This window comes from Desmodus rotundus, chromosome 10 (genome assembly GCF_022682495.2).
Source record: "Desmodus rotundus isolate HL8 chromosome 10, HLdesRot8A.1, whole genome shotgun sequence".
Taxonomy (NCBI): domain Eukaryota; kingdom Metazoa; phylum Chordata; class Mammalia; order Chiroptera; family Phyllostomidae; genus Desmodus; species Desmodus rotundus.
In genome coordinates, this window is record NC_071396.1 from 90,817,789 (window position 1) to 91,106,146 (window position 288,358).

A 288,358-nucleotide genomic window follows, 5' to 3' on the forward strand; every position below is an offset into this window, starting at 1 on the left:
TGACACTTCATTTTTTACCTTTATCTGTGTTGTGTTTGTTATGTGACTGCGTAGGTGCCCATTAGTATTACCTTAACTGTTAATGAGCTAATGAGAAAAGAGCAGTGAAAGACTTAGGACAAAAACAATGCTTTGGGGGGCAAATAAAGGACAAATGGATCATAGTACTTACACTAATGAAGATTTCATATTAATATGAATAGAAATTGAGGCAAGAAAACTGAATTGCCCATGGTATGTAGTAATATAGACCAGAAAAATTTCAAAGAGCTGGTTTTATAAGACTAGTAGATGCCATATGCATGTTATATGCAGTAGGATTTCAGCAAAAAGAGTGTGTTACATTAGGGCTGTTAACGTTTTTATAATTTGTAAATTTGGTTTTTAAATAACTTATAAGAAATATATGTATGTTTATATATGAAGATTTATTTAGGTTTAGACATTAAGTAACACTACAATAAAAGTAATTTAAGTCAGCACTGGGATTAGAAAATTTAGTTCTTTACAAATTGTCAGTATTTTATTTAAGTTTGAGAAACTTGTTTGACATCAAAGATCACACCTGCTGCTGGAATTATCTATAGACAGGGCACTTGTAACTATTTGTTTTACTGTGGGGCAGCTCTGATGATTCGAAAGGTCAATTTTCATTGTTTGCTGCCTTTACATTTTTTTATTAGTTCCAGCCATTGGTGGTAGTTATACTTAGTTACAAATTAAGTCTGCTCTCTTTCTGTTGGGATTTTTAGTTATAGTAGGATAGCTATCGTGTTTTTCCTTAATCTTGCTTCTACAAATATTTTTGAGAACTTACTTTGGACAAAACATTGTACATTAGTCATTTTTCTTTTTTATTTTTGCCCTGAAGGGAACTACATTTCCTTTAACCATTCCCTGAAAGATATTTTTCCCTGATTACTGTAAATTATACATACTCCAGCAATTTCCCTCTTACAATGCATCACTTAAAAACAAACACATAGAAAACGGAGGCTTTAATTCATATCAGCAATAATAATAATAAATAATTATTAAACTCAGCCATGTGTTAGGCACTAAGGGGGACAGAAACATAAGTATATTGGCACACCGTTTTTGCCTTCAAAGAGTTTGACTCTAGTTGGAAGTGAAAATTACAACTTCAAGTAATACTAAATATTATGAAGACAAGCGTTGGAGGAGGGTTTAGAAAACTGAGTTCTAGAGTCACTACTGGAGGTTTCTGGAATTACAGTCTGGAAAGCTACAGTGGGTCTGAACACACGCAGTGCGAACGAGCACCCAAGGACTTGGCTAAATATTGCATAAATACCGATAATGGCAGGAACTGACTTTTTTTTTTGCTTTATCTAGTACTTTCTCCATTCTTTCTAGCAAAAAGAGGAGATCGTTGCTTGAGACTGACAATTTTTTTAAAAAATCTACAATTTTTAGAAAGGCCGCTGAAATTTAAACTTGGCGAATCTCCACTTATTGTGACTTCCTTGTTTCGCCTGTAGGCAGTGAAAATTGTTACAATTGAAACGAATTTTCTTTTGTATTGCTTTCAGTAACAGCTCAAATTCAAAAGTCACCCTGTTTTCTTAACAACAACAAAAAGATCCTATCAAAACAAGGAATACGGAAAGCCTGGGAAGTAACCCGAACGGCTGTGTTTCCGGACTCTTTATTTACTCCTAAGCAAGATGGAGGGCTCCTTTGCGCTTGCGCAGAAGGAAAACTGGGCGGGGAGTTCCGGCGCGTCGGGTTTCACTACAGGCAAGGATTGGCGCCGCCAGGGGTGAGGGGCGGAACCGGAAGCGCCCGTGTTTTGGGACTCAGCTGGTTCAATCCCGGCGTTTTTCGGGCGCTTTACTTCCAGCGTTAGGAGCTCGTTTTGCACTGGTGCAATGGGGGAAGCGGAGAAGTTTCACTATATCTACAGTTGTGATCTGGATATCAACGTGCAGCTTAAGATGTAAGAGAATCTGGAAACAGGGACTGGCATTGCTGAAATTTAGAGACGAGGAGGCAGGGACCTATGGGTTAGAGGAAGGGGATGGTTACTAGTCTGAGGGCCGGCTTGGGAGCGGCGGGGAGGGTGGTGGCTAGGGCTGCGAAGGAAAAAGGGAGCGTAGAGAGGGGTCCTGTGGAGGAAGGATTCAGGACATGATTTCTGGGAGAAGGACAGCTGTTAAGAATAAACCCTTAAGTCCCACGGTGTTTTACTTTGTTCAAAGAATTTTAATGTGCACAGCAACTTGGATTATTCAGCTTTGCAGATGAAGAAATCAAGTCTCCATAAAGTCGTCCCGCACTTAATAGTGGGATGGTCTTTACTTTAGAGCAGGGCTCGAAGGTGGAGCTCAGACTGCAGTTATGGAGAGGTAGGCACAGGCAGATACAGTTGCTGAAAATGAGATGACCACGTGGATGTACAGTAGTACTAGAAGTATTGAAAGTGGTAGAGGGTTGGGATGAAACTTTGGACAGTCTGCCATTGTTTCGCCAGGGAAATTGGGAGTGAGTCGAAGAGGGTGCCAGTTACAAAGAAGATAGACAAGAGCCTTGCAGGAAAATCTTGGGGCATCACTAAAGTAAAGGCCAAGGGCGTGACATCTTGAGATGAGAATAATGGAACTGAGGTGGAGCACAGGTTCCATTATTAGCACGACGGAGTTGGAAATTATGTTCATTTTAAGGCAGTTTTAGGGGAGTATTTTCATATGCAAAGTTACCACAAATTATTAATCATATCATTCATAATAAGTCAATATTCAACAAATGCTTCTCAGGCACAAGGCTGCATACCTGCAATAAATACATTTTCTCAGTTGTCAGGTGCACCTTTTGCATGTTTGTTTCTTTTTATTTTCAGAAGTTGTCTAAGATTCTGAAAATTAACTGTTTTGGGTGGTGGTAAAAATAATATGTCAACAACCATGCTGTCCATTTTTTAAAATACTTTATGTACCCATTTAAGATAATTTCTGCATCATACTCCTCTAGATGCTGGTCCAGGACCTATATGCCATCATCTGGTACAGGGCTCTCCATCAGTCTCATTCCTCCCAGTATTTCTTGGACATATGAGTGTGTTTTTGAAACCTTTGAACGGTAAATGGAAAGAAGAAAAATTGGTCCATTATTAACAGATATGTACTTTGAATATTTTGAGGCAAAGATAAAGCATTAATCAGAAACTTAGTAAAATTTAGTACTATTTTTTAGCTTCTCAGATTGTTGGTTTGGGGGGGGTGGAAATATCAATGTAGAATCATAAAATCAGAGAATAGTAAATTCTTTGATTCTGTTTATTCTCTCCAGGCATTTTCATCTATTTCGATGGTTTTAATAATGACTTGCACTTTGCTGTCTCTTTTCTTAGCACCATAATTGAATATCGAACTGCCCACAAGACACGTGCACTTTGGATGTTCCAGAGCACTTTAAAAGTAACTTGTCCGAAATTGAACACCTCATTAGCCTGCCCCTCTGCACTTCCTGTATTGCCTCACCCTACTTTGGGGATGGTTAGCAACATTCACTGTGTTTGTTGAGACAGAAAACTTTGCATTGTACAGACACTGTCTCTTAACTTCTCTGTTTGATCATTCACAAGTTGTCTTGAATCTACTTGCTAAACATCTTTTCTACCCCATTTCCTTAGCCTGATCCTCCTACCTTTTCCTGTCTAATTTTGACTGAAAACCTAACTAATCTTGCTTTTTGGTCCCACCTCTCCATTAGTTCTTATACTCCTGCCAAAGGTATCATAAATACAAATTTGACTATATTTACTCTCACTTCAGATAATTCGATTAACAGTTTTGAATATTCATTGTATAAGGCACTGTAGTGAATTTGGTGGCTACTTAGCTTCATCATCTCCCTACTTTTCATTCTCTAGCTTCTTCCTGACATGAGCCTTATGCTTTAGCTATACCAAACAACTTAGTTTCCCAGACCTACCATCTGTGCCTTTGTACAGAAAGTATCCAGCCGCGTAGTATGAAAAATGGAGACACTGAAGAAGATACAAGATACAAGAAACATTATGCATAGGACAGTGATGCCTCAGTCCCTTTCAAAGTAGCACCTTGGGGCCACACCCAGTTCTCCCAGTCACCGTCAGTTGCCCCATAGTATTTTCCTGAATCTCATCGATGGTCTGAAACCTCCTCCCTTTCAAAGGTGATTTTAGTTTTGGGAAAAGCCAGAAGTCACAGGGTGCCAAATCTGGGCTGTGAGGGAGCTGAATCACCTGGGTGATTTTATGTTTTGCCAAAAACTCTGCACGAGATGTGATGCACAAGCGGGTGCGTTGTCGTGATGAAGTTGCCAGTAACCGGTTGCCTATAGCTATGGCCTTTTGAATCATCCAAATAGTTTCGATGGAGGAATGTTCAAGCTTAACACAAAATTTGATGCAGGTTCATTGCTGTACTTGCTCAGTCATTTTGAATGTGACAGCCACACAGTACACATGCTCACTCGATGGCATCTACCACTCCCACTGACTAGTACGGTGAAGTCGTCATTGTTCATGTATGTGCATTCCAGTCCACTCTCCTTGGCTGCCAGGTTACATCGATGTTGCGCAGACTGTTTTTGATATATTAACAATGGCTGGACTTTTTCTGGAAAACGTTGTATATGCCGCTGTTTGTTGGAGGGAAAGGGGGTTTGTGGTAGGACTCCCTACCTCTTTGCCTTTCATTTTTCAGATATTGTTAAGGCTCACTTCAGACATCTTTCTGGGACTCAGAGTCCCCAGCCCCAAGTCTTTGATATACAGTATCTTTCTGTGGTGGGAAGAACTTTGGCTTTGGCCTTTTCTGCCTGGGTTTTTATTTTCAGCTCTGTTACTTTGTGATCCCTGATCTCTGAGTCTCTGCTTCATCATTTATAAAATGAGCATATGGTGAAAAATAAATTAAAAAGAATATATAAAATGCTTGCTACAATACCTGATACAATCTTGATTTCCAATTGATGTTTCTACCTCTTTTATAGTTTTCTGTGTTTATCTTTAATGACTTACAACATTGTACTTTTTAATTTAAAGAAATAATCAGATAATACATTTATATAGTAAAAGAAAATGAAACAGTATAAAAAGAATACGAAGTTAAAAGTAAGTCTTCTCCACAGAAGCAAGGACTTAACATTTTCTTGTAATGCTGTGGTGTTTATCTTGTCTCTCATTTCTGGGCATCTATGCCTAGTACAGAAATGGTTTGAAAGCATAGATAAATAAGTGCTCAGCTTGGACTTGATAAAAATGAAATCAAGGCCTGGAAAGCTGGTGATCTCTAGAAGGTAGACCAAGAGTTAATGATAGGGTTTAAAGTTAAGAAGATAGAGGAGTATGTTGATGAAGATAGAAATGATTTTAAGTATGTTAGGGAACCTTTATTAGATGTAAAAGTAACTTTAATGTCATATACAGGAAAATGTTTAGGTCAGGGGTCCCCAACCTCTGGGCTCTAGACTGATACCGGGCCAGGCCTGTTGGGAATCGGGCCACACAGCAGGAGGTGAGCTTGAATGTAATGCGCTTGAATCATCCCGAAACCATCCACCCAACCCCAGTCTGTGGAAGAATTGTGTTCCACGAAACCGGTCCCTGGTGCCGAAAAGGTTGGGGACTGCTGGTTTGACTAATAGAAATTTATTGTAACAGCCATAAACTCTTTAGTATTTGTTATCTATATGCTTAACAAAATGTTTGTCTGAACATTATTGTTCTTATGCTTCCAGAGGAAGTTTGGAAGGCAAGAGAGAACAAAAGAGTTACAAAGCTGTTCTAGAAGACCCGATGTTGAAGTTTTCAGGACTGTACCAAGAGACATGCTCTGACCTTTACGTTACTTGTCAAGTTTTTGCAGAAGGGAAGCCTCTGGCCTTGCCCGTGAGAACATCGTACAAGGCATTTAGTACAAGATGGAAGTGAGTAGTCGTCTTGCATATGGTGGGTTCCAGACTGTTCTCCCGTTTCTTTCTTGAGGTTGTCAACTATGATTTGGTAGTGATTACAGAGGAACTTGTAAAAAATTTCTTTAATATTTATAAGCATTTGGTTGAATAGTTTAAAGCAGTACCCTACACAGATGGGATAAAGTATTAAACATAATTAAGTTGGAAGTGAATTTGTTTGTATTTAGTATATTGACATGTTTTTATAAGAACTTGACTGAGTCACAAAATGACCCAATCAAAAATACAGGTAGCATCTTTAAATTCTCTATTCTCTGTCTTTGAACACATAAACACTGCTTGATAGTCTTAAATGTTGTTCAGTCAGATGTTTGGAGCTCAGATTTGTAAAGAGAGATCTGTTGTCATCTGCTCAAATCATATTTTTATGATATGAAACTTTTTTTTAGTTCATGGTTTATTGAGCATGGTATATTAGCAAACCATTATCAGGATGCGAGGTAAATACAAGGAACACGAAGTTCATGATTTTCTAGAACAATACTGTGGGTCCTTAATTTAACCTCTTGGTACTTCTTTTTGACAGGTAATGCGGTGCAGCTTTAATGCTCCATCCGTACGTGCTATTCAGTACCGTGGTAGGCTGGCTGCAGGGTACAGCAGCTGTCTGCCTCTGGGAAGGAGCTTGTGCTCACAGTGTTCATGGGGGACAAGGTGTGGCCACATGGACTGCCAGGCTCTGCTGTTGAGGGTACAGCCCCGTGTTTACCAAGTGGGGCCCAGCAGGCTGGGAGGGGTTTTTCAGAGAGAGCAGAAGCCTGAGCTCTGGTGATTGACTGCATTGAAACCAGCTACTTAAACGGTATAATTTCTTTAGTAGTCTTTTTGTGAATAGACATTCACACACAGAAGTATATATTTGTACATATATTTGTTACTCTGGAAATTTTCAAACCTGTTAAAGTAGAGAGAATACTATAATGAATTTCCAAGGCCCCGTCACCTAGCTTTGATAATTACTAACTCAAGGTCAGTTTTGTTTTATCTATACCCACTGTTGTTTTGAAGCAAATTCCAAATGTATTATCCTAATTGTGAATATTTTTATGTATCTCTTTTTAAAACATAGCTACAGTATCATCATTATACCTAATACAACAGACCAAAATTTCTTAATTGTACCAGAGATGAGTTTGTGAGAGTTTGAATAATGAATTCATTCAAAATTTATCCAAGTCTATTCTATCATATTTTATCCTATCCTGTCCTATAATAAGAGAGCCCATTGTGAAGGGTATCTGTACTTACTTTAGTTACATTTAAGGTAAAACCCTCATTGTATATGTGGAATTCTGCAAATTTTCAGGTTTTATACATGAAAATTATTCTGTAGGCAAGTGATTAAATTTTTTTTTTAAATTTATGTTCTTGTCCCATAATGGATTTTAAATGGCTTTAGAGAGAGGCATGTGCTAGCAGTCTAATATAGTTTAAAAATTAGAACGTTAGGATTTAGGAGTGTACTAATCAGGCAAGAGAGTTAGTACGATGGTATTTGAAGGTGGAGGTGTATGGCGGGGATCAGACCATCCAGAATCCGGCTATATGATTGTGCAATGTTGTGAAAGCTGTCGGGTGAATTTAGTGTTGCACTTAATGAAGGTTGGGAAGGAGGGGTGGTAGAGAACAAAATGGTGTTTGAAATACACGACTTTTTGATGTCTGGCCAGATCTTTCCAGAATTTCTAAATTATCTAGAGCAGTTTTCAAACTATTTTGTAGCTGCAGATTCATTTTCTTCTAAAGAACTCCCCTGAAGCAGCCGTGCGTGTAAAACAGGTTAACCAACAGTTGCTTTGATTAAAGGTGCAGGAGGCCTTGTTGGAACGCAGAAGATTTAAGGCAGATCATTGCATGGTCATACGTATTGTCTCTGTCAGAGGCCAGAAAATAGAAGGGAGAGTTTTCACAGTTCACTTTGGATGTGGCTGCTGGCTGACTTTTTAACTTCAGCAGTGGTCGACTCTGTGGTTCGTTCATGGGCAGAAGATGACACTGCTTAGTATTTACCTTTGTAGCCTGGCCCACCAAATGGATACTAATTAAATAAGTGCGTTTGGTTCCTCAAGCTTGTCTGTTGGGGAGAATGGCATTTTTGGGCATGTGATGTATTTTCCCGAGACCTATGTGGAAGAAAAGGATTCATGACTTTGATTCTCCTTTAAATCGACGTCCATCTCTAATTTTCCTGTAGGTCTTCGAATTTATATGGTGGATTAAGTGATTTGTCCTTTAAGCTTTTGCAAGTTCTGTTCAATTTCTCACCAATACAGTTGTATTTGACCTAGACTGGTATATGCCCCTTTGCAAATTGTTCTGAGTAAACAGAATACTTTTGAGAAAAGAGAGAAACAGTTCTGTGTATCTGCTGGGTTATTACCTTGTGTATTGTTTGCATACTTTTCTTTTTCTTTTTTTTTTTGCATAGTTTTCTTTTGGGATTTTAAAAGCCAGCTGTTGTTTAAGGGAGTTGAAATTATCAAATGCATGCAGTGTGAAGTTTGAATACAGAAGGAAATTTGCGAGATAAACAGAGAGTAAAGAAAGAGTTGTGCTGTCATTGCTGTACATTAAGAACTAACGTTCCTTAGAGAAAACATACATACAAACATGCATTAAAAGCATAAAAACACCAATCTCTAGGCATTATCAGTATTAATGAAATAACTTGAGGAAGAGAACAGTCTCAGGTGAAAAAAAATGTTAACATCTTTCCAGAGCCGTCCCATAAGTTCATGTAACAAAGGGAGTAGATCATCTACTTCAGTCTTTTTAAGGTTTTGGTGGTTTTCTGCTTTGTTGAGGTACATTATACCTCAACAAATGTTATCCTCAGCAATGTTTTGAATGTAATATGAGTAATTCTGATTTTTTTTCTTTTCATACTATAAAACCTGTGTTCTGGGGAATGCTTATAGGAAATCACAGTTTGGTTCAAACAAGGTTGATTATAAACAGGTTCAAGTGTTTTCCCAGATTATTATTGGCCGTTATCATATCTCATGTATCTTAGCAATAATTGTTTGTTTTGATTAAAGGATTTACCAGTGTTAATTTTTATGAACTTTATTTTTTCAAAAATTTTTCCCCATGTGTTGTGTATTTAAAATTGAAGTTGCCTAGAGTAAAATTGAGGCAACTATTGTAATATTTTTTGTAGTACTAACTTAATCTTTTGGGACGTTTTTGCTAGCCAAACCTTCTCATATGGTTTGCTAATTTAAAATAAAATTATGCTTATGTTGACTTTATTTCCATAGTTGGAATGAGTGGCTAAAACTGCCTGTGAAATACCCTGACCTGCCCAGGAATGCCCAAGTGGCCCTGACTATATGGGATGTTTATGGACCAGGAAAGGCAGTGCCTGTCGGTGGAACAACAGTTTCACTCTTTGGAAAATACGGGTAAGCATTCTGTTCTCGTAATCTATAGAGATGTTGTAGTTTTCTGGTCCTTTTCTTTCTGGGAAGCTTAAATAGTTTATGCCCAGTCAGGTTCTTCTTCTTGCTGGCACAGTAAAGAATTACATATTAGCAAGTCTATGAGCATGCAAACAAAGTTTATTAGTGATACCTGCTCATGGAAGAGAGTGGGCCTTGCTGAGGTGGGGGTGAAAGGCGTAAGCTTCGGTGGCAAAAAGCAAGGTCAGCAAGAGCAAGGGTGAAAAGCATCAGGTCATTTGTCCTGAGGACGTATATAGCTGGAGGGTGAAGAAGTTATATATTGATTGGTGGGTAAAGGTGGTGCCAGTTTCCCCTGGGGGGACGTGACTTCCCAAACGTAGGTATGTGTTGGGGTCTGTTACCCCAAATTCTTACCTTGCTCCGGGCTCCATTTGTTCATCTTGTTGTAAAACAGATATGGGACAGGAGGCAGCTAAAATTGGGGCAGTACTCACAGTTATTTGTGGGCTCTTTCTGTAAGCATTAGGGACTCCCACGTAAAAGAGATAGTGACCAGAGGTTGGCAGTTAGCCAAAGCTGTTTACTGGGCTTCTTTAGGCTCCAAGGACCTCCTCCTCTTCCCCCTTCTAGACCTTGGGATGAAAGCACAGTTTCAAAGGCTTTCTCTCACACAGTGGAAACCATACATAGAATTTCAAGGACTCCCCTCCTCCTGTGCTCGCATGTTGTTTCTTGTGCTGTTGGAACACCTGGCAATATTATTGGGTCAAGCCTGGGACTGCTGAGTGAGTGGGTGAGACATGTCTCCCTCCTCCTCCCTGCCTTGATTTACTATCCATCCTACCTAACGGTACATCGTTCTGTCATTCTTGAGACTGAATTTGACACATTCCCTATGAGATATGCACATAGATTACTTAATAAACACAATCTATATTACTTTACTTTTAGTGATTGGTAATGTGATTCCTATTAGAAAATAGTCATTGGAAATTAGAGTCTTGCTTCCAGGAAAAGCGGCCATATGGTATACACTGTAACGGCGTTGTTTTTCCTGCTTTGTTACAATAGTGATAAAAAGAGCAATGTGCAGGGTTAAAAAGCACTGATTTGTTAATAATGGTAATGATTATAATGGAAAAGTTGTTAGTACAGTTTCTAAAAATTTACAGATAATAGAAGTTTATTGTGGGGAAAAAAACAAAACCGTATTTCCATCATTTGTCTTCTGGAGTAGAGGAATCACTCTTTATCTTTAGAGAATTATTGATATTCTGTTATTCTTTCCCTGCATATTAAGTGGAATTTTTCTTTAAAGAACTTGATAAAGGTTGTTTATCAAGTATTGAATTACCTCAGTATATACTACCTGTAGGAAAGACAGAAGTACGTTTTATTTTTTATTTTTTTAACTTTCATTTGTTTTAAGAATGTGGTAGTGCCCTGGTAACCTGATGGTTTGGGGGTTTTGTCTTTAAGTTTTGTCACGGATTTTTAGTCTTAAACATGTTTCAGATATTTCCACTGCTGTCTTTATTCTCTGTAATGCTCAACAGGAGCCCCTTCAAGTGGACCCCCTGTCCTTTTGACAGCAGCCCAGTAGTCATCAGTAGCTCCTGTGCTTTCTGGTAGGCAAGCTGTTTACTCCAGGCTCATTGGCAATTTTCTGCCCCACACCTGGTGTCTCTAAAAGATGTCCTAGTTTCTTTCATGGCCAAACAGTAGAAACCTTAATCTAAATATTATCAAACTTACTAATTCTTGTCCATTTTGTCCAGTGTGCCAGAGACAGGGAAAGGGAGTGTGAGAGAGGGGAGAAACATCAATGTGGGGGTTGCTTCTCGCTGGCCCCTGGGAATCGAACCGACGACCCTTTGGTTTGCAGGCCAGCACTGAATCCACTGAGTCACACCAGCCAAGGCTCTAAATGTTTTAATCTTAGATAGGGATAATCTTCTTCATTGGTCCTCCTTTTAGAATTTCTCTGGATGTTCTGTTTTGTCAGACAAATTTTAATATTATTTCTTCAATTTAAAAAGAGCTCATTGTTATTTTGTTGAAAAATTATATTGAATTGTATAGGTTAATTAAAGAGATAATCAACATCCTTAATAATACTGAACTTTTCTATCCAGGAATAGGGTGTGTCAGAAAGGCTTAAAGTCATGGGTAAAATCTAGCTGTAATTCCATTTACAATAGCTTGATTGCTTAGTAATATGTGGGTATTTTAGTTTAATGTAGCTATTCAAGAGATACTTATTGTTGAAATCTATACAGGGATAATAATTCAGACATAGTCTGAGACTTTGATAAAATAGCATGTTTCAATAGAACAGAAATGTTACTAAATAAGTATTATTCCTTTTCCAGAGTGTTTGTTCCTTTTTACTTTTCTAGGGTGGGGTTTGCTTGCCTCAGAGAAAAAGTACACAGCAGTTTATTTCTCGTACTATAGTCTCAGTGGTTAAATGTTCTTGAGAAGCTGTCAGGTAGACCTCGTGGGTTTTCCTCCTGGCCTCGTCACGAGTGGTTTACCTTCTGGAGTATTAGCTGGAGGGTCCCTCATAAAAATGCCTCTTTAGCGCTCACGTGCGTTCTAGATGACCTTCGCCTACGCGTGTAGTTTCTGGGGCACTCTGATGAGAGCACGGGTGTGAGACAGTTGAAATTCCCACAGAAGTGTGCTGAAATGACCTGACTAAATAAAGCACATAAACTCTCAGATTGACGTTTGTGATACTGTTTCACTCAGATTGTGACAAGTTCTTCTTTTTTTTTTTTTTATTGTTATTCAATTACAGATGTATGCCTTTTTTCCCCATCCCTCCACCCCACCCCAGGTGAACCCACCTCCCTCCCCCACCTCCACCCTCCCCCTTGGTTTTGTCCATGTGTCCTCTATAGTAGTTCCTGTAATCCCCTCTTCCCACTGTCCCCGCCCCCCCCCCCCTCCCCCCCGCACTGGCTATTCTTAGATTGTTCTTAACTTCAATGTCTCTGGTTATATTTTGTTTGGTTTTTTCTTCTATTGATTATGTTCCAGTTAAAGGTGAGATCATATGGTATTTGTCCCTCACCGCCTGGCTTATTTCACTTATCATAATGCTCTCCAGTTTCATCCATGCTGTTGCAAAGGGTATAAGCTCCTTCTTTCTCTCTGCTGCGTAGAATTCCATTGTGTAAATATACGATAGTTTTTGGATCCACTCGTTTGCTGATGGGCACTTCGGTTGCTTCCAGTACTTAGCTATTGTAAATTGTGCTGCTATGAACATTGGGGTGCACAGATTCTTTTGGATTGGTGTTTCAGTGTTCTTAGGGTATAATCCCAGCAGTGGAATTGCTGGGTCAAAGGGCAGTTCCATTTTTAGTTTTCTGAGGAAATTCCATATTGTTTTCCACAGTGGCCTCACCAGTCTGCATTCCCACCAATAGTGGACTAGGGTTCCCTTTTCTCCGCATCCTCTCCAACATTTGTTTGTGGATTTGTTTATGTTGGCCACTCTGACTGGTGTGAGATGATACCTCATTGTGGTTTTAATTTGCATCTCTCTGATGGCTAGTGATGCTGAGCATCTTTTCATATGTCTCTGGGCCCTCTGTATGTCTTCCTTGGAGAAGTGTCTGTTCAAGTCCTGTGCCCATTTTTTAATTGGGTTGTTTGTCTTCCTGGAGTAGAGTCGTGTGAGTTCTTTATATATTTTGGAGATCAGGCCCTTGTCTGAGGTATCATTGGCAAATATGTTTTCCCATACTGTTGGTTCTCTTTGTAATTTGGTGCTGTTTTCTTTAGCCATGCAGAAGCTCTTTATTTTCATGAGGTCCCATTTGTTTATTCTTTCCTTTATGTCCCTTGCTTTAGGGGATGTGTCTGTGAGGATGTTGCTGTGTGGAATGTCTGAGATTTTCCTGCCAATGTTTTCCTCAAGGACTTTTATGGTGTTACGACTTATATTTAAGTCTTTTATCCATCTTGAGTTTATTTTCGTGTATGGTGTAAGTTGGTGATCGAGTTTCATTTTTTTGCACGTAGCTGTCCAGATCTCCCAGCACCATCTGTTGAAGAGGCTGTTTTTGCTCCATTTTATGCTCCTGCCTCCTTTGTCAAATATTAATTGACCATATAGACTTGAGTTTAATTCTGGGCTCTCTGTTCTGTTCCATTGGTCTATGTGCCTGTTTTTATGCCAGTACTAGGCTGTTTTGATTACAGTGGCTTTGTAATACAGTTTGATATCAGGTATTGTGATCCCTCCTGCTTTGTTCTTCTTTCTCAAAATTGCTGCAGCTATTCGGGGTCGTTTATGGTTCCATATGAATTTCTGAAATGTTTGTTCTATATCTGTGAAATATGTCATGGGTACTCTAATAGGGATTGCATTGAATCTATAAATTGCTTTGGGTAGTATGGCCATTTTGATGATGTTAATTCTTCCAATCCATGAACATGGTACATGCTACCATTTGTTTGTGTCTTCCTTAATTTCTTTCTTCAGTGTTGTGTAGTGTTCTGAGTACAGGTCTTTTACCTCCTTGGTTAGGTTTATTCCTAGGTACTTTATTTTTCTTGTTGCTATATCAAATGGAATTTTTTTCCTGATTTCTGTTTCTGCAGTTTCGTTGCTGGTGTACAGGAATGCCTTTGATTTCTGGGTATTGACTCTGTATCCAGCTGTTTTGCCAAATTCATTTATTAGGTCAAGTAGTTTTTTGGAGGAGTCTATAGGGTTTTCCATGTACACTATCATGTCATCTGCAAACAGTGACAGTTTCATTTCCTCCTTGACAAGTTCTTAAAAAGTACATGAAGTCAGTAGTAAGCCATCTATGTGTGAGAATCGTCTGGTAAGCTCACTAAAAAAGCGCCTTTCCGCATTCTCACTACTCATTAAGTCTCTGGTGGGGGTGTAAGAATCAGCATTTTTAAGAAGCATCCCAAGTGATTCTGTGAGAGGTGGCCTGTGGACCATATTTTGAGAAACACTGCATTAACCTTTTCACAGTAGTCTATTTATATGACTTTTGCATACCGTTCTTTCCAGAGTTTCTTCCTTTACTCCGTCCTCTGGCACCCACTTTATTTACATTTATGTGTATTTCCCAGTAAAAGAATAATTTCTTTACCTTCCATCCAGACATGCTGGAAATGTGCCTGAAACGTAGATCGGAGTATTTGCTCTACTTGACAAAGTAATTAAAGCCCCGAGATTTCCATAAAGGTAGTGAGAGTTAAATTTCAGTTAGGTTTTTTTTGGTATCAAATAAATTAAGACTTAGAATCTTGGAGAGATTCTGTTTTCTCTTAACTGGGAAGATAGCTGATGCTGTCCCTCCGTCTCCCGAACACATCAGATGTTACATAGAAATGAAACACAGCGCAGAGCCGCACTGACTCTGAAATCACCTCCTGGAGAGCAAGGTTCCTCAATACGAGTCACTGATTTACCACTTCCAGAATTCCTGCATCTCTCTCTACTAAATACGCACACTCTTACTCACTTGGTATTTTTATTTAAATCAGCCCACCTTTTTTTCCTTCCACTTAGTCAAAAGCAAAAATTTATATTCAGCTGTACATGGAAAACAAGTATTATTTAACATTGGCAGGTAATGCTAAATACAATGAAAATAACTGTTACTAATGTTACTAAATATTAGAAATTAAAGCAAAAAATTCTAATGAAATACAAATGATAGTAAACCTGTTTGCTTTGCAAATATGTACAAATACCTACAAAAACGCCCTTTACTTAGAATGGTTCTGTTTGTGCCTAGTTAAATATAAGGGGAGATTCAGCTTACTGTCACTTAAGGTTTTACATCAGCGTTTTCTTTTACCTGTTGAACTCCTACGTGGTAGTAGGGCATTCGGCCAGGTGGACGTTAGACTTTTCAGAGAGCTGGATGGGTGGGGAAGGGGTGCAAAACACCTAGGGCCCTTTCTCCTGTTCCCTCAAGGCTGACACTTACACTGACCTGCACCTCAGAAAAAGGAATTCGAAGAAAACTTATAAAATTAAAATAACTCCTTTTTCTTTCTATGTTCTGGGTTTCTATGTTCTCTCTGAGTTTCAAAGGAGACAAGCCCAGGAATTCCCTAGAGTGATACTGGACTTCCTGTGCAGCTTTGAATTGGCCAGGAGTTCCAGGTGCTACAGCAGAGTGCAAACATCGCCTTGTACTGCCGCACAGCTGCCTCTCTGCGTAGTGCCGCTGACATCCAGGGAGAGAAACCAGCATGGGCCTTCTGAGTGGCCTCAGCCGGAAGCCTGTGCGGTTTTCTTCCACCTTCCATTAAAAATCATGCCATGTACTTCCATATCCTCATGACTTAGGGAAACAGTAGTTTCCTCAAATGTTTCTTAAGCAATGAAATAACACCAGGTGCTACCCAGTTGTTCCCTAAATAGTTCTGGTATAGACTTAGAAGGTTTTAAATAGTGGTCCTCAAAGCATCTAATAGTTGAATTATAGTATTGGGAATCTTGTGACTATCAGCTCTTGCTATTTGCAAGTATCTGTTTTTTATACTTGAGTCAGTGTGAAGCAGTACTTCTTGAAGAATAGTGTAATTAATAATTGAAAGACCGTATCTGTTAGGATATGGCTAGAATTAACTAATGGTTCTCATTTTGAAAGTCTAGCTTGTGAGATTTCTAAGTAGGTAAGGAATGGATTGATCATTAGATTGAATTGGCAAAGAACCATAGGCAAGCTGCAGATTTCTCCTGCAGATGTCTTTTCCAAATGTGAATTCTGAAGTCAGGGCAGTTGCTGCTGTAGTGGCTTGGCACTGGGAGCTGGAGCAGCAGCAGCAGCTGTTGCTGGGGCCTCTGCAGGCATCTGAAGGAGGGCCTGCTGTGCAGTTTCTTTTGTCTTGCCTGCTTGGCTTAATTTCCCAAGTGGACATGATGCTCTTGAGCATCTTCTGGCTTGCCACCTGGAGGCTATGTAACTCTACAAAGTTTCCATTAGTGTCAAAAAAGTAATATGTTTACTTGATCATTTGAGTCACTTGCTATCACCCCTGCCCTCCATGTCCCCTATCCTTAAATCTTCTCTCCAGATCCATCCCAAGGTGCCTAAATCGTTTAGTAAACTGACTTCCTGCCAAATGTACTTATTTTTGATTTAGTTAAGTTGAGCCAGCCAAAGTAGTCACTGGAGTGTAGGGAGGTGGAGAAAAGAAAGGGAGACCTTCTAAGGTTTCTGAAGGTAAATTTAAGGATATTCATTTAAAGTGATGTTACCTCACTGTACCCAGTTTCTTAGAGACTAAGCAGGTCTGCCTGATGTTGAAATGTATCTCATTTGAAAGGGAAAGAAAATGAACTTTATGAAAGGCTTGTGTATGTGCTTTTTTGTGATGCAGCTTTTATTTTTGATCTTGAACATGGCAAGTACTAAGAATTTTGGTTCTTCACAGTCAGTCAGTGCATTTGTATTGGGCTTACAAGTAAAGCTTTTGCAGATGTGGTTGCTGCGTATTACCTGTTTATTGCCCACCTTAGAGACTTTGCAACAGATAACGGTCTTTAATCTTATTGTGCTCGTGAGCTTCTAACCATCCTTTATAGTTCCCAAACTAAATGTTTATGGCTTCATTACTTTGCATAATGTTCAGTGAAAATCCTCTTTGTTACTCCAGGAAAATCTATGAAGAAATTTTCCATTAGTCAGAACATGATAATAATAATTTTAAAGATTCATGTAAAACTTTTACAGTTAAGTGCAATGTTTTTAAAGATTGGAAAAATGTGTCTGTATACACACACATATATATATATGCAACATATACCTTATTTTTAAAAACATTGAATGTCGGTGTGCAGAGTGCTTTGGACTTGCCTATTCTTTGGCCCCTTGCTCTTTCAGCTTTGGGGGATACTATTTGAGTAGACTTTCTGTTGTCTGAATGGTTTTGTTGAAAAAAAACAACACTGAAACAGGGAGGACACACTAACAGAAGACTTTATCTTCAACCCCCTCTGTAAAACAAGACAAAGAGACTTGGCAGTAGTGTATCTAAAAAAGGAGAACGGTCAGAAGTTCCTTTATGAGTTTGTTAAGCTTATATTCTAGGTCTTCTTGTGGTGTTTCGAAGGAAACGTGACAATCAAAGGCCATTAAGTGTTCCACTTTAACTAGGATCGCCAAGCTCAGCTAGAATTTCTCACTGTATGTTTTGTAGACGTGGGGATTTTTCCTTGTATGGATCCGCTATTTTGTCTCCCATTAGACACTGCTCTTACAGAAAAGAAAACAGGAAAAGAGTCAACCTGTCCCTAGTGAAAGCGGTAATAGTCAGCATTTATTGAATACCTATTTTGTGGCAGTTAATACTGTAAGTACTTCCTGTGCTGATTTATTTATTTTCCTAACAGTCCTGTGAGATACAGGTACTCTTTACAATCACACTTTATAGAGGAGGAAGCTGAGGCACAGAGAAGTGAAGCGACTTACCCGAGATGACGTAGGTAGTGGATGGCACAACTGGGATTCGGACCCCAACAGTTTGACGGTACAGCTTATTATGCTGACTCATCACCTAAAGCAGACAGTTACATGATTATTTAAATTTTGTTTCAGTCATTGTAAATAAGGCATTTTTTCATTGGTCAGGAATCTGGTCTCTACTACTTCTCAGATCTCCACTGAAGTGTCGAAGGGTGTGTGGTCCATTATTGATCCTTCTGTTTGTCCAGTCTGCCCTTAGAATCTCTGTGACAGTGCTGACTGCTTGGAGGAGGAGAGAATGGCATGTGAAAAACAGTGTTTTACATGGATTTAAGGTGCTTAGTTAATTGCTTTACAACCCACCGGAGGTTTAAAGCTTGGCAAAAGAGACACTATTTCCTAGTGTGGGATTCTCTCTGTTTAGAAATCTAAAATTTCCTATAATGAACTGCATTAATTTACTTCTACCCTGAACTTTCTCTTTTTGCCCAGCATGTTTCGCCAAGGGATGCATGATTTGAAAGTCTGGCCTAATGTAGAAGCAGATGGATCCGAACCCACAAAAACTCCTGGCAGAACGAGCAGCACTGTCTCAGAAGATCAGATGAGCCGCCTTGCCAAGGTAAGAAGAAACCGTTGGAACAGGCGGAAAGCTCTGGATGGTGTCTGTTGTAGTACAAATTAACATTACGAGTTCTGTCATGTTACTTTTTAACTTAGATTTAATTTTTAATAGTTTTACTGAAATATTTACATATCATGAAACTCACTCTTGGAAAGTGTACAGTACGTTGAGTTTTAGTAGATTCACAGAGTTGTACCATCATCACCACTATTTAATTTTAGAACATTTTCATAAAAAATGTAACCGTGTACCCGTTAGCAGTCATTCCCTATTCCCTCCTCCCTCCAGCCATGGGCAATTACTAATCTATTTTCTATCTTCGTGAACTTTCCCATTCTGGATATTTCCTGGAAATGGAATCATATATTACGTGGCCTTTTGTGTCTGTAATCCCATCAGATTTGAAAATGTGGAGCTTTTGGTGATATTTTCAAGATGACCACCAACCGTTTTTGTGACATAGTCTTAAAAGATGCCAAGCATTACATGCTAGAGATTCTTAACGTTTGGAAGCGAAGATTCCGTATACTGTTAGTTTAATCCAGTTTTGTGAGTAAACTCAGTTACTACCTTTTTCCTTCAAAATTGTTTTAACGAAGTGTTTTCATTTAGAAATACAAAAGCTAAGCTCAAATCTGTGTTTAAATCAGAATATAGCTTATTTTATCAAAATCTTTTCACAAAGTGTTATGCTAAATAGATGCTTTTATAATTCTTAAAAGACTTTCTTTTCATTCTTAACTGTAATTTTTCTTTGCAATCTTATTAGTATAGATGACCCTTTCATGTCTGGAGAAAGTTTTGATGCCAAGAATTTTGCAGCTTGTTGCCTCAACCCTGTATATGGAGTAAATATTAATTATAGAGAATAAGTACTTGCATTGGCTAAGCTTTGTGCCTCAACGTAAAGTTTTTGCTGTCAAGTCCATTCTGGTCTTTTTGTATAGTTCTGGTATGGAAAATGATGTCATGGCTTTCTAACCAAATTACTATTACCACCATCCTCCTCCATAATTAAATAAATGAAATGTGATTCTCAATTCAGCTGCTTATTCTAAGATTTTATTTACATTCTTACATGGGATGCAGGAAGGTTCTCAAACGTTCATATGTCTGCCTACTTTTTAAGGGTTTATCTGAGTGATGAACTTTCCTTTAATCTACTCTGTGGCTTTTGTAAATCTTGAATAGTTAATAGTAATTTTGTAGCATGTGTTGAAGAAGCAAACACTCACACTGCTTTGTTGAGAACAGCATTATGATTCATATTATGGTTAAAATACTAAGTTTGAGAAGGAATGGACAGAGTGAAGAAATACAGAGCTGTATAGCTGTATGGTGTATCCACTTTGCTTCTCATTAAACGAATTATTTAGGGTTCTGTTCATATGTTTTTAATTTTTTCCCAATTATTTTTGATGGAAGATTCAAAAATAATTTTTATAACAACTGACTTTGACCTTTTTCAAATAGCAATATATACAGCATTGGAATTGTTTGAACTGGACTTCTAGCATCCTAATGTAGCAAAGTGTCATAGCTTAAATTTCTCATTTTCACCTTTTGAATTTTATAGTTGGAAAAAAGATGTGACTTGATAATGATCAGCTTTCAGTGACTGAAGAATAACCCTTCCAAAGTCGTGCGGTCCATTAGTTATTTGTTTGGTTATCAGTGCACATTTGCAACTCTGGAAACCATGACTGAACAAGCTACGAGAGCTGTTAGGGAGAGGCCTTCTCAACATTCTTGTTACTTAGTAACTATCATCAGCAGCAATCTACATTTTTTATACTTGAGAGTATGGCAAGTTGGGCCCTCCTTTCTCAAGGGATGGTTATTAAAATTTATGTGCTGTCTGTATTGCCCAGAGTGGTTAGCGGTTTTCAAGTCAGTCTTTATGCATTGGTTTCTAAATTTTTTAGATAGGAATAAAAATTAATGAGAATATGCATCTTACAGTCTTTATGATGCTAACTGGAGGTGAGCTTTTTTCAAGGGTCTTTGTCCCTAAAAGAATTATGCTTTTTACTTGAGTGGAGACTTCAGAGCTTGCTATACTGTGACAGCTTGCATTTCTGTTAACTCAGGTTCCCCAGAAATTAAATGGAAACTGTTAAAACCAGTATTTACATTTCTTAAGGGGGAAAATGCATCATGTTTGCAGCATTGTTGAAGTAAGCGCTCCTTCTTTGGAGGAAGCTTTTTATTTCTTGGCACTTTGGGCTAATTTGTCTCATTCTTCTCTAAGCAACAGTTGGTCATGTTCTTCGAGTTTCCAAAGCATGATATCCCCACTGCTGTTGAAGAAGGGTGGGTTTTAAAGTGATGCCTTAGGTTTGATGAAATTGGGGGCTCGGACACTTGGGAGCCCCGTACAGTGGGAAGAGCACTGTAGTATGAGTCAGAGGTTTGCTATCCTGCTGACTCAGGAGAAATCGTTTCTGAGCCTGTAAAGCCAGAAATTCAGAATGAATGATTTCTGAGGCTCTGTGTAGCTGTTCATATCCTGTGATTCTAAAAGCATTGAAATAGCAGATAATTGGGATTATTTATCTACCTGGATTTTATAGTCATCAGTAGTAGAAAATGAACATGTGGTCGTGAGTTTGCATTTGTGAATGTGTTGTGTTCATGTCACTTTTTTCCTTCAGTGAACATGCCTGCAGCAAAGTGTTACTCAGGGCCTGTGTAATGTGAGTGCCCCGGCTGCACTCCCAGATTTTGTTGTTGTTGTTGTTGTTGTTGCTGGATCAGTGCCTGCTTCTTCACTTAAGTTTTTCCGGCTGGATTCCTGAGCCAGATTCCTGAGCCTGTTTCCCGTGCCTTGTGCCAGAGAAGGTGCACTTTGGTATTTGTCATGGTCGTAATTTCTACACTTACCAGAAAGAGGGTGTATTTTCCTGTTTGCTATGTTCTGAACTTAAAATTACTCATTTTGCTTAAAACTGTGCCAGAATAGCTCTCTTTTTCCCTCCATCCCTGTCACTCACCTTTCGTCCCCTTACCTCCCATGTTTCTGGTTCCACATTAAAAGGTTTGTTCAGTTAGATTACCATATTTTTTGGACTATAAGACACACGTCTCCCCCCAAATTTGGGGGGGAAATGGGGGTGCGTCTTATAGTCCCAATGTAGCTTACATTTATATTGGTGAAATATTATGTTATTTATGTTATTAAATATTTGACCACGTTTTTTGCTTCAAAAATTTTTTTCCTATTTTCCTCCTCTAAAGCCTAGGAGCGTCTTACAGTCTGAAAAATACAGTGCCATTTTTTTCTGCAAAATATTTGAAAATTGTTTTTGCTATAACATACTTTTAAAAATGGGAAAGAATGTGTATGTTCATGGTTGCATTTTCACATAACAGAAACAGAAATTTTCAACATAAAACTCATATTTTTCACACTCCCTTTTTAAGAAAAGAAAAGCATATTCAAAAAGATAAGGTTTATGTGGTTAGAAGGGAATAGTTTATTTTTTGTTTCACTTCGATTTTCCAGCCAGTGAACTTACTATGATTGTTTCTAATTGTTGAGAAGGCAGTTGGCTTAAGCATAAAAAAGTATACATAAATCTTAATAATAGGACAGCATAGTTACCATGTATTGTACCCATGAGCCAAAATAAATAGCAGAGTGACAATTTTCAGACTGCAGTGTTAGAAAGTTTATTCAGTTATAGAACTACTGAAGTCTTGGCCGCCTGGGGATACTGGGACAAGAGGACTGTAAAATGAAGATGAACTGTTTAAATGGCCTTTAAAAAGATGGTGCTAGGTAATTATTAAACAAACAACCTTAAACCCAAGCTGGATTAAATATTCTTATTCTGATTTATTGCTCAGCTAAGAAAGTATAATTATAACTGCAATATGACTAACTGAAGTTTAAAAACCTTATTTCTAGGTTTAACATTTAAAAAAAATCAAGTCCTTTTAGAATAATTTTGGTGGAATTAACCTCTAGTGATTTGACATCATTTTGCAAACGTGTAGTTTTCCTTTGAGGAAAAATGAGTGTGAAAAAAGGAAACAAAATTGAATAGTCTTCAGTTTAGTTATTTTATGTAATTGGATTTCTTAGACTTAGTAGGGAACAGGAAGAAGTGTATGTATGAAAATACACTCTTTCCCCCCAATCTTCCTCATTCTCTTGTCCATCTCTAAATTTCTAAATTAATTTTTAGAATTTTTAGTGATACAGTATTTTCTCTGTTTGAATTGATCTGTGAAAATAATCAAAGGACAGGCTTCTGGGGCATTTATTACACTTTCATTGTCCGTGACCCAGCCTTTTAATGAGTGTAGCCTTGAGCACACTTGCCCATTGTTCCCATCTGCTCTGTTTTTCAGCTTGTCATATTTTAAGAGTTTTATGACTAGGATGCATATCCACCTGGGGTTTTGGATGTGACTACCAAGCTTTAGTGTTTGATTTATATTTGATTCCATGCCTTTAGACATGAAAGGTTAGTACAAAAGCATGCTTCTGTACTGTCTCCTTTTCATTTTAGCATCTCTGCTTGATGCCTTTGGAACGTGCCTTAGTTTCTGTCAATTTGATTAAGTGGTGGCAAAGAGAGTATAACGACTAGATGAAAAATGTTCTGTGGTCTGAGTGACACAGATAGGTCAGGGAATGTTGCGCAGTGTGTGGGTGCTGGTACAGTGAAGCGGTGGTACCATGCGATGTTCTAGACTGAGCCTCAAATTGCCTGCATGGGGTCACTGTGGTTCAGGGAGCAGGCCTCAGACTGAGAGCAGTAGGAACTAGATTCTTCTACTTCGTCCAAGAATAACTGTTATCTTGAGAATAGGTTCATGTCAGTCAATTCAAAGGGTTATTTATAATACAGAGCTGTACTGTTTAAGATAATAGTCACAAATCACATGTGGCAATTTAAGTTTCAGTTAATTAAAATTAAATAAAATTCAGAATTTTATGTTAACATAATTATTTTGCCATAATCACATTTCAGGTGCTCAATACCCGTATGTGCCTTGCAGCTACTTGTTGAGCAGTGCAGATACGGAATATTTCCATTGCTCCTGAGAGCTCAGTTAGGTAACACTGGTCTAGAGTGCTCGCTGACTAGTTTGTAACAGATGAGTTACCATTGTATTGCCTTCTGGTAATCACAACACTTGTGTCCGCTATGCAGAGCACCGTTTTCCAAGGTACCTTGGAAATTCAGGAGATTGTTGATTTCTTAGTGAGCCATCAAGGCCCTAGAAAGTTATGTGAGATATGTCTCTCATTTTGAGGGAAATCTTAAAAGAAAAGGACTCTCTCTTTTTTTTTTTTTTTTTTTTTATTGTTATTCAATTACAGTTGTATGCCTTTTCTCCCCGTCCCTCCACCCCACCCCAACTGAACCCATCTCCCTCCCCCCTCTCCACCCTCCCCCTTGGTTTTGTCCATGTGTCCTTTATAGTAGTTCCTGTAATCCCCTCTACCCACTGTCCCCGCCCCCACCCCCCACCCCCGCCCTGGTTATTGTTAGATTGTTCTTAACTTCAATGACTCTTGTTATATTTTGTTTGCTTTTTCCTTCTATTGCTTATGTTCCAGTTAAAGGTGAGATCATATGGTATTTGTCCCTCACTTCCTGGCTTATTTCACTTAGCATAATGCTCTCCAGTTTCATCCATGCTGTTGCAAAGGGTATAAGCTCCTTCTTTCTCTCTGCTGCGTAGAATTCCATTGTGTAAATATACCATAGTTTTTGGATCCACTCGTTTGCTGATGGGCACTTCGGTTGCTTCCAGTATTTGGCTATTGTAAATTGTGCTGCTATGAACATTGGGGTGCACAGATTCTTTTGGATTGGTGTTTCAGTGTTCTTAGGGTATAATCCCAGCAGCGGAATTACTGGGTCAAAGGGCAGTTCCATTTTTAGTTTTCTGAGGAAATTCCATACTGTTTTCCACAGTGGCCTCACCAGTCTGCATTCCCACCAACAGTGCACGAGGGTTCCCTTTTCTCCACATCCTCTCCAACATTTGTTTGTGGATTTGTTTATGTTGGCCATTCTGACTGGTGTGAGATGATACCTCATTGTGGTTTTAATTTGCATCTCTCTGATGGCTAGTGATGCTGAGCATCTTTTCATATGTCTCTGGGCCCTCTGTATGTCTTCCTTGGAGAAGTGTCTGTTCAAGTCTTTTGCCCATTTTTTAATTGGGTTGTTTGTCTTCCTGGCGTGGAGTCGTGTGAGTTCTTTATATATTTTGGAGATCAGGCCCTTGTCTGAGGTATCATTGGCAAATATGTTTTCCCATACTGTTGGTTCTCTTTGTAATTTGGTGCTGTTTTCTTTAGCCCTGCAGAAGCTTTTTATTTTGATGAGGTCCCATTTGTTTATTCTTTCCTTTATGTCCCTTGCTTTAGGGGATGTGTCTGTGAGGATGTTGCTGCGTGGAATGTCTGAGATTTTCCTGCCAATGTTTTCCTCAAGGACTTTTATGGTGTTACGGCTTATATTTAAGTCTTTTATCCATCTTGAGTTTATTTTCGTGTATGGTGTAAGTTGGTGATCGAGTTTCATTTTTTTGCACGTAGCTGTCCAGATCTCCCAACACCATCTGTTGAAGAGGCTGTTTTTGCTCCATTTTATGCTCCTGCCTCCTTTGTCAAATATTAATTGATCGTATAGACTTGAGTTTATTTCTGGGCTCTCTATTCTGTTCCATTGGTCTATGTGCCTGTTTTTATGCCAGTACCAGGCTGTTTTGATTACAGTGGCCTTGTAATACAGTTTGATATCAGGTATTGTGATCCCTCCTGCTTTGTTCTTCTTTCTCAAAATTGCTGCTGCTATTCGAGGTCGTTTATGGTTCCATATGAATTTCTGCAATGTTTGTTCTATGTCTGTGAAATATGTCATGGGTACTCTAATAGGGATTGCATTGAATCTATAAATTGCTTTGGGTAGTATGGCCATTTTGATGATGTTTATTCTTCCAATCCATGAGCATGATACATGCTTCCATTTGTTTGTATCTTCCTTAATTTCTTTCTTCAGTGTTGTGTAGTTTTCTGAGTACAGGTCTTTTACCTCCTTGGTTAGGTTTATTCCTAGGTACTTTATTTTTCTTGTTGCTATATCGAATGGGATTTTTTTCCTGATTTCTGTTTCTGCAGTTTCGTTGTTGGTGTACAGGAATGCCTTTGATTTCTGGGTATTGACTCTGTATCCAGCTATTTTGCCAAATTCATTTATTAGGTCGAGTAGTTTTTGAGTGGAGTCTATAGGGTTTTCCATGTACACTATCATGTCGTCTGCAAACAGTGACAGTTTCATTTCCTCCTTTCCAATTTGGATGCCTTTTATTGCTTTTTCTTGTCTGATTGCTGTGGCTAGGACTTCCAATACTATGTTGAATAGGAGTGGTGAGAGAGGGCATCCTTGTCTAGTTCCTGATCTTAGTGGGAAAGCTCTAAGTTTTTGTCCATTGAGTGTGATGTTGGCTGTAGGTCTCTCATATATGGCCTTAATTATGTTGAGGACTGCTCCCTTTATTCCCACTTTGCTGAGTGTTTTTATCAGAAATGGATGCTGTATCTTATCGAACGCTTTTTCCGCATCTATTGATATGATCATGTGATTTTTGTCTTTGCTGTTGTTGATGTGATGTATTATGTTTATTGATTTGCGAATATTGTACCATCCTTGCATCCCTGGGATGAATCCCACTTGGTCATGGTGGATGATCTTTTTAATATATTGCTGGATGCGGTTTGCTAATATTTTGTTGAGAATTTTAGCGTCTATGTTCATCAGCGATATTGGCCTGAAGTTTTCTTTCTTCATTGTGTCTTTATCTGGTTTTGGGATTAGGATGATGTTGGCTTCATAGAAAGAGTTTGGGAGTCTTCCATCAGTTTGGATTTTTTCGAATAGTCTGTGAAGGATAGGGGTTAGTTCTTCTTTAAATGCTTTGTAGAAATCTCCTGTGAAACCATCTGGTCCAGGGCTTTTGTGTGATGGGAGTTTCTTGATGACTGCTTCAATTTCTTTTGCTGATATTGGTCTGTTCAGGTTTTCTGCTTCTTCTTCAGTCAGTTTTGGAAGATTATATTTTTCTAGAAATGTGTCCATTTCATCTAGGTTTTCAAATTTCTTAGCATACAGGTCTTCATAGTAATTTCTTACGATCCTTTGTATTTCTGTGGTATCAGTTGTAATCTCTCCACTTTCATTTCTAATTCTGTTTATTTGGATCCTCTCTCTTTTCTTCTTGATAAGCCTACTTAAAGGCTTGTCGATTTTGTTTATCTTTTCAAAGAACCAGCTTCTGGATTCATTGATCCTTACAATTGTGCTTTTAGTCTCTATGTCATTTAGTTCTGCTCTGATCTTGGTTATTTCCTTCCTTCTGCTTGCTCTGGGCTGTCTTTGTTGTTGTTCCTCCAGTTCTTGTAGGCATAGGGTTAGGTTGTTTGTTTGAACTGTTTCTAACTTCTTAAGGTAGGCCTGTATTGCTATGAACTTCCCTCTCAGGACTGCCTTTGCTGTGTCCCATAGGTTTTGGGTTGTTGTGAGTTCGTTTTCATTTGTTTCCAGGAAGTTTTTGATTTCTTCCCTAATCTCGTTCTTGACCCATTCATTGTTTAATAGCATGCTATTCAGTCTCCATGTTTTTGAGTGTTTTGGGTTTTTACCCTTGGGGTTGGTTTCTAGTTTCAGACCCTTGTGGTCAGAGAAGATGCTTGATATGATTTCAATTTTCTTGAATTTGTTGAGGCTTGCTTTGTGTCCTATCATGTGGTCTATCTTTGAAAAAGTTCCATGGACACTTGAAAAGAATGTGTATTTTGCTTCTTTGGGATGAAAAGCTCTGTATATATCAGTTAAGTCCATTTCCTCTAGGGTATTGTTAAGTGACACAATATCTTTGTTGATCTTTTGTTTGGAAGACCTGTCCATTTTTGATAGTGGGGTGTTAAAATCCCCTACTATAATTGTGTTGCTGTCAATATCTTTCTTGAAATCCTCCAAGATTTTCTTTATGTATTTGGGTGCTCCTATGTTGGGTGCATATATATTTATAATGTTTATGTCTTCTTGGTGGATTCTTGCTTTGAGTATTATGAAGTGACCTTCTGGGTCTCTCTTTATGGCCCTTCTTTGGAAGTCTATTTTGTCTGATATGAGTATTGCTACCCCTGCTTTTTTTTCCTGTCCGTTTGCTTGGAAAATTTGTTTCCAGCCCTTCACTTTCAGTCTGTGTAAGTCTTTTGTCCTGAGATGGGTTTCTTGTAGGCAGCATATGTGTGGGTCATGTTTTCTTATCCATTCAGCTGTTCTATGTCTTTTGATTGGAGCATTTAATCCATTTACGTTTAAGGTTATTATCGATAGGTAGTTATTCATTGCCAATATTTCCTACCTGTGTTCCTCTGTCTTTCTCTTTTCCTTCCTTTCCTTAAAGCAGTCCCTTTAGCATCTCTTGCAGAGCTGGTTTGGTGGAGCTGCATTCTTTTAGACTTCTTTTGTCTGGGAAACTCTTTATTTGGTCTTCTATCTTGATTGAGAGCCTTGCTGGGTAAAGTAGTCTTGGTTGCAGGCCTCTGGTTCTCAGTACTTGGAATATTTTTTGCCATTCTCTTCTGGCTTGGAGTGTTTCCATTGAGAAGTCAGTTGCTAACCTTATTGGGGCTCCCTTGTATGTTACTTCCTTTTTCTCCCTTGCTGCCTTTAAGATCCTCTCTTTGTCTTGGAAATTTGCCATTTTAATTATGATGTGTCTTGCAGTGGGTCTCTTTGGGTTCCTCTTGTTTGGGACTCTCTGTGATTCCTGGATTTGGGTGACTTTTTCTCTTCTCAGGTTAGGGAAATTTTCCATCATTACTTTTTCAAACAGGTTTTCTATCCCTTGCTCTTCTTCTTCTCCTTCTGGTATTCCTATTATACAGATATTGTTACGTTTCATGTTGTCCTGCATTTCCCTTATTGCCTCTTCATTCTTTCTGAGCCTCTTTTCCTTTTCTTGCTCCTTCTGGGTGTTTTTTTCTACTTTATCCTCCAGCTCGCTGATCCGATCCTCTGCTTCGTCAAGTCTGCTTTTAATTCCTTCTACTGTGTTCTTCAATTCAGAAATTGTATTCTTCATTTCCTCTTGGCTCTTGTTGATATTTTCTATTTCCTTTTTCATGTTGATATAGTTTGCAGTGAGTTCATTGTAGTTTCCTTGTAGTTTCTGGTAGTTCTCTTTGAGCTCAGAGAGCTCAGTGAGCTTCCTGATGACCATTGCTTTGAACTCAGTATCTGATAGTTGACTTGCCTCTTTTTCGGTTAGTATTCTTTCTGAGACTTCCTCCTTTCCTTTCATTTGGGAATTGTTTCTTTGTCTTCCCATTGTTTGTGAGGCTCTTCTTGTTGGCCTCTGCTTCTTAAATTGCTTTGTTCTGACTCCCTGGATTTATGATATGAACTTCTATGGTAGAATGCCAATGGGATTCGGTGGTGCTGTCTCCTTACTCTCCTGTGCTCACTGGTCTTGAGCTGACGTTTATGTGTTTAACACGGTCTAACTCTAGTCTTTTCAGCACTCCAGGTTTTGTTGTCTCACCTGTGGGAAGAAGAGAAAAGGGGGGGAGAAAGAAAAGAAAAGGAAAAAAAAACCCACAAAAAAAACCCAAAACAAAGATGGGAAGGAGGGAAAAAGGAAATAGGAAAGGAGGAAAGGAAGGAAGGAGGGAAGAAGGAATAAAGAAAGATCGGAGGCAAGATAAGAAGGAATTTTAACAAAAATTAAAACATAGAAATAGATAAAAGAAGGCAGGAAGAAGACATAATAATGGTAAAGGATGGGAGGAAGAAGGAATGAAAAAAAAGAAAAAAAGAGAGAGGAAGAAGGAATTCAGGGGGAAAGGAAAAAAAAAGAAAAAGAAAAAAAAAAAAAGGATAAAAAAAAAAAATCTTCTGTTGGCTTTAAACCGGTCAGGTTATTTCTGCTGGTGTCCTGTCTGTGCAACGGGAGGGGATGGTTGGAAGGATTGGTTTCACTTTTCTCCCTTCCTGGGTCACACTCTTCGCTGTTTTGTAGGTGTGGTCCCTGGCAGTCAATCAGGCCGTTGATCAGCCAATCCAGCAGCTTTGTTCTTGGGACACGCAAGCAGCGGCTCCAGCCGCTTTGGCTTGTGACGCGTGCGCGCGCAGCAGGGGAATCCAGCCGCTTTGGGTTGTGACGCTATTTTGTGCGCTGAGCGCGCAGCCGGCCGACCAATCGAGTCGCCCGGGCTTGGGACACTGGCGCGCAGGCGGCAGGTTCAGCCGCCTTGGCGTTAGGACCCTCGCCAGCAGCTTTGTGTTTGGAAAACGCGCACCCAGCCGGCCCTGCGCTTGGTGAGCGCGCAACCCGCCGAGCCTGAGGTTCTATGCTTGGGGGCCGTTCCAGCCTCACTGGGCTTGAGTCTCTCGGGCGGACGGGGCCACCCTGGGACTGAATCACGCGGCACTCGGTTCCGAGGTTTTGGGCCTGTGGGTGGAGCAGCTAGCCTCAGCTCCAAATGATCTCGGAGGTTTCAGGTGTGGGCGCCCCTCCCGGGTTTCACGTATGGGCCCCGTTCGCTAATCTGCGCGCGCGCGCACGTGCGACCAGACCTCAGGTGAGCGCAGTCACTCAGTTGCTGCCCATCCCCCGCTCGCAGTCCAGGGGCGGAGGGGGGAGGGGCGCCAGGGGCCTCGGTTACTACCGAGAGTTCTCTAACTAGCCCCTGAGTGTCTCTATTTTCTTTTTCTTTTTGAGAAATTCCTCCTTTTCAAGCTCCCCTGGTCCAATCAAGCACCTTTGCTGCTCACAGCGCACCCTGGCCCTCTCCCAAGACTCCTGCAGGAGCCCCTGCACCAGGGCTGGCGCTTCTGCCGCCCTTGTACCGCGCGTTCCCGGGTCCCGGGGACCTTATTGTCCTTGAGCACTCTTCTTACCGTCAGATCTTTCAGTGTCCTCTATCTTTGGTCTCTGATCTTCGTATATGCTGGAATACTGTTGGCTGTTCGCTCTGCTCCTCAGATCAGCTAGGTATTTCCCTGGCGCTGAGGGGAAGTGGATTCCGCTCCCACCTATGTTGCCGCCATCTTCCCCGAAGGACTCTCTCTTGACATTATCTTTCTAGTTGCGGGATCACTTGAATATGCTAGCCACACCACATCTTTTGAGTAAACATTGACAAATTATCTTGATCACTAACAATTTTTTAAAACTGAGAGTAAGGTAACAAGAAACTTTTTTTGCCACATAATTTAGTGAGGTGGGATTGAGACTCTTAGAGTTAAATTATTGTATAGTACTATTTGACCTGCTGAAACATTTGCCCTTAAAGAAAATACTTTGCACTGAATGCATTGCATTGAATGAGTACTTGTCTTGAGGCATTAATTAGAGAAGTTCGAGATTTTTATTTTTAGTATGTGGACAAGTCCTCTCACTCTCCACCATCATCACCTGCTATATGTAGAAGGCACGCTTCTAAATGTTGGAAACAAAGTATATTACCAGGTTGATACTGTCATTATTATTAGTTACGTTATGAGAAATAATAACTGTAATGATAATCACCTTGCATGTATAAATTGCTTTAATACCTATAAAACCCTTTAGCGTAGATTGAGAACTAAAATGGAGAAATGGTTAAAATCATGGCTTTGGAGACCATTTTTCATTCCAGTTGTGTCTCTTGTTTAAATGTGAAAAATGTGAAGAATCATTTAATTTATATGGTTCTTCAGTTGGATCTATCTGAAGGGCCTTGGAAGAAATAATTTGAGAGCAGTTAGGTTAGTAACTGGTTTTCATTTCAGATGGTGAAGTTATATTAATCAAATGAGTTTTTATTTTTTGAGTTTTTATTATGAGATAACTTTAGTTAGTGTATCTTAATAAATGCTGACTTTGATGGTTTTCTCAATAGAGATTTTTGCACAATGAATTGTTTTTCAAAGAGCTTTAGTGTTTAAATAAGATTATTTTTTCTCATTACAAAGATAGTGTACATCTTCTACCATGGTAGGAGCTTGTTAAAGCACAAAAACTATAAAAATCACCTCTGACCCTTTACTCAGAAATAACCATCATTAATGTTTTAATTGACATGCTTTCAGCAAATTAATATGTGTGTTATAGTGAATGTATTTGTAGATATTTTTAAATTGGGGCCATGTTGTGTGTGTTTAATTGAATCCTGCTTTCACACTTAATGGGGTCGCAAAATTGTTTCAGGTCATGTAGGATACAGCAGATCCTCAAATGATGTCATTTCCTTGTAATGTTGATTAGATGCCATGGAAACTTAACTCTTGTTTATATCAATTCGCCTATAGTAAAGTTGGTTTTGTTACAGATCACGTCACTTAAAGTCACCAAACCTATCAAGAATGGTAAGTGAGGAGTTACTGTACTAATACAACATGTTTGTAAAAGACTTCAGGATTTTGCATAGCATAGATATGCCATAATTCATTTCATCACTCTTTGGTGGTTGGATATTCAAAATATTTGCATCCTGTGCTTGGTAGAGCTGTTAATCACTTTACATTTTCAATTGGATTGAAAATTAAAAAAATGAGACTTGGTTCTTTTGAGTTGTTTTTAGATAACTTATTTGACTTGCTCATATACTATATAAAGAAATTATCAGACATAGTTTTATAAGTTGTATGTGGGTGCTTTAAATGAGAATCTAACTTTTGTATATATCTCTGAGTTTTTGTATTCATAAGTTATATTTTTATCTTTTCACAGCTAGATAACTAAACTTCTTAAGCAATTATACCATCAGTTAATAAGCAAACAAAACGAACCCACCTTTCACAGCATCTGTGAACTTGGGCCACATTATCTGACATTGTTTGGTAAATACATGGTCATTGATGTCTTTTGTAAAGACAAAGTAGCATATGAATATGGAAGAAACTGGCTAAGGAGAATTTGTAAAGCAAAAGTCATTTCTTTTCAGTTTCACTTACCTCTCTACAGATTTCTGGGCAGACTTGAAGTGGTCAACATTGATTTTTTCAGTGTTCCTCACCCTCTCCTTTACCCCTTCAGGCTTTTTAAGTGCAATGTCTACTATAAAGAAAAATTTAGATCCTGAGGACCTCAAAAAAGTTGATTACCAGTAAGCATCTCATGTATGTATAGAACTTCCAACTTGCCACCTTTGGAGAGAACTTGATTTATTTAGTTAAATGTTTACTGAGGTCTGTTATGCTGATCTCTCTTTAATGCCTGGGCACGTCATGCTGACAGACAAGGTCTTTCCTCTGCCTGGAAGATTTCATCCTGTATGTTTGGCTGATTCCTTATCCTTTAAGTCTCCGCTCAAATGTTGCCTGCTGAGAGACCTTCCCAAGACCCCTGTTAATTTCTGTCCCAGCGCTCTGTGGACTACTTTCATACTGTTTCACTTTTAGTGACTCGTTTAGGTATTCAGCATGAAAATGGCTTAGCCCCTCCTAATTTTAAGTTTTGTGAGGGCAGGCCACCTCCTTTTAACGTTCTTGATTATCCAGAGCACAGGACCTGACGGACGTTTGAAACTTACAAGAACTATTACATATTTGTGTTGAGAGTACAGGCATACCTTGGAGATATTGCAGGTTCGATTCTAGACCACTGCCATAAAGACAGTTTGTTTTTTATTTTTTGCTGGAGAAGAGTTTTGCCTTCAGTTTGTGAAAACCCACAACATCTGAATTACATAAAGTGAAGTGCAATGAATTGAGACGTGTCTCCTTGTAAATACTAGGGAAAAGTGACCAATGGCATAGTGGTTCTTTTTCCAGCTTCCTGTTTTCAGTATCACTCCCTCTCCTTCCCTCTCCCATCAGTTCCTCCAGGCTCTTGAGCAGAAATTCCAAATGCACAAACACTCGTTTTCCATTCTATTACCCTTCCATATTAAAAGGATTTTCAGTAAATACAAGTATTCATTGAATAAATAAATGCTAGATTCTGTCAACCATTCCTAGCTCTAGCACTCAAGAACCTTATATCCAGTAGGACAGATATGAATAAGGAGCAATGAATTGTGAGGCCTGGTGATCATGGAAATCTCTGTTCCCAGGGGTCACTGGTTTGACATCTGTTTGCCCTGCTGTTCTTAGTCTATATACAGTGTAGCAAGTTGGTCTACTTGTAATTCTGACCATGGTACTTGTTTTGAACACCTACTAATATGAAACATTTTCCTCAAGCACATATTTCCGTCCTCCCATTAAATCTGACAATACATGATTGTGTCTCAGCCATTTGCCTGGGCATGTTGTTATTTGGTTCTTACAGATTATTCTAGTTAAGTAGCTTTCAAAACCCCTTGCTGTTTAGTTCTTAGAGAAGTTAGAGCTCAGTAACTATGTTACTATTTCTGTTACAGTGGGCTTCTCTTCCAAGCTCCACATGGCTCCTTAAAAAGAGAGAATGACACTGTCACTGATTGACCCAATTTCTTCCTGGGGTGGGCACCTTAGTGAGGATTATTTCTTCACATGCAAGTTGAAACAGATTGTACTAGTTTTACCCTGCTATTTAACAAAATGCAGATTTTCTCTTTTGAAAGATCTAGGTCACTGACATTTCAGACCCGAAAGGAAATATGTAAAAGTTCATTTTTGGTCTTTATTATCCATAGACATTCCCAGCCTGGAGAGAACTAGAAGCTGCTCTGGACTGGTGAACACACCCCAGTCTGTCTGCAGTGTCGTCAGCACCATAGGAGGTGAAGTGACATAGACTATGGGCTGATTATACTGGCTGCTAATAACTTACACAGTGCTTCAGTGAAATGTTAATATATTTTAGTAAAATATTTTCATCCAATATGTAATTATTTAATCGGCATTAATTCATAAAAGTGAAAGCCTTTATGGTTTGAAGAACTGAAAAGGGTGGTGGGAGTGGAGTGTGTCAGATGGAGAATTGTAGGAGATTATTTTGGAGAGGAAGGCAAAGACCAATCATTTAGGAATTATGATAGCTAATTCTAGACTTTCCCTGCTGACCAAAGGCCAGCTAAGAGATGACTTTGCCAGCTCCAGAGTCCATTCTCTTTGCCCTTTTGCAATTGAGCAATCAGCAGTATTGTATGCTTGGACTTCCCAGTAAGTACATGCTCTGCTTAGTCTCCAAAGATGGTCCTCAATGAAACATGCCTCCTGATACGTCATTCTGTATTTGATCTTCACTAGCCTTGCAACTCATTTTAACCACTATGGTGCAGCTGAAGTGATGCTGTGCCTGTTTTAGGCCTAACCCTTAAGAGAGCTTGACAGGTTCTGGTTTTGCACTTTTGGGAACTATAGGCCACCATGACAGAAGTCCCACTACTATGCTGGAAAGACCCCTTGGACAGGGAGCAACACAGAGAGTACGAGCAGAAAGAGAAAGGCCCACTATCCTGGTTTCCCAGCTGAGCCCACACTTTTCCACAAAGGTGTCAGTAACGTGAGTAAAGCTTCAGTCACCAAGTGACAGCAGTTTTGTGAGAGACTGTTATATCAGTAGGAAAAAATGCCCCTCCGCAAATAACCTCATGACTTCTCCAAGAACCGGGAGAAATAATGAAATGAATGTTGTTTTGAGGCACTGAGGTTTGGAGTGCTTTATTACACAGTAGTAGGTAAATAGCACAGGTGGCTAGGGGACATTTTGAGTGGTAACTCTCCAGTTCTGCAGAAATTATAAAATTAATTCAAGCAGAGAAATACCTAGAAATTCTGCTCTTAGTCTCCAGAGTCTGGTGCAGGAGGCAGATTCGTAAACAGTCATAGCATAAGGCCTACCTCTCATTTTGCAGCTGATTTTGCATTCAGCTGTGCTGTACTGGTCTTTCCCCACCAGGGTTTGTTGATTTTCCTTTCTTTTTGGTTGCAGTATTTTATAGTGTGTGTTTACTACAGTTTACTTAACAGTGCCCACTGTTGATGGACATTTACGTTCTCTTATGTATAAATTTTCAGAAGTACAAGTAATAACGCATAAACGTGAATGTACCTAGGATCATTTAAACTCCTCCAAAGTGGCTTCACCAGTTTATGGTACTACTGTCCTGACCATACGTTCCTTGGTTGCTATTAATAAGGTTGAGGACGGCCCTCTTTAGCTTTCATATAGGAGAGCTGGAAATACGGTATATAGGAAGTAATATATATTAGGAACAAACATGAATTCTGGAGCAAGCGAAGTGACTTTTTTTAAGCATGTTTAGGTGGCAAATTGTGGACATTTAACGTTTTTTAAAAATTGTTTCTGTTTAAGAAGACATAATGATGAGTTACTGACCCAGTTTGTCTAATTCTGATATGTGTAGGGTTCTGTTTGTGTATGGGAGTGCATCACATGCGAAGGTGACGTAACCATTGTGGGGCAGTTTCAGGTTCACAGCAGTGTAAGAGGAAGGTGCAGAGATTTCCCATATACCTTCTGCCCCCGGGTGTGCATAGCTTCCCCTACTTTCCACATTCCCCACCAGAGGGTACACTGGTTCCAGTCGATGAGCCCACACTGACACAGCATTGTCACCCCATGGCCCCTGTTTACTCCAGGGCTCTCTGCTTGTGTTGTACATTCTGTGGGCTTAGACACATGTGTGATGACACGTGTCCATCATCATGGTGTTGTTCAGAGTAATTTTATGGTCCTGAAAATGTTCTGTGCTTCCCCTGTTCAGCCTTCCTTCCCCGATTAACCCTGAGCTACCAGTTATCTTTTTATTGCTTCTATGGTTTTATCTTTTTCAGAATGTCATAGAGTTGGAATCATACAGTATATAGCTTTTCCAGATAAGTGGGATTCTTTCACTTAGTAATATGCATTTAAAGTTCCTCCATGGCTTTTCTTTTTTTCTTCTTTTTTTGTTTTCCTCCATGTCTTTTCGTGGCTTGATAGCTTATTTCATTTACTGCTGAATAATATTCCATTGTCTGGATGGACCACGGTTTATCCATTCATCGACTGAAGGACATCTTAGTTGTTTCCAAGTTTTTGCAATTATGGACAGAGTTGCTATAAACATTTATATGTAGGCTTTTGTGTGGACAGAATTTTTCAGCTCATTTGTATAAATATCAAGGAGCACAATGCCTGGATTGTATAGTAAGATTGTGTTTAGTTTTGTAGGAAACCGTCACAAAATAGTTGTACCATTTTACATTCCTATCAGCAACTAAGGAGAGTTTCTATTGTCCTACACCTCACCTGCATTTGGTGTTGCCAGTAGTTCAGCTTTTGGCCATTCTGATAGGTGTTTCGGGACATCTTGTTTTAATCTGCATTTGTCTGAATCATAGGATGTGGAATTTCCCTATGCGTGTTTGTCATCTGTATATCTTTTTTCGTGAGTTGTCTATTAAGGGCCCATTATTTAATCTAGTTATGATTATTGAGTTTTAATGGTTCTTTGTATGTTTTAGATAGCAGTCCTTTATTAAATATGTCTTTTGCAAATATTTTCTTTCATCAGCGGCTTGTCTTAATCTCTTGGCAGTGTCTTTTACAGAGCAAAAGTTTTTAATTTTAATGAAGTCCAACTTAATCAATGATTTCTTTCACAGATCATGTCTGTGGTATTGCATCTAAAAAGTCATCACCATATCCAAAGTCATCTAGGTTTTCTTCTCTGTTATCTTATTGGAGTTTTATAGTTTTGCATTATGCATTTAGGTCTATGGTGCATTTTTAGTTAGTTTTTGAAGGGTGTAAGTTCTGTTTTTTGATTCTTTTTTCTTCTGTGTGGGTGTCTAGTTAGTCCATTTGTTGAAGACTGTCTTTGCTCCCACTGTATTATCTCCGCTTTGTCAAAGATCAGTTGGCTGTATTTGTGTCGGTCTATTTCCAGAATATTTATTCTGTTCCATTAATATATTTTTCTGTTCTTTTGCCAGTGCCAGATTGTCTAGATTATCATAGCTTTATAATAACTCTCGATTTTGGGTAGTGTAACCCCTCCAGTTTTGTTCTTTTCCTTCAATGTTTTGTTGACTGTTCCGGATATTTTGCCTCTCCATATACATTTTAAAATCATGTTGTTATCTACAAAATAACTTGCTGGGATTTTCATTGAGATTACGTTAAATCTATAGATCACGTTGGGACAAAATGAAATCTCAGCAATCTTGGGTCTTCCTATCCATGAACTGGAATGTCTCTCCATTTGTTGAGGTTTTTCATTTTATTTTTCAGAGTCTTGTAGTTTTCCTCATATAGATCTTTCACATATTTTGTTAGATATATACCAATTTTATTTTTCTGGGTGTTAATATAAATAATGCTTTAAAAATAATGGTTTTATTGAGATGCCATTTACATCATTTATATACCTCTATGTTTTTAATTTCTAACTCCATTTGTTTATTGCTGGTACACGGGAAGGTAGTATACTTTTGTATATTAACCTTGTATTCTGCAACCTTGCTATAATTGCTGTTAGTTCTAGAAGGGTGTTTTTTAATATTCTTTCATATTTTCTACATAGACGATCATGTCATCTGTGAGCAAAGACAATTTTATTTCTTTCCTCCTAGTCTCTCTCATTATATTAGCTAGTTCTTTCTGTATGATGCTGAAAGGGAATGATGGGCATCACTATTGCCCCCTCCTTTCTGTGAGATCTGTGTTAAAATTTTCTTCGTTATATTTGTTCTGCAGCTCACCAAAGCTCATCGACAAGGACACATGGTGAAAGTGGATTGGCTGGACAGACTGACATTCAGAGAAATTGAAATGATAAATGAGGTGGGTTGTATCCCCTTTTTTAAAAAGATTTTATTTATTTATTTATTTATTTTTAGAGAGAGGGAGGGGAGGGAGAAAGAGAGGGAAGGAAACATAGATGTGTGAGAGAAACATGGATCAGGTGCCTCTTGGATGCCCCTAACCAGGGACCTGGCCTGCTACGCAGACATGTGCCCAGACCAGGGATCAAACCGGCGACCTTTCGTTTTGCAGGTCACCCAGTCCACTGAGCCACACTGGTTAGGACTCCCTTTTTCCCCTTAATTTCAGAATATTTTTTCTCAAGTATCTAAATCAAGAATTGTTTATTGCCAGGTATCTCACAAATGTGATGTTTTTGGGATGGCGTGTAGTTTAGGGAGTTCTGTGCTAATAAGTGGAAAACTTGGGATATCTACCTTTCTTTTATCTTAATGTTATGTCCACCTAAAGAAGTAGGTGAGGAATATTATAAGTGTACTAAATATATAAGTGAAACCCCTGGGAGTTTGATGCCTCACCTGTGTGTTCTCTCTCCCTGCATATGGCAGCTCATGTTCAAGTTCAAATCAATATTAGATAAATCTATCAACAGTGCTACCTCTTCACTTCAGTTACCTTAAATCACCTTTAGTAACTCCTCTCCCTGATGAAGATACTTCTTATGTCCGGCATATAGGACTCTGCACCTTTAATAAAGTTTCATGGTTCAAGTATTTGATTTATTTCTTGATCCTATGTATTAGTCTAGAATATAGTTAATTAAAGGATGACTTTAGTGAACCTTTCTAAAAGTTAGAACATAGTTTTTTCCCCCTGTTTTATGTATTTACACTGAAATACTAGTTGTTTGACCTAATATTTGGCATCTAAAGAACATAAATAACAATTATATTAATCACATTAGGAAAGAGGATTATCAATTTTGTGATATGCCTAACTTATAGAGACCACCACAGATCACTGTTTTTTAAAAAGTTTTGAGGAGATGTAGAGAGAAATTATTTTATTTTTAATGAACACTTGTAAATGTTACGTTCTGATGTTCTTTTTTTAAAAAACAAGTTAGTGGTGTTCAATACCATTGATACTCGATACGAATACTGGGCTTCTTTCCTAAGTTTGTTTATAGCACATTCTCATTTTCAAACTGGAAGAAAAATTTCCTGTTCTGAATTTGTATAATAGTCACATTCTAAAAACAGTTTAATCAGAATGCTTTATTATTTTTTTTTCTTTAACTTAGGTTCCCATGGGATAGAAAAAGTAATGTTAGGGCTTACTTTGCCCAGTCTTTCCCATCCTCCCCCTGCCAGCTCCTTAAAAGACAGGACACCGTTATTTACTGTGATAGACTATAATATGCTTTATAAAGCTGAACAACTTACGTGACCTCTTTGGACTTTTCTGTGGTTTTATACATGTAGATTTTAAAAAGTTTGGGTCAAGACTAACCATCCTTTTAGATTTCTTTTGATTTTCACTTTATTAACATAGTATTTGTTGTGTTTTTTTTTTTTTAAGGGATAATTATATACACAGAATCAGAATCAACATTTTTTTTTTTTTTTTTTAATGTTGAAGAGGAAGTAACTGTTTCCCAGGATATTTAAAAACCCGGCCTGGGTGGTGTTGCTCAGTGGATTGAGCACCAGCCTGCAAACCAAAAGGTCTATAATTTGATTCCCAGTCAAGGGCACATGCCTGGGTTATGGGCCAGGTTCCTAGTTGGGTCGTAGGAGAGGCAACCGATTCAATGTATCTCTCACACATTGATGTTTCTCTCCCTCCCTTCCCTTCTCTCTAAGAGTAAATAAATAAAATCTTTAAAAAAACTAATTAAAATTTTACTAATGACTGCACGTAATCTCAACACCATTTATAAACTGTGAAAAACTTAAAAAGGTTTTATCTGTTAAGCTTAAAAGGCCTTAGTACTTAGTTTCAAACTTTGTTTTAGTTTTTATCACACTTAAATTAATTGTTATACTTATATTAATCATATGGCTTAAGGGTGAGCTGTTCTTAAAATTGTTAAAGTACAAAACATTTTTATTTTTGAAATTAAATAGTTCTCATGCAATGTATATAAAAATACTATCAAGATTTTATGTAATAAAATGCAAACTTCTGAATAAACCAACAATGTCATTACGTTTTAGGAGGAATTATTAGTGACTAGTAGACACTACTGGATGAAAGAATAGGGCTGTATATAATAAGATAGTAGAGCTGTATAAAACAGTGCATTTATAATCATGAAATGAAAATGTGTTACATTTTAACTTGTACCTGATAGGTCCATGTGTAACTGAATTGGGAATAATGATACATACTTATCCTTTAAGAGAATATTAAAGATGATTGTTTTTCATAAAAATCCTCTTCTTTTTCAGAGTGAAAAACGAAGTTCAAATTTCATGTACTTGATGGTTGAGTTTCGATGTGTCAAGTGTGATGATAAGGAGTATGGTATTGTTTATTATGAAAAGGTATTTGCCTTGGAACTGGTATGGTCTCTAAAGTAGAGGAGAGGGGAAACGTTCGAAAAAATTGCTGCTGTTCCTGTTTCGATGAATTATTTGGCTGTAGGAGAGAGTCAGACAGCTGTCATCAGCAGCTGTTTATGAATGCACAAATCCAGTCACATAGCTACAACAATATTACAAAAGCCAGTCATTCGTAGAATGTAGTTCTGGGTTACAGAATGTGCAAGATTCTAAAATTTTTTTTAATTTTTCTGAAAATTGGCAGGAAGGATATTAAAGCAATAACTTTAGTAACAGTTAAATTTCGTTTGAAAAATAAAAAGAGGGAATCTTATTTTTTAAGTGGTAAGCCATTGAAAGTTAAGGATTGTTTATTTGAGTATATATGAGGAGGTCTGTCTAGAAAGTATCCAGCCATGTACTTTGAAAAACAGACATTTATTGAAGAAGATACAAGAAATATTGTTCATAAGACAATGATGCCTCAGTCCCCTTCAAAGTAGGCACCTTGGGACCTCACACAGTTCTCCCAATTGCCATTTGCTGCCCCATAGTATTTTCTTGAATCTCATCGATGGTCTGAAATCTCTTCCCTTTCAAAGGTGATTTCAGCTTTTGGAAAAGCCGGAAGTCGCAGGGTGGCATATCTGGGCTGTAGGGGTGTGAATCACCTGGGTGATTTGATGTTTTGCCAAAAAACTCTGCATGAGATGTGATGCACAAGCAGGCACATTGTCATGATGAAGCTGCCAATCACCAGTTGCCCATAGCTGCAGCCTTCCGAATCATCTGAATAGTTTTCATGGAGGAATGTTCAAGGTTAACAGAAAATTTGATGCAGATTCATTGCTCTACTTGCTCATTTTTAATGCCACAACCACACAGTACACATGCTCACTCACTGGCATCTACCACTCCCACTGACTAGTATGGTGAAGTCGTCATTGTTCATGCATGTGCATTCCAGTCCACTCTCCTTGACTGCCAGGTTACATTGATGTCATGCAGATGTTCTCACTATATTAACAATGGTTGGACTTTTTCTGGACAGGCTAATAAAATATACATGTATACATGTACAGAATTGAAATTTTATGTGTGACCCGAATATATGTATGCTTATGAAAGACTTCACAAATCTGCATTTATTTATATAGTATGTACAGAATTAAGAAAATTATGTCATCAGGTTAAGTAATAACATATGTAGTTCTGGATTTCCACTGGTTTGCTCATTATGCTAAAGAAGAGTGGTGAATGCTTGACGTGTCTGTCACTACTAGAAAAATATCCGTGCCTTAAATACTTGCTGAAGTATTTAAGTACGACAAATAATTATATGCATAGTTCAAAACGGTAAACCAGGTACCTGCTATTTTTGTAGAAATACTTAGACAAGTGCTGAAATCAGCGCGAATGAGGACAGACTTTGAGTCGTGGCGTAATAGAATAGTATATTCTCTAGCGTATTGCTAAGCTTAAATGTAGTCTATTTGTTCATTAGAAGCAGCACTTTTAAATCACATTTTAACTTTAGTGTTATTTGTTAGAGTTGTCACAAGTGATTTTAAAATATATTTATATCTATAAATTATTACTTGAAGGATGTTTTCATAATGGAAGTATAGGGTTTGTACAGTTAATTTATGATCACTTTTCTGGTATTTTTCAAGTTAATTTTCATATTTTTCCCTTGAGCTTATATCACTTCCTTTTTTAGTAAAAGATAAGGAAACATTAATTTCTTTCAGCTTTTTTATTTTATAACTGATATTTCCTGGTGAAAAAAGGAGCTAGAAAGATAGACTAACATTGTTTATTGATTTATTCGAATTTGTGACATGGGTGATTCAAAAGATGAAAAGCCAGGTGTGAGAAAGTGAGGCTAAGGTAGTCTTCCCAGAGCCCAGGGTCTGGGTAACCCTCTTCCTGGTGGGGAATTGGACCCATGCGGGGTATGGTAGGAGCTGGAGCATGAAGCTGAGGCAGCACCTGTCAAACCACTGCCCAAAGCAGAGAGAAAGGAAGACTGGTTATTAGGAAAATAACACTATAAAGAAAGGGAAATGTAGGTGAGTGAAATTTTGTCACCAATACATTTTAATAAAATTGCTTTACATTTTATACCATATGTAATTTCATGAAAAGCAATAGTCCCTGCACATATGGAGGTTATATTGCAAAAACATGCTAATGGTGGTGATAATTTATAACATTGAAGATGTGAAGGATCTTTCAAAAGACACTTCTGGTAATAAATGAAATAATAACAGAATAGAAATTAGAAGGATTTCAAGTGTTTTTGAAAAGGTTCTTGCCCCCTTTCTAGTGCTTCTTGAGCAATTGCCCATAAATTAATGCCTGTGTACCTCCCCTGTCATATTCCCACTTAGTGTAAAGGTTGCTAGACCAGTGTATTGAATCTAATGGAAACAGACTTTCTTGTCACCTGTCTTTTGTGACAGATAGCCTTAGTGAAGATTACTTGTCACAGTGGGGCTGATGAATGTGTTTCCTGTTGTTGTGACTGAGAATCAGCCTGTTAAACAGCAGCTGTGGGAATTTGTGGTTTTCTCTAAGACGCAATTACTGCACTAAAGTCGAGTCACAGTGCTTCCCCTCTTTCAGTCTCTCTTGGTGTTGTTGCACGTATCTAAACTTGAAAATATAGTAGCGTTTGGAAATTGACAGAAGAGCTTGATTCTAGGTGTACAGTTATGAGGAAATGAATTTCGACCATAATTAGTTTAGCCTTTTCTGGTGTGTATGCAGTGACATTTTATTATGCAGAATTACCTTTCTTGCCTGAATTGGATAAAAATAAAAGTCACCATTCTTCAAAAATGATAACACCAACAAAATAAGACAGCTTTATTTCTTAAGAAATGATAGACTGATTCTCAGTATTCAAATTTGCATGGTGTTGAATAGATACCTCCCTGAGGAGCAATGTTTCTGAGTCTCTAAGCTGGGTATAAACTTAAGTAACATTAACCCCATACTTAAAATTCTGCTTCTGTGAGTGGAGCTCAGTTGTAACAGTTACCAGCATCAGTTTGAAGTTACCAACATCCACTTAATAGTTTTTGCAAGTGATGTAACTTACTCATTGTAACATAATTTAATTGGTTCTGTGGTTTCTTATTCTAAGTTTAACAATTAGGACATACTATTTTTGACCTACTGTCATTATAAACACAGTTTAATAAAAGACAAAAACCATCTGCTGATTTCCAGACCTCATATCTCTAAAATTATATTATAAATCTTTATTGTCAGATTTTATTTTTCTTAAAATATTTCATCAGCAATAAAAGGTAAAAAGTAATGTATTCTAAAATATAGTTGAAAGATTAATTTGTGAAAGGAAGATGTTGGTTAAACAGAACTAAAAAACATTGGGGTATACATTGTCATGTGTTGTTTCTTACCAGTGGGTTCAATTTTAACTCATTCGTCTATTTATTTATTTATTTTAACTTATTGCACTGTACCCCAGGATGGCGATGAATCCTCTCCAATTTTAACGAGCTTTGAGATAGTGAAGGTCCCTGACCCTCAGATGTCTATGGTGAGTTACTGTCAGATCACTCCGGGGTGATTATTACTTAGATCGGTATCTCGCACTTTCCTGTTAAAAACTGGATCTGTGAAGTACCTCGGCTATCTAAAGGTGATTTATAAATCCACTTCAGCTATCCGAATGCAGCTCAGATGGGATTTTTACAAGAAGTATTCACAGGTAGGAACAAGGTCAGGGCAGTGCTGTGAGGGGAAGCCACTTTATTCGGGTTACTGAGAGAGTGGGGGAGGGTGGTCACGAGGTGAGCACTGGGGGGCAGGTCTAGGCACGCCCCAGCGTCACCGCGTGTTTGCTTCCATACTGCTGCAGTGAGGCGAACGCCGCAATGAAGCAAGTCGTGCGGACTTTTTGGTTCCCCACCTCTGCTGGCTTCAGACTTTTCTTCTACAGCTTCCTCACCTCTTTTGGCCTTCATAGGATCGAAGAGAGTTAGGGCCTTGCTCTGGATTAGACTTTGGTGTAAGGAAATGTTGTGGCTGGTGTGATCTTCTGTCCAGTCCACAAAACCTCTATACCAGCAATAAGGCTGTTACCGCTTTCTTATCATTTGTGTGTTCACTCTAGTAGCCCTTTTAATAATATTTTTCAAGAACTTTCCCTTCACATTCACAGCTTAGCTAACTGGTGTAAGATGCCTAGCTTTTGGCCTCTCTCAGCTTTCAACATGCCTTCCTCACTAAGCTTAATCTTTTCTAGCTTTTGATTTAAAGTGAGATGTGTGACTCTTCTTTTCATTTAAACACTTAGAGGCCTTTGTATGGTTATTAATTGGCCTAATTTCAATATTGTTGTGCTGCGGGGAAGAGGGAGGCCCGAGGAGAGGGTGAGACGGGGAGCAGCTGCTCAGAGGGGCAGTCAGAACACACACATTTATCACTGAAGTTCACTGTCTTACATGTGTGGGTTTGTGGTCTCCCAAAGCAATTGCAACAGTAGCATCAGACATCACTGACCACAGACCATCATAACAAATATAATAGTAGTGAAAAGTATGAAATATTGCAAGAATTACCAAAATGGAACACAGAGGCACAAAATAGGTAGATGCTATTGGAAGATGGTGCCTACGGACTCACTCGACTCAGGGTTGCTACAAACCTTTAATTAGTTAAAAAATGCAATATCTGGGAAATTCAATGAAGTGAAAATGCCTGCATTTGAAAGATTGTCATCATACATAAGGGGAATTAGTTTATACCAGGATGTGATAGGATCAGTGGATGAAAATTCTGGGGAGACTGGGTTACCTGCAAAATACGGAGGGTCATTGTAGTTATTAGAAGGGTTCAGTTTGCATTGTGATGTCTCAGATGACTTCAAGACACCTCCCTGTCGAATTTGTGAGATGGCGGCTCTTTCATGGATGCGAAGAGTAAGAATTCCGGGGGGGGAATCCTGTAACAGCCTAGTAGATACGATGCTGTTCATACTTAGAACTTACTCGCATCGCTCTGAACCATTTCGTTCTTACTTTCATGCATTTCTAATCAGATTAGTTACCTTTCTAATTAGGCCAAAGTAGGTTAAAGGAGCACTTTGGAAGATTGAAAACACGATGACAGGTAAATATAGATCGTTGAGGCCGAGAGGTAATGGCTGATGACCTGACATCAGAAGAGAAGATAGATAGGGAAAGAGAGTATAAAAGGTTAGGGGGGAAAAAAGCTCACTTTTGGGAATCCTTTATGGACAAGCACCCTAAATACCTTCAAGGAGCCTATTGACAACACAATAAAATGGAGTCAATATATCTAATTTTGAAACTGAATTTTCATTATAAAATCACATTATATTTTGCATCCTGGATAGTTGAAACACATGAGTGGAGGTACCCTGTGGTTACCTTCAAAATGGCCGAGAGCAAACAAGTTTTGCCAGACTGGCATCATAGGTACCGCATTTGTATCGCTCCTGCCTAGATGTCAGGTGGGTGAGATGTCTATATATCGAGTGTGTTCTTTCCCAAAGAAAATGCTCAACAGTTTACAGCTTAAACATTGTAGATGATGTAATTTTAAAACAAAGAACTAGGGCTTCTGTTAATTTTTTTTTTTATTTTTAAATGAAGCAAGCAGACACAAAAGAGAAGTTTTTTTTTTTTTAAAAAAAGCAAACTACTCTCCTCACCCTCTGTGCTCAGAAAAGTCAGATCAGTTTGAAGCCACGATTACTTCCTAAATAGAGGAGTGTATTTTGACATAGTAACTTGGAGTGCCGCTGAGCCGGTGTGCCAGGTGTCAAACAGAGCAGACGGTGAAACTTCTGTAATTTCGGGTGTGGTGCTTGCACACGCACGGACAGGTTGGTGGAGCCGATTGAAAAGCCCAGAAGTAGATCTCAGTAGACAGGAGTGTATGAAGGTTAGTATACGATGAAAGTGGCATTCCCTTCCTGAAGCATAGTGCTGGGGAACTGATTGGTCATTTGGAAAAGATAAAATTAAATCAGATCCATACTTCATACATCCCATTCATGAGGAAAAATTCCAAATAAATCAGGGGTTTAAATGTTAGACATGAAACTGTACTGGTACTTTACCCTTGGTGTAGGGAAGAAAACTTTCTAATGATGGCTCAAAGTCCAGAGGCAGGAAAAGATAGGATTAATAAATTTGCATGAAAAAAATAAACTGCATAGCAAAAACACCAAAAACACAGTCAAAAGACAACTGATAAACTGGGAGAAACTCTGTGACTTACATCACAGAAAAAGGGGTGCATATTTAATATGTGAAGAACTATTAAATACTAAAGAACAAAGGTCCCAAAAAGCCCATTGAAAATTAGGTAAAAGATACGAACAGACAATTCGCAAATGCAAAAATAAGATAAAAAGTCTCTTAAGCAAAGACGGTATGTTAAAACAAATTATTTTGGTCATAGGCAAAGTAGTCCACACCAAGTAAGCATTTTTAATTAACTACGGGTACTGTCCCTGCCTTCGAGTTACCACTGGGAGCGAAACCGCTGAGATGGTGGCACTAGGACGCGTCACAAGGCGTCAGCAGCGATTGGAAGAGGGAATGCTTTAGCCTGGGCTGTCAGGGAAGTTCTTGGAGAGAAGGCGGTGTTTGGAGAGAGGGTATGAAAACCCTCGACTGCCTGGAGAATGGGGCAGGTGTTTTAAAGAGCCGGAACGGCACGTGCACAGTGCGGCACTAGTGACGTGGGAAGCGAGCTTTGTTTCCTCCTCCCAGATAGGTGATGTACTTTCAAAACACAGGAGACTAGAGTTGTAACCAAAATAAAATACTTAGTATGATAAAATGATCGTAGGTAACTCTTCACTTTTCTATTTCTAGCTGGCTATTGTAACGAACTTTTGGTGACGTTTACATTGTTGATTAATATTTTTAAATAATTAATAGGAGAACTTGGTTGAGAGCAAACATCACAAGCTTGCCCGGAGTTTAAGAAGTGGACCTTCTGACCATGATCTCAAACCTAATGCTGCCACAAGAGATCAACTAAATGTAAGAATTTATAAAATAGTAATGTAAAAATAATTAAATGGGTATTTGGGTTACAGTTGTGATACTACTTCACTTAAATGTGATTCACATTTTTTCCCCCAATTTAATGAACCCAAAGTGATTTCAAACGTTTCAGATTTCTGTAGTGTTGTTATTTGGGGGCTTTCAGTAAGTGTGTTTGTCCTGCAGACAGATGGGGCGCCCCTAGAACTGGCCCCGGGCACATTGCCCGAGGGAGGCCTTGGTGTGCACAGCCGGCCGCTGTGCAGGCTGACTCCACAGGAGAGACGTCTGTCGTTCGGACTTTCCCTGTTTGTGGGGGAGGCTGCGGTTATTTTGGCTTAATTAAATTAGCTCTGTTGCTATATACTTTCATACAGAGTTTGACTTTTTCATCTTCTCTTTTTCTCCCCTTTACAACCTAGTAATAATCCTTTTTGGGCCGATAGGAACAGTCATTTAAGTCATACTCGGCTGCATGCACATTCTTCTTGGCTCTATAGTAGTCCTGTAATAGAAGTGTTTAAATAAATGAAAAACGTTAGGTGAAGTGGAAGTATACAGGAAGAATGTTTGACCAAAGTAGTTCTGTTTTTTTCTTTGTTGCAGATCATTGTGAGTTATCCACCAACCAAGCAACTTACATATGAAGAACAAGATCTTGTTTGGAAGTTTAGATATTACCTTACTAACCAAGAAAAAGTAAGTTTCTTGAATGTTCACATAATCAAATTATTGACCAGCTTTGCTGCTGATGAATAAGATGAGGCAACACTGCGATGGAAATAAAGAATTCTTGTCACAGAACAATATATATGATGCTCCATTTAAAAAAATTACAGAGATAGCCACACAAAGGCACATGTACCTCTTGTTGATGTGTAGGCGGCACCTGAAAGGTTAGGTCAGAGAGACGTGGGTTTAGTTTCTGGCAGTACACCTTATTACTAGGCAAGGTGAGGCAAAGGGCTTTGGAAACTTGGTTTCCTCAATTTTCCGATGGCAAAATCTTCCTTCACAGGTGAGATAATACAGGTGAATAACCTGGCCGAAGAGTAGGTACAGAGTAAATGTTGATTTGCTTTTTTCTGCTCATCTCTTTGAGCCTGGGTTCGCTAGCAAAATATGTACATCATTACAGGAAATACGGAATTCTGGAGGAGTGTGACTAGAGAGAATATGAAGAATGTAATTTGAAATTTGTAAATTGAGTTGGTAGAGTGACGGCCCGCTTGAAGTGCAGGATGAGGCTAGGTCAGAACTAGACATTAGCTTTCCATAATGAAACCGTGGACTTAGGTAAAGTCTCTGGAGAGGCTGAATGATGATGAGGGAGTCAGCACTAGGCTTGAGTCTGCAAACTTGGTTTTGATTCTTAGTACTGCCACCAAGAAGCTTTTTACTGCAGGCAGATCATTTCACCTGTCTAAGCTTTAATTTCCTCATGTATAATGAGTTGATTAAGTGATAGTGAATATTAAGTTTCTTCCACTTCTTAAAATAGTTTGTAAATTCTTAGAACATTTCAAGGTTCAAGGACTAACTCTAAACTTTAGTACTAATAGTCAGTGTCTATTAAATAGCCGTTTATGCCAGGGATCTTCATCCCCCACAACCACCCCCCTGTTTAGGTGTTACTGCTGCTGGTCTGCAGATGAGAACAGTTGCGTCTGAGATTAAGGAACCTGTGCAGAATCACAAAGCTTATCAGTGCTGCTCCTTGATGTGCTCACATTTATGAGTTAGAATGAAGGTAGTCAGCGAACACAGAAAAGAGGATTGGAGAGAAAATATTTGCATATTTGCAGCATTGTGCACATGCCTTAGCAGGAATTATGAAATGCATTGGGGGCAAAACAGAGAAGCACAAGGAAAATTAATATCTGTCAAAAAGCTATTCTGTATTTATGGGAGAATGAATATGTTTTACAATGTCATAAGATGGTCTTTAGCTGCTTTAACTTGTTTTTCTGAAACAATAGTATTTTCGTAATTTCAAAAGTAAAGATAAAAATCCAGTGGCAGCTCATCTTCGCTCTTCAGCTTTTCCTCTTTGTGTTTTATTGAGGCCTTTGAAAATCCACTGTAGTTGAATCATCTTCATTCTCTTTATATCCATAATAGGAATGAGAGAAGAATCTTAAATTTACGACAGCTTTGAGTGTTGTTCTCTCCATCCCAAAAAAGGAAATAGTCATTAGTAGAATCACAGGGTTGTGATTTTGTGTTAAAAATTTTTGATTTAGTATACGATACTCTGTTAAATGAAGAATAACGTTGGTCACAGAAATTGTATCTTAAATGCAGCACAGTCTTGTCTAAAATACACAGCAAGAAATTGAATTGAACTGTGAGGATGTATAGGCTCAAGAAGCATAGAATAGATTTACAGAGCAGAACTGCCTTAGATAGAAAGGCTTACAAGAAAAATTGTTTGTTTAAAAAGTAGTCACTTCCCACTGAAATTCAATTACTCCTAGGTATGTGCAAAAGAAAGAAAATGCTCAAGTGATATTAAGTGTGTGGCAAGTTTCATTTAACTAGTTGATTTCAACTTTTCAGAAAGTGGGTGATGAAACTTCAATTCTCAGGACATATTACAGGGCTCTTGTGATCGCCTGGGTCTAGTGAACAGTATTTGTTAATATTTGGGAAGTACGTTTCAATATATTGGCCTTGATGCGACCAGAGAAGTTATTCACACAGCCACATTTGTATCTTTGTAATAATTTTAAATGGGTCTTGTAGAAAACAAATGCACTTGGACCCCGGTCCCTTAATTTATTTGTCCAAGTGTCAGTTTCCCAGGAACAGTGCTTTAGGTTATAGTTGGCACTTGGGCCCTGAGGCTTAAAAAGATTTTCTGGAGAGAAAGCTGTGCTCATAAAACAGATTGGTGGAAATTGCTTTTTCCAAAGTTTTACTTATTTATTTTTTAATTAAATTTGGCCTTTCCACCTATTTTTTTCTAAATGACTGTGTGTCAGGGCTTGCTGGCAAACACAGCCTTCACACTGTGGATGAAAACTCTCCACATGGAGTTTAAACTAGGTGTTGCACCTAGAAAGTTCACAGTAATACCTTTGTCCAACAAAACCAGTACAATTTATGGAGTATTTTAAAATTTATGGTCCATAGCATTTAAGAAGTGACTCATTTTTATGGAACCCAAAATGTGAATATTATAACTTTTCAAACCAGCTTTTACCATGGTAAATGGCCTTTCTTGTTATAAAAATATTAACTAAAAAATTACTGGTGTGTTTACCTAATGCCTTTTCCTTACGTTTGGGGAAAGTGCGGTAGGAAGAGTCATGTATGGTGGAGGTGAGAGTGATACGCTGCGTGTTCTGAAGAGGCTGCTGCTGGAGGTGCTGCTGGGACAGTGACGTCAGGACTGGCAGGACACGGTCTTGTTTTTGCCTCCTGACAGGAAGTTGTCAGCGAACCATAGTGGGGAGGAATTCAGTTCAGCAAGCATTAGTTTTCAACACTTGGCCTGGTATTATTCAGAAGTCTGGGCTTAAGATATCATTTCTGTCTTCATATAAACTTGAACTGTTTCAGGGAAATAACATTTATAAAGACCATCAGAACAGAGAAGTGGAGGATAGTAGATTGAGGGTTACTCTCTTGGTAACTACTGTAGTAGAAATGTGGAGTAGAACAAGGTCAGTGGGCTGTGTTGTGGAGGAGGTTTCACAAAGCAGAGACTGGTCTTACAATTTGAGTAAGCTTTTGTGGTATTTTTTAATTTGGTGATTCTGTCTCATGGGAAAGGAAAGCATGAGTAAGGCCACGTATTAGGTTTCGAGACAGTCTCGGAACCATTCATGAATGGATAGAAAATGGAAAAAGTAGAGTCCGTTTGTGATAAGCCTTGAACTCTGTGCTCAGGAGTTGAATTTCACTGGCAATAGAAAACCACTGAAGCAACACAACGTGTCTTTACAAGTGATATTTTAAGGAAGACAAACCAGGGTAGATTGGAGCAGAGCCGAGAGTGGAAAAAAAGAGAGACATAATTACAAGATTCAATGTACTGATTTTGAAATGGGAAGTATTCTTGTGAGACTAGCCCCTTAGCCCTTGGAATCGGCACTGATTCCAGGTAGTCAGTGCAGAATTGAGTTCAGTTGTAGGACGCCTTAGTTGGTGTCCTCAGAGAATTAGGGGGCTTGAATGGTGTGGAAAACCCACACGTTTGTATCAGATGTGTCTTGCGTAGAGAAATAGGTTTCCCTTTAACAATAAAGTGGAAATTTCCAAGAATTGAGTTGGTAGAAGTTAAAATTAGAAATGTATATGATAAATACAGTATATTCAGCTCTAAAGTGATTGTGCTTGTGATTAGAATAGGAGGTATCAGTGAGGTGATTCTAAGATCAAAGGGAGGTTAACAAAAATGTTTATTGCTATTAATATAAAACATGGCAATAAATGCAGTACTGTTAACATTTGACATTGGATTCAATGTCAGATATAGAATAACAGTAATATTGGATAATAAAATTAACATTTATCAAGTATTTATTATGTACAATTTACTGTCGTAAACATTTGTATTCAGTAACTAATTTAATTTTCACCACAACCATAGGAGATAGGTTACTTAAAAGTTAAATAATAAGCTCCAGATTATATAATATTAATACGCTCCAGATTAATAATATGCTCCAGCTAATAATTGATGGAGCCAGGTGTTAGGATTTGAACCCAGACACACTGGCTCTAAATTGTGTATGTACACTCCAGTTATCTGTGGAAGCTCTAGGGATAGCATTGCATTTGAATGCTGTACCTTTACATAGGTCAATACAGCATCTTTAAGGATTTAAGATGAAGTATCATTAGTATTGCTGTTTTCAGATTCTTATACTTTTGTCTTCCTCATTTCTCTTTACCTTGTTTCTTTCTTCATTCTGCTATCTCCTTGTTTCCATTTGTAGCGTTTAGCATTGTAAAGCTGTGGAATTCGTTCTGTAGTGCCCTGAGTTTCTTGGCAGTGGTGTGTGCTGTAAATCGTACTAATAAGTCTAGAAATCTGAGAATCTGGGAGCTACATTGTTTCAGTTATTGACTTGAGGACATTGGCATGCTGCAAGATTTGCTTATGATAAGCACATAGCCACATGTTTCTATTACTGCTGCTGATGTGCTAAGAAATGGAAAACCTTTCGCTGTAGTTATTTAAGAAGTATTGCTTTGTTTCCACATTCAACCGAGAAATACATTTTGAAGTGAGAATAACTGCATGGGTTGTTACTATGGCAGTTTGTGTTCTTAGTTGGACACGGAGCACAGTACGAACAGTGTGTAGCACGTGCGGGAGAAATGGATCACTGTCCTTGGGAGTGCAGACGCCAGGTGTAGAGATGAGAATGCCCTCAAAGGCGTTCGGCAGGTAGAAGAGCATCATTTAAATGAAGGTGGTAAGATCAAGGTAACTACTAAAGGAAGAGCTGCAAGTGCAGAACACTTCTGGAATCGTTGAGTTGTTGACAAGTATGCACCTCTCTTTAAAGAGCATTTATTAGGTATGCAGCCGTGAGTGACATGCTCCCAGGCAATTACTTCCCCGACAGTCTGGCGAAAACTTCAGTATGCTACTTATTTAAAGAAGTGAGGTTCCAGAAAGATGCTACAGACAGGTAGCTAAAATCATAGAATATTTGCTACTGCTTCTCTGTTTTATTTGTTTTTATTCCTGTTTCTGTGGAGTTTTTGTGGGATTGTCTTTTTAAATAGTTACTTTGTGAAGAGCGACAGAATAATTTATTTTGCGTCTTCACGTGTGTAAGCATCTAGGAAACCCAGAGACTCTGGAGAAGTATTCAGGAGTGGGGTTAGTGGTACCTCATTGGCTTTGGACTTTTTCATTCATTGGCTCCTTTTTGTCGCATGTAGATGTTGTAACGTGGAGGTTGTCTCGAAGGCATCTCAGAGTTCGTAAGACATGCGTGCTTCCGCTGTTTCCATGTCTTGAGGCCACAGTATTTTAAAATAACAAAAGCATATTGGAGAAAAGCCAAAGGAAATTTTAAAATTTATAGTGCTCTGAAAGTAGTTTGGTCTGTAAAGTTATAGGCAACATGCTTTTTTCTTTTCTGCCCTGCATTGTTTTTCTGGGATCAAATGTAAACATTTTTAGTGTTTACATAAGGAGCCCGTTGTTTACTCTTTGACTCTTCCATCTGGACCATCTGGAGCTCTGCCTAGTCATCCTTGACCTCCCCTGCCCCGGGTGATAGGCTGTTGTTTCTAATTTTAAAATCTTTCCTGATTTTAGGCTTTGACAAAATTCTTGAAATGTGTTAATTGGGATCTACCTCAGGAGGCCAAACAGGCTTTGGAACTTCTGGGGAAATGGAAGCCAATGGATGTCGAGGATTCCTTGGAGCTGTTATCTTCCCATTACACCAATCCAACAGTGAGGTGCTACGCTGTGGCCCGATTGCGACAGGCAGATGACGAGGTACGTTACTACTCATTAGTCCTCTTTGGGTGCGTTTTAAACTGGAGCCTGATTATAGGCTCTGAGTGTGTGTGTGTGTAAGAGAAAGGAGGGGTGGGGAGATTTTTTTAGAGGGAGGAGGATATACTGGGTGTGTTTTCGGAAGTAAAATTAAAATACTCCTCCAGGGACTCCTCTGTGAAATGGAAATTTCCTTCCTGATCTGTGTCATGATAGGACAGTCTCTCCCAGGACGTTTCCCTGGCGGCAGAGCTTGTATCCCTGTCCGGAAAAAGGCATTCTAATGAAAAATGGCTTCGAGCAGCACCAGCTGGGGAGTGATTCAGATCCCTCTGTTAGTCAGTATGCAACGAGCCCCATTTAACTGGCGCCTTGAAAAGCCCTTGTGGCCTTTAAAGCATAGAGATGCGTGCGCATCTTACTCTCCTTCAAACTCCTCTAATCTTCCGGTTGCTGACAATTTTGTGTATATGTAGATTTTCTGAAGATGGTTTTGAATCCTCTGGAGAGCAAAGATCACCGACTTTATATTGTCTATTTTTATACCCCAAAGGCCACTAGGGAAGGAGGAACACACTGTGTTGTCACAAAGTATTGCTGGATTTTGAATTTTAGTAATTCAGTAATTGTTTTACTTATTTAGTAATAAGTAATAAAAACCTCCTTTTTTACTTATTAATTTGTATAGGGGGAATGTGCTCTCAAACATGACCTAACCTGCTAACCTGCAGGGCTTATGGGGTATGGGATAACTCTTCTCCAGCCTCAATGTGTGCATAGGAATGCTGAGCCCATGGAGCAGTTATTATCAGAGACCTTTACTGAAAAGTAATTAAATCATTTTGAATTTGTAATGGTATTTGAATTAGAAGAAGCAAAACACAGTATTTATTAAGATTGATACTTGTATGTATGTATTTCATTATAGTAAAATGTAAACACTAACGTAGGTAGTGTGCTGGGTGCTCACATATAAGTTACCCATCTTTAACAGTTGTGAACTCATAGCCCGTCTTGTTTCATCTGTAACATTTCTCACTCTCTTCCCCCTGCCCTCCATTAGATTACTTTGAGGAAAATTTCAGATGTTAAATGATTTCATCAGAACAGGATATTATTTACTCTCCTCTCAAAGAGCAGTTCTAAGCAGTGTGTTTCATCATATTACCTTCTTCTTCCTAATTGTGTTTACTGTAGCACAAGTAAAACATTTATTTCAATATTTATTTGAAATATCAAAATATTTATTTTGAAATTCATTAGAAGTTTCACTCAAGTCACTAATTCTGTCTCTATGTTTGACACGAGTCATAGAGTTCCGACAAAGGCCTCTGGGGTGTAGTCAACTCAGTCCCTCAGTGTGGGTTCCGAATTTAAACAGAAGAACTGTAAACCATTCATGACTGTCTGGCTTAGTTCCTTCAAGCTTAGAGGCTAAGCAGTATTTGTGTCTGGTGTTGTCAGTGCTTGTGTAGGTCCCGAGCTATTTCTAGGCCATTTTATAACTTTACTTGTGAGGTAGAGGATAGAAACATTGTGTGCATTCTAAACTGCAAAATGTGGTTCAATTATTGAGTGTTAGTTTTTGAGGTTTTAGAGATACAGCATAACTAGTATGGTGGTTAAGTTAGCTCATGATTTCTCCTCTGAATTTAGTTAAGGAACCAATTACATATACTCAGCTAAAGAAAAGCTGAGTATACTACTGGTTTGTTAGATGTACTGCATTTTAAGATCTGAATTTTGCCTTTTCTCTGACTCAGCATAGCTGTATATGTCTTTGGGAACACTGTACAGGAGTGGGCAAAAGTAGGTTTACATTTGTATGGAAAATAATACAATAAATAATAATGCAGAAATAAACTGTGTTTTGCTTACTTACAACTGCCAACCTGTTTTTGCCCACCCCTGTATATTTCTCACCTCAGTTTCCTACCCAATTAAAAGAGAGAGAGAACAGTTGCTTATGTCACTTGATAATTATGAAGAAAAAATTATGTGGGGCAAAGTTTTGGAAACTGTATCCATGCACATGTCTATAAAGATTGCACATTTATATTATGTAAATTTTGTGCTAAAATCGTGCAAGTTTTGCCTTTCATTCCTAATTGGTTTAAAATTTCCCCTTGACTTTTACTGTATCTGGAGTACAATATTTATAGTTTATAAACTTCAAAATTTTTCTGGTATTGCAAATGATAATAGAATCACATAAATCGTAGCATCAAAAGGTACATCAAAGGTCATTGTGTCGAAATATCTACATCTTGAACAACTGGATGTTTTATGTTTGGACAGTTAGCCTAATGTCTCGAGTGGCACGGCCTCTCAGGGAGCGGTGCCTTTGCCTGTGTTTCTCCATCGCCCAGATGCCGTTCTTCCGTCCCTCCTTCCAGCTGGGGCACAGGGCTCTCCGCCTCTGAGAAGCTTCTCCTAGCCACCTCAGGGGCAAGCAGCATTCGGGCGTGTTTCTTTTTAGCTCCCACAGCATCTGGTTTATTCCTTTGCTGTAATATTAACCTTTTTTCTCTGATTTACTTTGCTTTTTAATTGTGAAAGAAATAATACAGGGAGCCACTCCTCCAACAATTTCTTACCCCCAGAAGGATCGCCACCCGTATATCACTCTTTTCATATATTCTCTGTGCAAACTGCAAGCATATGTATGTGCGTACAGTGTATGTACTTTTTATAAATTAATTAAGTATGAATATCCTGTAAATACATTGTTAAAAACTCTCCTTACTGACTTAAGAGTAAAATATTAGACCCTTTCTCACTGTCAGCACATGCATTTGATGTCTGTAAAGTCTGGAAATAGGCTAATGAATATAGAAGTCAAATGAGGTCAAAGTTGTGTTTAATTTGTAAAACAAAACAAAACTGTGTTTCTAGACTTCATGAATACCTGGAAATCTACTTTTATAATTTTTGTACTCTTATTCTCAAGATTTTAAAAATAATTTTGTCATTTTCTTAAAACTCCACCAAAATCTTAAATGGAATTACATTAAAATTTTATATTAATAAAGAAAAATTGGTATCTTTATGATGCTAAATCTTTCCTCCTGGAGATAGGGGTTTTTTTAAATTCAAGCTGTGATCTTGTAAAAATTGTATGTGTTTTTTTTTTAAATTAGATTTATTTAGTGACAATTATTGTTACTAATTACTTTACCCATTTTATGTCTGATTTTTGTTAGTTAGATGGAAGGCTGTGTTTTTGTTAAATATTTGTATTTTACCTTGTCGGTTTAGTGATTTATCTTACTAGTTCTAATAGGTGTTAGGTGGGTTCCTGTTTTTTGTCTGTAGCATCATGCTATCTGAAAAACATCTGATTTGACTTGCTAATACTCTACTCAGGAAAATTTTTAAAAAGATTTTATTTATGTAATTTTAGAGAGGGAAGGGAGGGAGAGAGGGAGAGAAACGTCAATGTGTGCTTGCCTCTCGTGCATCCCCTACGGGGGACCTGGCCTGCAACCGTCACATGTCCTGACTGGGAATCGAACCTGCAGCCCTTTGGTTCTCAAGCTGGTACTCAGTCCACTGAGCCACACCAGCCAGGGCTACTTAGAAAAATTTTCGAAACATATTTTTTATTGCTGTGTGGCTCAGACGGAGAGATTCCCTATTAGAATGTGAGGAGGACGTGCCATTTGAGAGGCATTGAAGGAGAGTAGAATTTTCACAGTTGGCCAGGAGTTTACATCCAAGTGAGGAGAGCAATGTGAGCAAAGTCAAGGTGATTGAAAAGTGCAGGAAAAATACAAAGTATTCCACTTTAATAGGTATGTGGGTTGTATGTAGCTAAGAGTCAGGATCAGAACCCATGTCTCTAACTGTAAATGAAGAGTTACTCTCAGTTCAGTACGAAATGAGAAGTCAGTGAGTGATTTTGACCGAAGATTTTGCATTTGTGCCCTGAAGCATTACAATTAACTTTCTTGAGAAATACGGTGATCACTATCTAGATAATATTTCATAGCTCTTGGGAAATTCTTACTGAAATGTCTGAGATGGAAACCTGATTTCTTTTTTTCTTTGTTTTACTTGTATGCTGTGTCCTTCATGCTTGGAGGAACTTTATGTTTTTCAAGATGTGACTCTATAATGAGCAAACAGTCTTTGTATTTTCTGTTGAAGTTAATTCATTTCCATACAAATGAAGGAAAGTGTAGTTTGAATATAGAATACCAGGTGACCAACAAATCAAATGGTGATGAGTTACTTAAAAAGAGACAGTTTTCTCCGAATTTCTCCTTCCTGGGGAATTTAATAACAGTGCTGCGTTTTTGATTTCATATGATAAGTCTTTTTTGTAATTAGGGAAATACAATACAACCGGTGATACAATCAGCAACATTTCCAAAGCATGCCTTGGTAATGAAGACTAGCAGTGAAAATGAATTACTTCTACCTCCCAAGAAGGTTACTTGTCATTGAATATATAAATCAATGTTCTGTGATGTAATTCACTGTTCTTTTTTTTTCTTAGAAAAGGCATGGGACCATACCTATTACTATTAGATGCCATAAATTTCAAATAAAACAATAGTAAATCAGATGTTTACTGCTCCAATTAAAATAGTTTTTAGAAACCACAGTACAGTATAAAGGTGCTTTGTACAGTCACTTGATTTCCCTGGCCATTGACATTGATTAATATATTTGAACAGGAAATTAATAAGCCAGTTAAGCCCTCATTTAATTTCCTTGTGGAAAAAATCATTTAGTGGTGAAATCGTGGATATTACTCTGTTAGTATTTGGCTGATGATAAAAATCTTGGGTATGTCAATGTAAGAAAAAAATAATGAAAAAACATATTATGATATTAAGGAAGGGGAAATATAAACTCCCCATGGAGTTTATAATAGAAAAGTAGAAAAGGCAAAGAGCAAAGCAAGTATCTACAAATGCTGTAGGTATGTTACAGATAGGAAAGGAAAGGGGGTCTCATGACGTTTTTACAGGGGGGTTAACCTGGCTTGTGGGCTGAAGAGACAAATTGAATTGGTAGTTGTAAGTTTAGAGGAGCTAACTAGGTGAGTGACAGTTGGAACTGGAAGATAATAGATACTTTAAAAAGTCATTGGGAGGGGCTAAGAACTACATTTATAGAGTAAGACAGGAAGTATTTCTAGGAGTTTTACATCAGGGGAATACTCAGAAAAGTAAAAGCTACGTTGTTGATATTTTTAGACCTAATTATCCCATTGATTGTCAATAGACATATGGGAAATTTAGGCTTTGGGATTTGTTTTCTTTATTGGCAGTTGTTGGGAAAGTAAATATTTTGCTTAACCATAAGTGTTAAAATTAAAATACCTATTTTGTAGGACTTTAAGAAGCAACCCAAATTCTTTAAAACTTGAGCAGGAAAAATAAAAGGAATGCCAGATTTTTAAAAATCCTAACCAGAAAAGGTTATGCAGCAGAGCCCTAAAAACTTGAAAATTTGGGGTTTCTTATGTAATCTTAGGTGTAAAATACTGTTACTTTGATTTACTCCTGTAAAAGGGATCCTGTCTTAATTTCTTAGTTTAACATGAACTGTCTCAATCCTTTTCTTGTTTTGTTTTTGCTTTTTGCTTTGCTTTTTGAATACTGCTTTAAATCAGGCATTTACTGGCCACTTACTCTGTGCCAGGCTCTTCTTTTAATTGATTTAATCTTCATACCTCATCTCTGAGGCTTGCGGATTATGTCCATGTTATGGATGAGGACCAATAGGACGCCAGAAGGTTAGGTATCCCAGTGATCTGCCCAAGGTAGCACAGCTGATACATGGTAAAGTGAATTGTTACTGTATTTTTTGGACTATAAGACGCACCCCCCAAATTTGTGGGGGGATAGGGGTGTATCTTATAGTCCGAATGTAGCTTACCTGGCTTGCTGGGGGTGGCGATGGAGCAGGGTTTTTTTTCCTATTTTCTTCCTCTAAAATCTAGGTGCGTCTTATGGTTTGAAAAATACGGTAGCTTGGTATTTAGGAATAAATTATGTCTATGACATACTGCTTTTGTTTTTCTAACATTATCTTCTTTTTTGTTTTCCAGGATTTACTGATGTACCTATTACAGCTGGTCCAAGCTCTCAAATATGAAAATTTTGATGATATAAAGAATGGATTAGAACCTACCAAAAAGGATAGTCAGGGTTCAGTGTCAGAGAGCGGGTCAAATGCTGGAATAAACTCTGCAGAAATAGATAGGTATGGATGTCCAGGGAGGGCGTATGGTCAAATCTGACAGTCTCCCTCCTTTTCAAACTGTCTTCTTTCCATTTTCCCCAGGTGTGCCCAGTCCTAGTTGGTACTGAGTTTAAAGTTTTACCAGTGAATATGTCACGTGCACTCACAAAACACAGCACAGTGTTTGCGGGCTGTGAAGTCAAACTGCCTAAATTAAAATCTTAACTCTGCCACGTACTATCTGTGTACACTTGTATAAGTTACACATTCTCTCTGTGGCCCCAATTACTCATCTTAAAAATGGGGATATAAATAACAACTGATCCTTAAGGGTTGTTGAAAGATTAAATGAGTGAATACACATAAAGCATTTAGAAAAGTGTCTGACATACAGTGTTCAGTGAGTGTTAAATACTGTTTATTATTATCACAAAAATAAAAGGAAGGACAGGGCACATCAGTGAACTCAAATATTTTATTGTAAATTATATTTTTTACTAGTTATACTAAAGACACAGCATATTACTTGAATTAAATCAGCTAGTAACAATAAGAAGAACTCTCACCTCTGCAGCAGATACTGTGAGGTAGTCTACATACATTGACTTTTACAGTAATCCCCGAAAGGGTATTCATACCCCACGTTTAGGTAGCAAAGACTTAAGTAGGAGTTAAGTAAGTGGCCCAAACTCTGTATAACTTGCAAGTGGTGGAGTTGACTCCAGACTCCTTGTTACTTATACTTTGCCATTGTGCTTTCCATAAAAATCTTAAAGTTTTTGAGATCAATAGGAACGTTTGGGTGAGAACTTGGAGGCCCGGTGGTATGAAGTGTTCTGTGAAAGGTCACAAGAGTTGTTAATAACCAAATGAAATTTGGAAATCCGATTCTCTGAATCAGCCCAATTATTCCAATTGTCACCTGGGTTCAGGATTATATTTCTGAATTTTTTTTGATAATGCTATTTTTATCTTTTGTGTTTCATTTGGAGAAGAACTGAAAAACAGGAGAAAACAGTTTTTGTTTTCCTAGGCTGCTTTATGTATATTTTTTGTTGTTAAGAGAAGAGACCCCTCACGTTTTCTCCTACTGTCCAGTGGAGGCCTTCCGTCCGCAGTCGGCTCACTTGCCCTCCTCCTCACTTCATGCCACACACAATGGTTTTTAGGAGTCTGCTTACGATTTTATGAGACTGTATAAACTGTAACCCAATATTTCCCAAATCATGGTTTGCTGATCACTAATTTGTGTTTTTTTTTTAAAGATAATAAAGTAGGTAGGGGTGGTCTTTTGGACAGGTTTGTTTGAGAGATGCTGAAGTGCTCATTTACAGTAAAATGGGCTTTAAAAAAAAAATGCTATCCGTATGCAGACTTGCACATACCTCCCCAAGAGGCCTTTTACTCATATTCTTTGACTGTGGCGCTTCATTTCCAAAGAATAATACGACTCTAGTGTTGCACAGAACACACTTTAGGAACTTACACATTACCCAGACTCAGTTGAGGTGAACTATGCTTTAAAAAAAAAATGTGTGTCTTCTCTTCCAGACAGAATATTCTACATGTCAATGACATGTCCTGTTATTTTTACAGCTCCCAAATTATAACCAGCCCTCTCCCTCCCGTGTCTTCCCCGCCTCCTGCATCTAAAACAAAGGAAGGTTCAGACAGTGAAAATTTGGAGGTGAGCACAGAGCTTTTCAAGGTTCCTGTAGGCGAAATCCTACCAGATAGACATTTTATGGTGGTTTTTAAAACACTGATTTTGATGAATAAACCAAATATTGCAACTTTATTAAATAACTTGTTTTGTGATGCATGTTTATGACTTTTCCTCTTAGCAAAAAGTGCCCGACGATCATCAATTTGAGGCATTTTATTGGCGCTTTGGGTATATAAATGGATTCATATGCAATGTGAAAATAAACTGGCTTAAATATTTTATTAAAGAAACTCAGAATATTTATTGGTTACATATCCATGAACATTACTGTAATTGTTGGTGTTTGTGATTACATTGTGGAAATGTACGACTTTGATTCTAAGGCTAATACGTTACAAAACTGTTTTTAACTCATAGAAGGACTAAATCCTCTTAGATAAATAGGCTAACTTTTAAGGTAAAACAGGCCTATTTGGCTGGAGCTGTTCTGAAAAGTATATTTGGAACTGCATTTGCAGAAGCATTAGTATGTTTTGTTGAATTTCTAAGGCTTCTAATTTGAGGACAATATTTCATACTCCTGTTTAAAACACATGTTTGATATTAGAAAGGTCAGTTGATTTTTTTTAATGTATTCAGTATATGTATTACTTTTAGTCAAAACTTACGAGTTACTGTTGATGATTGAAAGACTCTTGATCTCAATAGTAACTGTTAACCAAAGTTTGTATGCTGTCATAACCTTTCGATGTCATAGAAAATATCAAAACAGGAATTTTAAACTGCAAGATCGCGGAATGCTTGGGGGAGCCCTTTAAACAACCATTCAACTCCAGTTTAGTTGTTTTGCCCTTGCAAAGCTGAGGTACTGATGAATCGATTCAGTAATTCACTTGTTCACACTTATTTTTTGAGCTGTTGTTATTTACCAGAAACTATTTCTAGGTCCTGGGGATGGTATAATCATAATCTTTGCCTTCATGTGACTTACATCTTGTCTTTGGGCAGATGATAGGCAATAATATTTATATGTAATGGAAGAGATAATATTTATTTTCTGTGGAGAAAAATTAATTGGAGAAGGAATAACAGGGACTGATGGGGTGGGGTTATTTGCAATTTCGAAAAGACTAGTCAGTAAAGGCCTGTCTGGGAAAGTACCATGTTTATAAAGATGAAGCAGGTGAGGAAACAGCCATGTGGTGATCTGGGAAGAGCTTTTCAGGCAGAGCCAGCAGCGAGGATGGAGGCCCTAAGACCAGAGCTTAAGTGTGTTTGAGAAGCAGAGCCAGTGTGCCTCGCTCTGTGGACTGAGCAAAGGCGAGCATGGCAAAAGAATGACTCAGAGAAAGAGCAGGAGACAGTCATGCTGGGCCCTGTAGGCCATGGCCTCAAATGACTTCTACTTGGAAGTTACTGAAACAATCCAGGTGAGATTTACTGGGGGCTTGAACCAGTGTGGTTTTACATTGAGATGGTGAAGAGGTGATTGGATTCTGAAATCCAATGTTCAGAATAGAGTTTTGCACACTACCTATCACTCAAAATTTCTAGGCTAAAAATAAAAATAGGCTTTATATATTTCTTCTTTTTTTGAGATGTTATTTATTTTTTAGAGAGGGGGAAGGGAGTGAGGAAGATAGGGAAAGAAATGTTGATGTGTGAGAGAAACATTGATTGGTTGCCTCCCACATATACCCCAACTGGGGACCGAGCCAGGAACTGAACCTGTGACCCTTAGGTTCACAGGCCGGTGCTCAATCCACTGAACCACACCAGCCAGGGAAGTTTTTTTGTATTTCTGATACTGTATTTCTTTTTGACTGATGATCATTTCTGTTTACATATCAGTGACTATGCTGTTTAAGCTGTTTTACCTTTTCTCAGCTCAGTAGTTCTTTAAAGGGTACAGATAATCCAAGCTATTCCAGAAATCAGGAATTATTATTATGTTAAAATTATTTTATTATTTATGCTTTTACAGTTGTCCGAATTTTCCCCCCTTTCCCCCCCTCCACCAATCGCCCCCCTCTTCCCTTTCCCCTACCTCACTGCATCAGCAGCCATCACCTTTAAGATATCTAAGCAATTTTTAGGGGTATCAGGGTGAAATCCAACAAAGCTGAATTCCCTCTTGTTACCTTTACAGATAACTTTCTTGTCTCCTCCCCAACACCTGAGGAGTGTCTTGTCTGCTTAACCTTTCCTTCCCTGTTTCTCTTGGAGTTTTAGGAAACCACTAAGCATGTCTGGACAAATGTTTAAAAATAGAAACTCAGTTAAGCTCATTGTCCAAATATGGTCATTTTTCATAAATTCCATGGAATCTTGAATAGAGGACATATTCCTCAATTTTGGAGTACATCATTGTTTATATGTCACTAGAGTAAGCTTCTATACCCTTCCTGATTTTTTTTTTAATGCCTTGATCTGTTAAAGAATTGGATAAAATTCCCCCTTGTATAATGGTGAAATTATCAAATTCTCTTTATATTTCTGTTGCTGTTGACTTTAAATATTTTGAGGCTGTTTTATTAGGAATGTTCAAGTAATGAATCTTTTATCACTGTTTAGTAGCCATCTTTATATCTAATTATGATTTTTGTCTTAAAGTCTGGTTTGTCTGATATTAGTAGAGCTTTGTATTGATTAGTATTCACCGGTATGCTTTTTAGTTCTTTCAATACGTTGTGCCTTTTTTTTTTTTTGGTTTATCTCTTAAAAACTTATAGGTTTTATTTTTTTAATCAAGTTTAACACTCTTGTCTTTTAACTAGAATTTTTTTACCCCATTTGTTTTTATTGTGATTAGACCTATGTTTGGATTATTTCATTATCTTATATGGTACTTTGAAGTTTTTTATATCTTTTTATTTTCTTTCTTTCTTTTCTGTGTTTGGCTGGATCTCCTCCTTCCATCTCTACCCCCAGTTTAGGGGTCTATATCAATTCTATTGCTGGCTATTATAGATATTTTTATATCTATTCTCTAAGTCTGGCATAATCAGTATTGCCCTTTTCTAAAATTGTACTTCTATGTAATTTTCATTCATTGATTTAGTTCTATCTTATTTAAACCCCAAAATGGATAATATTATTGTATACAATCAATAATTACTTAGAGGCACTTACTTGTATCCTTATTCACCATATTTTAATATCTCTGAACTTCATTATGAGATCATTTTTTGCATAAAGAACATTCTTGTGTTTTAAATTTTTAAAATATTGTTCATCCAAATTGAGTTAAAAATTTTACAGTCTGTATTTCCTGCTTCACAACTGTTTTTAAATGTAAGACTTCCCTATTTATGCTATTTAAATAATTTTTAATGAAAATATAGTGTCAAACACATTTTCTATTTAAATTGTATATCACTGTATAAAAGTATAGTGTCTTTCTCATATAGTCAAAGAAAAACTTTAGGCCTAGATTCATTCTACTTGTTAAATTTATGAATTCAACATTACATACTGGCTTTCTAATTGAGGAGTTTCCTTACTGGGCTCTTAAATGTAGCACTTTTATACCAAAGTGCCCAGGTTTTAGCTCTAAAATTGGATGTAAGATTCTTGCCACCTCTGAAAGTACTGGCATATCTGCTTTGTAGTAACAACCTCTTATTAGCTCTAGCTTAACTTTCATAAGTACCACTATTGCACTGAAACTTCTAATGCATCGACTTCTACCCTTTTCTTTGTTTATCATCCCCCTTTAATATTTGCTTTTCTATGAACATAGCTTTTATTCCATGCCACGTTATTTTAATCATTCTTTTATTAGTACCTTCAGTTCCCCTGGCAAATCTTAACTCTTGATAAAGGAAGTGAGTACCTCATTCCTCTGCGCCTGATCACTGCTGAAGAAAAGAACAGGCAGCACGTTGGTGCCATTATAAATTCCTGAGCACAGCACCGTCTGCTGTCACATTTCTCTGGTTGCGTTGCTGTCCCTGCTCTGCAGTGACTCGTTCCTTCCTTCCCTACTCTGTTCTTCATGCGCTGTCTCCCCGTCTCCAGATGACAGTTCTGCTTCAGCCTTAATAGAAACAAGTAGAAGCCACTAGGTAAAAATGGTCCCAATTTCTCATCACCGGATTTCCAGACATGACTCGCTTCCCGTCCTTTCCTTACGTTTTCTTACCCAGCAGAAATATCATTCTCTTTTAAGGTATGCTGTCTTCTTTTCCTTGTAGAAGTGTTCAAATACATGTCAATACCTTCCATCTTAGACATTCAGAAATGAAAAAACAAATTCTTCCTTGACACTACATCCCTTGAAATAGCACCTTATATTTTTACTTCTCTTCATGATCAAGCTTCTCCAAGGAGTTCTTTGTACCCCTGACTCTCTCGTTCCTTTCTCTCTGTCTTTACGTCTTTAGCACATCGTTCTGGCTTTGCTTCCCATCACTATATTAAAACTTACTTTGCTAAACTCATAAATGACTTTAATGTTTGTAGTTGTCGTAGTTTTTAGTTCGTCTCAGTAGTATTCAGCAAAGTAAAACACTCCCTCAAAAAACCCAGCTACTCTTATGGTTTACACGACTCCATACGTCCCTTGTTTTCCTCTTCACCTCTTTTTCTGTATACCCTTGCCCTAGGCTGTACTGATAAACGCAGATTTACATTTCTAGTGCATTTCTCTCACGTGAAGTTTGAGATTCATATATCCAAATGATCAACTCACTTGATGCCCCTTGTATATCTAACAGTCATTTCAAAATACAACTCCCTTTCCCCACCCTCTAGCCCATTCTTCACCTACAATTTTCATCTGTGATGTAACAAATCAAACCATTAATTTGGGAGTCACTGCCAATGCCATTCTTTTCTTCCTGCTTCCTCTTTCTTTATCAGCAATTCCTAGTACTATGCTTCCTGTGTATTTTTTAAAAATCTGTCTACTTTACCCACTTTCACCATTCAGCCTTCTGGGCTTCTGATGTCAGGTCTGTAACTGAAGTCATTTTCATAAAATGTAAATCAGATCATCTTACTCTCTCAAGATTTTTTGTTGAGTATCGATTGCTTTGGGGAAAAAATCATACTCAGTACTTTGACCTTAAAGGTCTTGCAGACCCTGTCCTTTGCCTATCTTTTCAGCCTCCTTTACGCTGGAGTCCACTCTGTTTTAGCCACATTGGGCCTTTGCAGACAGTGTCATTTTGGTCTTGCCTAAATATCAGATCCTCGTGGCCTTTGCTGACTTCCCAATCTAAATTATTTCTGTGACTGTTTCTGTAATGTCTGTCTTCTACAGTAAATGTTAAGTTCTCAGTAGACAAGGAACCCTGAACCATTACACCCCTGCCTCTTAGATAGTGTAGCCTGGGTGAGAATAAGTGTCTGATGGAGGGATAGAGGGATACATGGATGCCTGGAATCAGATCTGTGACATACGATGTATAGATGAAAACTGATGGGCAGATGTAGACTCTCTCTTATTTTCTCCTTGTTGATAGCAGATGATAATATAACATATAAATGTTTCTTTTAATTTTTTCAGCAAGATCTCTGCACCTTCTTGATATCAAGAGCCTGCAAAAACTCAACACTGGCTAATTATTTATACTGGTATGTGAAAATAATTTTTTCTTTATTTGCTTACCAACCTTGAGGACTTTTCCCCCCACACTATAAACATAAAGTCAGTTTAAATTAAGATATGAGCAATCATACCTTATATATCTAACCGTTTTCCTTTATATTTGTGTTCATGGAAATGCTTGTTAGCGCCACTGTTTCTCTTCCTTTCACTAACTTTCCAGTATCTGAGATGAAATTGGGTAAAGTAATGAGTTTTTTTCAATTTGATATCTGTTTGCTTTTTGTGGTATCTAAGCAGTTTGATACTTCAGAGTCCCTTAGCAGTGTGCATTTCACATTATTTACAAAAACATTGGAATCACAGAAATGAGGAGTGGGAATTTAACGTTATTTATTTTATAGATGAAACAGAGGCAGAGGCATGAAATAATTGAACTTGGTAGAACCTGCACTAGGATTAGATCATTTACCTAGTACTTTGCCATTTAAAGAGTACTTTCAGTGACCTTTTCTCACTTTTCCTTGTGCAGTTAAACAGGGCAAGCACAAATACCTGTATTGTACAGGTCTCTTTAGTTGAAGGAAAGAAACTAAGGCACAGGGAGGCTAATTGACTGTTTGAGACACAATTAATATGAAGTATGGTTCCCTTTATCTGTCACAGAATTCTAAATTGTAAAGGACAAGAAACTTAAGCCACAATGAAATATTGTAATTCAATTTAAAAAACTAGCAGTCGGGTTAAGCACTGTGACAAGGAAGCCTTACCCAGTTTTACCGAGCAAACAGGGAAGGGCCCGCTGGCTCAGCGCCCCCTGGAGCCCTCTGAGAGAACATTAAAAACTTCTTGGCATACTTGGTATTTGTTAACTATTGAACTGGTCTCTGATCTAGTCTCACTGCTCAGTTTACTGTGTTGACCCAAACAGTACAAACGAAGAGATGTTCATTCTGAAAGCTCATTATTTTTTAAGAAAAATGGGGCATTTTGAGCTCAATGACAAAATTTTTAAAACACTCTCTTGTTTTACACTGATTTTTAAAAAACTGTCCAATTGGTCAAATTAAGCCTTAACTTCGTTCTCCCACTTTCCAGACCCAATGCGATCGTGGATACTGCCCGGGTAGCCGATGAATAGGTAACTGAATTAAAGGGCCCTTTACAAACACAGGTGTCCGTGATTTACATGAACAATAAATAATTGCTTAGTTTCAGCCTTTATGGTTCTCTTTACAAACCATAAAACTGCTACCAGTTATCTGAACTAAATTTGTCATTTTTACCCACTTTGGGCCCTGTGATTTTTTTCTTCCTGTTGGCCTCAGTAGGAAGAAAAATAGTTCTTGCTTTTACTTTAGCAGTTTAATATAATATTCATAAAACTACATTTCCCTCACAGTAAATTTCAGTATGATCTTGAAAATACACCCACAAAATGTTTTGGCTAGTTGTTAATCACCATTACTTTGAAATATTTACTTAGAAATTCTCATATTACCAAATAGCAACTATTTCCTTTTAATGCAACCTCTTGCTTCCTAATGTTCCCCATATTCCAATCTGAATTCTTAACTGCATGTCTGTTCACTGGTGTTAGGAAAAATATTTTCTCATGCAAATCTAGGTAAATATTGAAAAGGAAATTAAAAAATGTGGGCATGTTGTCATGTTTTTGAGTAAGTTCTTATAAGCCTCTTAGGTATTTTAAAATTAATATTTTATATTTTTATATCATTTACTAAGAATTTCTTTATAGGCACTTTTATTTTCTTGCAGTTTTCATGGAAAAATATTTTCTGGCTCAGAATTTATAGAGTAGTTACTATTATAAGAGCTCTGTGGATATACATATCTGTGGTGTATTAAAATTATGTATTCTTTAGATTTGACTGTAGAGCAGATTTCACTGTAAGACACAAAATAAGCTGCGACAGAATATTTGATCTCTTATTTCAAGTAGGAAGAGTTTTCAAACCATTCCGAAAGCAACTGAACAGTAGGCAATCTCCTAGATGAGCGATTTCTAACAAGGCAACAGTTTCTCTTCAGAAAGGCCAATTTGTTTTCTTCGCAGATAATAAACAAAGTGCAACCCCAGCTCCCAGTCTTATAAACATTCCATCAAACTTAGATTTGATTTGTGGTTTTCCACTATATCTCTGATGTATTGAAGCAATAGTGTGTTACGTCTATTCTCTGAGGAGTAATTGTTTTTCCCATATTTACAGTCTGCATATTACATACTCAGAAATACTCAGGGGAAAAAGCTATTGATGTGGACTTCTGACTTTGGTGGACAGTGATTTTGTGACTGTAGGTGAGGATATGGGAAATAATTTCAAATAGTTGGTTTACAATGATTATTCTCTCCCTTCGAATATTGGTAGAATAGTATAAAGGTATTAATCAAATGTAACAAATTTAAATGTCACTCTAAGCTTACTCTATTACAGCAAATGCATTAAGATACAAATTTTAGTTGATCTGTTTTCTTTTGAACATTTTGAATTTCCTTTTTTATTTGTTCCTTTTCCAGTGATTCAGATGGGATTTTTGCTATGGCTGAATCCATCGGGGCCTATTGTTGTGCAGACAGTCCTCTTAAAATGAATAGTGTCAACCTTTTAAGCCACAGAGGGGAGTTAGTCTGGGATCTGTAAAGTGTTGGGCATCAGGATCTATAAATCGTTTCAGTGTTTTATTTTTACAGCTGTTCCAGCGTGTTGAAATTAAAAGTAAACTTTGGATGCTTTGACATGTTTTTCAATAACTTTTATGACCTTTCAAGGTAATAAAGTTTATTTACCCCACAAAACAAAGTCTCCAGGAAACAGGTAGCCCACTGGTACAGTCTTACAATGGGTGCCAGACAGTTTTGTGGGCCTTTCTACTTGAAGATGACAGATTTCAAGGGAATGCCTTGGAGTGCTTTGTGGAATCTAGCTTACAGTTCTGAACAGAGAATTGAGAAGTGATTCAAATCTACATTTTCTAGTCTTGATTTAAAATTTTCCTTCATATTCGGAAATGGCACTGTTATTTTTATTTTATAAAGACTTTCTCTTTGCCACAGAATGTTGGCTTGAATGACTTTGAGAGTGTTTGATACTTAAACCTGTATAACGAGCATCAGTCTGTACCCTCAGTCACTCAGACTCTGTAGCCATTGTGTTTACCTGGTGGTCAGGAAAACCTGAACAGAGGAAGGGAGCCTGTGTGATGTGTCACCTGTGTTGCTCATTTGGAAATAAGTTTGTTGCATAAACCCACAGGAAAATACGATAAAGGTAGTGAGGTCACAGACAGCCAGGGACTTTCAAGGGAGAAGGATATAGATTGGATTTGAGTAGGGCCATATTGACAGTTTTATAGTTTAGAATTACTGTCTGTTTGACATTCTTAGGTGGTGTCCTGGAATGATCAAACATTGTAGAATGCTGTAAATAGGAAATACAAGTTTATCTTAACTGTTCTTAGCTTATTCACCTAGAACTGAGCTGTCCAATAAAACTTTCTGCAATGTTGGAGATCATTTACAATGTTGCATATATGTTCCCTGAGTGGTTGAAATGTATATAGTATGACTGAGAAACTGAATTTTTAATTTAACTTAATCGTAATTACTTTTATTTTAACTAATCATGTGTATCCTGTGACTCTAGAAAGCTTTCTTGATTCAAGAATACGTTCTCGAGTTTTGGGTTTAGAACTCCCGTTGGGGACATGATGTAGTGGACATAGTGTCAAATAGTGTAGTTCTTCTTACCCCTTTACAGAAAATTCTAGGTTATAAAACTCTGGGAACTATTTCTGTCAAATAGTGATAAGTAAGATAAATGATCAGCACAAGCTGTGTGAAAGGCTGTGCCTATTCTAGGAGGAGAAGGAAGTTGCTAAGACTTGCGAAGACTTCCTGGAGGCGATAGATATGTTGGAAGGATGGGTAGAACGTGCAGCGGTGGAGACAGGAAGGTGTTTCTGGACAGTATGGCAGCGTGACCCAAAGCACAGATGGCTGTTAGGGGATTGACCTGAGTAGAGTGTGAAGGCATACAATTGGGCATAGAGCAAGCATGAACCAGGAGTTTGGGCTAGAGACTTTTAAAATAGTGGAAAAGAGGGAACCATTGATGTTTTTGTTAATATAAGTGGGACATGGTAAAGGTAGTTTAAAGGGAAAAACTTAGAGTGATTGTATTGGGCAATACGGAGGTTTCTTTTTGGAGCTGAAGAGGCCAGGTAAGAGATACCTGCTGGTGGAATGCAGATGGGGCTGGCTGTACAGAACCATTGTGAGAGGCATCTTGTAGGGAAAAGTCAGTGGGGTCCGATGACAAATGGAGCATAAGTGGGGGAATGTGAGCTAGGGTTGGCTCTTGATGTACAGACCACAGATTAACACAAAGCATCAGTGGCTGTTCTAGGTGGAACTTAGTTTTCTGGTTTGCTTACAACCTCATTTCTCTTTTCTTATATTCAGGTGATTCATACATTTATGTTTCCACCTGACCTTTGAGAAAACTTGCATTTACAAATCCTGCTACATGAGAATTTCCAGCCCAGATGCCTGGAATACTCATAGTATCTTCGATAGGGATAGAAAAATAACTCATTTAGTGTGATAACTTCAGTTTTATGCAGATTTGTTTAAAAATGACAAGCAATGCCTTTGAAAAAGGGCCTGCTCCTTGAAAATTAGGATAGGTGAATGTAGAAGCAGGCTGCCTAATGAGATGCACAGGTGTGTTAAAAGGAATGTATATACATATTTGAAAATCATCAACTTTGAGATAATGGTTAAATCCGTAAGATTGGAGTCATTTATTCAGTCGACAATAATATATTGAGTATTATGAGCCAGGTGTGGAAGTGTTGAGGGTATAGTGTGAACAAGACAGGTACGCTCTTGGCTCTCATGGAATTTACCTTCTACATGGCCAAATATACTTTTTCCCAGAAATAGTACAAAGGAAGTAGGTGGCTGTGACTTGAGATTTGTGAACCACTATGAGGGAACAAGGTTGAAAAATTTCATGTGGCCTTTAAAGTAAAACAATGTGATGAGAGTAAGCTTTATATAGCAGAGAGAATACTGACCTGGAGGCCCAGACCCCTGTGTTCTGATTTTAGCTCTAAAATTAACTGATTGCACCACTGTGGGCAAGACACAACCCCTCTAAGTTTCACTGTTGATAAAACAAGCAGGTTGTTCTAGATCTGTGACTTGCAAACTATGGGGTTGGCCAAAAAGTTTGTTTAATTTTTTCCAAACTATGGCTCTAGAAGCACTTCTTTTGAAACAGTTTTGTTAGATTGTATGGTGACAGCTATAATATCAGAGTGCAATAAAGAAGATAAATTGGTAAATTTTTGTGCAGCCATTTTAATAGTAAAGATGGAAGAAGATACAAACATTTTCAGTGTGTTATGCTTTAATATTTCAAGAAAGGTAAAAATGCAACTGAAACACAAAGATTTGTGCAGTGTATAAAGGTGCTATGACTGATACAACACGTCAAAAGTGGTTTGCAAAGTTTCGTGGTACTATTGACATTTTGACCAAATAGTTCTTTGCTGCCGGGCTGTCTTAGGCATTGGAAGATGTTAGCAGCACCCCTGGCCTCTACCCACTAGAAGCCAATAGTGGGAGATAGCTGACATACTCAAAATACCCAAATCAATAAAGTTATTGGTGAAAATAAAAACAGTTTGCATGACATCGATGTAATCTGGCAGCCAAGGAGAGTGGACTGGAATGCACATGTGTGAACAACGATGACTTCACTGTACTAGTCAGTGGGTGCAGTAGCTGCCTTTAAGGGAGCATGTGTACTGTGTGGCCATCACATTAAAAATGACTGAGCTAGTAAAGCAACAGATCTGCATCATATTTTGCGTTAAGCTTGAACATTCCTCTGTGGAAACTACTTGGATGATTCAGAAGGATTTTGGGGACAATGCAATGAGTGCAATGCAAATAAAAGTGTGGAATAAACACATCAGAGATGGTCGAGAACCTGTTGAAAGCAATCCACATTCTGGAAGGCCTGCAACAAGCAGAACACCTGAGAATGTTGAATGTGTACAGGCTGCAATCAACAAAGATCAGTGACTGATAGTGCAAGAATTAGAAGCAGATCTGGGGATTCCAAAAACTATTATGTCCAAGGTTTTGATACAGGATCTTGGCATGAAACATATCATGGCAAAATTTATATTGCAGCTTCTGCTACCAAAGCAGAAGGAACATCATACTTTAATTGCTAATGACAAGATTCAAACCGCTACCAACAAACCATATTTCCTCAAGAAGGTCATAACTTTGTAGGGGACTGAGGCATCATAGTCCTATATGCAATGTTTCTTGTGTCTCCTGTCTTCCTCAGTAAATGTCTCTGTTTTTCATAGTACATGGCTAGATACTTTCTGGAAAGACCTTGTACATTATGATCCACTGAAATCAACTTAAAGGTTCATAGTCCAGCATTTGTCATTTAAAGGAAAAAAAATGGAACTTATTTTGTGTTACGCACCTGTGTGCACCTATATGGCCATGTGTACCTATATGGCCATGTGTACAAAATTGCGATGGGAACCCCTGAGCACTATTAGTGGGATTGTAAATTGGTGCAGCCACTATGGGAAAGTGTGTGGAGGTTTGTCAGAAAATTAAAACTAGAACTACCGTGTGATCTAGCAATTTCACTTCTGGGTATTTGTCCAAAAATCAGAAACACTTGATTTGAAAACATATATGCACCCCTATGTGCATTACATTATTTACAATAGCTAAGATATGGAAGCAACCGAGATGTTCATCAACAGATAAATGGATTCAGAAGTTGTGGTATATCTGTAGAGACAGAGATAGAAATAGAGATAGGGACAGAATGGAATATTACTCAGCCACAAAAAAGAATGAATCTTTCTGTTTGCAACAACATGGATAAATCTGTAGCAGGGGTCTCCAATCCCCAGTTTGTGGACCAGTACCTTTCTGTGGCCTGTTAGGAACCTGGCCTCCGGGGAAGCTCGCCTGAGCTCCTCCCCCTGTCTCCACCCACTCCTCTCCGCCCCTGCCCCCTCCACAACAGGAGATGAGAGGTGGTGAGCAATTGAAACTTGCCTGAGGAGCTTCACCTCCTGAACCCCCACCCATGCCTCAGCTCCATCTCCTGCCCTCCCCCAACCCCATCCATGGAAAAACCGGTCCCTGGTGCCAACAAGGTTGGCATCCGATGACTTAGAGAGTATTATGCTAGGTGAAATAAGTCAAAGACAGATACTGTGTGACTTCACTTATATGTGAAATCTGAAGGTCAGAACAAGTGAGCAAGCAAAGCAAACTCGTAGATACAGAGAACACAGTGATGATTGGCAGAGGGGAAGAAGATGGAGGGATGGGTGAAAAAGGTGAGGGGGGTTACGAGGTACCAATGTCCAGTTGTAAATGTCATGGGGATGCACTGTTCAGCACAGGGAGTATAGGCATTAATATTGGAGTACTGTATGGTGGCAGGTTACTGTGATTGTTGTGGTCACTTTGTTGAATCGCTGTGCTGTTCACCTGAAACTAATACAGTACAGTATGTTGATTACTTAAAAAAAAGCAACAACAGGAACACTGGATTAGAGGAGCTCTAAAATGCAATCTAGATCATTGCTTATATGATTATACAATAGTATAAGCAGTTTAGGTCTAACATTTAAAATATCTTTATCTCTCTAGGACCACAATGTTATTATGATAGAAAAATTTAAGGTTTCTTATAGATTCTTGAGAAATAGGACGATTGGATGGGAAAAGAAAAATCAATTTCAAATTTTATTCATCTTTCAGAAAAATGTCAATGAAGGAAACAGCTTCAGATGGTTTTCAGAATGACAGCCTTAAGTAATACCAAAAGACTAACATGGATCGTGAAAATAATCTTGATCTTGAGTTACCTGATAGATGTGTGAGCTTAGGTGGTTTCTGAGGGTGTTGAGGCTCTGTGTCGGAGATTTGCAACCTCTTTCAATCTTGGGGCACACATAAACTAATTACGGTAATTCTGCAGCACACCAAAAAACATATTTTTTGTCAGTTGGACAAAAAACAGGTATAATTTTGATTTTCATTCATACCAGATGACTATTGTTGTGTTGGCTGTTGTCATATTTTTATTTGACAATCTAAGGGAAAGTAGGTCAGTGCCCCTGACCAAATAGTCAGGTATTGCATGTTTTAGAATTTCTTGTGGCACACCAGTTGAAAATTAATGCTGTAGGTACTTTAGAAAGAAATAGGAGAAAATGTTTTGATACCAAAATTTTTAGAAAGTCTAGGATATTGTGCAAATTAAAACATTACTGTTACTGATTTACCTTTTATAGATAGTTGTATGTGTTGTTTCTTACATTTCTACTTTTAAAAGAGCGATGATAACATATCTCATTTCTCCCACTTAATTATTTTTGCAAATGTGAATTAAACTTTTAATGGAAAGTCATAAATATTTACAAAATGAATCTGAGCTTCCTTTCACATCATCTGCGTGACTAAATGTATTTTTAAGGTATGTGATAGTGGAATGTGAAGATCAAGATACTCAGCAGAGAGACCCAAAGACCCACGAGATGTACTTGAATGTAATGAGACGATTCAGCCAAGCTTTGTTGAAGGTAATCATTTAATGTAGGGGTTGACAAACCGTGCATGGACCGGATACTGCCTGTTGCCTGTTTTGGTTTGTCCTCTGAGCTGAAAATGGTGTTTATATTTTCAAATGGTTGAAAAAAGTCAAAAGAAAAATAATATTTTGTTGTGATAGAGGAAAGTTATGTGAAGGTCAAATTTCAGTGTTGATAAGTAAAATGTTATGGGAACCTAGTTGTGCTTTTTGTTTTCATATTCTTTATGGCCAGTTTTGGCCATAAAGCACAGTTTTGGCCAAATAGCAGTTGAATAGTTGGACTGGAAAGGTCAACAGGACTAAAGAATTTATTCATTTGCCCTTTATGGAAAGTTTGTTGATCCCTGATTTAATGAAGCAAACTTATCCATGGAACAAAAATACCTCAAAGCTTTGCCTTTTTATTTCTATCTCTGTTTACTATTTTTATTTTCAAAACTAGGTACGTTCCTAGAATTTGGCAGTGGTTTTATTACAGATAATGGTCCTACTGCAGATACTTTGTATATAACATATATTTTTCTTTATTAAACAGTTTTTAGAGATATGTAAAGCCATTTTTCCCTCGGTGTTTATGTGACTCTTAAACAGTGTCACAGTTCAGCCAGCGGAGGGTGTGTGGACAGTGAAAAGAAAACTCACATTAATCTGTGTTTTATGGAAATATTTTACTTCATAGCATCTTTTATCTTTGTTCAATGCTTCATGTTATTAAATACTTAAATCACCTCTTATTGAACTCCTAGAGACTAAACTTTCATGTAGTTCTCAGAGCTCAGATTGTCTCTACATCCAACTGATTAGCAAATAAGCAGTTGGTACTCTTTCTAGTCCTCAGTTCTGTCATTTACATTTGTTACTCTGTGAAGAAATCTCAGTTCCTCTGAACTCAAACTTTCTCATCTTCAAAATAAGGATGCTAATATTTGCCCAGCTGCAAATACTGGAAGATTAAATATGGAAGGGTATTTTATAATATTTTATGAACTAGGAATCTCTAACCTAAATCTTTATAGCATTTTGTTCTTATGACTTTTATTAATCAAGTATGCAATACGTTGCTATTTGAGGAATTTACCCTTTTCGGTAGATTTTTAGTCCTCGAAGATAATATTGTTTCTTCCATATCCTTAGCACTTTTGTGAGTCTTCAGAAAAGTGTCTGGATATTTATTTGAATCAATGAGTGAATGCATTTTGGGTGAATGAATTCTATCTTGTCACATGGTTTTATATGTGAAAAAAAGTGCTGTTTTTGATAAACTCTGGTATTTGCTGAAGACTCAGGTAATATTTCAACTATAGAAGAGTTGGTTGTGTTTAACTAAGATAACAGGAAGAGTTGGTGGTATTTAACTAAGGTAACAGGTTTCTCATTATCTCTGAATCAAGATAATTAATCTTTTTCAATTACAGTTTGTATTGAAGTTTGAAGCTATTAGAATAAATAAAGATCGCCCATGCTATTAAAGAGACCCTGATCATTATGCTACGTGCAACTAATTTTCCTTTCCATTGAGTCCCTTCAGGGGGATAAGTCTGTGAGAGTGATGCGCTCTTTGCTGGCTGCTCAGCAGACATTTGTAGATCGGCTGGTGCATCTCATGAAGGCCGTGCAGCGTGAGAGTGGGAATCGCAAGAAGAAGGTAAACCTGTGGGCTGTGCTTTCTGTTCATAACTAATAATGTCTTGGTATCATAAAATTCTGAGTTTTGGTACTTTCCTTTTGGATTGATATCTTTTATCAAAATCTTATGTAATTTCAGAAATAGGAACACTTAAAAGTACTGATTATGTATGAGATTCTGTTTTATTATGCGTTTATGTATATTGACTTAATCATCACAGCAACTCTGTAAATTAGGTATTGTTATCCCAATTGAAAGGAGAAGTAGGAATAGAGAGGTTAAGGTAACTTGTCCAGTGTCCTCAGCAAGTGTTGGCCTTGGGATTGGTACCCGGACCTCTGAGTCCATATTTTTATCTACAGTGTTTTAATTGGCTCTTATTTTAGAGTCTTGGCATCCTAGAATAGAGTCCATTTGACATGGAAAGGACCTCTAGGGGTCATTTAGATTGAAACCCTTCAGTAAAAATGAAGGTCCAAAGTGACTAGCTGGAACAGCATTGACTTTGAATCTGTTTCCACGGCTAGTACATTGATCTTTCTCTCGACAGTGAGGTTTCTGCTTGATGAGAACAGATGAGTATCTCTTCTTCATATGTCGTTATTAAATGAAGGGCTTTCTTCATATGTCGTTATTAAATGAAGGGCTCACTTGATACCTTCTCTTTACCTAATCCCATAAGAGACCGGTCTTTCTAGGTGACCTTGGTTAAACAACAAATATATGTTACTGTTGTTCTTCAGGCTGTGAGAGGAGAGTGGAGGAGGGAAAGCAGAAACATTGAGTCAGAAGCTCAAAGGTAGGGATCGGGCCTGAGGAGAGCTGCTAGGTGAGATATGTCCATGGGATAATGTTGACAAGGGTAGGAGGGAGAAAACAGGATACAGAGAAACACGTTTTTATGTGTCAAGTGGGTAAAACAAATGATACTGTCATTGCTATCTTCTTTCCATCGGACCTCTAGTTTAGGAAAAACTCTTGTTAGAGGAGGCTTCTGAGTAGATGTATGTTCAACTGATGTTTATTAAAAGGCGAAGCTTTTATTTTGCTTATTAAGTAGTCTCTCTTGGTCGTGCTTTAGATAATGATAGGCATTCATTTGTTCTATAAAGACGTATTGCATGCCTACTCCATGCCAACCACTTTTCGAGGTTCTGGGGTTACAGCAGTAAACATAGAAGCCCCTACCCTGATGGAGCTTACATTCCTGTTGGAGGAAAAAGTAAACAAAATAAATGAGTAAAATATCTAGCATGCTCCATATAACGCTGTGTGCTATGGGGAAAAAGAAAGCAGGAAACGGGGACCAGAAGGGCTGGGTTCTTCTCAGCAGAATGGTCAGGGAAAGCCGCACTGAGAGAAGTTGACATTTGAACAGAGACCTGAAGCAGGTGAGGGAACAAGCCACGTGATATCCAGAGAAGACTGTTCCACCAGAGGAACAGCGGGGACAAGGGCTCTGGTGTGGGAACAAGTGTGACATGTCTGAGATACAGGAAGAAGCCCAATGTTTTTAGAGCAAAAAGGGTATAGGGAAGAGTAGTGGGCGATGAGGACAGAGGACAGAAAGAAATACTAGGGAGGCGGATGAAGTAGATCCATGTAAGCCATTATAAGGACTTTACTTGAACATTCAGTGAGAATGGAAGCTGTGGAAGGTTTGGACAGAAGAGTCATGTGATTTGACTCTTGGAGCAGCAGCACTCTGGCCTGTTTGATAAGAAACTGCACAAGGCTGAGGGTGAAGAACAGGAGCGGTCAGGAGGCTGTTGCAGGAGTAGAAATGCAAAAGGGTGTTGGCTTGGACCCCCGGGCTTATAGCGCTGGAGGTGGCCCAGCTGGATTTCCCACCCTTCTCGTATTATCTGATTTCTGGTTATTTTATTGTTTATTAGCATACCAACCAGAAATTGGTTATGAGAGGATCATTGAAAATTCAGAGTAGTTGATGTTATTTTAATGCTAGTTGTACATGTGTTGGTACATTTCATTAGGAAGATTTACTGATTGATTTTGGTAGGGGATATATAGAAATTTATACCAGTCTTCAGTTGATTTTAGCTTTCCATGATTCAACAGGAGCATTGGGGTATTACTAAAGAATAAAGAATTACTAAAAATTTAATTTTGCATCTTGATGGTCCTTGAAACATTTTTGTGAACTTCCATCTCACTGGTTCCGGAGTTCTCTCCTTTGAGGTGTACATCCTTTCAGAAGTATCCCAGCTGGAGTGCTCTATGCTGCTGGGAGTGACAGGTCAGGCTTTCCCCTCAAGAACAAGCTCACCTGTTCAGAGAACACTTGACTCTCACAGCATTCAAAGGAAATAAGATTGTTCTTTTGAAATTGAATGGCAGGGCTTGGTCTGAATATGATAGATGTTGCTAAATGACGAAGTTAGTTCACTGTGACTTGAAATCTTGGCTCAATGCACTATGTGTGTGAGCTGAAGAAATTCATAAGGTATCATAAGTGATAATACCTTAGGAGAAGTTTGATCAGAGTCAGTGAACAGTAAAAGGTAGGGTCCAAGTTTTTTGCTTAATATTCGGTCATGCAAAAATTAAACTTAAGATGAAATTAGTTTCTCTTTGTGGCTTCACAAATCCTTTGAAAACAGAAATCGAATCTTTAAGTCTGGCTTGAGTATATTCCGGATTCTTGGATGCAGCGAGAGAAGCGCATTTCCCAGCCTTGTGAGAGTCCAGCTCTTCCGAGTCAAAGGGCCCCTCCCTTTAGAGTGAGTGTGCTGCTGCTGTCCGCTGGGCTGTCAGTACTTGGGTCTCACGCACACACTGTCTGCTCTATGTTACTTTGCACTCGTTTTTGTGGTGCTTTACAGATATTTTAAAGTTAACGGAATCAGTCCTTATGTCTTTACTGTGTTTTATAAACTACTTTTTATTTTAACCTAATTAATTCTTTCTGACTTGTTCCCCTAGAATGAGAGACTACAGGCATTGCTTGGAGACAGTGAAAAGATGAACTTGTCAGATATGGAAGTTATTCCATTGCCTTTAGAACCCCAGGTGAAAATTAGAGGAATAATCCCAGAGACAGCTACACTCTTCAAGGTAATTGTGGTGGATCTTTAACGTCGGTGATTGAGACCTTGTTCTTCAGAGCTAGAACAGACACACTACTTTGAAAACCAGTACATTGCAGATAATATCTGCGATTTTATTTGATTTAGTAAATGCTAGGGGGGAAAAGGTACATTTTATTTTGATTTAAGATCTTGTATTACCAGTAGGCATTAAAGTATGAAATGTGTAAAATATTTTTATATACCTGGGTTGTTTTAATCTTTAATTCTTGAACTATTTATTAATCAGAGCCACTCCTACTTTTTTTCCATGTGACCTTTTTTTTTTAAGTTAAGTTGAAAAAGTGACATTACCCATTTAGTTTATAAGTTCACATCTTAGATGTGGGTTCCAGTTAAACTTTTCTAACATTTCTCAACCTATCTGTTCCTATGACTTAAAATTTTCCTAAATATTTTAAAGTAGTACAGTGATTCTCTGTAGTCCTTAAGAGCACGCTAGGCGTTTCTTTTGGTCAGCTACCACTTGGGCAGTTAAAAACAGCCAGCAGATGACAGCGTTCTTCTCCAGTTGGGCCAAAGCACGGAGCATCGTTACCTGTGAAGCACAGTTATCCGCCAGGTGTCATAGTGAAAGGTCCCTGTGGAACAAGGTGCTTTAGGTTTTGTTATTCTGGGGGTAGAAGGGCATAAGTTGCACTGAGATGTTACTTTGCAGTAGATAGGAAGGGGCTCCTAGAAGACAACCTAGATTTATAAAAGGGGGTGTCGTGACAGTAAGAAGTAATTCAGCCCTGCCTGGGCAGCTCAGTCGGTTAGAGCGTTGTCCTGATATGCCAAGGGTGCGGGTGCAATCCCCCCTCAGGGCACACATGAGAACGAATCGGTGAAATCCTAAATCAGTGCAACAACAGACTGGTGTTTCTCTGTCTCATCTCTCATCCCCTCGGTCTCTGTATCTCTTCCCCTCTCCCTCCCTCTCCCCCCCTCTCCCCTTACTCTCTCTTTAAAATCAATCAATCAATTTAAAAAAATTTAAAAAATGAAATAGTTCAGATTTCTTTAAGGCTGTGTTTAAAGACAAAATATTTCAACATTCTTGAAAATCCTGAGTTAAAGTTTAGGGTTAGTGGTTCTCGCTTAGTAATGCTTAATCATTTTGTGTCATGAAGACTTCGTGTGTGTTAGGGAGTTACCCATGCTCGTGTCCCCTGCACTTTCCGCACACAATTCAGGGGCATCCGTGGGTTCTTACTGTCCTTTTATGTGCTCCTTAGAGCTGAGAAGGTTAGGGACCCAGTGTTCGGTATTTTTTAAGAGTATTTTGTAGACCTTAATTTAAGAGCCAAAGCCCGATCTTCATGTGGAGAGAACCCCTTAAGGAGCTGGGAATAGTATCGGTTATCCTGTGGCTGTCACCCGCTTGCTTTGATTTCAAGTGAGATCCGAATTTCAGAATCAGATCTGAATCTGAAAAGGGAAATTACTACAGAGCTCCTCTTGCCTACTATTTATCTTGAGGAATATCACTTCCAGTTAATTCTTCTTGACCTTTTGTAAACTAGGGCCCAAGGTAATTTATAAAAAACATTTTTGCCTGGGGTGATAAGAGGATAATCCAGATTTAAGATAATTTGAAATTCATAGTTTCAATTCACTAGAGGTTATATGTTCAAAACATACATTTTTGAAGCATTTTTTATTCCTTTTCCCCCAGCATTATATAAGAAAGTTTTTAAACTTAGAATAAAATCAAAATAATTTCTGGTACTGTAAATAACTGTACACCTACCACTTTGATTCTGTTAATTAAACATTTTATTGTGAGTGCTTTGTCACACATTTCTTCATTCCTCTGAGTGGTACTTTGTGCTTTATTTCTCATGGCCTGTGTAAACTAAGGTTATTAACATTTGTTTTTCTTATTTGTCAGACTCATTTCTTTTATTTTGATGATTATAAATTTCTCCAAGTTTCTATCTTACATAATTTCTTCACAGTAATCAAAACCAATAGGGCATATTTCTCAAAACAGTTCTTTGAACTTCCACCTCCTAAGTGGTAGCTTCAGGGTGCTATTCTGCATGAGGTTTTGTTTCTAAAGCGAATTCAATTATATGCTGATTTTTAAACATGCCCCTAGACTAAACCAGATTTCATCTAATTAAGGGAAAGATTCTGGAGAAAACATGTAGAATAAAGGATAAAGGTATTTGAGATCTCCCTTCATTTTATAATAGAGTAATTTAAGTCTCAAAGCTGCAAAGCTGGTCATACACCTGCCATTAGAAGCCAGGGCTCTTGACTCTTTATCAGGTGCGTTTTCATGCTGTCCTGTTTTAGCTCATTTACTCCAGTATGTCTCTAATATTACAAGTCATCATGGAGAACACACACAGAATGCCTGCTCTTCGTCAAGCACGGTGCCAGGCTCTCCAAACTCTCCGGTTTAAAATTGCCTTAGCAACTCTAGGGCGGAGCCAGGTCAGCCACACATTAGGGTTCCTGGATTCCAGGTAGAGCCTGGATTCCTAACCACGACTGACTTCGAGCTCGTGCCCCGTAGGCCCTGTGCTCTGACTATTAGCTAGGCCATTGTTTTCTCCAGGGTGCCCTACTGCATCTTGCTGCCAACCCATCTTGTTTCTCAGGTCCCCTTTACCTGCTTGTCTGTCTTACGTGTCAGCATTGTATTCTGTGTATGGTAAGTTTTCATACATTAATTTATCTCCAGATTCAAAAACAATGTATTTATTTCCAGAGTGCCCTTATGCCTGCACAGTTATTCTTTAAGACAGAAGATGGCGGCAAATACCCGGTCATATTTAAGCATGGGGACGACTTACGCCAAGATCAACTTATTCTTCAAATCATTTCACTCATGGATAAGGTGAACATAACCTTATGTTGTGTGGAACAGTATTTAATTTTAGAAAACTGTGGTTTAGTACATGTGCTGTATTTGGACACAGGGCGTTTTTGTTACCTTCAGGTACAGTACAGAAAGCTCAGCAGTCTTCACTTGACCTTGAACAAATTTGGTTGTTTTTATACACTGCAGAGTGGCTTTTGTGATGAGTATAAAATGAAACAGCATGTGTTTCTTTCCATAAAATCTTTTTACCAATTAAGTTTTCTCAATGTTGTAGTTAGTAATTTCTTTCCTCTTAGTTAACTGGATTTTCTTTTTTAAATCCATCCCTATCCCTGGATTTTAAAGGAATATACTTGCTCATATTTCTTTTTCTCTGAGTCTAAACTACTTATAAAATACTTTATATGTAGGAAAAAAAACTGTGTAAATTAGTAAGAGGAACTCTACTGTTCATTGAGAGCTACTGACAGTGATTTAGAATAAGATAAAAATTTGGCATACCATCCAGTAAGTGCTTAATAAATTTATTTTGATGATGAAAATTAAATTAACTAAATAATTTAGTTAAACCTTAATTTAGGTTCACTTCCTTAATCTCTTAACCTGCTATAGTAGATGCCTGTAAAATTGTTCCCTAACAGTCTTTCCATTTAGTTAATATCTTTTGTCTTTTGATCCAAAGCTTCTACGGAAAGAAAATCTAGATTTGAAGTTAACCCCCTATAAAGTTTTAGCAACAAGTACAAAACATGGTAAGTTGATTTACACAGCGATTGTTTGTTTTGATGTCCAATGAATATACTTTTCATTTTTGATTGAAAGTTGTTAAAATGTTAAACATTGAACTCATTTGTAGCACCAAACACCAGCTGGGCTGGCCTGCCTTCCTTTCTTCTCTCCCTCACTTCGAAATCATTAAACATCATATCTGGAAGAAAAATTAAAACCTTAATAGTGTATTTCTTTGCATTTCGAATTGGTTATAATTCACAGCAGTTTCTTACATGGTAACCTGAGTCCCAAGTCATCATTTCAGAGTTACTACGACCAGAGAGGTTTTGTACTGTGCTCTGCTTATGATAGCCACTAATTAACTAACTTCTTAATGTAGAATCTATAGCATCTACATCCTTCTGAGATTGAGTAACATCTGGAAGTTTGGTGGAAGAGTCCGCGGGAATGCTAGCCTAATGACTGTTGTGCATTCTGTAGTCTTGTTACTCTTAGAGCTTCTTATCCTTAAATACCCTAGAGAAACAAAAATATGTCTCAGGTTTCCTGCCCTTCCCCTGGCCACAGCCGAATCTTTCTGATAGTTTAATTCCTCTTCTCATTTTTCTCTTAGAATGATCTTATTAAAAGTGTAAGTATGCTCTTTGACCATCCTGCTTTAATTCATTTACTATCTTTCTTTTGCTCTTGGGACAAAGGCAGAAGGCTTCAGCTTAGTTCTCGCAGGGTGTGGCATTCCTCCGGAACCTGTGTCTGAAGCCTCTTTTTTGCCACTCTTCTCCCAGCTTGCATCCTAGGCTTTTGCCCCACTGGCCACCTTCCAGTTTCTTGAATGCACTGTGGTCTTTTCAGCCATAAGGCCTTCACATATGCTGTGTTCATGGTCTTTAACATTCTTTCCTTCACAGCTTCACCTGTTCACTATCATTGTCCTTCCAAACGTGGCTCAGATCGTCAGATGCCCTCTGGTCCCTGCACTGTTCCCTTTCATAGTACCCTTTCATGTGTAGTGTTTATCCTGATAAAACTCGCAAGCTGGTATGATCTGTGAAGGCAGGGTCAAAGCGCTAGGTTTTACCTGGGAAAGTTCTAGCTACATAGTAGAAGAACGATAAAAATCTTAAGTGAACTAGTGCAGCCTATTTCATGCTTCTGGTAGAGTAGTGAATGAACCCTTTCATATTCTAAAGGAGCATCCAGCCTCCTGGTGTGCGGGCAGGTAGCTGTGATGGAAGGCTCCCGACACCAGATCAGGAGTATTTGCGATCCTGACATCGTTTCCTTCATTCGGCCTTGATTATTTCACATATTTGTCGTTACACTGTTGTTCCCAGGTTTTTCTCCTTCTTGTTCCCCTGTATACTATGTCCTCCCCTTTCTTTTTCATAGTTTCAAGCATTTATACTTCTGTTTTTTCCAGTAAAGGGCAGAGATGGAGTATTAAACAAAAAAAGCTAATGAGCATAATACAAGTTAATGGTCAGATGATTGATATTACATAATTTCAGATTTCTTAAAGTGATTTTAAATATAGGGTGGAATATTTTAATTGATAGGTTAAAAAAATACTACAGAATACAGAAAGAAGACACTTTTATGCCAGAGTTAAGAAGCTTGGCCTTCTTAAATCTTTGCATTCCTTATGTGCAGTCGTAGAAATTGGCCTAGAGAAACAGATTAAATTAAAGTTTTCCTACAGTTCCTTTGAGATAAAACTCCAGTATAAACATATAAACTGAAATAGTGTTTGCAGACCTTTGTTAAGTTATTCAGGTATGGAGTGTATACATTTGCAGATGAAGGTTATTCTTAGCAGAACCTCTATTTTTATTGCTTACCCAATAACTCTGCTGAAGGCAATGCATGTATTTCCCTGTAGGCTTCATGCAGTTTATCCAGTCAGTTCCTGTTGCTGAAGTTCTTGATACAGAAGGAAGCATTCAGGTATAGTAGCTATTTAAAGATTTATACAGTTCATGAATATATTCTTGTTACAAAATTTTCAGTCTTCATAAAAGTACGTTAAAAATGAAAATCTCCTTTCATCACCGTTCTCTTCAAGTGCTTTTTCGTTTCCTCGCAGGTAAACAATGCCGACAGTTGGGGATTCTTCCATGTTAAGACGTATAGGTGCTCAAATCCTTAAACTGCCCAGCACATAAGAGATCAGTAGTTAATTGGTGAATAAATTAAAAATGTCTTAAAGTTTATGGCTGTATTTCAAAGTATGAAAATACTGTAATTTAACCATTAGTGAATACTTTGATTCTTTCCTGTTTTTGTTCAAAATAGTGCAATAGTGATATTCTTGCTCCTGCATGTTTTGCACAATTATGTTTTTAAGGTCCCTCTCCTCCCCTTCTGACCTTTTTTGCTCTCATTTGATACAAGAAAAGGCAAGTAGATTCTAGGACTCAACCATGTTTATCTTTGGAATTTTTTCACATTTTATGTACATGGATTAGTTCTTATTACACCTTAATGGTTAATTTTTGTTATCTTTTATTTATAATGTTTCTTTTTTCTTATGCAAGAAAAATGTTTGTAATTCTCACAGAAGAACTGATACGCCTGAGATGGAAGATGATATAACAGGGTTTGACAGAGGGCATTTGCTACAGTGTTTTTGCGTTTTTCAGTTTGGAGTGTCCTAGTAATTCAACACAGAGTTTAGGTTTGCAGAAAAGCATTACTCTGATTTCTTGACAGAACAAGTGGCCGTTCCATTCTTATGTTAGGGGTGCAGTTATGTGCAGTGGTTAAAAAGCTCAGGCTCAGAACATCGAACTGCCTGGGCTCGAAGTTTGGCTTTGCAGTGGTCCAGCTATTAATATAGTGACTGCTTAACCCTTTGCGGGAATAGTTAACATAGCCGGCCAAGGCTACTGTCTTTAGGAAGGCCTGATTGATTGCGAGGTTAGGCTTTTGCTGGTATCAGAGAGCTTGGCTTTCAGTGTGTTCCTCTGTTCTATAGCTGAAAACAGGTTCGCTGTGCCTACTCTGTATAAATATAATGTACAGCAATCAGCCTGCTTTCCTTTCAAAATTTCGGTAGTTGCTAGACAGAGGGTACCTTTTGCTCTAATAAACTTTAATTTTACTACAATTATGTGTTGAGTCTGTGACTCCATCTAACAAATCAAACCTGTCAGGTCTGGGAACACCCTAATATACCCTTCAAGCCTCGGTTTAGCACCTGTAAATTTTGGCTAAAAATTAGTAGTACCTAGCTCTAGGATTATTCCAAAGATTACATGAAACGTATGCAGAGCTTTAACATAGGTTCTAACTGAAATAATTGTCAATAAAGTTATCGACTGCATTGCCGTGTGCAGCTACACATTTATAAAATGATGGTGTGCGTATTGATTCTTGGTTTCACGTTTGATCCATGTATATAGTTTAGCTGGGCCATAGGTTGTTTCATCTTCAACTCTAGTAGATTGTTAAAAATCGTTTTCCAAAGTAGTTGCGTCTCATATGTTTCTTTTTGCTACGTGTCTTTTCTTTATTGATTTATAGTAGTTCTTTGCATATCTAGAAAAAGATCGGCATCAAATGTACAGGGTATTCATAAAAGCTGGAACTACAAGATAAACTTATTTTTGAAGGGTATGTGAGTGTTATAAACTCCGTGTTTTTCTTTAACACTGACATGTAAGGGGACAGGCCCAGTTGGTAGTCTGAAAAACTAAACCAAATGCACTATTCCCCCCATTGTTTTCAGACTCTCCCGACACTAGTGCATTTGTTGTGCCCCTATGATTCTTCTGTTCTAGCAACATCTGGCTTGTATTTATCTGTCCATCAGTTACAGCTGAACTCTGAGAGGTCTGAGCAGTTGCATTGTAATTATTTAAAAGTTTGGTTGTAATTTCATTGAGCTTATTCATGGTACCTGTTTCAGTAGCTATGCTTAAAAGGTACAGTTGTCCTGTGGCATCCTTGAGGGATGAGTCCCAGGACCCCCAAGCATTCCCAAATCTGTGGATGCTCAAGCCCCTTATATAAAATGCCATAGCACTTTCATAGAGCTTGTGCACATCGTCCTATGTACTTTAAATCGTCTCTAGATTACTTACAGTATCTAACACGATGTGAATAGTTACTGTGTTGCTTAGGGAATAATGACAAGGAAGAAAGTCTGTGCATGTTCGGTCAGACGTACCCGTAGTATGCCCACTCATATTTCTGGGCTGCTGCTGGCTGAATCCGCGGATGTGTGACTCGCGGATGCCAAGGGCTGCCTATGATGAAAAAACAGCAACTCGTTCATTCTCAGGAGAATGTGTACATTAAAAAAAACAAAACCTCCTGTTCACCCTCAGGAGAAAGATGAAACAAAGTGGTGTATGGTAAGTATTGAGGTGCTGCAGTAAATTTATTTCGTTTTCTTTAATGTTTTCACTGGGTTGTGAAGTAGCAACATACATGTTTTGTTTGTTTTGTCCTAACAGTTTGTAAACATTATAATAGACTTATTCCTGAGGAATATACTTCCTAAAATTCACATTTCGTAATTACTGGCTAAATTTTAGATCAGACATCTATGGTCATTTACAGTTTTGAAATGGTGAATGTAGTAATTTGTTAATATGCAAATACTGTCTTTTCAGAACTTTTTTAGAAAATACGCACCAAGTGACAATGGGCCCTATGGGATCAGTGCTGAGGTTATGGACACTTACGTTAAAAGCTGTGGTAAGTTTACAAATGATTGTTTCCCATTGATACATTTGAATGGGGGAAGGTGGGCTATTCTGCAGTTGCCACAATCACACACATTTAGAATATGTTAAGACACTGTCTCAGTCCCTTCAGGTGGCTGTAATGAAATACCAGGGACCGGGTGTCTTATAAACAACAGAAATTTACTTCTCAGAGTTCTGGAGGCTGCAATTCTGAGCATGGGTACCAGCGTGGCAGCTGGGGGTCTTCTTTGGGTCGAAGGCTTCTTGTGTCCTGGTGTGGCGAAAGGGGCTAGGGAGTCTGTGACATCTTTTTTATGAGAGCGCTAATCCCATTTGTGAGGGCTCCACCCCCATTCCGTCAGTAGCTGCCAAAGGTCCCACCCTCTGACACCATACCTTTGGGCATTAGGATTCCAATGGGTAGATTTTGGGGAGATACAAAAATGCTCTATAGGAAGACTAACATATTTAAAATGCTGATAAAAGAAGTCATTAATATTTTTGATTAATAGTCATGATGAGGTATAAATCCTTCTTAGTCTTTAATGGATATATCTTATAGTCACTTAACAATTTTAAATTACAAGTTATTTCTTCCTGGAAGCTGTTAATTGTTCCCTAGCTTGTCCCTGTATTTGAGTAAATGAAATTAAGTACACTGCCAAAGAAGTTCCAGTTAGCAGTATGTGTGCTTTAGACAGAGCAAGAGCTGAGATACCAGTGCTGTGCTGGGAGGGCGCCTCTTACACTGTTTTAGGTTGGTACTCACGGTCCATCCCTGGAAACGAGTCGCAGCATGCCTTAGGATTAATTCCTCTCTTTTAACCATTTATGCCTGTCCTCATGGAGTTTACCTTCTAGAGAATTACTTTTTCATTTTTTTAGCAACTAGATTGTTTAAGGGACGGTTCACAAGGGAATTGACACTAGATTTGAGCCCTGAATGTTATATGGTGTATGTTATTGCTGTTTTATATAAATATTTATTTATGTTTATGTCCATATGTCTACCTATACTTGAGCAATCAAACCTGAGGGGAGCAAGTAGAGGGCAAGTAGACATATAGCAACTATATTTAAACTTTCATACCATTTTATGGTTTATAAATTGATTAGTTATACACGACATTTTTAACTTGTGGACAATGCTCCTATGCAGTAGTATTCCAGATTATTTTGAACCCCGTTATTTATTCCCAGATTTATGCTTGATGATACATTTTTAGCTGAGAGGTATAAATAAATATATTTCTAGGAAATTTGCAAACCCTGAAATAAAATATTTGTCTGTCTATTAGAATCCTTTAGTTTTTAATTCTTATTTTCAATGAAGGAACATGTGTTGTTGCATGTGACTCTTTCCCATAAAATGATTATATGCACTGTATTTAGATTTAAAGACTAAAAAACACTGATTGAAATACTCGGAAAAGTGTTTTTCTTCTCTTACTCTCCCTTGATCTCTCATTCTGCATTTTTCTCTCCTCTCCCTCCCTCCCTCCCTGCTTTCCTTTCTTCCTTTTGCCTTCTTTCTCCTTTTCTTTTTTCCTCAAACCTTCAGGTCTGTGTTTTCTGTGCCCTGAAACAGTTACGTATCATCTGTGGACTTGACTAGGCGATAGATCACTCACAAGACAAGTAGTTGACATTGTTTTTCAGTTAGGCTTGTCAGTTGCCTCACCGACGCATGGCCTTTCTGAGGCTTGGGCTTCTCAGAGCTGGGTTCCCAGACCCAGTATTCTAGGAGACGGGGTGGGAAGTGTTGGTTTCTGAAGGCCGGACTGGCAAGTTAGCACTTTGTCACTTCTGTCATGTTCTGTTGGTTAAAGCAGTCACGCAGCCTACCTGGATTCACAGGGGCAGGAACGTAGTTCCCACCTTGAACTCAAAGAATGTTAAAAAGTATGTGGCCGGCCATCTTTAACCCACCACACCTTGTTCTCAATACCATATTAAATGAGATAGTTTTCAGGCCTCCAAACAATTATCTTCTTTTTACTTGACTTTCAGACAGTTATTGTGAACTTTTTTCATCAAAATCTGTTTAATAAAGGAATGTTTACTTTTTCTGTTTGAAATATATACACATACATACAACCTATAAATATTGACTAAAATTTGAAAACCCTGCTCACTCAGTAAAATTACCAGAACAATATATTATGGATACGCACAAAGGAGTCTAGGAGATACAGTCTTTTGCCCAGGCACAGTCTTGCCCCATAAATCCTGTTTTGATTTTGTCTTAAAGAAGAAGCATAGATAGAAATTACGTAGGCAAACTAGTAGTCCTTGTCATACTACAAGCTGTATTTGAGAATCACTGATTTGTTACAATTAAGTAAAATTTGTTAATAGATTAGTGGTGTGATTAGAAGATTTTTTTTATTCATTCTCTAATATGGATACATTTTGAAATACATAATTTTATCTGTAATTAGAATATTGTTGTTTATTCTAAACAAGTATACTGTAGCTTTATCTTGTTGAGTATTTCACCTATCAAAATAGCCATTTTGGGGAGGAGGAATTATACAGTGAAAAACTGGCATGAGCTAGGACTTCAGAGTCTAACTTAAATTCAAATCCCAGCCCATTAAATTTGGATAGGATTAATTTGGTCATTAACAGGTAGTTTCATCATTTTTGTACATATCGGCTGAAATAAATGTCTTTTGTAAATGCTGTTATAGTCCTAATGTATTTTTGCAAGTCATATTTGTTGTCAGGTTACTGATAGGAGAAGTACATAATATATGTATTATATATTATATGTTATATATTTTGAAGCATAAAAATATATATGATACATATAAAAACATATAAAATTTGAAGTACATACATATGTATGTACACACACACGCATGCATATGCTTCAAATTTTGTTTGAGCATTTTCAACACATGCCAAGTTTCCAGACTCTGGGAGAGAAGGATAAAAGAGGAAAAAGCTAGAGCCAATGGCTCTGCCCCTAGCCCTGGTCATCTTATTTATCCTAATACTTTAGAAGATTGTGATGGGAATTTCATACATGTCTTTACCACTTAAGTGAATTAATTTTTTTCTTTCCACTGGCACTTCAAGATTGTTTCTCTAAAGTTTTTTGTTTTTTTCTTTACCCTGCATTTTCTTTTGTTACCTTATAGACAGCACAGGGTGGGATGATTGAGTTCATTATGTGCATTTCTATAGACAATTCTTTTCCACTGTCATCTTTAACATGTGTCCAGTTTTAAATGAGAAATGGTAGACCTGAAACCTGATTTCACTTTTGATACAACTGGCTCTTATAATTTGACAAAAATATTTTTCCTGTTGCAAATACTAATTTCTTTTGAGTTTCAAGTAAAAACTCTTAAAGAGTCAAAGTTTATAAATTTAATTTGAGAATTGAGGTGAAAAGTGAAAAACAGCAGTAAGCAAATGGAAATTAAAGTAGCACAAATTGTTTCTGTATTCAGTGTTCTGTATACTTGGTTTGCATGTGTTTCTCACAGGATTTTTTTTTTTGTTTTTTTGTTTGTTTTTCTTGAACTTTTGTTGCAGCTGGATATTGTGTGATTACATACATCCTTGGAGTTGGGGACAGGCACTTGGATAACCTCTTGCTGACAAAAACAGGTAACACATAATGTCTCTTAGTAGATAGATATACCCGCTTTTATATACATTGACATTTTTTTATCTTGGAATTTACTTAGTAACAAAATAATATGCATAAGTGAAGATAAATCATACAGTCTTAAAAGCCCCATTAAGTGGTACCTTGGAAGGACATTTAAGGGAAACTTTCGTCCCTTATAGGAACTGCTTTAGCAGCTTTCGTCCAGATGTGCGTCCAGCCCTCGGTGCTGGACTTCGGTGGACAGTTCACGATACTCGCGAGCAGTCCAGTCTCTGTACAGCTCTTACTCAAAACTCTCAAGAAACTTAATTAGCCTCAAACCGAAGTACACAAACACTTACTTGAACTCCTGATTACACAGCTAGTTGTAAAAGTTGTCCCCTCCCTCCACTATCTGCTGAAACCTGCTCTTCACCTCGTTTTCCCATCTCAGTAAGTAGTCTTCTGCACCCATGTGTGTAAACACCAAACTTAGGAGACATTTTTGCTGCCACTCTTGGCCTCATCTCACACATTTAACCTATCAGCAAATCATGCCTACTGCTCACCTCCAAAATAGAGCAAGAAGTTACATGTCCGATCCCATGACTCCATTTGCAACCAACATCTTTTGCCCACACTGTTTGAGTAAAATCTGACTCTCTGCCATGGCTGCCGTGGCTTGCCCACACTGACCAGTCTGCATGTTTAAATGTAAAACCACTCCTGCCTCTTCCTGGAAAGCTCTTCTTTCAGATCTCTGCAAGTCTGACTTTGGTGAGTAAGTCTAAGTTCCAATGGCATTTCCTTAAGAGAAGTCTCTTCTAATTCTCCCACCTGAAATAGCATGTACCTGCCATGCCACCCTTGCCCATTACTCTATTTATTATTGGTTTTTTTCTTTATGCTACTCATCACTGGCTGAAGTTCCTTTTTGGTATAATTCAGTAAACATTCATGGAGCACCTACTGTCGCCCAGGTGTTGTTGCAGGTGCTGGGGATACCAAAGTAAATAGAACACACAGAAATCCTGACCCTAATGGAGCTTGTTGATTTCGTATCATCTGTCCGCATTCAAGATGCAGGCTCCATGGGAGCAGGGACCTGGTCCCCGCAGCATGCCACTGCGCCCCCGGAGTCTTGCACAACACCTGGTTAGCAGGCTCAGCAAATCAGTGCTTAATTACCTGCTCTTCTGTGGAGCCTTCTCTTACCTAGGCTAAATAAGTGTTTTCAGACTTCCTCAGAAAATAGATTTTAAATTATATTTTACAGTGGTCTCTCAGATAAGGACATTTTCTGTTTTTTTAATATTTCTCCAAATTGTGATACTAAGAATTTACTTAATACATTATATGTAGTGTAATTATTAATAGATAACCCTGTTAATACACATAATCTGGGGTTTCATCTATTCAGTTTTAAATTACTAACATAAAAAAATCATCTGTGGTAGCATTTGCATGGGGGAACCATGCCTGTTTCAAGGCCAGGCAATCACTTTGATAACCAGGAGTGAAGGAATGTAATCAGATTGTGCTGGAAGTTCCGACCTAATTTGCTATTTTAGCAAAGACTGTTTATAAAATGTCTCAGTGTGTTTTTGAGAGAATCGTAATTTTGAAGAAGTTTTCCTGTTGTGTTCCCTTAGCTCTCTTTTTGGTTGAATCTTTTAACCATATATATCAAGCTAACAAAGTGATTCCATGAGTTTCTGTGATTTAATCATTTTATTACCACAGTGGATGTTTAATATATAGTGGACATCTATGATGTTATATTCACAGATCTTGGGGGGTTTTTTAATTGATAAATAATAGACTTTTCCTGTTGGACTTCAGGAACTGCTGTTACGTGCATGTATGTGTGTTTGGGAATATTTTAAAAGTACGATTTGGAAAGAGGAGTCTTACGTAATCTACTTTTTGTCCTAGGTCATAGTTACTTGTTTTATGGAAATTGAATGATAAAATTTCAGAAGCAGAAGCTTTAACTTTCTGTTACCAGTTTTCCACTAGAGGGTGCTTCAAATTTGCCATCGAAAATGAAACTTTCCTTAAATGTGCTCGATAAGAGGCATTCTCTTTTTAAAAAACAGCATTTTTTGAGTTATTTTTTTTCTTAACTTCTTTTTAATTGTTTCATCTAGGCGTATCACACAGTTAATTTTTTAAGTCTTCTTCACTAGGGAAAATATCTTCAATTTTCAGTTTTAACTTGAATGAAATTAGATTATATAAGGAAAGTCTGATTATATTAAGGCAAATATGTGTTATATGTTATGTTAAGGTATAATGTGTTCTTCAACTTTTAAAAACTTGTAATGATTTATTTTAAAATATTTGTGTCTTTAGTCATCTTTTACTAATAGTCCATATATTTCAAAGCTGTTTCAAATCATATTAATTACATATATGTTATAAATAGAGTGTGTGTAGTTTATACAACTGTTATATATTCAAAGTGCATTTTAAACATGGTTCATTGCAGGAAATACATTGCAGTGCTTGTAGTTTAAAATGCCTTGAGTACCGTGAAGCATCTTCTGTATATTTTGGGTCCATTACACCTTCAATACACACTGTAATATATTCAATATTTAGAACTTTAGATTTTATTATATAACTGTACAATCTATTAATGTTAATGAAAATTTTTTTTTAGATAAAAAGTAACATTTCTCCCATTCTTTAAAATATAACACCTTTTGTCTTCTGTTCTTCTCATATGCCAGTTTGGGCAGGTTTAAAGGCTATGACCCTTCTTTGCTCTGGAATTGTAATCAGAGTTCCTCTATCAGCTATGTCCAGTTCTCTGGTATGAGAGGTGTAGTAGAGAGAAGGGAGATACCCAGATTTTATGTCACTGGGGCCTTTTGGGGACTTGCTCCCAATACACTGTTCTACCCTGTAACTGTAGGCGAGGACAGAAAAGGGTCAGACAGAGAAGTTTAGGAGTGTGTGGAGAAAATGCTTCACTGAATATAGAGAATTTTAAATCTATACAATGGTAATTTGAGAAAACGTAAAATATGAGTCTCAATTACAGATTTCCAAGAAGCCCATGCTTTTTTTTGGTTTTGGATTCTCTCAGCTTGGCTGACGTTTCTGCAGCTTGTGCAGCAGGGGGCACTGTGTATCCACCACAAACAAAGCTCTAAATTCCCTTGTCAGTGTATCCTCATGTGGTCAGTTAGTGAGCGGATTTGGAGTGCTTCATGATTGCCTTCTAATACATTACTATAGCATTATGAGCAAGAAATTTTAAAATTTAAGCAGTGATACGGGGTTGAAAAAAAATAGGAACTTTTTTCAGAGTTTATGTCCTTTGAGGAAACTTTCAATGTATTCAGAATAATCATCTGTGAAAGGATCCAAATGAAACATGATTTGGGTTTTTCCCAACTCTGAAGAAAAGTTTATTTTTGCTTTCAGTTTTGAGAATTTGAGGGAGGGACATGACCAGTATAACTGAAAAACTTGTTCATTGTTTATGATATACAGACTCTGTAGTAGAATTAACATACAAAATTAATACGTAAATAACTGAAAAACATTCACAAATGATGACAAGGAGCTAAGTGTCTGGAGTGTCAGGAGAGTTGGCTGTGGGTCCGAAGGGACGCCCTTCTGATCTGGACTTACATGCTTGTACAGTGGGAGGAACCGTGGCTCTTTGTGTGGGCACTTCAGAGTGACGCCCTTGGAGCCTGTCAGAGTGCTCAGAGTAAGAAAAGTCATTCTTATATTCTAGTTTTAAAAAATTTAAATATATTCCCCATCCCGATCTTCTTCTTGGTGATTCTTTAATTTTATGTAAAATTGATTCACTTCCTTTTTTAATTCGTAGGAACAGTCTTGCACTGTATAAGTTAATATGTCAGGCTCAAAGTCAAAGTCAAAATCTTTGGGCTTAAATTTCCCCACCACCCTTGGGCGACTTTGGGTAAGTTATAGATCTGTGACTCGGTCTTTCCTTCTGAATGTGCCAGTAATAACAGAACCTCTCTTTAGTGGTTTTGTGAAAGTAGAATTAGATGCAGGATAGAATTTTCTAGGTTCCTGAGCACATAGTAAACAATTCTTAAGGGATCGTGGTTCTTATGGTCTTTTCTTTGCTTATTTGTTCTACCTTCAGAAAGTAAGAATGGTTTCCATTTTTGACTTACGTAGCTAATATTTGGAATCATAATTTTAGAGGTAAGAAAATAATTTATTTCAAAAGCCCCTTTTTCCAGTCTAAAATCCAAACTTTAAGTTACCACCTTCTCCATTTTCTTTCCAGTGGCGATTTTAGTAGTCTAGAAGTCAGGAAGGCTTATACAAGAGAAGTAGTCGATTTGATCATTGGTTTTGATGTCATTATCCTTTGTGTGTTTTAATGTGAAGCTTGATGTCTTACAATATATACTATATTTATTTGTTTCACTCTTTCCTCAAGACATCATATGGTTGTTTATGATGTTCAAAATGTTCTTATATGGAAGGAACTTAGTTACTATTCAAATGGTGGCACCTCCTCTGTGTATTTAAGTTACTGAGTTTGGTAGATTTATATGCTGCAGAATCTAACACTGCAGACTTAATTTCTTAATGTTCTTATTTTCTGGAAAATGAGAGAAATGGATATAAAAACTTTTATGTATTTAGTAAGAACCCAGTAAGTTCTTTTAGCATGAATAAATGAACTAGTTTTTTTTTTAATGCCATTTTTATCCACTCTTAGGTTTCCCAGGAAAATCTGTCTCTTGTGTAAACTTTTATTATCCAGTTTGGTTGGTTTTTCTTAGTTAATGTGTACAAAAAAGAGCCAGGCATGTAGGACCTTCTCTTTTTATCCATAAGTGATTTTTGAGTCTATTGATTATTACTCTACATGTTTAAATAATGAGAAGGACTTGTCTTCATGTGAATTGTTTTCTTTTTAGACATTATTTAAAATCTGGTCTTTAGAAAATTTCTTGAATATTCAGTATCAAGAAGTTTTATCATGGTTACTGAAAACAAAATATTAATGGTTTCTGTAGGTGTGATTTTTTTTAAAGTTTGTTTTAGAAGAAAAACTTTTTTTGTTCTCATAAGAAGTAACAAAAAATGATAAGGTGGTGTATACTCGGTGTGCCTAAGGAGCTAGAAATTACTTCGTGGAGAAAGTAACTTAGGCTGGGTAATGGAGAAGGTATTGGGTGTGTATGCAGTGCAAAGGGAGGAAAGCATATGTTCTAGTAAAAGCCCGAGAAGCTGAAAATAATGCCTTTGCCACTAATATATCCATAGGCTGGTGAGATTAATGCGAGGTCAGATTGAGGATGGGAATCCGTCTACCTCTGTTTGGATCACCTTTAATATGGCGAAGGCAAAGTCAATCACTGAAGTAGAACTGTAGAGTCAAACATTAAAATTTATTTAGTAAGGTTTTATATCGTGTGCATTTCTTAACGCTGGGTAGACATTATTTTCTTTGCAGTGAGTAATTTGAGAGAAGATTAAATTTTAATGTATTTTAAAGCATTCAGGTTCCACCATTAACTGGCAATGGTAAAGTGGATTATTAAAAAGTTAATACATTTTCAAAGTGACCCCTTGAATAAAAAAAAAATGTGTGAAATTTTAACAAATAGTGTTGAACAAAACAGGGAAACTGTAAACATTAGCCTTGAATGTGAGTTTTAGTTCCTTTAGGTGATTTGTCTTGCCACTGTCCCCTCCACAATCACCTAACGGAAGTTGAGGGTTTTACTAGTGTAAAGTAGAAGTCCTCAAGGGTCAGCCTCATGTGACTTCAGGTCATTGTTACCTGGAGGGTGAGTTTAACAGGAGTTAACACACAGATTGTTGGGCTTGAGGCTAGGGGTTTCTGACTCGGGTGTGGCAGGGCCTGAGAATTTGTTAAGCTGTCCGTAGTTATCTGAAAAGAGCATTAAAATTCTTCTCCCCTGTCTATTTAGAGGCTGGGTTCTCTTCTTTTACCGCAATCAAATATCATAACAGTTAGAAAGGAGAAGCAACTGGGAGAACCCAGCTGTCTCTTACTAACCCAGATGCATTGCAAAATGTAAGGCAATGCCACTCTTCTCACTAAATTATGTTTTTGTTTTAGAAGACAACTATCACTCATAAAAAAAACAAGTCATGTTAAAATTTTGGCTTATTTTTAAATTAATTATTATTTTTTTAAGGATTCTGAGACCAAAACATTTTAGAATTGCTCATTCAAGACCATCATTTTTCATCCTCAAGGGGTTACTGTTTTTGCTTTAAACGTTAAATATTCCTTTCAGGGAAAAACTTCATGACATTATTGACCATAGAAAAAATGAAAATATATAACATTTAAAATGTTGTTTTTCTTGAATGGTAATAGACTGTCTAATCAGATGCACTTAAATAGACCTGATTTGTCCCCTTGTCATTAGCATGCTTGTGTCGCTATGGAAGCCATCCTAACAGTTGAGTGCGAAATGATAATAAATTGTATGAAACATTTAGCAGAGCATTGAAATGATTATACTCATCTGTACTTATCTGTGTGTTATTGTTCTGTGTTACTCAGAATCGATTATTGAAATACACTTAATCATCACTATGCTTTTAACTGTAAGAACTAATTCTAACCAAGTATATCATCAGGGTTTAACTAATAAGTGGGAGTGCAGGTATAGGGGGCATTTTTAATTCCAGAAATATAGCTTTCATTATATCAACAAAAAGCTGTTCACTACCTTCTTTGTTCTAGGTTTTACGTTAGGGCAACAGGGAAGATACGATATTCACATAAGAAATAAAGTCATTTTGTGGAAAAAGAGTAACATCAGCTTGTCTACAAAAACACTAAAGAGAATGGGAAACTTACTCTGGAAGAGTAACGGAAGAATTTTTGAATTTGGGAATTTTGTGGGATTTTGAAAAAAAATAGAGTTGGATTATAGAAAATAGAAGAAGAGAGTCAAATAGAAGGGGATTAAGCAGAGGTGTGAAAAATGAAATTACAATTTTGAGATTGGTCACATTTAATTATTGGATAGACAAAATGGAAATTTTTAAAAATAACTATTAAATACTATTAATTTTAGTAATATCTGTTCTCTTTAATCCAAGAATTGCAAATGTCTTGAACTACAATTTTAGAAATAACTTCTTGTGGCTTATGCAAATAACAGGACGATCTAATTAACTCCTCTTATCCCCATTGTGTTACAAGTCAGGGACTTAAGAGATAATTATAGTCAACATTCAGGTTGTTTTATGGGTACGTTACCTCTTGACTATTTAAGGTAATAGATTTGAATAAGACCACACTTTCTGAATTGCTTAATTAAACTTTTAATTTTATGAAGTACATTTTAAAATCCTTACATTTGCAGTCCTTACAATCCTGCATTTCATCTACAGGTATTAACTTTAAAATAGCCATTCCCCCTGCTATGTAAGAGGATACATTTTCTTGAAACATTAATAGCCTCTTTTCAGAATACACGACTCTGTGAACTTGCAAAGCATAATGATGGTTTCACTGTTAGATACTGAATCTTTTATGCCTTATAATTCAGCAGTAATGCTGTTCTTTGAGAGTTTTCTTAGGAGAAGAAGAGCAGTACACTCTGCATTTGTAAGCAGCGATGCACAGCTGACATTGGGATTCCAGTAGTGCCTGTAATGCATTGAAGGAAAGTGGGGCCGGGTCTCCCATTAAAAACACAGAGCCCATTAAATAAACTACATGTGATGGCTGATACCATTTGATACTAGGGTGCCCTGTGATTCATTAAGGGTGACAGTTTTGAATCAAAGATTGGTCAGATAGGTTATCTGCTCAAATGCTGAGTATCATTAAGAATTATATTAATAACAAAACAAAAGTTTACTGTACCTATAATTATGAGGGTAGAATGATGTTTGTCTAACAAGGCAGAAAATAAGTGGGAACTCCTGAATGAGAATAAAGCGTAAAGCAAAGTGCTCAGCTTAGTTGGACAGAGGATACATGCAGGGTGGGGCAGAAGTAGGTTTACAGTTGTGAGCACACGAAACACAGTCTAATCTTGTGTTATTATGTGTCACTGTGTTATTTTCCATACGAACAACTGTAAACCGACTTCTGCCTCGCCTTGTATTTAGTTGAAGGCAGTGAAATCCTTAACAGACGACGATCATGGACTTTTCACCAAATCTTAAAAAATTCAATGATAGCTTATTTATTCCCTTGAACCTTAAGGGATTAGCAGATGATGTTTTCCCAGTGAGTACTACAGTGATCAAATCTTACTCTAGAACTGGTTTTTCATATTTTTGGAATCATGGACTTCACTTGAGAATTTGATGAACTCTCTGGATTTCCCCCCCAAATTGATTTTCATTGTGTTTAGAGACCTCTGGAGCCTATGGTGGAAAAGGTGTTTTTCCATCATGAATAATACACAGAACTGTTGTAAATAGAAGTGAAGCCCCATGTTGACTTATTGCATTTTACAATCTTCAATATGTGCTACATGAAATCTGCTCTTAACTTCTTGTACATCTACTCTTACCTAAGTGGGAAATAAAAAACAGGTTTAAGAATGAAGTCGTGTCACAAACTTGCAGTGCATCTTATGCTGCAGACAGTATAGTGTGAGTGTGAGTTCACAGTGCTGTATCATACCCTGTGTGAGTATTCTCAGTACTTTTCTCTACTTGAACTATTTCATAGTCTCCATTGTTCGGGATGCTGTCATGTAATTTCAAGGTAAAGTAATTCTGCTTCTGTTAGTGTTAGCTTGCAGCAGTTGAAGTTGCCTTGCTGTTTGATACTAACTCAGTCAAAAACACTGAAATGACATGATAGTATTAATAGTAAGGTGGCAGCATCCAGATGATCCAGGTTTGGCCTCTATTATTTTTATTCTAGATCTTCATGGAAATGAAGACAGTTGTTTTTTTTCAAGATATACAGATTTTTTTTTTAAATATATTTATTGATTATGCTATTACAGATGTCCCATTTCCCACCCCCTTCACTTCACTCCATCCCGCCCATCCCTCCCTCCCACATTCCCCACCTATAGTTCATGTCCATGGGTCATACTTATAAGTTCTTTGGCTTCTACATTTCCTACACTATTCTTACCCTCCCCCTGTCTATTTTCCACCTATCATCTATGCTACTTATTCTCTGTACCTTTCCCCCCTCTCCCCCTCCCACTCCCCTATAAGACAGTTGTTTTAAGAAAGAAATTATTATAAGAACTTTCAGGTTTCTAGAAGAGAATTTCTCACACACAAAAAAAGTTGCTTAAGCTGTAAAGGTGAATTTGAGATGTGATTGGTTAAATAAATGCAGAATAGCCACATTGAATGCCCCTGTATGCTAGGTATTATCCTAAGCTTCAGGACTATAAAACATAAATAAAACAAGATTTTTGATTATAAGACTCTTGAAATGGTTCTTTAACAGTTTTGTGTGGAGAAGAAAGATAAGTGAACGATTTTAATGTACACTTAGCTAAGGTGTTTTAAAGGAAGTAGGTGTATGCCTGTTTTATACCTTCTTGTAAATCACAAGATGCCTTATGCATTCTGTGGTGAATCATTCAGTACAGGGAACGATCACGTTCTTGCATCTCTGTCTGGTGTAGGGGTTAGGATGGCAGTTCCAGGGCTTGTCTTCATGGGCAGTACAGCTGTGTTCAGCTTTGTGCAGATGTGAGTGCTGTGCTTGGTTTCTTAGTCTGCAGCTAATGAGTAACAGAGATTCGTTGGAAATGGTTCAGGTGAAGCTGACAATAAAAGGTGAAATTTAAGGAATTGGTTTTGGTGGGAGCAGGGGTGGGGATTGTTGTAAGTCTAAGGAAGTCTTCGTTTTATGAATGGTTAAAAGAAATGGCCTTCTGCTTAAACTTTAGCGTGAGAAATTTGCTACAAGGTATTTATTTATGCTGATACTGTAAAAAAAAAAAAAGTTGTTCAGGCTTTGCCAACTTTGACCATGGTGGTCTAAAAGAAGGATTTAAATTTTTAATATTACTGTGCAGTGATTTTAAGCATAAGTTTATATGAATGAATGTAGGCTACCCCTATGCCTGGAATTAGAGGGTCAACAATTTACTAGACTTCATCATGAACTGATACTTTTTATGAAGAGACACTGCTTTGCCAATTGTATGTCATAGCCCCTTCCTAGTCCCTTAAGATAATTATGGAAACATATGGGTTTCTTATCAACACCTAGGCAAACTCTTCCACATAGACTTTGGATATATCTTGGGCCGGGATCCGAAGCCTCTTCCCCCTCCAATGAAGCTGAATAAAGAAATGGTAGAAGGAATGGGAGGCACACAGAGTGAGCAGTACCAGGAGTTCCGTAAACAGTGTTACACAGCTTTTCTCCACCTTCGAAGGTAAGTTGATTGGCTTGACATAGAGAATTTCTGGAAATTCATTTCATAGAGCAAACAAATAGAGTTGTTCAAATGTATACCATCTTTAGCATCACTCTTTTAGAATGACCCAGGCAACGATATGTTTTATTGTACATCTGATGTCTATTTGGATGAACAGTCTGATGTTAAAGGAAAAAGAATTTCTTGCTTTCCACTATGTGATTACTAAATCCCACCGAACGGGGCTGGCATTACACGACATCAGGCAATCACAGAGGCTTCAGAATCAGTGGGTTGAAATCATTTTAATAAAATACATTCTGTTTCTGACAGTGTTGGGATAGAGAAAACGTAAAGCTTGCTGTCATTCCCGTCGCCCAGAGGCCAGCCTTGAAGGGTTGTAATCACCACGTTGGGTTGTTCTCCTCCTGCCTTGCTGACTTCCTGTTCTCTATCAGTGAAGCATTTAGCTTATTTAGGGCGATACTAACACGGTCATTTTTATTGTTTGGCACCTTTATCAGCGTTAGTTTTGTTGGCTCTTCAGGATCATTCAGAAGTTTGTTAAGTGAATGCAGAGTAAACGTTACGTATGATTTTTGTCTCTAATACCTCATCAGTTGTTTCTCTTTTAAGAGTTGATTTTTCTCTGTTCATTCTTTTTCCTCCAATGCCACTACCTCTCTGCTTCCTTAATCTAGTTTACTTAGGACTGAATGTCACATATAATCAGGAAAAAAATAAAAGTCGTATTTGTTAATAAATTCAGGACATGGCTGTGATGACAGTCAAAAATGACAGGATCATTTGACTCTAACTCCATTTCAACCTAACTGTGCAAAATATTCTTAGTCCAGCAGAAAATCCCAGCTCAGGAGACATACCGCATACTCTCTTCCAGGAGAAAATGTAACCTGTATGGAGTGAGTTGCCTCTGAATGTGGGCTCTATCTTGACTTCCTTGTACCCTCCTTTACTCATATGTAGTGCTTAGAGCATAGACACCAGCGTATGTTTATTGAATGAGAACCTTCAGTATTTTTATGAGACATCTCCTCTCCCCACCGAATTTCTGCTGTTCATGTCTGGAGTGAGGCTGTGTTCCAAGGTAATGTCGCTGCTTCTGGTTGCAGGAGAATGGCTACCCTACATTAATCAGAGTTTTGGGTTTTTTAAAAATTTTTATTTATTTATTTTTAGAGAGAGGGGAAGGGAGGGTGAAAGGGAGAGAAACATCAGTGTGTGGTTGCCTTTTGTGTGGCCCCCACTGGGGACCGGGCCAACAACGCAGGCACGTGCCCTGACTGGGAATCAAACCAGCGACCCTTTGACCCTTTGGTTCACAGGCTGGCCTTCAATCCACTGAGTCACACCAGCATTAATCAGTTTTAACCTTGCATTGACTCAGTAAGCCAGTAGGCCTTCATTGTCAGCTTCGTCTCTACCACGTGTCACAAACTCTAACATGCATTTTACGAATGGCCACGTTGTTTATCCTTTGGGTGGCAGAGTAGTAGCTCAGTTTTACTTTCCAGAAGTGCTAAAGAAATAATGAGAAGACCAGTGTTCTTGTGATTTGCCTGGTGATGCAGAAGCACTTTCAGAAAGATGAGAGTTCCACTTTAATATCTGCGATTTTAAATGTATCCTAGTGAAAGCCCACAGAAACCTAGATGGAACCTTGGCGATCTCAGTGAGGAGGCAGACAACAGGATATGAGATAATAGGTAGGAAAATGTCACCGGTGCTCTAACTTACTGAAAGCAGAAGGAAAACAATATGCTTCATAAACTGTCATTGATGGTGGATTAGTAGCAACTCAGTAGAATGAGGAAAAAGAGGCAAGTTATTAATGTGGAGCCAAAGTTAACTTTTCACACTGTTCAGAAGAATCACAAAGAGGTTAAATAATTTTATGTTAAGTCTTCATGAAAATTATTTTATTTTTTATTTAAAAAAATTTTAGTGTACTTCAGGTAAGATTAGCTGGACCCCAGTATTTTTTTATTGTTGTTCAAGTACAGTTGTCTCCATTTTCATCCCACCAATATTTTGATCAATAGTTATTTTTTAATGTATTTTAGAAAATGGTTCAGTTAATAAAAATTCCCTTTAGGACATAAGAATTAGCCTGATGATAGTCAAAAGTTTGGGGCTCAGGTTATTTGACACATTTATTGTTAGGGTTTGTAGGTGTGACCAGCCACCTTCTTTTACGTCTTTTGTTGACTGCTGATCGGTTTCTGCAGCAGCCCGTTGAGTGACAGTGGACCACACACACAGAGCAGTCTGTTTTGAACTAAGTTATGAGTGGTTACAGTAGTGCAGATGTCAGGACACATTTTATGGTGTGATTTTCATGTAACAAAATGTATTATCATCTCTTTTATTTATCAGTACATCGTACCAGTAAATAATGGGTAAATTTATTTTTTAATACTCTCGATGGAAAGAAACAGTAGTAATACTAAAACATTTTAAGTTGTGTAAGTATTCAAGGAAAACATAACTCATTCTCCTACCCCATGTTTTTGCCAGACATTATGCTAGACACTGAAGATAAAGGTGGCCTGAACTTTTCAGTAAAAATGCTGAAATTAGGAATGCATTTAACTGTATCAAGGAAAGTTCTTTCATCGTCTTAATGATGTTTCTGCCTAGACACCAAACAGCAGTGAATTTATTGATTATGCTTCCTTTCATCATTAACATCATTGTTTTTCCTCTCTGAAGCAGTACATTTATTTAAAAAAAAAACCAAAAAACCTTTTTTGTAGGATTCCACTCTGATATTTGTTGCATGCAAAATGGATAGATTGTGTAAGAAATAGACCTGAAACACTGTAAAAACCTTGCTTGATGTACTTAAATGCATTTCTATTTTTAGTACTGAAGGTTTTCACTGGAAAATGTGGACCGTCTTTGTGTAGCCCGTAGCATGGTGGTTGGCATAAACTTGGGTAAAAGAAAGAGTGCATTTGCCGTGAACACTGTACTCAACCGCTCCTTTTTAAAAAAATAATGTCATCTCCATCCTTATATCTTTGTCTAGACTTGATTTTGCACACTTTTTCCACTTTATCATTTTTTCAAACTTAACCTTATATATTTTTATGATGGTTTTACAGATTTCTAGTAACCTTTAAATCTGTTTTTGAGGGAGTAGGATATTGAATGACTGTGCTAATATATACTGTATGTTGTAGGTTGCTTCGTTCTGTCTTCATGGGAAATGCAGGGCAGTGGCAACAGATGTAAAGGATTCATTCAGTAAAGGTAGTGACAAATTAACCACCCAGTTAATTGGATGTATAAGGTTCTTACACAACATCCTATTTTACATTTATTTACATTCTCTCCCCCTTTGCTATAATATTAGAAGCATGAGTGGTTAAATTTAAACCAGTATATGGTCCAGAACCCAGTCTCTGCCTCTTAAAAAAGGAAATTCATTGTTCTTATATAAAGGCGGACATTTTCACATCAATCCTGGCTGCCCATTGGAATCACCTGGGGAACCAGCGGGGATGGTGGCCATTCCGGGCCCCATCAGATTTAATTGGTCTGGGATTGAGCCCAGACACTGATATTTTCGTGAAGTTCACCAGGTGCACCAATGGGAAGCCAGGTTTGAGAATCTCTAAAACAGGGGTGTCACAAACTCATTTTCAGCAGGGGCCACATGAGCCTTGCGGTTGCCTTCAAAAGGCCGAAATAATTTTAGGACTGTGTAAATGTAACTTCTCCCTAACTGTTAAGGAGTTGAAATTACATTCGGCCCTTTGAAGGCAACTGTCAGGCTGGTGTGGCCCCTGGTGAAAATGAGTTTGCCACCCCTGCTCTAAAACATCCCTTTCAAAACTCAGCCTTGTATTCCCCTTCCCTGTGTTACTCTGGTAGATTCATAAAATTCCCTTATGGCCAGATTGGGAGAAAATGTGTGTAATCAACAAAGCAGAGTATGAGTAATTGAGGCTTTTTTGAAAAAGCATCTTTTTTTCATAACGTAAGACGTAGCAGCTGGCTGTCCTCTGCTGACATGTTGGGTATCGCAGGCCTCCCAGGCGGAGCCTTCATTTCTTTTTTTTCTTTTCTTTTTTTTTTTTTTTGCATTTAAAATTGTTTTTATTTTTATAATACTTTCTCCTTTTTTTTTTTTTTTAATTTATTTATTGTTATTTAATTACAGTTGTATGCCTTTTCCCCCATCCCTTCACCCCACCCCAGGTGAACCCACTTCCCTCCCCCCTCTCCACCCTCCCCCTTGGATTTGTTCATGTGTCCTTTATAGTAGTTCCTGTAATCCCCTCTACCCACTGTCCCCGCAACCCTAGTGCACTGTTGGTGGGAATGCAGACTGGTGAGGCCACTGTGGAAAACAATATGGAATTTCCTCAGAAAACTAAAAATGGAACTGCCCTTTGACCCAGTAATTCCGCTGCTGGGATTATACCCTAAGAACACTGAAACACCAATCCAAAAGAATCTGTGCACCCCAATGTTCATAGCAGCACAATTTACAATAGGAGCCTTCATTTCTACATCCTGCACACCACTGAGCTTAGAGAAGGGCTTTGTGCCCTTCTTGCCCCCTGTTGCCACTTCCCAACTGTTCCTTTCCTTGCCATTTCTTTTCTTTTTTCTTAAATAACAAAAGCTGACGTACACACACCATGAGATCACACCATCAGATATACTGTCCACTGCTAACTATCATCTGCCCCTCTCTCTCACTCATTCATTGAAAACTTGCATTGTCTTCTTCTTCTTCACTAGTACTGTGACTTCAACATCCATGTGACCGGTCCGGCCATGACCTGCCCCCCCCCCGGGTCTTGTCTTCATGTAGACCCAGCCTTGGCCACTCCCCTCATCAGTACTGGTAAATTTGCCCCTCCAGCTCTTGATCCCAAGCTTTCCACTCTAAGCCAAGGGTCCCCAACCTCCAGGCCACAGACCAGTACCTTCCTGGCCTGTTGGGAACAGGGCTGCACAGCAGGAGGTGAGCTTGAAGGTAATGTGCCTGAATCATCCTGAAACCATCCCCCCGCCCACCCCGGTGTGTGGAAAAATCGTCTTCCACAAAACCAGTCCCTGGTGCCAGGAAGGTTGAGGACCGCTGCTCAAACCAGTACCTGCCCTTACAGCTTTTCTGGCTGTGTCCTCATCCCTGCAGGTCTTCAGCCCTATTGATACTCCCAGTCCTGTCATCCTACCACCATAAGTAGTCTCGCTCACATTCCCACTGTTCTCCTTCCCCGCTGCATTTTATGGCCCCAAATTGCTGTCATTCTTACTGCCTTCCTCTGAACTCCTCTTCGGCAGTTCTTATCCAGTCCTGTGATCTCGCCTGCTGAAACGCCAACTTACTTAGAACTGTTTCTTCCTGTTTCATGCGTACGGTGTAGCCCCTGTATGTTACTGAGGGAAACCCAGCAGTCGTGTGTTTTTACCATTGGTTTCCAGTCAGGGCTCTCCACTGGGAACTAGTCTGCCCTCGGCCCCCTTCCCCCAGCCCTGAGCATGTCCTGTAGTGTCTAGAGAGTTGCCCGGTCGCAGCCGGTGGGGGACATGGGGAGATTGCTGGGTGCTGTGCTGCCGCCCTTCCCTCACTCTCCTTCACGCACAGCTGCTGTAGAGCTTCCTTCTCACTGTCTCTACTGACCTGCCTACTGTTCTTCCTTCAGCCTTCTCCAGTAAGGTTCCAGTCTTGCTCCGCCACTGAAACTCATTTTATAAAGCTGAACAGGTACACCTCTGTCGAGGCCAGTTGCCGTTTTTGCTCCTAGCATCTTTGACATAGTTGACCACGTTTTTGTCTCTAAAACCTGTCTAATATTTGGTGTAGCCCACTCTGCTGTTTCCTTTTTTCCCTGCCGGCCACTTCTGCTTCTCTGCTGATTTCTTTCTTCTTCTGTCTCCTTCCACATATTGAAGTAACTGGAACTTCCATTATCGGTATAAGGGTTCTGGATCTTTTTTCCCTGTAACGCTCTCCTTAAGCATTTTTATCCAGACCTGATTAGAAGATTACATCAAAATAGAAATTTTCATTATAGCCGCTTTTGGTTTTCATGGGCAGTATAAAATTCAAAAATGATGATAAAATAAGGAATTTGTGGTTTACATGGCTAGTCATTTTTGTCTGTGAGTTCCATTGCCACTGTAGGTCCAGCATTAAATAGTTTTTATGTAACAAGTGGTGCTTTTTTATATCACGGGTAGGCAGATGGCTGGAGTAAAGGTTCTGCTCCTCTAAATCCTGGCCTCCTGGAGAAGACAGTGCGAGGCAGTTGTGTTGACACGTCTCCTGAAACCAGATAAAAGCCTTCATTGCCTGAAACCAAAGCTTTCTTTACTCACATCCATCTCCAAAGTCCTACCTGAGTCTCCTGTGTGGTGCTACGGGGCCCCCAGGAGTGCACTGTTGAAGAAGAGAGTGTTCTGGGACGGGGGGTGGACTGTGCCCTGTGTGCACTATATTACCCTTTCCCCACAAGGCTCCACCTCTGGAAACGAACGTTTAGAATAGTAACATTCCTTCTCCTTGTTTGGAGTGAGATGAAAAGTCTGAGGATTGGTGAGGATAAACCTTTAGTCCCTGATGGGTCAGCATAACCCAAAGATGGTATTTAAGTATCTTGCCCATTTATCATACAGTGGGGCACTAGCTGTTTCTTCCTTCATTTAGCTTGGCTTATATTCAGGCCAGTCACTGTAGTTTCTAAAATGATGTTTAGTACCCCTGGAGGACACTCCTAAATGATTAGTGGTATGGCAGTGTTTCTCTTGCATTCATTACCCGTGGCACTGAGGTAGTCTTAAAGTGGCAGGTTCTTGTCATCACTTAGCAAACACAGATCTTTCATCGCTTAGTAAAATGCTAAGTAGATGTCAGGTGGATTCTCCTTAGACACCATCACAAAGAATATACTCTCTAAAAAAGCTGGGAGAAGTTTGTTCCGTGGCGTGGGACCTAGAAATGGTATTGTATCAAGATCCCAGAGTAAGATATTTTTTTCAAGGCTTGCTTTTCCTTGAGACACCTAGTGAATAGTCTCACATTCTGTTTTCTATAGGAGTAATAGAAATTGTTTCAAAGATCCAGGTACCACTATTTTAGGAGTGTTCTTGGTAGGAGAAGAACTGTGAAGTTCCAATGCATTGCTTTCTTTTCCTCTCCCATTCTCCTTTAGGTATTCTAATCTGATTTTGAACTTGTTTTCCTTGATGGTGGATGCGAACATTCCAGATATTGCACTCGAACCAGATAAAACTGTGAAAAAGGTAATTTGTATACACCCTTGGATATCACAGTCTCCTTTTATACATAAAAGATGTTAGGGTTTTAACAACTGTTTGCCCTTTTTGTCCCGGCCCCTAGAGTCTTGAGTAACACAAATTAGCAGAGAGCCCTTGTGCATAATTGGTCATGTTTTAGAATACAACAGCCTCTCAAGCGCTCTGCGGCCAGCTCTGTCCTTTTCTGTGTTCATACCTGCTGCCACCGGAATAGGTCTCTGTGTTTAGAGAGAAGGCTCCCTACCACAGCCCTTACTCTGTCCTGAAAGGATTAGCTCTTCCTTAATATTCCTAATAGGAGACCTGGTTCCTGGGTCGCCCAGGGTAAGCATACTAAAGAGCACAAACAGAATATTCTAATACAGGAGAAAACAGCCATTCTGTATCCTTCCCATTCATATCCATGGTTACAGGGGTTTCTTTACCAGGAGAGTAGGGACTGGCTTTTTACTCAGCCTGCAAAGAGAACAAAGGAAAACCGTCATGTAGATAAACAGTTACACAGAACTGTCTTACCCTGAGTTTTCAGCAAGAGATGGGAGGAAGGGTAATGGATTTGAAGGTTTTTGTCCAAATTAATTTCTGACTCTTGCTTCATTGAGACGGAGGCACTTTATTTACTCAAAGATAACATGAGATGACCTTAAAAATCAGTAAGATTATCAATATTGAACTTCAAAGAAAGAGAGTGTAGTTTTTCAACTTGTCAAAGTACAAAACGACTGAAGGGCAGTAGCAGTGTCAGCGATGGGATTTCTCTGGAGGGTGAAAACAGTAGCGGGCCCCGACAGCCCCGACTTCTGACATAACTGCTCCTGTACGCTATCAGGAAGAAACCCTTGTGGGTTGAACATTGTCTTAGTCCCTTCAGGCTGCTGTAACAAAATGCCAGAGGCTGGGTGGCTTATAAACAACAGAGGTTTATTTCTTATGGTATGGAGGCTGGGAAGTGGAGATGGGAGTGGCCGGCATGATCGAGTGAGGGACCTCTTGAGGTTGAAGGCCTCTTGTTGTAGCCTCACGTGGTGGAAGGATGCAGGAGCCCTTTGGTAAGAGCACCCATCCCATTCGTGTGAGGAGTTTGCCCTCGTGACCTATGCACCTCCAAAATGCTCTGCACTCTAACACCATTGCACTGGGCATTCATGTTCCACACGGGCATGCAGACATGGGTGAGACTAGGCTTTTTTACCTAGTTTTGTAAGTCTTCGGTAAACAATGAGAGGGATTTTAATTTAAGTATTTGATTGGCCATTTAAGAAAACTATGCTTTCGTTAGGATTTTATTTATTATTTCGTTCAGCAATCACAGTTTCAATAACCACCTTTACTCCCTCATAAGAAATAGACTACTTACCACACTAGTTTTTAGCATGGCTTATTTTGTCATTTTATTTTTTATTTTTTTTATTAACTAAAGCTCATTTATCAAGAAATAATAAAAAAAAATTTTTTAAGTAATAATTGATTGATGAAGACTTCCTTAGCCATAATTGATGCCTGCCCCAGATTTCAAATTTTTTTTCTTTTGCATTGCTATATTTTGGGTCTCTTTTGCTGTTTATTTTAAACCCATTTATCTCTGTCATATGTTCACTTTTCCCTGGCTTCACTAGTGTTCAGAAACCACTTATGAAAGTTCTAACAGTATTTGTCAAACCGAGTCTTGCAATTTCTTCTGCCAATTAAGTTACACTGTTCTTGTTCTTATTAGAGCTTTGTTCCATCTCAGTTTCTCTTTTAGAAAATCATGATTTTATTATGGACAGTGCCCTTTTGTTACCAGCCATCTCTGTGGCACTAGTTGTCAACATATGAAACAAATTATTTGATAAAGGGGAAAAAAGCATGTCCCTTAGTCATTTTTCTTTAGAGTAGCGCTCCCAAGCTATTCATTCCACTAAAGTAAACCCTGTAAAAAGCTATTTCACCGTATTTTCCCCAAAGGGTATTTCAGAAAAGCTTTCTTTGTTTTCTGTTGTTTTATCAAGAATGTGATATAATCAGTTGCATCGTAAATTGACAATAAACTCATAATAATATTGGGATATTACACTGAAAGGCTCAAATTTGTGTCATGTTGGTTGACTTTTTAAAGAAGTAGGTTTTTATACTTGGATGAGAGAACAATTGCTGACACTACTTTGAAGTCTGACTAGTTGGGCAACTGTTTTGTTCGAATCATGAATGGAAGCCAGGTAGAGAAATTGAATAGCATTTTTGAGGCCGAAATCTTCAGCAGGGTATACAGATCACTCAAACTATTTGAGTAATCATAACAGGGTGCAAAAATATTTTACTGCTTCTATAACTTATTTTAATACATTAAATTTGTTTAATTTTTGGAAACCGATTATTTATACATGGAATGTATATTTTTGTTCATCAGATTTATTTCTTAGAAACTCAGTTACCCAAGAATGTGAGACGGGGTCACGATTAAAACCTGTGATTGTTAATCACACATCAGCGAGTTACTGGTGGTTGGTTAGTATGCCACTTGTTGCTTGGTGCCATCAGAAGCTTGTTCATATGTTTTAATTCAGTAATAATTTAGGCAGAATTATCCAGATAGTCTAATAAAATTAATACATATTGATAAAACCAAAGTTTTATAGTGCTAGTATAACTAAAGCATAGTGGACAGACGAATTTCCAACAATCAGCAGACTGATTATAATAGTTTTTTCTTGATAATTTTTATATGAAACATTATTAAATCATAAAAAATACAAACTCTCATGTAGCAAACACCCATTAAAAAGCACCCTTATTTAACAAATATGATTTCACCTTGCTATGTCGATTTCACAATGAGTAACAGGAAAAATGTAAAGGGGACTGTTAATAAATACGATAATTTAAAACTGAGTAATTCTAGATTTGAAATATAAGAAGATAAAGCACACCTTAAAAGAACAGGTTTTTACCTTCAGTAAACTTCCACAGCCAAGTGAACGGTATTCAGAACTCCTCATAAATATCAATGACTTCTCTGGCATGGAGATAGCTCACAATGTAGTGTAATGTCTGTATCAGTTTGACTCTGTCTCTTCAACATATGTCTTTTCCCCAAACACGTGACCTCGTAGGTCCAGGATAAATTCCGTCTGGACCTGTCGGACGAAGAGGCGGTGCACTACATGCAGAGTCTGATCGACGAAAGCGTGCACGCCGTGTTTGCTGCCGTGGTGGAGCAGATTCACAAGTTCGCCCAGGTAGGGTCCCCGAGGGCAGTGCGGCCGCTGCAGCTTCTCCTCGAGCTACTCCGGCGTCCTCCGAGAGCCACGCCTTCTCAGGCCAACTGATATCTTTCCTGGGCTTTTTTGTTTGGCTGGTGGTTTGTTTGTTTGTTTGTTTGTTTTTTGGTCAAGGCTTTTTGCCATCTCGAACCGGCCAGCTGATGCGAACATATGTTCCTCGTGCAGTGAACTCTAAAACATTCCGCTTCAATTTTCTTAGTGGGAGGTAAAATTGTGTAGTGAGTTGTGGTTTCAACATCGGCGTCTTCATCCTTTTGTGGTGATTATAAACCTTTGCTGAGAGTGATTTTGGGTTTAGTAGAGGCCTTACAAATGAGACTTCAACACTTGTTAGGCTTTGGTGAATGGTGAAGCTCTAGGAAACAAGTTCGAAGCTGAGAAAAGCAATGCATACCACACCCCGAAAAGGTCAGTCCATAGACTTACTGTTAGCAAAATCTTCCATAAAAATGTCTGACTGAGGGAAGACCTTTTCACACTAGCTACTGATGATAAACCTTAGCTGTAAAACCTGTCTTAATTATGAATTTCATAATGAGGATTATGAAAATGCATAGCAAACAGGAAAAATAGGCCTCTTCCCTCTCCCACACCTTCACATGCCTCCTTGCGAACACCTTCCTGACCTCTTAACACAGCTGATAACAGTTTTACTAATATCCCAGCCTCAAAGCCTGTCTGCTTGGACTTCTTCCTCACCCAGCATCCAGTATGTCACCAAGCCTGTTTGGGTCTTAATCATGTCTTTAATTATCCTTTCCTGTCACTTTCTCACTATTGATATTCTCAGCTACAGGGGGTGCTCAGTTTATGACAGCTGGACTAGAGATTTAACTTTGTGATGCTGTGAAAGTGATGCCCATTCAGCAGAAACTGTACTTGCAATTGTGAATTTTGGTCTTTTCCTGGGCTAGCAATAGTCTAACCACACAGTACTCTAGCCCCAGTGGCTGGTCACCTGCATGGCAGCTGGCTTCCCCAAGAGACCAGGAAAGCAGGAATAAAAGGCCTTTTACAACAAGGTCAGGCCAGGTTCACCGGGAGGAGAAGGAGATTCTACCTCCTGATGGAAGGAGAGGGTGCGTGTGCAGAGGACAGGGATTAAGCGTGTCATCTTTGAAGACTCATCTGCCCCCCATCCAACATGCTCCAGCTTAAGGTCTGAGCTTTCAAGTTCCATAAATTGAACTAGTGGTCTAGTTTGGAAATTCTGTTGTCAATTTGCATAAGGCTATATGTTTTGCTTTGCTAGCTAGATCTAAGATGAGAAGGACCATTTTTGCTTAATTCTGTATTAAAAATAAAGGAGAGGAAGAGCCCGATAAAAAAGGGACCATAGAGTTATTTGGGGAGGTAGTAGTAAAGGGGCCTTGGTTTGCCAGTATCTCTGGACCCCAGTGTCCACATTTATAAAGTGATTGATAGCGAGGTAGAAACTAATGTAAATTTAACCTAACATCAGAGATGTACAAAAGTTCATTGCTTTCCATATATAAAGCTAATATTGACCACTACACAGACTAAATAAAGGAAATCCCCTCCCCAGTAGTTAAATTATGAAGTTGTTCAGAAATGAGAGTTATTGCCTTGTACCTTTTCTATTCACAGAGAAGATGTGAATTTGATGAATTAGTAATAGAGATGGTCATACTCTTACATTAGACATGGGAAAGGTCATTTTATAACCATTAACCAATAGATGATTATATTTCTTGGAAGGAAGCATTAAGTCCATTTGCTAGAGTCCAGTTACTCACTAAAATAGATAAGGTATAGAAATTCTGAATAACTTCAGCCTCGTTGTTACAGATTCCTTTGGACTAGGATGTATCCTTGAAAACAGAGTAGAAAAACAAGGCAGTGATAACAAGAGTACAAGTTAGGAGCAAATACCCGGATGATTCCAGCAACTTCAGGGCCACCACCATTGTTCTAGACTGGGAACAGTGGCGCTTTAATGCAACATGGATATTTATGCGGATGTGTATTTTTTAGATCTCTCAGCTCTCCATTTTGTAATAACATCTGAGACAATAGCCTCTATTTATTTGAACTTTTTACTTCATATAGTGCTTCCCCATTTTTTAATGTCACATAATTCTCACTATAGTTATCCATCTAAGTGAGTTTTAGCATTAGCCCCTTTTGTAGATGAGAAGACTAAATCACATAAAAGATTGTTTTGCCCTGGATTGTGTGGCTCAGTGGATTGAGCGTGGGCCTGCAAACCAAAAAGTCACCTTTTCATTCCTGGTCAGGGCACATGCCTGGGTTGCAGGCCAGGCCCCCAGTTGGGGGGCATGCTAGAGGCAACCAATAGTTTCTCTCTCTCTCTCCTTCCCTTCCCCTCTCTCTGAAAATAAATTAATAGAATCTGTTTAAAAAAATGTTTCCCACCATATCAAATACAGGTGTTCTTTACCAGAATCCCATATTCTTTTTCCTAAGAAATGAACTTGAAAATGCTCATGTTATTTTTTTAGGTTTTCTTAAACGTATTATCTGTGCCCAAAATACTGTGCCACTGAAACACTATCAAAATAAGAGTAACCTAAGGATGGTAAAGGTCATCCGAGCTTGATTAGCTATTGAAGGGTACAAGAAATACTAAATAAGGTCTAGACTTCACATAAGTCTGATCAAATTATAAAATTAGACAAATACCTGGTTCTTAACTAATCTCTGAACTTTATTTTCTGTTTGAAACTTAATAGTCCTACATATATTTTCTAAGTACTGATACTAATTAAATCACGTGCACACTCATGTCTGATGACCAACATCTTTTTCACTCACAGCATTTACTGCTGATTGATTTATGCTAATTTTAGTGCCTTCCTGTTAATCACTATGGATTATAGAACTCAGTTTTTTTAAAAAATGGAGGTAGACTGATAGAAATGTTAACAAAAGTCATAGTTGTTTCGGTGTAAAAGACCCAATTTTCTAAAACACGACTTAAAAATTGCCAGATCCAACTATTATTTGAAACACTGAAATTTCTTTTATTTCCTTCCATCATGCCATTCCCTGGAAAGGGTAGAGATTAAATACTGCAATGTTCGCTACCTAGCAACACCCTATTAGTGGAACAAATTTTCTATTGAAAAACACGTTTATTTGGGTCACTGTCTTTGAAATTACATCATCAGAACTCTTCTCCCTGCTGAAATGATCTTTAATGGGCTTTCCAGTCTTTCCTGCACAGAAAGGTAGAGATCATGCAGTTGGGGTCACTGACAGCTCTAAAACTGGGGCTGTCACACTGCAGCCCTTTTCTTCCCTGTTTCTTTTTTTGCCTGCCCGTGTCTCTCCTCACTGATTGAGGGCAGAAGTCTGGAGAGTGGGCAGTGGTTCCCATCCATCATAATGCACATTAAATCTAATGAACTAAGTGAATCTTGGTAGACTAACCGGGGTTAGAGATGTATTTTCCAGACGGAGCATAAAAATATAAAACAATGGGTTCAGGAAGTTTACCTAAGATGCTGAGAAGTCATCACTGCTGTCCATTTGGCAAGAATACTTGCTTAGCCCTGTGGTATTCAAGAAGGAAAAGCTCAGGCCCAGGGAGAGGGGCGCCCGAGTGTGCAGTCGCATCTCACGTTTCCATACTGAAGAGGATTTATATGTACCTGGGGGGATTTAAACAAACAGTGAGAGAAGGAAAGGGTGTGGTTCCTCTGAAGAGCACATGTCTCTGATAAATGTGCGAGGAGCTCCCCTCAGAAGGATGTCCGACCCCTAGAGCCTCCCATGACGTGACACCTTTCTGTGCTGAATGTGATTCCAGTATTGCTGGGTTTTGTTTGTTTTGTTTTTGCCATCAGGACCGTGCTAGGAGGAAAAGCTCCTGTTCCCCACTTACTGAGAGATGACTGTCTCTAATGTTTTGCCTTCTGAAGAGCTTTTCTTGAGTAGTTTTGTTTATTTATATTCCTGTTTTACATACGCCCAGTGTAGGATGTTTGAAAGGCATAGATGCAAAAGATGCCCAAAGGAGAACAGAGCATCATTTCTGAGTTTATGTTATATAGACCGTATTTTACCATTAGGAATAAAGAACAGCCTGTAAAATATTTCATTGAACAAAACAAAATGCATTGAATTCTATGGAAGAAATTCTTCTGCTCTAAAACCAAATGCTGTTTAATTTAGTACACAATTTTCTAAAGAGCCTCATAATTCCCAGACCAGTGGCTTAAATAAATAACATAAAACAGCATATCATACAAAACTGTTTTGTATTGTTTTGTCTTGAACTATTCCTAATTTATTCCAATTATCCTGGGGAGAATAGAACAGCAGCAAAGAAGCAGCAGTATTAGTAAAAATAACAGCATCTTCAGCACTTAAATGTGCCAGGAATTACGTAAAATGCTTTCTCTGTATCACCTCCCTGAGTCTTCACCCCTGTGAAGTAGATGCACCGCCGGGCCCATTTTACAGGCGCGAGAGAAAACTGAGGCTTAGATAGGTTACGTAACCTGCCCAAGTTCTCAAGATCAACAGGTGACAAAACTCAGATTCAAACTCAAAGCCTTGATTGTAGAAATAGACAACTTATAAATGTTTCTCATTCTACATCTAAGCCTTATTAGATATGAAAATTTTTATTGTGAACTGCTTGTTTTTAAAAGTATACTTGGAACTTTTAAGCACAGCCCTTTAACTTTCCTTAGTCTTTCATCTGATCACCAAAAGAAAAAATCAGCTGTGCAAACAGCCAATAGAGCATGCTGTAAAAGCAGGCACTGGAAGCAGTGAATCTGAGATGAATGTGGTAAATAGGGGAAGACATGTTAGTTTTGCTCGCTGACCAAGCCCATCTCGAGTTTCGCTGACCCTCCTGAGCTCTCCTGTTGCACTGCGGTTGGCGCCGTGCGCGGCGGATGTGTTAAGGTCTTAAATCAGTTAGACAGTGTAACAGCAAGTCAGCAGAATGCCCCATAATTTTCAGCTAAAATGTCCTGCAGTTTATTTTTCTTCTATATCAGTTTCATTTCCTTAACTTTCTCTAAAGCAAGTTTGCAAGCACTTACATGTAATCCGTGGTAAGACCTTCCCGTTTGCTTCAATGACTGCTTTTAATAAGGTTAGATGCTATACTGCTGTTTTCCTGCCCCCCTGTGTCATATCAAACCCTCTTACATAAATTTTTCAGATGTACAGGGAGTTGAATATGTAGGACTGCCTCTGCTACATAGTTGCCACTAATATTTTTTCTTTTTTGTACAGACACGCACTTGGAAGTGTTTAGGAACTATATTAGAGCCATCTGCTCAGTAGCGGCATTTCTCTCACACAAGTGTACAGATACTTGTGTGGGTTGTCATTGTTTCCAGGGTTTTTAGACTTCCTAACGTGTCAGTGAGGATTCTCCACAATTTGACTTTAACCTGAAATTTGAACTTTTATCTTCTTCCACCAGCAGTCAGAAAGAACCTTCTTTGTGGCTCTGATGACCTGCCTACAGGAGAGCTCCTCATACCCAGCAGTAACCCCGCCCTGCGCCCCGCCCCCCCCCCCCCCCCAAGCAGCACACCTGTGCTCTTTGCCTGGGATGAGTCCCCACCCATTTGCCCAGTTTTCGGATGTGTGTGTGTTGTCTCTTTCTGTATGTAAACACTTGTCTTCAGGAGCTTGGAGCCTCTCACAGAAGCTGAGCCATTCCTGTCACAGAGTAGGCCCCAGTTAAGTGTACATAGTTTTATATAAGTGTCAAGGACTATTTGAGAAGTTTACTTTCTCTGACACTGCCTTTAAGAAAACACTTAAACAACTTCTTAAAAAAGTGTATATTACATTTCTTTTACTAGCATTAAAAATAAATCTTACCATACTCTTTAATTTGTATCAAGTTAAAAGCAGTCATCATCTTCCACATGTTTTCACAGACACACGTGCGCACGCACACATTTGTTAGTGAGGGTTTTTTCCATCATGTTTTTCTCAGAGAAACGATGAGGTGAAGTTCGTAGGAACAAAGGTTTGTTGCACAGAAACAACGTCTTAATTCCTCGTGAGGAATTCCTGCTGAGATACGGCCAGCGTATGTGCATTGAACAAGAGGGCACGTGAGGCGTGGGTGGCCCAGGCCCTCACGAGAGCAGAGTGATCAGTTGCCTTACTGAGCGGGCCGGTGACTGACAGCATCTGTCCGTGCCGCAGACAGCTTCTGTGTCGCAGATCCTTTCTGCTTTGAATAGTCCTCAAAAGTAACGGGTAGTAGCCTTCTGTCAGTTTCACTGAGTGCGCAACTTGAGAAATGCTAATAGTGAGGGGACAGAAGTGTCACGCTTCTTTATAAACCTCCTGTAAGTGTGAGGGTGCCTAGCGCAAAGTGGGTGCTATTATAAGCGCTGATTTATTTTATTTCTACTTGATATTTTAATGCTGAGCTCTGTTAGAGTGTTGGCGCCCAAATAACTCTTGACCAGGTCTGTCTCATTCTATCGGGACTACTTGCTCAGATCTTCTTCCAGACCTTTCCCGGAGTGAAGTGGTTGTGGAGTGAAGTATTTGGCGAAGTGTACTGTGTGGGCGATGAAGACAGGTTTTCACAGCCTCTCTAAGGTTGTAGCACCGAGAACTCGGCACACTTCTCACAATGCTCTCTGCAGCTGCAGGATTCAGTGGGAGGACGAATTCTGTGTCAAGATGATCGGGTCAGGCAAACACTCCTTCTCTACAATGTGTGCTCATAAAGCTGGTTTTAAGCCAAGTCTCAGGAGTCTTGTACATGGTGGTTAATTGGAATTCTCTTCATAGCATTTAATAAATTAATTCTTTCACTTTTTTTTAGTAGAAGGTTGTTTTCAAAAGGACCGGAATTAACTAAGGGCTTTATTTTTCCTATAAAAGAAATGCGTGGTCATCTCTAAGCATTTTATAAAACTATTGAGTATTGTTTATCTTTCTTTTGAACAGTGAAGCTAATTATTTTCTCTTTGTTTCTTTATTTGCTGTTAATTTTTGTAGTACTGGAGAAAATGAAACTGGGTTTTGACCCGTCAAGATGTTTGGCTCTGAAGAAAACTACCTTAGAAGCAACCTGTGTCTAATGAAGATTACAGAGTAACAAGCAAGAAAGAACATTTAATCTTCAAGACATCATATATCCTAAATGTTACATGGTATCTGAATTCCTTGGATGCCATTGCTTAAATATGGTCTTGAAGGGGTTTGTTTTGAAATATTGTATATATTTATTTTCCAATGTACACATTGTTAAGATACTCATTTTCTCTAATAAATGCTGGCTTTGGGTTTTTGGTTTTGGTTTTGGTTTTTTTGTTTGTTTGTTTGTTTTAAACTATAGTACACCGTTCTCCTAGGCTGTAAATACAGAAAGCAGGGTACGAACATGCAGCCATATCTGGGTAGCTGGCCAAAAGGTAGTACAGCAGCACCTGTTAGTATTGAGCCTGATATTTTTACATACATGTATAAGCATAAATTGCCTTCCTATAATAAAATTTTTTGATGTAACCTTAGTTTTTAAACACCTTTTGAAATAGCTCCCCTAGACCTGTTAATGTAATGTCTCCTCTCCGATTTGACCAAATGATTTTTTTTGTCTTTTGAGACTAGAACTCCCTCTCATCCACCTAGCTTTTTTGCCTCACATACCTTTGGCAAAAAGGAGTGCACGCAAATGAGAGAGCAACACAGGAATAATCTTTGCAAATTAATATGCTGCGTAATCATGTGACTTTGTTTTGAAAGGAAAAGAATATCTCATTCTCTTGGTGCTGAATAAATACTCAATATCAAATGACAGAGAGATTAAGAAGGTTAACTTAAAGCCACCCTTTCAGAGAATACCATTAATTATAATGTTTACTCATCACCAAATTCTCATCTGTGAGTTTATCTCTTCAGAGTGGGGTTACCAGCTGGAAAGGACGCACACAATTAAGAGACATCCTAAAGGCGTGTGGGATGTGATTCCTAGAAAACACATGCAGATTAGAAGCACTGTAAAGATGAACAGACCTTTGCAAATCTTCATAACAGTTTATGCCCAAACTAATCGGCACACTCCATCCTCTGTCTCACTTTTTCCTTGCTTCACACATTTACACCATTTTTTGTTTTGTCCAGGAGCTTTTTAATCCATCTCTATTCTCATTGCTTTAGTCCTATTTCTATTGGTACCTCCAAAAATCTTCTCGAAGCAACCCTGTTGAAAGTGACCTCTCCAACCTTCTAAATTCTAGTAATTCTTAGTTAATAGCTTTTGAATTGGCATTGAATAAAACAGGGCATTTTTGTTATACTTGTGTCTCCTATAGAGGTTGGCAAACTTTTTCTGTATGTGATCAAAATGGTAAAATATTTTCAGCTTTGAAAAGCATTGATCTTGGTCACAACAATTCAACTCTGCTGTTACGGTAAAAAAGCAGCCACAGAGACATGTAAACAGATGGCAAGGCTGGACTTGACCCCAGGATCATAACTGGCTGACCCCTGTTGGTATTATTCTAAGGCAAAACTACGTTATCTTATCTTTATAAACTCCACAATACTTTGCATGATAAGTAGCATGTTTATAGTACAGCTCTATAAATAATTTTTAAAGTAAAACCTCCAAGGGCAAGCACAACCAGTAAAAGGGGTTGATCATGAGTAGTCCTGTATTCAATACACTTGATAAGAATTATAGGGGAGATAGAACTTTCTAGCAGGGAAGACAGGTGTTGACAGAGGACAGGCAGTGGCTTTGCTGAGAGTGTTGGATGTTGGAAGTGCGCCTACATCAGGAAGAAAAGTGATTCATCACTCTTAATTTCTATTGCTCAAAGCAACCTCTGCTCTTACTACTTCCCCCAAATTCCACTGTTGCATTGTTCAGAACTCTACCTTTACAGTGTAGTCGGTGAGTTTGTCATCGCCATTCCAAATTATTGTGGCGTTCTGTAGTGTTTCAAGCACAAAGTTGGCTTTGAGTCTGAGAAGCGTATTTGTGAGGGCATTGTGCCTTAATTAAAAAGGGAGTACCATGTTCATGGACAGTGAGTGTTCACAGTGAGATTTCTGAGGGGGGCAGAGGAAATAGGGATGGCAGCCACTGAGAATGGGGCCATTGGCAAGAAAGAAGTCAAGTGTGGCTCACATTCCTGAATAAAGGGTTGGCAGACCCTGACTTGCTATTCTCCATACACTAGGGTCCAATGTTCCCCAACCATTTGTATTAGAGTCTTCAGCTGTGTCTGTGTCGTAATAACATCCAACATGATTTATAAGGGCTTACTGTTACATGTCAGGACTCCGCTAATTGCCTCGTGTGCCTTATCTCACTGTTCCCTGTAATAGTCCTGGGAGGTAGAAGTGTCTCCTCATTTTCTCAAAGTTTAAGGTAGAATCATCTGCCCTAGGTTAGGCTGCAAGAGAGAGCAGAGTTGGGGTTTGAAGTTGACTTTCTCAGGTTTCTGTGATCACGGTCTTCACCATCAGATTCTCTTGGACTTCATTTCTCACTGAGCCAGGGGTGACAGTACCTACTCTCGTGTGGGCATGTGCGCGTGTGTGCTCCGTTAGACTGGCATCCTCCAAAGCCCCTTCCTTTTTCTTTTTTCGTTGGTCATGGACAAGATTACCAAAGATACAGGAAGTAGTCAATAAAGTAAATTAAACAAATTTCTTAAGAAACTGAATTGTGTCATTCTGCCACATAGTCGTACGTGCAGTGAGAGGGGAAGTCAGTGATTCAGTAAAAAAGGTGCGGGCAGAATAACCCTTACATGTGCAGCTGTTGCCCGTAGCCTGCAACCCCGATGACCACATCCCTGCACACAGATCTGCCATTTTAATTTTTAAAACCAGATGAAGACTCTTAGGATTTTTTTAATAGATAAATTTCAAAAATGACATGAACTATCTAAATACTTAAATGGAAAAAATATATTGGTTTTCTAAAATGAATAATATAAAATGAAAATGATACTAACACTTCAACATGAAGAATGCATACCACCCAGATACAATCCTAAAACTGAAAAGGGAGATTAGCTAAAAACTAAAGAAACCTAAATAAAGTATAGAGTTTATATAAAAGTACAAGGCAGTTACTTTGTACAAAATCCCATAGTTTGGGTTTGGCGAGTTTTCCTCCAGGATTACTCATTTTCGCTAAGAATACTTCAGAAGTAGTAGCACTGTGTTCTCAAGGCATCTAATGGGGCACATGCTGTCAGTTTATTCTGTCTCTGGTGGTGGCAACTTTTATTACTTTGTTAAAATCATGTTTCCCAACTGTTTCCAGCCGGAAGTTAGTTCATTTGTATTTGAGGCTTGTAAATTAATGAGCAATTAATGTGTTTTATGAAGAAATACTTTGAAACTATGTAAATATCCTGTTCTTTTTTTCTTAACCACACTTTTACCCACCAATTTTAGCATAGATTGATGATTTTTGCCTGAATCAGGTATTACCTTGGTGAAAGCCAAATGGCAATTTTAAAAAATTACCTTTTTCTTTCTACACTTGTTAGTGTTATAAGGCAAAGCTCTCCTTTCACCGTTACTTATTCATGTATTTTTATTGGTATGGACTCTGTGGATCCCTGTTCATATGATTATAAATGTATTCCTGTTGTCACCTCCTCCGATGGTAAAATTGCCCAGAACTGGCATGCCTTCGGTCGGTGTCTGTCTCCTGACACGTCCCCAGTGTTCTTGGGCCCTTCCTTCCTTCCTTTTTTGCACAAGATGATCCAGGCTGGAGCTGGAGCTTCTCCGCCCCAGCCCTGGAGTCGACCTTCTCCAAGGAGTCCTGGTTGCTTTTTTTTTTTTTTTCTGGTTCGATTTTACAAGATAACTCCCCAAATAACATGTCTGATTTTTCTGAAAAATAGAAGGTAATACAGTATCCTGATGTTGCAATTCTAAAGATGGGCTTGGGGGATATGGATATAAATCAGCTCAAAATAGGTATAGTAACTCATATCTGAATGAACCATAGGATTCAAGTAGAAGTTAGCTATTTCTTAAATTCCAGTTTTATAGATCATCGCCACCACCACCACCATCCGCCTTAACATCATCAGGACTGACCTCATCCCGCCGTCTCTCTCTCTTTCTGTCAGTCACCACTGGAAACCCAGACCTCTACCTAAGTCGTCCCTTCATTCCCGTAGTGCTTTGCACGGCCCCCATCTCCCAAACCTTGAATTCCTGGCACCATCATCAGCAGAATCTGTGAGTGCCAAAAGTTTACCTTCTGTGCTGTAAAACAAGGTACCACACATTTTTTTTTTTACCTGTTCTCTTTTTAAAAGAAAAACACAAAACCAAGCAATGTAGTTTCAGGAATTCAGTAGAGTCAAGGTAAAAAAAAAATCTCAAAGGATATCCTATGTCTGTATAATCTTCAGTCCCATTTGCTAAAAGTACTAAATAAACACTATTATGTTCATAATCATGATCCTTTGTAAGACTACCAGTCATTAAAGAAAACCAAAGATTAGATTAACTTACCTAATATTGAATGGTTGGTGCAATGTCTAGCTCAGTAAATTTCAAAAATGAGTAAAAATAGTTAATTCTCAGTGAACAAGAACTTCAATCAGACATTTCACCCACTTTAATTGTAGTCTCAATAAGCTGGCTTTTTTGATCAAACATTCTCTTGAATCTAATAAAGAGGTCTGAGTTTGCCATTAAAAAAAAAGGTGAACCTAAACTTAGCGTACAAAACTGCAATTCCATTATTAGATATCTACCCAAGAGAAATAAAAACACAACCACATAAAAACTTGTACTCATGCCCTGGTTAGGTAGCTCAGTTGTTTAGAGCATCCTCGGGATACACCAAGGTTGTAGGTTTGCCCCTGGGTCGGCACATACAAGGATCAACCAATGAATATAACTGAGAATGCATCTCTCTAAATTCAATAAATAAAAATTAAAAAAAAACAAACGTGTAACAAATGTTTCTACCGTGATTCATAATAACCCCAAAAGTGGAACAATTCAAATGTCCATGGGCTGGTGAATGGCTAAATAAAATATGACACATTCATACAATGGGATGCTCTTCAGCAGTTAAAGAAAAACGCTACTTATACTGCAACAATATGGATGAACCTCAACAATATTAATGCTAAGTAAAAGCCAGACACAATAGGCCGCACTGCAAGCTTTCATTTCCAGAAAAGGAAAATCTTGGAAGGCAAGAAACAGATCAAAGGTTGCCAGGGGCTCAGGGTGAAAGCAGTAATTGACTGGAAAGGGACGACAGTGTAGGGCAAGGAATTACTGGCTTTCCGCCTCACCGGAGGAGGCAGCTGGAGCTGGAGCCGTGGGAAAACCCCACGAGGACAGGTGTCCACTGCCACGTGAGGCAGCCGGAAGAGGCGGTTCCAGGACGACTTCCAGCTGGTGTCCACCGGTCTTAACCCGATTGGGCAGGAGTCTCCACCTTCGCTCGCGGTGTATGAGTTACCCTGCTGTGGGCCTCGGAGCCCTGGCAGAGGTCACCTCCTCCAGCACTGTGTTCCCATGACACGGGGAGGCGGACGCCGAGCTTTCCACGTGGCTGACTTTAGAAACCAACCCCCTGGGCCAGGGCGGGGCCGAGGAACAAGAGAAGTGGGAAGGCTGCGGAGCGGCAGGGCCCGGTGCAGCGAGGGTGGGTGCAGCGAGGGTGCAGCGAGGGTGGGTGCAGCGAGGGTGCAGCGAGCTGTGGAACCAGCATGCCTGCCTCAAGCCCAGTTGGCCAAGGAGACTTAGATCCTGAAAGACAGTTTGATGCTTTATTGGAGACATGGACCCTTCAATTCAGAAAAGTCTCTTGTCTTCTGAAAAATACAGCAGGAGGCAGAAGTCCAACAAAAGGCAAAGCCCAGTATATAAGCAGACAGCTACGAACTTTTGAGCAGGTTTCTTGAGGCCCTTCTCCCCTGGCATGGAGTGAGGGAGTACCACTTCCTTCACCTTAAGGAAAAGAGCTTCTGGCGGAACATTGTGCTCCCCTCCGAAAGGTAACGTCCATTCCTTTTCTGTGGGTTTATACACAGCAGGTGGGGGTGGTGGATTGGCAGTGGTAACACCAGTTCTGATAAACCGATGCTTAAGTTTGCGTGGAGAAAGCCAAACTGGCATTCTAGGACTGGTCACTTTTTCTTGGTTCGGGTGAGGAATTGGCCTCCCATCCCAAACGTTCTGGGAATGTCCAGGGGTTCTCTCCCGTGACCTAGGGTTACTGCTGCAGCAGCCACTGTCCTCTGCGGGGTCGAGGTTCCAGCTTGTCTTTTGTTAGGAAAAAGCCACACACACGCCTCCCCAGCAGAATTAGCCCCCAAATATCTGGTGGACATGGGTATGGGCACCTAACTCAAATTTCCTTACCAGCATCACTCAGAATCCAAAATCTGCTCAGAACTCATTCTCACATGTTACTACACTTCCCTACGAGAGCATTAATGTGCCAGTACTGCAACCAAGTGACGCCCGCCTGTCACAGCCACACGCCGTGCTGGCAGTTCCACCAGAATCTCGGTATGAACTCAGACGTCAGTGCTGTCCTATCCAGTGTGTCCCAGAATGAGGGTCCCAGAAAATGCAATTCATAGCACCATGGACTGCACGGTGATGATTGCAGGGGGAAGGGAGGGGAGGGGGAGGTAGAGTAGGGTATAGGAGACATGAATTAAAAAAGAAAATAGCATCATGGCAAGATATTTTTTCATTTCGGCTCCTCTTACCTCCCTGGCTGCTCTTTCTCACTCTCCTTTGTAGACTCTCTCCCCTGATCGCCCTCTAAATGTGCAGCCGCTGCAGTGCTTGTGGTTGGGGCACTTTGTCCTTTCTATCCGCCCTGTCTCACAGGCGATCTCCACAACCCGAGGGACTTAAATGCCACTTCCGTGCTGATGGCCGGGGCCAGCTTCATGGGTTCCCTACTTGTGCGGTGAGTTACACAAGACTCAACACGCAGAAGGGCCTGGAGCTTAATTTAATGCTCTGCTGTTGCTGTGTAAAAGCCTTAATAATTTCATCTTTGAGTTGGCGTTTCTGTAAGCGAAGTCTGGTTCACTTACAGAAGCTCCACTGGGGCAGTGGAGCGTGTACTGGAGGAAAGGAGATACCCTCCATACATGGGTCAGTCACCATCCTTGCTACCCTGTTAGCATGGACAGTGCCCTGTGAACACAGAGTTCCGGTGGGGCCATGGTGCGTGATGTTCGTTCAGTGAGATGCAAAGAGTTCAAGATAACGGTGTTACATCTATGACTGAAAGTGGGGGCCTTGACATTTCCAAGAGGTGTCGCTTTCCATTTGAACCAGAACTGACAGAAGATAAAGGTGTTCTACAAACACAAACAGCCAACAAACCCTGTGTACATCCTGAAATGTCAGGAGATTCTGTGCATGTGCACACGCGTGTGCTGTGGAGGCAGGATGATAACATGAAGGCGAAGGCCAACCCAGTGCACAGCGGTGCCCACTAGGAGGCTTCTCTTTTTGTACACCTATGTATTTTATTGAGATGCAGTTTTCATATAACATTTTGTAATGTTACAGTGTGCAATGTGTTGTACATTTATCTATTGCAATATGATTATTACTGTAGCATTAGCTGACACCTTTTTATGGCATATATTTATAATTTCTATTTTGGGTTGAGAAGTGGGGATTTAGTCTTGTAGGGGAACTCACTCGGAGATGCAGTGTGTCTCCAGCAGTAATGTTGGACTCTGTGTGTTTAACCTTCTGTAACTGTTTAACTCTCTGCAGCCTCAGGCGTGGCTGGCTACCCGGAAAGCCAGAATGCTGCCCAAAGATAAACGTCAGGCCCCGAGAAGGACGTTAATGAATGTATAGAGTGTGGATAACTGTCTGCTGTTATTTGTTAACTTAGAAATACGTTGTTTTTTCGGGTGGTCTGTGTGACTACCCACCAAATGGACTTACTGTTTAACCCCCTATAAAAAGGGGACCCTGTCCTGGGAGGAACAAGCAGCTGCTTTGCTCACGTATGCGTTTCTCCTATTAAATCTCTTACGAATTTCAATAAGGCTACATGTCAGTTCCTCGAGAGCAGTCCTGAATTTAGTCTTTTGGAGCTTTCCCCCAAGACTCTCCTAGTAACTTTGACGTTTATAATACAGTATTGTTGACATAGTATAATCACTCTATCGTGCATTAGGTCTCCAGAACTTACCCATCTTCTACTAGTAAGTTTGCACCGTTTGACCATCATCTCCCCAATTCCCCATTATTCACTGCAGTTCCCCAAATCCCCAAGAAAAGAAAATAGCACAGACAGTGATTTTAGGGAATGTTACCAAGACAACCTAAGCTGAATACTAGAAAATGGTCATTGTATTTGGTTAGGTAGGATTACCATGATCTCCTATTAGAATGCAAATTTCTTGAAGGCAGGCTGATAAAATTATCAATTGATGTGGAAACGTAGAGACTGGCTGGAATGGTCTTGGAGTGAAGGATAGGGGAGGACTGGAGATGGATTGTATACGACCGTTTTCTGACTATTGAAGGAGCAGGGAAGTGAGGGGACAGGTTAAAAAGGATGTTGGGTAAAGGGATAATTTTTTTTTTAATCCTCACCTGAGGACATTTTTTCATTGCTTCTAGAGAGAGAGGAAGGGAGAGAAGAAGGGAGAGAGAAGCATCTATGTGACAGAGTAACATCCACTGGTTGCCTCCCGTCTGTGCCGGAAAAGGGGTTCTTATCTGCAACCCTTCGGTTCCGGGACCGTGCTCCAGCCAACTATGCCACACCAGCCAGGGCCAGGGAGTTTTAATTGGAGTTTTCATTTTTCCGGTGTAATAGTAGGGAAGGTTACTGGCTGACAGTGATGAGGAAGAACGGTTTGAAAGACATTATATTGATCATATTGTGAAACTGTTGTGAAATGACTACTACAATAAGACCAGTCGATTAATCTCTCACCTCACATAATTTCAGTTATGTGTGTGTTGAGAACTTTTAACACCTACTCTTATAGCAACTTTCAAGTATACAACATGCTATAGTCACTGTGCTGTACATTACATTCCCAGAACACGCACCTCCTAACTGGAAGTTACTGCCGTCACCCGTCCCCCCACCTCTGGCAAACACCATTCTATTCTTCCCATACAATTTTTTTTCAGATCCCACATGTAAGTGAGATCATACAGGACTTGTCTCTCTCTGGCCTATTTCACGTAGCATCATGCCTTCAAGATCTATCCATGTTCTTGTACATTGCATTCTTTTTATGGTTGAATAATACTTAACTTTGTGTGTGTGTGTACACCATTTTTTAAATACATTCATCCACCTGTGGACGCGTGGGTTGTTTCCAAGCCTTGGTCGTTGTGAATACTGCTACACTGAAGATGGAGATGGAGATAATCACGAGACGGTGATTTCACTTGCTCGGATGTACACCCACAGGTGGAATTACTAGATCTTATGGTAGTTCTATTTTAATAGTCTATGGAATCTCCATAATGATTTTCATAGTATCTGTACCAATTTACATTCCCACCAACCGTATAGAAGAGTCCCCATTTTTCCATATCCTCACTCACATTTGTTATGTCTTTTTGATAATAGCCATTCTGACAGGTGTGAGGTGACATCTCGTGTTTTTTATTTGCATTTCCCTGACGGTTAGTAATGTTGAACATCCTTTCATGTACCTGTTGGATGTGTGAATTGTTTTGGGTTTTTTTGAAAATGTTATTCAGGTCCTTTGCCCATTTTCAGAATCAGATTATTTGTTTTCTGTTATTGTGTTCTTTATGTATTTGGACAGTAACTCCTTATCAGATATATATGTGGTTTGCAAATATCTTGGCCTGAACTTTAGGTTGTCTTTTAATTTTCTCGATCATTTATTTTGCTGTGCAGAGCTCTCTTAGCTTGACGTAGTCCCATTTATCGATTCTCGCTTTTGTTGCTTGCGCTTTTGGTCATATAAAAAAAATCTTTGCCCAGACCAATGTCAAGGAGCTTTCTCCTTATGTTTTCTTGTAGGAGTTTTATGATCTCAGGTCTTACGTTTTAGTTTTTAATCCATTTTGAGTTAAATATTGTGAGTGTTATAATTTAGGGGTCCAGTTTCAATCTTCTGTGTGTGACTATCCAGCTTTTCCGCGCCATTTATTGAAGAGACGACCTTCTCCCCATTGAGTATTCGTGCCTCCCTTGTTAAATGGTAGTTGACCATATATGCCTGGATCGTCATATATGACCTGGATGGTTATTTCTGGGCCTGTTGCTGTCCACTGGCCTATGTGTCTCTAGCACCAACCTGTTTTGATTGCTATGATTTTGTAATAAGTATAATTTGTAACTAGGAAGTGTGATGCCTCCAGCTTTGTTCTTTTTCAGGATTGCTTTGAATCTTTGGGATCTGTTGTACTCCCATACGAATCTGAGGATTTTTTTTCTATTTGTGTGAAAAGTGCCATTGGAATTTTGAGAGGGATCGCACTGAATCTGTGGATGGCTTTGAGTAGCAGGGACGTCTTAACAACTTTAATTCTTCTGATCCATAAACATGAGGCAGCTTTCTGCGTAGCTGTGCCACCTTCCATTTCTTTCATCAATATCTTATAGTTTTTAGCATACAGATCATACACCTCCTTGGTTAAATTTATTCCTAAGTATTTTTGATGCTATTATACATGAGATTTTAATTTTTTTTAAAGCACTTTGATGGTAGTGTATAGAAACACTTTGTTTCCAAGACACTTTATTTCCTGGAACCCATCATCCTTCCTGGCATTTTTCTTGCTTGTGACTTAACATAGTTCTAGGCCAGATCTCTCTCCCATATGACCATCTAGTCCATTAAAGATTCTTATGCACTTTTTTCCCCCAAGAAAGCAGTCCATCTTACTCTTCCTCCAAAGTCATGCACTGACCATCTCTTGTCCTCTGAGTTTCCTAGACTGGAATCTGACATTAGTTCACTGAGTACTCTCCTTACTGCAAGGAATCCATAGAGGCTTACTTTGTAAGTCTCTTCTTAAAACTTAGTTATAGGGCTGGAGTGGTTATAGGTCTGACTTTAGGAGAAGCTGGACCACAGGAGAAGCTGACTGAGAAACACAGCTGGGCTTAGAATCTCTTCATCCTTTCAACCCTGAGTAAATGTCCTTGAATTAAGTGTTTCTTCTCTCGCCTTTCCTTACACTGTGGTTCCTCCCAAGCAAGCCACTCCAGAGACCCTCTAGACATGTGAAATGAGGATAATAATCGTCCCCAACTCATAGGGTTGTGTGAAGGTTAAATGAGTTAATGTGTGTAAAGCACTTACAACAGATCCTGGCACATAGTAATTGCCATGTAAGTAACGGCTATTATCATAATTACAGTGTGACTCGGGTGAATCCTACTTCATCGCTCTGGTTCTGTGGGTTGGAGGCAGAGGGGTGGAGGTGGAGGTGGAGGTGGGAGAAGCAAAGAACATTACTCCTGAACAGGAGACTTGGGACTCCGTGGGTGAATTAAGTACTTTAGGTTTATTAACTGGAGAGGAAGTAGCTAATTAAAAACAATATTATTGAAATTTCTTTGAACTAGGCTGCATGAAGACAAAGTGTTGAATTGCCAGACAGTGAAATATTAAAATGCATTTGCTGGATTGAAAGAAACATTGATGGGTCAATACTGCCTTGTTAAATATGTACAAATGTATACAGTAATTGATCTTTTATTCAGTGAACTAGGAAAACTTTTTTAAAATCCTAGTTTATGCCTCAAACAGTGTCTGAATGGCTTGAGGTTTCAGCAGGGCTCTGAAGCCCAGAAGGAATTAGCAAGGCAACTTGTTAGTAGGGACTACGGATATCTCTAGCCAGCAGTTGAGTTTGTCCATTTTAGGCATTGAGTTGCTGTTGTGTTCTGTGTCTTAGGCTACAAAGTGTGTGAAGTGTGCATACCCAACTCAGGCAGTGCCTGGAGGGGAGGGCTCAGTCAGTGTGCCCACCTGGGTGCATTTACTCATTCAGCAAAAGTTCTACATGTTTTAGGGTTCCCGTGTTTTCCAAATTTTATAAAATTAGCACAGTTTTTACAGTCTCGTAAAAGACCTCTCCAACCTGAACTAGTAAGTTCTACACTTAGTTTGATTGTTCTTTCTACTTATTTCATGCCTGGTTCCCATCAGCTTCTGCTGGCTTCCCTATGTGCCTGTCTCAGAGCCTTGTGGACCAGTTTATTCTTTACATGCTCCTTCAGACCTGCTGGCTGTGCCTCCCCTCTCCCAGTAGCTGCATGTAAAACATGGGTGTTCTGCACATTTTAATTTAGTCACATTGATTCCATTGATGTCTTGTCAGATACTCTGGAGCCCAAGGCCTCATCGGCCACAGAAGACAGATCCAAGATGTGCCCTCTGGTCTTTTGACCCTGATTATTTTTTATTCTGACTTTCTTTTGGCCTGATACAATTATGTGGGGAAGGAAAGCCTGGGGGAGGAGAGAAGGAAGGTAACAAAAAGGAGGGAGTAAGAGGTCAGTGCTCACAAAAGTAGAAGAACAAAAGAACTGCAAATTGGGACCTCTCTCCATAGGCATGTTGCTTTCAGAAAGTCAGTGCAGCGCCATCCGTCATCTCCCAGGGACCCCAGCTCAGGGCCGGCCGGTCCTAGTGAGATCTCTCTGGGCAGTCACTTGTCAGATCAATCCCAGGGCCACCCCTGTGCAGGCACACTGCCTTCCCTGTGTGGGACCTCCCTCCACCTTCAGGGATTCTACGTCCCAATTATCTATTAAGGGAACAAAAAGGAATAGCTGATGGAGCCCAGGGTTGGAAAGCAGGAAGTCGCCCTGGGGCTGAGATAGGCTCTTGCTTGGCAAATGTTTAATCAAGTGTTTTGTTGTTGTTGTTTTAATTTTTGTATGCATTTTTTGTTGTTGTTAATGAACACATCCAGAGGTGATATGTGCCCTAACTGCATTTCCAGAGTACTTTTTGATGATGCTGACAAGCTGTTGATTTTTAAAATTTAAATGTTAGAGATTCCTTTAATATTTGAGTCTGATTTGTACATGAAGATGGGTCGAGATTGGGGCATCTATGAATAATATATGCAACCTGTAACCATCTGTGGAGCTGAAAATAAAATAGATTGTGTGTGTGCCTAAAAACTCTGTATCTGCATCCTGTGTTTAGAATTTAGTTTTAGCAGAAAGTTGGTGTCTTTATCTGACCTGTCAACATTATAGATGATACTGTATATTTATAAACATATTTGCGTGTCTTTTATCACATGAGTATTCTTAGTTGACTTGGTGTTCCAGTTTCTGTTTGGAAAATATATCAGTATTTGAAATGAAGATGAGAAGCTCAGGGGATATTTCTCATGCCAGTCCTAGGTTTCTCTTATACTTGGGATGTATGACCTTTGAGGGTCAATGCTGGATGTAGGCCAATCAGTAAAATAGGAGCCTTCCCCTCTCCCTTTTGGTACCTCCAGTTTCCAGGACTGTAGTGTACCCTAATTCTCTAAGGTTCATTCTGGGCTCTGCTGTCAACGAATTAGCATGTAAAATGCATCTCCCTTCTATTGAGTTTTAAATGGAAATTTTTTTAAGACCTAAAGTATCCAAGATTTTTAAAAATATAGTTCTTATATAGTTCTTACAGTTCTTAAACAAAAAGCAAACCTGTTTGAAAAAGTGCTTTTGCATGTATTATCTCATTTGGATTCTTCTTTCTATATTACAAATGCGCTATCTGATAAGAAGGACCAGTTTTATTATATATATTGCAAGGTGGTAAAAGTGATATTAGGAGAGGTAAAGGGTTTAAAGGCACAGTAAGCCTCAGTCCCAAGATCTGAGGGTTCATGGTGTCTGACTTGAAATGCTTTTCCCCGTGATACAGCACTGCCTTCTCTAGTGGTGGAGTTGTAGGCAGTAGAGGAGGGAGAGATTTTCGGTGGAGAAGCGCACTCGTACCCGTGCAGATGACCCTCTGCTCCACCTCATCCTGAGGAATAATATTGTAGAGCAGAACTGACTCGCAGTCAGGCAAAACTCAGTTCTTAATCCAGCTCTGCAACGCACTGGCTGTGTGATTTTTGCAAGGTATTCAACACCTCTGACACCCAAGTTCACACTCTGTAAAATGGAAAAACATTGACAAACTGAGAATCTGAGAGGTGTGTGTAATGCTCCTAGTTCATAGTGAATAACCAACATGGAATTCCTGATTATTCACACCTAACACTTGCTTTGTCCTTATTGGGGGCAAGAAAAACTCCAGTATGAGAACAGTTTAGGCTATGCATGCATACAGGTGTTTACACATGAGTTGGTTTGGGGTTAAAAAGAGAAAACGGGATAAAAGAGAAAAACTCATCCACTTTAGATAAGCAATGATTTTTCTATAATGAAATAGCTAATTGATTCCTTCACGTTCTAAGTGGAGATAGAGTGTCATTTCATTGAGCTGTCACCTTGGCTGCCTAATAATGTCCATCTAGAGGACTCATCTGGGGACTGGAAAACCAACTCAAAGCAGTGATGTCAAAGAATTGTGACAGGTCTGGGATCTTTAGCTTGCAAGCTAACAAGTTGTGCAGCCAACTTGTTTTCATTAAAATATATGATACTGAGGACTTCCTATGTATCAGCACTGCTGACGATTTTCACCCTTAACTAGTTAACTCCATTCCACAGAGGAAGTGTTAAGGCAGCTTAATCAGGGTCACGTGGGTGATTGGTGGCAGGCTCGTACTGAAAGATCTTCAGGTTCTTTATAATCTAACTAAAAAAAGAAAAGTGTATTTTTGATGCAGTTCTTTTTTCTTCATATACTAGGAGAGGGGAGGGATGGGTGTAGATGAACCAAGCAACTGAGAAGCAGGGGCAGAAAAACTGGGAAAGACATTCTCTTCACATTTTATAGTCACCATTTAAGTCATTATTTATACAAAGGGTGCTTGGGGAAAGCTATAAAATAATTAATAGCACAAGGGAGGAACATTTGTATTTCAATTGTCTGCATTTAAGAAACACTTTGCATATCTGTTCAAGGCTTCAGACCGTGGTCTTGAATATGAATGAGAGGAGGGAACAAAGAAGACCCAGAGGCGAGGAAAGGCAATTAGAGGGCCTCAGAGAGGGCACAGCAGCCCCGATAGAATCCAGGGCAGGACCTTGCTGCCAAGCTCGCCAGAAGTCCACAAATGCTTTGGTCTGTTCTCTCTCCCTGAGATCCGCATCCCCTTCGTGGCCTCCTCTGAGGTTTACCCTCTGCGGTTCATGAGAACCAGGCCTATAATTTTCCTTTGTAATGGCCTGTGTGAGCCACGTGCCATATAAAGGTTATAGGTTATTGGGTCCTAGGCAGTCATTTCATATATTTTAAGAAACACTAATTAGGTAAATATATGCCACAATTGTAGCAAGAGAGAAAAATCAATAGTTTTCAGCCAAACTTAACTACATTTATCTTGATGCTTCTGCTTTCTGTTAGACAAAAATTAACTTTCATCTTTCAAGTGAAGCTCTGAACCCAATAATAAAGACTCCAAGGCTCTGCATTACTTCCTATTTTTTTTTTTTGTTACTGCAGCTGAGAAGGTAGACACAGCAAGCACTATAATCCCCAGTTTTATGCAAAGACTGTTGATGCAGAGTAAATGACTTTTCTAAAGCTAGTAAAACAGAATTGAAACAAAATGCTTCCACTAGATGGCAATGCCCACTAAGGCCACAGAGCTGGTTTCCCAGTCAGGAAGCCTGAAACAGGTTTTTTCCCCTTAAATAACTGAAGGAAGAAAGCCTCATTATTATGTTCTAGAGCCCTTCTTAACTTCCCTGTGCTCAACCATCATTTACTGGGGTTAGCATCAGGGTTCAAATCTGAACACACGTTTCAAAGGCAACATTTATAAAGTAAATTTCCGAAGATTGGACCATTTTTAAAACTTTAATTTACATGATTAAAAATAGAAATGGGTGTTAAGAAAGAAATTTGGCATTCCAGGCAAAATATGGACTTACAAAACAAGCAGAAGATGAAAGAAAATCACACCGTTTGGATAAGGTTTTGGTAATAACAGCAGAATAAGTCACAAGAAGAACTATTATCTTGAAACTCCGTTCTCTCTGATTTACAGATATCGAAGAAATGATGTGATAGTATTTGGAATTCCATCTTCTTTTGTTCAGTTAACATCTTTCTATTTCAAATATTCCTTTTTTAAAGATTAATTTTATAAATAACTATTGGCCCTGAACCAGTTTAGGCTTTCTTATTGTACTCTCTATCTCCATTTGCTATCTCTATTAATAGTTTGCAAAGTAAATATCATTTTCCTGGTTACTGTTGACACTTACTTTTAGAAAAAGAACCTTCTTGAGCCCAGAAATAAACCCTCACCTTCATGGTCAATTACTATTTGACAAAGGAGGCACAAACATACAATGGGGTAAAGATAATCTATTCAGTAAATGGTGTTGGGAAAAGTAGTTACATGCAAAAATGAGACGAGACCACATTTTTATACCACATAAAAGAATAAACTCAAAATAGATTAAATGCTTAAATGTTAGACTTGAAACCATAAAAATCCTAGAAGAAAACATAAGCATTAAAATTTTGGACATTTCTCATAGCAATATTTTTTCTGACATATCACCTTGGACAAGGGAAATGAAATACAAAATAAACATCAAACTAAAAAGTTTTTGCACAGCAATGGAAACCATCAACAAAATGAAGATAACCCACAGACTGGAGGACATATTGGCCAATGATACATCTGATAAGGGGTTAGAATCCAAATTTTATAAAGAATTTTTATAACTCAACACCAGAAACCACCCAAGTAATCCAATTTAAAAAATGGGCAAAGGACCTGAAGAGACACTTCTCCAAAGAAGACATGCAGTTGCCCAATAGACATGTGAAAAGATGCTCAATGGCACTAATCATCAGAGAAATGCAAATTAAAACCACAATGAGATATCACTTCATACCTATCAGAAGAGCTATCCTCAATAAATCAACAAATGTCAAGTGCTGGCGAGGATGTGGAGAAAAAGGGAACCCTAGGGCGCTGTTGCTGGGAGTGCAGACTGGAACAGCCACTGTGGAAAGCAGCATGGAGTTTCCTCAAAAATTAAAAATGGAACCACCTTATAACCCAGTGATTCTACTTCTGGGTATATATCTGAAGAAACCAAAAACACTGATTCAAAAAAATATATGCACCCCTATGTATATTGCAGTGTTATTTACAATAGTCAAGATTTAGAAGCAGCCCAAGTGCCCATCAGTAGGGGAGTGGATAAAAAAGTTGTGGTACATTTCTACAATGGAATACTACTTGGCTGTCAAAAAGAAGGAACTCTTATATAGCATGGATGGACCTGGAGAACATTATGCTAAATGAAATAAGCCAGTCAGAGAAGTACAAATACCATTTGATTTCACTTATATGTGGAATCTAATGAGCCAAATAAGCTAACAAACAACATAGAAACACTCATAGATACAGAGAACAAACTGATAGCTGTTAGAGGGGAGGGGATTGGGGGCTGGGTGAAAAAGATGAAGGGACTGAGAAAAAAACAATCTCATAGATGCAGATAACAACAGTATGGGGATTACCAGAGGGAAAGGGGGTGGAGGAGGCAGAAGAGAGTAAAGGAGATAACTAGTGATGGAAGGAGACTTGACTTTGGGTGGTGAACAAGCAATACAATATAGAGATGATGTACTATACAGCTGTACACCTGAAACCTATATTACTTTGTTAACCAGCGTCACCCCAATGAATTCAATAAAAATTAAAAATAAAAGAAGAACCTTCTTTGCTTATCGTTTCTTCCATTCTACTACTTTCTTTTGGGTTCAGTTTCCTTCTTGTGGAAGTGTATCTCATACAGTTATTTCATGACGGTTTTGTCATTAGTTAACAATTTTAGTATTTGTATTTTTGAAAAAAGTTTTTATTTTCTACTTTGCTTTTGAATGGTCATTTAATTTCTTATCAAAATCTCTCCTGACAGTAATTTCCACACTACTTTGAAGATGTTAATCTTTTGTCTTTTGGCATCTTTTACTGCTCGAGACCCATTGTGATTCTCAAATCTCAGAGTTCATAATTTTCACTGATTTCAACATTTTATGATGGCTGCTTTAAAATCCTTTTGTAATTCTAAAATTTGAGTCATCTCACTGTTGGTATTTATTGATTGTCTTTTATCATTCAGTTTGTGGTTGTCCTAGTTCTCAGTATGAAGGGTGGTTTTCAATTGTATATTTGACATTTTTGGTGTTAAGTTGTGAGAGTTTGGATCCTATTTAATCTTATTTATTTATTTAGCAGATAGTTACCTTGTTTAGGTACAGTGTGTAGGTCTAGGTTGGAGATTAAATGTTCCATTACCTGCTAGGCCTTGGGTGTGGGGAACCGTTCCAAGCGTGGGAAATGTGGCTCAGCCCCCACTTAGAAAAGCCAGTGGGGAGTGAGGTTGGGGGGCAGAACTCATGTCCATGGATAGGTTCTCCAGTGGGAAATCAGGCCTGCATTGTACCTTGACTGCTATGAGACTTGCTCTTGCTAAAACTCCCTCACCCTGAATTGAGGCAGCAAATGTTTACTGAGTATCTTTAACTTCCTAAGGTCTGTGCTAAACCACCCAAGTACGGAGTGTGAGCAGTTTCCCCCTTGAGCTGTAACATCTTTCTCTTTTAAGTAATTAGCAGTATTCTGTCCTTTGTTGTCCTTAAAAGGTAATCACCTGTGGTGAACCTGTGCATAGTAAATGAGGACCATCCTCCATGTAATGTGCCCAGAAAAACAATAAAAGCCTGTCCAGGCGGGGGTTGGCTCTCTCTCTTGGGCTCTCTCTAGCCCTCTCTCACATAGAGAGTGGCCATGCCATCCCTTTTCCTCCCAGGATTTCTGTAGCCTGTGTGTATTTGTATATTGCAGCCACAACACCGGATCCTGCGGGCCAAGATCTCCATCACCTGGGGACCCAACCCTAGTGAAAGGGAAGTAGGGTGTGTGATAAGCTTCTGGTTGGGCCCTGAGGACATCTCCCTGGAGAAAGTGAAGCATGAACTTGTAACTCCCTGTTGCTGCTGCTTAGGCATGTAAGTCCAGTTCCCTACTTGGTCCTGCCATCACCCCCCTGGTAGGGGATTCGGAGGACCACTATCTTTTCCCACTGAATAGGGGGAGGATGATCAAGCTACCTTCTTGTCCCTACTGAAACTGCAGGAGGGAGGGAATGTGAGTGGTGTTTTCATTGGTGTTTCGCTGGAGTAGGGTGAGTATTGTAAAAAAGATTTTCTGTTCTGTTAGGCTGATCTTTCCCAAGTCCTTTGACTAGAGAAAACAAGGGTTGTGTTGTTTGTTGGTTTTTTTTTTTTGACCTTTGTGCCTGTTTGGAGTTCTGGGTTCTAGCCTTCTTCAGTACCAGCTCTGGCGTGAATGGAAGACAGAAAGAAAACCCAGTGAACTGGCCGTTACGTTGTTCTTCATTCCTTCCACCTTTCAGAGTCTTTCTGTGGTTGCTATTTTTGTTATGTCCGGGTTTTCTAGTTGTTTTAATAACTATTGTTGATTGTTACAGTTCTGTTAATTGTGGGTTCTTTTCAGTTGGTTGGTTTTTCTCCTTATATCGAATCTGTGTGTGTGTGATAACGTGTTCATACATTTAGTTTTTAAAAATGAGCTCCTGTTTTCTGATCCCTGACCCAGGACGTCTTTGGCACATGAACCTTCTGGGACTGTGGCTGAGACTGCTGGCTGAAACACCTACACATGGCCTCCCTCTGTGCCATTAATTTCTTTAGCTTTTGTAGCGTGGCAGCCTCCGACTTTTGACGTGGCAGCTCAGAGCTCCAACTGTCCCTGGAGGCTCACGCGGAAGCTGAGTCATTTTTTATGACCTAGTCATAGAAGTCACATAATATCACTTCCAACACAGTCATAGGCCTACTCTCATTCAAGGACTGAAATAATAGATGCCGCGTCTAAATGAGAAGAGTGTCATCGTTACGTTGCGGGAAGAGTCCGTGAGTGGAAGAGGCCCTCTCAAAATGTCATTTGTCACACATTCTTTAGAAAGTGTATGAAGTTGATTCGGTAAAAGTCTGAGAGATACATACATGTCAGAAATAATAAAACAATGGTTGTTGTTTTAAATTGCTGAATTTTGGAGTAATTTGTTATATATCAATAAATACCTGAAACTTTCATAAACATTTTTATCTTTGATCTATCAATTTTAAACATCTACTATATTTTATTTTTTATGGTACTTGACAATTTACCTGTCTTATACCACCAAATCCTTTATTTCCTCTCCCCATCCTTCTGATACAATTTTATATTATCAGTTTTGGCCAAATTAGTAATTGTATTTACATTCTAATGACTATAGTATTGCAGTCTAATGACTGATTGTTCCCTTTCTCACTTTTTATCTTGTTAAGTGAATAAGTTTGCAAATACCTTGATTTTAGCTTGCTTTGTTTTCTTGGTATGAAATTGTTTCCCTCTCATCGCGGTGGCCTCCAGTACAGTTTTCACAAGTACATAATAATGAGAGCCCTGAGCAAGCCTATCTGTAATCCAGGATGGAATAAGTGTATAAAAATTTTGGGGAGACTTTGCATATCTGAAAATATCTTCTTTAGAACTTAGTGTTTAAAATAATCAAAGTTTCTTCATAGCAACTTTGCCTAAGTTTGAGTGGAAAATTTCAGCTTTTGGGCCAAACTGTGGACTGGAATAAGTAGGCACATCAATACTAGTAGAAAGGGGAGTGCCTAGTCCCTCCTAGTGAGCCTGCAAGAAGGATTACAACTTTCTAGACTAGAGGGTGGGAAAGCACAGAAGCATATTTGTGAGAATCATGTGTGAAATGAAATTAGAGAAATTGGAACACTTGTACATTGCTGGTAGGAATACAAAATGGTTCAGCTGTTACGGAAATTAGTTTGTCAGTTCCTCAAAAAGTTAAACAAAAAATCACCATGCAGTTTATCAGTTTCATTCATTGGTATTTGCCCCTAAGAATTAAAATCAGTCTTCAGATAAATATTCATAGCAGCACTGTTCCCAGTGGTCAAAATGGAAAACAACCAGTTTCTATCAATGGGTAAACAAATGTGGTATATCCGTACAATGGAATGTTATTCAGCTATGAACAGTAACCAAGTACTGACACACATTTCTGTCTGGATGAACCTTATAAACATTATTCTGAGTAAAAGAAGCCAGATACAAAAGGTGATATATTATATGATTCCATTTGTATGAAATACGAGGGGGGACCCAACAAAATGGAAGTATCTTCTGGAGAGCATCCCTCTCGTAGAACGTGCTTCCCTGCTTGGCGAGTGTTCTAGGAACCCATCGGTATCAGTGTACCAGCTGGCATTGCTGTGAGAGGCTGCGTTCGCGTTTAGTGATTTTTGTTTGGTTTGGGTTTTGGAGACTCTTTGAATGTGTTTGACCATTTTTTGATGGGTGATTTATGAGCTTACCTGCCCATACCATGCTGAGTGTTCAGCAGTTTTTGACCAAAAACAGCATGACCCCTGTGCCCCACCCTCCCTTATTCACCTGATATCAGATCTCACCAGGAATGACTTTTTTTTGTTTCCCCAGATGAAAAAGTCCTCAAAGAGAAATGTTTTGCCATTGTGGAAGAGGTGAAACAAAAAACTGAAACACTAAAAACACTAAAAGACATCAAAATCAATGAGTTCAAAACCGTTTTCAGCAGTGGACAAAATTTCTCAGTAGGTGTATTGCATCAAATGGAGAGGACTTTGACGATGACTGAAGTTTAAACAGATAAGAATAAATACAGATGTTTTTAGATAAATAAATCCTGGTTTTTTTGGGTCCTGCCTCATATATGGAATTGGTGGATGCCTAGAGTCAGCAGATTGCTGGTTGCCAGCAGCTGGGGGGAGTGGCAAAGGGGAGAAGCCACTTAATAAATAATGGGGTTTCGTTTTGGGGTGGCGAGAATGTTTTGGAACTCGATAGAAGTGGTGGTTGTACATCGTGAATGTGCTAAATTACACCGAATTCTTCACTTTAAGACGGTTCATTTCGTGTTATTTGAATTTCACAAGCTTAATTTGGACGAGAGGAGTAGGAAGAGGACTGACTGGTCCCTAAAAATAAGCCTGTAGGAAGCATTGTTACTTTTTAGACTGAGGGCTGGGAAAGCACATACATACATTTTTGAGAACAGTGTGTAAAGTGAAAAATATATACATAAGTATACATGTATGTACAAACACACAATTCTCTCTATTTTAACTTTCTAGAAAACTGCTTTGAGTTATGTGATGCTTTTATGTAATATTTTGGTTATGAGAATAGAAAGATGGGTTCTGTCTAGATAAATTGTTGCATAGCCATGCACTTATATTTTGTGATAATAATTTAAAATTTGTGATGAAATGAGATAGAACATCTGAGAAAAAATGACATTTAAGAATATTAAATACAAGGTACTATTCAGGGATTTCTACACCTAAAATAATACTTGCCAGACTAATTAAAAATATATTAAAAACAGAATAAAGGGCATGGAACAAGAGACAAAGTGAAGAAGAACCTGGCATTAGAGGGACTCCCTTCGGCCAGCGATAGGCCCTCTGCCTCTGCCAGCGTCTTCCTGGGCCAGCTGAGTGTAGTTCTTGGAGAAACAGAATGAGTGTGTGAGGCCGAGAAGCCCAGCCCAGCCCAGCCAGCAGCAGAGCCGTTATTAAACTGTAGCTCCAGAGCCTCCCAGTTTTGTTTTATTGTTTCTGGGATAAGAGTGCTATGCAGTCCTTAGGCAACTTTCTTTCCAAGCAATTAAACCCCCCATTTTCCCATCTCCGAAGCCACAAAAAGGAAGTAAATAAGACGGGGAGGCAGCAGTTTGGTGGGGGCATCCAGGTTATTTATTACTTTAATAATCTGGGCTCCTCCCAGCCCGCCTCACACTCCTGTTTCTGTCAAGCTTGCGAGGACAAACGATCACTTAATTGTAGGGTTTGTGGGCCGAGGTGGGCGCCAAGCACCGTTTATCGTGCAGGAAAGGCTGTTAAGTAGGACGATGTGATAGCACCCTGGCTAATACATCATTAAACAGAAATTAAAAGCAGAAAACTTCCAAGTAGCCACTCTCTAACTTGTATTAACCTCTTAGAGGAGGACTCGGTTGTGCCGGGAGCTAAGGGTGAAGTGGGAGAAGGTTTAGGCAGAGGAAGAGGAGAAACAAGGGGGGTTAGCATCATCACGTGACCTCTTAGAGGAGGACTCGGTTGTGCTGGGAGCTAAGGGTGAAGTGGGAGAAGGTTTAGGCAGAGGAAGAGGAGAAACAAGGAGGGTTAGCATCATCGCGTGTGTCCTGTGCCTGGGAGGGCGTGGCCCGAACCTGCTGGATCCAGACAGCCGGTGTCTTGCCTGGGTGTGGAAGGCTGCTGAGCCCCTGGCAGTGTGTCCTCGTGCCATTTCACTCAAATGTGTTGCCTTCCTGAAGTATATGGGACACATTACTATTGCCACAACACGAGGTGTCTGGGGGGGTTGGGACTTGCTTAGGTCACCCCATCCGGTGAAAGCCTGGGCCCTGAAGGTGGGCCACGCCTCCTTAGCAGCTCAATTTCACTGTGAGCTAAAACCTCTTACTCCAGCCTCGGTTCATAAAGACAACGTGACCTCCCCTTAGGGAATAGAGTCTAACTTCTCCCATCTGGGTTTAACTGGAGAACGTTGGATAATGGTCAGCAGCTGATCACTGCTTCCTTCTAAGAGCATCACAGAGGAATCCACAGAGCAAGTGAATAATAAGGGACTGGACATTTCAACTTGCCCTTATTTCCAGTTTTAATGAACCCCTCTGTTTTTGCCTCTCCCTTCTCCCTTTGCTCTTTTAACCTCAGCTGCTTCTGTCTGGTGCTCCTTCCTGGTTGTGACTTTATCTGATTCCCGTCTCCACTGTCCCCTACTCTGCTCCTCCTAGCCGTCATTTTTGTCTCTTTGATTCCTGTCCGGTCTTTCACTCATATTTCTCCTTTATACTCTCTCTTTCATTTCTCTGCCTTTTCCCACCTATCCTTCCCTTTCTTCCATTCCAACTTCCGTAAACATGAGTTTGAAGAATAATATATATGTTCAGTACATATTAGTTGTATCAATATATTAGCTCTTAAAAATAGCGAGTATTAGCATTTTATATTTCTCTACAGCAGATGGCCCAAATAAATTCTTTTTTTTTTTGTATGTAGCTCTTGATTTATTTATTTATTTTTCTGTGGGGTCAGTAATTCTCAAAAGCGATTTCCTACCCCATTATTAGTCTGTATGTAATCTACCCACAAGGATTTTTAGCAAATGGAAAAAAACGATTCTCCGTATATTTCTGATCCTGTAAGATTATCTTCTCAAGCCCTTATTTCTCAAATTGCAACTGGATTTTATTTTCTCTTACTCAGTCCATAGCTGAGAGTGGTGTTTTCCCCTCATAATGCTCTTGAGTAGACATTTGAGAAACGACCCTGCCATCCCAACTCTTCCTTCAGTTTTAATGATGGTTCTTTCCCCTGTTGCTCGCTCTCTGTGTTCTTTTGTTAAGGAAACATCTTCCAAAACGTGGAACTGAGGCAGGAAGAATCCTGCATGTCCTTTCAATGTCATCTTAGAGCGCTTCATAGCAAATGCACCCAAGGGTCAGTCATCTCGCACTCTGGAGGAAGGTAACTTTGTTTGGCTTATTAGTTATTATTTGATTAGGGCTCAGACCCTGGAAAATTGGGTGCTAAATTGTGGGAGATTTATATGTTGCAAATGATTTTTTTATTGGGTGGAAAAGATACCTCCAAGCTATGTTTTTATTGTTCTGTTGGGTATTACCAGTTTTCAATCTGAGTTTGCGACCTTTCCTGTTCTTCCCCCTCACTGACATCTATCAGTTTCTCAGCTCCTTCAAATTGGCTTTGCCGTCCTGCTGGTTCCTTATTAATGAGTTAATATATATTTGACTCATCTCTCTACTCATATGACAGTTAACTTATTGGAAAATGTTCTGGTATCTTCAAGTTTAGCTCAAGTGACACATCACACATCTTCCCTTATTACTTTTGCAACATCCATCTTGCCTTTCATAGAGCTTTTGCAATTGATTTACGTGAGTTAGTGTCTTTTTATTTACAAAAATGTATAGAGACAGAACCTGTGTCGTGTATTTCTATACCCCATCCTTAACTATCAATGAAAGCAGAGGCAGCCTCCTTAAATGTTTATTGGATTGGATGGAATTGGACTGAATCTGTCTCAATTGTTTTCAGCCTCAGGCTGCTAACAATGGCTGGATGGAAAGAAAGCTTTAGCTCTCACAGAATATTAGTTTTTAGAGACCCCCGTTATTGTCTGTTGGGAATATTTACGCTGGCCAGTGTTTATTCTTGTTGCTGTCCATCTCTGGCCCAAATTTTGAGCTTCTCCTGGAATCTCTCAGTGAGCAAAAGAGCATATTTGAGTCATCTTGCTTAATGCAAGTAAAATGCCTCTCAGGTTCCACCTCGAAGTGCTGGACTAAAACCAACTGCATCATTCTTCCTCATTTAGAAGTTTTAGCCACACTGGGCTAGGTGCTGCCTGGGAATTACAGAAAATGTAACATTTATACCCTTCATTTTTTGTTTTCATATGTTGAAATTAATGTGTCAGTGTGAGGATTCTAAACAGATGGGGAAAGGTCAAGGTTCCTTTGTTGCTAAGTGTGTTTCCATGGCTACAGCAATATGTGTGTATTATCAGAAAGCATCATTTGTTTGGCTGAGGTGGCTCATTAGAGGAGGGAGGAACCCTCCTTTGATGGCTCTGGGTGGTTTATTTCTGTTTTACTTTTCATCTTGCTCTGAGAAATGTAGAGATAGGTTGAAACATAAATAAGCCTGGCAACAGTAGGTGGAGAATATCAGAACAGCTCAACACTGCCATGCAAATAACCGAAGCAGTTTAACTGGGACAGTTGAGCCCAGATGAAATAAGCCCTAAGTAACATGAGGCAGCATCCAAACTACCGTATATCTGGGTTTGGCTTGTCTCAGGGGCTCAGCACTTTCTATAGAACCTGCCCTCTCTGTTTTACTTACTGGTACTTTGCCACTAACACCTAGGGAACCCCATTTGATCCTGGGCTTCCTGGAAAATGTGACCTTCCACACCTGTGGCTTTTGCCATGTTTTACGTGGTTTTACTCTAAGGCATTTTTGGGATTGAAGTGGGGAACATGGGAAGAGGAGTCCCTTGGACCAGGAAGTATTAGGACTAAGAGAATTAACTGAGTTGACCCCTAATAAGGCAGCCTGTAGTGAAAATAGTTGACTACAAATGTATGACATTGGAATTCAATCAAGCAGAATTCAAGAAATTCTGATGTGGGTGTGACATAGCAGTGAGCGTCTTGGAGCAGCAGGGATTCTGGAAGTCAGATCTGTGGCAGGCAGGCCGGCTGAGTGCGAGCAGGACCCCAGTCAGCAGCTGGAGATTTCAGGGACTTGGCTGGCTGCCAAGAGAGAAGGTGAAAAGGCAGGCTGAGGCATCTCATCCAAGCGAGATCGAGATACAAATCAGTACTTCGATTCCAGTGAACACTTGGAGTGGGCACCGTGCTACGGGTAGCGTTTCCAGAGTCAGCAGGTAGCCAGTGGGTCTGTGCTGTCCACCTCAGCAAAATGCTGCCCACCTTGATAAGAACTCAACTTAGACCTGTTCCAGACCTGGGATTTGTCTGTCTCTGCATTTGCAGCACCGGGGCTGTTTCTCGGCAGGGTTCAGTGGGTGTTTGTCAGTGATGGGTGATCGGGAGGCCTGTGCTTGGGGGTTGAAGGACTGTGCCTCTCACTTTGGGCCACCCGGAGGTCCAGGATCTGAGGGCTTCGAGTCCTCTGTGAGGAGCACACTGCACTCTGCACCTCAGTCTCTCTGGACAATGGTGGATGGTTTCTAGGTAACACTCTAGTGTGACAAGAGGTACGCTGGAGTCACAAGAGTGGGTGGTTCTTAATCTGCCAGTAAGACAGACTGAAATAAGACCCTTTTCTTTTTTGGCCTCAGCCTCCTCATTTGTCCAATCCAGGGCTGGGCTTCCAGTGCTGAGTGGCTCTGATGTTGCTCTTTTCAAAGCAGCCTGAAGAATGAACAGCAGAAGGTTGCCTGTTTCACAATTTAAACATGGAATAACTCTCAGTTAATACCTTCAATTAATACTATGAACACACTGCACCTCCATCTGATAGATGAAAAGTAGGTCTGATCCTTCTATTTCTCCTGCCGTGAATTTAGGCTGGGCCACCACCATTTCAGGCCCGGTTTATTTTTGCAGCCAACTCACCAGCATTCTCTGTCTCTGGGTCTTCTTCATGCCCAGCTTACTGCTGCCAGAATTATTTTCCCCAACACTGTCATCTGTCTGCTCAGAACACTGTTCTGTGCTCCACTACTCCCAGGATAAAGAATAATCTCATGAGCTATCTATTGAAAGCCATGCATAAGCCATCTTTATTTTCCATCATCATTAGCAGGAAACAGATAGGCTGGCCTCTTTGCAGTCCCCCCACTGGCCATTTTCACCCGCTGCATGCCACATGCCTTCCGTCGCAATCACGCACTCACACCAGGTCTGAGATGTGATCTGCTCCTCCCATGTCATCTGGCTAACTTTTCATACATTGATTGACTCCTTTGTGGCATGTTGGGCAGGCCTGCCCCATGCGATGTACCTCATTGCATTGACCTTGTCTATGGGCAGGGGCAGAACCTATGCCTCACTCTTCTCAGTTCCCCGGTTCAAGGCATATACATTTGGTTAAACTGAACAGACTCCATATTTCTGCTCATGTTATTTCTTCTTTGGGAATCTTTTCAGTCTCTCCTCCAGCCATGCCTCCCCCAGGCCCTGCTGCATTCTGTGACTAGTGAGCAACATTTTGCAGGGTTCTTTCAGGAGCCTGCTTACATGTCATCTTTGGTGAAACCTCACCTAGTCTCTCCTCCTGTTTAATTTTACTACGAACAGTTGGAAGCAGCCGGGGTATTCACAGTCGTGTCCGTAGACCCTGACCCCGGCTCTCAATACATGTTTATGGAATGAATATTACTAATTTTATTCCTAAGACACTTTAAATTTTATACAATTCTTTTGGCAGAACTATCTCTTTTAGTAAAATGAGGAGGTTACATAGTTAAGGCAGGCAGTGTTAACTTCTTTTTTTTTTTTTCAAATGCATAAAGGATTTGGGATTTATAGCAAATGGAACCTGGCTAAGATCAGCATTAGAAAACAGAAGATGCGGGATTCAAACTATCATTTTGGACTTAAACTGAATTTTTTCCACTGTTTCCATGGTAAGACAATCAACAGAGTCTCTCCCCCCCTGCATTCTCCCCCCCCAGTCTGCCTGAGGCCTCAGTGCGATGCTTCCACTTCCCCCCAAGCCTCCAGCAACCCCTTGCCGTTCTGCTGGTTGGCAGGCCCCCTGTTTGACATATGTGATGGGGGAGAGCTGGCATTTGTGAAGTTCCTAGGTGGTAGAGGTTTCATATTTATTATGCAATTCTTACAAACACTCTTTGCTCTACTTATTTATTATCTTTTATTAGTTAATGTTGTATGTTTTGTAAATTCCTCAGTAAGGAGTTAGGTTTTTACTCTCCATTTGCCTCAACCTGCATATTAGAGAGGCTGGACTGAAATTCTTGTCGTCTGATTCCAGGTGTTCCCCACACACACACACACACACCCCGCTGTCTAAGGAAGGTAGAGAGTTTCAGCCTCTTGAAGCCAAGCAGGTCACATTATTGTAACACACATTTGAAAAATTCCTTGTATTCACCACCTTTTAGAAATTTCCTTTTTTCTCTTGGGAAACTAACAAGGAACCAACCAAACATAGAAGTGGAAGATCATCTTTGGCCCGATTTGCTCTTCCTAAAGCCAGAAAAGCCTGATTCTCTATCAGAAAGTGTAGTTTTTATTCTGGTACACAGTTGTTTCAAAAGTACCTTTCCTTTGGAGGAAGAGTGTTTCTGGTGCAAACACCATGTTCTCAGCTAAGACCCAGCTCCACCGGGGTGCAGTGACAAGGGAGGCGAGGCACGCTCCTGGAAGTGCCATGTCGGATATGTTATTCTTGAATGTGCTTTCTGCCGCGGGCGGCGGTTTGTTAGGGGAAGTTGAGATTTTGCAGGAAAGTGGATCTCCTCTACCAATGAAAGAGACAGCATAAAATCTGAAAAAGAGAAAAAGGCAGAGGGCCTTTCAAAGCTGTTCCATGTCAGGGAGCTTATGGAAGTCAGGGGGCAGCATGTGTTAGCAGTGTGTGTGCTGCGGCCAGACTTACTCCACATGGGGGTCTTTCCTGGGTGTGGAATGTCAGTGCACATGATTACAGAGGGCTTAAGTCAGACCAGGTAAGTGGTCACTTGCTTGGACAAGCTTGAGAGACGAGGGAAGCCTTGGTGTGATAGAATAATTGAATTAAAAGCTTACAAGAAATCTTAGCGGGTATCCTCCAGAATCAGGTTCATCCAACTACTGGTGATAACCCTCTAGTTAGGTATGAAATAATTTAAGGGTATCATTTTTAAAAAACTGACAGAACAGAACCAATAACAAAGTACATCCAATAACAAAGATATCTAATATTACTGGTGCCCATAGTAATATTAGATATCGTTTCATGAAAATTTTGTTTTATGCACATACACACAGGCAGTGTTTGATTTAAAATGTACTTATATATTTCTAATAGTGGATCCTGTTAAAATACTTAAACCCCAGTACCTGAGACCTAAGTTCCATGAGAAGAGGGAAGTTATCTGTTCCACAGGACCACCCACTGAATGTCCTATGTCGAGCACAGTGCTGCCTCTAACAAGGTCTTTGTAAGTGTAGGTTGGCTGATCTAGTCCACCCCTTATATCATATAGTCATGACACTGAGGCCCAGAACCCTGAACGTCTGAAGTCACAAAACTGGTTAGTGACAGAATCAGAAGTTTTTGGTCCCGGCTCACATTCTGTAATACAATACCTTCTACTCCACCCTTCAGCAACAGATTCTGTTAGAATTGTCATTGCCTTGGCAATTTAAATATTTGCCCTCATAACATGAATCGAATCCCCTTTGCTGGGATTAAGCCCTTTCCCGATCTCCCCAGTCCTTCCTGGGTCTGCCCGCTACCCCTATTCCCCTTTGCCTGTGAATAACTGGCCCTGGACTTGGCACCTGTCCTCAGAAAATTGGCCCTTACCTCATCCCTTAGCTTGCCTAGGATTTTGGTCACCGTCTCCTTTATTTTGGTTCCTGCCATGTTGTCTTAGATCCTAAGCCCCACAACCTAGCCAAGGTCATCATTAACTTAGGCTTTTTTCTATTCAATTTACTTAGATGCAATGACACTACATTTTGCATTCTGCTTTCTTCTAATATTTTAAATGTTAAAGTGCTTAATGATGATGAAATGCCTGCAGATAGAGGACTCAGAAATAGGGCAGCTTGTCAGAAGACAGGACTTGAGGAATCTACATGTTAATTGGATTTCGAGTTTTAGGATTTACAAAGAGCACAGGAGATGCATCTTCATATACGGCTGTAACAACCAGAGGCCGTGGTGTGTAAGAGCAGCTTGCAGTGAACACCAGCAGTCTTTTTTCCTGATCGGTGCTGCTCTCCCCCATGGCAGGGCTTGGGCTGGAAACCCTGTGTCACTCGCTCTCCAGTGCTGAGCAGCTGACAGCTGAGAAGGGGAGGATTGGGTCAGATGATGCAGCCGTGACTTGTGCTTGTGGAATAATGCACTGTTTGTACTTGGGTCTTGTTTCCAGGGAGTGGTGGCTCCTTCCTATTCTGATAAGTAAATAACTCCAAGACTAGGAGAGACAAAGTAACATAGGCTTCTTTAAAAAACAATGACATTTTTTTCATAAATGAAACCAATGTTGGTGCTCAGGTGAGACAACATAGTATTCTTTAAGAAGGGGGAGGGGGCATCAGGTTAGTAGTGAGGAGACTTGCATTTAACTCTTCGCTCTATCTCCAAGGACCAGTGGATTTGGGACCCATCACTTCTTATGTTTGAACCACAGTTTTCACAGCTGCAAAATGAGGATTTGATAAGACCACTGTTTTTGAGCCCTGGGTAAACATTAGAATCATCGGGGGAGTTAATACAAAACAGCAAAACACTGATGTGTGGGTTTCGTCTGGAGGGATTTTGATTTATTTGGACTAGGTCCAGACTTAGGTATCAAAACAGTTTGTCGGGTTACTGTAATATGTAGTAAGGGCTAGATGACCTCTAAAGGCCTTTCAATCTCTGGTATAAAAATAGTGAGAACATGAGGGTATTAAGCAGAGCACTACTTTAATTGTAGCAGAAATTCAACTCAAAGTAGAACAAGGGAAAAATAAAAGAAAGATACATAATGGTTCCAGGCTTCAGGGCTCCCCAGTTTGAACTTTGTTTTCTGTGGTTTGATTTTCTCCTTGAAGCAGTTTGGCTTCCCATATGTACCAAGGAAATTTGTCAGGTCTCAATTCATCTACTTCAGATTTCCCAGTGGAAAAAGTAGCTGCTTCCTTCTAATGTCTGTATATCAGCTATTCAGAGGGGCTCTGATTGGTCTTGCTTGGGTCATCTGTCTCCCTCCTGGTATGTTGGGTTATAGGATTGACAGTCTCAGTACATGGGAGCCCTGTGATGTCCTACCCAGATCCCTCTTCTCTAGAACTTGCTGTGAGGAGCTTCGCTGATTGCCTGCCTCCCGCTGCTGTGACTTTGGATCACCCCAGGCCACGTTTTCACTGGGCCACTCCCAGCCACTGACTGCACCATGGGGTTCCTCAAACCAAGCCAGTTCTGCCTGATGAAGGATTCCTCTGATGGGCTCTAACGAGTTCAAGGACCACCCCCACCCCACCCCAACTGGCCTAGCCAAGGCTCTCTCAAAAGTGCTTTGTAACTGAGGTGTTTCTTTGCCAATTCTTCCTTCTCTTTCTCCTTTCATAGATGTCAAACCTGCATCATGGTCTAAACGAAGGTTCCCCCATCTATTTCTGCTCTCTCCTCCTTCATCCTTGATAAATGTTTTCCCCAATAATCTCTCACTTTCTAACCTCACCTTGGTGTCTACTTCTTGGAAGACCTGAACTGATTCAAACGAGAACCTCGTGGAAGAGGGATGAGGTAGTTCACCTAAGTCAGGTGTCTAAAAGAAAGCCGCTTGCCCACTGCAGGCTGCATCTCTGGGTCTCTGTCCAGCCTGAGTCACTCTGAGGACCGGACACAGAGCAGGTGCCGAGGTGTAGACCATCGAGGCTTCCTGCAGCCCCGAGGTAACTTCCAGGGGAAGACTGATATTCCAAGGACCAGCGAAACCCTGAAGGGTCATGACAGAGACATCAGGTCGCAGTTTGTTGGCGAGTTCATTGAAAGGATTAGCCCAGATGCCCATCCAGAGTCTCTGCGTGTGTCGCTCTGAGGCCTTGACAGGCAGCAGTTTTAGAGCCTTTCGTCTAATAGTGCCCTGCATGTCTGGTATTTCCGGAGTCCGTTTTATTCATTTTCTTAATTAAAAAACCCAGGGAAGTACAGCCTCTGTCTGCTTTTCGTGTAGAATTGATAATAGCTAATGTGTTGTTATATGTGCTTCCTATTTGTTTTTTGGTTCTTGTTGAGTGATTCCACTGTGAAGGAGAACTTTATCAGGACCACAAAATGCAAGACTTTGGTGGGAACGTAGGGGGCATTCTGCCACCATTCCTTAAGTCTTGGTCTGAAGATATCAACCCTGTTATCCCATTGATTTTCCTGGAGATAATCCTGGAAAAGGATTGCCAAACTGATCCTTTTTGCAAAAGGATTGCAAAAAGTGCCAAACCATAAATTTGGCATTTATGATTTTGGGGGGAAATTTATTTAAGAGCCTATTATTAACATCCTAATATTCCTGAGAGAAGTTACTTTTAAATTTGCTCCATATAAGGTCATCAGAGTGAGCTGCCTGTCAGCTCAGATTTCCGGCTGGCAAATGGCTGAGCACAGGATGAGAAAGGGGCTGCACAGTTGCAGTTCGGGAGCAGAGATATGAAAGCCTGCATGGCCTGGCTTTGACTAGTCGTGGATGTGAACTCTCAAGGGTCACAGGAGGGGCACTCTGCAGTGAGGAAATGGGGAGATTGAAGAAGAAATGGAGATGATGAAGGCAGAGGTGTTTTGCTTTGTGATTTTGCCAAAAACCTGCCTCGGACTCTGCCTTTGCAGCAAATTGTGCAAGAGGTACAGTGACATCCTGAGCAGAACAGGTGGTCACAGCCTCCTCTGCTTCTCTCCAGCCAGGAGGAGGCTAACGTCCAGCCCTGGTGGGGCCCACTCAATTCACCAGGCAGAGCACAGTAACCTGAGGATCCGTGCCAACTCTCCTGCCTGGCCAAGCTGTGAGACCAACTGTCCCTTCTCTTCTAAGCACTGAGCTGCTTATGGACTTTGCTCTTTTGTTTAGGAATGGCATCCAAATCCCTCTCCTCTGGCTTTGTGTTATCTTCATGCCAGAAGTCAAGCCAGCATTGGCTATTGTCTATGTATGCTGCCAACTACGCATCTAACAACCATAATAATCATACCACACATTTGTAGCTTTGCTTCTTATTTTCAAAGGGCTTCTTTGTATACTACCTGATACGATACTAGAAACAAAGCTCTACATTGGATTGGACAGGTGTTAGCACCTGTTTGGCATGTGTAAGCCTGAGGTTCAGAGAAGTTAGTGTAAAGCTAGTGTCAGAGCCGGGAGCTCAACTTCAGCCTCTTCATCTATGGTCCAGGGTTACCGGCGTGTGACCTCTTGGGAAGAAAATGCACATTCCCACCTCCTATCGGACAATCTAAACTCCTGTAGGACATTTATCTTCAGTTCTTTGTTCTCAGTAGCCAAATGAAGGAAAAGGGCCATTAACATGGTAGGGCCCAAGGCCATGCCCTTGATAGGGCAAAACTAGGAACTTGGAGGAGCAAATGGGCAAGTCTGTGATTTGATAGAATAAGAAAGTTTTAATTCCAACTTTTCACTGAATTAGCTCTGTGATAATTATTAAATTCAATCTCTCTGAACCTTGTTCTCTTCTCAAGCAGGAATAATACTAACCTGCCATGTATTCCCCACAGAATTGTTAAGACAATCAGATGAAACCGTAAAATAAAATAGTGTTTACAATTATAAAGCACTATGGATGGAGTAAGTAAATATCTGTTGAAATAGTGAATAAAGAAATACATTAATGATTTGCTCTTTCGAATATCCTATATCTCCATGACCTTTTGCAATCCTCCCCTCCTTCCCAGTACCTCATTGAGTAAGGTTAGATTTTTTCCCATTTTCCTTTAACTAGATGCCAGTCTTTGAGGCACAACTTTGATCCCAAAGTGTGTGTATTGTCAGCTAGTGCTATTTATGAACCTTGAGGTTGTCAGTGGCAGCCTCCCCGCAGCCCCCCCGCAGCCCCCGCATGACCTAAAACACAGAGAGAAGGCTTTCTGAACCAAACAGCCTCACCTCCCATTCCTGTTATGCCGCTACCCAGAAGTTTTTAAGCAGTGTGGCTAATCACAAAACCGTTGGACTCTACAGAGGAACAGATTTGATTCAAAAAGCCTGAAAGCTAAGAGTCCCGACAACATCTTAACCACTTTCTTTAATTTACAAATGCAGCTTCTGAGGTTCACAAGGATAAAAGGGCTTCAATGGGCTTACTGAGCCATTTAATGCAAGAACCACCAAATCCAATACTCCAGACTTACCAGTTCAGTGGTCTTTGCAATTTATAATCCTAGGAGGAGGCTGCAGAATGAGAAAGCCAAAGGACAAAGGAAGCCCAGCACTGTCTTTATTGAGGCTTTCCTTAGGAGGAAGGGTGAATTTCAAAAGGCCTGAAAGGTCTGTCTCTGCTGCCCTCGCCTCCCAATTTTGAAGACTTCTCTTTAAAACTTCTTCAGCCTTTGCAGTGCCCTCCAGTGCTTTATCCCGGGGAAGCCAACTATTCTAGGCAGTATTATTTTTCTGATTTACACTCTGGAGGACTCAAGCTTCGGCGCCCACCTTCATGCTGTTCGCACACTTTATCATTTATTTCATTAGAGAGTGAATTCAGTTGATGACTCAACTGGAGAGCTTGTTGAGAACAGTTCTGGTGTTGATCCCAATAAGGTTGAGTACTTCGGAAACTAAGGGGGTCTGATCAGGTATGAGCAGCCTGGAGCAGGCTGGGAAAAATCTCGTTAGTCATATTTCTGGTTTCTAAAGATTTGAGATTTTGAGTGTGCAAGTTAGCCCAACGAACATCTGTAATGGTTATTTTGGGGGTGTGGACCTCTAATATCAATTATACATGAAGAAAGCCTCCAAAAGTATAGGGGCCAAGGAGGTTATCCATCCACAAGTGACCGGGGTGGTTCAGGGTTCACACCATCCATTGCTCATAGAGTATTTTTGATTTTATCTTTTGCAAGACAATTCCTAGCTTCTTGTAATACATAAAGTTCACTAAGAAGAATCTTAAGAGAGAAAAAATGGTCACTTTGAGAAAGGGGGTGATTTCGGGAGCCCTAATGAAGACTCCAAGTCATAACCAGATACTACCTTAGGCATGAAAATATAATTTTACTAAAATTCCTTGTGTTTATAGAGTATAATAGAAATTAAAATATGCTTTTATATTATCTCTTTAAGCATTTTTAAAAGATTTTATTTATTTATTTTTGTACAGAGGGGTAGGGAGAGGGAGAGAGGGAAAGAAACATCAATGTGTGGTTGCCTCTCATGCGCCCCCTCAACTGGGGACCTGGCCTGCAACCCAGGCATGTGTCCTGACTGGGAATCGAACCAGCGGCCCTTTGGTTCACAGGCCAGAGCTCAACTCACTGAGCCACACTGGCCAGGGCAAAGCATTTCTTTTTTGATTTATTCACCAAATATTTCTTGAGTTCCTATTATATCCAAGGCATTGTAGGTAAAGATTGTTATATATGTTTTACAGATCAGTTTTCGATTGGTGACTCAGCTCACAGGCGCCACAGCTTGAATTCAGGGCTTTTAGATTGTAGGTTCACTGATCTTTCTGATACATCATATGCTGGGTCGGTCTCCTGACCTCTACTTTAGGTTCAGTTCCTCCAGAATTAGACTAAGTTCTCATAGCATCAAACAGTCAAATAGATACAAAAGGTCAAACCTTGGATTTGACTATTGAGTAAGCATGTAGCCAGTTGCTGAATTTTTCACTTTTTAACTTTTTGCCCATTTTGATTTTTCCATGTCCATGCATACTGGTTGGTAAGGGTTTGACCAACACTCGGTGTGACCACGTCACATTTGAGAGTACATTGTCTTTGTTATTGTTGTTTTCTTTCATTAAAAAAACCCTTTTAATTGTGGTCAAGTACACATAAAATTTACCATCTTAACCGTCTTTTGAGCGTGCGGCGCAGCAGCGTTCGGTACATCACACTGTTCGCAGCCAGTCTCTGGGGCCCCTTTCGTGTCGGAAAGCTGGAACGCGGTGCTCATGAAACAACAGCTCCCTAGTGCCCCCGCCCCCGCCCCTGGCAGCCACCCTTCTCCTTTCCGTCTCTATGAACCAGGCTATTCTAGGGGTCTCATATAAGTGGAATCATACAGTGTTTGTCTTTTGGAGTTTGGCTTATTTCGCTTGGCATATTGTCTTCAAGGCACATCCATGTAGCATGTTGTAGCATGTGTCAGAATTTCTTCCCTTTTTAGGCTGAATAATGTTACATTGCGTGTGTATGTCACATTTTGTTTAGTCGTTTTTCTATTGATGGGCACTTGGGTTGCTACCACCATTTGGCTATTGTGAATAATGCTGCTATCACCATGGGTATACAAATACCTCTTGACAATCTTCTTTCAATTGTGGGGGGTATACACCCATAAGTAGAATCGTTGGCTAATATAGTGATTTTGTTTGTAATTTTTTGTGGAAGGGCCATGCTTTTTTTTATGTCTAATCATCTGAGTAGATGTTACATTAACTTTCAAGTAAACCTAAACAGTATTCACTATCTAAATTGAAAACTCGGCACAACAAACCTGCATGTGTCCGGGAAAACATTTAAGTCACGTGAGTTCTAATGTGCACTATTTTACATCCCCACCCCCGTCGTACAAGGGTTCCTTTTTCTCCACATCCTCACACACTTTTTATTTTCTGCGTTTTTTTTTAATAATAGCCTAACCTAACCTACTAGGTGCCAAGTGGTATTTCATCGTTTTGTGGTTAATTAATGTTTTAAAAATCAAAGTAAAACCTGCATGAGGCTGAACAGTCAAGTAACACAGTTAGAAAGGCTCACCATGTCGTCAGTCCCATCCATTCATCTTTGCCCCCAATCCTGCTGCCAGGTGGCAGCCTTTTTCAACTCTTTTAGTAATTCTTCGTCCTGGAACCCTAATCCTAAATAATATACTAATACTCTTATTTCACGTTGAGCTATTTCAGTCATTATCATTTCGTAATTATGACAGAGGTTTAGCATTCTTCAACTGCTGCGTCCCACTCCTCTGATTCTCCCAATGTAGTGATGTAAATGCGTGGAGTTAATTCAGTGTGATTAAGGATCATTTACTTCTGTGCCATGCACTGTACATACATTGTTTCCTTTCTTATGTATATATTGTTTAGTCCAGATTTTAAAGTCGCTTTGCTTTTTAATTTGGTCAGTTTTCTATACATCTATTCTTTCCATGTGCTGCAGCTGCTCCGTATAGGCTTCTATAGTCTTAGGCGTCAAACATATGAGATGCGTATTTGCATGTTTTCCCGGAGATGCCCTTTCTTCCCATGCCCCTCCGATTTAGTTGCACTGTTTTCTAAAGGCTACGCTGACTGTGAATTTACATAGCTGCTCAGTGTTGGCTGTTGGCGCACATATGGTTTATTCATTTACTGAACCCATTTTTAAAGTATGTATACTCTGGGGCCCAATCCTACGCCAGGCCCTGAAGATGGGATAGAGGGATGGCACGGAGAGAACACTACACAAACCTCAGTTTCCGCATCTCTAAAACTGGAATAATGAAGTTTATTTCATACAGTCCTTTGATGCAAAATGAATTGATGTATTGTCTGTGGAAAAACCTAATAAATGATAATACATGAGAGAAATAAAACATGTTAGTTTTTATGCAGGAACGAGTAAAACACGGTTCAGCATCTAGCATCTTACTCTGCATTCGGGCAGGTACACTGATCTCTGAGCTTCTCTTAGGGAAGCTCTGGGTGCTATTCACTGATGTATTCTTGGCCCTGTGCACATGATGTATGTTGGAAGAAAAAATAAACTAGTTAAGTAAGAAAATGAGGAAGTCAGTGCCAAAGCAAAAGTACAAAAAGGAAGTCCTATGGAAGTTCACAGAAGTAAGCAAATTTGTTTGTGTAGAGAGATGTTACAGCAACTTTTGTGTAGGCCTAGCGAATGCCATCAAAAGACTCAATCTGATCCGAAGCGATTTTTGAAAACTAACATAACAGATAAAAATTTCTGACAGCCTTAGCCTCGAGTGTACATAAGCCTTTTAATGGAATTTGATCTGTAGAAAAGGGCCTTTGTTTCGCTGACACATTACGGTGTCTGAAATTCCGAACTGCAGTCAGTATGCTGAGTGGAACTGTCGCCGGGAAACGTGTCTCAGCGAGGCCGCGAGCCATGGTGTTCTGCAGGCACCGGCTGCTCCTCGTGGAGCATTTAAAACGAGCCCAGCAGGACCGTATGGAGGGTCCTCCAAACATTAAAAATGAAACTGCCTTACGACCCAGCAATTCTGCTTCCAGGTATATTTCTGAAGAAACACTGATTTGCACCCCTAACACTGCAGCATGATTTACAACAGCCAAGATATGGAAACAGCCCAAGTGCCCATCAACAGACAAGTTGACAAAAAAGTTGTTGCACATATACACAGTGGAATATTACTCAGCCGTAAAAAAGAATAAAATCTTACCATTTGTGGCAACATAGATGGACCTAGAGGGTATTGTCCTGAGTAAAAGTAGTCATACAGAGAAATATAAATACCATATGATTTCACTTACATGCAGAGTCTAAAGAAACAAACGAAGAAAACAGAAGTAGACTCATAGATACAGAGAACAAATTGCTGGCTGCTAGAAGAGGAGGGGTTGAGGAGCTGGGAGAAAAGTTGAGGGGATTAAGAAATACAAACTGGTAGTTACAAAATAGCCACAGGATGTAAAGTACAGCATAGGGAATATAGTCAGTAACATTGTAATAACTGAGTATGGTGCCAGTGGGTACTGGAAATATTGGGGGGATCACCGTGTAAATTATTTGATAGTCTAACTGCTGTGCTGTACACTTAAAGCTGATAATGCTGAATGTCAAAAAGAATTTGTTAATAAAATAAAATGAGCCCGGCAGTTTAGCACCATTGTCTGTAATTCCCAGAACTTCAAAGGATGGTTTGAATTGTGTCCCCCCAAAAAGATGTGTTGAAGTTCTACCCCCCAGTTCCTCAGAATGTGATCTCATTTGGAAACAGAGTCTTTCCAGAGACAATCATATTAAAATGAGGTCGTGGGGGGGGGCTCCAATCCCATGACTTATCCTTACAGAAAGGGGAAATTTGCACAGAAACACAGGCACAGAGGGAAGGTGACGTGAAGACTGGGGAGAGCCCCATCTGACGACGGAGGATTGGAGTGATAGTCCTAAGAGAAAGAAATCGCTGGGGACACCAGAAGCTAAGAGAGAGGCATGGAGCAGGTCCTTCTCCTTTAGAGGGACCAGAGCCCTACAAACACCTTGATTTTAGACTTCTAGCCTCCAAACTGTGAGATAATATATTCCTGTTGTTCCAAATCAACCAGCTGGTAGCATTTTACTATGCAAGCACAAACACTCTAATATAAAGGCAAGTATTATTCCCATGTGACTGGTACTAATGCAGCTATATCAGTGCTTCCAAACAGGTTCCCATGGGCCTGAGATTCATGGACAGGTGCCCAAAATTCAAAGCATTATTCCAAAAAATCCTTAATTTTCTATTTGCATTTCAAAAGTTTTTAAAATGAGTATACGTGGTCTGTCCAGAAGGTATCCAGACACATAACATGAAAAATAGATATATTTATTGAAGAAGATATAAGATATAAGAAACATTGTACATAGGACAATGACATCTCAGTCCCCTTCAAAGTAGGCACCCTGGGACCCCATACAGTTCTAATCGCCATCAACTGCCCTGTCATATTTTCTTGAATCTCATCAACTGTGAAATCTCTTCCCTTTCAAAGGTGATTTTAGTTTTGGGAAAAGGCAGACGTCGCAGGGCAAATCTGGGCTGTAGAGGGGCTGAGTCACCTGGATGATCTGATGTTTCGGCAAAAAACTCTGCACAAGACATGATGCATGGGAGGGCATGTTATCCTGACGAAGCTGCCAGTCACCAGTTGCCCCTAGCTGTGGCCTTCGGAATCATCTGAATAGTTTCTGTGGACGAATGTTCAAGCTTTACACAAAATTAGATGTAGATTTGTTGCTCTTCTCCCTCAGTCATTTTGATGTGACGGCCACACATTTAACAGAGCCTACCGTCCCCACTGACTAGTACAGTGAAGTCATCATCACTCACACATGTGCATTCCAGTTACAGATGTGCTCTCCTTGGCTGCCAGGTTACATCGATGTCGTGGAAACTGTTGTCGTGATATTAACAATGGCAAGACGTTTTCTGGACAGACCTTGTACTCGCATACGGGCTCATATTATTGGCCATCTGATAATAAAACACCCCCCATTATTTCCGTGTCCGAGCTTGCACCTGTGTTAGGGATCGACCTGGAACCAATTGGTAAAACTTTAACTGTTGCAGAATAATCAAAAAAGAGTAGAGCACTATTATTTTGTAAATAATGATTTGCCACTGTGTGAAGCCCTAATAGCATCATTGATGATTTTATGAAAAGAGGTCACAGTAGCTAAAACAGACGCTGTGGGCAGATTGCAGGAACACATCAGCACACAATGTGTACACTCGGGCTGACCTCAAAAAGGCCATGCCGTAGCAGTCAGAGAGCCACGATGATGCCCAAAATGGTGAGTTTTCTTCAAATACCATCATCACATATGAATAATATCACTAAGATTTTATTGGGTTGCACATTTGCTTGTTTAAAATTCATAACATTATGTTTATTACTGTGCTAAGAGCCAGAGGCATTAAAAAACTTTTCTCTCCTTTTCTGACTGGACAAGAGGTAGAAGAATGTGTTGAGATATTAAGTTGGGTTTAGTGGTCTGCAATGCTCGATAGTTCCACTTCAAAGGTTAATCTTGTCCTTTGTTCTCTTGCACCGGGAGCCATTGTGAGGCCACCACTGATGCTGCTTGAAGCCCAGGACATATACCAGAGGGGGAGGGGGAGGGGGCAAATGTCCTTCTGCGGGAGAAAGAAAAATGTAAATAAAGGCAGATTCACCCACGTTTGGGAAGAGATAAAGCTCTAAGTATCCTTGAGTGGCTCAGTTGGTTAAAGCATGGTCCTGGGTACCAAAAAGTTTGTGGACTCAATTCCTGGTCGGAGCACATACCTAGCTGACTGATGTTTCTCTCAGACCACTGCTTCTGTGTCTTTCTCTCTCTCCCTTCCTCTCTCTAAAAGTCAATGGACACATCCTCAGGTGAGGATTTTTACAAAAAAGAAGGAAAGAAAAATAAAGCTCTAAATGTCCTCAAGTAGTGGAATCCATGTCCTGCTCCCTCTAAGGACAAGGTGTGGGAATGGGGGTCAACGGCTGCCTAGTGCACCTTGAAGGATGGAACCCTGGGGATCCGGAGCCTGGTCTAGGGACGCAAACATGCTCTAGACTAGGGAGCAGCGCAGTAGTCTTTAAGTGGCTTTGAGAACTTCAATGAGATAAGCTCACTGATTACTAGTAGGGCTAATAGCTTGTACGTTTTGTCACTGCCTAAGACCCATCCAAAACCTTTATATAACCTTTCATAGATGAGTTAGCTGAGATGCAGGGAGCCCTAATAAGACTGAGATCGAACCTCCTGCTGGCCCGGAAGGATAAGGGCTCAGAGTCTTTTTACTCAGTCTGAATGAAAGGACATAAAGAAATATCTCTGATATACCCAAATGGTCTACATATTTAATTAATGTTATAATTTTACATTATGTTATATTTTAAATTATTACTGGGTCATTACTTGGGGTATGAAATAATGTTTTTTCTTCTAAAAAAAGCCTGAACATTATTTGGTTTAAAATGCATGACATTGGCCCTGGCCAGGGAGCTCAGCTGATTAGAGCATCATCTCAATATGCCTAGATTGTGGGTTCGATCCCCAGTCAGGGCACATATAAGAAGCAACCAATGAATGCATAAATCAGTGGAACAACAAATCTAACAAATCGATGTCTGGTTCTTTCTCTGTCTCTCTCTTCCTACCTTTCTCATAAATAAATAAATAAATAAAATATGTGATATTACTCAGAGTGGCCTCCTACAGCAGCAACTAACTGCTTACCACGGGTTAAGCTACTTGCTAACTAGCTGTCGCCTTGGAAACTGAGAAGCAGAACCCTGAGGGATGGGACAAGCAGATTTATAATCTTAAACAACAACCCAGATAACAAGAAAAGAAAGGTCACAGCTAGTTCATGATTGCCAGAAGAATTGTGCAAAAAATATCTGCTTAAAAATAAGAGCTCCCTACATTTTCTCAGGTAATAGTTTTATACACATGTTCATACACCTGCTTCACTCGGTCTTACAGAGGTGGCCAAAAATGGACTGTGGACGTCGGAACCTGCTCCACTGCCACCAAAGAAATACTTTTCTATTCATTTACCAGGGACTGTGGCCCCTAGAGAAGGACATAGAGGGTACAGAGATTGGAGCACACAGGACAACTGGTATTGAAGGAAAATTTAAGATGGTAAACTTTAAAGGTAAATGGGATTACCTGGGGGCGTGAACAAGGTTGGACACCCTATCATAGCCCGGAGTTCCACACAGCCAGTAAATCACCAGGCTCTGCCTGAACATCTCTCTCCAACAGCCCGCCTCCTCGTCATGCCTGTCCTGCCTTAGAGCAGGGCTTTGCTGCCTCGAATTTAGGCCTGGCATAGGTGTCTCAGCTGCTCTCCCTGCTTCCCTTCCTAGGCCCCTTCTGACTAGCAAATGATACCACGTCACCCTCCCCCCAACCTACAGCTCTTTGGTGTCCCTTACCCCACACCCCACTCCAGGTGGCCCCTACAGTCTCAACCACGCCCGTCCCCAGACCTGACTTGCACCCTTGATGTGCTTGGAGTTCGCCAGACTCTGTCCTCAAAGCTTGTTTTCATGACTGCCTACAATTTCCTCCTTTCTGACCCTTCTAGAGACCACTGCTCAGAATAGTCTGCATGTAAGGAGTCTCCCATTGTCCTAGAGCCCGGGATGAAACTGATTACAATACGCACATTTTAAAGCGAAGACAAAGACCACCAGCCACCCAGTCAGTGTGAAAGAACACCAGGAATGTGGGAGACGGTTCAGTGAGTGGATAGAAAGTTCTTGGCCTTTTCTCAACCAAGAGGCTGGAGGAAGGGTTGAAGAACAGCATTTACAGATCCTGGGAGTGGCTGCAAAAAGGGGAGTCTGGAGCCTCCCTCCCCAGGGGGATATTTAATGTGTCTCCCAAATATAGGCTTCAAAGCAGCCAGGGATCCCAGTGAAGCACAGAGTGAGCATTCTTGGGAGAGTGTGAGTTAGAGGATATGTGGACAAAGACCAGAACCTGCTTCCCAATCAGAGGTCTCCAGGGACACAGGCCTGGCCAGGATAACCCAAATGGCAGGGGGACGGCAGCAGGCAGCAGGCAGCAGGCAGCAGGACAGCAGTGTGGGTCTTACCAAGTGTGTGGCTCAGAGACTAGATGGCCGAGCTCCTGCTCAAGAGATTCTGTCCAAAGGGCTAGATGCTTTTGACGGATCTCCGAGGGACAAGGTATTAAAAGGGGTTGCCAGGTTCATCCTGAGATAGGGGCCTCCACACCAGGAAACTGTACTGCAGAAATCCCCGTGCCAGGGGTGTGGTGGGGCACCAGCCAGCGGGGCCTGTGAATAACCTGCCAGTGCAGGAGTCCACTTCCTGTTTATACTTTATGAAGTTCAGCCCAAGTGATGTTTTATTTTTTACACATGTGTGTGTGTTTATATACATATGTGTACGTAAGTGAAATGTATACATATATCCTTTCAGTCTGCAGCTTTTTTTGAGGACAGAGGCACAGCTGTTCATTTTGTATTCTTAGCCCCTGGCACACCACCTGGGATGAGATGGGGATGAAGGGCTGCCCAGGTGGACACAACACAGGCTGTCTGGCACACCCACCAGTAAACGTCCAGCTGTCAGACATAGCAACCCTGGGACCACACTGTGCTCTCTCTTCCCACAGCAGTCACTTCCCATCAGCACTCTGAATCCAGGGGAAATCCTAGGGGAACCCAGGGTCACTAGAGACCATTTTCATCCTCCCAGCTCTACTCATCTTCCACAGGCTCACAGAGATGAGGTGATAAATCCTATGGCAAGGGACGTACACTCATATTTCACTCACCCCCTTTGTCTGAGGGTTCTACCTGCCAGCCATGTCCAAGTGACAAATGCATTCAATAGGAAAATGGGACCTCCCAAGTCATTCTCTGCACAACTAGACTTGTGTGAGGTCCCAGCAGGAAATGAGATTTCTACGGGAGAACGTGCAGGTAATGTGGGTGGAGGAGGCAGCTCTGGAGTGTTTTCCTGAAACCTACTGAAGGTATTATTCCAGTCATCGACTGCTGTGCGACAAACACAGCCGCTACAAACATTGTTTTATTTGTTTGCATGTTTGTGGGTCAGAAATATAGAAATGGCTGGAATGGAGACTTGAGCTCTGAAGCATGCAACATCAGCTGGGGTAGCCGAGGGGGCAGGAGTGCCTGAAGAAGGGTTCACATCCTATGTGGCATCTTCATGTACTGCTCTGAAGCCTGGGCTGGGTGCCTGCAGCTGATTCTGATGGCTGGGAACCCAGCTGCAGCTGCTGGCCAGAGAGCTGACACTTGGCATTGCCATGCGGCTTGGGCTTCTCATAGCTGGTGCCCAGGTTCCAGAGAAAGCATCCCACAAGGGAATATAGCAAAAGGCCCAGGCAGATGCTGCATGGCTGCTCCTGACTAATCTCAGGCATCCCAGATCATCATTTCTGCCGCACTCTTTAGGTCAACCAAATCTCCAGGGTGACAGAACTAGACTCCATTTAGTTCTGTCAATGACAAGCCAATGACAAGAACAACAAATAATCTGTGGCCCGTGTAACATACTGTGGAAATGTTGAGATGAATTCTACATGAAGGACAGTGACTGCTGCTTCTTCACCTGGTCTTTACATACATACACTTGGTGTAGAATAGACATGCTACTGAAATAAAGGCGAGGCCTTCCTTATGCCCGAAGTCAACTATTACCACCATGAGCAAGTCATTGAACCACTAGACACATACACACACACACATATTTAAGCATATATGTACTTAACTGACACATTTAAAAACTGGGTGATGACATATAAAATTCAGAAGATCTGGCAACATTGGACATGCATTCCAACATTGCAAAAATTGCCAGGAACTGAGGGTCGCTTGCCTTCCTTAGATGAGGAGGTCACTCTCTGGACTGCACACATCACGCACGCATGCCTCAGGCTGGTCCAGATAGGCGTTAGCATTTGCTTCTCTACCACATGGTGTAATGGGTTAAGAGCACAGAGAGGCTGGCTTTGTTAGCATGTGTTCAAATCCCAGCTCTGGCATTTATAACTGATGTGACCTTAGATAAGTTATCCACTTCGTTCTGCTTTAGTTTCATTACGTGTCTAACAGGGATGATAACAATGACTTACCCCACAAGGTTTTGTGAAGATTAAATGAATTAATATGTTGAATATATCATATTAACACATAATTAATAGTATATTAACAATAAATACAGAACAGTGCCTAGCATGTATAATTATCATTTTCACAGTACTATAATCACAGTAAGAATCATGAAAGGATTAAATTAAAATTACTTTAAGTATGCATATGCACTATACACAAGTATCAGATTACTGTATATTTATTACACAAAACACAGATTTCTGATGCATGGATTCTCCAGTCTTCTCTGGAATATTCTCAGGGGAAGGGATTTACCTCGTGATAATCTAGCGGCAATACATTCCACGGTCAGACTCTTCCGTGAATCAAGCCCCAGAGGCTCCTGTTGCACTCTTTAGGTCAACCAAATCGCCAGGGTGACCGAACTAGAGCCCTGCCTCACAGGGCTCCTACCATGGAGATTGGTCCTGCTGGCCCGTGCCCGGGCTCACCGCAGGCGAATGCCTTTTGAAGACACGAAGGGCAGGAGGCCCCTGATTCCTTCACAGAGAAGAGGGTTCGAGCTCGGGGAGGACCGCGGTAGAAGCGGTCACACACCCTTCTTGGGTGGTTTAGCACAGACTTTAGGGAGTTCAAGACCATCTGTCAACGTTGGCCGCCTCAGAGCAGGGTGGGGGAGTTTCAGCCAAAGCAAGAATCTTAGCCGCCCCGGCGGAGTGCAGGCCTGACTCCCCACGGGAGAAGAGGTCTATGGGCGTGGGTCCGGCCATTCCCAAACCAGCTCCACATGGCGCAGAACCGTGGCTGGCACCCTGTCCTGGCCCCAGGTCCCTGGTTCTTCCCTGGACACTCTGGACCTGCGGTGGAGGGAGAACTGCTGGGAAGTCTGGTCTTTGGAAAACGCGCGGTCCTCCGGATGGCAGGGAGGGCGTCCAGTTCCAAGGACACGATCTCAGGGACCCTGTGAACCTGGCATGATATCTGAAGGGTGGGGCACGTTGCCCCGAGGGAGGCTTCTGGTGGGAGTGCCTGCAATACCCATGACCGGCCCGGCATCTTGGAATGAAACGAACTAGCCGTGGCTCTGACAAAAGCCATCTCCTGGGGGCCTACCCCCTGTTCTTCCATCCGTAAGGGGGGTCCCCCTTACGGATGGAAGAGAAGGGGGATATTTGCAGTGGGGAGGACTTGATGGAGGAGCCAGCGCGCTTTCCGCAAGTTAGGCCAGTGACCCACACACCGACCCCAGGGGTCCGAGCTCCATGGAGGCAGAGCACCGCTTCCCGGGGGATAGTCGTCCAGCGGGGTGTCAAGGGACGATGTGGGACTCTCTAGGCGAAAGAAGGCACCTGGACCCCAAGAGAGTGCCCGGGAAAGCCCAAGCCCTGGGCCCAGAGGCTCCTATTGCATCCCCGGGCTCCTGCCAAGGGGCGTGGTGCTGCTGGCCTGGGCCCATGTTCACCGCAGATGAATGCCTTTTGCAGACAGCAAGGGCAGGAGGGCGCCAATTCCTTCAGAGAGTAGGGGGGTTAGAGCTCTGGGGGGAAAGTGGTCGTAGTGGTCAGACTTCATCTTGGGTGGTTTAGCACAGGCTTTAGGGAGTTCAGGATATTCTGTCAACTTTTGATGACTCCAACCAGGGTGGGGGAGATTCAGCCAAAGCAACACTGTTGGCCGCCCAGGCGGAGTGCAGGCCTGCCTCCCCAGGGGAGATCCCGGCTGTGGGCGTGTGTCCCGCCCGCCCCGACCCGCTCCACCCGGCGAGGAACTGTGGGCGGACCCCCCACCGGGCCCCAGGTCCCTAGTTCTTCCCTGGGCACTCTGCCTCAGCGAGGGTGGGAGACCTGCAGGGAAGTGTGGGCCACGGGAAAACACGCGCTCCTCTGGGTGGCAGGGCGAGTGTCCAGTTCCACGGACACGACCCCAGGGAACCAGGGAACCTGGCCTGACATCTCAAGGGTGGGGCACGTGGCCTCAAGGGAGGCTTCTGGAGGGAGGGCCTGCCTTGCACCATCCCGGCCCCGCAGGTCAGCCCGAAACTAGCCACCCGATCCTCGGAGGAAAGCCATCTCCTGGGGGCCTCGCCCCTGTTCTTCCATCCGTAAAGGGGGACCCCTTTACGGATGGAAGAACAGAGGGATCTTCGCAGTGGTGGGGATGGGACGGACGGGTCTGCGGGTTTGCCGCCACGAAGGCCAGTTGCTCGCCCCCAGGCCCCAGGTCTCGGAGCCCCATGGAGGCAGAAGGCCGCTTATCCCGGGATGCAGGTGTCCTGTGGGGTCAAGGTACAGAGAGGGCACTCCCCAGGCGAGAGAGGGCACCTGGGCCCCTAGAGAGCCCCCGGGAAAATCCCCCTCCGTGGACCCTGTGGCTCCAGTGGCCTCCCCAGGCTCCTGCCATGGGGCCTGGTCCTGCTCAGCCAGGCCCAGGTTCGCCACAGGTGAATGCCTTTTGCGGACACCATGGACCAGAGGCCGCGGATGCCTTCACGGGGAGGGGGTTTCGAGCTCTGGGGGACCGAAGTCGCAGCGGTCACAGTCCCTTCTCGCGTAGTTTAGCCCAGACTTTTGAGAGTGAAAGCCGCCGGGTCCAAGCTTGCCGCCTCGGGGTAGGGTGGGGCAGTTTGAGCCAAAGCCAGACTCTAGGCCATCCAGGCGGGGCGCAGGCCTGAGTCCCCCCAGGAGAACCCGTCCATGGGCGTGGGTCCCGCCCTCCCTGGTCTGCTCCACTGGGCGAGGGACCGATGCCGGTCCCAAGCCCCGAACCCAGGTCCCCAGTCTTCCCTGGGCCCACTGTCTCTGCGGTGGTGGGAGAACTGCTGGGAAGTGTGGTCCACGGGAAAACTCGCGGTCCTCTGGGTGGCAGGGAGGGCTTCCGGTTCCCCGGACATGAGCCCACCGATCCTGTGAACCTGACCTGGTGTCTCAAGGGTGGGGCGCGTTGCCCCGAGGGAGGATTCTGGTGGGGGGCCTGCCTGCACCTGCGTGGCCCGGCGTCTTGGCCCGAAACCAGCCAGCTGCGGCTGGGACAAAAGCCATCTCCTGTGGGCCTCCCCCCTGTTCTTCCATCCGTAAAGGGAGACCCCTTTACGGATGGAAGAACAGGGGGATCTTCACGGCGGTGGGGTCGGGACGGAGGGGTCTGCGGGTTTGCCGCCACGTAGGCCAGCTGCTCGCCCCCCCGGCCCCATGTGTCGGAGCCGCATGGAGGCAGAGGGCCGCTTATCCCGGGATGCAGGTGTCCTGTGGTGGTCAACGGACAGAGTGGGCACTCTCCTTGAGACAGTGGGCGCTTGGGCCCCGAGAGAGCCCCGGGGAAGCCCGAGCTCTGGCAGCACAAGCCGCTCTGGCCTCCCCGGGCTCCTGCCATGGGGCCTGGTGCTGCTGGCCTGGGCCCAGGTTTGCGGAGGTGAATGCCTTTTGTGGACACCAAGGACAGGAGGCCGCCGATTCCCTCACGGAGAAGGGGGCGCAAGCTCCTGGGGACTGAGGTGGAAGTGCTCACACTCCCTTCTTGGGTGGTTTAGCACAGACTTCAGAGTGGAAGCGGCTGGGTCACCGTTTGCGGCCTTGGGGCAGGGTGGGGAAGTTGCGGCCAAAGCAAGGCTCTTGACCGCCCAGGCGGAGCCCAGGCCTGACTCGTCCGTGGGCGTGGGTCCTGCCTGCCCCGGCCCCAGTTCTCTAGTTCTTCCCTGGGCACTCTGCCTCAGCGGGGGTGGGAGACCTGCAGGGAAGTGTGGGCCACGGGAAAACGCGCGCTCCTCTGGGTGGCTGGGCGAGCTCCAGTTCCACTGACACGACCCCGGGGATCCAGGGAACCTGGCCTGACATCTCAAGCGTGGTGCACATGGCTCTGAGGGATGCCTGAGTTGGGGGCGCCTGCTCTGATCCAGCCAGTTCCGGGATCTGGGCCCAAAAGTTGTGAGCTGCACCTCGGACAAAAGCAATCTCCTGGGGGCCTCCCCCTTGTTCTTCCATCTGTAAGGGGTTCCCCTCTTACAGATGGAAGAACAGGGGGATCTTCGTATTGTGTAAACTTGTCTGATCTCAGTGGTTGCAGAGCTCTGCTTCCTGTGTCCCACATGTGTCCTGCGGGCCATCAAGGGAAGGCATCCTAATCTATCACTATTTTCCGTCCTCTGCTCAACAAATACCAGCTCCTCAGTCCCTTCATGTTTTGTGTCCGAGTTTCTTTTGCCTTAAGAAAGCAGGCTAGTATATTTTTTTCTTTACTTGTTTTTTTACTTGTATTTTGGTACTGAGTCTGATTCTTCTTCAAATGAATAAAGTTAATGCCAACCTGGGGATAGTGAAATGAGGAACTTAGAAGATTGAAAGGAAGGGAATAACTGTGGTATGTTGTCGTGGGCATGGCCAAGTTGTGTCCTAAGTGTTTGAAAAGCTCTGTATTTTTAATAATAGGCTGTCATGTTTTGTGCAGATTAGATTCCCACAGAGATCTTTGAATGGTAGCCTCTGCCTCATGGACATGAAATTTTTCTTTGTGAAGTCTCATGTTCTTAACGCAAGGAGTGGGGCCCAGCTTATCAGGCTGGCCGAGGGTTTTTATATGGGAGAGGGAGAGTGGAGGGGGTGCCAGGTTTATAGAGTGTCTTATCAAGTAGATACACATTTGACACAAGAATGCTGAGTTATCAAGTTTTCTCCAAGGGCAATCATATATCTTGGGAACCCAGCACCAAATTATATTTGACATTTCATTTAAAGCCTAAGACATCTTGATGTTAAACCAGTCTAAGAGTGCTAAAGCACCAGGCTGCTGAATTTGACAGAGCGGATGTTTCTATTCCTATCTCACCTGCATGGGTAATAGACAAGGTCTGATAGTTCTTCCTTATTTCATTCAGATGAAAATCACTGAGTAAGCTCTCTGCCGAAATGGTACTAGCTCAAAGTTATTTTGTCTCTGGCAAGTGAAAAGCGCACATCTGTAGTCATTTGACGCTACATTGTGGCTGGTGTTATTTATGTAGTGGGTAACAAAGCTGTATTTACTTGGCTCACGTTCCAGATTAAAACGGTATGGGTGTGTATGAGCAGAAGATACTTGAGCTACACCCATCAGGTAACATTTTCTCCAGATGGAGAGGGCAGAGAAGGAGGAGGCTGGGGGAATTGCCTTTAACTCAGGGTGAAGACATTTCCAACATTCTTGTTTCCTTTTTATGAGAATTTGATATTTGTCCATGTGCATTTTGGAAGGAGGGCAGGGAGCATAAAGAGGAACAAATGGATGGCTAGTTTGGTCCAGTGTTTTCTGGAGGTTGTGGAAATAAAATAATTTGTTGTCAAAAAATAAGGATAATTTAGACATATTATGTTAGCATGATGGTATATAATTCATAGATAAAAATATGCATATTTTGAGAGGTAACACTCACTTTTTTTTTTAATTGAGGGGAGTATATCAAAAATATTTGGAGATAACCAGCCAATTGCCTGTGCTGGTTGATGTATTTTGTTATTGCCTTAGGAAGTTACTAAAACACAGTCCATCTGGTAGTCAGTATTTTATTTTATGAGTACCTAGTATGTAAATAGTCCTGTGCTCAACTTTGCAACAGAAATTAAGAAGAATGGGTGATGATCTCCACCCTCTAAACATTCTGGGGTGGGGAAGAGGAAGAGGAATAAGCTGAAGCCCAGGTGAGATGCTGAGGTCTGCAAACATGTATGCATCTTCCCATGCCCAGCATCTCCGTTGAACCTCCCGAATAGCCAGGAAGCAAGAAGAGTTTGTGGAGTCATCGCGGAAGTGAGCGACTGAGTGAATGAATGAATGAAAAAGTACTGAAGCTACGGGACAGCTCACAGTGGCCAGGGCTGCAGTGGTCACTGAGAACTTGAACGAGGGAAAACTCATGAGCTGTGAGTTCCTGTTTTATCTGTGAACTTCTGCAAAGTGCAGCCAAATTTCTTTTTCAGAGGCCTCAACAGGACCCTGTGAGCAGTCATCATCATCACCATCATCATCATCATCATCATCTCCTTGAAGGATGAGAACAAACACATCAATGCCTTAGACACTCTCTATCAAGGTTCCTCCTTCTCCAAAATGTCAGTTTGGTCTCATTTATCATCTCTCTTTTAGAAGTATCCCTATAGTGTTACAGCCCAATGTTATGGCACCAGTACAAGTGTGTCGTTGAATCTTAGAGAAATGAAAAAAACCCCAAACCAGAATGTTCTTATCACCCAGAAGTCACCGTTATTAGTACCTTGTTGCACAGCCATCTGATCATATCTATAATGTTTTACACCCAAACGAGAACATACTTCTGCAACCTGCTTCTTTTCTCATTAATGATGTTCACATTGTCATTTTACTAAGTTGTAAACTCATCAAATATTCTCCCAGATAACATTCCAATGAGTTGTACAGTGGGTTTCTCCAGTATCAATTCAGGACCACATTGAATAGATCCCCTAAGCATTGGCTTGGTACAGCCGGCTTATCCCATGCACAAGGAATCCTACTAGCTATTTGATGTCATCCAGGTAGCTTGAAATTGCCCTGGTGGGGCATTAGAGTAGGGAAATCAGCAAATACTGCCAATCGGGGCTTCCCAGTCTCTCTGAACTGGCTGTGAAACCTTCACCAGCACACCTTTGCCTCTACTGTCTTTTAACGTAGCACAGCACCTCCCACCCTCCTTTTCTGGTGACACTGACTTGTTCATGAGAATAGGTCAGTTGTCCTGTACAATGTATCATAGTCTTCGTTTGCCTGGCATGTAGTGTCATTTGCTCATGTATGTCGTATATAGCATGTGTTTCCATGTACTGGAAGTTATGTCAAAAGCTTTGTAATAAGTTCAAGTTAAACACTTCTGGCTGATTTTAGTTGACTTTAGATATGTAATATTGTAGTATGCCAGTGGACACATAGTATTTGGTTGACCCGTCATTAGTGATACTAACATTGACACTTGAATTTAAAATAAGGACAATTTAGTCCCTCTTTTATAGGAGTACTTTTTTCTCTTGGGACTAGAAAGTAATCTTTGTGGTATTCCTTTGCCTGTAGGAATGTATTACTGTTTAAACCATTTACCAACTGGTTTTGACACCAACTGATACTCCTCACCTGAAGCAGTCCATTTAATTAGAGTTTATCAACTGTTTTTAAAATCCCACCACTCCTTTTTTATTTGTTAGCTGGCATTCCTATGTAAAGAGCTTTCTCTCACTGAGTTGGTTATGGTATTACCCTGGAACCCCATTACTACCGGAAAGACAAGGTCAACAGTCAGTTCTTTCCCTTTATGTTTCAATTTTCAGAGGAGTTGTGTTAATACTTACCTCAATGGTGACAAGTGAGATTTCTATGACTTTTCTTTTTTATAGGGTCATTATGTATTCATTGACTTTTCATTGATTCATTCTGTTTCAGTCTAGTAAACTCATATTCTGTTTGAGGCCCAAATGGTCACAATTTTGACCAGGTAGCCCCTCCACAGCAGCTCCTGGTTCTGTTTGGCACAGCTCCATTAACTGTGCAGGCTCCTTTGCTATTTGACCTAGCAAGAGGCATGGGCCCCCCTTTCTCCCTTCCTCCCCCAAGCTGGAATCAGCCTTGGTTTTCTTTCAGGGGGAACAATGACAAATGCCACGATCTGAGCTCAGGGGATGTTTATTGCTGTTGAGATTACATTGACTCCAAAGACTTTGAATGTATATTTAAAAAGTCATGAGCTCATATTCATAATTTAAATTAGGATGTTAACATTAGAGTGTTTTCACATACTCTTTTTTATTTTATATTTGTATTCTTTTTTTATACTGAAAGTTTAGAATTCTAAAACATCCACATAATTACTTGTTTTAGCATGTATTAAAATAGTTTTAAAATAGCAATTTTACAGCAAAGAGTAAATTGTCAATGAGTATTCCTGAGAGGTTCATTTTTGTGTGTGTGGTTCTTTTTACCTTAGAATGTCTCACACTCAGTATTCACAGTCAAAATACTATGTTTTCATGTCCTTTAAACAAAATCTTTTTGCTGTTACCAATATGATAAATGGTTAGGTTCATTTGTTTCAATTTGAGGTGTATTTTCGGATTTAATTTCTTGAAAAGTAAATACATTCACATAATTCAAAGGTCAAAACAATACAGAATACATATTTAGAAAAGTCTTGCTTTAATTTTCTCCTCACCAATTTCATGCAATCATTTAATAATTAGCTTCTGGTTTATTGTTCCAATATTTCTTTTTATGTGTACTTTCCCCACAGACCATGTACACAATTCTGTGTCTTGCTTTTTATTATTCAACAATATTTATTGGCTTTCTTTCTGTATCACTTGATGAATATTGCCCTCATTCTTCTTGACCTGAGCAGAACCTCCCTTCCCGAGGCGCTAATACAGGTGGGGAAGGGAGAATAAAGCGAGGGGAGCTAGGAGAGCAGAAGCAATGCCCTGTTGCTTCGGGTGATTGCAACAAACCCAGAGACAAGGCAGAGTGGGAGAGTCCAGGTGGATGCCAGGTGGGAAGAAGGGAATATTTTGGGCTGGATAATGTTTTCTCAGCATATTCCAGACAGCTGCCTTCCTTCTTAGTGGCTAAACTTGCTCCAACAACTGAGTCCTACTTATTCAGTGTGACAAGGGGCAAGGCTCTCTGTGCTACGGTGAGCCTGCAAATCAGGAGGGCCAGCATTCCTTAGCCAGTGACAGTGCCTCCGCCAAAGGGCTCTGGGGACACAAGAGAGGTTGATGAGGTCAGGCTGTGTCTCCTGTATAGGGAGCCTGATGACTGCACTCACTGAAGTTGTTTTCTTAGGATCAGGTACTGAAATTTGGGGGGCTTACTTGATGAAGGTGGGCTGATACAGAATATAGGAATATAAAGTTCATGGGCATGTTCACTTATTACTTTATTCATTCATCCATTCGACGTGTGTTTATAGACGGTCTACTACTTTCTAGCAACTCAGCTAGGTTCTGAAAGTGTAAAGAAAAATTATGCATAGTCCTGTCGCAAGGATCTTCTAGTATAGAACAATGGTCCCTAGTTTTTTAAGTTGTACACCCCAGCACTAAACACTTTCAGCATGCATCCCAGTTGTCCTCGCTTATCCATAACATGCTTTGCTACTCTGATATGAACATTATAAAATGTACACAAAAGTAAACCTTAGAGAGGGTTTGCAAAAAATATAAATAGAAGTTACAGTGTTTTTTTTTTTCTCTTAGAATGGTTTTGTGAACATTATTGAATACAGTACCAATATTTTATGGGCCATTGAAACCTGTTCGGCATCCAAGTAGAAATTAAGCTCTTTAAAAGAATTTGCCAAGCATATTCTTATTTGGCATCCAGATACCAGAATCTTGCCTCTTATATCAACATGGAGTTGCCTTGTTCATCTAAAGCAAACAGAGAACTTTTTTTAAAAACTAAGACTTCAAGAAGATAATAAAAAATTGGGGGAGGGAAGAAAAATGACTATATACAATGTGCACCACCTAGTAAAGGCAAAAGCTCCTGAAATCGGTCCCAGCTAGTCTGTAATAGGGCACTGGTGATGGTTCCCATGGTGTGGTGAGCTGCAGTTTGAGCCCATGTTGATTTTCCTCTGGATGTGACATGCTGTCTCATTCTTCTGTGAGTTAACACTCGTGCATCTTGCTCTTGATTTAAAGGCCCCTGGTATAAAGGCATGGTCTGTACTTGAGCACATACGAAATAAAGCCTTTAAATCGCAAACCTCTGTTAGCTGAGTCTGAGCATTGCTGCCTTCAGCTCTATGGTGCAACTTTTTGTGACTTGAATCTGCTTGGTGAAGTAGATTCTTAATGAATTGTGGTGTTTTGGGGTTGGGGTGGTGAGGAGACTCTGTTTGCAGGAAGACTTAATTCTCTGTTGAAGTCCGGGTTGAGAGATGAGTTCGTCATAGTACAGAGATATGAGCACCAAGACATTTCCTGTAGACGTGATGAAACGTCTCCATGGCAACCGCGGATTAGGACACCGCATTAATCACGCATGTTCAATATTTTGTGAGTTACAATAAGATAAAAATATTAGTGCTACATCTGAAATGCAAACTTTTAAAAAAATTTTTCAGGCTTACTATCCCAAGTTAGAAGAGAAATTTAAACAAAGCATTTTTTCATGTGTTCCACAGGAGATTTGTTTTAAAAGAAGTAAAATAATGATTTTCACAGTTCATGCATGAATGGGTGCTGCTAAAAGGCTTGGAAATAATTTACAAATATTGTCTAAATATCTCTCACTCCAGTCCCCCAAATTTTACTTTACAATATTAATTTACTTAAGAAAATACCCCTCAGAGACAACTAGGAGACTTCGGCTCGATTCAGTATTCTTCAGATTTTAAGTGTTACAATCCAGATTACAGAGTGATTACTTGGTGAATATCGAAAACGGGACCTGTCAGAATTGAGCTACTGATTGGCTCCTTTCAGCTGACCCAGTACTTCTCTGTTTTTGTGAAATATTCACCCAGATGGTCCAAGCCTATATCACACACAGCTCTGTAAAGGAGGAAAAATAATTTCCCCTCTACCCTTCTGAGTTCTTGACTGAGACTCCTGTAGTAAAATTCAGATGAACAAGAGAAAACCAAACAGAAGTTCATTAACATGTTTACCTCACATATACATGGGAAACACCCAGGGAAAAATGAGTAACTCAACGATGTGGCTTTAGAATTCGGGATTAAATCCCATCTTGAGAGAGGGGGAAGATGAAGGCCTTTTAGGGGGGAATAAGTGATTTTTAGGCAAGGTGACTGGGTCCTTAGAAGACGAGGTGAGAGGCAGCATAGTCTGTGACAGTCTCTCTGGGTGTGGGTGGACTTCTAGTCCCCTCTCCTGTGATAAGACTCAGTCCTCCCTGGATGATGAAGCTTCAGGGGAGGGGATTTTTAACAATTGAGTTCCTTTCAGAAGATCTGTCTTTAGGCAGGTAAGGAGAAGAGATCGCCTATCTCTGCATTTGCTATTCAAGTACCTCTGGCTTCAAATAATGTACCAAACTGGTATATGTTGAGGTGGCATATTCTACCTCCAGCTTGTACCTCCTTAAACCGGTCCCAAGTGCTGAGCTACACAAGTACGTTTGGATCAAAATGCCTGAATTATTTGATGACCATTATTTTTTACTCTTCGAAGGTATGGGTCTGGCTCCAATTTTTGGATACAAACAGAAACGAAACAGCTGGAAGAAGCAGTATGTTCCAAGTGTGTTAATGATGCACTTGGTCCTGACTTGTTTGTGACTTTCTGCGGCCAGACTGCCTGTTTTCACTACTAGGAGTAATAGAGAGTGAGACAGGGGCTAGCAGTGCAACGTGGGTAGGCGCCATTTGTACAGCGTCAAAACATAAGGGCAAAAAAAGAAACCCTTCGGTATATCTGAATGTTTTGTTTCTGTGGCGCCCATTATATAGATGCAAGATTTGGAAAGAGCCAAAATATCCCCATCTTGCACTGTTTGTCTGATTTCTTTTCTCATGATGTATAACTAGTACTTATCTGCCTTCATGCTGGCTCTGGAGGCACAGCAGGTCCCGTGTTGAACGGCAGCTCTTTAAGAGCATTGACACTCGTGAACGTGGAGCCACAAGGAGGTTGTTCAGAGCATCGTAGATCCCGACTTTCGGGTCGGAGAGAAGCTTGGGGGTTTATCAAGTCCTCACTTTCATACTGAGGAAATTAAGTCTCAGAGCGGTTAGGTGACTTGCCAAAGGTGACACAGCCGATGGCAGTACTGTGCCCCCCCTCTTCCATGCTGCTCCCCGGGGGGGCTGCAGACAAGGGGTGCACACGCTGATTGCTGTTGCACTGAATGCTGAGGGGAAGCCGGAGTTCTTGCTTCAATGGGACTGTGCCGAAGCAGGATAACTGTGGAGCGTTACAACGGATGCCGAGGGGGACTTGCAGCCGGTCGTGTGGGATTTGGGGGTCGGGCTGAAAGCGACCTCAGTCAGTCTCTGTCTCTTTGGCTGTTGGGAGGGAGGTAGTAGAATTTTTTTGGTTGTTGCTTTCATTGTAGTTATGGGTTGACATTTTTAATGAGTGGACAGTGGTGTGGCACAAATAACGCCCCTCTTTATTACAAAATCACAAGCATGTAATTCTGTAACATAACAATATTACACTCAAGCATACCATATGCCATTTTAGATGAAATGTTCAAAATAAAACTAAAAATTATTACATCTATATTATTACCCTACCACTCAAGCAAGCATTACTTCTGCTGGACCCTGTACTTTTTCTCCTTTCAAATCTTTGGTTTTGGTAAGGTTAACTGGACCCTTGATTCATCATATTCAGTACCAGAGAAAGATAAAGGCTCCTCATTTCAGACCTATATGTAGTTTGTAGCCCCTGCTATTTCATGTATCCCAGGCCATGTAGTCTATACATCCTCATTATGTAATTATTTGAAAAGATTCCAATACTGTCTACTTATCAAAGGTGTCTGGAACACACACCATACCCTCTGATTAGGGGTGATTAGGGGTGATTAGAGAAATACCCTATACCAAACTGTTTTCACACTTCCTTCTGTATTGATTGTGATTATTGTGGCTGCTCAGCTGGCTGTTCTCATTAGGAAGCCATTGATTGTGGTCTGGTTATGGTTCCTCATGCCAGGCTAAATGTGCTGCTTTCAATTCATAGTGTGAGGCAGCCAGATAAGAAAGAGAAAAATTAAGGCAGCATTTTATTGTCCAAGATCTGGTTAAATCGCTCCACCTTCTTACTATTTTTCCAGCTTCCTCCCGAAAGAAACAATATTAATTAGTCTGTTCAGCTATTCAGTCTTTGGAAGCAATACTCTTGATCTATTGAAGGCCGCGTTATTAAAATTATCTGCTGTGTCTGTCCTTAATAAGGTCAAAGAAAGAATCTATGTAAGCTGATTCATCACAAAGGCCCCGGGGATGCACATCATTGAGAAAGCCAATTTTATTTTTCTATTGCAAGATAGAACTTGCAACCTCTCTCGCTTATCAGAAGGCAAAGCCCAGAGAATTCACCATTAATTTGGAAAAGGCCTAATCAGTCCATCTGCCCTTCTTTGTGGAGGGTTCCTCATGACCAGGCTACCTGTGGGGGATGGAGGAGTGAGGGAGAGTCTTAACTCTCTAAGTGAATGGTAATTCCTCTGGGGAGATGCTTGTTGGAATAGATTTCCCTTCTAGCTTTCAGCTTACATTTCTTTAATAGTTATTAATGCCATTGCATTGGCAATGTTCCTCTCCTACTGTGATAAAATCTCTCCAAAAGGATTGCTATCATGTATCTGCTGCAGGAGTTAGGAAGACAAGATGCAGGCAAAGAATCGATCTTTCCTCTTTCAGTAGAGGGCAATGGTGGGGACATTGACATGTCTTGTAACACCAAGTCTGTAATTGCTTCAGAATTGCACAGGGCCCTCTCCATAATATCCTCAAAACATAAAGACCCTCAACTTGGTCATTTGTGCTTTCTAAAAAAAGAGTTGGTTTCCTATTATTTTAGTAAAGGAATTTAGTTCTCAAATTTGGGGGATACCCAGTGTAGGAAAAACTTTGGTGTTTGGTCCCGTGTCACACTGGATGCATAATATGTTTTGCTGACCTGTAGATACATTGCCAAGATAAAAAGCTAAAATTCCAATAAGGAATTTGAGCTTGATATTTAACTCAATGTGTTTATTACACAGGTATAACTGCATGACCATGGACTCCAGGCACTGGAGGTTCTCCATGCTCCCCCTCACATCATATGTAGGCATCAAGTGAGAAGTCACCATTTGGCCTCTAGTTCCGGGGGCATGTTAGTTTTTTCCCCCTTTACAGACTTGTAATGATATTTCTTAAAATATGTGGGAAAATTGGGTCTTACCCCTCGCCAAGTAACAGGTGTGTTAATAAAATGAGTGAGGAAGTAGGTTCTTTTCTGAAAGCCTTGAATGTATTAGATTCCTCTTGGCTGAGAATGAGGTGGAAAGTCTTTAATTACTAGGTCATACTCAACATACTAAAAACGTACAACTAGCAATTTCTAGAAGGTTCTGGGACCTTTGGAGTTAGAGGTACCAAGATTCCTACATCATGTCCCTTATCCATTCACTCCAAACTAACTAGATTAGTAAAATGTAATGGGGTGTGGAGTAGGAGATATAATTTCCCAGTTTGATATGCCAAGTTAATGGATCTGGGAAATCTTGTGTGCCTGAAGGGGAGTGGCTGGAGGAGAGCTTGTGATTTATGGAGAGGCCACGTCATTCAGGACCTAATGGAGCAAAGTGGGGAGAATGGATTACTTCCTGTATGGGCAGCAGAAAAATTTAACCCAGGATGACAAGACACCTTTGTCCTTTAGAAACTTTGTGTTTGTTTATACATCCAAAGAAAAAAGCAGAAATTCATGCTACAATATACCCTACATCCAAAATACCCTAGATTAACAGCCCTGGCCATTACTTTATTCTGGTAAGGGTTTTTTAAATATATTTTTCACAACTATTTCAATGACAAAATTGGAGGATACAGCCCAATGGGGAGATCACTAATTTTTATTTCTCACTACCAACATCACAGAGTCAAACATCCTTTGTGTGGCTCTGGGTGGACTGACTGATCTTCAGGGGGGCTAAAACATTCCGCATGCACTCTTTATTTGATTTCTGTTTTACATAGTAGCTCTCTGTTCAGCAAGGAACATCCGGCATGGCTTCCTGAAGCTGACCTAAATTTTACTTATAGCTGCCCTAAATTGTGTTACCATGGTATACCAGTTGTTCCGTATTCAGCCGTGTTCTTCTGTAACTTAATATTATGATTTCTTTCTGACTTGGCTTTTCTTTATCACATGCTGACTTTTCCTGAGAGGTTCCTGTGGCAAAGTGCTGTGTGGAAAAAAAAAAAAAAAGCACAGTTTGGCCTCAGGGAAAACACATGAATACTGACCCCCGGACATGCATACGGGGGCAGAAGAGAGGGTGCCAAGAACGCTTAAGCAGATAGCAGGATTAACTCATTCCTGTGCCTCGTGCTCCCAAATGTCATGGAGTGTCTGCAAATTTTAGCACTGACCATAAAGTCAGGAAGTAAGTGTTGTCTTCTAACAAACTATTCTTTCAACCTTGAATTTAAAAATTCACTTTATGTGCATTCCAGAGGGGATAGAGTCCTGTTTGCACAGCAGCTTAAGAACGGATAAGGATACAGGGAACTTCTGGGCATGGTTTTGGCTTGTAGCCTTTGGGGGAGCAAGGGAGGTGCTGGGTCTCGTGGGAGAGGAGGGCTCAGAGCAGGAGGGCTCTCGGCACCCCAAAGTTGGAGCCCTGTTAATAAACACCTGTTTCCTTCAAAAAATAAAAATGAGATAAAGATTCACTTTACAGGGACATTTTCATTTAATGTTGGCCCAGTGAACCAAGTTTTAAGGTAATCTTGTAATTCTGATACTACCTAAAAAGCAAATTTTTCTTGCAGTCTGTTTCTGAATGATTTGAATGAGCTCATAGCAAATGACTCAGAGAAAGATAAGCTATCCCTTGAAACACACCCAAACTTAATAATTAGGAGGAAAGTGCTGGAATAAACTCATTGAGAGTGTTATTGAGCATACATAGCAGGTCCTCGAATAATACTCTTTTCTTCAACATTGTTTGGTTATAACATCAGTGAGATGACGTAGGAACTTTAACTCCTGTTTATATCAATTAGCCTGTGGTAAAATTGGTTTTGTTATGCATCATTTTGCTTAAAAGCACAGAACCTGTCGACAACATCAGGTAAGGACTTACTGCGTAAGCTAAGAAGGTTCGCATTTTGAACAGGCAGTGAGTCTATGGTGCATTCTTGGGAGCTCAGAGATTACACCATAAATAACAATGGCGGTGGAGGCCTTATTTTATCATTCAATTAAGCAGTAGGTATTTTCTCATACCTAGAGGGACTTAAGTAAGACAAACAAACGAGAAAACCTAACAATGAAAACAACAGAAAACAAGAAAGCATTACCACTGAACATTATGAAATTATTTCTCTTAGAGTCTGTTTTTCTGTTGTTGTTGGTAATGTCAGACTAAAGCTTTTTCTAAAGCAGCGGATACATAGATAGCTTTTAATGTATCACCCAGGGTTTATGGTCTCCTATCATTAAACTAACATCCCTTATGTGTTTTCAAATCATTTCTTTCCATTTCTCCAGCATTCAAAACCTCCTGCATAGAGTGTAGGTGTGGGTTCAAATCCCGCCTCTGTCACTGGCTTGCTCTCTAATCTTGAGCAAGGTATTCAGTATCTCTGAGCCTCAGTTTCTACGTCTGTGAATGAGGAGATGTGAAACACCAGCCTTGCGAGTTTGCTCTGTGGGTCGAATGAGGTAACAAGGAAGGGGCTTGGCCAGCATGTAATGATCCCCTTATCCATCATGCGAATCCTCTTGGTATGCAGAGTCAGACATGGCCTTCAGTCTCGTCTCATGCAGTCTGCTGGCTATTGCATTTTCCAGTTCATAAATACCCTTGTCATTGTCCCTTATCTATACTCCTTCCAATTTTTCCTGCATACACGGAACCTCTAATTACAGTGCCATCTTTCCAGAGAATCTGTGAAGTAGAAATGTTACTAATCCGTGGTGAATATAAAAATACTCATAGCAAAAGGAAGGCTGAATGTGATTGAGCATAAAATTATGGATTTTGGGGGGGCATACATAAATAGAAAATTCTTATTTTTTCCTTTTAAAAAAGGGTGAGGAAGGGGTAGTTCTGGTTTCTTTCTGTCACTATTCTGGCTGTCCTAACCATAGAGAGAGGCTTGGTAGAGACCCAGCCTGGAGTCTTTGCTGAAAGGGGGCAGTTTTACTGTGGTTTGAAGGGATATTCTGGGCGAACTCTCTTTGTGAGTTTCCTAGGGACCCCTCAGGAACAGGCAGGAGACATCTGTCCTCAGGAGCTAGGGCTCTGACATGGCATCTACATGACTCAGCACCAAATGATTCTTCCCCAGAATTTTCCCTGCTTGCTTTCCCCCAGGCTAGCTCATCCCCCTGACTGCAGCCTGCCCTGACTCACCCAAGTCTTCACTCTTCCTGGAGGCTCCCGCCATGCTCAGGTCTGATGCTACTCCTCAGGGTCACTTCAAAAAGCCTGCCTTGTGTGTGGCTGTCCCACTCCAGTCTATTTCCATCCAGAGCTGTCTCAAAACACCCAGATGGTCTGCAATGTAATTTGCATTTAGAGAACTCTCAGGCCAAAATATCTTCTGGAAATTCAACTGTAAATATGTCACTTCCCTGGGTTATATGTCAGTCTTCTCCCTGTTCAAATGCATATGCCCCTGGGAAGTGTTAGTTGTCTTGAGGTGGCTAAGAAAGGACCTGTAGCCCAAAAGATCCCATTAAGGGTTTTTATTCGAGGCGGGGCACTGCAGTCAGGTGGGCGGAGCCAGAGCAGACTGCAACGACACGGGAAAGAGTAGGAGGGTTTTTAAGGGTGTGTAGCAGACCCCTGGGGAGGGTGGGTCTCCCTGCTGATCTGTCCCAGGTGTCCTGGGCACAGGTGTTTGTAAGACAATGTCCTCTGATCAGGGATGGGTCATTCAGAGACAGAAAGTCTGGGAGACTTGTGGACCTTGTTTCTGGGAAAAGCTCAACGGAGGGGGAAGCCCAGTGAGGATTCTATTGGTTTCCAGCAGGATGCCGGCAGCTTTGCCTCAGTTGCTTCTGATAATAGGGAATCTTGTGGTCAGGTATTCAGCTGGCGACTCACACCTTCTTTTTTCCAGCATAGGCGGTGGCTTAGGTCCTCCACGTCCCAGTACATTCTAATAGGAAGCACACATGGCATCTCTCCACTGTTAACAGCGTGCATTGCACATGGGCTGCAGTGAGTTTTGGTGGTGTGAAAGGGAGGAAAAAGGAGCGAGGAGGTGAGATGGGTCATGTGGGAGGTGTCCATGAAGGGAGTGGGTAGGGGATGTGGGGCAGCTATGCACACATGGAGGAGGACAGAGAAGAACCAAGCCAAACGCCTCTTATTACACAGTTTTGCCTGAGCTGGCCTGGCTCTCCACAAGCAGCCACAGGTTTTCACAGTGCTTTAGTGGTAGCAGCCATCTGTACCTCATTAGGAGCAAACTCTTATTGTTAATAGTACATCGCACGTCTTTAGAGGATAAAACTCCTTTGCTCAAACTAGCTTCCTTAGAATGGCATTAGGTTTTCAGAAAAGCACCAGCATATTTCTTATCAGCTTTGAAGGTTATAATAAATCCTTCCTTCTGTTAATCCATAAATCCTTTAACCAAATGTCATTCTTGGTCCATATGTTTTCCTTCCTCCCTCTAACCCTGGGAAAGATCTTTCACACCCAGTCTCAGGAGATATCTGAATGCGGAGTCCTGTATGCTTTTCCTATTCCTCTCATCAGAAGGTCAGCGGTTGCCTGGGGCTTTCCCATCTGTCCACCAGCCGAACGCTGGCATTTAGTAAATCAAAAATTGGTTACAAATTAGTGAAGCTGACTGGCCCAAAGAGATCCTGCCTGCAGTCTTTGCTAGAAGGGTGGAGGTTTAAATACTGTTTGAGGGGAGATTCTAGGAGAACTCTATTTGTTGAAGCCACAGAGCAGCAGTGTAGATGAGAGAGGCTCTCCTGGGGAAAGATGTCTGCCCACGGGAATGGGATATTTCACAGGGGATTATTGAATTTGGAGCATCTCTCTGTAGATTTTGCACATACAAAGAAGTATTTGGAAATAATGTGTTTCAGCCTAGAAATCAGCAGGGAAGCCCCCTGTGTGTTTCCAGTCTAGAGGACACAGGGTACCTTTCAAAGTACAGGGAAACACACCCGTTACACAATTTGCAAAAATAAAGTGCTAACCTACATGGTGTGGATTACAGATGCATTCAGACACCAGAAAGGAGGGAAGCTGCTGCAGCTGAAGAAATTTCAGGAAAGTTTCATGCAGAAGCTGAGTTTTGTTCTGAGCAATTAAAAAATGGGTGTGGTGTCCATACCAGAGGAAGAAGAGAGGGAACTGAAGGGGGAGAAAAGGTACAAGGAATGATGAGAGTGGATAGGGAGAGTGAGTCTGTCTCCCTGGAGCTGCAGGGAAGTGCCAGGAAATGGTGTGTGTGGTGGGAGGACAGTGGTGGTCACTGAAAGACTGGCCAAGACCTTCAGAGTTCATATTTTAAGCAGAGGCGTCCTACTTGCAGCCCAGGATGGCTCTGAATGCATCCCAATACAAAGTCATAAATTTACTTCAAATAGCATGAGATTTTTTTGTGATTGTATGTTGCAATGTGTTTAATGTGTGGCCCTAGACAACCCTTCTACTTCCAATGGGGCCCAGAGACACCAAAAGGTTGGACACCCCTGTAAGAGCAAAGGGATCCACTGATGTTTCTCAATAACAATGTAAAAGGAAGATAAAGGTGGCACTTTAGTGCGTATCTGGCCATTGGGCTTGAGGTTTAGGAAGAAAGTCCCAAGAAAGGTTACTCTAACAATCCCGGCATGACTTGATGGAACTGGTCTGTGAGGAAGAGGTAGAGAGAAGACACAATTTTGCAGTGAGAATGTCCATGAAAATCAATAGTTTTCCATCACAAGATAGAGGACTTGAACAAATTTCTAACCTGCAGGGGAGGAAAAAGTTATGTTTCTGGCTGTGGTGGGTCATGACCACTGGAATGACTGCATTTCAGAGAAATTTCTCCTCATGTTTGTGAAGCCTGGGCCCTCCCTTTACCAGGAAGGACTCTGATGTCCCTCTCCCCATTCATGTGGGCTCAGGAACCAGTGGGGCACCATGGGATCTTGATGCAAGGCTGCTGCTTTCCTGGTGGAGCTGGGTTGGGCCTGCAGTAACCGGAGCTCCCTGGCCACTTGCAACTGGTGTGAGGTACAAAGTTGGATAGCACATGCTGAGAAGCAGGTGTCAAAGGTCTGGTGATGGTGGCTTAGTTGGCGTGTGGACCTGGTGGGCCACACAGCAATTACATCTCAGAGTAACTATTTCCTTTTTATCACTGTCTTATCAGAGTAATTCTGGTGGAAGGTCTGAGGGGGGCACTTAACTTTTTTCCTTTAGAATTTCCTGCATTTTATGCCAGAAATGATAGGCTAAAGTGCTATGTGCACATGTAGGCATTACTAAAGGTCTATGAGCGTATTTATGAATATCAGCGGCACAGATGAATCGTGTTGGGGCCGGAGCCTGTTCAGTCTTGGTGCTGCATTAATGTGAGGGGACGTGGAGGAGGGGGTAGCAGAAAGGGAGAGGGGCAGGTGGGGGTCAGGGACGCAGGGGCAGGAATGGAACTAGGCTGAGGCACAGACAGGCCGGACTGGCCAGTTAGTCCAGCTAGACGCTATGGTGAGAGGAAGAGACCTGCTTTTCCTGCAGCTGTTTTCCCTAAAGTGACCTTTTATGGGCTATCGCTCCTGGCACTCTGACGCATCCAGCCTGGGGAAGCTGAGGAAACAGCTGACGATGACTCCCTGGAGCCAAGATCGGGTCCCTACCATTGATGGGTTTTCAGAGCTGGTGACAGAGGCCCCTCTTACTCAATGTGGCCTAGGGATTGTGAGGATGTCAGACAGAAACTGAATTCATGAATTCCCCAGGGCCACCACTGTCCTATTTGGTTCCTGTAGCTGAGGCCGACAGCTCTTAAACGGAGCCTGTAACTAGGGCTCTGCCTCCCCTTAGTCATTTTCAAACTTGCAAAAAATGATGTGTTTTCCCAGGCAGGCATGAGGCTGCCTGTAGCAACCTTTAGCTAAATGAAAGCATTTTCTTGGTCTCTGGGGAAGCAGGTGCTAACAGGCAGGCTTTTAGGATTTAGAATTTCCTAGGTTTGTTATTTGAGTCTAACAAAAGAGAAAAATCCATCCTGGATGCAATTAGACCATATTTTTCTTTGTCAACCTCCTTCTCCCTCCCCCAGTAGAGGAAGAAATGTGAAGGACAGAATTTTACAGATGTTATTGGAAATTTTAAGCCCAGTGTGGGTGAGATAATATCTGATAACAAATAAAAGGTTTGTGTGTGTCCTTTTAGCTCTCTGTAAAAGCTATAATGCCGTGAGTACACTCTGAGCAGGAGGGAAATTCTTAATATATTCAAATAAAATAAAGCATGATTTTATTATGATACTGTGCAGGGCTAGGAGCTCCCAGAGGAAAGCTATTTTAGAGCAACTGCTACAGCCTGGGAAGGGCATGCTGATCCTGAGGGATGTTGCGGGGGGAGCACATATTCTCATTATTCAGCATCATAAACAGGGTGTCTTGCCCACAGGTGTGTAGTAATTAATTGTGATGCATGTCCTCCGAATCTTGTTACTACTAATAAACACTGGATTATGTGATAATGTTAATGCTTAACGTTAACTTTGCTGAGTTTAATTTACCTACGGTAAAATTCACCCATTTAAAAAGTGTAATTTGAGGAGTTTTTGACAAATGGGCATCATCATATAATCACCAATATGATCAACTTGTACAGAATTCCCATCACCCTAAAATGTTGCCCCTGCAGTTTGCAGTCGGTTCCTATCACCTCCTCCAGCCCCACCCCTGTGGCAACCGCTGAACTGCTTTTGTCTCTGTAGTTTACTCTTTGTTTTTCCTCTGCTGTATTTCTGAGCTGACCTTTTAAGTAATAACCACGTTGTGTGTATATCTTTATTAATGTTACTAATCACATTTTAGCCAAGTCATTATGACCTTAGAACCATTCTGTCTCTTTAAGGTAGCTTGTAGATTTCCATGACATGTGGTCCATATGATTTTAACTTAGCTCATTTTCTCTACCCCTACGTCTCATTGTTAACTTTAAGAATTGTGCAAGGAGCCCTGGCTGGTGTGGCTCAGTGGATTGAGTACCGGCCTGCAAACTGAAAGATTGCTGGTTCGTATTCCCAGTCAGGGCACTTGCCTGGGCTGTGGGCCTGGTTCCTAGTTGGGAGCATGCAAACTGCTGTATCTCTCGAATGCTGATGTTTCTCTCCCTGTTTTTCTCCCTCCCTTCTCCTCTCTAAAAGTAAAATCTTAAAAAAAAAAAAAAAAAAAGAAGAAGAAAGAAATGTGAAAGGAGTATAGGGATGCGTCAAGAGGAGGGGAAGCCAGGAAGGATGGAAGGGAAGCAGGGTGAGCATCCTGGAGGAGGGAAAGTAGAATGTGTGGTTGGCCCAGGTGGGGGACAGTGGGTGGGAACACCTCTTCTGGGACAGCAGCTTAGAATACTTATTGTTAACAGGTCATCTAGAGGTGAAGAAATGCCACTAAGTCATGTGCTGAGAGCGATCAGAAGAGGTAGATGGCTTGGTACAGAGAAACTGCTAAGGGGCATCGGGGGCCCTTATTCCTCCTTCTCATACCATGTGGGTACCATTTTCTATGGGTCCTTCTTTGGTCAGACAGATCCTTAGTCCTGAGCAATTAAATCTTTATTAAAAAACTTTTCGAGCTACATATAAGTTTCAAGAATATTACATTGTACTCCCATATGTTTTGCACTTAAATTTAACCCAATGTTCACATTTGCCACATTTGCTTTCTCTCTCTCCATATATAATATAAAACGTCCACAGTATTATTCGTATAGTTATTATAATAATTACTGTTATCTTGTTGAACCACTTAGAAGCAATTTGCAGAGGTCACACGTCTCCATTCTTTCAGCATAGATTTCCTAAGAACATAAACTTTTTTTTGCGTAACCCCAGTTCAATTCTCAAAATCAAGAAATTTAATATTGATATAATAATTTCATATGAAGTTCATATTCAAATTTCTCTCACTGTAGGGGCTTGCATTTTAAATAACTCTCTGGATCTGAGTGGTCTCATGCCTCACAAGGATGACCCTTCAAATGGGGAAGGGTCACGGGAGAGAAGAGAGAGACCCACGGGCCACATATATAAATATAGGCTGGGGCTTGTGGAAAGGGTCTGAAGATATTTGTTTAATTGACCTCAAGTATTTGTATATTGGTTAAAAAATCATTTGTTTCATGTTTCAATCTTAGCTACGGGGTCCTTGCCGGTGGTGAGTGGCCATCAGCTATCTGGGGCACCCCATGTCAGCTTCATTTCCCCAGCGCCTTGTAACAGGCAGGGCTCTGCAAAAGAAACCCTTTTTATTGTCCCAATTAATATCAATCAAATACCAAGGAAAGGATCCTAATATCTTTCTAAAATGCTTTCATTTTTCTTAGAGTTCAGTTGTCATAAAAATTGTATGTTTAAAGTGTCCGTTGGGTGTAAATGGTCCCTTAAACCCTTGTAACTGAGTGACATGTAATAATGAAAGTACCTTCACAAAGAACAACAAAAATAGGTCTTTTTTTTTTATTGTAATCATCAAATAGTAAGCCCCAAGGTACTGATTGAATTATACATAAACCTGATATGGAGCTATAAAAACGATGCTGCATGCTGGTTTCTGACACACCACCCACAGAGTAGGCTGCACAAAATAACCTTAATTCTGACAGTACCCAGCTTCTGCTGGATGGGTCACAAAGCAAAAAAGGTTTCTGGAGGAAAATATTTTCTGCATGCATGTAGTTTTTTAGGGAGTACTGTGAGAACTTTTATCAATCAGCAAGTAGAGAATGTGCATTGAAAAAGAGAGGGACAAGCCCCTTCTTTCTCTCTGCTGCATAGAATTCCATTGTGTAAATGTACCATAGTTTTGGGATCCACTCGTTTGCTGATGGGCACTTAGGTTGCTTCCAGTACTTGGCTATTGTAAATTGTGCTGCTATGAACATTGAGGTGCACGGTTCTTTTGGATTGGTGTTTCAGGGTTCTTAGGGTATAATCCCAGCAGCAGAATTGCTGGGTCAAAGGACAGTTCCATTTTTAGTTTTCTGAGGAAATTCCATACTGTTTTCCACAGTGGCCTCACCAGTCTGCATTCCCAGCATGGATGGAACTGGAGAGCATTATGCTAAGTGAAATAAGCCAGACGGTGAGGGACAAATACCATATGATCTCATCTTTAACTGGAACATAATGAATAGAAGAAAAAAGGAAACAAAATATAACCCGAGACATTGAAGTTAAGAACAATCTAACAATGGTCAGGGGGGAGTGGGGAGGGGACAGTGAGGAGAGGGGATTACAGGAACTACTATAAAGGACACATGCACAAAATCAAGGGGGAGGATGGAGGTGGGGGAGGGAGGGGGGTTCAGCTGGGGTGGGGTGGAGGGATGGGGAGAAAAGGCACACAACTGTAATTGAATAACAATAAAAAATTAAAATTAAAAAAAAAGAAAAAGAGAGGGACATTTATTTAGGAGACAAGATTAAATGCACGGGAGGGTAGCTAAGGGTCCTGGGGGTTTCCTTCTAAGTCGCTGGAACAGATTAGTGTTCAGAGAACAGAGTTGTCAAGATCTGGAAAAATTCAAGGAATACTTTGTGGAAAGAAAGGTGGTTTGAACTATCTGTTGAATATTTTCTACCTGAAATGTGTAACTGTTTTAAAGAAATAAGCTATACTTTTCTTTAAATTTTTAATTTTCCATTGATGAAATGAAGGGTGTGATGGTTTGGGCAGAGCTTTGGAATACTGGGATTTGGAATTCTCTGCTTTTCACTGGTTCATTTCTCCCTGATGAGAAAACCCTTTAAGTATCCTTATCTTCACAGAATATCCTGGAATGGGAGACATATCGCTCCTGACATTTTTCTTCATCTTAAATTTCTGTTCGTGTTCTGTGGCCCATGGCTTTTCATCTGCATGCCTCTGCTCACACCTTCTACTCCTTCTGGAATTCGTACTCCCCCTGTCATGGTTGAGCACAAATCCTTTCAGGGTGGGAAGTCTCCCCTGACTTCCCCAACTGGGAATGTATTCTCACCTTCCGGAATCTCCTTGACTACTTCTGGCTATACATCCTTTATGGCCCTTGCCGCATCCTACTTGGTGTGATGAGTCTGAACAAGTATCTTTGCTCTTTCTTCTGGCCTGTGAACCCCCGCTGGACAAGACTAGAGCTTGCTTTTTGAAGAACTGTTTGTTGGTGCCAAACTTGTAAAATATGTAGCGAATATTGCAGATTCAAAAGCAAAGTAATCATGATGGCATATAACATTTTAATGAGTTAGTCTAGAAAAAATGCATTTCAGAAATTAGTGCCCAAACTTATATTTTCACAATCTGTTGTTTAACTTTAAAAGAACCTTAGGGACCCTCAATATTGTTGTTATAATTACATAGATGTCATTTAGACAGAACTAGTTAGGGCCGTAGCATTTCTCAGTCTCAGCACAAGGCGCCTACACTGCAGGCCAGGCTTTTCTTTGTCGCGAGGGGTGTGCTGTGCATGGTACTGTGTTGAGCTGCATTGCTGGCCTCTGCTCACCGCATCCCTGCAGCATTTCTCACTCTGGTTGAGAAAATCAAAAAGGTTTGCAGACGTTGCCAAATTTTCCCAGGGAGCAAAGTAGTTCCCTGTTGAGAAACAACGTTCTACTAAGATTTTGCCATTTGACAGAGTCTTCCAAGCAACTTCTCTTGCTTTCTTTACAGCTCTCTCTTTACTTCTTGGTTTATCTCCAGTTGCCACTGTTCATTGTATGTAATGTTGTTCTGTTTACTTGCACTTGTTTTTCACTGTGTGATTGTACAATGTTATCTTACTTAATTTTTTAAATAAAGGGTGTGTGGGTGGGTAAAAAAATAAACTTGGGGTTTCTCTTTGGAGGCAGATGTGCACATAGAGATGCCAGAAAAATTCAATAGGGTAAGGATAATCTTTTCAATAACTAGTGGTGGAACATTTGGATAGGTATATATAAACAAAGAAGCAAGCAAAAAAAACACTAAAAATCAATTTTTACCAATATCATATAAAATTAATTTGAAATGGATTATTTTCCTAAATATAATAACTAAGGCTATAAAAGTTTAAAAGAAAACAGAGGAAATGAATCATAGTGACTTTGAGTTTGGCAAAGAGTTCTAAAATACCACACAGAAAGCACAATCAATAAAAGAAAAAGCACTGAAGTAAAAAAGATTTGACTTCATCAAAATTAAAATCTTTTGTTCTTGGAAGACACTTACAAAAATGAAAAGGCCAAGGCAAACTCCAGCTAAAAATATAGCAAAGCATGTATCTAATAAAGGACTTGTATTTAGAATATATAAAGTACTCATACAACTCGATAAAAGGAAAACACCTCATTTAAAATAAAAGAGCAAAAGATTCTGAAGAGAATTCGTCATAGAAGAAGCACAGGAACAGATGTTTAGCATCATTAGTCATCAGGGAAACGCACATTAAAACTTTAGTAAGATACCACTACACTCTCATTAAAGTGGCTAAAATGAAAAAGACTGACAATATCAGGTATAAGCAAGAATGTGGCACAACTGGAAGTCTCATACACTACTGCTGGGAGTGTGAAATGGTGTGACTGCACTGGAAGATTCTATGACAGTGTTTTTAAAGTTAAAAATGTACCTCTCATGTTATCTAACCATTTCACTCTGAAGTACTCACCCAAGGCGGGGTTGGGGATAAAACACACATTCATACAAAGAATTACACACAAATCTTCGTAGCAGCTTCATGTGCAGTAACCACAAACCAGAAACAAAGGGTGAATGCACAAACTGTGGCATATCCATACGATGGAATGTTAGCAATAACATTGAATAAACTATTGATACATGCCACAACATGGGTGAATCTCAAAGTAATTATATTGCATGAAAGGAGCCGGACCAAAAAAGAGTACATGCTCTAAGATTTGATTTATGTGATATCCTAGAAAATATAAACTAATCTATAATGAAAAGAGTAGATTAGTTATTGCTTGGGGGCGGAGAGAAGGACAGGAGGAAAGAATTCCAAAGGCTCACAAGGAAACTTTGGAGACGATGACTGTGTCTGTTAATTTCTTGGTTGTGATGATGGTGTCATGAGTGTATACAAGTTAAAATTGGTCAAATTGTATACTTCAAATATATATGTTTTACTCCATGTCAACATTACCTCAATAAAACCCAAAAATTACCCCCAAACTGATATTTTTGCAATTTGTTTCGTAAATTCAAAGTAGCCTTCTGGTTTCTCTTTAGTGCATAGAAGTTATAAAGACAATGGCCTATTTAAACTTGGGTTTAAACAGTGCTTCCTCTGGAGACTTCTTTTAGAATTCACATGTTCCTGGGAAAGGGAGCCACTCCCTAAAAACTTGGTGTGAGTCACTTTTCAAAGTTGAAGTTTCAGAACCTTAGTTTTCTCTTCTGGAAAACAGGCAAAATAATAACCACCACGCAAGACTGGTGGGAAGACCACACAGTGCAGGCAAAAGCACCGAGCACAGAGGTTCCTCGGAAGGATTCCTTCTTTCTCTTCTCTTCCCCTTCTTTCTTCTCCACAAAGCCAAGCATGAGTAACTAGTGCTCAATAAATTCATGTTGTTTGAATTATCCACCATTTGCTTGTTTTAATTCAGCTAGTAAAGCATCAAAAACACTGAATCAATTTCCAATCCTAATTTTTAAGTCTTGTTATAAAACAAGAGCAATCTTTGAGAACATGTACCTAGAGCACATGGGACAAATTCAACTGCTGACATACTTGTGTGTTTACTAAAGTAGTTACTTGTAAAACATTAACCTCCCTACACATACAAAGCGATTAGGATTGGATCATAAAATGAGAATCTTGATAATGAAATTTTTGATTGGAAAAGCATAATTATTTTTAAAAGTTCAGTTGTATGAATTTGTCCAGATTATACCATGCATATTTCTTTAATCCAGAAAAAAGAAAAAGGTTTGACTGATTTAATAAAACAGATATATAAGAATTCAAATAACAAGTGTCTTGTTTGGCCTTTAACAACTCTCCATCTGGAATTTGCCATCGATCTACTTCTTTCAGGCAGTTCCTTCTAGCCTCCTCAACAGATATGAAAGTCCAGGAAGCTCCTGGAAAAGGAGTCCATGCATTCTATTTTTAAATATTCTTCAGTAAGGCCGTAGAGTTCTCTCTGAGCTTCCGGCATTCTGAAACCTCCGTTAATCCTTAAAGGCAGCTTGCTTCCCAGGATTCATTGGATCAGACATCAGGTTGTTTATGTAGCACTGGGTAACCAGTGAGGAGTTATGGAATGCTGATGTCTGGGAGGAGATCTTTGCTAAAAAGCTATATTTTCAGCTGGAGAAATACAAAGCAGCCACATTCTTCAAGCCATTGTTCAGTGACCACTGAAATTCTGTGGTTGTGTTGAAAACTAGCCAACAAACAAATTTAAAATCCGCCACAATTCAGTCTTGATTAGTTTGGAATTTGTGTTGTTTGGTGCTTGAACTGAAATTTACCATTTGTTTAGAAAATCCACGTTACAGAGACGGCTTTCCAGATTGTACTGTGATGATAACGGAGCTCCTTAAAATATTCAGTGATATTAATGTCTTCAAGAATTTATATATGCTTAAAACTTTTTTCAATTGCAGTTTACATTCAATATTTTTTGTATTAGTTTCAGGTGTACAGCATAGTGGTTAGAAAAATCATATACTTTACAAAGTGTTCCCCCTGATATTTCTAGTACCCAACTGAGGCATTTGTATGTACTTTTAACCTTCTCACTTGTAGGAGGCCCTTAGTCTTATAACAACCAAGCTACTCAATTTTTTCTCTTCACTAAATGTATAGTTTTACAATTCAAATCACTTTTTAAAGGAGGTAGGTTGATCGTGAATAAATCAAGAAGCAATAGGACCCTGTGAAGTACCTTGCACTAACTATACCCCTGGAGCTCCTCAGTAGGACCAGTCCGTACCTGACACCGTCAATTCCCTGTTCACATCCCCACGGCCCTGATGCTCCCATGCATGCCTTTCAAATGTCCACCTACCACCACCTGCCACTCTACCTGGGCACTCCTTTTGTCTGTTGGAGCCTGCTTTGGCTGACCACTCAGTAAGCCAGAATTGCTCCAGAATATACCCCGCTGAGTAAATAACCCAACTCCCTCACCCATGGGGTTGGGTAACTCAGCTGTCCAGGCTCTGAATTATACTCTAGTTCTGTAGATGAATTAAGCTCCAGTTGTCCGCGGTGTAACTTGCTTGAGGACACATGCTTTATGGATGCTTTTCTTTCCCATCTCACCATTCCGCTTCCCTGCCAGTGTCTTCTGTGATCACCTTCCAGATAAACTATTGCACTTGACTCTTCATCTCAGGATCCTTTTCGTTGGAATCTGCACTAAGGGAGACCTGAGGACTTTGGGTTTAAGCAGTGCTCTCTCTGGAGCCTTCTTTTAAAATTCACATTTCCCTGGGAGGCATAATCATTCCCTAAACTCTTGGTGTGAGCCACTTATAAAGGAATAGGAGTAAGGTAATATGCTGTTAAACACTGCACTTCTGAAGACAGAGACAAAGTCCAGAAGCAGGCTTATCTCCAAAAGCCAATTTTCCTCTTTTCGCAAGTTCTTGGAGGGGAAGGACAACACGGACATCAGCAAACCCACTTATTTAATTTGGGAATAGCTCTTAGAGGGGGCACCTCTACACAAGACAGAGTTTATTCTTGTATTATTATTTGTTAATTATTGCATTATTTTCCATACAAACAGCCTACTTTTGCCCCACCCTGTACATGATGAAAATTTCCGTGGTGGGCCCTGCACTGGCTGTGCATGCAACAGGGTGTATTTAAGGTGCTGTTTAGTCTAGTAAAGGCAAAGGAGACATCCACTCGCAAAACTATGAGAAAAAGGGTGCAAGCTCTGGAACAGGCTGATCCAGATGGAAAAAATAACCCACTTTCTCTATCTTTTTGTGTGCATTTTTACCAAAAATCTGCCCACCTCTCATGTGCATTGAGGCAGCCTGGAATAACTGTGACTACAATGCATACCTTTTTTCAGAAGAGGAATACAATTGAAACTACCCAAATCATTCAATTATTGGGTGTTGAGTTTGGAAGACTTCTTTGAGGTCATGTGAGCCTATTTTTAGCTCTTTGAAAAAATGTTCTCTGCTCTGGTATGTACTCCGGCGTCTGTGTAAAATCTTCGATGATAGGGTATTTACATTCTGATGGTGCTAACCCTGGAAATATGGAGGAAACATTAATACAAATATAAGTAATCCCCCAAGTGGGAGTTTCATTGATTGGCTGTGGAGTTTTATTTTTCCTCTAAGGGATGTGCTATTTCATTGTATTTTGTCTTTTACATGTGCTAGCTTGCTCACATGACCCGTAAGATGATGGTCACATTCATTTTCACAAGGTGTTTGCAGACTCACCACGCTTCTTTCCCATTACACTTCACAAAAACATCTCTTGGAATGGAATTAGGTACTAGGTTGGTGGCTGACATCTTGAGTTTTCAGGATCTTTTGCTAACCTAAGTGTGCATACTTATACACAAGCACATATAGGAAGTCCTACATTGGTCCTTTCATAGTTCACAGTTAGAGCGAGGCCGTGATCTGTAACGGTGCCTGTGAGTTTAAGCTCACAGACTGAAAAGATAGCCGTCCTTCGTAGAAAGAAGTTGACGTGATCTGGAATCCCAGTCATCATCTTGTGGTTCTTTGTGCCAAAGGAACAACTGAAGCCTACTTCAGGATGGAAATCCTGTAAGCATATCTGTCTTTTTTTCTTTTGGTTACCAAACAATCCCCTATTTCTTCCACTGTTGCTCCTCTGGCACAGTTTACAAACTCCTCACAATCGTGTCTGCTCTTCTGATTTTATTGTTTACCGATCTCTCTGTTCAAAAATGGCTTTCACATGTGGCCAGTGTCTTTGTGTGAGCCCCAAGCATGGAGGTGATATTACCACCTGAGCTCAAAATATCACACTTCTACTAATATAGGCTAAACTTCTAGAAGCTATAAAAACCCAGGGTCACGTGATTGGCTGATGTTGGGCTTGCGGACAACCAGGAATTTTCAATTGTGGTCTGGTTAAACCAGGTGTTGGCCATTGCCTTGAAGGGGGTGAGCGCCCTCATAAAAGCAGTTCGAGAAGACTCCCTGCTTCCCTTTCGCCGGGAGTGGTTCTGGTGAGGAGGCTGCTGTCCATGTAGGCCCTCACAGGAGGTGCATCTGCTGGTGCCTTATTCTTGGACTTCCCAGCCTCCGGAATGGTGAGAAAGAATTACATTTTGTTTATGTCGCTTAGTCTGTGGTATTTTGTTACATAGCCGCTCAGTGGACTAAGGCAACGTGATTAATACGCACTTCTGTGAGTACCCGCTCACTTGAGCAGTGTGACGTCTGTGGGCTGGAGTGACATGTCACCACACCCATTTTGTGAATGGGGAGATGAGGGCCCAGGGAGATTACGTGATTCGGCCATCATCCTATCGTTTCTAAGTTTTTAAACGAAATACCTTTAGATTCAATTATCTCTTTAGTGTGGTAAAATAAGATGTATTTTGTTGTTGGTAGAATTTGCAATAATGCCCAAGAGCTAATTGTCTTGTTAAATGTATTTATAGCATGAGCATAAATCGTGTTAAATGGATTTTAAAGATAAATTATGCCAATTCACAACTCTGACAGAATAACTGATTCCATTTTAGCATTTTTTCAGTTTTAGTTGGTATGTATCATTTATATAATTATAATAGGAATTATATGTTTCTGAATATGAATTTTCTAGTTAACAATGTTATAAACATTTTTTCCTTGTAGTTGCGTAGTTTATTGCCATTACTTTTTAAAATTACATCTTACTGAGTTTAATAGTTTATTCAACTACTTAAAAAATATATAGTTTAGAAAATGCTGCAATAACTTACTTTAAAACCTATTATTTTCTTAATATAAATTTTCAGAAACTCTCAAGAAAGTAGGCATATGGAAATGGGTCAAGGGGCGTATATCCATATTGCATCCCAAAGCGGTCTTCCTTATGTCCCGGGCTTGTAGTAATGTAGACGTGGCCTAACATCGGGATCTAAGCTAGATTATTTATTTCAATTATTTTCTGAGTTTTGATGTAAACTGCTATTTGTCTCATTTTTATTTTCATTTCTCATTACTGGTAAAGTGAACCATTTTCCCATGTCTTTGCCATTTCTTCATAAACACTATCCCCCATTCTTGGCCAATTTACTTTTAAAATTTGTAATAAACCACCTACCAAACATTTCTGAATCTCAAGGATGGATGAAGCTTAGGTTGTGGCCTAGACTCTTGCCGGCACTGTAATTAGCCACCAGACTGAGTATCTCTATAAAGGGGTAGCTCTCCGTATCTGTTATACATGTTTGTTTTTTTGGGGGCGGGGGTTCTATCGTGCAAAGGGTTCAGATGAACCCAGTCGTGTTGTTCCTTGTGAGCTGGGTTTCCCATTCTTTTGGCAGAGGGGAGGACTTCAGCCAGGCTTCCTGGACTTTCCATGGAGTTTTTACTGTAAGACAGAAGCCTCACCCTCTGTTGTTTTCCCCTGTCATGGAGATTATAGAACAGTCTTTGCAGCTGGACATGAGCACCACCTCAGCCCCAAGCACTTTGACCTTAGATGTCAATTATTAGCACCTGCCTACTTTGTGGGCATTGGGTTTGTACACAGCCTGCTCTGATTGGAAGGAGCCCCCCGTCCTGCTTGCTTTTAATCAGGCTGTTTGGGTCCAGGGCGGGTGGAGGGTAGTTTATTGAATAACATGTTTGTACATCCACAGGGCTGAAATAAAATAAGGCACTTGGAACCATAGTGAAATGTAACGCAAGAGACATAAGGTCAAGGTCTGGATGACCCTGGCATGAGCATTTCTCTACTAATGAGGGGGTGTGAATATGTTTTTTTTTTTTAAGTCTTTCCTAACTCTAACGTGTATATTAAAAAGGATTTTGGTTTGGAGAGAGAGATCAGAAGTCTGAAAAATTACCTTATAATTAGAAAAGCTAACATAGCTATTACTTAGTCCAAGTATATTTGTATGTTAGATAATTGCATGGCTGTTATTAAAGATGGAAAACTTGAGTTTTAATATGGTAATAATTGCTCTTCTGCCAATTTAATTGCTTTCCATTTAAAAAATTATGCAACTGCTGTGCTGGGATACTTTCTTCTTAATTTTCATATTTGCATTTATTTTCTGTGAACAGAATGGTAGAATCAACAGCAAAATTTTAAAAGTAAACCTTTTTCTCTTGAAGTGTTTTACTTGAAAAGCATTTCTTTGCGTTTCATAAGGAAACTTTCTATTGACATTTCACGTACATTCGGAGAGGTGCACGTAAGTGTACATCTCAACTTCCACAAAGTGACCAAACCAGTGTAACTGGCGCCCAATGGAAAAAGTGAACGATGCTCAGCTCCCAGAAACCCCCCTAGCCCCCGCCAACACTGTAGAGACCCCATCTCCACAAAGGTCACTGCCATTCTCTAGTATCATTGGTTAGTCCTGCCAGGTTTTGAAATTCACATAATGAAATCATTCAATACGTACTCTTTTGTGTTTGGCTTCAAGAAGTAATTACATTTTGTAAGGAAACTTCCATATGTGCTAAGAATGATTCATAGGTGACTATTACATTTCCTAAGTTCCTTTGCTATTATGTAAGCCATGCATGATCATTATAGAAAATTTGAAAAGTCAGGCAAAACAATAGAGCGTTCATATTTCTGTCACTCAAAGTCAGCCATTTTGATGTATTTCCTACTAGTACTTTATCGGTACATTCATTAACTAATAAATTTATACATGGACTATGTATGGAGCATCCACAATATGTAGGCACTATGTTAGGCACAAGAAAAACAGAAAAACATACTTGTTTTTACATAGTTAACCACTTTGTAAACTTTTACACCTCATCTTTTCATTTAAGGCTGTAATGTAGGCTTTGTACATTCCCACGCTGGCTGGGAACCAGCTATGTGGCAGCTCGGAGGTCTTCAATTTGCTTATGACTGGATCTCACCATCTCAGAAAGAACAAAAGGTTTTCCTAGGACTGTCCTTTAGGAGGGGGTGGAAGGAGAGATGGGAATGAAGAAGAGAGAGGGTGTCAGGCTCCTGCACCATAGTGATGGGCATAAGGGAATGTGCAAGACTAGTGATTATTCACAAGTGAGCGAATAATGACTTTGAGGCTTCAAAACTGGTTGCAGGCCAGGGGTCAGGAAGTCTGGAAATGAAGACATTGACTGGCGGGCAACTAAAGGCATGGAAAACAGTGAGCCTGGAAATGTATTGATAGTAAATTAATCTTAGGAGTTGATGCAAAGAAGATTGGCTATTCACTAGCGCAAAAAACGAAAGAAGCAACAGAGAGAACAAATGTAAGAAAAGTGTGCAGATCCGGGATCAGGGGCTTAGGTAGCTCTGGATACTAAGATAGTGAAGGGAGGAGGTCACAGGCTTCAGAAGTGCCCAATCCCCAACCACTTCAGGGAAAAAGGGAAGTCAGTATTGTAGGGGGTTATCATGGCCTCATCCTCTCAGGGCATGGCAGTGGAAAGGGTCAGAAATAAACCAATCAACTCGCCAGAGATTTTTAGGCCTAAGAGAAAAGGTTACAAAGTCTGTTGCTTCCATTTGAAAATCCTCATTTTTATTTAGATACATTATCTTGTGACGATCTCATGGCAGGTAGGAATGGAACTTTTGAAACTAGTTAACACTTCAGATAATACTTTCAACGTTTGCTTTAATAACCACTAATTTTAGCTGCCATTGATTAAAATGTATTGAGGTTCTTGCAGTCTTAGGAACTTACCACATCTTTACAAAGATTACAGGGCATAGGTAAGTCTTTCCCCATCTTACAGTCTAGGAAACTGAGTTGTAATGTGGTTAAGTACACTTTGTCCAATGAGACTCAGCAAATACACAGCAGAAGGAGTCAATATGCCACCTGAACCTTCTGCTAAGTATTGTGGGGGCAGGAAACCGCTTTGCAAGATGCTTTCAACCCAGAAGCCTCCATCAGCAATCACCTCTGCCCACATAGGGGAGGAGGGAATGGGAGGCAGGAGTGCTGAATAGGTTGGGGAAGCCCAAGTTCATGTGTAACTAGGCCACCGGGTCTCAGTGGACAGTCCCAGAACACATTCATTCATTTGTGACTGGAGGGGTAACGGAGTTAGCGGTGCTGGCGATGCATATAGTGCAGCAGAACCCCAGGAGGGCAGGGACGCTGGAATTAGAATGAAAACAAAGCCGCTTTCCCAGCACAGGTGCCAGGCGCTTGCACGTGCCTAGCAGGTGTCTTCAAAGAGGCACAAAGTGAGTCTTTGTCAGGCTCCAGGCAGCCTTCCCAGGCCTGTCAAGTTCAAAACCTGATTGCCTATTCTCAGCTGAGTTTGCTTTTTAATCTGGGGAGCATGTATCACTTTTAAAAAGTCTTCACAACAGACATTTAAAAACACATTAAGAATACATGGGGAGTTTAGAGCTCTTTTCTTCCTTGGGTGGTTTTGCTTCGGTTTTTTGTGAGCTTGCTGCTGCGTCGTCACGGCAGGTACCTTCCGGAGCAGTGGTTCCTGACCTTTCCGTGAGAATATCTGTGGGGCATTCTGGGGAATGCTGAAGGGGATCTGAGGGCGTTATCTTAAAAATGGTGAAACCAGTAATTGCCTTTCCGGCTTATTATATAAGAACAATAAATATTAAATGAAAGAATAAATATTTATAAAATTCCAGATAAATTTCTTTTCATTTTATTGAGAATCCTGAGCTTTCTTTTATGGATATAACTTTTAAATACAAGAGTTAATGCTTGAATTGACTACATACATTATCTGATTAAGAGTTTTTAATTATATCTTCAAATTATTGATCATCTTCATCCACAAAGAAATTTTATTCCCCAAATGGTTTCTCTCTCTCTCTCACACACACGGAACTTAAAACAATTTTTCCTTTATTCTACAACTCATTTACAACAGTGGAAATTACCTTTGAGGCTGTAATAGCTCTCCCTTTTCTTTCATGGACTAATACTGACATTTTTGTGATAATGTGAAAAGATTCACGTCTAACTGGACTTTTCATAACAAGTGTTTAGGAGCAGTGGAGTCCCACTTCGCAGCATGTGTGTGATTGTCAGAGCTGTCGCCCTGCAGCCGGCTGGGCTGCTGCTAAGAGGGCACGTCCGCTGCAGATCGACAGGAGTCCTGACACACGTGCAGGCAGGGATTCAGGGCACTGCCTGGGACTTTGCACACCAGGCACTTGAACCTGGACCCCCACTTCACCCCCAAGTGGCCACATCTTGGGCTACAGAGAGAAGTGCTGGTCCTTTACGCGGAGTATGATGTCCTGTGGCAGCTCTGTTGGTTTCTTCCTCCATTTCAGCAGCAGGGCTGTGTTTTGCAGCTGGCTTCTGAAGGGTAGTGCCAAGTGCAGCACCTCTCTGTCTACCTCAGCCTCCCAGGGCAACAGCAGCATCACTCATCTTGCCAGTGGCCTGGGGTGCGTAATACTTCAGACCCCAATGTGCTCCATCACGCTTTGAGGAGCCTGGAAGAGGCATATTGTGGTTGGAACTGGTGTGTTGGCTTGGGCTGCCCTGCACCCCATCATCTGGCTGCCTAGGGCTGATGGGGTCTCCTGGCACCTGTTGCAGAATACATTTCTTGGAGAGCTCAGATTTAGAGAGACAAATTTCTTGTTTTCTCTGAGTTCTTAGGAACTTGAACTTCCTTTTTTAAAGGTTTCTAGGTTAAGTTTACCATCTTAATGTTCTTGCAAGCAGTCCGTTGGGCAGGATAAGAGGCAGCAAAGTGTAGTTTCTCAGAGCTCGATCTTGGTGTCAAACTCATAGATTCCAAATCTTAGTCCAGCCGGCACTAGACGTGTGCCCTGTGTTCCTCCCCTCATCTCTATGAAATAGGGACAATAATAATGCTGTTTCCCTAGGATTCTTGGGAGGATTAATTGATTAATGCATGTTAATTATTTTAAAACAGTGCCTAGCCAAGAGTGTCTAATAGTATTTATTGATATTATTACTATTATTGTCAATAGGAACAATAAGATAATGTTAGTGGTATTACTAAGAAGTTCATTAGTACTCCAGGAGAACTTTTTTAATGGAATTAGACTCAGGGGAAATGAACAATGGCTATGAGATCTGAAGGGATGTTAGCTTTAAGCAATTACCAGACTCCCCTCTTTGTTTTGCGTTTGCAATATTTTTCATTCATATTATATTTCTTTGTAACCAGATTGATATTTCCCTTCCATTTTAACCAGTTGCAACAAGATAACAAGCCAGGATTACAGTTAGGGTGTGAAGTACAGAATGGCTACCTACCTCTAAGAAGATTGAATTCCATATTTATTGTCATTGAGTTGGCTAGAGTAACCTGCAGCTAAGGCAAAAACTCAGTGACATAATTTTTTAAAAAAAAGTATTATGCTGTTGGTATCCAGAGTCCTTCTACGTTTTCACATTCTTTGAACCTTAGACTTGGGGGAAGGAGAGCTATAATAATCAGCAGACCACCTACAATTTTGGTCTTAACTAAGACAAAAGGTGGCTTCACAATTGAAATGGAAAGTGTACAGGGGTGGCAGACTTTGTCTTCCACCGATTACCGCTTTTGTCATGGAAAAGTGGATTAATATAGTAACACTTCATTGTAAATGGACATTAATGAATGCTGAATTACCACCGAATGCCTGTGGAACTGCGCATAACAGTTACTTCCACATTCAAAGAGTTTTTCATGATTAATGTTGTTGTAATAAATACCAACGAAATTAATACCCATTTGTCACTTTAAAAAGTGTCACCGATTAATTTTGTGCTACTTTTCTATTCTCATTTGTCACAAGAATGAGAACCTAGAATTTTAATGTCTAATATGTGGTTCAAATTAAAGAACTGGCCACAGCACACTGACCTTTTCAATATTCTAATCTCTGCTTCGCTGACCTCTTAGACCTCTTCCTGGCAAGAGTTAGGCTTTTGAGGAAAGGGAGAGTCAAGCCTGTTGGGTGAGTGAGCAGAATGAGGAAATATTTTAAGACACACTTTCATAATTCATTGACTTTATTGGAAATTCAAACTTTCAGACTATTCATTATCTTGACAAACATTGTAATGTGTGCAGAATACGGCACCACATAAATCCATTCTGGTGACAAAGTGTATAATGAGAATGGGAAATGGTGGAGACCCAAAGCAATCACTTTGCAATCTGGAAACTGGATAAAACTAAGGTCCCACCAGCTTTCACAGCAGTTCACTGTTGGCATTCTTCGCGACTGCTTTCTGTAGAAGGCACAGCGTGGCACCAAAGCTAAGCACTCGTAATGGGAGTTTGGACACATTCATTTGGAACGTGGCCTCCATCCAAGAAGAACCTCAGTTAATGAATGCATACCCTTTACTGTGTGGGCAGTGACTTGACATCATTGATTGGTAGTGAATGATTCAGCCCTGTTTTAAAATGGACATAAATGTTTTTATGTATCAGTACATGCATTCATTTGTTTTCTTCAACTAGTGAATAAGTATCAAATACCTGGTGTATGCATGGAACTGTGCTAGCTGATATAAAGGACTTACAGTCTAAAAGGATTGACTTTTGATGAATGGGCCCTAAAAGCACAAAAGCTGAAGATAGATCCCCTCAGAATGAGCAATTATGTTGTATTTTGCGGTGTCTATAAAGGTGGATCGCTCTGGTCATGCGGATCCAGGGCAGTTGGGTGTCAGCGGGAGTGTCTTTGGTCTTGGGGGAAAATGGGGATGTCCAGTGTGTATGAGAAGTGTATTTGAAGGATAAGGAGGGATGAAGAATTGTTTGCACTTTTAACAATTTTATAAACGATTGGGTACATCAGTTTAAGGCTTTACAGTTGCTCCCAACAACATTGTAGTTAGAATTAGCACATACACAGCACCAACAAATGTGCTTCGCACCTACTGTGGGGAGGCTTTAGGGAGAGTTTAGGGAGGTAGAAGCCAATGAGCTATGGTTGTTAGGCACCACGTCTCATTCAAATATACCAATATTTTCTGTAATCACATAACCATATGCTTAGTCCATGTGACTGAAAGTTGCAATCAGAAGAGTTTAGTAGTAGGAGTCTGCCAACAGGTGGAAAATCTGGAGTGGGAGTATATTAAAAGTTGCTGAATTTCAAAGCAAGATCATGGATCAGGGCTGAGGAGGGAAGTTAAAGTCAGGGCAGGAATTCCGGCTGGAGTTTGGACCAGTTTGGACGGAAGGCAGTGTGTTAGAGGCCCGGAAACAGGAAATGAGGATGAAGAGAGGAAAACAGGCAGTCCTAGTAAGGCAAGGAGCAAGTGCAGGCAGCAGTCAGAACAAGGACATCTGAAGGATCTGCATGATGAGGCAAAGTGATGAAGAAGAATCACTTCTGAGGTAGAGTTTTGAAACACGACCTCCAGGATGGTGGCAGGTCAGTCTCAGTGTGTGATTGTGACATCTGCTTTCACTTTATACAGAATATGAGCACCTAAGGGAAACTTAATCTTCACTACCTAAGTCTGTGGAAGGGAAGCCCTTAGGAGGTGCCTGACAGAGCTGATACTTGTAGGTTGTATGGTCAAGGATAAGTAGTGTTTTTGGCTAGAAAATTCAGACATTGTTTAATGCACTTTCAAAAGCCTAATAATATTTATTTAGTTTTTATTGTGTAAGAACATAAAACATACAGGGGGTTGGCAAAAGTGGGTTTACAGTTGTTTGTATGGAAAAACACATGCAAGTTAATATAATAATTAATAACATAATATGTGAATAAACTGTTTCAAATACTCATAACTGTAAACCTAGTTTTGCCCACCCGTGTGTAAACAATGGACAGAATAGTATAATGAACACCCGCTTTCCCCAGCTTCCGCAATGATTAATTCATGGCCAGTTTTGTTTCATCAGTATACCTACTAACTTCATCTCTGCTTGTTCTGATTACTTTGTAGTGAATCCCAGACTTAATCATTTCATCCATGAATATATCTGTATATATTGCTAAAAGATAAAGAGTGAGTCTTAAGCATAGCCATAATATTATGGTCTCACCTTAAACAAATTAAGAATTATTTTTTTACACTACTGAAGGTTCAATCAGTTTTCAAACTTACCTGATTGTCTTATTTCTTCTGTAATTTGCCTTTATGAACCAGGGTTAAGTATGTCCATATATTGCAATTACCTGACAGGAGAGTTAGGCTTCTTTTAAGTACTTATGTTTTTATCATTTGGGGAAAGTCTTAGTCATTATTTGTTTAAACATTGCTTCTGCCAGATTCTACCACTTCTCTTTTTTTGGGACTCTATATTAGTCTCTCAACAGCTACTTTATTGACATTTTTGCACCATGTAATTCTTATTTGTGTGAGTCTGTCATATTCTCTGTAACATGTTTAACAATACCTCTGGACTGTACCCACTAGGTGCCAGTAGCAATCCCTAGAAGTTGTTACAATAAAAAATGTCTCTAGATATTGCCAAATGTTAGGGGAGGAGAGCAAAATAGTCTCTAGTTAAGAACCATGGGATTACATGTCTATTAACCCTACCAGAAGTTGTATTCCATTTGTCTCTTATGTTGATCTTTTCTCCTTTTTCCAGTCTGTGTACTCGTTTGACCTACACAGGCCATTTTTTATTCCTTTTGTCAACTTTGTTACTTTGTCTACCTTGTTGTTAAACTTCTTAAATTCAATTGTATTGTATTTTTAGTTCTAAAATTTTCATTTTATTATTTGAAAATTTTACTTATTTATTTTTAGAGGGGAAGGAGGAAGAAAGAGGGAGAGAAACATCAATGTGTGGTTGCCTCTCATGCGCCCCCTACTGGGGACCTGGCCCACAGTCCAGGCATGTGCCTGACTGGGAATTGAACCACTAACCCACTGAGCTCAATCCACTGAGCCACACCAGCCAGGGCTTCATTTTATTTTATTTTTTTAAGTTTTTTGCTGAACATCTTTATCTTGCCATTTATTTTCTTGAACGTAATAATCACAGTTATTTTAGTTCTGTTTATTAACTTGAATATCTAGATCACTTGTGGCTCTATTTTTATTTCCTGATTTATCTCTTGGTCTTATTTCTTTCTATGCCTGGTCATTTTTAATTGAATGAGAGGCATTGTTTATGAAAAAATGAAGAGATTCTGATCTTCACACAGAAAGAATAGTGGCAGATCGCTCTAATTCAGGCAGGCATTGAGCTGATGGGAAGTTGAATGTATATCTCTTCAGGTGTTTTTACCACAGTAACTTATCATACCTGGTGGATCTTGAATACCATTTCTTTCTTCTTAAAAAAATATTTTGTTGATTGATTTTAGAAAAAGAAAAATTCATTTGTTCCCCTTATTGATGCCTTCATTGGTTGATTCTTGTATGTGCCCTGACTAGAGATCATACCCACAATGCTGGCATATTGAGATGACACCCTAACCTACTGTGATGTTCAGCCAGGGCCTTGAATACCATTTCTTTTACTCTCAGTGCTGGGGGACTATTAAAATTTCTTCTTCATATCTCAGTCTTTTAGAAACTACATTATTCTTGGCTTATGGCTTAGGTTTATTTACTAGAAGTAGAGGCAGAATCAGCGATTCCTGATACACTGTTGCCACTTTATGAGTTGTTACTGGGCCTATGTGAACTTCTGACTTGATGCATGTGATAGTATGAAGTGTATGGTGGGCACTTCTGGGCTCAGAGCCACTAGATACTTCGTCATTAGTTGTTTAGTTTCCACCATTGCAAATAGCGTGCTAAAAGCTACTTTTTGAATGATATGTAGGTCTCTTCTGAAGTTGGAATTTCCAATTAAAAATTTAACTAGTCTCTCCTGTTGTCTTTACTTAAGTCAGACACCTCTTCTCTTGCTCTGGGCCTCACTCGAAACTTCAGTCTTCTGTGTTTCCCGATGGATGGGATGGAGCAGTATCCCCAAGTATATTCACCAGTGTGGCTCTTGCCAAAAGTCTGCTGATTCTTAGTAACTGATAGTGGGCCACTACAAGCCTAAGCAAATAGTAGGCTTGCTGTCTCCAAAACTCAAAAGAAGCCTGCTGAGCACTGTTTCCTTCTTAGTGGTAGGAGTTGCAAGATGCAATAATGTATCCTTTATTTTGAAGGGAGTATTCCAGCATGCTATTGATCACTGGACCCCTACAAATTTCAACAGTGTGGTAGGTTCTTCCACCTTTGTGAGGCTTATCTTTCACCCTCTGGAATGCATGTATCTTACTAATACATTCAGAGTAATTGCCAAGTATCAATCATCGGCTTAATAAGCTTGATCCCATGTATACAGTAGGCAAGGTGATGCTCTGCAGAATGTCCAGTTCTGTCCTCTTTGAGTTATATTTTGACAGAAAGCAGTAAAATTAAGATGGCTCTCGGGAAAGACTATGAATGTATGTTTTTGTGTCCCAAGTAGAAACAAGCGGCTTTTCATCGTTCCTGATAGATACTGAAAGGCTGCATTGGACAGATATCTAACTCTCATAACTAGGGATGTGTTAACCTGCTCTACTAAAGAGGTCATATGTGATACAGCAGTGGTACTTGGGCCTACTATTTGCTTAGGCTTCTAGTGGCCCACTGTCAGTTACTAAGATTCAGCAGACTTTTGGCAAGAGCCACACTGGTGAATTAAATAGGACACGATGGCACCACCGGTACTTATTTAAGTCTGGAAAGTGGCACATCTCTCCCCAGAACACAGTATTGGTTTTTTGGTTTGTTTGTTGTTTTTACTATCTTGACTGAGGGGAGAAGTTTCAAGTATTCCATTTGACTTTTCCAACTACACTGGCTCCTTCTTTACAGGTCCAGGAACCAATATGAAGTTTCTGAATTGTTACTCACGTCTCTTCTCATTGTACATTTTAGAACGGAGAAATAATTAATTCCAGGTGGGCCCATGGACCTATTGGATGCCCAGGGAAATGGACCTGGGTCAGTAGTCCACTACCTGAACCCCACACTCTCTTACTGGAACAGGGGGTCACAAGCGCTCCTTGGATCCTTTGTTCACAGCATCAACTCACACAGCTGCCTTTGAAATACCTGGTTGTTACTTCTCCAGGGTACAGTAATCTGAGTGAAGAGCCATAGTCACCTTAGAGAAGGACTGTGAGGAGCACTCACATGATTTTGACAAATCAGTGTCAAGTAACTACTACTACAGTATCATACAGAATAATATCATCAGTCTAAAAATTGTGGTCCATCTATTCAACTTCCTGCTCTTCCCCCTGAACCCCTGGCAGCCACTGAACTTTTTACTGCTTTCATAGCCTTGCCTTTTCTAGAAGGTCATATAATTGGAATTATATAGAGTATGTAGTATTTTTAAATTCTTTTCAAATTCTTTCAATTAGCAATATGTATTTACAATTTATGGGTGTCTTTTCTTGGCTTGATAGCTTTTTTTTTTCTTTTATTTTCACCTGAGGGATATTTTTCACTGCTTTTTTAGTGGGGTGTGTGTGTGGGGGGAGAGAGAGAGAGAGAGAGAGAGAGAGAGAGAGAGAGAATGAGAGAGAGAAAGGGAAACATCGATTAGTTGCCCTCTTGTACACACCCAAACTGGGGATCAAACCTGCAATCTTGGTATGTGCCCTGACCAGGAATTGAACCTATGACCTTTTGGTCTATGAGACGACACTCCAACCAAGGGAGCCACTCCAGCTAGGGCAGCTCATTTTTTCTTATCACTGAGTAATATTTGTATGGACGTCCCACAGTTTGATTATATATCTACTGTAAGACATTTGGCTGCTTCTGGATTTTGGCAGTTACTAATAAAGCTACTATAACTACTCACATGCAGATTTCTGTGTCAGTGTGTACCCCAAAATATTTGAGCAAATACCTAGGAGTGAGGTTGCTGGATCATACGCTAAGTCTATGTTTGACAAACTCTCCTCCAAGTGGCTGTACCATTTTGCATTTCCACCAGCGGACAGGACAGGTGAGAGTTCCTGTTGCTCTGCTTCCTTGCCAGCAATTGGTTTGGTCAGATTTTTTTCGATTTTAGCCAATCCAGTAGGTGTGCAGTGGTATCTCATTGTTTTAATTTGCATTTCCTTAATGACAAACATTTATCATCTTTTCCATATGCTTGTTTGCCATGTGTGTGTATCTTTGGTAAAGTGTCTTTTTGGATCCTTGCTCATTTTTTAATTGGGTTGTTTGTTTTCTTATTGCTGAGTTGTAAGAGTTCTTTGTGTCTTGGTTTGGATGCAAGTCATGTTTCAAAATGTGTTTTGCAAACATTTTCTCCCAGTTTGTGGTTTGTCATTTTATTTTTTAAATGGTGTCTTTCACAGAGAAATTTTTAATTTTAAAATTTTAATAAATTTCAATTTATAATTTTTTCAGGGATGATGCTTTTGAAATTGTATCTGAAAACTCAATGGCATACCAAAGTCAACTAGATTTCTTTGCTAGGAAGTTTGATAGTTTTTCTTCTAGAATTTTGATAATTTTATGCTTTACATTTAGGTTTATCATAGTTTAAAAATCTCTGTGAAAGATATAAAATTGGAATCTAAGTTATTTATTTTTTTTGCACATGGTTGTCCACTTGTTCCAGAACCATTTGTTGAATTGCCTTTGATCATTTGCCAAAGATCAATTGACTACATTTGTCTGAGTTCTCTATTCTATTGATATGTAACTATTCTTTTGCCAGTACCTTAGCTGACTTGAGTATAGCTCTATAGTAACCTTTGAAATTGAGCGCTGTCTCCCCTCACTTCGACCACCTTCTTCAATGCTGTGTTGGTGATTCAAGACCTTCTCAGAAAAAATGCACTTTGTAATAACGTCAATATCTACAAAAGAGCTTGTTAGGACTTTATCTTCCCTTAGGTGACTCAGGAAGGCTAGATGGAGCTGGAGTTGGGGAAATACCCTTTTCAGGGTGGGGGGAGGAGCGATAAAGTCTTCCCTGTGGAGAGTAGACTTTTGTTATGGAAAATGCTCTGAGCACATTTCATGTGGTTACTTTTACCCTTCCCCTGCCAGAGCCACAAAAAGATCTTTATAAGCTCTTCTCTGTAAAAGGTATGGTTGGGTTCCTGATGGTAAAAAACTGAAGTGTGGAGGACCCTTTAAGGCTGCTGCAACCTTCCCAGGAGTTTCTCACTCCCAAACTAGTCTAAAAGCTTCGGCAACTCATAAAAATCACCACGTAAGTGTTCCTTCCAGTGTATTGCTTCCCTGGCTTCTGCTCCAGGCAAGTAGACATTGGATAGAACCTTCTAGATTCAACCAGATAACAAGTCTCTCTAGATTGAGAGTGGTAGTTCGCCCTATGAAAACAGTTTTCTGAGTCTAAGAAAAGTCATTGATTTTCAGTTTCTTCGATTCTTTCACATTGCAAGAGTGAAAGTAATGGCTTTAATCTTTTCATGTCAGAGCTCAAACTATGACTCCACCTCGAATATGCTCTTGGGCCACTTTGTCTCTCTCTGTCCTTCTGTGGCTGCCGTGATGTATATATTGATTCTTTATGGTTTTCTGGTAAGTCTCTGGGTCTGTTAATTTCTCTTTAATCTGCTTTCTCCTTACTCTTCTTCCTGCCATTACAAATCTGCTATTGAGTCCATCTGGTGAAGTTTTCATTTTTGTTATTACATTTCTCAACTTGAAAATTTCCATTTGGATCTTTCAATATTTTGTCTACTTAGATCTCCTATTTGTTGAGTCTTGCTCTCAAATTTTCCTCCAATACTTTGAATATTACTTCCTTTACCTTTTTGGACATATTTATAATAGCTGCATTGAAGTTTTTGGCGTCTAAATCTTATATCTAGGACTACTCAGTTTTCTGGGTTACTGTTTCCTGTTTGTTTTGCATATCATACAATATTTTCTTAAACTGAGCATTTTAGCTAATACAGTGATTTTTATATTCTGATTTTACTTCTCCTTTTTTTTGGTCATTATTATTATTTTTTCTGTAACTTACCTGGAATTAAACTGCGGAATTTATCTACCTGCAGAGTATATTTGCTTGTCTCTGCTCAGATTTAAAAAAAAAATATTGCTTAACCTGGCTTCCTTAGAGTTGCCTCAGTGTTTGCCTAGCCAGTGATTAGGGGATATGTTGTGCTCCAATACCTTAAGCCCATAAATCTTCCTCCCTATTCTGATTGATCTTTGTGGGGGTTAGGGAACACATTTAATGTTTAGCCAGTTCTCAAGTCTTCTTGGGCTTTTATTTTCAGCTTTCTTGGGTCTCATACGTGTCTCATACGTGAGCATAGATTCCCAGTTAGCCAGAAATGCATGAGAAGTTTATCTCATCTCTTCTATGGCCCTCTTACTTCCAAGATTTCTCCACCAAGTTTATGGCTGGTTCTTTTCTTGCTTCAACTAGAACCACAACCTTGGGCTGGTGGCGCTGTCAGTTTCCCATTTATTCCTACTGAGAGTGCTGCTTGCTGTGGATTTTTTTTCCTGTTCCTGAAATTGTGCCCACTCTCTCTGGTAGCAATTGCTATTTTGGCCAGCCCCACATTGGCAACACTGCAATTATCCCTGATCAAGCTGGAGATGGGGGTATGCATTTTAGACCCAGCCTAGAAGACTACATACTCTGTTTTGAGCTGAAGGACTAGCAGTTTTCCATAAATACTTCTCAGTTTGTTTTTTTGCATTTGGTCAACTTTTCAGAGTCCCCCAAATAGTTGTTTTTGACAATTGTGTCCTCTTTTGTGGGGGTAGAGAGAATTGTTGACCTCTTTACTTCTCCATAGCTTGTTTGCTTGTTTGTTTTCTTGTTGGTGGAGCACTTACTGCTTATCAGTTTAGTTACTATTTACATACGTGTATGATAAAATATATCAAGTCCACACTGATACTTCCAATGCAAATTTAGGACTTTTTCTTGATATAATTTCTTTTATATTATGTCTATATGTCCTTTCTAACATGCTAAAGGTCTTGGTTCTTAATAACAACAGCTGTAGTATCTCACAGCTGTTGTATCTAACAGCCATGCACCTGTCTCTAAAATAATACCAACATGGTCACAAATATGATTATTTAAAATGGGTTTTATTTGCACTGTACTGTTTGCTGTATTAACATAATGCTGATGCTGATTTTTTTTGTTCCTTTATATTTGTATGATATTTGCTACTTGAGTCAGGATATATGTGCTTGTCCTAGAGAAAAATCAGTATTCTACCTTGCCAAATCCTTAAACATTCTGTGTTTTATATTCACAACGGATAATACATTTCGATGAGATTCAGAAAGCTATTCTACTGTCCAGTTCTGCACATTTTTATTATGCCATAATTCTGCTCCAAACCTGATAACAGTGTACATTCCAACCTTATGTCAAATGTACCTAAGGTACTTTTAACATACTGAATATTAAAGATTTTTCAAAAGTGGTTGTAAAATTTGGTATTTTCTGCCACTTTTGAGCTCATCATTTATGAGTGAGTCACATGACATCGGTATACAGACCGTGAAGAGTGTTTTGGGTATATCACATCTCAGCAATTTCAAGAAAGAGGGTCATAGAGGAACTCCTCCTCCAGTTAATGGACATGCCTGTGGTAAGTGGAGGAGCCCTGCTGTAGAATTTTAGTCAAGAGTGAATTGTAGCTTGCATATTATCCAAACTCAAAAGAGTAAAAACAAGTCAAATAATAAACCTCCAGTTGTCCCCTCCCCACCATTAAATTTATTTGAAAAAATTAAATAATTTTTCCACTTTCCATAACTTTGTAATCATTTGCAAAAATACAAATATTAGTAGAATGAACTCACATGCATTCACCATCCAGCTACAGAAATTATAAACTCATGGCAATATTATTTCATTAATATCTCCATCTACTTACCCACCATTAAGTAATTGTTTGAAGCAAACCCCAGAAATCAAATGATTTCATCTGTAAACACTTTCAGTGTATATTTTCCAAAGATAATGCTTTAAAAAATAAGCATAATTGCATTGTCACAAATAAAACAATAACTTCTTAATATCATCAAATACCTAATCAATGTTCAAATTTCAAATCCCCATAAGTATCATAATTCTTAAACCATTTGTATGAATTGAGGCTGAAAATTTTTAATGCTTTGCTTTGTTGAAGGAACAATTGTTCTATAGAGTTTTTCCCAGTCTGGATTTTGATGGTTGTATCCATCATGGGTTTTCTTAATAGGTTTATTTATTTTATTTTTTTTTTTGTTTTGGTATTTTCTATAAGTTGGGGATTGAGTCTAGAGGGTTTAAAAAGATGCAGTTAGTTTTTTTGTTTTTGTTTTTGGCAATGTTGCTTGATAATTGTTGCTGTGTTTTTCCCTCTGTAGCCACTTAGTGTCTGGTTGCCTGTCTTTTAGTAACGGTTAATGGTCAATGATGGGATGCATTAATTCATTAAAAGTTGTAAAATGGGGCTATTCTAACTCTGTCTATGCATCTAAAATTAGAAGTATATGTATATGCATGTATAGATATATTTCAGAAATACATCTGTAACTAGAATATTTAGAAATCAAATGGTATAGTCTGTATAAGAAATGCTGGACAAATATGAAATGTTATGTTTTACAAGTAAGCCAAAACAAACAAAAAAAATGCTTTGGAATGCTATAGAAAGAGACACCCAAATATCCCCAAATGGTTAATACTCTCTTCATGCTCAAAGTCATTTGAGATCCTTTGTGCAAAAGTTGTAATTACATTTGCTTTTAATACTTAAAAAATAAAGCTTATAATTGTATTCTGTGCAAAAAGTTATGTGTACTTATTTTAGAGAACATAGATCAATATGAAGAAGAGGCAAAATCATCTCTAATTCCTTTTCCTGGAGAACACCACTGTTCAGATGACCTCAGACATGCCTTAGGGTTTAAAACCTGTTAAACAGTGAAGAGTGATACTTGAGATGCAGAATGCTAACACAAATAGTGGGTGCTTCAGTGAGCTGCTTTGGTTTTGAATTGTAAAATATCCGCAAAACTTGCCTTTTTCACCATTATGAAGTGTACAAAGTGGTAGCATTAAGGACATTCATGGTGTTACACTACTATCTAAACCCAGAAATTTTTCATCACCCCAAATGAAGACCTTGAGATATGTCTGCATCTTGGTCACTGACTAGACTTGAAATGGAATTGTTCATTTCAAGGTGGTGAGTTTTAGAGTATATCAATTATATTTTAAAGCTGTTTTTAAAAACAGGAGTCAGCAGGAAACAAAATAGAAAAGTCCTTGACTTTGTGGAGCTTGCATTCTAGTGATAATCATTACTAATAAAATTCTCTAATACCATCAATAAAAAAAATTGGGCAGACTGCTCTTAGCACAGAAAGGACATGGATGTGCTGTTCTTATAAACTCCATTAGGCTTCTTGAGTGTAATCTTAAATTGCTGGTACCCAACCTCCAGCTCTCATTCTTATGAACAGACAGCCAACCAAGGCTGCAGTGGGGGCAGCCAATCCCGTTTCCCCCAGATGAACAAACCCCTAAGTCACAAAACAAAAACAACAACAATCAAGAACTTCTAAGATATTTTATTTTTTTAATTAGTTTATGGATTTGGTTATTACAGTTGTCTTAATTTTTCCCTCTTCACCCCCTCCACCCAGCAACCTGCACTCTGTCAGGCAATCCCCCAACCATTGTTTATGTCCATGGGTCATGTGTGTAAATTCTTTGGCTACTCCATTTCTTGTACTATACTTTATATCCCTATGGCTATTCTGTAACTACCTATTTGTACTTCTTAATTTATCACTTCTTCACCCTTTCCTCCACACACCCCTCCCATCTGGCAACCCTCAAAATGCTCTCTGTATCCATGATTTTGTCTCTGTTCTTCTAGTTTGCTTAGTTTGTTTAGATTCAATTGTTGATAGATACATATATTTTTCCATTTTATTCATAATTTTGATCATCTTTCTTTTCTTAAAAAAAAGTCCCTTTAACATTTTATACAATAATGGTTTGGTGATGATGAACTCCTTTAGTTTTTTTCTTGTGTGGTAAGCTCTTCATCTGCCCTTCTATTCTAAATGATAGCTTTGCTGGTAGAGCAATCTTGGCTGTAGGTCTGTGCTTTTCATGACTTTGAATATTTCTTGCCAATCCCTTCTAGTCAGCAAAGTTTCTTTTCAGAAATCAGCTGACAGTCTTATGGGAACTCCCCTGTAGGTAACTAACTGCTTTTCTCTTGTTGCTTTTGAGTCTCTCTTTATCTTTAACCATTGCCATTTTAATTATGATGTGTCTCAGAATGGGCCTCTTTGTGTCCATCTTGTTTGGGGTTCTCTGTGCTTCCTGGACTTGCATGTCTGTTTCCTCCACCAAATTAGGGAATTTTTTCACTATTTTTTCATATAGATTTCCAATTTCTTGCTTTTTCTCTTCTCATTCTGTCACCCCTATGATGGGAATGTTGGGCCTCTTGAAATTGTCTCAGAAACTGCTTACAATATCCTCATTTTTTTGGATTCTTTTTTCTTCTTCTGATTGGTTGTTTTTTGCTTCCTTATGTTCCAAATCATTGGTTTGATTCTCAACTTCTTGTACTCTATTATTGTTTCCTTGTACATTGTTCTTTGTTTCAGTTAGTATATCCTTTGTTCCTGACTAGATCTTTTTTTATGCTGTTGAGTTCCTCACTAAGTTCCTTGAGCATCCTTATAACCAGTGTTTTGAACTCCGCATTTGATAGCTTTGCTAATCTCCATTTAATTTAGCTCTTTTTCTGGAGATTTGATCAGCTCTTTCATTTGGGCCATGTTTGTCTCCTCATTTTGGCAGCCTTCATGTGTTTGTTTCTATGAATTAGGTAGAGCTGCTTTGACTCTGTGTCTAGGTAGTGTGACCTAATGTAGTAGGTGACTTGTAGGGTCCAGTGGCATAGCCTCCCCTATCACCCAAGCTTGGTACTCAAGGTGCACCCTTTGTGTGGACAAAGTATACCCTCCTCTTGTAGTTGGCCTTGGTTGCTATTGGCAGATGGATGGGAGGGATTTACCGAGGACAGTCAGGGTAAGGACAGTCCGTGACCACTTACCACTAACCTCTGCCCACCATGGAGGATCAGCTGTGCAGGGCAGGGTAGTGGTGCTACATCATTGTCTGTGGCTGTCCACAGGGTGTGCTGGCCCTGGGGTTTCTTGGGTGGAACAGACCAAGGTCAGCCCATACCTGTGTTTTTCCCAGGGCCACCCTGCTTGAGCTATAAACCAATCTGAGATGGCTGCTACTTGTGCTGGGCTTGGAGATTGCCAGGCAAAGTCAGGCTGTGAATCTAGGCTGGCTGTTCCTAGTGCTAGACCTGGGGCTTACTGAGTCCAACTGTTGCTTGTTTGAAAGGATTTAGGAAGTTGTGAAGCATGAGTCAAGACCAGTTATTCATAATGAAAAGCAGCTTGGATGGGTCCATAAGTTGGGTGTGGCAGAGTCTCTGGGGATCTACGAGGTGGGTCAAATAGGGTTAGCCAGGTTGATGTAGCCTCATGTATGGCACCAGTCTGCTGGCTCTGTAGGCAAGGGCCTGGAAAAGGAACAATGGCTTCTGCTTGCCTTGATGCCAGACACTTCTGCCTCCCACTGTGTACCACTGGTGCCCCTCAAGCAGCCACCATGGTGCTAGAGCCCAGAGGGAGTGAATCTGAGTAGGTGAGTCCATTCTTTGGACTTTGGGTTCTTAAAGGACCCAAAGTCCAAAGAACATGGTTCTTTAAGAGAAACTGCTTGGGCTCCAGAAGTTTCTTCCATCAACTCAATTCCCACTGGTTTTTGCAGCCAGAAGTTGTGGTGACTTCTCTTCCTGGCACTGGAACCCTGGGCTGGGGTGCCTGGGGTGGGGCTGGGACTCCTTACTCCTGAGATATCCCTCCCGAATTTTTATCCACCACACGTGGATGAGGGACCAACCCATTTTGTGTCTGTGCACCTCCTACCAGACTGGATGGATGTGGTTTCTTTAACTTTGTAGTTGTCAGACTTCCATTCAATTCAATTTCTGGTGGTTCTAAGTGAAGGTTGTTCTGTATTTCAGTTGTAATATTAATGTATTTGTGGGAAAAGATGAGCCATGTCTGCCTGTGTGGCCATCTTGACCAGGAGTCAACAAGGTAAATTTTAAAAAGTAATTCAGCATTTCACAGAGTGATGAAATTTTAGGTTTAGAAGTAATCTGAGATGATAAAATTCAACCTAATTATTTTTCAAATAGGCAGCTAACACTGGTGGAAGATGGAAGTTTTAGTCATAACCAGCCAGGCAATGTCTGTATCTATAAAGCAGTTATGGTTAAGAGCAGTGATGCTATGGATTTTTTTTCGCTCCCTGCATCCCCTGAAGTATTATCTGCCTGATAGTTCACTGATGGTTCATATTCTCTATTTGTAAAATATGCTTTACTTTGCTATCCTAGCAAAGATGGAGTTTGAATTAATATTGCAAATCAAACAAATACTTTCAGTTTATATTCATAGTTGTCAATAGCAAAACAACAGAAGTATTACTGAATAAAGTGGGATTCAGCTATGTGCTGCCATATACTGGCATAACACAGTAATTGGTGGGGAAGGAGAAAGGTTTTTATTAAAAGGTCGCCCAGTTTGGGGGAGTGGAGACTCCTCTGCTCCAAGTCATTCTCATCTGCAAAATACAGACATCCCCTTTTTCCCAAAAAGACTGATATCCAAATCCATGCTCAGAGACCCCCCCCCCCCAACCTTATCTGCCCTTAGGGAGTCCAAGCTGCTATGAGAATAGGTCTCTGTCTCTCCAGCTCCAGTCTGTCTGTCTCTGTCTGTCTCTGTGTCTCTCTCTCTCTCTCTCTCTCTCTCTCTCTCTCTCTCTCTCTCTCTCTCTCATGCCCACTTGAGCGGCTGGTGTTTCATTGTCCCACAGCAGCTTCCTCCCTCTCCCAGGGTGGAGGCACGCTGCCAGAACACTGGATCTGGTCATGAAAGGGCTCTGTGGGGCTCTGGCATCCAAGGCTGCTCATGCCTCTGAGGCTGGTGAACTTTCCTGGCCCATGTGTCTGTGCACTGCTCTCAATACGAGAGGATGGGAGCAATCCAGGACCTGTGCAGTGCAGCCACAGTGTCCAGCAGGCTGCCCCTGGCCAGGTGAGCATCCTGTGAGAGCCTGCTCCTTACCATGCAGGCAGGGCAAGGCAAGAGCTGCAAGTGGAGCTTAGTGTCTGCCCTCCTGAGAACGCCCTGTTCCCGACTCGGTGTGCAAAAAGGGGGAAAATCTCTCCATACCCTCCATTTTAAATCTTTGGCTCCAAACTCCCAAACTCCCAGAAGTACCCCAATTCCCAGCCAATCTAAGCTGGTGTCCACCAGCCAGCAGGGCATCTCTGCCCCTCTGGCCTCCACTACTCAGGAGTGAGTAGGGGTGTTTCTAGCCATGTTGAGGGCACAGTGTCCCTGCCAGGCACGGGGCATCACCATGCTCACCTTGAAGATACACCTTTTCAGCCCATACATGCTCTGTGCAAGCTGTGTTACAGCCGGATTAGTTGCTTATCCTTCCCCAGGGTATGGCAGCTTGTCACACGGTATAGGTTTTGATTTCAATCTGTGCCTTCCTGACCCCTCTTGGGTGTCCCTCCCCTCTGCCCAGTGATCTGGCCAGACCTCCCTGTTACAGAAGGAGGTTCTCAATAAGAAAGATTACTAAAATTTGACCTGGCTTGTAGACAACAGCCCCAGCATATGGTGGGCACCAACATGCCCCTGAGGAAGAAACTCGGTGTGAAAACCACAGATTTTGTCAAATGCTCTCAGTAAAAAATATAGCTCTGGAGAAAGTGATGTCCTTGAATGGTGAGCCTCTTCCTCTTCTTCTTAGAAGCTCCTTGGTGACAGAGTTGAGACAGCTCTGCTAGAGCCTAGTGGTGCCTTGTGATAAAAATCCCTCACACGTGACTCTCATCACTCAGTCTAATCTAGCAAATAAGACCAAAGGTTCCTTTGCCAATGAAAAACCTTGCCAAATCGCTGGGTCCTGTTTCTGAATGTGATTTCTCATTCACCCTGGAAAGAGTGGATTATGAATGGAGGGAAGGGAGGGTGAGGAGACTGGGCTGAATCTATGAGAGTTAAAGTGAGATGTCGCAAGTTCCAAGAAGTCCCCTGGACGGCTTTCCAGGGTATTCCCTGTACTCCTGAGTCACAAAAACTAGAACAGATGTGCATTTGGTCAGTTGGAATAGAAAGAAGTCTGCCAAAACTTTCATCTAGGGTCTGGAACTTTAGGGCCAAAGGATAAAAATATAAAGTTGTCTTTGTTTTCATCACATGCAGAGCTTTTCAATATACTGTGCAATTTGAAACTACGCAAATTCAGGAATGGAGAAGGGGGAACATAGAGATGTAGGGGGAAGTGAAGGACCCATAATTATTGCTGGGAATGGGCCAGGTCTTCAAATAGGGAGCTGCCAGTTTGGGGTCTGGGTGACTCACATGGTGTAAAGCAAGCAATTTGGAGTCACCATAAATTTACTTTTTATCATCTAAGCATCATAACATCTATGAGAGGTAAGGCCGATATACCCTTAATTTAGGTGAGGTGCTCCAGAGATAAGGGGATTAGTCTTTGTGAGAACATCAATTTATTCATTCAGGAGGGTAAGTTGAAGTGGAACAGGAAGCCTGGTCTGTTTGTGAGCCAGCTGGCCTTCAATCTGAACCATGTTGTCTCTTTCTGCCCATTATGGGGCCCCCTTTCTACCACAGACTCTCAAATCAGTGGGAAGATCCTGTTGTCACACACACCGCTTTTGCCCGCTGTCTTTGCAGCAGAGATGGAAGTCTGAGAATCGGCTTGAAGGCATCCATCACTCTGATGGTTGGAGCATAAACGTGATTTGGGGGAACAGATCTGAGTGGCCTACAATAATTCGTGGTTAATGAATTGTCTCAAGGGTTTTATGTGTCCCTCTCCTACTCATCGCTTTGTGTGCTGGTGGCCCCTTCCCCATTAAAAGGCTTTTCTCATTCGAACTGCTTTTATGAATAGAGGGCTCTCTGTTTTCACAGACGATTTCCTTTTATTGTCTTTATTGCAGTTTAACAGGGAGACAAATGACACCACAAACAGAGATGAGGGAAACTGCCCCCACCTTTCCTTTACGTGTTTTTCTTAACCTTTGTTCCTCCCTCAGCTCAGGCTGTGGGATGCGGACTGTCAGTGCAGGTCACAAAAGAACAGTTGGACCCAAAGCTCTGTGGGAAAGCTCTGTAATAGGGTAGAGTGGACCCTGAAACGACGTTTGTTCTCTAAAATTGTATCTGACGTTGTGATGAAAATAATAACAGCAAGTATAGTAGTGAAAATTGTAACACTAACAGGTATATAGACAGAAGGAAACATTTAGGATCTACTAGGTACTAGACAGTCTACATTTTTTTTCTATTAAAAATTTACATGCTTATGACAAATAAATGGGGGTATATAGAATAAAAGGTAAAAATTATCTTGATTTCCCTCTTTCCTAAAGTACCAGTAGCCTCACGAGGCTTCATAACAATTTGATCTGTGTGTATATATACAAACTTATATTTTTATGTTCTTTTTTTGACATAAGCTCCATTCCACATATTTTTCAATGACATTCATTTTTAATTTACCATGTTTCGAAGGGTTTTAAGTTGCTAATTTATATAAACTCTTAACTTTTTTTTTTATCAGCATATTCCTCTTGACAGAGGTTTAGTTCTTTTTTGTGGTTGTTACAGTTAAACTGTAGTGAACATGTATTTGCCCGTAGGACACACTTCTAGAAGTGGAATTCCTGTGTGGCAGGATCTGTGCATTTTATAGTTTGGTGGGCATGACGAGTTTTCCTCTGGCAGCTGAACCGCTTCCCGTGCTCACCATATCGTGCAGCAGAGAGTGACTTGGGCTCTTTGTACGTTATTTCTTTTAATTCTCAGAACAGTCTGACAGTGAACTCTAATCATTATCTTTATCAGCTGAGAGTGACAACCTTCAGAAATATTACATACACTTGCCTTCCCCAGCTACAGTGTGGTAGCTGAGTTTTAGCCATCACAAAGGCCCATGGTCTTTTCCAGAGGCAGGACGTCTTAGGCACAAACTCCGTGTCTAGCTTCTCCGCCACTTGGTTTTATGTCTTGGGGAAGTCATAGCATTTTTCCGGCTCCTCTCCTCTTTTCTATACAATGAGGTATTTTGATTAGAAGGGTTTTAGGAACCACATAAGCTTTACATTTTAAGTGTATTTTGCAGGATACTTTAGAAACAGAAGTGAGAATATTATTTTGCCTAGGTTTTGATTGTGTTTCTTCTACTTGGAAGAAACTTTTCACTTGGAATTTTACTTTTCAAAGAAGAAAAGGCTTTGCACCAGGGTTAATTTTAATGACATGATATTAATAAAGTTAAAATTTATCATAAGTAAACTTGTTAAGCACTTTGTGCTACTAGTCACCCATCTAAGTGTTTAACTGCATTGTTTTATGCTAGTCTTCCTGTGAGCAAGCGAGGCGTTGTTAGTGTCCTAATTGTACGGATGGGAAAAACCACAGCGGGCGGGTGCCCGGAACCACACAGTGCACAGTGAGTTCTTGAACGGAAGCTGTCACACTTAAGAGACTGAACGTAGGAGTTTTTTTGTTGTTCTTGTTTTGTTTATTTTTCGGAGTGGGGGAGCATTTTGTGGGAGCATTTTTCGGGGGCGGGGGAAACAGAGCAATTCCTATTTCCAGCATGACTAAGAAAGGAAGGGTCCAAAAACAATGGATTTTCTAGACAAATAAATTTACCCTCATTAGGCTCAAAAATTAGAACTTTGTTACAATTTGGGGTAAAATATGTTTAGAACTTGTTACAGATTCATTGCTTACATTTAATCTCATCCTTTCTTCCTGGGACAGCGTCATTTTATAGGTATTATTCCCTTTTTAGATTCCTTCTCTTGGGAGTAATTAAATGGAATAATCGATTTTTCCTCCTTCTCTGAATGATTTAGAACTTCCATGCATTTTGAGTGTTTGAAGTGCCTTTTTAAGAGTTGCATTTCTCTTGCCTCAGTGGCGGGATGCCAGCATTGAAATCCTCTATGGTTTGGAGAAGGTGTGGCCGAGTGGAGAGAATGTGCCATAGGGACCCCATCACTCGTCCTCTAAACCAGGACACTGCTGAGCATGAAGGGGAATACTGTAAGTAAGGAAGCAGGACCACAGGAATTAAATGTAACCACCCCATTCAAACTGGGATGCATGGTCCCCTTACTTAGGACCAGGTCCTAATTCTGGCCTAGTTACTTGCTGGTTAAGGAATCTTGCCACAAGTTATTTAGTTTCTCGGAACCAGTTTCCTTATTGCAAATTAATCGCATTAATACCAAATAGCTGTGAGGACTAAAAAAGACATATGTAAAATTCATAGCAGTAGTAGGTTCCTCACAGGCTTGTTGAGAGGAATGAAAGTCAAGGGCATAGTTAAGTGCTTGGCACATAGTAACCACTCATTGCCAGTTAATGTTATTATTGTTTAGTTTATTATTTCACTTCCTGTTCTTGTAATTGTCTACATCCGTATGCTCCCTCCTGCACCATTTTCTTAGCTATTTCCAACACCATGTGAGCTGGGAAACAAGATAACCAATTTGTATGTGTTCTGGGAAATCCCAACCTCTGATTAAGGTACACACACACACACACACACACATTTTTTACTGTGCAAGTTTTCATCTTAACTGCTTAAATGATCACTTTTGACTGAACAATAGATGTTATGTGATAATCGATTACTATATGAGTAATACTTCTTGGTGATACTATGTATTGGAATATTGCAGGTTGATTGACAGGAGAATTTTAGATATTAAGGTAGTTGAGTTGATACAGTTTAATTTCCCACCAGCTTGCAAGGAGGGAGAGGCCCTCTTCTCAAAGCAGTGAAATGGGGGATAGTAGAACTTCTAGAGCATTAGACCATTAGTGAGGTACAGGCTTCAAGGTGTGAAGAACTAACAACCTGATTCCTTGCTTCCCAGGAAAACAAGATGTATTTTTAATTAAGACAGAAGTGAACTTAGGACTACCTTTCACACACTGGTGAAGAATTCTGGGGATGTAAAATATGCTTATAGTGTCAAAGGCACATGTAGGGTAAATTAAATGCTGTTGTAACTTTTTCTTATAGTTAAAAATCATAATTATGAGAATTTATTTTCATCTTCTCCACCAAAATAGAAGTGGGGATGACATCTCTCCTACTGCTGTATCCCAAGCACCCTACACGGGCTCTGGCACATAGTAGGTTCTCAAAATACAATTTAAAAAATTGTCGAGTGCATATTTATGACATAAAGTATAAATAATTTTAGTTTGGTCAACTAAGTGTTTACTTGCCTTAACAATTGTGTAAGAATGTGCACGAATAAGATTTTGTTTGCTTCATTCTGCAGCTTTTTCAGATGAACTGTTGACCTATCTTAGTAGAGACTGATCATTTTGGGGAAACTGAGACATCACTTCTGTATAAGTGTGTAAAGAGTAATAACATTTTTCCAGAGCAAGAAAATATCTACTCAAGTAAGCTAATATTCTCTTATGCATATTGAATGCCTGCTGTGTGCCAGGCATCGTGTAATAGAGGAGGCAGGGATGGGAAGAGGAGAGCACGTGAATGAGGTACTTTGTAATTTTTCACGAGTTGGATTTCAGTTTCCTCATACAGAAGCTCCAAAGGATGCACATACACCCATGCACACACAGTTACTGCCTTTCTTGTGCGTGTGCGTGACAAGATGACAGCCACTGACTTTGTTGTCCACGTTCCCCATTTCTAGTTAAATTACTGTTGTCCCCAGGAAGTGAAAGTACTGTGTTTTACCCCCGGAAAAATACAGTGTTCTCTGGACAGCCATGGTAAATGACTAACAGAAAGCTGGGACACCCTCTTGATTTTTGCCAGTTTGGGGTGGAAATGTTTGCAAATACGCCAACTCTCAACTGTTCTCATTAATGGTGAACAGCATGTGGCTAGGCAAACTCAGTAGCTAGACACTGACAGTGTGCTTTTTGGCTTGGAAACATAGTCAGACACACACCAGCCAGCCTACTTCTGCCTCTCCTGCCCCTGCCTCCCCCCACTATGTTCCCTTCTCTCCTCCCCGTACCCTTTCTTTGCTCCTTACTCTTCTAAACTTTTGATAGCTGTTTTGTTAGCTATCTAGTCCACAACCATTTGCTGAGCCCCAGTTCATGTTAATCATTATGTCAGGGCCTATGTTTAGAACTCTGGTTTCTAGGCTTAAAACCTCATAGTCTAGTAAGGAAGGTGGTAAATAAATATGTGAATGTGTTTTATTAAAAATGTATAAGGAAACTGATAGAATTCTCAAGGAGGGGTTGATTGTGTCCTCTAGGGAGTAGGGGAAAGCTTCACTGGTGATGGGAAGAGAGGTAGTCAAGAGTGGACATCGGGGCCCCGTCATTTCCTGACCGGTGCAGGCCTTGTGTTAGGATGTTTATTGAATTCCTGGTCTTCTAAAAAGATGGGTGAGTTTAGCAAAGTAGTTTAGTTTCTCAGTGCTTTGGCTTTCTTATCACTAACAAGTGGACAAGAATCTTCAGTGGTGTGAAGACAGAATAAAATGACGCTTGAGAAAGCTGTTTGGCAAGGCTTAGGTGAGTACAATGTTATCTTTGTTTTGCTGGTGTGGAAATAGTCTGGGCCATTGAACCAGTATTTCTTCTGACCAGCTCCCTGCATCTCTTTGGAAGAATCCAGGCAAGACCAGGACCCCTCCCTGAAAGGCACAGCCAATGGACATACAGAATTCGGAATTCCAATTCTTTGAAAAACTACAAGTTTTTGGTGATACTAAAAATGGTGATAAAGATGGCATTGCTTTACCTTTGTGGAAAACTTAGAGCCTTTCCAAGCATTTACACTGCTATGATCTTATATGATATTTAGGGGAAAATTTTTATCATCTTTGCATTGTAGACAAGTTCACTAAGGAACAAAACCCAAAAGAATGGTCTGTGTTAAGACAAGAATTAGAATGACTGTCAGAATTTTAGAAGAAATCTTGAAAATAACAGAGTGCAATCACATGTGAGGAAAATGACATTGGAGAGATTAAGTAGCCTGTGCAGGGTTGCATAGTTAATTATGAAGGCAGAAGTTAGAGTTGCTCTAACTCCAAGCTCTCCAGACTTTGGCAGCTCAATGATTTTGCTGCTGGATCATGCTGCACTACATCTTTATTTTGAATTCATCTTTATCGGTCAGGTTTTTGAATGCTGACTTTTTTTGAAAAATTTTAAACCATTTATTTTTAAACAGAGGGGAAGGAAAGAGAAACATTAATGTGTGGTTGCCTCTCGTGTACACCCTACTGTGGGCCTGGCTCATAATGCAGGCATGTGTCCTGACTAGGAACTGAACACATGACCCTTTGATTCACAGGCAGGTGCTCAATCCACTGAGCCACACCAGCCAGGGATATTGCTGACTTTTAAATGCTGACTTTTAAATTCCATGGTGTATACAACTCCCTTCCTACCTCAAAGCTTTTCTACCAGTTGATTGATAATTTAAAACTAACACTTAATTGTTAAGGAAATTCATTAAATGAAGTAATCCTACATTCTATAGGTGCAAAAGACTAGAGTGTTGTGCAATTTATAGATTTTTCTCTCCCTTCACTAATTTGCCTGTTTTGTAAAATATAGAATACTCTGATCTGGAATTTAACTCCTGGGCATGCCGGGAGTTGCTGCAGCCTCTGTGGACCTCAGACCTAGGCCTCGGCTCCATTGTGTGCTCTGAGGACACATGGAGGGCCAGGCATCTGCAGAGCTCCCAGCGTTAACTGTGCCTGTGTCCCCAAACTTCTCAACCAATTGACCCCATGCCCTAGAACCACCAGTAAATATATGAAGCAAAATCAAATGCAATTAACTTCCTCTCATCCAGCCTGCTGACCTGACATTTAAGAAGGTAGGATTGTTGCTTAAAATGACTTTTAGCACTGTGGTCATGATCTGAGATTATGCTGCAGAGGTGGCAAGTGGCTAGGTCTTGGGCAGCCTTAGGTCTTGAGGAATCATATATCTCCCCCTCACTTCCCTGCTTCTAGCAGAACTGGTCATAGAACTAGGAGACTGTGGTGATGAACTTCATGTGTCCACCTGACTGGGTAAAGAGATGATAATCTGGTCAATCAGGTTAAACATTTCTGGGTGTATCTGTAAGCATATTTCTGGAAGACATTAGCATTTGAATTGGTGAACTGGGTAAGGCAGATAGCTGTCCCCAATGTGTGTGGCATCATCTACTCTGTGACCTTGGACTGGGACTTTCACCATCTGTTCACTTGTGTCCTCAGGTCTTCCAACTTGGCTGAAACCACACCACCAAGTTCTGAATATTGGTAAAGCTGTAATACCAATGAAACAGAATGAAGGCCCTTAGTGTATCAGATGGCATAGCCTGTAGGAGGGGTAGACTTCCTCCTGTGAGTTGGCTGTAGAGTTGCTGCTTGTCTTCCTTTTCCCTAGGTCTGAACTCTAATGAAACTGACAGTATAAGCACCCAGGGAGAACGCCACACGAATGAGAAGGCAGAGATCAGGGTTCTGCGACTACAAGCCAAAGAATGCCAAAAATTGCCAGCAAATCACCAGAAACTAGAAAAGAAGCTTGGAACAGATTCAACCTCATAGCCCTCAGGAAAAAAACCAACCCTACAGACAGTGTGACTTCTGGCCTTCAGAGCATTACGTTAAGATTGGACTTTAGCCTGGCTGGTGTGGCTCAGAGGATTGACCGCTGGCCTGGGAAACAAAAGGTCACCAGTTCAATTCCCAGCCAGGGCACATGCCTGGGTTGCGGGCCAGGTCCCCAGTGGGGGGGTGCACAAGAGGCAACCACACATTGATGTTTCTCTCCCTCTCTTTCTCCTTCCTTTCCCCTCTCTCAAAAATAAATAAAATCTTAAAGAAAATCAGATGATTAAAAAAATAAAAAGATAGGGACACTTTAGCCAACTATAATTCTCTCAGTTGTAATCATATCTTAATGTCATCTATCCCCAAGACAAGAATCTACCAACTCAAAGAGCAAATCTGCACAGAGTCATGAATAATAAGGGTCCCTGCCATGAACGTTGTTGTCAGTACCTTTAAGAAGCCACAGCTTCCCCTCCTCGCCTTCTAGGAACAGAAAGGTACACTGCAATCCATAGGAGAGGCCCAGAATCATTCTCAGCTGGAGGCCAAGGTCAGGCATGGGTCTCTCTGCCCTGTCCTCCATCCCCCAACGAGAAAAAGCCAGTAAATAAAAACCTGTCTTTCCCCCTTATGAACATCTACTTTACTCAAGCCACTCAGAACGGAGTCTAGAAATTCTGTCTCTGTATACAGGCTTGCCACTTAAAAGCAGTTAAAGTGATACTAACAAGAACCTGCTGGAATTCCAAGAAATTCAAGACCCAGAATGTTTGTTGCACAGAATGCAATTCCTCCCTCCTTTCCCTGGTCTGAGAAGCATTTTCAGTGTTCCTATTTTTTCTAGCTTTTCTTTCAATAAAATGGAGACCCTACCTTGAACTTGGGGGGGGGGATCTGACAATATGGAATCTTTCGATCCATAAGGACTTGCTGAAAAGCCTTGCCTTGACTATAACTTGGCAGGTCGAAGGTTATAAAGGAGAATAACTCAGTCCCAGCACCCTCTGACTGGAGAAGAAAAGCATCATAAAAAGGCCAGGAAAGTTTCCTGGAGGAGGTGACATTAGAAGAGAGGCCAAAAAAGGCAGAAAGAAAGAGACACGGGATGAAGGGGAAGAAATAATTTTGTCTGAGAAAATATTAATGAGACAGCTAATGTGTGCGAGTACTTTCCAGATAATCCATGTACATCTTACACACTTTTTAGCATGACTGTCTACCCCATTTTTTTTTTTTTTTGGCTGACCAAATGTGTTTTAGTATAATGACTATGAAGAGATAACATACAAAAGAGCAGAAATAAATTATTAATCAATATGGAAAAATATCTCCCTGGCAATTAAAAAAGTGTAAATAATGAGAATTTTTTACCCAGCAAACTGGCAAAGATTTAAAAATCAATAATAAAATGTACTTCTGGTGAAGGTTCAGAGAGATGCAAAATCCCACACAAAGCTGGTGGGAAGTTGGTGCAAATCCTCAGAAGCTGTTTGACAGTATGTATCAAAACCTTACAAACCTTTATATCCTCCAAGATATATTTAAAGAAATAGTATTTTAATGAAAGTAAACAAAAAGTTGCATTTAAAGAGATTTATTTCAATGTTAGTACTTTTAAATAGAGAAAATTAGGAGGAACCCCCCCCCGATTTTAATAATAGGTGGTTAAATATACTATATACTTAGAATAGAAAACTGTATTTGCATTGCAATAAGATATTAACATAGTGTACAGTAGTAGCTGCCATGTGTTGAGGACTTACTATGTACCAGACCCTATGCTAGGAGTTTTGAATACAAATCTGATTTTTAACTGTTAATATAATAGATTGGTTCCCCACTGGATTTTAGTATTACAGAAGAAGTGTGCATTTCTTAAGTTGAATGTTCAGCTACTTCCCAAGCTGCCCCTGATCTATCACCCTAATTTCCAACTTTTTTTCTGATCTAAAGACGAAAATGAGGCCTAGAAAAGTTAAATGAGTTATTTAATATCAAAGAACAAATCAGAGGGCAAACTCATGAATGAAATCCCTAGATCTTGATGCCAATTCAATGACCTTTTCATCCCACATGTTCTTGAATAATTATAATCCATTTCAAAAACATTGAGCATCTAATGTGTTCCAGGCCCTGGTTTAGGCAGGCACTAGATTCCCAAAACCTAAGACAAAGCCTTTACTCTCCAGGAGTTCACAGTGCACGAGAAGACAAACTTAAAAAAGAACTAAAACAATTGGATGACCTTTTCGGATTGAAATAGGGGTATCAACTGACAAAAACTTCGCTCTGCAGCGTGACAGATGTGATAGTAACGCGAGGGCAGAGAAGAGTGCAGTATCATCTTATTTGAAGTAGGTTAGCAGAGGCACCCCAGAATCACGGCTAAGTTTATTTAGAACTCGTCAAATCCTGTGCACACTTCTAAATGCCCTATGTGGATTGATTTATGTAATCCCCACTATAATCCCGTGAAGGAAGTACTATTACTATTACTTCCCGCTCTGCAGATAATGAAATCGAGGTAATAAGTAACTTCGCAGCCAGGGAGCAGGCGCCAGGATTTGAGCTCACGTAGTCTTCACAGCCTGCATCTCGCTGAACCCAGGATGGGACCATTGATCGAGGACTTAAAGGATGTAGACAGAGGAACAGAGTGTTTGAAAGCTCAAAGGCTGAAGGTTGTTTAACTCGCTTGGGGAGCTTCGGGAAATTCACTGTGCGAGACTGGGGTGGGGTTGATCTCTGCTAGGGTAGGGGGTGGGTACAAAGGGTACTCAGCCATGAGGCCTGAGCCCTAGCAGGCTATGCTGAGGAGCATGGTTCTTGTCAGGCAGGCACCTGGTAGCTCTGGAAAGCTTAAGCAGGGAAGAAATAGGATCACGCTCGCCTTTAGAAGGAACATGTATTAATCAGTCAACAAAGTGACCGAGATGGCTTCAGCAGCCTTGAGACCCCAACCCTCTGACCATGGTTCAGCCACACTCTTCTTCCAGTAAAAAGGAATTGCCCTCAAATGAAAACCATTGCTCATTGCTACAGGGGGTTAATAAAATCTCCTGAGGCCAAGCAAGCCAAATCACAATTTAAAGGCATTCCTTCCCAGTGGGCCGCCACCATGAGTGACTTGTGCGTGTGGGCGTCTGACAGCTGTGCCTTCACTGGCACTACTATATTGCTTTGCTTCCCCTCATAAACCTTTCTGTTTATTTTGTGGGAGGGTAAAGTGCCTGACAGACCTTATACAGGAGGAAAATAAAGAAGCAGAAGGCCTTAAATCTTCATCAAATTCCAGAGACCTCTAAACCAACAGAAGAAACTGCCAGATTTGAAAGGTGGAAAATTGGAGACCTTACCTGGGCATGCCTTGGGCCTCCCACCCCTTTCCAGCTCCCCTCTGCCTTCCTCATGTCTCATCTCTCTGTACCCACCTCTCAATGGATCAACGCTCTTTATTGCCAGACCTCATGCTGTGTTTCCCTAGGGCAAGCCTGCCCTTTCCAGAACTGCCCACCTTTCAAAATTACTTTCTTATGTTTCTAGTTACAGCTATTAAACTCCCCCCGGGGCTGAGCTCAAATATGTGTTAGCAATTTCATTAAATCGCACCCCACTAAGGTATAAATAACATATTTCCCAACCCTTTCCCCCCAATCATCCCAGGTGTGTTAGAAATGTAATGAAAGAAATGAGTCTCTCATTATTGAATATAATAATGTTGTAATAATAGTATCTTCCAAGTGGAGGTCATATTTCAAGATCCCTTAAAACATGCCGCCTTTGTAGACACCCCACTTCTGGCCAAGGCCACTCTGTTTATTGTGTACTCTGGTCTCTGTTCAGCAGTTTTTAAAATATTTGTGTTCAGTTCATACTTACTGGCACCAGCTGCTGTCCCTTCCCGGTACCTGGGGCTCCCTGGCTAGGTCTCCCACAAGCCCACGTGTGTTTGCTTTCTCTCTGAGGCTCATGCTCAGTCGCTGAGTGAGGAAGCAAGAGGGTGGGCAGCTGATTGGGAAAGAAGTGTCAATGAGAATGACTTATCTACATCCGAAAGGGAAAGGTGGTTTGTTTTAAAGAATTACCCACAATGATAGGTAGGAGTCACAACAGTAAACTATGTAACAAAATATCCAGCAAGTACATGGTCTGGTGCAAAGCGTGGACCAACAGATGGGGATGCTATCTCATTTCGGTCTTGTGTAAGTTACTTCCGGTCCTTGAGTCTTTGTGTCATCGCCTGTAAAATGAAGGAGTCTGACCAGATGAGTTTCAGTTTCTTTTAGGTCCGATGGGCACTTTTCCAGCATCGGGCTCCCGGGGAGACAGTGGACCCGTGTGTTGTAACATCGACCTGCTTCAGACGCTGTTCTGTTGGCCACCAGTGTCTCTGCTGTAGGGTGGAAGACAGGCCATCCCAACAGTGACATGGGCAGGAAAAACACTGAACTCGGGACCCAAGGACTTGTGTTCTAGTCCTGACTTCTTAGAATATCTGAACCGGGCTTGTAATATGACAGAGTTGCACCCCAGTTTGTCTATAAACTAGAGTTAGCAATTCCTCTTTGGCTTTCTTTACAGTATTGGGAACCACATAGTTTCACAACTGCTAACTCTTCTTGTTTTTCAAAAAATGGCTTTGGTTCTGAAAATCACATATGCCAGAACCTGTGTTAGCTAATGGCTGCTGAGGAGCATGGGGGCAGGTGGGGGCAGGTGTGGATAGAGTTTCCTAAACTTGGGTTTGATAGAATTCAGTACTCCGATTACATGTAACTGGCTTTCTCTTTTTATAAGTCACACAGTGAAAAATCATGTTATATGCCCTGGACTATCAACCGTGTCAACAGGCGGAAGATGCAGGTTAAGTTAATGGCATTTTTCTTAATTCCAGGCTCAGATTATGTGTGATCTTTTTTTGTTTTATCCATCTCTTGGATTACGTGGGTGTTAGTTTCTCTCCTCAGAGAAACACATGATTGGCAAGCATGTATCCCCACCATGTACCTAGGTGCTGATTACAGGCAGGAATGAAAGAAGCCTTGACCTTAGCTGCCTGAGAGTCCAAGTTTGCATTGCATGGTTAGGAATTGCTTACTGGGGCTTCGGCTTCCTTCATGCTGCACATCAGAGAGTTTGGCCCCCATCGTGATGTTACAAAAGCCTCACATGTCAGGCCCCAGTTGGCATTGTTTGGTCTCCCCATTTAATCAGCTTGGCAGAAAATCATCTGTGGTTTCATATTATCTTTTAATTCAGGTGTAGCCAAGATAATAAATTATAAGCTCTTTTGGATCAGGAGCTCTGTTTTTAATACCTTTTTCCCTTGAATGTTGAGTTCCTAAGTCAGAACATAAACTCCTTCTGGGTTCAGGTTTGTCTTTCATCTCTGTACCTGCATTACAGTTGAGCATTGGACACAGAGTAGACACTATAAACTTGTATTGTGGAATTTAACGGAAGCCCTTTATCTGATAATCTTCTGGCTCACTAATTCAATCAACAGCAAATTAGAAAGCTGTTTGATTTGAGAAGTACAGAGTTTAGGGATACACCAGTCTTTACCTCTCTGACATTAGCCGTGTATGAAGACAGGGCCATAGTCCTTGGGAGACCCCGGAAAGGAGGGGGAAGTAACTGAAAAGTTAGTGTGCTGCTGTTGTCGATATTGGGTTGGAGGCCAGTATCAACACCTCAAGGCACATTAAACAGTGACATCTCCAGTTCATGCAGTTGGTGGTTGAAAGATGTAGTTCAACTTTGCTGTTTTATAAATAAGGGCATCGAGGCCATGGAGCTTAAAGGAGGGTCAGCTTTGAAGAAGTTGTTCCTGGAAGTAATTGTATTTTTTTAATAACACAATGCAGTTACACAGCTTAACAAAAGTAAGTTTTACATGATCAAGTTCAGTTTTGGGGTAAAGCATTTAAAGTCAAATAATAGCAGCAGAAACACAGCAATTTATCTCTGTGTGGCAGAGCCTGCCAACTGTCTTCCAAAGATTCTTTCTTCCCTCCCACAACGTAGGGTTGTTTCTGGGGAGTGGATGCTCAGCTAGGGACAGAATTTTCTAGCTCTCTTTGGATTTCTGTGGGATGTATGACAGGAACTGTACCACGAAATGTGGGTAAAAGTGATACATCCCACTTCCAGAACTGGGTCCCTGAAAGTCACTCCACCGTCCTCCATGATCTCTCTCTTCCATTCTCTTTTCTCCAGTGTCTTATTTCATCAAGGGCTCCTGGCACTAATAAACTGGAAGTCAAGGCAACTAAAATATATGTATCTGTGTGTGTGAGGGGAGTCGAGAAAAGAGTAGCCAGGAACAAAATCGAGAGGAAGATTTCTTAATCTATACCTTATTATATAGTTATTTTAATCTAAGTGAATGGAGTGCCTGTTAAGCTACAATTAAATTAAAAATAAAGAGAAGAAATTATGCAGGTCATTCTTGTTGACTTTCATCCAAACGAGGCACTGAAGTAGGAGTTGCTGGATAATTAATATCAAAGAACTGTTATTAAGAAAAGCAAGTTTTACTTTGGAGTGATTGATCAGGAGTTACAGCCACGCTTCTGTCAGTCCCCACTGGGTCAGTATATTGCGTCCATCGGCTTTTGTTTTCAACTCTAATCGTTTACTTGATTGAGTGGAGCTCTTCTGCTTTCCTTAGATCAACAGCGCCTTTCAAGGAATTATGAGTTTTGCTCCCATGAGCTTGTTTGTGTGAACTTCCTTCCCTCTGTAGCTCCTATTTACAGTGTACAGATTATGTGTTACGGAACTGTTCACCTGAACCTGTATGATTTTGTTAGCCAGCATTACCCAAATAACTTCAGTAAAAAGGGGAAAAAGAGCTGTGTTAAGAGCTGGAATTCATAGGCAATAAGACAAACCTCTGCTTTTAGGAGATCATAACTAGAAGGGGGAGAGATGAATAAGTACCTTGGTGTGGGCTGAACTGTGTCCCCCAAATTTATGTGTTTAAGTCCTAACCACCTCTGCTTTTAGGAGATCATAACTAGAAGGGGGAGAGATGAATAAGTACCTTGGTGTGGGCTGAATTGTGTCCCCCAAATTTGTGTGTTTAAGTCCTAACCACCAGTGCCTTGGATTGTGACTGTTTTGAAGACAAGGTATTTAAAGAGATGTTTAAATGAGGTCATTGGGCTGGGCCCTAATCCAATACGACTGGCGTCCTTAAAAGAAAAAGTTAGGACACACACAGGTAGAGAGGGAAGACCAAGTAAGTGCAAAGGGAGAAGACAGTTATTTCCAAGCTCAGGAAATGGGCCTCAGGATGAAATCAGTGCAGCTGACATCTTCCTTTTCATAGTTCTAAGCCTCTAAAATAGCAAGTTGCTGTTCAAGCCCCCTAGTCAGTGGTTTGATAAAGCAGCTCTAGTAAACTCATACATATCTATAAGGCACCCCAGTTCGAGCTGTGGTGCTGAAGTTAGCCCTGAGTGACACAGAAGCACAGAGTAGGGTCCCCAACGTCAACCGTGCAGATAAGGCACAGAAGTGGCATCTGAGCAGAATCTATGAGGCAACTCTATTCCTATCTCTTCTTTCCAGTCGACTCTATTACTGTCCCTACACAGGACAGTCATGTAAATTTCCCAAGATTACAGAACCAAATAGTGACAGAGGCTGCATTCAAATTCAGGCAGACTTCTCCCAATCTGTGCTTTTATGACAATACTGGGCCGCCTCTGATAAAAGTTATCAAGGGGAAATGATGAATAGGGGAAAGGGACCATAAAACATTCCGGGAGTTGTGTGTATGTTGCTTGAACATAAAGCACGAGGTGGGTGGCAGCAGATGGTGGTGGCGGGGGAAGCATTCTATGGGCCTCATGGGCCTTATGATTTGGGGTTTTATCTGAAAATCAATGGAGCCTCATTTTTGCATTTTCAAGTACGAATTTATGCCTAAACCATAAACGTTAAGCTCAATAAATTTTATATGCTGACACACCTATGTAACTGGCAACTAGTTTAAGAAACAAAACATTTCCAGCCCCCTAGAAGTCTTCTCCTGTTCTTTTCCTTCACTACCTCCTTCAGTAATCACAACTCTACTGACTTCTAAGACCGTAGACTCGGTCTACGTCATTTTGGTCTTTTGGAATCATGCACAGTACATACTCTTCTATCAGGCGCCTTTTGCTCCCTCTTATGAGATTAATCTTATATACATACAGTTGTAGTAAGTTTGTTCTTTTTGCTATATAGTATTTCAGAGTGTACCTTCCTGAATTTATCCATTCTGTCGTTGGTTGGCATATGAGTGGTTTCTAGTTTGAGGCTAATGTAAACAATGCTCTTACAAATATTATAAATATTTTAGCATGAACATAATATACTTAAGAGTAGAATCCCTGTATCACAGGGTATTTTCACTCCAGGAGATACTAGCAAACAACATATATCCTTAAGAGTAAAATATTGAAATATTTTCCTTGACATTGGGAATCATTTTATTCAGTGTTTTACTGAGGTCCCAGCCAGTGTAAAAAGGGAAAAGGACAACATAAAACACATGAAGATTGGAAAGAAAGAAATGAAACCATTAGTCACAGGAGACATAATTATGTATGTGTAAAATCCAAAAGAATCTTTAAACTTTGATGTAATAAGTGAATTTATCAAGGTCTCATTTTATATATTAATATAAAGTAAATAAATAATGGACTGTATTTCTATCTACTGCAAAAATAAATGGAAGACAAAATTTCAAAAATGATACTATTTTTATAATTTCCTTCATAAAGCGTCAATTAGGAACTAATTGAATAACAGATATGCACTGTCTCCATACTGAAAAGTACAAGAGATCATTAAGAGAAATTAATAGAATTTACCATATTATTATTGAGTCCAGTGTTGGAAGACTCCATACTATAAAGAGGTCATTTCTCAAATTTATCCATGGGTTCATTGAAACAACAAACAAAATCTTGGTAGGTTTTTTTTTTTATAGAAGTAGACAAACAAATACTAAACATATATGGAAAAGAAAATAACTAAAAGTAAAAAATTTAAAAAATTAGTACTACTGATTGAGGCATAGTGTTTTGTGACCTAGAATAATAGTCCTTCCTCTTCTCTCTAGAATTACTACTCTAACCCATTAGTTGAAAACAGTATTTAGACTCTTTTCTGATGTCATCAGTCTTATGATCTGGGTTAACACAGAGGGGGAAAATTTATATTAATCAGACAAAGAAAAAAACCAAGAGAGGCAAATAACTTTCTTTAAGGTGCCAGTCCAAGACAAAATTAAGATAAGAATTCTGATTTTTACTTTAATCCCACTTTCCCTAAACTCACACTTCGTAGACCCAAATGGATGAATCTGTCTCTTATTCCTCTGTGGGATATTCATGGTGACAGTAACCTACCAAATAATGTGACAGAATGGAGAACTTGACAACAGACCTAGGTCAGACATGTGATTCTAAGTGATATATTTCAGAGGGGCTACAGGAAGGTGTCAGATTGGAAACACGCACAAAATTTCTTGCTAAGTACAACAGTGCTTTTTTCTTTTTTCTTTTCCCTCCAGGAATAAAGCACATACCTGTTTCTCTAGGTGAGTACTGGATGCAGTGGTCAGTTTGCATTCGGGTCATATTGTAAAAGGCATATCGTTTCTCTCTAGAGTCTCACCCGAGTGCTAAGATGCTCTCACTAAACCATGAGAACTTAGGGGCAGATGACTGGACTGAGAAACCACAGATTCATGGCTCCTATCTGAAGCACACTCTGAGGCATATGGTCACAGAGGGGAATTAGCTGGGTAGATACTCACACTATATAAATTGTTCTTTTTCTCACTTTTATTTATTTTTTAGTTTGCCAAACATATGTAGTTAAATTGCAGACGTCAAATGCCTGTGTACTGAGATTTCATTGTATATTGTTACACACAGTCTTTCTCTAACTATTTCTACTTTATTGTGATTGCTAGCATCTTGGTATCCCCCAGCTACAGCAGATTAGGATTTCTTTCGATTCACTGTTTACATGGGTAAGCATTCCATTTTTGGATCCCGATAGTTATTTCCCCAAATTGAAGCAAACAAGCTGCTGGTAAGAAAATAACTAATTTTATTTATTTCATGAAAATAACAGGTTGCTTCCTTGTTAAACACTTTGAGTAACTTGTCAGCAAAATTACAGTATGTTCCCCCTACATCCAACAGATTTTTACACACTACTGTTACAAGCAAGGGCTTGGTTTCACCAGCAGAAGCTCATGCTGTTCTTGGCATCTCATTACGTGCATTTCCCTCTTCGGTGCTTGGGTATCTGAAAGAGGCTGTCTCATGTTCCATACCTCCGTCTTTTCTAATTCCACTTCCACTAATTCTAACTTCACAAAAATAGTGAGGTTTCTGGGCTCCTCATCTTCTTGGTTGCCTCTCATGTCCAAGCAGCAGAATAGGATTAAAGAGGAAACAGCTAATGGGGCCGGAAAAACAAAAAACAAAACAGAAGACAAGGAAGAGAAAAGAGAGAGGCCCTATTGTGGGAGAAAGCAAGAAAAGAGGATGGATGCAGCTACTCCTCCTAGTCTGAGGAACAGGAATTGTGGAATTTAGTTACTGGATGAGGCCATAAAGATCACTTACAGTGATAGTTTGCATATTAACAAGGAAAACCAACTAAGCTTTGTAAGGCCTGACCTTTTTGAAATTTCTCGAAGTACAGAGTTTCATAAGTTTCTCTTCGTGCTTTCTTTGGTACTTTGTCAGTGTTGCACGTCAACAAAGCATTTGATTCAAAGAACTGGAAGTTTAATATTCTCTCATCTGCTCGTACTCACGTTAGGAATGGTCCATTACTTCCAAGGAATGTCTTTGTGGTCTTTCTCTACTAATGCTAAACATTCTTTCATTTATTTTATTCAGGGGGACATGAATCACCAAATGGGTTACTCTCGTATTTCTCTAGATTAGATACCGGTTTTTATTGCAGTCAACTAAAGGCAATTAATGTCAGTTGATACTTCGTTATACTTTTCAGATGAACTGACATATTAAAAAAAATAACTTTGGAATACAGCAAAACCTGTCTTCAAAGTGCTTTCACTTTGAGTAATGAATCTATATATCATATTGATGTGTGAAATATTGCTTCTTGCTTTATTCAGTGTGATTATATATTAATCAAAACAAAAACTCAAGTTTTCAAAGGGACATTTATTCAGAAGTTTTTATAGTACAAAGGAAAATAATAGACTTCATTAAAATCTGTCTATTTTAAAACTCAGTGGGCATATCCAGTTATTCATCTATACATTCATCGACTAAGCACATATTTAATGAATGCCTACTAGATTCCAGGTACCATATTAAGGAGTGAATAAAAATATCATAAGACCCATAAGAGAGAATCACACATAGTAACTACTCAACACAATAACTTCAAATGTGGTTCCTTGAAGTCTAGAACAAAACTACCTTGACCTCATGGGCCTGGCAGGTGGGGAAATGTGTGAGGTGTGTTGCAAAAAGGCTAGCGCTGGGTGATTGCAAAACCTATCAAGTCATACTAAGGACTGTGGTCTTTGTCTGAGGCCATTGGAGAGGCCATGCTGGGTTTTATTTGTTTGTTTGTTTTATCTGACACACAGATTTTATTCAGATTTCACCCATTGTCTTACTTGTCCTCTGCAGTAAGAATTTTTCTAGTATAGGATCCAATCCAAGATCACCACTTGCGTTTCAGCCATCCTTCATCCGGATCTGTCTGCATCTTCCTTTGTCCTCTCAGCTTCAACATTTTGAAGACATGGGGCCAGGTGTTTTGTAGAATGTCCCTCAGTTTGGGTTTGTCTGATACTTCAGTGGATTCAAGTTATGTATAGATGGCAGGAATACCCCCAAAGTGACACTGTGTTCTTGTTGATCCTATCAGGTGGCAGGTGATTGTGACTCATTCCCATATTGGCATTAACTTCAATCCCTAAGTCCTGGATATGTCCCATGAGTTCCCCTACTGTAAAGTTACTGTTTTCCCCTTCATAATAATTAACATAGCTGGGGGGAGATTATTTAAAGTTATGTGAATATCCTGCTGCTTATAATAGATGGGTGGCTCTTGCCTGAATCAAATTACTGTAGTGATTGCCAGATAGTGGTTTTTAGGCTCTATCATTCCTTTGGCACTTATTAGTTAACATTTTACTGTAAGAGTCTTTTCTTCTCCACTATTTATTTGCTTCTGCTAACGTGGATTCATAGACTCTAATTGTGTTCAGTGGGTTATAATCCATTGCTCTCATTACTTATCTTGAAGCTCAGACTGGCCCAGATTTACCCAGTGGGAGCCCCCTCACTGCCCAGAGGAGCTTCTGTGCCTGTCAGTGTTTGAGCACATCCTACTTCTGACATAAGATGGTCCAGGCTTACTCTCCCGGCCCCAGCCCTGGACTCAGCCGTTTCGCTAAGTACTCCTGGGTCTTTTTAGTGGGAAGTGATATTAGTACCTGAGATCTGGAAGCCAGGTGTGCTCATTGCCACGGAGGTGTCATTGCTCATGTCCTTCCAGTGGACAGACTGGGGAAATAGCCATTTCATATTGTTCCTGCCATTCACCTTTCACATTTGTACCTTTCTCTCACCGTGAGAAGGCTGACTCCCACGAAATCAAAGTATTTAGTGCTTTGCTCAATTCTACAATAGATATAAACTTATTTCAGAATCGCTACACCCATACCACTATTAACAATAAATCTAAAATATTAAATCAAGTTTAAGCTTTCTTTGCAGTTTTCTTGGTCCTTTTATTTTTACATTGAGAGGAGTGCAAGTCCTTAGCTAAAAGTTCTTCGGATTCTTTCTTTTCCCCTTTTGCAGGGTTTTATATGGGTGGTGAAAATCTATTCTTTCCAGTTTTATTCAGCTCTGATTGACATACATCACTGTGTGTGTTTCATGCTTTCAGATCTTATGTTTAAGTCAGTAATCCATTTCTAGTTAACTTTTTTTTAGTGGTATAAGATAAGGGTCTAGTTTCATTCTTCTACATGTGAATATCCAAATTATCTCAGCATCATTTATTAGACTGCCTTTTCTCCATTGAGTATTTTTTTGCTTTCTTGTCAAATATGATCACATATGCTTAGGTTTATTTCTGGGTTCTTGATTCTGTTCCAAGTGTCTTCTTATGCCAGTACCATACTGTTTTGGTTACTATGGCTTTGTAATATGTATAATTTGAAATCAAGAAGTGTAATACCTTCTGCTTTGTTCTTGTTTCTCAGGATTGCTTTGGCCACTTGGCGTCTTTTGTGGTTCTAAATACATTTTAGGATTGTTTATTTTCCTACTTGGGTAAAATTGCCATTAGAATCTTGATATGATTACATTGAAGCCATAGATGATTTTTGGTAATACTGACATTTTAACATTATTTCTTCAGATCTATAAACATGGGAAACCTTTCTATTTGTCTCTTCTTTGATTGTGTTCATTAGTGTCTTGTAGTTTTCAAAATAGAGATCTTTCACCTCTTTGGTTAAGTTTATCTCTAAGTATTTTGTTTTTGTAAATGGGATCAGTTTCTTTCTTCAGATAATTTGTTGTTAGCATATAAAAATAGTACTGGTTTTTATATGCTAATTTTGTATCCTGCAACTTTTCTGAATTTCTTGGTTAAATGTAACAGTTTTGGGGTGGAGTCTTTAGAATTTTCTATATAAGGTGATATAATCTTATGTGTATTTAGGAGAACAGATAGAAGGGTTCTAGAAGGTTTTCCTTGGAAATTTCTTTGGTAGTTTATTTTACTGGTCCCAGTGAGAGATATGGGGAGGGTATCATGAACTAGGATTTTAGCTTTGGTGATGGAGGACATAAAAAAATAAGCTGTCCAGGAGAAAAATCAAGAAGGTTTGGTGACAGATTGGTTCTTAGCCAGGAGGAAGGTGTCAAAGATCACCTATAGGTTTCAATCTTAATGATTCTAACTTGTACTACTAGGAAGCCTTGTGTGTGCCCATGTGGAGAAAGGTAATTAGCATCACTTTATCCCTGGGTAAGTTTTTTTTTTTTTTTTTTTTTTTTAAACTCACTGAATTGCTACTGTAAATACATAGGGTGAAACCCAATATTAATGAAACCCAAGTCATGAGTTTTATTTGATCCCAAGTGGTTCAGTTAACTTTACTGTCTTAATGGACCACAAATTCTATTCCTCATGTCTACTCTCTCAAAAAGAATTTTGATCACAAACATTCCTGGGAGACAGTATGAAGCTATTTCACTACAGATGTCTTAAAAAGACAACTCAAATACTTGTCCTAAAAATACAGATACTGAGTCTTTCAGGACAACCCTTAGCACAGTGGCTGGAATACCATGGTTGCTATAAATACTTTGGGGTGGAAGTTGGATCTTTACTTGGCTTTTATAAGGAATTTTTACATACTCTTTGGAGGAATTGGTATGTCCTAAATATCTGGAATTAAGAGGGTGTGAGGTGAATGCCCACTAAAGATTTTCCTCTGTGCCCTATGGACAGTTAATAAAGTATCTCAAGTGGGGAGGTAGTACAGGAACTCAGTAAACGACTAGGGAAGAGGGGAAAGAATCCTGGAGTCATGAGATGCTTATGGAGCTTGGGAAAGGACCGGATGGACTGTACTGCAGGGACCAGCACACCAGTAGGAAGTAGTCTGCTCTCTGAACCGGTGGTGCACTTGTAATTATTCAGGAGACCATCGTTCTCCTAACCAGACTGTAAGCTCAGTGATGGGAAGAACCAACTTCATCCTGCTCACACTCAAATCTTCAGAGCCCAGTCTAGCACCCGGCGTGTGGTTGATGTTTCATAAATGAGTGAACGAATGAAAGTGGTCCCAAACGCAGTGTCTACCATGAGGTGTGGAGTTTAGCCTTTGATCAGTGCTTAGGATCCGACCAGGGCAGAACTGCTACGAACTCCATTAGCAAACCATGTAACTGTGGTTGGAATCAGTTTGGGAAGGTAGGTTGCAGGGACCTTAACAGCATCCAAGTATGAAGATGAGGCTCTTGGCACTTAAGCGAAGAGCCAGAATGATCTAGACTAGCTACTGTGATTTCAGTCACTGCTGGTGGTTTGGGGGAAGTGCCCAAATTTTAGACAGGGATTGCTATGAGAGAGGGTGACATTGTGAAATCAAGGGAGTACCCACTCAGAACAGTTGGAAACGGTATAGGACTAGGCCGGAATGACTTAGAGGCTATCCCTCAAACACAAAGCTGTGTGTATTATGAGACATCGGGGCTGCACAGATGAACTGGGCACATGGTGGTTCTGAGGTTCCAGGTCTGGCATGCAGGGGGCCAGGTGCGAGCACTGACGTCCTGCAGACGCTCTCCCTGAAGTACAGGCAGCACTCACGGGGCCACACAGGAGAGGGTTCCGCCCTCCACAGGAGGGGAGGGACATGTCTTTCCCCTCTTAGGCAATGACACCTAGGTCTGCTGTTAAAGAATTGGTGAAAATGATGACCTTCTTTTTAGAGGGAAAAAGTGCAAAGAAGACATACAAATAAGGTTATAAACATTATGTGAAATCTACACTCTCAGAGAAAATCATTGTGAATATCTTGGTGAACACCTTTCGAGACATCCTTCTATACATGTTATACACATAGAGATACATTTATACAATTCTGCTGAAAGAGAATCATACTGGGTATCCTATTCTGAAAGCTGCTCTTTTTCAACATCATTGAATTATTTTTAATGTTAACAACTTGAAATAAACATCATCAATTTAAATAACTACATAGTTATGCATATTATTTACTTACCCATTTCCTACTGATAAGTATTGCATTTGTTTCTAATTACTTTTATACACAACATGAAAGTGAACACATGGATGGTGGTGCATTTATTATTTTACATTTAACACAAGTTAAAAATGTGACTCAAAAATTAAACACTTATCAGATATTTAAGCCAATTATTAGGAAACAATCAGGATATTACAGCTGGTTCTTTGGGTATTTGAGGAACATGTATTAACATGTTTAATAAGGAAAGACATTCTGATGTAGGCCCACTAATCTGGATACATTTCAGGACAATGTAACTCTAATTTTGGGTTCGTCTTCTCTACCAGGCAGAAATCATTTGCGCCTCTACCAAACAAGTCTGCAAGTTAACATGTAACTTAAAAATGCCTGGAATGTAGTTAATATATTCTGCATCAGAGCAGGCGCATTAGAGAATTAAATAATCTCCAGGAGGGCCTACCAGTGCTTCAGCATCACATTGCCAGTACCTGCAGTCCTCCTTTCCCTGGTGTCTGAGTTTAGGGTAATTTATTTAAAAACCTGTGTGCTGCCAAGCTTGGCTTCATTTCGAAACATGTGGGTTTTGAAAGATGCAGCCAGCTGGGCAGGGATGAGAAAGGCTCTGGGTGCCCCGAAGGTGACAGAGATTTCCTCAGGCACCCTGTGGAGAGCAGTGTCATCATCTTTGTTGAGAATTTGCTGATCTTTTATTTCCAACTAAGTCGTAAGCTTCTCAGAGGTGAGGACTAGGTCTTAAATTTGCCCTGTACTCCAGAGCTCATAGATTGGCCCCGTAAAATGACCTAGATGGACTGAAGAGAATTAAACGTGAACCTAGAGGGTGCATTTTAAATGAAGTGAATGTAGAGTTTCTTCTCCAAACACCTTTATGAAATGCTTCAGCGGTCATTGGACATTACAGGAATTTGGGGAGAGTAAAGTTTTTTCCTTTGAGAATGTGTTAGTCCTAAAAGAATGATTGCTCTGGCGAGTAAAGAGTTAAATGCTGCCCTATGAAATCTAAAGAGGTGATTCATCCCTTTTGCTACTGGCTTCATGATCAACCCAAAACCTGCACCTTTCCCCAGTTCCTGGCCTTGAATACGGGGGTCACTCGTCAGTTTTTTGCTCTTCTCTTCTTCCAGTTTTTCCTTTAAGCTTCGTATCAGAAGGAACCGCTGACTGGTTGCTGGAAGGAATTAACTCTACTGCTTTGAATTGGCTCCATCTTGGCTGGAGGAAGGATTTCGGTCTGACAGCTGCTTTTCACTCACTGCCTGATCTGATCAACTCTGGGAGCTGGTGATGACCAGGGTCTCATTACACCTTTATCAATAGCATCCCTTCTGTGTTATACGGCATTATTACTTTTTCCTCAGTGCTTATAATGTTTTCAATTTGAATGTTTATAAGAGTTTTTTTTTTCATTTTTTTGACTTTAGGATCATTAGTGTTGCTAAGTTTTTCTTTTTGGATTAAGCCATTTTGGAAATGCCTCTGTGAGTACAATAGGGGCATGGGGTAGAAGGTCCCGGAGCAGGTACCTGTCTTGTCTCCTTTCTGTAGAGGTTCACAGAAAGTTTCAACAGGCACAGGAGTCTCTTCATGTTGGAGCCAGGGGTAGCATCCTTGGTTTTCTTTTAATATCAATCATTTTATTGAGTAATTCCTCAGACGCCTGAGGGAGAATATGTGGCTCCTTTTAAATTAAAGTAACATCACACGATGAAATTGACTGTTCTCTTAGAGCCCTTCTCCCGGAAACCACCTTGAAGGAGAACAGTAAATGTTTTAAAGTTTGCTTCAGGGCCTTATTAACAAGGAAAGCATGCATTCTGGATATGCCTTAGCAGTCAGGTTAGATTGTGGCCAATCTCTGACCCTGTCTCCCTCTCTAGCCACAACAGAAAAGCCTCCTCAGGAAGACTATTCTCTGGGGAGCTCCACGAGCAAGAAGGGGCACCCACTGTTTTGGAGTGACCAAGGCAGGACACTGTTTAGGCATTGCAAAGAAAGAGAGTAACAGGGACTGTAACTTTGGAAAATCTCAGAACTCCAGTGTTGTGTTGTAAAAAATGGGGGTGAGAATTGTGTGATCTCAGGGGGAAGAAAATGGAGTTGCCTCTTCAATGTGTTTTGGGAACAAACTTCCTGGCTCAGAATCCCTCTCCAAGCTACTACCTGGAATTCTTGCATTAATGATTCCCTTCCTGGCTTAAATCCAAGGCCCTCTCCTAGGTCTCTTACATAATGGAGCACCCTGTGAAGGGCGTGGTGTGAAGTAATTTGACTGCAGTGTAAATATGCTGATTAGTTTATTTAAAAGAAAATTCTGGGTGCCCTCACGTAATGGAGCATCTGCAGTGATGCAAAAGTCATGGAAAGGGAGCAAGAGACTCAACATTTGTCTACTTCACAATTTGCATGAATGTGTCTCAGACTACGTGTATCTTTTTGAAGTCAGCTTCAGAATTAGGCATCCCATTTTCCCCTGCTTTTAGGTGCTCCTATTTTCTCTCCCATTGTTTCTGGTTAGTTTGCTAACAATATTGTTTAACTGGGTAGCATTCAGAATGCCACATTTTGCTCCTGAAGGCACATTACAAAATAAAGCCACAGGATATTGCGCTATAAGTGACAATGATGGGAACAGCTCCGATTAAATCTGTAATGTACTCAGGTCGGAATGGTGGCCACCTCCCTTGGCATTGTGCAAAGGGGAAGCTGTACTGTATAATCTGTCTCCATAAGGTAATATTGCCAGGTAACGTGTAATAAGAGTCTACACTCCTATCAGATCACACAGCAGAGCCAAGACCAGCTAAAAAAATATGCAGTACTCTGGGTGCTATTATATCAGACTTCATGGCCTCAGGCACTTGCAGGGAGATAGATGTTTCCAGAGAAATTTTATTAAGATTAAACTCAGGATGAGGAAAACAATGGAAATAACTTTTTTTTTCTCTGGCAAGTACTTATTAATGTTTAATATTTTCAGTATTAGCATAACAGCTGTACTTTCATTGGAAAGACAACCAGAGATTGTGTTTAATGAAATGCAGAAACGTCAAACCACCTCACAAGCTTATCTGTTACTCATAAAAATTATGTTAAAATCGTGCGTATGCAAAAAAATGTTGCAGCAATAAAAATGAATAATAGCATCTATGAAGAAATGGAATTGCTTAGCTCAAAGTTTACTTGTAAATGCTAGGACATTAGAGCTGTTTTCTTCTTTTAAGTTGTTCTTTACCTTGTATTTTGGAAACTTGAATGTTTCTAAATAAATGTTCAGTGGTCAGAGAAAGCAGTCATGTTTGAGTTTTGATAGCTTGAGAGCAGTCATTTCTGTAAAGAAAGAGATGGAAGAAGAAGGGTGGAGGAGAAAGGAGGAAAGCAATCTATACCACTTTTACTATACTACGTTTACAGTTTATACTACTTTTCTACTACATCTACAGTTTTTACTACTTTTTACAATCTTTATACTACTTTTACAGTTTTTCAAAAGACTTTCACATCTGTGTTGTGTTAGAAGATACACTGAGGCATATTAAAATTTTCAGTTTATTTGTGAAAAAAAACCAAAACAAAACCCATTCGAATCAGGCAGCAATGAACCAGAAGTGGTTAGGAGCCAGGGAGAGACTTCCAGAGAAATGCAGAAGCAAAGTTAAGACATTGACTGGCTGTAGTTTAAAGCCTAGGTGGCTGTTTGTGGTTGGTAGTTTTTTGCATTTTGGTTTCATAACCTTCAGGAATTTATAGGCTTAGGTTTGGGTTTGCTTTTATGTGGGCTCCCAGGGCATGAGAGCCACACGGGTATAGTGGCATCCTTGTTCATTAATTTAACACAGCCATGATGACATATTCCAATGCCAGGGACCTGTGTATACTCTGCATGTTACCTTGCTTTCCAGACCTGGGGCAAGCCCTCCTCCACGGCCACCCCCTACCCACGCACTGCCTAGGCCACTGTGCTCCGAGCTTTGAAGGACAGATGGAGATTGTTTGAATTGATTAGATCACAACCACAATCCTGTTTCAACTATCCCCCAGTATCCAAGCTTTCTTTTACAAACTAGGCAGCCCTCCTAGGACCAGAGCATCAAATGTCTTTCAAACTCCCCTCCAGGGGCATTCAACCTGCAGCCTGTGGGCCGCTGTGAGTGCAGCCCAACACAGATTCATACATTTACTGAAAACATTGAGATTCTTTTTGTGATTATGTGTTGCAGTGTATTTAATGTGTGGCCCAAGACAACTCTCCTTCTTCTGGTGTGGCCCAGAGACACCAAAAGGTTGGCCACCCTAGACTCTAAGTTATATGTGCAGAGAAACAACCTTGGGAGAAAACATGAACCCTTATCTATGATTGCACCATCTAGTATTTCTCTTTGCAGTTAATAATATTGTTAATTATACACAATAAGTCACTTACTTGCAGAGATTTAAGTGCCAGGATGTGTGCCAAGATTTTTAAACATCTTTTAATGTTCCCTGTGATATGATGGATTAATATTATTTACATGAGGAAATTAGGCTCAAAACGGAGGTAGGGCTAGAACTAAAGTCCCTCGGCTTCTAAAGCTGTACCTCTTTACCTCAGAAAGAGCTGCTCACATTTCCCACCGTCAGCTGGTAATATTCATACACTGAAGCTTCAGATGTGTCTTAGTCGCACTTGTCATTGAAAACGGCATTACCAAATCATTCCTTGAGACATCTCGACAAAGGAAGTAGTGTGGTCTGTCAGTTAGGAAAGGTGTTCTCTAGGACATGGGACTAGAACTGTGTTGGGGGTGGAGGAGGGGCCAGGATGTGTGTGGAAAATGGGACAAGGGAAGGTGTTTCTGTTGCAGGCAGAAGGAGACACAGATTTAGGCAGATGGGATGAGTGGAGGCAAAGATGACCTGCCTGTCTTCTCAACACATTTTTCTTGAATTTTGCAATGATGAAATAACTTAGATGCTCCCTGGAAAGGGTATAAATAGAAGTGTGCATAGCTCATTCATTTAAAGACCAAAGAAAACAAATAATAAAAACTCATGAAGCATCAGAAATAATAATAAAGTCAGTTTTCTATGAAGCTTCTGATGTACAATTTTTAATTATTTCCTTTAGGCACAGATACCCAATTAAGTAAAAGTAATAATTAGGTAATGTTTGAAAATACTTTGAAGAGGAAGAAAACAGTTCACCAGTGTATGACACGATTATTTCTATTCTATTTTTTCCTTTTTGGCAACTAGAAATTCTAGAGTTAATTCATATCAGCTGTTACAGATTGTAACTCCAGGAATAATGAATTTAAGAGGAAAGAAGGGGTATTAATTTGAAGCATCTTCATTATTTTTCACTTTTTAATTGCATATACTTAGAATCCCTTTTGATGTTTGACGACTAATATAGGGAAAACAGCTAGGAAATGATGTTACTTCAGAAAAGTGAAAATGAAGTTAAAAGGTTAAGGAGTTTTTGAGATTAAAGGATTAGATGATTTACTGAAAACCTTCACTGTAGATCACATCTGAAGTCTTTCTCCTCTTAATTTCAGGTCTTAAGTGACAGAGAAAGTCGCAGCTTAGTAGTCATTTATGGAGCGAAATCTAGGGGAAAACGTGTCATCTGAGAAAAAGATGAAGTTTTAGCTATTTAGCCTAGAAAAATGTTAAGGCTGCTGAAGAGAGACCTGATCGCCATGATCCCACCTCTGAAGGATTAGGCTAGTGGGGAATACTAAAGGTTGGAAGTTACTGAAGAATTTTCTAAGAATTCGAGCTGTCCAATGGGACTGTGCTCGATGAAACAGGAAGTTCCTCTGCAATGGAGTGTTCAGACACAGGCTGGGAGACCATCCAGCGGGGTTGTCATCTGGGTGTTCCTCCACGACCAGTCACAGTGTGGGGATGGGGGAGGGTTGGCAGTGCCATCTAAATTCGAGTTTTCAGGTTTTTAAGTTGGCAATGGGATTCCACCAAGGAAAAAGGGGGTGGGGTGGGGGCCTGCATACAATGGACTCTCTGACAGTTTTTCTTCACTAAGATTTTTACGCTTTCCAAGGATATAGGCAAAGAGAATAAAACCAAAGCATTGTACAAGGAAATTCCATGTTAGGAAAATTATTTAGTTAAAGAATAAATAATTATGGCATATTAACATTCAGAGGCATAATGCTATTAGAAACATATAAAGCCGGCTAAAGTCATCTTTTTATCCTTCTGACCTGAGATTCTATCTTTCTCCTCCAAGTTTACCTTTTGTCACATCTTTAGACTCCCTGCCTCAAGTGTTCCTCCTACCTTCCCACCAGGTCTGTGCAGGAATCAGATGACCCTGAATCCCAACTTCCTTAATTGTGTTCTACAGAACTCCAAAGATGTAACCCAGTATCCCATCCCCCAGTTATTAAATTAAATCCTCACCTAGGCACTGCTGTGAGGGCACTTTGCAGATGAAATTAATCAGCTGACTTTAAAATACAAAGATTATTTTTTATTAAATATCTCATTGTTATTCTATTACAATTGTCTCAAAGTTTTCCCCCTTTGCCCTCCTCCTCTGTCCAGCCCATCCCCTGCTCCCACAGTCCTTCCCCACCCTGTTGTCCATCAGTAAAGGAGTGGGTCAAAAGATTCTGGTACATTTACATGGTAGAATACTCTGTAGCAGAAAGAAAGGAGGAGCTCCTACATTTTGTGACAGCATGGATGGATCTGGACAGTGTTATGCTAAGTGAAATAAGCCAGGTGGTAAGAGACAAATGCCATATGGCCTCATCTGTAAGTGGAACCTGATAAACAAAACAAGCAAGCAAGCAAAATATAACCAGAGACATTGAAATAAAGAACAAACTGACTGTAACCAGAGGGGGTGGGGGAGTGAACACTGGGAGGAAAAAGGGGAAGGGTCATCAAGGAACATTTATAAAGGACACATGGACAAAGCCAAAGGGGGGTAGGATGAAGGGTGGGAAGTGGGAGTGGACAGCGTAGGAGGGGAGGGAGTGGTGATGGGAAAACGGAGACAACTGTACTTGAACAACAATAAAAAAATAGAAAAAGTATATTTTGTCTGATACAATTATAGTTATGCCAGCTTTCTTTTCTATTTATGGAAAATATTTTCCACCCCTTCAGTTTCAGTCTGTGTCCTTGCGTCTGAAGCGAGCCTCTGGCAGGCAGCATATGGATGGGTCTTGTTTTTAATCCATTCAGCCACTCAGTGTCTTTGGATTAGAAATTTCATCCATTTACATTTAAAGTAATTATTGTTAGGTAAATACTTATTGCTATTTTGTTCTCTGCTTTATGCCTGTTGTATATGAAGTGAGACCTTTGAAAACTTAAATTCTACATGTAATTTTTTAAACAAATATTATTTGGAGACATAGTGTAAGTAAACTTGCATCCCCACTCCATAAAGATGGGAAGCCACCCTGGCTTTCCAGTGTGTATCTTTTTAATCTAATTTAAAGAGTTCATCTGACATATAAATAAAATTTGGGGCTGTAGACTTTTTTGCTCAAAACTGATAGCAAACCATAAATATTTTTGTAATTCTATGTTCCGTATTAGGTAACGGAGGACACTCATGGGTGTGGGTCACAATTTACATTCTCTAGGTTTTTTAGCATCCTGGGGTGTAGAGGCTTTACATTTTATGTGATATGAAATATCTCACCATGTTAAAATGCTTATCAAAATTGTATAATTGCAAAGAAAACTGGGCAGAATGAACTATAAATTCCATTCACCTCAAGGTGGTAATACTTTAGCTGGTAAATGGAAACTTCCCACCACACTTAGTGACAATAGTGGATTCATGCCTTTGGTTTTTATCAAGGTCTTTGGGAATCAGCTTCTGCTTTTGAAAAGACAGTCACAATCCAAGGCAGCATTAAGTGCTATGAGGGACACAGACAATTTAAGCCCTGAAAGAACATTACTAGAATACGTTAATGTGAGCAGAAATAAGGTTTCCCGAGGAGCTTATGCCCAAGAAGACACTGGACAGGCAGTGAAGAAGCTAAGTCATTCCAGTGGAACCACAGAGGACATTTGGAGACTAACCTGGTCAGAGGAATGTTTGCCTGTTTGGGGAGCTCCTCTATGACCTAAAAAAGGGAGTATGATCTTGTTCCGAGTGCAGGAGACGGTGACCTGTGTGGTGTCCCAGTCTGTCTGTGTCTAGACTCCCCTGCTTGTCCTGCCCCAGACCTTCTCATCATTGCTAATCCTGAGTATTTGTGGAGGTTGCAATCTGATTAAAATGAACTATGGCGGCCTGAAAGGAGAGCTGCAGTCACAAAAGACCTGTTACCTCAGCCGTCATGTGAAGGGCAAGGAGGTGTTTCTCCTAACCTCTGGTCAGCAGGAGTGTTTGTGTTGATGGTGAAACTATATTTAAACTTGACTCACTGTAGATCCAGAAGCACTTTACTTACACTGTAACTACTGTGTCCTTCTCATCTGAAATGTCTGCAACCCACCCAACCATAACACTAATATCTGTGAAAGATGGTGACAAGGGCAAAGTGATTCCTCCCTCCTACCACAGACAACTTGACCCTGAGCAGGGAGCAAGGGTTTCTGTCCACAGAATGGGCATGGTCTGAAGGGCAGATTAAACCATAAACATTGAACATTTATTTCTGTCACAGGAACCAAGATGATCTCTTGCAGCTTCCTATTCTACCTGAGGTGCCAGGGGTGGTATTAAACAATATGAGATTAAACTCTCGTCAGGCAAACTAATGAATTTTGGATTGATTTCTGTCTTCCACAATGCTCGTGACACTTTTGACGGTTGTGATTTATAGGGCTTTCAGTGGGTGTATTCATGAGAGGAGCTGCTCATTTTGGTAGGTGGACATGGCTTTTAATGTTCCCATGGGAAGTGCTGAGGGCCAGTGGGGTGGTCCTCTTGAAGGTGCTCTCTGGCTGTGTGGGGCAGGTCTCTTATAAATTTGTCATCCCGGCCTCAGAGAACTAATGAGGGCAGGTTGGCTTGGAAATTGTTTTGGTGACATTTGACCAGTGGGATGCTCCTGGAAAATATATGTCTGCTGTTTAGCTACAGATGCTTAAGTTAAAAATTCTGCTGTGTGTGCTATTTTATATGCTCTCCTCCCCCCGACCCTCTTTTTTTTGAAATGGCATGAGTAGTAGTGTCTGTAGACTAGGGCAAGAATTTTAGCTCCCCAAAATGGTGGTGAAGAAACAGTGTGATTGAAAGATTAAAACTTTTTTTTTCTCTTAAAGGATTTTATATCTAATTGGGGAATATTTTCTAACAGAAAGGATTTGAAAGTTTGAGTGGATGCTATGGTGGGTCTCCCAGATTTCCCTTTAAGACCAAGACACTGAGACTCCCAGTTCCTGAAGTATGATGGCTCTTAATAGCTCACAGATGGGTCTTTTTCTGGAAATTGCCTCATCTAAGGTTATGTCTCCTTTCTGGGTCAGTTTATATTCACTGAGTGGTCAAGACTGGGGTAGAAGGGCCTCCTTCCTCAATTCAGAACATCTCTATTGGACCATCCCAGCTCCACATGGTCAGCTCAAACCTTTGTTTCAGGTGCATAGCATGGCTCAGCTGCTCCCTTTGCCCAATCCAGTTTCCCCCCTGAGACCAGTCCTCAAGCCACTTCCTGAACACAGATCTCAGCTTAGAGTTTGTGAACCAGGGAGCTCAACCAGGAGGTGGTGGGAGAGGTGGGCATAGTGGAGAAGCATATTGGGTGTGGCTAAAAATGGGATTTTAGGGATGATTAGAGTAAGGATGCTGAGGATATCTTGGAGGTTCCACACCTGGGGATCTGGGAGCATGACCTCGCTTTAGGCTGAAGGGAATCCTCCTCTCATTGCTCTTGAGGGGCATAGCTCAAGATTGCGTGAGAAACCAGCCCCATGCCATGTCTTCCAAAGGTGACATGTCACAGAATACCCAGCCACTGGAATTTCAAAGGCAGAGTCAACCTACAATAAAAAATAGAGAAAAGAAGGTCACTGTTGGAAAAGTGATAAGCAAAATGGAATAATTACCAATCTTCTCCTTCAAATCTTTTGATAGTGTTTCTGAAGAGTAGATATGGGTGGTAAGATAGGGTATGTCATCAGAGTGGAACGCACATGACAAGAAAAAGTGTGACATGCTCTGGAGTCAACAAAAATTCCACCCTAATCAGTAGGCTGGATGCACGCTGCTTGTACGTGTAGGGCCAGTGATCATCGGGTGGCCGGGGTGACGGCGACTCTCATGAGCCAGGAGCCGGTCCCCTGACTCATCTCTAGAAGGACATTCTGTATGTCTTTGGGGTGTGTGAAAAGACAATTCATGTGGTGACCCTCCCCCAGAGTAATTCCTAGGAATTTCACATTGTTGCTTTTTTCTCTAAATAATGAGAGGTCTTGATTTTATTTCTTTTGTCTGCCTGAACTCAGCACAATGTAGTTATTTTACTTTTATTTCTCTCTCCTACTATAATATTTAGAATGTTATAATTCCAAGGTGTCAACTGAAAATTCAGCAGGAGGAAGAATCTCAGGACTGTAGAACAATAATCCCCTGAAATGTCATCTCCCAAAAGAAGCAGCCACCAAAAATAGTGTCTAACATTTATTTAGTAGTTGGAGAGTGACCTCCTCTATAATGAAGTGTTGGGCTTTCATTTCTAAAGGTTTGGGGAGTACATATGCCTGTCGAGGTGCAGCCTCACACATGGCCCCCTAGGGTGGCCTCGGGAGGTTGAGTTAAGAGTCTCTGAAGAGGTTCCTTGTCCCCAGGTTCTTTTGTTAGAGGTTAAGCTCAAAAATGTCAGAACCAGTGACAATAGCTTATAGAAATGAATGGGATAAAATATTTGTCTTTCTTTACGAGAGCTTTTCTGTCTGAGGAGGCAAGAAAGAGGAGTTGGAGAAGTAACACCTAAAAAGACAGAGAAGAGAGGATTTGAATGAAAAATGACATATGGGGTAAGATGAGTAGGGCACAATAAGGAAGAGAAAAGAAGGTTTCAAAGACCAACTTCAGCTCACAACCTTATCTAATATGCCAGCTGCCTTCGAATGCCCTGGACTTCAGTGGAACAGGCCTGTTTGGAGAGCATTTTCACTGGTCCTTTCTCTGCCTTTGAGTCTCTACATACACTTCTGTCTCAAGACATCTGGTGTTCCCTACCATTAAATTACTGTTTTAACTACTTTTTTCCTTAAATCTTTCCCTAGGCTAGTCAGGTTAAATCCCAACCAGCGAACCCTGGTAAAGGGCAGTCTCTCCTCTTTAGCCACGTGCCTACGTGAACTTGTTAGCTGAGTCCTGTGTGTGGTCAGAGGGGACTGGTGCAGTGAATGCCCCTGGCTCCCAAATAGCTCCCCACTGGCTACTGCAAAAGACACTCTCTGGGATGAAGGGAGGAGTTGTATCTTGGGAAGGGGGCGGTAAATGAGCTGCGACTGGATGTGACACATGTTGCAAATGATGTTATCACTAGGAAAAAGCAGTGCGCCAGAGTTTACTAGTGATTTACTTTGTAATGAATTAGAGAAGGGTCAAATTATGTCTTTAGAAGCTTTCATTACTTTAACAAAGAGTGCCGGCTTACGTCCCTGGAATTGCGCCGATGCCTTGGTACAACCATGAGGGTGAATAAACTCAGCCAAATGAGTGCAGAGATTTGGAAACCATGGGACGAAAACTGTGCTGTGCCATGACGTCTCTTGGGATGGGTCCTGCTGGATGCCCGTGTCAGCAGCCTTCGTTAGCGGGAATGCCTGATGGGGCCGCCCCGTGGGATGAATCTGCCACTCTGTAGTCCCTGGGAACACTCAGGCCGGTAACTTTGTCGTAGAGGGACTTAGGAACAACAAGGAGAGAGCTTTTATGAGCAACCTGGTCAAGGCTTTTCCAGCTGTAATGTGCATAGGAATCACTGTGTGTCTGCAGGCCCAGATTTGCAAAGTCTGGGTGGGGCCGGAGAGCCCGAGGTTCTAACAGGCTTCCAGGGGACACCAGTGCTGCTGGAACACAAGCCACATTTTACCAGGTCACACGCAAAATAAGCAATAAGTCCAGTTAAGAGTTACTTGTTCTCTTCGTCTGACATCTTGGAAATCACTGGTTCACTCTCTCTCACGTGCTCGTAGATTGGTCGATCAGGTGTCCTCTCCTCCACGGCTGAAGTCTCGGGAAGTCAGTCTCAGACTACTGACGGGAAGAAAGACAACATTCCCAAATATGAGATAAACTGAATAACAAGAAAAGAGCACTGATTGACGAGTCATAAAACCCGGTTGTACTTCCAGTTCTGCCTCCTCCTAGCTGGGTGACCAAAAGCCAAGCACTCAATCGGAGCTGTGTTAAGAATGACAGCACCCGCCCAGCCGTTATCCTGTGAGCATCCCTCACATAGTGCAGGGGACAGAACTGAAGAAGTATGAAGTGTTCCGATGAATGTGTTGAGACACGGTGTCCTCAGGACGGGCCTAGATGGGACGCAGACATCCTATGGGAGGGAGTGGGGGTGTGGTAGGCAATTTGAAATTCCTTTCTGTGTCTTCCTGAATCCATGCGCCCCTGTGTGAGGCGGTGCTTTATGCAGGCCAGTCCCTGCACAGTGGGAGGCGTGATCAATGAATGCGTTCAGGTTTCCACACCACCCTTCAGGGCGGGTGGCAGGAAGACAAATGCCGTTTATTTTCTCCAGCTCAGCAGCTCGTTTGCATAACATGCAGGAGGGAGAATGCAAAGGAAGGAAAATATTAAGTGGGGCAGGATGTGCTAAAATAGGCCAGGGGAGAAGATGAAATAGAGCATTTTCTATTTTCTTTTTTCCCCCCTCTAATTTTATTGTTGTTCAAGTACAGTTCTCTGCCTTTTCCCCCCACCCTAGCCTAACCCCCAGCCCTCCCCACCTCTCACCCATCTCCCCTCCGTTATTGTCCATGTGTCCTTTATAATTGTTCCTACAAACCCTTCACCCTTTTCCCCTGAGAGCACTTTTCTATTTTCTTTAGAAAATGCTGTTAGTTAGACCTGCCACTGACTACAAGTTCGGTACGATAAACATTTCTCATTTTTTGCCCTGCTACTAAGGACTACTAAGGACTGACTGCAGATGTGTGCCATGCAGTGAGCAAGATGTGCCTGTGTGGGGTCGGGAGGGAGAGGGTGCCTCTCTTTAGCCAGGCCAGGTCCTTTATAAAATGAGCATGTAGGCAAACTGTTTGCATCAGCCCTACTTTCTATGCCTCCTCCTCCCTTCCTTCATACCTGTTCACAGGTGCCTATTTCTCCGTTTAAATTAATTTGCACTAGGATGTTAACAACATGACGAGTTACCTTTGCTAGCAGTGTTGGTATTTGCCGTGCGCTCTAAAATCGTAAAGCAATTTAGTTTTGTTATGATATTCACTGATATTCTGAGGTGAGTTAATAACCTATGCCAATGTGCTAGGTGCAGACTCCCAGGTGCTGTTCCATGGGTCTGTGGATTGAGAATCATTCCTTCCGCGCACTGTAAGATCCCCACTGTCCCCTTCATCATCATGGGGTGTTCCTGCCTTCACACACTGTAGGAAAGCCCCACCTGCCTCCTTAGTGGATCACAAAAGGGGAGATCATATAAACCTCTTGGACTTTATATTCAAAAGGTAGTCCTGTTGTATCAGGTCCGAGTCTTACTATTGGTTTCCCTTTTATCTGCTTGCATGGTCCCCCAGCCTCCAGGATGCCTGACAACTGGGCAGGTGGGAAAGGGTCCCCTCAGACTCAGAGTCTACATTCCCAGTGAGAACAGGTTATGTAAGGTTCAGTATAACACAACACACCACCACCACCATTTCCTGCGAGTATTAGTTCCCCACTGAGGTCATTTTTAGCCTTTTTCCCATCTTCCTGGAAATGCATGAAGGCACCGTCACTGTGATTTCCTCACGGTGAGTCCAACGTGAACTTAGAACTAGAGTGGGGCTGGCTGAAACTCAGATCTTCCTGGTGAGGCCAGGGACAGAGGATAAGGACTTGAGTATGAACTGGGGCTGAAGGTCCCCACTGGGTTTAGACATTGAGAATACATAGTTCAGGGGCGTAAATTCCAAGTTCCTAGGTGAGTGAGAAGAAATTAAATCATCATCTGGAACAACACAGAGGTTTACTGTGGAGTGGAATGTGCCTTGATGGACCCTTGCCTGCTCTGAGGATCATTGCCCAGCGATGGGGCAGCTCAGCTGGAAGCACCTTGAGGGGCACATGGCTTTCTCTGGGGGGATTTCTCCTTGCACCTGCAGTCATGAGAAGCAGAAGGATGGTGCCTGCTGGGAGGTGCGGCTCTTGACTTCGTTTCTCATAGGTGTGAGCATTACTCGCTGGGATGCTTAGAGTCAAGTGGTGACGGCTCTGTTGTCATTGAGAGGAGCCATGCACTTAACTGTGTTGCTGTCCCAGATGGGAGTCTTAAGCTGTTTTCACACTTTGGCTTTTAAACCGTATTTTCTTCCCACAGACATTTCTTTATAAATAAAGAGCTATAAGTCATCTTGCTTTAGCACTGGAAGAGAAAATCCGCTTCTGCTATAATTAAGCAATAATTAGTATTCTTTCTGAGGGAGGACTTGGGGAGATAAACAACTCCCAGATAAATAAGGTTTAGAGGCCATGGGCCAAGTCTTCTATTGATTCACAATATATTTATTTCTCTCTTCCTTTCAGATAAAAATAATGATAGTAATTATTTTTTTAAATGATTCCCTTTTTAAATAATTTAAAATTGCTATTTTCCACCCTACTCAAATAGTAATTGTTTTTATGACCCTGTTGTAACTTGTGGGGAGGAGGGAGATGAGAAAACCCGCTCATTTCCTGGGCAGCATCTTCAAGATGCAAAGCAAATTTGTAGGAGCTTGCCTACTCAACTTTAATTCTTACTCTAGATTTGATGTGGAGATTTGTGGGGGAAGACAAAGACTTTTGAATCTGCTGAGTGTTAGATGCAGTAGAGGGTAGGGAGAGTATTTGGGGAATAGATATTTTAGGTAAATAGCTTGGAAGGCAACTGTAAGAGCTGACCTTGAACTTGGTGTGTAGGAGGGGCAATAGGGCTAGACCTGCTTTTTGCCATGTCTTACCAGTGTGTAAATTTGGGTGACAAGTCACTTAATTTCTTGGTATTTTGTTAATCTTTCAATAAATAGTTATAATTCCTAATTTGTCTACATCATTGTAGTAGTGTTTATCTTAAATGATATATATTCCAACTAAAAGTTGCTGTAAAATGTGTAGATTTGGGGTCTTGGGACCTTGAGATTGGAAGCACTGTACAAAGTGAATGTTGGTCCTAAATGATTTAATACTCCCCAAATTCCTTAAATTGGAGACAAAAATAAGCCAACCCTGAAATGTCTTCCTAAGGAAATTTTGGGATTGATATTTGCTTGACTACAAAAAGAGAGAAGGGAGTTATCCAAAATTGAAAACAACTCTTGAGGTTTATATGTTATATGTAGCTCTGTGAGCTCTTTCTCGAGTGTGGGGATGGGAACGAGCTACATCATGATTGGGTCAAATGGAGTCAGCTGCTAAGTCCTCTGTTAGAATGTAAGGGGTGTAGCAAGTAACTGGAGTGTGAGTCAGTCCAGCGCTTACTCACTGCCTGAGCATAACATCAGAGGGTCTACCCAGTATGCTGTGGGAGTGGAATGAGACAGGCCAAGAAAAGTGCTTAGTGTGTTGTCTGGCCTGTAAAATACACTTGGTAAGTGGCTTATGGAGGTGACAGTATGAGTTTTAGAGGGAGTATATTGCTGACTTCATCAGATAATTTCAGAGGCCCTGGAAAACATGCTGATTCAAATAGTTTCCCTTTCAGGATTTCCCAATACATTCCCCTACTCTCTTCTCACTCAGAGACTTCTCTTTCCTGGAGAATTTGGTGGTGTTCTACCTACCGAGGTCAGGTACTGAGCCTCCTTTGCTTGCCACTGGACACTCAGCCCTTCAAAGGGTGCTCTGCACATGGTCATGGTCAGTAAAATGTGCTCAGTAACTTCACGGAAGCTGCGTCCCACGTGGTCCAGGCCCAGAGCGGTGCCAGAGCCTCAAGGTAATTGCAAAATAGCTTAATGTCTTTACCTGTATTTCTCCAACACTTGGAAAAGGATCCAAAGTCCACAACAATGCTTCTTAAAATGCTCATTTTCCTCTGAAAATCAGCTTCCCTCACAAAAGATAGCAAGTCCTGTACATTTCCCAAATTTCTCAAATTGAACTCCCCTCATTCCTGCCCTAGTGTATCTTTTTCATCTTTATCTCCCTATCCCCCCCCTTTTTTTTTTTAAATCATAAATGCCCGGAGGAGCTTGTCTGACGAGGCAGGATCCTCTGTAGAGGATGTACAAGGTGATAAAGCCCCCAAGTGCAAAGCCGACACCTTCAGTCGGCAGTGAGAGAGGAGCTAGAAACACCTATCTGTCAGTAACAGCTTACTGCTCTTGGTTCCTCAGCAGAAGAGTTACTGAATGTAAAAACCTTTAATAAACCCTGCTGGTTTTATACCCCAGTAGCAACTGCCGTCTGCAAAAATCACTTAAAATTAACCATTTACTGCTTTTACATAGATCTATTTTTTGCCCAGGTATGCTCCTTAGATATTTTATTTTTACCTAATACTTGTTTTATGCTCAACTAGTTAATATTTGCATTTTAAGAGAATTTTATGTACCATACGTAGCATACTGTTTTATACATAGAGCTTAAAAAGTACTTGTGGAGATAGTTTGAAGCCCCTATCTAGCAGAAAAATGTTAAGAGGTGTGATATTCTGAACCATGATTAACCATTAGACTGACAATATTTTATCCTATAAATTCAAGGTATTTAGGAAGGGATGAATGAGGCTCCAGGCCCCAGTGAAGGAAGACTAGCTGGGGGCGTGGTGACATTTGAGCAACAAGGGGGCACCGGGTGGGACTTGCCAGAAAGAAGATTAAGGAAGCGAGAGGGAGCCATCCGAGTAACATAAACCGTATTAGATTGGACCATTATTGTTCTAAATGATTCTCTCCTTCTCCCGTGAGCAAATTTTAATTTCCCACTCAATTGCCTTTTTGATATGACTTACTTTGTCCAATGAAATGTGAATGTAGGTGATACGTTTTCTTTCTAAGCAAAACTTCAAAAGCCATTGTGGAGTCCCTCAGTTTGTCTTTTCTTTCTGATGAAAGCTTGGCTCATTGCATGTGGGCCCTGTTCCTGCAGGCTGGATGAAGATGCGGGCAGAGTTGAAGCTACCCAGCAGAGGCTTAATAATAGATACATTTTTAAAAGGTTTCTTTTTTCCTGGAGAAAAATGTGTACCATGCATATCTCCTTTGTTACAAATTAATTTCTTGTACAAATATGGGACCATAGATATGTCCAGCATGTTTCAACTTCCAGAGGTATCCTCCAGTGACCTGTATTAAAACACATGTAAATGAAAATGAGAAATATGAAAGTGTCGGCTGTGTATGTATAACAAAGAAATTTTCTCATAAATTCCTTTGAAAATAGGCTACTTTTATTTATAGAACACATAAATAAAGAACTGCAAATTATTATCCAATATGCTCAGAAATGGAAAGTAATCAAAGCAGTCGATACTTTTGAATTTTAGGAACAATCAGAGGAAACTTCCTGTTTTTGAACCCATAGGGAGTTTCCCAAATTTGTCATTTTGAGAAAAACGTATTTTGTCTTTCACCAGCAGAAGTTCCCCAGCCTGCACGCCTGAATCATCTACTGGAGATCAGAATGGTAGCTGGGACTGAGAGCTTGTCCTGTGCCGGGAGTGCCGTCAGGACAGTTCTAGGTCCAGACTGTGGACCTACTGTGTGGACCGTAGGCAGTGCTTCCGTCCCAGGTTTCCCGAGGCGTTAGGGGTCGATCCTGGGCTGGTAGAAGGAGCCAGTATCATTGAGACTAGCTCAAATGGTCTCTGGGCTATGTCTCCACCAGTACAGAATTATTTCTTTTTATGTTCTCTCTTCATCTTAACTAATATAAACCAGGAGAAGTAAAGCTTCCTTGTAGAACCTAATAATAATTACTACAGTTACAATTATAATGGCTAATACAGTGTGGGGCAAAGGTAGGTTTACCTTTGTGAGTATGTAAAACACTGAGTTTATTCTTGTGTTATTATTTATTAATTACTGTACTGTTTTCCCAACAACTGTAAACCTACTTCTGCCCCACCCTGTGTTTATGAAGCATTTTCCATGAGCCAGTGTATCAACCAGGATTCTTTTGCTTACAAGTGACAGAAACCCCAAGCCCAGTTAGCCAGGCCCAAAGGGAAGTTTATTGTATCGTGGAGTCACATGTGAGTGAACCACAGAGTAGCTGGCGTTGAAAACATTCAGACCACAGACTGGGAGTCTACCAGCACTTTTTCCCCCTCCCATCCCTGCCTCTCTGTATTGTCTCCCTTTCTCCTACTGGAGACTAGCTTCTTCCACAGATGTTTGGGGTTCATATCTTTCCACCTGGCAATCAATATTCCCAGGATGCCTGAGACTTTCCAGTTTCAGAGCTGAAAGTCCTCCATGCTAGAAAATCCCTGAGACAATCCTGGACAGGTGGTCACCAGAGGCACAGGGCCTCTTTCCTTAGGCTCTAGTTCAAGAATACTCTAATTCGGTCATGTGTCCACTCCTGAGGCCTGGTCACTGTGGCTAGGCAGTGAAGCACTACGACTAAGTCAGTTTGGATCAGGTGCTGCCTGCAGGGCACTAGTCGCTAAGGAAAGGGAGGGAGGTGGGTAACATGACGTCTTCCATAGGACGCCTGCCTGGGGTCAAGCGCTGGGCAAACCCCACATTCACCCTCACTAGAGTTAGACACGGTGCTAAGCACTGCATCTAATTTAGCGGTTACTAATCCTATGAAGGAAGTACTCGCATCATCTCACTTTTACAGGTGAGGAAGCCGATACTTCAAGAAGCACTGAGACCCACGAGGGAAATATAAAGTGCCCTCACAGTTCATTTCTCTTTGCGGGATGTTCTAGTCCTTTCTGTTTAGTTTTTAATATTATCTTTGACACTCCATCCCATGCTCATCTCTCTCTTACTTGAACCCCTGTGACACTAATGTTTATTTTAATTGTATTACTCATGTGCTTTCTTATATTTAAAAATAGCGCCTCTTCAGGAAGCTTTTCTTCTAAGCTCTTGGAAGGTCGGTGCTACATGGTCCACCTCCGTGAACCTCCTGATGGCTGGTCGGTTTTCATCTGGTGCTTTCTAACACAACTCTCTGGATATATTTTTTTTAACCTTGTAACCAGTTTTCATCAGGGGGTGTGTATGTGTATTTATTACACTTAAATATTGTTGGAACTTAGCTTCTTTTAAATTTAAAGTATCTTTGTTTTTCTCACTTTTTTCCTTGGGCTGTGGCAACCATCCAATCTCTTCCTAAATGTGTGCGACAGTTGCTGGAAAGCCCTGGGGCGGTTGTTGAAGTACAGTCAGTGCCACTTATTCTGAAGTCAAGTAAATGGGAGGCATCGTCCCAGCCAGAGATAAAAAGAGGGCAACTTTAGAAAGCTATTGAAGGGCTGCTTATGAAGACTTAAGCAACTTACAAGTGTGAGAAAAGTTGCATGCTAAATATTTGCATAAATTATAACATGAAAAGAATATCTGTTGAAAAGTCATCTAGCAGAAAACTGGTCGCCAGCCTGCTTGCAATATTTTTTAATGTCCTATGAATTATTTTTAGATGACATGTTTTGCTTATAAATCTAAAAAGTGACTGCTTTAAAATAGACTTGTGAAATACAAGGATGGATAAAAAATATAGTAAGGGTTGTCAACCACAAGTTGTGTTACTTTGGGCCAGTCACTGCCCTTCCTGGGGCTCAATTTTGTTATCTGTAAAGTGGTCCCGCTGGAGGGGAGCCAGAGCATCCTAGGGTTACCTCTCTCCACTCTTAACAGTGCTTAGTTTTATTTTAATTTTATTTCTATGATTGGATTCTATGTCAGTCATAAATTGATTAAAATTGCTATGAGAATATTAAAGCCTGTTTACTGCAGGCAACACATTAAAAAATAGTTGGCACTTCAGGCCTTGACTGAATAAGATTTATTTATTTTATTAAGTGTGAATTATAAATGGTCACACCTGTAATTCAATTTAAAAGGATGGTAAATTTTATATTCTCATACAGATAGAGTCTAAAACAGGCAAAATCAACAGGATCAGACTCCATGGATAACATAACTTGATGGATTTTTAGATTCCATGGTTCATAGTTTCTGCCCATAATTAAGGATTGTGGGAATAATTCTTATAGTATGAAAGCAGATTCTTTGATTTATTCTGTCAAGACACGTTTTCCCGTACACAGGGTGCCGCCTTCCTGGTTTTGTTTTACCCAGGGTCGTTCCACACATGTTACAGGTGTGGCACGACACAGAAAAACCCTAGTTCTCCTGGGAAGGTAGCTCAGGAGACTGGCAGGTTCTTCCCGCACTGAGCCCACTGTGGTGCCAGGGCCGTGCATGTACGCCAGTGTGGCTGAGTCAGAGTTAACTTCATCACAGCATGTCGGGCATGCCCCTGGCATTCACAGCATCTAGGGAATCATAAAAACGGAGGCTTCTACTTCACGTGTCTAAATATTTAACAGTTATACATCAAGCTAGTGAATTGGTAATTCTTACACATTCTACAGTCCCTCCTTGGCCAATACATCTTCGTAATAATGTGCAATGACAGGCTTGAGCTTCAGTCCTTGAACACACCCATGGTCCCAGGCCTCACACTTTCTCTTCCCACCCAGGGCTCCGTTCTGCCCTGCAGAGACACCACACGGACATGAGGAAATGTCCCAGGTCAAGCATCACGTACAACCTTGTCACAGGTTCCCTGGATCCATCCGTTGGGCCCAGGGCATCCACAACAATGATTTTGTCCACACTGGGAGGACAGACCAATGAAGTGGCCCATGCAGGGGTGTCGGGGGATGCAGGCTCCAGATGGTCATACCCTCTAGGTTTTCCGTGGCTGGAGAGGCATCTCTGGCTGTTTCAGACTCTGGCCTTAGGAAATGCTATGAGGGAAGGCCAAGAGGAGAATTACTTCAAGTTTATGAGAAAGAATCAAGGGCATGAATATGCTGGGTCTTTGGACCAAGGGAACGCCCTCTTTTTGCTTTTGTTGCTGTGTCTCTGCTGCATTTAATCTGTCTCCTTGCAGACCAGCTTTCTCAGCTTCTCTGGTGAGTGTGGCAGGAAATCTTGGCACCGACTGCTCCTAGCTGTGCAGCAACCAGAGGATGCTTTCCTCTGTCATTCTAAAATTCTAGGGTAATGACTTGGCTCTTCTTGGGTCAGGCTACTCATCCTTAACTCATGAACCGAGGAAATTGGGTACTGTGATTTACAGAGAATTTCATGGCAGATAATGAAAAGAAATTTAATGAGAGAACAAAAAGTCTTCAAAAATGAAATCTAAAAATATGAAAGATATATTTTATATTGTAATTGCAACTAGGAGTAATTCACAGATGACAACAAAGCAAGGATAGTCAACAATCTTACTAAGATAATACAATCAGCATCCTGTGCTTCACACTTGGCTTTTGTGTCACAATCATGAAGAAAGTGCTCTCTGCATAAATATCTGCAGGTTTTCTCAAGGGGTTTCCTGAATCCTTTGATGTTTAAATCACCTATTCTGTCATCATCAGTTTCTTCTTGTTGCTGCTAACCAGGTTAACTCTACTTCAGTTCTCATTTTTTAAGGGCTTGCCTGTGTCAAGTAATTTTCTGTGATCACTTTCATAGGCCTCATGGAATCTTGAATCTCTGCAAAATGTGTAATTTCACTTTGCAGTCATTTTGCATTTCATGTTTATATGTTAATGCGGTGCAGATAAATGAGACGCACTGCCAGGGCTGTAGGCCAGAAAGGATGGATGGACAGAGGCTAAGTTTAAGGAATCGGAGGGATATGGGAAGGGATAATAGTGGCAGTAGTTGGCCTGTTAGTAAGTATTTTCATGTTTTAAAGAATTTCACTTTGCTGTGAAATATTATCACTGTGGGGATTCAGATAATACATTTTCAGAAAATGAGGGTCCCTGAATAACATGGCGATTCAGAGTAGAGTTTCGAGATCTTACAGATTTGGGTGTGGCTCTGCTGATTATTTTTAATTTCCTTCTGGGCAAGTACCATTTCCTTTCCAGTCTGCAGTTCTGCCGTCTTGAAAATGAGAACATTAGCCTTCGCATTGTGTAGCTGGGATAACTAAAAGAACACATGACCTGGTTCTGGTCTTTTTTGGGAAATGGATGCTATTTGATCAAGACACAGGTGCACAAAGATGAAAAAAGCTGCTGTAAACATGTAGAGATAATGAGGCTGATAGAGGGTCAAAGAAGAGAGAGAATGGATCAAATAAGAGAAGCTTCTGGGGAGCAATCATGGAAGATGCAAGCTTGAAGCAGGAGCCTGGAGAGTAGATACCGTTTCCATTGTGGAGGGAGAAAGGTGTGAGGCCATTCCAGGGAAGACTCCATAAAGCCAGTCAGGAACATGGCGTGCCTTTGGGATACAGGTTTAGTAACATTTGGAGGGGATTTTAAATTTGAATCAACCTGAGTTTTGTATTATAAAAAGTAGATATGTGGAGTTTAGTATTTTTGTACATTAACATATCAAGAGGAAAACTGTTTTTCTTTCTTTTTAAATTTACACTTGTAGTGTATTCCTTACTCCAGTAGTGATGAGTAGAATTTCTCTTTTGGTTTTCATTCGTTCGTCAGGCTATCTTGGGTGCTCATGTTTATCCAGCACCGTGCCAGGGCCTGTCTCCTAAAGATCACGCATCAAAACTCAAGTGTTTGTGAATTACATGAGAGATTAGAGATCAAACCTCTAAACCTGTATTTTACTTTATTTTTATATTTTTTAAAAATCCTTACCTAGGACCTAGTCATTCTCTCTAGAATTGTCCTCACCAGTGGTCTGTGTGGTTTTCCCTCTGTTCGCAGACACGACCCCAAGGTCCTTGACAAATCTCCAATTGTTCACAGTGGTTCAGTTACATTTCCCCAGTTAAAAAGAAAAGGCATAATACTGATGTGGAAGTAATCATGTGCCCTAGGAAACAGTATGCAGGAGAGACTGCAACAAGGTATCATTCAATTACTATGTGATGCTGAGGAGGTTTGATCCAGGGTTAATCATCATCTGCTCAGTTTCACCCTTCCAGGTGGCTGAGTGCCTGCCTGGTGCTGGGAGAGCAGAGTGAGTGGGGGACCAGCCAGGCTGGGGTGATTGAGTGCTGGTCTCCTCTTGCTAATTTTTTTTCATTTATTTCTAGAAGGATACCTGGCACTTTAAATACCATTTTAAATCAGAGTGACTCAAAGTGCTTTCCAAATAAGAACATTCATTGTAAACAGAGGAAGAGAGAGAGAGACTTAAGTGACTCTCTGAAGGTCCTAGAAATGCTAAAGAGCTGGAAACAGTCCTCAGAGAGCCAGCCCTAAGTCTTTGCCCAACCCCAAGTCGAGGGCTGTTTGTGTCAGAGAGTCAAAGGGCTGGTTTGTTTCTAGCCTGCGGTGTGATCTAGGGCACTGTACTGATGCTCTCTGGCATTGGTTTTTCTTATCTCGAAAATTAACGGGGGACCAGTTTTTCCTCTTGTATTTATGGTTGCAATAAACTTTTGTGTCATGGCTTCAGAAAATGTTGAGTTCCTAACTTTTGAAATAATGGTCATTTGAGTAGAATTCAACTGAAATTTACCTCTTTTTTTGATAGAAGAATTTTAATGTAAATGATAGAAAACAATACTGGTTTTGAGCCTTTGATGTCAATTGCTTAGACACAACTGAGTATATTCAGTAAAGTGTTTTCCTAGGAGGTCTTGGTGTCCTGTTCATTGAGCAGTTTTATTCCCTCGGTGCATTTTTATTGCGTCTCTACTATGTTCAAAGCTCTGTTCTAGAAACTTCTGAAATACAGAAACAAATGAAGTACAAATCTTGCCTTCTTGGCAATTACAACCAGTGGGAGAGGCCCATAAACAAACCACTCAGTAGAACCCGAGGAAGGATTAGACAGTGGTGAAAGCAGGTAGGACTGGAGGCTTGCAAATGCCCAGATGCGAAGAGCGTGACTTTGGAGTCAGGAAAGTTGCATTTGAATTCCGATTGCTGTTTATTCGGGCAGCACATAGCTGTTCACATCCATTCTCTCTAAACCCTGGTTTTGTCCTCTATAAGGGGAAACTAATATTAACACCTAATTCATGCACTAAATGAGATAATTAAGGTGAAAAATTTATACTAGATAAATTCCTGTATAAAAAGTATTAGGGACTAAGAATTGGGGAAATTTAGGAGGAATGGCTTTTGAATGGACACTTAAAATCTGAGAAGAATGTGAAAATATGCAAAAAAAAAAGAGGCAATAAGAAGTAGCCCGTGCGATGTCACACAGCAATGGGCCAGGACCAGGGACCCTGTGGAATCTGGAGTGTGGCAGCTGTGGTGGGCACTGGGAGCAGAGAGGGCCAGACAGCTGAGAAGGTCAGATGGATGGCGGTTACTATTGTGCAAAGAAGTTTGCATTTATTCTACAGTTGCTGAGGTGCATGCATTTAAAATTAATTGCTTTTAGTTCTTTCCAAAGATTCCATACATTCTGATCTTTCACTAGCTCAGATTGATCTCTTCTCTAATATGAGTAAAAAATACTTGGCATTTTATTATATGTGGTATATCTATAAAGCAATACAATGAATTTTCGTGTGTAGCATGAGATCCTGCTGGCAACTTGAAAGTCACAAAGAAACTATTTGTTATCCTTGTGTAATTACATATGTTGTAGAGTTGCCATTTCAATTGTTTGTTTCTTTCTTTCTGGTATTTTCCTGCGCTTGTTAGGACCAATTCCCTGTGAGGGACTTAGCTTATTTCTTTGCCTTATCTTTGTCCCATGCAAAGTGCAAAATGATGCTTGTGTTTTGGAAGTGTTTTTTGGTGAATAGAATTTTGACAGGGTAGTCAAAATATTTTTTTTCATAATTTTCCACAAGGAGGTTAAAAATCTGTCTAGGAGCCCTCATGCATTACTGGTGGAAGTATAAAAATGGTACAGCCACTTCGGAAAAGAGTTTGGCAGTTTCTTAAAATGTTCAGCACACATTTATCATGTGATGTAGCAATTCCACTCCTAAGTATCTACCCAAGAGAACTGAAAACATATACCCACACCAAGGCCTGTATACGAGTGTTCATGGCAGCATTATTCACAATAGCTAAACAGCCCAAATGTCCACCAACTGGGGCACTAACAAATACTAGCATACCCACACAAGGGAGCGTTAGTTAGCAGCGGAGTGAGCGCTGATACACGCTGCAATGCCGATGAACTTCGGAAAGGCTGTGCTCACTGAAGCACGCGGAAGTAAAAGACCCCACTGTGTGATTCCATTCATATGTAATTACCAGTGAAGGTGAATTTACAGAGAGGAGAAGCGTTGGGCTGGCCAAAAGTTTGTTTTTTCCCATAAGATGGCTCTAGTAGTGCTTATTTGTCTTTAACTTCATTCTAAAAGAGTTTTGTTAAGTTGTATTGTGACAGCTGTTGTATCAGCATGCATTTAAAAAACACCAAAAATTGGTGATTATTTCAAGAAAGGTAAAAACACAACTGAAACACAAAAAAAGCTTTGCACAGTGTATGGAGAAGGTGCTGTGACGGATGGAATGTGTCAGAAGTAGTTTGCAAAGTTTTGTGCTGGAGATTTCTTGCTGGACGATGCTCCACGGTCAGGTGGACCAGTTGAAGCTAACCAATCAAATTGAGACATTAATTGAGAACAATCAATGATATACCACGTGGGAGATAGCTGATATATTCAAAATATCCAAATCAATAAAGTTATTGGTAAAAATGAAAAATGTATCTTCTAAATTACAGGAAAAACATGGGATTGACTTTTTGGCCAATCCAGTCAATGTGTCGCTGCCAGCGGTAAGGGTGTGAGTGAGGGGAATGGCAGATGCTCAGGAGTGTTCCTGTCTGGAATGAGGAAAATGTGCTAAAGTTAGGTGTTATGGTAGTTGCACAACTTTCTGTATTTACTAAAAAGTCACTTACGGTACACTAAGATGGAGATCTTCTATGGTACCTAAATTTTATATCAATGAAGTGGATTTGAACAAATGCTGTCTGGAAAAATATGTTTGAGGAAAAAAATTCAAGGGGGCATTAAAATGTACTGACACACACGTGGTGCAGACTATGCTTTAATATTTAAGAGATTAGAAAAGAAAGATGTCACTTTTGATGGGGTTTTAAAGAATTCTTTGTGGAAAAAGTAGGTTTCTGAAGTGACTGGGAAAGAGCTTGCGCTTGAATTGAGTGTTGAAAGATAAATAGAATTTACTTCAAGATCTGTGAATAATTTGACCCAGGCTGAACTCCCCAAGCACATCTTTCTTTATTTCCTTTGGGTCACACTAGTTTTGATTGGAATTCTCCCCTTACTCTGTTAAACGCAATTTGATGTGGGTCACCCTCTTCCGGAGCGTTAGTTTTTCTTTAAGAAGTCCCTTCATAGTAAGAATGATAGCTTGGTGCTTTGTGTTCCCACAATGGACCTGGCACAGGGCGTGGCTTCATTCCTGCCCAATAAATAGCCTCTGGCCGTTTAACTGATGAGTTGATACCATGCTGGGGGGGGGGCGGGTAGAGCAGGAGCATAAGGCTGGAGGGAGCGGGGAGACAAGACTGGCACTTAACAGAAGGTCGGGTACTTAATTGGGACTCAGTTCGGAGCCCCTTGAAAGCCAGGTGTGGGAGTTTGGCAATAGATGTAGGTAGTTGGGGATCAGAGTGGCGGATGCAGGCGGTATTTTGGAAAACAAACCTGTCCAAGGTGTGAGGGTTAGTTTGGTAGGGGAGATCCTGGCACCAATTAACACGAGATCAGTGTGTTTTCCTCGTCATACGTTTGAAACTCAGTTTACCTTTATTGAGCATCTGGTGATTGTTTGCCTTCCTTTAAATTCGGCTCCTGGAAATCGTTTGCTTCTCCGCGGCCCTCCTTGGGCCGTGGCTTGTGGAGGCTGAGTTACTCTGAAACGTTTCTCCGGAGCGTGCTTTGGAGCCAGGCAGCTATTTTTCTCTGTGAACCTCCCTTCTGCTCTGCTATCACTGGCTTCACAGGCAGCAACAGAAAATAAAATTCCATTAAAAATATTGACTAGATATTGCTTTTTATTTTTTAAAACAAGATATGCTCGAAGTTGAAAGCTCCTTTGTTGCTACAACACGTATTCACACGTGAGACCTTAATATTGCATCTGCAGTATTCTGGTTCTTTCTGACTAAGGGGCAGATTTCTCAGCATAGCTGCGACCCACAGAGCCACGCCCTTCAGAGCAGCCCTGTGACTTGGTGATTTTCAGTCGGACCCGAGATGCGTCTGACACCCGCACATCAAGGCCCTGAGCTCCGTGGGGCCTGCCGACCCGTGGGGAGTGTGCTCTGGAAGTCAGTATCGGTAACCATAGCGCAGGAGCTCACGCCCCCGCGTCCGTTTTCCTTCATGCACCGCACGAAATGGTGAGTTCAGTACACTTCTATTTTGAAGGAAATTGAGGTTCATGGAACAAAAGGGCTATTAATGCTGCACAAATCACACTGCCCTTGCAGCGGACAGCTTCTGCAACTCCATCTGGAGCTCATAAAAGTCCGTAAACCTTGTGTTCCCTGAGACCAAGAGGTGGGGAGATGCACATTGACCTCTTGGAAAGTGAGAAAAAAATGCTTCAAAACAAAAAATATAAAGCAGCTCCCATCCACACACACCCCATCGTTCAGTGAGCGCTGCTTTGGAGACTGACTCAAAGCGCTTATTGCAGAATTGGACGCAATTAAAATCCACAGCAGTGACACATGCGCAAGCATCTGTCATCGCTGTGAATTTTGAGGAGCAAAGGCACTTCTGTCGTTTGAACCTTCTGCTGGTCATTTGAACTGATATATTTGGCCACACAGGTTCACCACATCTGTCTTCCCCCAGTTAAGACAAATTCCCCAGGGAATTCACCGAAGTCCCTCTTGATTTACCAAAGCAAATTCTAGTGGTTTAGAATCACGCTGGAAGAGCAGCTGCTAGTTTAAACGTGTTACCTGGTGCACAGTTAGTTCTATGACACATCGTCCACAGAGTGCATTGCGTGCCCACCACCCAAGGTCAAGTCTTTTTTCAACAAGACATAGTTTATAGAGTTGTACACTTGAAACCTATGTAATTTTATTATCCAATGTCACTCCAATGAGTTTAATTTAAGGATTTTGCTGTTTTTTAAAAAAAGTCAAATTGGAAAACAGGAACAAAAAATACATTTTTTCTCAAATAAAAGTTACCTGGTTGTGGGGTCAAGCACATATCAAATCCAGTCTAGTGCATCAAAAGTAATAATTGTGTGGTATATTTTCGGTGTTTAGATCTCAAATACTAAGTTATATCCAGGAAAATTAAGTCTATGGTACCAAAATTCCCATTAAATTTTATCCTACAGGGGTTATATGTACTCAGGTATCACATGGATGTCACGGGTGGGCAAAAGGGGGGGCGTCCCACCAGCTCATCTGAGTAAGGGGAGGAATCCTATTGGCTGAAGCGAATGAGAGTGTGGGAGTGCGGAGAGGTTTGGTGGTCAGGTCCGGGAGTTGGTTGGTCGAGAAAGGGCAGCACTGCGTTAGTCAAACCTCAGGCAGCCTGGAGGACCCACAGGGGGGCAGCCGTGCACAGTGATCACGCGCTAGCATGGCTGTGGTGGGAACTGGGATGAGCCCCAGCCTCTGAGCAGCCACTGCACTGAACTGGTCATTTACCACACGCGGTTCCTCAGCTTGGCGGAGGCTTTGCCCTGTAATGCGTCCACAGAAGTAAAAGTACTTCTGGAAGGGGTGTGAATAGAGTTAGAACCCCAAGGGATTTAGGTAAGACTGAGCCCAATGTTTCCCTTTACAGAAGAGGAAGTAGGCCCAGAGAGGTCCAGTGCCTATCATATAGCAAGTTCCCTGTGATTCCAGCACTAGACTGACTTTCAGGCTTTTCTGCTAGGCCGAGTTCACTGCATGTGGTGCTGAGGGTTCACTAACCTTCAGGTAATTTGACTTCCCCTGTATTTTGCCATGTGCGATGCACACCCACGTTTTTGTGGGGTAGACGTGGGATTATTATACCCATTATGATACCCATGGCATGTAACCACTCTACTTAGGTATAATGTGCATCCTTATTTTTCTCTCAAAAATTTGGGCAAAAAAGTGCCCATCATACATGGCAAAATACAGTTGTTGGACAGAGCTGCTCTCTTCCAGCTGTGGCTCTGATTCAAGGATCATTCCTTGAGACCACAGAGGAGGTTGTGATTGACACATGCTTCTGGCTATTACTGAACACAAACACAGCCATTTGGGAAAAAAATAGCAACAGGAGTTTGCAGAGGGGTCTATTGTTGGGTTTAGTTGTAAAGTGCATCTACTCTTGATGTTTCCCCCTTACTTTAGAACTTCTTTGAAAAGATTCAAGGACTTTCTAGACTTTTTCCTTTTTAATTCTTTTTTTTTTTTTTTTGGTCCTGGAAAAGAGTAGAGAGAATAATGGTACATAACGAGTACTAAAGGATGAGAAAAGTGTTTTTTTCTCTCTCCTAAAGGCACATGGGTATCAGCCAGTCACTCGCAATAATGGCAATAAAAACAAAAGCTTACATTGTTTGACTGGTTCCCATGTGCCTGCCACACACTATTCAAAAACCTGATTTGATTTAACTTGTTTTATCCTCACTACGATACTACCAGACGTTGAGATATTTGTACACATCTTAGGGGCCGCACTCAGGATTCCACCTGTAGCATTTTGCTTTTAGTACCCAAGGTACTAACCATTGAACAAGAACGCCCCTTGTTACAGAACACAGCCATCCTGCACTTTCTCCTTGGGTGCTCATTGTTAGAATCGGCACACTCCATGTTGAACAGTATTCACGGGACCTGGGTCTCTAATACTTCAGTATGAGTTACTTAATAGCTTCTCTCTGATGTAGGGGATACTCCCTCTAATAAAGGCAGTTCTGGAGTTAGAAGCATGACTAGGAAAGGGTGATGGGAAGTCTAGGACTTCTCAAAATTAATTATCACAATGTCAAAAGTCTGTGGACTGTGGCACTGACCTGTTTTGTAACAGGACAGTAGATTACAGTAAGAAATCTTATCTAAGGGGCTAGAGGCTCAATCCTGTCACTTAGGTGTTGTGTAATGTTGGGCCAATTACCTTCCTCCCAGGGACCTCGGGTTTATCATCTGTGACACCCCATCTTTGTGTGTTCTTCTTGCTCTAGCCATCTGGGGATTTAAAGCTTGTCTCACCCCCAGGGCCGGTGTCCTGGTAAATGTAGAATAGTCAGCCTGATCTGCAGACAACAGCACGGGCAGCCTTGGACTCCGCCTCCACGCTTCAAGTGAGCTCTGCTCTCTTGTTTTTATGTCGAGTCATTTCTGAGTGGTTTGCAGGCAGGACCACCTCCAAGCCAGCTCATCACTGGCAGGACATCATTATAGTGCCTGGCGTTACTCCTACCCCTTCCTTTGATTCTCTGCTACTCCATTCTCGGCCATAAGGGACAAGCATTCCCCTTTGGTCCGTTTGGGTAGAGGAGTTGTGGGGAGTGGAGAGAGGAGGGGAAAGAGAGGTACTAATTGCTGTCAGAGCTGTCCCCAGGGCTCTGCACAGCCAGGACTCATTATGTGGGGGTCCTACTCCACAGCAGGGGGCTAAATGCAGCGGTTCTCCATGGTATAAGAGAGAATACAGTCACCACCAGCTTGGAAACCATCGCTCACCAGCAAAGACAAAACCAGCCTGTGCTCTGCACCTTGCACTCTATGCTGACACTCCCTGCCCTGCTTCTTTCACTATTAATATTTATGTACATTTTAAACAGGCTCCACTGGTATAGATATTAAAGCAAGAGAAATGATATTCTGTCATTTGCTGAGGTCTGTTCAGAGATTTGGGGACTGTGGAAGTAGATGGAGAATGTGGAAAGGGCCTTGGGTAGGGACTGAAAAGAAAGGGAAGAAGGGACTCATACACACACCCCTGGACCAGGGCACCCCTATTTTAGGTCTTAAGAATCTGTCTTGTTTTCCCAGAAGGAGCTCCCAGAGTGTATCATCTTATCTTGAAGATAAGTCACCAGGTTGTGCTGAAAATCTTCCCACGTGTTGATTTGCATGTTTCATTGAGAAGATGTGTAGAGATCAAAACCACAGAACCATCCTAGCTGGGTGGCTCACTTAGTTGGTGTTCATCCTGTACACCAGAGTGTTGTGGGTTCCATCCCAGGTCAGGCAAGGGTATAGGGGAGGGAACCGATAGGGGTTTCTCTCTCCCATTGATGTCTCCCCCGCTGCCCCTCCGCTTCCTCCCTTCCCCCCTTCCCCCCTTCCCTCCTTCCCTCCACTCTCCTCCTTCTAAAATCAGTTAAAAAGAACCCTCCTGTGAAGATTATATATATATACTTAAAAAACCCTCGGAGCCACAGGTGCCCAGTCAGTACAGCTCTCCCCAGTCTCTGTCATTGTGTTCTTTTAGTGTGGATACAGAGCACTTAGAAGAAGCTCAGTTGATGTTCGATAAATGGACCTATCAAATTCCTTACACTGAAAATTTCATGATAAAATAGGGGCAGCAAAAATAAAAAAGGAGGGTATCATGCAAAAAGCCTCCTTTCTCAACCCATCCATACACATACATAACACATCAAAAAGTCAATCAAAATTTCATGATGTGGTTTTGGTGAACGGATTGAGTGATTTTCAGGGGGTTTCAGCCAGTTTGTTGCAGAATTCGAAGATCTGCTGCTTCCTCAGTCAGGTGCTGACTGCGGTCGGAGGCTCCGGAGGTGGAAATTTCCGTGCACCTGGGCGCTCAGGCCAGCAGGTGGCGGTGTTTCTCAGTTTTACACAAAGCGGTCAGGCCAGGGGCCTTAGAGATGCAGGGTGTGTGTATCAGACGGCTGTTAAATCAGCTCAAAATCTGTATAGGCACGGCAGATCAGCTCTTATTTATTTATTTTTACTTAGAGTTGGCGAATTCAGTAAAATTCCATAATGGGCAAATGAACACCGTGTTTATGTCAGGCATGGGAGCAGAGGAGGACCTGAATATGAGATGGTTGGGTTTTATCTCTCTCAGTTGCTTTTTCAAATGTAACTTCTGTTTCGCTGCCTTCTGGCAGCCTGGGTGTAGTCAGTGTGGGACCAAAGGGCAAACCGGCAGCAGCTTTGTTAATTTTCTCTTCCATCTCTAGCAGTGGGCCCCTCCTCCAGCATCAAGCCCCGAGCTCCTGGGGCACAGGCAGTGTCAGTGTGCGGCTGGGTCAGGGAGCCCTGCACGGTAGCTCAGGGGTGAAAAATGGGCAGGGGGCGAAGGGCATCTCCGAGGCAGCCTCTCCTGAGCAGCATCTGCAGATACACAGGAGAACTGGAGATGGGCGCACTCCCCTCATGCCTGAGACAGCAACAATTTAACTGAGGGCCAGGCTGTGCCTGGATAGTGACAGATCCATTTTAAACACAGTGAGAGGAATTGGGGGAGAAATTTGGTCTTAAATAATGCTTGTTCTGTGTGCTGTCCCACAACCAGAGATATATTGAAATAAAGAACAAAGTGACAGCAGCCAGAGAGGAGGGGGGAGAGGGATAATAGGGAAGGGCCATCAAGGAACATGTAAAAAGGACACATGGACAAAGCCAAAGGGGGTGGGTTCAAAGATGGGAGGCAGGGATGGGTGGGGTGGGGGAGCATGGTGGGATGAAAATGGAGACAACTCTACTTGAACAACAATTAAAAAAATAAATAAAATCATTATTTTTTTTTAAAAGGGAGGGTGGGGAGAAGGTACCTGCTGGGATCTAGGGCATTTGGTTTTTAGGCCTGGAGGTGCCACTACCCCACTGTATGATATTGAACTTGTTTTTTTGCTTCATCTGTAGTATGAGTCCTTTGAAGAATATCCTTCAGCCATATTTAAATTATAGTAGTCTTATGAACTAGCAACCCTGACTCTACAGGAGGGGACTTTATCGATGCCAGGGCTCCATTCTTGCTCGATTAAATCAATATTTAGGGGTGAGACCTCCATCTGCATCTTTTTGAAAAGCTGCCCTGGTGATTCTAAGGTACAGCCAGACTTGAGAACCGCCCCTTGGACCAGGGGTTCTCAAAGGGAAGTTGTAGGATCGGCAGCATCTACCTCTCCTGGGCACTTATTAGAAATGTGAATTGTTGCTGTCCCCATCAGGATCAGAAACTGTAAAGGTGGCCCAGAAACCTGTTCCTTAATAAGCCCTCCAAGTGATTATGATACACGCTGATGTCTGAAACCCACTGTTGCTTTGGGAGGGATTAGGATTTCCCACACTTCTTGCAATTAGCTGGTGCCCATGACTACTTCTGGCAATAGGCTGTGAACAAGAGTGTTTTGAATCATTTCCTGGCCTCAGCTTTTAAATGCCAGCACTTGACCTTCCACATAGGCTGTGTGGTTTGAACTGACAGGAATGCAGCATGTTGGCGCTTCCAGTAACTTGTACCCGAGTTGCCACAGGGATGTCTTGTCAATGAGAAAAAAACAAAACGAAACAAAAAAAACTTTGTTTCATTAAATGTCTGAAATTTTGGGTGTGTTACTGATTATTAATGCTGTAATTCCAACTGGTTGCTTGGAACAGTACTGATAGAAGGAGAAGGTAAAGAAATGGAATGCAAGGTAGTTGTGTTTAACGGAGCCAAGGGGACTGTGGGTATGGTCTGCAGCTAGGGGTCCATGGCGGCGTGGCATCTGGAGAGAAATTTGGAGCAGACCACGCCATAATTTTCAAACTTAAGCTTTACCCATTTACATTTGGGTCTAAATTACTAGGACACTTTGATCAATGTTTCTATATCTGGGTCTGAGTTGTGCTAGAAATGGAATGAAATTGATAAAAAAAATGAGCTTCACATTTTGAGTTGTCTAAAATGCATATATTTGGCATTACAGTGTTCAGACATTGGGGTCTCAGTGTACATGCTTTGAAATTCTTCTTAAAGCTCTGGATCGTGATGGTGATACTAGATAGGAATTTAGTGGTGATCCTCTTCCACTGCAAGGGCCCACGTCTGGGAAGACACCCTCCTTCATTTAGACCCTTCCCACGACGATTCCTTTGTCTTTCAATGACACAACAGTGCGAATACATGCCCTGTGCTGGGGCAAGTGTCGTTGGGGTTGGTCTCTGTATTCACCTGCTCAGGCTGCCATGCACCGCGTAGCTTACTTTACCACAGCTCTGGAAGCTGGGAGTTCTAGATCCAGGTGCCCGCGGCCTCTCTCCCTGACTTCCAGATCTGACCTTGTCACTGTGTCCTCAGGAGACCTTCGCACTGTGTGTGGGCTCCTGGTTTCGCTTTCTCTTCTTGTAAGGACACCAGTCCTGGGGGGTTAAGCTCCCATTCTCATATCATTTAACCTTAATTATTTCCTGAAAGTCCCTGTCTTCAAATATAGTCACGTTAGGGCTTAAGGCTTCACCGGAAGACTTTGAGGGGCATACAGTTCACTTCGTAGCCGTCTTTCTCCTTAGCTGCTGCTGCTTTCATATATTTCTGGTCATTACCTGATTAGGGCTGCTTCATAGTTCTGGTTATTTCTAACTCCCACTTCGTATTTGCTAAGAGAAGCTTCCCCAGACCTCCTTTTTGATAATTTTGCATTGATCTTTCTTGATTTACTATTGGTCCTTCTTGCCAACAGATTATATTATTGTCATCATCAAAATCATCTCTACCATCATTATATTGTCATCTTAACCAACATTCATTGAAAAAATTTTATGTATTTTTCAATGTAGTATATATGCTAGGCTCTGAGCTAAATTGACCATCCATTAATAAAGACACCGTGCATTTGACTTCTCTCCCACATTTGGCTCATCTTCCCTGCCTCGTAACTATCACCTTTTAATACTCCTGCACCATGGAAATTCCGCTCTGGTTAAAGAAATGTGCCTTAATTCTTTGTGTGTGTCTTGCTCATTTCTATCTTAGTCCATTTACTGAAAACTGCAGTGTTCTCCCTTTTCTCCTTTTTCCTCATTAAGATATGACACTTTGTATCTTTGTTTATGAACAGTAACTACTCAACTCTCTTTCCTCTAGGAATCCCTCTGTGACTTAGTCCATCATTAAATTAGGAGAGCTCAACAAAAGCTGCTGTGTGTCTGTGTACAAGTTTTCCCCTCAGGGGTTGGTGCTGAAGATCTCTCAAGAGTTGATCTGATTGGCTCATTAAGATGGATGAAATAACCATATTGACTGTTCGGTGGGCTGGTTATTTCAGTCATTTTAATGAGAGCATTAGATCGACCCTAAGGCACTCCAAATCCGTATTTGATGATTGATCTAGAAGCAATCAATCTGGCCGTGTTGCTGGGCTGCTTTGTACGAATCCTCTGCTCCGTTCATCCAGTTTCACTCCCACAGCCCCTCAGAATATGAGCTTTGCAAAACACGCACACACACACTCTGCACTATGGAGAGTTGATAGAGTGAGTTCTGACCGTGCACTTTACCAGATTTAAGATCATTCCATTTAACTGTGGTGAGTGTGAACTTCCTAATGCCCTGTATAAAATGACAAAGTCGACCCTGTTTGATGTTTGTAAACTGGAGGCCTCATGCAGCTCTAAGTCAGCTTTCTGTCTTCATCCCTTTGCTTGAGCCGCGTCTCCCGTTGGGAACATCCTCCCATACTTACTGCATGTCTGCGTTCCACCCCTTAGCCAGTGCAGCCCCAGCTCCTCCCGAAGACTTTCCTGGCTCCTCCATGATGGACAGTGTTATCTCTCCTGTGTGGCTGTGTATCGTAATCACTGTGGCACTTTGTATATGGATTCAGGGAATGTTAGAGTTGGGAAGGACTTTATATCTGCTCAAGGTCCTGACCCTGTGTTTTCAAAAGAGAAAACCTGGGCACAGACTAAGAGCGACTTGCCCAGGGACACGGATCAGACCACCTCAAACAGTGAGACTTTTCTTAGACCCCAGAATTCATTGCAGCCTATCCCCGTAAGTTCCACTGGGGGTCAGAGAGTTGACAGGACGGTTTTCCTTGAGGCAGTCGGCCACGCCACGTCTCTTGAAGAGTGTTTCTGTTGTTTGTTTTTCAGGAGAGGGAATAAATAATGACTCTTTCTTCTCATGAACCAATTGAGAATGAGACATAGGAGTCAGATAGGTAAATACTGGTAGAGCTAGGTTGAAGGAATGCAATGCAGACTTATGGTCAAAACTGCATATCTTTTTTTTTTTTTTCAGTCAGAGTTTATGTTCAGTATTATTTTGTATTAGTTTCAGGTGTACAGCAGAGTAGTTAGACAATCACATACTTTACAAAGAGTTCCCCCGATATTTCCAGTACCCACCTCACACCATACGCATTATTACAATGTTATTGGCTCTATTTCCTATGCTGTATTTAACATTCTCAGGACTGTTTTGTAACTACCACTTTGTACTTCTTAATCCATTCTCCTTTTTTACGCAGTCCTCTAACCCCTCTGCTCCTGCAACCGTCAGTCTGTTCTCCGTATCTATGAGCCTGTTTCTGTTTTGTTTCTTCATTTACATTGTTCTTTAGGTTCCACATATAAAAACTGTGTATCTTAAAAGCCTTCTTCACATTTAGGTTCTGGTATGACTTTCCAACCCCTGAACACACTCTTGGTCTCACACACACTGGGTCTCTGTAAGGGAGACTATGGGCATTCAGCTCTTATCTGCCTCATCCCTGTGAGTCCTGGCAGTAGGGACAGCAAGAGAAGGACCTCCCAGCTCTCTGCTAGGAGGGAGGCGTGGGCTGTTGCCCAGTCGTGAGCTCCTACCATGGTTGTGGGGCAGGAGCATCAAGTGCACCCACTTCCTGAGAGATCCTAGGTGTTGAGCCTGTTCAACTCAGTGCCTGCTTCCCAACCTCACCAGCCACGTGTCACTCCTCAACCTCTTGGCAAGCAGAGCACCTGAGGTGGGATTCTTTTTAGAATCTTCCGAAGGTGTGGAAGTTGCTAATTTATGGGCTAAGAGAGAAGCACTGGTGGGGAGGGGCAGTTGTGCCTGTTTGCTTCTTGTGTGGCCTGCGGCTTTGCAGCCTCACAGTTCCAGGCATCTACCAGGGCCGGAAAATAATCTTGATTCTCCACAGATGGCTGGCAGTACTCTGCCCAGACCCAGAAGTGAGGCTTGCATGGCAATCTGTCTCTTTATTTGATGCTGAGGACTTCACAATGGTTTTATTTTTTCCAGGACATTACAAATAAGGAAAATTACATTTCCTGGAGGACATAGACTGGCTTAGTTTTCCGTTTATCAGAACCTAATTAATGTAAATGGAAGGACCAGTTGGAAAGGTCAGCATGAATTCTGGGCCCTGGAACTCGGCTCTTTTCCTGTTCGGGGCCAGGTTCCCAGTTACCTCGGTCATTGTTTTGTAAAATTTTAGCTAGTACCAACATTTCCCATCTGATGTTGCCTTTGTCCAGGGAGCATGTGGTTTTATGTCAGAACGAGAATCACAGGAACCCTAGCTCATTCCAGCAGTGTTTATGGGTGCAGTCACTGGCATAGGATTTTGGGTCTTTGACATTGAACGCTATAAGGAAGACAGCTAGGATCTAATGGGTGTCATTTCTTCCTCCTCCTCCTCCTCTTCTATTATCATCATCATCATCATCATCATCATTATTATTAATTATTATTATTATTTCCTATAGGCCGGACCAACACTGGCCGTCAAAGTTAGCTGTGGGAAAGGTCTGCATACTGCGAGGGGCTGTGGTCAGGAGACCGGGTGCTGTCATCGCTCCACCATGGATTTACTGTGTAATCTGAGACAACTTTGTGTGATTATCTCTAAGGTCCCTTCCAGCTCTGAAGTCTCGGGTTCTGAGGTCTCTGGCCTTGGACACAGGGCCCTATACAAAAGAAACAGGTGTATTTGCATATGAACACTGAAAGCAGTTCCATTGACAAACAGGATGGCAAAGAGGACAGACTGAAGCCTACGGAAGCCAGGGTTGGGGGCAGGGCTTGGATCGGTCTAGCTGTCTTTTAGATACTAATTAATTTCCCTTTGCTGCAGTCCTCAGGCTCATTGCAGTTCAAGCGCTACATGCATGGATACAGGTCAGCTGGCCTAGTGATTTGCTGGAAGGGAACTTCTCATACTCAAGAGTGTAAACTGGAGCGAGGAGAGCCAAGATCAACAACTGTCACTAACTGTGTGCTTTTATTGCTTAGGAAAGACATAAATAGCAGCTACTTTCCCATGCTCTAGTGACCTATATCTGCCTCATGCTAAATATTTTATGTCAAAAGACTGAACTCTTGAACTAGCCGTGGCATTTAAATAAACCCCATTACTGTGTTTTTAACTTTGTCAGGCTCAGTGGGGTTAAGTGCTTTGCCAGGTGTCAAAGTTGCAACTTATGGCAGAGTCAAGTCGCGATCCAGTTCTCTGCCCAGCACGCAAGTTAAACCCTATTGTGCTTCCCTTCATGATATCGTTTGCATCATCCATCTGTCTACTTGTGTATATATACATATGCCAACACACACACACACACACACACACGATTGACGTCCCTCTGCATACATGGATTCCCAATTTCCAGTTGCCCCTTGAACAATGCAGGTTTAAACTACATGGGTAAGTTAAAACTTCGTGTATAAGTAGACCTACATGGTTCGAACCCATGTCGTTCCAAGGCCATGTGTTTGATACATGTTTTTTCTATAGACCTTGGGGTATCGGATATTTTCTGAAACATGTACCTGTATTATTGACTGTTATCGATTGAACATTTACTACATGCCAGGACTGTGGTAGCATCTTGCATGTATATATCATCATGTAATACCATTCTTAGAATCACCTTATCAGAGTACATTTTATTATTCTTCAGTACAGCTGTTCCTACTCAAACCCCATTCTCCTAAATACACAATCTTAATCCAGTGATCTTATTATACCACATGACCTGTCATTCACTTATTCTTTCATTCAATATATGTTTATTAAGCACTGATATGTCAGGCATTATGGGTTCACTATTAAAAAAGAAAAATTAAAGCACACTTTCAAGCTCAATTTGACCAAGACCTCCTTGTTAGAAATCCTTCTACTGGGAATTACAGCAGGACTTTTAGTTTTAAGAGTTAAGCTGTAGGCTCAGGGAACTATGTGAATATACAGAGATGTATCGGCATTAATTGTTGTTGGGAAACCATATGACTTACACAGAAGCATGCAAGGCTCAGCTATTTCTGTCTTTTAAACGTTTTAAGGACCTAGGGTTGTGTCTTCATGACCACAAGTCATTGGTTGACCTGTGAAATGGGAAAAGTTATTCACAAATAGACAATTTATTAACCATAAAAGATTGACTCATTCCACATTCTCATCTTCCATGTTTTGAAAAAGTATTCTGTTGTGGAAATTTAAAATACATACTAAAATGGACAGAATAACATAATGAACCTACCTGCATGTATCACCCTCACTGAAAATACATGAACTCATGGGCAATCATGTTTCATCTATGTCTGACTTCTTCCAGAAATATTACCATTTCTTCTGTAAATATTCCATTATGCATCTCTAAACTATAACTTTTAAAAAACAATAGGACTTTGGTCAAGAAGGCAGTATAGGCACACATGGCTTGTCTCTCTCTTTGCATGGCCACATAAAAATTAAAACTAAAATATAGAACAAACATCACTCAGGATCATCAGAAATTGAGTTGAATGGAAGTCTGACAACTACAGAATTAAAGAAACCACATCCATCCAGACTGAGACAGCAGGCTGGTGCCATATCTGAGACTCCATCAACCTGGCTGACACCCACCCTGGAGATCCCAGAGACTTTGGCCCACCCAAACTGCTCTTCCATGTGAATGGCTGATCTTGGCTCATGCTTGACAACTTTCTAAATCCTCTCAAACAAGCAATAGCTGGACTCAGTGAGTCCCAGGCCCCGCACTAGTAGCAGCCAACCTAGATTCATAGCTCAGCTTCTCCTGGGAATCTCCAAGCGAAGCACAAGTAGCAGCCATCTCAGATTGCTTTATAGCTCAAGCATGGTCACCCCAGGCAAAACATAGGTGGGGGCTGACCTTGGCCTACAGCACCCAGAAAACCCCAGGGCCAGCACACCCAGTGGACAGCTACAGATCATGTTGGAGCACCACCACCCTGCCCTGCACAGCTGATCCTCCATGGTGGGCAGAGGTTGGTGCAAGTGGTTACACCCAAACCTTGCTCCTGACTGTCCTGGGTAAATCCCTCCCATCCATCTGCCAACAGTAACCAAGGCCAACTACAAGAGGAGGGTGTGCTCAGCCCCATGAAGGGTGCACCTCAAGTACCAAGCTTGAGTGATAGGGGAGGCTGTGTCACTGGACCATACAGGACACCTACTACATTAGACCATGCTTCCAAGACACAGAATCAAAGCAGCTCTACCTAATACATAGAAACAAACACAGGAAGGCTGCCAAAATGAGGAGACAGAGAAACATGGCCCTAATGAAAGAACTGATCAAATCTCCAGAAAAAGATCTAAACAAAATGGAGATAATCAGATGCAGCATTCAAAACACTGGTTATAAGGATGCTCAAGGAGCTTAGTGAGGACCTCAACAGCATAAAGATCCAGTCAGAAACAAAGGATTCACTAATTGAAGACAACAATTTACAGGGAAACAACAGTAGAGTGGAGGAAGCTGAGAATCAAACCAATGATTTGGAACATAAGGAAGCAAAAAACAACCAATCAGAACAATAAGAAGAAAAAAGAATCCAAAACGATGAGGATAGTATAAGCAGACTCTGGAACAACTTTAAGATCTCCAATATTCTCATCATAGAGGTGCCAGAAGGAAAGGAGATAGAGCAAAAAATTGGAAATCTACTTGAAAAAACAATGAAAGAAAACTTGAACAGAGAATCTCAAAGAGGAGGGATGCAAAGAACCCCATTTCTAGACACATCATAATTAAAATGCCAAAGATTAAAGATAAAGAGAGCATCTTAAAAACAGCAAGAGAAAAGCAGTTAGTTATATACAGGGGAGTTCCCTTAGACTGTCAGCTGATTTCTGAAAAGAAAGTTTTCAGGCTAGAAGGGAATGGTAAGAAATATTTAAAGTCATGAAAAGCAGGGACCTACAGCCAAGATTGCTCTACCCAGCAAAGCTACCATTTAGAATGGAAGGACAGATAAATAGCTTCCCAGACAAGAAAAAAGTAAAGGAGTTCATCATCACCAAACCATTATTCAATGAAATGTTAGATTTATTTAAGAAAAAGAATATCAAAACTATGAATAATAAAATGGCAAAAAACACATATCTATCAACAATTGAAATGGTTGCCAGATGGGAGGAGGGTGTTGGGTAAGGGGTGAAGAAGTAAGGGAATTAAGAAGTACAAATAGGTAGTTACAGAGTAGCCATGGGGATGTAAAGTACAGCACAGGAAATGGAGTTGCCAAAGAACTTATATGCATGACCCTTGGACATGAACAATGGTGGAGCATTTGCCTGAGGACATGGGGTATACTGAGTGGAAGGGGACAAATGGGGAAAAATCAGGATAACTGTTAATAGTGTAATCAATAAAATATAATTTAAAAGACACAGCCACACTATCATCACATGTAAAACAAGTTAAAGTGTTTTCTTAATATCATTCAATAGCTAGTCAGCATTCAAATTTCTAATGGTTTCATAAAAATCATTTTCCCCCCAGTTTGTTTCTTTGAATTAGGATCTAAGTAAGGTCCATGCATTGAGATTTATAGCTATATCTCATCAGGACCTTTTACACTTATAAGCTCTCCTCTCCTCTCTTCTACTGTCCTTACATATCATTTGCAAGAGTAATTGGCTCATTTGTCATGTGGACTTTCCTACAGTCAAGATTTTGCTGATTGTAACACTGTGATGTCCTTTAATAATTCCTTTTCCTCTGTGATTCCTGAAATTGGTAGGTGTATCTGGAGTAGGCTTGATCGGATTCAGGCTCCTTTTGTGTTTTGGCAAATAAACTCAGAGGTGGCGATGTTTTCTTCCATCAGGAGACATTTGCCATCCTGCCATCTCTTTTTATGTCGTCATCAGCCACTGATGCTTATTGCCTTGATCCATTAATTTATTTGGGGTTCCGCAATGATAATATTCTATTTCCCCTTTTCATTTATTAGCTAGGATACTTCCTCTGTAAAGAGGAGCTTATTTTTTAACCTATTTGGTAGCCCAGTGGATCAGTTTGTATAGGAAAGTCATCATAGATACTTAACTCTATTTATTGACCACTTTTAAAAATAATGATTCAAATTATGCCCGTTTTCCAATGGATTTCAGTTAGCTTTTAAGTTATATGTTGTTATGAATTTACTGATTTAAACATGTTTTACACATGTACTTACACATGTTTTGATTCATTCTAATTATTACCCTTATTAGCCATCAAAATCTTATTGTTGGCTGGTGACAAATTCTTCAGGTAGTTCCCGTGTTCCCTTCACAAGACTCTATTTGATTTTGATGTCATTATTGCAGTTTTTTATGAGAAGTTTTTCTGGGCCCATCTGGAACCTTTGCTCTAGACCTGGATAAAAATATTTCCTGGGATCCTTTGTCCCTTTAGTAGGAAATCGTATTTGGAGAGACCACTATATGGGTATTAAAGACACACATTGCTAGAAGGCTGGTTTGTAGTTTTATGCCTTTTCTAGAAATACTTTCAAAGTATGAAATGCAAAATTCAGATTCAGGACTATTGGAATTGTATAGAGCTTTTCCCATTTTACATCTGTAATATCTTTTCTTCCATGCTAAGAATTCATAGCTTTATCCCACATTATACCAATAATATTCTCAGCCTAACAATATAATTATTGAAAACAATTGAAGGTTTCCATTTTCTAGTGTTTTTTGTCTTTGGGATACAGGTCAGTAGGGACATATGGTAAAAATACTGTGTCTTAAAATCTACTAGAATATTTCCTTTTTGTGTCATTATGGTATTACCTATATATATTTTTTGGCTTATTTAACTGTATCTTTAAGTTTTAGGGGGTGATTTTTAAATTTTAACTTAATATATAGAATATTCACATGGTTCCAAAGTCAAATCAACAAAACAAAATATAGTCATAAAGTTTGGCTTTTTTCTTGGTCCTTTCCACCTGATTCTTTTCCTCTTTGATAAGTAACTACTTCTTTTAATATTAGGAATTTAAAAACTGTAAACATATATAGCATGTGTATTACATGCATATTACATATATATTTATTAGTATTCTGCCCTTTGTCGTGTAACTTGTAGCATACTGTCCCCTCACCTGTTTTCCTTGCTTACAGTATTACATGGCTATTACTACACAGTAGCACATAGAATTCTCATTCCTTTTCTCAACAACGTAGTGCTCCATTGTGTTGCTGGATGCTTCCTAGTTTATTCAGTCTCCTACTGCTAGACATTTACCTTGTATCTAGTCTCTTGATATTATAAACAGACTGAAAATGAATATCTTGCATGTATTTTTTTGTTTGTTTTTACAAGTGGATTTTATTTATTTTTTAACCAGGGATAGATTACTGGAATTGGCATTGTTAGGTCAAAAGGTAAATGCACCTTCTGCCAAATCCTCTTCCGTCACGGTTCTGCTCTCTCCCATTCCCACCAAAATACGTGACAGTGCTCCCCGGCCCCCTGCTGCCTCTACAGAGTGTGCGGGTCTCTGCTAATTTAGTAGACGAGAAATGATACCTCATCCTGGTTTAAATGTGCATTTCCTTACTGTGAGCGAGGTTGAGCATCTTCTTATATTTCTGAGAGCCATTTGAATTTCTGTTTCTGATCATCTTTCCAGCCCATTTTTCTAT

The 288,358-nt window shown here is 40.5% G+C and overlaps 1 protein-coding gene across 2 annotated transcripts; it reads left to right on the top strand.

The window, feature by feature from the left end:
• Positions 1–1,802: 1,802 nt before the first annotated feature.
• Positions 1,803–121,071, top strand: PIK3C3 (phosphatidylinositol 3-kinase catalytic subunit type 3). 2 transcript variants are annotated; one of them, XM_045187699.3, is made up of 25 exons: positions 1,803–1,960; positions 5,746–5,934; positions 9,243–9,386; positions 18,338–18,467; positions 38,121–38,207; positions 40,583–40,678; positions 44,175–44,246; positions 47,626–47,730; positions 48,340–48,432; positions 54,020–54,205; positions 60,270–60,424; positions 62,000–62,090; positions 67,582–67,649; positions 76,182–76,287; positions 77,818–77,943; positions 80,869–81,000; positions 83,734–83,862; positions 84,530–84,599; positions 86,459–86,523; positions 89,196–89,280; positions 92,817–92,891; positions 103,082–103,250; positions 110,429–110,519; positions 113,627–113,752; positions 120,779–121,071. In XM_045187699.3, the coding sequence occupies exons 1-25, from the start codon at positions 1,893–1,895 to the stop codon at positions 120,791–120,793; spliced, it is 2,673 nt and encodes an 890-aa protein (XP_045043634.1). In that variant the 5' UTR covers positions 1,803–1,892; the 3' UTR covers positions 120,794–121,071. The 2 variants fall into 2 exon arrangements, with proteins under 2 accessions (XP_045043634.1, XP_024436447.1); XM_024580679.4 differs by having other exon boundaries at positions 77,827–77,943.
• Positions 121,072–288,358: the final 167,287 nt, after the last annotated feature.

What these genes read in the sequence shown, in the direction of transcription:
- PIK3C3 (XM_045187699.3), top strand. Translation starts at nt 1,893, where the DNA reads ATGGGGGAAGCGGAGAAGTTTCACTATATCTACAGTTGTGATCTGGAT. An exon ending in TCAGCCAAGCTTTGTTGAAG is followed by an intron (nt 76,288 to 77,817) that starts GTAATCATTTAA and finishes CTTTCCATTGAG; the next exon opens with TCCCTTCAGGGGGATAAGTC. An exon ending in CAGATAAAACTGTGAAAAAG is followed by an intron (nt 110,520 to 113,626) that starts GTAATTTGTATA and finishes GTGACCTCGTAG; the next exon opens with GTCCAGGATAAATTCCGTCT.